The sequence below is a fragment of the Trachypithecus francoisi genome, unplaced genomic scaffold (genome assembly GCF_009764315.1).
Source record: "Trachypithecus francoisi isolate TF-2019V2 unplaced genomic scaffold, Tfra_2.0 Contig01585, whole genome shotgun sequence".
NCBI classification, from domain to species: Eukaryota; Metazoa; Chordata; class Mammalia; order Primates; family Cercopithecidae; genus Trachypithecus; species Trachypithecus francoisi.
The window spans coordinates 5,345,096-5,607,774 of record NW_022681444.1 but is presented as its reverse complement, the minus strand read 5'-3'; the positions used below and the strand labels follow the sequence as shown (position 1 = coordinate 5,607,774).

The 262,679-nt window shown below is 54.2% G+C and overlaps 13 protein-coding genes, 1 long non-coding RNA gene, 1 other non-coding gene and 1 pseudogene across 60 annotated transcripts; 11 read left to right on the top strand and 5 right to left on the bottom strand.

Moving 5' to 3' along the window:
* Nucleotides 1–1,218: 1,218 nt before the first annotated feature.
* On the top strand, nucleotides 1,219–5,314 carry DPM2 (dolichyl-phosphate mannosyltransferase subunit 2, regulatory). 3 transcript variants are annotated; one of them, XM_033192067.1, is made up of 4 exons: nucleotides 1,219–2,293; nucleotides 2,580–2,669; nucleotides 3,762–3,864; nucleotides 4,631–5,314. In XM_033192067.1, exons 1-4 carry the CDS (start codon nucleotides 2,291–2,293, stop codon nucleotides 4,687–4,689), a joined length of 255 nt encoding a protein of 84 aa, XP_033047958.1. In that variant the 5' UTR covers nucleotides 1,219–2,290; the 3' UTR covers nucleotides 4,690–5,314. The 3 variants fall into 3 exon arrangements, 2 of the variants coding, with proteins under 2 accessions (XP_033047958.1, XP_033047968.1); XR_004432716.1 differs by having other exon boundaries at nucleotides 2,243–2,293; nucleotides 2,444–2,669; XM_033192077.1 differs by lacking the exon at nucleotides 2,580–2,669 and having other exon boundaries at nucleotides 2,215–2,293.
* Nucleotides 5,315–9,307: 3,993 nt separating this feature from the next.
* Nucleotides 9,308–19,128, top strand: PIP5KL1 (phosphatidylinositol-4-phosphate 5-kinase like 1). Its single transcript, XM_033192052.1, has 10 exons — nucleotides 9,308–9,373; nucleotides 10,205–10,402; nucleotides 11,610–11,660; nucleotides 11,876–12,030; nucleotides 12,323–12,447; nucleotides 12,751–12,785; nucleotides 12,874–12,929; nucleotides 14,287–14,399; nucleotides 15,011–15,164; nucleotides 17,901–19,128. Exons 1-10 carry the CDS (start codon nucleotides 9,344–9,346, stop codon nucleotides 18,166–18,168), a joined length of 1,185 nt encoding a protein of 394 aa, XP_033047943.1. The 5' UTR covers nucleotides 9,308–9,343; the 3' UTR covers nucleotides 18,169–19,128.
* Nucleotides 19,129–22,872: 3,744 nt separating this feature from the next.
* ST6GALNAC4 (ST6 N-acetylgalactosaminide alpha-2,6-sialyltransferase 4) lies at nucleotides 22,873–32,650 on the top strand. 3 transcript variants are annotated; one of them, XM_033192020.1, is made up of 6 exons: nucleotides 22,876–23,114; nucleotides 23,421–23,507; nucleotides 25,266–25,547; nucleotides 27,503–27,915; nucleotides 30,433–30,540; nucleotides 31,969–32,650. In XM_033192020.1, the coding sequence occupies exons 2-6, from the start codon at nucleotides 23,496–23,498 to the stop codon at nucleotides 32,156–32,158; spliced, it is 1,005 nt and encodes a 334-aa protein (XP_033047911.1). In that variant the 5' UTR covers nucleotides 22,876–23,114; nucleotides 23,421–23,495; the 3' UTR covers nucleotides 32,159–32,650. The 3 variants fall into 3 exon arrangements, with proteins under 3 accessions (XP_033047930.1, XP_033047911.1, XP_033047920.1); XM_033192029.1 differs by having other exon boundaries at nucleotides 22,878–23,114; nucleotides 25,362–25,547; XM_033192039.1 differs by lacking the exon at nucleotides 30,433–30,540 and having other exon boundaries at nucleotides 22,873–23,114.
* Nucleotides 32,651–34,328: 1,678 nt separating this feature from the next.
* Nucleotides 34,329–57,465, top strand: ST6GALNAC6 (ST6 N-acetylgalactosaminide alpha-2,6-sialyltransferase 6). Of its 18 annotated transcripts, none has more exons than XM_033191865.1 (9): nucleotides 34,329–34,970; nucleotides 35,597–35,688; nucleotides 43,729–43,783; nucleotides 45,420–45,510; nucleotides 46,184–46,363; nucleotides 50,252–50,658; nucleotides 55,194–55,301; nucleotides 56,002–56,294; nucleotides 56,329–57,465. In XM_033191865.1, the coding sequence occupies exons 3-9, from the start codon at nucleotides 43,758–43,760 to the stop codon at nucleotides 56,442–56,444; spliced, it is 1,221 nt and encodes a 406-aa protein (XP_033047756.1). In that variant the 5' UTR covers nucleotides 34,329–34,970; nucleotides 35,597–35,688; nucleotides 43,729–43,757; the 3' UTR covers nucleotides 56,445–57,465. The 18 variants fall into 18 exon arrangements, 16 of the variants coding, with proteins under 16 accessions (XP_033047756.1, XP_033047773.1, XP_033047865.1 ...); XM_033191872.1 differs by lacking the exon at nucleotides 34,329–34,970 and adding an exon at nucleotides 35,800–35,848 and having other exon boundaries at nucleotides 35,365–35,688; XM_033191882.1 differs by lacking the exon at nucleotides 43,729–43,783.
* On the top strand, nucleotides 57,443–77,578 carry AK1 (adenylate kinase 1). Of its 3 annotated transcripts, none has more exons than XM_033192007.1 (7): nucleotides 57,443–57,599; nucleotides 69,181–69,219; nucleotides 70,766–70,801; nucleotides 70,983–71,146; nucleotides 71,882–71,998; nucleotides 75,572–75,763; nucleotides 76,008–77,575. In XM_033192007.1, the coding sequence occupies exons 2-7, from the start codon at nucleotides 69,213–69,215 to the stop codon at nucleotides 76,074–76,076; spliced, it is 585 nt and encodes a 194-aa protein (XP_033047898.1). In that variant the 5' UTR covers nucleotides 57,443–57,599; nucleotides 69,181–69,212; the 3' UTR covers nucleotides 76,077–77,575. The 3 variants fall into 3 exon arrangements, with proteins under 3 accessions (XP_033047898.1, XP_033047887.1, XP_033047877.1); XM_033191996.1 differs by lacking the exon at nucleotides 57,443–57,599 and adding an exon at nucleotides 66,108–66,228 and having other exon boundaries at nucleotides 76,008–77,578; XM_033191986.1 differs by lacking the exons at nucleotides 57,443–57,599; nucleotides 69,181–69,219 and adding an exon at nucleotides 70,293–70,448 and having other exon boundaries at nucleotides 76,008–77,578.
* Nucleotides 77,579–89,281: 11,703 nt separating this feature from the next.
* Nucleotides 89,282–132,710, top strand: ENG (endoglin). Its single transcript, XM_033191804.1, has 16 exons — nucleotides 89,282–89,757; nucleotides 101,697–101,848; nucleotides 117,616–117,756; nucleotides 121,046–121,208; nucleotides 121,674–121,715; nucleotides 121,877–122,042; nucleotides 122,342–122,468; nucleotides 122,725–122,899; nucleotides 123,243–123,385; nucleotides 127,899–128,036; nucleotides 128,274–128,312; nucleotides 128,811–128,927; nucleotides 129,265–129,522; nucleotides 130,524–130,578; nucleotides 131,678–131,788; nucleotides 131,913–132,710. Exons 1-16 carry the CDS (start codon nucleotides 89,691–89,693, stop codon nucleotides 132,035–132,037), a joined length of 2,019 nt encoding a protein of 672 aa, XP_033047695.1. The 5' UTR covers nucleotides 89,282–89,690; the 3' UTR covers nucleotides 132,038–132,710.
* On the bottom strand, nucleotides 128,032–131,683 carry LOC117072028 (annotated as a pseudogene). Its single transcript, XR_004432686.1, has 4 exons — nucleotides 130,503–131,683; nucleotides 129,836–130,394; nucleotides 128,932–129,042; nucleotides 128,032–128,662 (listed from the first exon to the last, which is right to left on the bottom strand). The product of XR_004432686.1 is annotated as an uncharacterized LOC117072028 (transcript).
* Nucleotides 132,711–133,785: 1,075 nt separating the features above from the next.
* Nucleotides 133,786–147,063, bottom strand: FPGS (folylpolyglutamate synthase). 8 transcript variants are annotated; one of them, XM_033191735.1, is made up of 15 exons: nucleotides 146,937–147,063; nucleotides 144,963–145,091; nucleotides 144,824–144,877; nucleotides 144,676–144,740; nucleotides 141,508–141,622; nucleotides 141,310–141,387; nucleotides 141,114–141,175; nucleotides 140,908–141,010; nucleotides 140,285–140,362; nucleotides 139,959–140,106; nucleotides 139,772–139,861; nucleotides 138,811–138,961; nucleotides 138,551–138,629; nucleotides 137,646–137,712; nucleotides 133,786–134,655 (listed from the first exon to the last, which is right to left on the bottom strand). In XM_033191735.1, the coding sequence occupies exons 2-15, from the start codon at nucleotides 145,077–145,079 to the stop codon at nucleotides 134,246–134,248; spliced, it is 1,617 nt and encodes a 538-aa protein (XP_033047626.1). In that variant the 5' UTR covers nucleotides 145,080–145,091; nucleotides 146,937–147,063; the 3' UTR covers nucleotides 133,786–134,245. The 8 variants fall into 8 exon arrangements, with proteins under 8 accessions (XP_033047626.1, XP_033047620.1, XP_033047621.1 ...); XM_033191729.1 differs by lacking the exon at nucleotides 146,937–147,063 and adding an exon at nucleotides 146,295–146,498; XM_033191730.1 differs by lacking the exon at nucleotides 146,937–147,063 and adding an exon at nucleotides 146,295–146,493 and having other exon boundaries at nucleotides 138,551–138,626.
* On the top strand, nucleotides 146,550–161,958 carry LOC117072019. Its single transcript, XR_004432684.1, has 3 exons — nucleotides 146,550–146,891; nucleotides 154,235–154,337; nucleotides 160,544–161,958. It is a non-coding gene; the product is annotated as an uncharacterized LOC117072019 (long non-coding RNA).
* On the bottom strand, nucleotides 161,863–166,229 carry CDK9 (cyclin dependent kinase 9). The gene is made up of 7 exons (XM_033191739.1): nucleotides 165,656–166,229; nucleotides 165,113–165,194; nucleotides 164,282–164,372; nucleotides 163,812–163,978; nucleotides 163,540–163,711; nucleotides 163,233–163,381; nucleotides 161,863–162,788 (listed from the first exon to the last, which is right to left on the bottom strand). The coding sequence occupies exons 1-7, from the start codon at nucleotides 166,096–166,098 to the stop codon at nucleotides 162,423–162,425; spliced, it is 1,470 nt and encodes a 489-aa protein (XP_033047630.1). The 5' UTR covers nucleotides 166,099–166,229; the 3' UTR covers nucleotides 161,863–162,422.
* A 624-nt stretch (nucleotides 166,230–166,853) lies between these two features.
* Nucleotides 166,854–214,951, top strand: SH2D3C (SH2 domain containing 3C). 6 transcript variants are annotated; one of them, XM_033191720.1, is made up of 13 exons: nucleotides 166,854–167,050; nucleotides 173,085–173,258; nucleotides 177,740–178,217; nucleotides 191,135–191,174; nucleotides 201,714–201,842; nucleotides 203,675–204,129; nucleotides 206,030–206,154; nucleotides 208,207–208,742; nucleotides 210,354–210,469; nucleotides 211,329–211,500; nucleotides 212,912–213,023; nucleotides 213,382–213,588; nucleotides 214,345–214,951. In XM_033191720.1, the coding sequence occupies exons 3-13, from the start codon at nucleotides 177,871–177,873 to the stop codon at nucleotides 214,518–214,520; spliced, it is 2,415 nt and encodes an 804-aa protein (XP_033047611.1). In that variant the 5' UTR covers nucleotides 166,854–167,050; nucleotides 173,085–173,258; nucleotides 177,740–177,870; the 3' UTR covers nucleotides 214,521–214,951. The 6 variants fall into 6 exon arrangements, with proteins under 6 accessions (XP_033047611.1, XP_033047614.1, XP_033047610.1 ...); XM_033191723.1 differs by lacking the exon at nucleotides 191,135–191,174; XM_033191719.1 differs by lacking the exons at nucleotides 166,854–167,050; nucleotides 173,085–173,258 and adding an exon at nucleotides 173,963–174,136.
* A 2,240-nt stretch (nucleotides 214,952–217,191) lies between these two features.
* TOR2A (torsin family 2 member A) lies at nucleotides 217,192–221,978 on the top strand. 5 transcript variants are annotated; one of them, XM_033191741.1, is made up of 6 exons: nucleotides 217,192–218,343; nucleotides 218,897–219,162; nucleotides 219,458–219,538; nucleotides 219,939–220,114; nucleotides 220,797–220,924; nucleotides 221,228–221,978. In XM_033191741.1, the coding sequence occupies exons 1-6, from the start codon at nucleotides 218,193–218,195 to the stop codon at nucleotides 221,452–221,454; spliced, it is 1,029 nt and encodes a 342-aa protein (XP_033047632.1). In that variant the 5' UTR covers nucleotides 217,192–218,192; the 3' UTR covers nucleotides 221,455–221,978. The 5 variants fall into 5 exon arrangements, with proteins under 5 accessions (XP_033047632.1, XP_033047631.1, XP_033047633.1 ...); XM_033191740.1 differs by having other exon boundaries at nucleotides 217,286–218,343; nucleotides 221,210–221,978; XM_033191742.1 differs by lacking the exon at nucleotides 219,458–219,538 and having other exon boundaries at nucleotides 217,292–218,343; nucleotides 221,210–221,978.
* Nucleotides 221,909–239,874, bottom strand: TTC16 (tetratricopeptide repeat domain 16). 3 transcript variants are annotated; one of them, XM_033191726.1, is made up of 14 exons: nucleotides 239,783–239,874; nucleotides 238,931–239,103; nucleotides 238,536–238,626; nucleotides 238,185–238,328; nucleotides 235,794–235,894; nucleotides 235,576–235,705; nucleotides 231,692–231,906; nucleotides 230,684–230,928; nucleotides 230,148–230,289; nucleotides 228,430–228,595; nucleotides 227,722–227,864; nucleotides 227,369–227,564; nucleotides 223,816–223,903; nucleotides 221,909–222,828 (listed from the first exon to the last, which is right to left on the bottom strand). In XM_033191726.1, exons 1-14 carry the CDS (start codon nucleotides 239,798–239,800, stop codon nucleotides 222,098–222,100), a joined length of 2,583 nt encoding a protein of 860 aa, XP_033047617.1. In that variant the 5' UTR covers nucleotides 239,801–239,874; the 3' UTR covers nucleotides 221,909–222,097. The 3 variants fall into 3 exon arrangements, with proteins under 3 accessions (XP_033047617.1, XP_033047618.1, XP_033047619.1); XM_033191727.1 differs by having other exon boundaries at nucleotides 235,576–235,681; XM_033191728.1 differs by having other exon boundaries at nucleotides 222,704–222,875.
* LOC117074048 lies at nucleotides 226,493–226,599 on the top strand. The gene has a single exon (XR_004433508.1). It is a non-coding gene; the product is annotated as a U6 spliceosomal RNA (small nuclear RNA).
* Nucleotides 238,988–242,033, top strand: PTRH1 (peptidyl-tRNA hydrolase 1 homolog). 4 transcript variants are annotated; one of them, XM_033191760.1, is made up of 5 exons: nucleotides 238,988–240,404; nucleotides 240,754–240,973; nucleotides 241,254–241,353; nucleotides 241,532–241,577; nucleotides 241,674–242,033. In XM_033191760.1, exons 1-5 carry the CDS (start codon nucleotides 240,267–240,269, stop codon nucleotides 241,854–241,856), a joined length of 687 nt encoding a protein of 228 aa, XP_033047651.1. In that variant the 5' UTR covers nucleotides 238,988–240,266; the 3' UTR covers nucleotides 241,857–242,033. The 4 variants fall into 4 exon arrangements, with proteins under 4 accessions (XP_033047651.1, XP_033047662.1, XP_033047675.1 ...); XM_033191771.1 differs by lacking the exon at nucleotides 241,254–241,353 and having other exon boundaries at nucleotides 240,234–240,404; XM_033191784.1 differs by lacking the exon at nucleotides 241,532–241,577 and having other exon boundaries at nucleotides 240,234–240,404; nucleotides 241,674–242,027.
* Nucleotides 239,944–249,493, bottom strand: CFAP157 (cilia and flagella associated protein 157). The gene is made up of 9 exons (XM_033191737.1): nucleotides 249,285–249,493; nucleotides 246,743–247,014; nucleotides 245,689–245,842; nucleotides 244,941–245,208; nucleotides 244,498–244,628; nucleotides 244,091–244,241; nucleotides 243,564–243,730; nucleotides 243,233–243,419; nucleotides 239,944–242,122 (listed from the first exon to the last, which is right to left on the bottom strand). Exons 1-9 carry the CDS (start codon nucleotides 249,449–249,451, stop codon nucleotides 242,051–242,053), a joined length of 1,569 nt encoding a protein of 522 aa, XP_033047628.1. The 5' UTR covers nucleotides 249,452–249,493; the 3' UTR covers nucleotides 239,944–242,050.
* Between the last annotated feature and the right edge of the window lie 13,186 nt (nucleotides 249,494–262,679).

Sequence of the window (262,679 nt, the reverse complement as noted above, 5' to 3'; positions counted from 1 at the left end):
GGCTGCCATCGTTTATAGGCCCAGGCTTGCCCTGGGCCCCTCACCCCTGTTTCTGACCCTCCCAAGTCGTTCTGGGACAGGCAGGTCGCTCTGGGACAGGCAAGTCACTCTGGGTCTTTAATGAGCTTGGAGGTGGCAGGAAGGTACAATGGTACTGGCCAGGCCAGGAGGAATCAGGCCACCAGGGCTCCATCTCTATCCCAGGATAGCATTCACCCCACTCCTCAGGGCTGACCCCCACTTACAGCCTCTTTAAACCCTGAAGGCGGATTCTGCCCCTTCCTCTGTTATATGCACACCCGGGGAGGGAGGTAAAAGTGGGCTCCTAGCTGAGCCCAAAGTCTCCTGAGAGATAAGGGAAAAGAATCGGATTGTAGGTTTAAAAATGTTGCTCTTGGCCAGGCGCAGTGGCTCACGCCTATAATCCCAGCACTTTGGGAGGCTGAGGCAGGAGGCAGATCACCTGAGGTCAGGAGTTTGAGACCAGCCTGACCAACATGGAGAAACCCCATCTCTACTAAAAATAGAAAAATTAGCTGGGCGTGGTGGTGGGTGCCTGTAATCCCAGCTACTCAGGAGGCTGAGGCAGGAGAATCACTTGAACCCAGGAGGCAGAGGTTGCAATGAGCCAAGATCGTGCCACTGCACTCCAGCCTGAGTGACAGGATGGGCTTCCAACAAACCAAGGAGATAAATGCCAGAGGGAGTGAACCATGCCAGGCTCAGAGCACATCTCTTCCCCAAACCCCCCAGGTGGGGACAGCAGGCCAAAGGCCTCCACATAACCCCTCAGGGAGGCCTGGAGTCCAGATGCTGTACTCCAGGATCTAAACAATCACTGAATTTTAAAGCTGGCTGGTTCAAACTCTTACTTTGGGCCAAGCGCAATGGCTCACACCTGTAACCCAAGCACTTTTGGAGGCTGAGGTGGGCAGATCACCTGAGGTCAAGAGTTTGATACCAACCTACCCAACACAGTGAAAACCCATCTCTACTAAAAAATACAAAAATTAGCTGGACGTGTTGGCACGCGCCTGTAGTCTCAGGTACTCGGGAGGCTGAGGCAGGAGAATCACTTGAACCCAGGAGGCGGAGGTTGCATGAGCTGAGAACATGCCACTGCACTGCAGCCTGGGCGACAGTGAGACTCCCATCTCTGGGAAAAAAAAAAAAAAAAAAAAAACAGCTCTTACTTTGGGCCAAGCCTCCACGGGGTGCCAGGGATACAGCAGGAACCTCAGATCCTACCCTCAGGGAGCTGACAGGGCCGGATCAACAAGTGTGTCAGTGAATTAAAAGGCACAAGAGGCTGGGCACGGTGGCTCAAGCCTGTAAACTTCTGGAGGCCGAGTTGGGACGATCGCTTGAGCCCAGGAGTTCGATACCAGCCTGGGTAACATAGAACTCCATCTCTAAGAAAGAAAAAAACCCTTCCCAGCTGGCTTCCCTGAGGAACGTGGTGTCCCAGTGAGACCGGATGGATGAGGAGCAGCCGGCCGGTGAGTGGTGGGGGACCGCGTTCCTATCTCGGAGCTGAAGAAGCGTGGAAGGTGATCTGGCCCAACATCCCTTTGTTCTCAGAGGAAGGACCCTCCAAGACCGGGGAGGGACCTGTGCGTGGGTTCCGGTCCGAAGCATGTCTGGGCTGCTGCGAGAGGCAGCCTGTGAAAGAAGGGAGGGGACATCCGGAGGGTGGCCCGGGAGGCCAGGCGATGGTGAGGAGGGCGCCTCCTCTCCACCAATCCAAATCCTCCCCATTCATGCGGGCTGGGGACAGACCCTCCCCCGCCCATCCTAGGCTGGAAAGTGAACATTCTCTGCGCCTCTCCCACCTACAGACTAGTTACGGCCCCCAGTTCCCGTGTCGGCTTCACCACTGACTCGGATTGGGATCTACCTTTCTCTGAGCCTCGGTTTTCCCATCTGAAAAATGGAACTTCCGATCCCGCACTCCCATCTCACTCTGACCCCAGGACTTTGGGATACTTAGAGATTGGCTTTTGGTGGGGCGGCGACAGGACTGTGGCCATGAAGGCCAGGGAGTCTGGGTCCCCAACTCGGTCCCATTCCCTAGGGAGATTCGGGCAGCAACTGGCCTCACAATGCTCTTGAGAACTACACTTGCCCGATATGCAAAGGAGAGGAGGCGGTTCCTGCTAGTCTCGGACGACGTGGGCCTGAGCCGGCCTGGGGACTACGACTCCCGGCGCGCTCCGCAGTCCAAAGGCGGAAAAGCGTGAATCCGGAACCGGATGTGGCTTGCGGCTCCGGTGACTGAACGCGCGGGGAAATGGTGAGATTGGGACAGAGTGCCGGAGATAGGGGCGTCTGGGAGTAGGGTCTCGGGTGCTCAGGAGCTGGGGCATGGGCACTGGAACGGGGATTGCTCTCCCGCCCCCCCATTGTACGGACGACAACGCGGAGGCCTGGCATTCTCTCCCAGCCTAGAAACTGATCCCTAGTCAGCCCTCTAGCATCTGTTGAATGGGAAGCTTAGACCGCGATCGGGCCGCGACGCCCCGCCTCCATCAGTGCGCCAAAATAGTCACTTCGTCAGCTGAGACCTCCCTTTTCTCCAGGCCACGGGGACAGACCAGGTGGTGGGACTCGGCCTCGTCGCCGTTAGCCTGATCATCTTCACCTACTACACCGCCTGGGTGATTCTCTTGGTATGTCATTCTCCCCGTCCGCTGCTCACCTTCCTGTAAACCTGGCACCGCCAAAGCAACTTCTATGTAGGTTCTAGGCACGGCGCTGGCTTCATTGCCTGCCTCGTCTCCAGAACAACTCTGTGAGGAAGATGCCAGTGGTGTGGCATTTTATAGATGAGATAGCTGAGACTCGGGAAGAAGGATCTGGCCCAAGATTGCATCCTTAGCTGCTACACTTAAAACTCTGTTTCCAGCTTGCTTTGACTTTTGGGGGAGTTATGTTCCTTCTGGGTTAGCCTGCTGACTCAGGCATGGCGAGCGCCAGTGATATCTGTGAAGGCCTTTAGGATACTTTTTTCTTGTGGGAAAACTTGTTGGTCATTGCTTAAGAAGTGCAGTGTGTTTGGAAGTGCAGAACTTGCTATCCTTTAGGGAAAAAATATTAGTGAAGAATCCTTGGAGGCCCAGGTTGGGAGTCAGTCGAGGATTCCTCATGTACTATTTGCTAGGCTGTGAGTGCCTTAGGGCAGGTCTCTTGTCCCCTGTTCTCTTGTCCCCACCACCAACATATGGCAGGCACCAAAGCAAGTGCCCGGTAAATACCAATAAGAAATTAAGGAAGGAGGCCGGGCGCCGTGGCTCAAGCCTGTAATCCTGGCACTTTGGGAGGCCGAGACGGGTGGATCACAAGGTCAGGAGATCGAGACCATCCTGGCTAACCCAGTGAAACCCCGTCTCTACTAAAAAATACAAAAAACTAGCCGGGCGAGGTGGCGCTTGTAGTCCCAGCTACTCGAGAGGCTGAGGCAGGAGAATGGCCTAAACCCGGGAGGCGGAGCTTGCAGTGAGCTGAGATCCGGCCACTGCACTCCAGCCTGGGCGACAGAGCGAGACTCCTTCTCAAAAAAAAAAGGAAAAAAAAAGAAAGAAAAAAAAGAAATTAAGGAAGGAAACAAACCACGACACCCAAATGCCATAATCTTAAAGAAAAGCAAATGCAGGCCCAGTGCTCTGAATGAGCCAACCCCTTAGATGGTGGAGGTGGTATGTTTGGGCTTGGGGGCTGGGCAAGGCGAGCAAGGCTCACCAGAGCTCTGCCCTCAATGCCAGCCATTCATCGACAGTCAGCATGTCATCCACAAGTATTTCCTGCCCCGAGCCTATGCTGTCGCCATCCCACTGGCTGCAGGCCTCCTGCTGCTCCTGTTTGTGGGTAAGTCATCACCTCCTCCCCTTGACCCCGGGCAGGGTTTCGGGAGGACCCCACCTCTGAACATGCTTCCACACTTTGGCACTGCTGGAAGCTCCTTGCCCCGACCTCACCCCTGGGGTTTTCCTGTTCATCCTTCGAGGTTGCCAGTCAGTAACCTCTGGGTTTCCTGGTGCCCCAGGCTTTTTGGACTCCAATGACCTGTCCCCCTCTTTCCTGCCCCCAACCCCATCATCACTCTACTCACACCTCAGTCACCCTCTTGTCACCCTGGCTTCTAATTCCTGCACCTCTCTCTCTCATAGCTTCCTAGGGGCGGGAACTGTGTCTCCATCATTACTGTGCATCTAGAATGGGCTATGGCACTGAGGTTGTGCTCAGAAAGTCATTTGGATGAGTCAGTCAATAGCTGGGTGCCTGGATGATGGGTGGATGGATGGGTGGGTGGGTGAGGTGTAGGAGGTGGGTAGGTATGTAGGTGGACAAGTGGTTGACTGGGTGATCTATAGATGGGTGGATCTTGTTCCCCTTGGAATCTGAAACACTAAACGCAGCATCTTGCCTGAGGCAGGCACTCAGTTGGTGTTTGTTGAATGAATGTGAGTGGACGTATGGCTTGACGAATGACTAGGGAGATGAGCAGGTTCCCTGGAGGGTGGTTGGGTAGGTTCACAGCCCTGCATGTGGGTGGCTCTGCTGTGTCGTGCCCTGGCCTCCCAGCAGCCCTGAGCTTAGATCTTACGTGGCCTTTCTGGTCTATGTATTCCAGGACTGTTCATCACCTACGTGATGCTGAAGAGCGAGAGGGCGACCAAGAAGGCTCAGTGAAGTTCCCGTGGGGATGAGACTGCCAGCCCCTTCTCTGCTTCCCCTCCAGCACAGGGACCAAGTAGGGGAGCCTGCAGAACCTGTCCAGGCACAGTGGCGCCTCAAGCCTGCCTGTCCTGCAGAGTCCCCATGACATGGAGCTTACCCCTGCCTGACTGGAGCCCCTCCCTGACTCCCACTTCCAGAAGCTAGGAGGGAGGAATACCTGGAAGACTCCAGTCACCCCCTTCTTGCTCAGGGCCTAAAAGATGCTGGTCTCCCAACCTCACTCTCAGACTCCCTGCCACCTTTTCCCCTGGGTTCTGCCATTTTGCCTCACTTCCCCTCCTGTCACATGCTGACATTGGACTTAGCAGGTTCTAAGTCCGCATGTGTGACCTCTCTGACCTCTCTCCACAAGTCCTGCTCCTCCAGCAAGGCAGCTTTCCTTAACCTGACTTAGCCCAAGACCCCACAAAGCCTTCTGGACCTGGAACGCCTGGGGAAGGACTGACAGACCCCAGGACCAGCCCTGGGGCTCAGGGCATATTAGCTGTTGACCGACCGCTCCTCATGGAGGCCCAGCCCCAAAGCCCCAGGGCTGGCCTGTTTGGGAGAGCTGACCAATAAACACTGATGATGTGTTTGTCTCTGTGCTGTGTTCACCCAGGGTCGGGGCTGGAGCGGGCTGGGAGTGGTCTTGGGTCAGGAGATCCTGTACAGTGGGGGTGACTCAGGGGCCTTCTGCCCTGACCCTGTGCACTGGGGATAAAGCAGGGACTGGGAGAGATGTGCGTCCTACCCAATGGAGCTCACAGCTGGGAGTCATTGAAGGCCGTGGCACCCCTGTGCCATGCCTCCTCTGTGCCAGCTTGGGCAGGTTGGATTTATTACTTTAGGGACCTTTGGGCCACTCCCCTAAAAGCCCCACAGCCCAACTTAACGTGGCCCTGAGCAGCGAAGGCTGCTGTGTGTTCAGGTTGGCTGGACTGGCCCAGCCCCCAGCCTTCCAGCAGTCCCACCGCGCCTGGGCAGCTGGCTCTCCTATTTGCCACCGCACCTAGTATAAACCCCCATTCCTCAAACCCGGGACCCTCACTCTTCTTCCAGTTGGCAGAGGTATCTTCCTCATCACAGAGAAAAAAGAAGCCAACTGCAAACACCCGCCTTGTCCCCACCTGCTCCATACTCTCCTCCAGTCCAGGCAGAGCTGCCTACTTGGGCTCTGGATCCTAATCCACCAACCCCCAACTACTATAGTGGGAGCCTGAGGTCACAGATGGCCCCCCTCATGTTGTGAGAAAAATCTCCACAGGATTCTCCCACTGTTTCCTAAGTGTGCTCTGGGGTCCCACTTACAGGCCCTCTGTCAACACAGTAGTTCCCACTAAGTGTCTCCCTCTGTCCATTTCACCACCAAGCTTCCCCAGAGGGGTCCACATCTGCCTCCTGCATTTCCTCACCTCCTGCCACACTCAGCATCTGTCCCCATCTCTCCAGGCAGGCTCCAGCCACTGAGGCCACCAGCAGTGTCCACTCTTTATTTTTTTTGTAATTATTTTTTTGTGACAAAGTTTCACTCTTGTTGCCTAGGCTGGAGTGCAGTGGCATGATCTTGGCTCACTGCAACCTCCACCTCCCGAATTCAAGTGATTATCCTGTCTCAGCCTCCCGAGTAGCTGGGATTACAGGCATGTGCCACCACACCTGGATAATTTTATATTTTTTGTAGAGACTGGGTTTCTCCATGTTGGTCAGGCTGGTCTTGAACTCTTGACCTCAGGCTATCCGCCTGCCTTGGCCCCCCAAAGTGCTGGGATTACAGGCATAAGCCACCATGCCCAGTCGATGTCCACTCTTTAAATCCAAAGGATGTCTGCTTGACTCTCAGCTGCATTTGGCCTGTGACATCCCCTGATCCGCTGTCAGCCACTTTCTTGATGTCTGTGATGACCATTCTTTTTGTTTGTTTGAGACAGAGTCTCTCTCTGCTGCCTAGGCTGGAGTGCAATGGTGAGATCTTGGCTCACTGCAACCTCTGCCTTCTGGGTTCAAGTGATCCTCCTGCCTCAGTCTCCCTAGTAGCTGGGATTACAGGTGCCCGCCACCACGCCCAGCAAATTTTTTTGTAGTTTTAGTAGAGATGGAGTTTTGCCTTATCGACCAGGCTGGTTTCAAACTCCTGACCTCAGGTGATCTGCCTGCCTCAGCCTCCCAAAGTGCTGGGATTACAGGCATGAGCCACCATGCCCGACTGTGACGACCATTCTGCTATTTGATGTCTCACTCATGCTATCTTCTGCCATGTGATGCTGGGCTCCTCAGGGATGTGTCACAAGCCTTCTCACTCTCGCCAGGCTCACCTCTGGCCCGATGCGCCGCACATGGCCCAGCTGCCCACCTGACATCCTCATCGGATGCCATGGTGGGAGCCTCAAATGCATTCTCTCATGAGCTGAATTCTCAGACTTCTCCCAAATCTGGCTCTCCTCCTCATGCCTTGCCCCCTCTAGTGACTGGTGTCCCATGTCCTTAACCTGGCTTTTTCCTGATCCCCCCATCCACAGGACCCCAAGCTTTATCAATCCTCCCCTTTTCTCCCGGCCTCTAGCCACCTTCGTGATGCAAAGCCACCATCCTCTGCCCTAAGTCCCAGATGGCTTCCTCACCACTTCTGCCCACTCTGGCCCCACCAGTCCAACTATGCATAACAACCAGTGCCCTTCAAAAATGTGCACCTTGGCCAGGCACGGTGGCTCACGCCTGTAATCCCAGCACTTTGGGAGGCCAAGGTGGGTGGATCACTTGAGGTCAGGAGTTTGAGACCATCCTGGCCAACATGGTGAAACCCCGTTTCTACTAAAAATACAAAAATGGCTGGGCGTGGTGTCTCACGCCTGTAATCCCAGCGCTTTGGGAGGCTGAGGTGGGTGGATCACAAGGTCAAGAGATCAATACCATCCTGGCCAACATGGTGAAACCCCGGTTCTACTAAAAATACAAAAATTAGCTGGACGTGGTGGTGCATGCCTGTAATCCTAGCTACTCGGGAGGCTGAGGCAGGAGAATTACTTGAACCGGGAAGTCAGAGGTTGAAGTGAGCCAGGATCGTGCCACTGCACTCCAGCCTTACAACAGAGAGAGACTCCGTCTAAAAAAAAAAAAAAAAAAAAAAAAAAATTTAGCCCAGCATGGTAGCACGTGGCTGTAGTCCCAGCTACTCGGGAGGCTGAGGCAGAAGAATCGCTTGAACCTGGGAGGCAGAGGTTGCAGTTAGCCAAGACCGTACCATTGCACTCCAGCCTGGGAGACAGGGCAAGATTGTCTCAGAAAAAAAGAAAAAAAAAATTAGCTGGGCATGGTGACGCGTGCCTGTAATCCCAGCTACTTGGGAGGCTGAGGCATGAGAATCGCTTGAACCCGGAGGCAGAGGTTGCAGTGAGCCAAGATCGTGCCATTGCACTCCAGCGTGGGCAACAGAGCGAGATTCTGTCTCAAAACAAACAAAACCCTCGCACCTTGGCGCCTCACACTCACACCCGTACCCACAATACCTCTCTGGGTCCCCACAAGGCCCTGCCTCCCAGCCTGCTCTCCCTTCTTCACTCCAGCCACTCTAGCCTTTCACTTCCTGGACTCGCCAAGGCCTTTGCACACCCTACTCACCTTGGTCCCATAGACACTCATCTAGCACAGGCTTGTGCCAGGCACTCAGGCAGGAAGCAGGAGTGACATGGCCCCGCTTTCATGGCATTCCCACTCCAGGGGGAGACGTGATAAACAATAAACAAGACAGTCTCTGACAGTGTTAGGGTGGTGAAGAAAATAAAGGTGATGTGATCAGGAGTGGGGGAAGGGAGCACTCTGCTGGAGTCTGGCAAGGTGACGAAAGAACAAGGCGAGTGGCAGTCTGGGGTCAAGAGTTTCAAGTAGAGGGAATAGAAAATGCAGAGGCCTTAATGGGAGAGTTTGGCGGGTAAGGAACAGGAGGGTCTGGGCGGCTGAGTGGTAAGTGTAGGGTGAGTGGTTTGAGATGGGCCTGGGGTCAGGGTGAGGCGTTTGGGTTTTGTTCCATTGCCATGGGAGCCACTGGAGGCTTTAAGCACGAGAGTGACATCATCTGAATTATGCTTTTAAAGATCCCTCAGGCAGCTGAGCCCCTCCCTCTCGCTCACCACTAAATCCCCAGGGCCTAGCACTGCTGGCCCACAGTGGGTGTTCAATATCTATGTGTTCAGTGAATGGATGTCCCGACTCTCCCGTGTGACCTAGAGGTAATGACTTCTTTCTCTAGATCACTCAGTTTTTTCACCCAAAAGACAGGCAAAGGGAATTTCACGCCAGAATGGGTGGGTGGCACAGGATTTAGGTTACTCGCCTCCCCAGGCGGCCCTAGCGACCCGAGTCCCCTAGCCCAGGGCGGAAAATGGGGGTGCTCCCTTCGCGGGACCCCAGCCAACGTCCGGCAGCCCCACCCCAGCCGGACCGAGGTCTGAAGGATGCTGCAGCCGCGGGGGCGGGACCCGCAGGCCATCGCCAGCGCCTCCCGTGCAGATTGGATGCAGCCGCGGTCGGCGTCACCCGATTGGTCGGCCGCGAGGCAGGGGCGGGGCCTGACTCCTGCAGCGGGGCGGCGGGGAACGCGGCCAAAGCCCGGGAAGCTGCTGCGGGGGCGATGGCTGCGCCGAGCCCCGGGCCCCGCGAGGTAGGTGCGGACCCGAGAGAGGACAGGAGAGGGAAGGGTTGGTGGGCAGGGGTCGGGCCTCCCCTCGGCGAGCGGCGCGGACACGCCCCCATCCAAGCCAGGGAGGGGCCCTGCAGCTGGCGAAGACCAGGACACGCCCCACACGGGGCACCAGGTATGCCGAGGGGCGGCCTGGCGGAGATCCCTCAGCACTTCCTCAGTTTCTTCATCGGGAAAATGGAGAGGATGCTAAAGCTCCTCCTTCAGGGGGCTATTAGGAGGTCAAGCTCTCATCCAGTGCGGGGCACACAGTGGATGCCCACTACTGGTGGGTCAGCGGCTATGACCAGCATCGTGCTGGCCCCTCCGTGCTGGCCTGGAGGCGCTCAGCATAGGCGAATGGAATAGTTGTGACTGAACCACCGGCATCACAGCTCCTGTTATCAAGGGCTCCCGTGCAAGGAGCTCAAACTCAACAGTAACAAGAGTTCATACCTGCCACAAACAAGCTGTTCTAGTTTTCACGTTGCAGATGAGAAAATGAGGCACAGAAAGGTTAGGCGATTTACCTACGGTCACAAGGTTGATGAGAGACGGTCCATCTCAGGCCAGGTTTGACTGCAGAGCTCATGCCCTATCTACTGATCATCATAACCATTGCTCTTTTTGGGTGCTGACTGCGTGCCAGGCACTGTGTGGCCCCTCTTGGGCACCAGCATCATCTATTTTACAGCTGAAGAAACTGAGGCAGAGAGAGATGAGGGGAAGTCTCACAAGTAGTGGAAGTGGGACTTGAACCCTGATCTTTTTCCTCTGTGACGCTGCCACAGGCTCTTTGTGTCCTCCCACCAGGTCCTGGCCCCCTCCCCTGAGGCTGGATGCAGAGCAGTCACCTCCAGCCGCCGGGGGCTTCTCTGGCGCCTCCGAGATAAGCAGTCTCGCCTGGGCCTGTTTGAGATCAGCCCGGGGCATGAACTGCATGGGATGACATGCATGATGCAGGCAGGGCTGTGGGCTGCCACCCAGGTCTCCATGGACCACCCACCCACGGTGAGTGGCCCATCTGTCCCATGAATGTCCACACCAGCAATAGCAAGACGTGGCTGATGCCCTGTCTGGCTAAAACTGCAGGTGTGGGGATCAGAGAGGGACATCAACGGGAGGAAGGCAGAGAGGGAGGAACATTGTGATGTGGGAGCTGGAACGTCTGGGGTGTGTTGGGCGTGTGAGGAACCCCCTGACTCAGGTGGTTGCTGTGTGACTCCAGGTGGGTCTCTGTCTCTCTCTGGGCCTCAGTGTCCCCATCTGTATAATAGGGGGAGATTATACTCCTTGGTTTCTGAGGCCCTCCCAGCCCTGCCAGGGTGTATGGTTGAAAAGGGACCCACCCCCACCCTACTGGCCTGGCCCATCCTCTCTGGAGCTCAGGCTGAGGCAGGGCTGGCTCAGCAGAAAGGTGGCCCAACTGCAAGCTCAGCAGCTGGGCGGGCCTGGGTGAGCATGTGTGTGGCATTCGTGTGTGTGCATGTGTGTGCAGTGGGACCACATTCCATAGGCCACATCCGGGCACAGGGACCTGGAGATCCAGGGAGAGTGCAGAGACACGAGGGAGTTCTCTAACTCGAAAACTGACCTCATCACCTGCTGAAAAGCTTCCATGGCTCCCCAGTACTCAGCATGACCTCCAGATCCAGCTGCATCCAGCCTTGTTCACACTCCATCCCTCCCTGACTGGCTTCAGCCACTTGGGCCCTCCTTCCCTTGCTGGCAGCCACCAGTGCTGTTTCTACTGCTGAGAGCACCCTGCTCCTTCTCTCCACTACCCTTTAGATTTCAGCTTAGAGGTCCCCACCCCCAGGAAGCCTTCTCTGATTTTTCCCCTCCCAGGTTGCATCAGGCAGGTCCCTTGGCTTCAGAGCCATCCCCTTGTACTGGACGGAATCTGGCTTCACTTGGCCAGCCTGTGAGTCTGGGAACGTGCCTGGCTTAAACTCATGGCCTGGTGCTGGGGACCCAGAATGGATGAAATACACTCAGGCCTTGCCGTGGGTCACTCTTGTCCCCCTGGCAGCCCTGGGAGGGTGAGCAACGCATCTGCCCAACTTAGGCACTCCCAGAAACAACTCCGGTCCCAGTTTGCTGAAGGAATCAAATTGGAGGAGATGGGGGGCGGGCCAGGTGCAGGACATCTGGAGATCCTGGGGCAGGCAGCAGGGGACTGAGGGGTTGCCCTGAGCTCCTCTACCTCTCCCTGCAGGGGCCACCCTCCCAGGACGATTTCTCGGAGGTCCTAACCCAGGTTCATGAGGTAGGAAGCCCCAGACTCCCATCTGGGGAGGGGCGTGTGCTGGTCCTGCTCTCTCCTCTGCAGTTTTCCCATCTGTGCAGTGGGACTGAAGGCTTGTCCCTGAGCCTTGGGCCTTGCAGAAAGGGTGTAGTCACCCTGACCCTCCTGTCCCAGGACCAACTGCACACACCCGGACCCACGCAGGCACTCCAGAGGAGGCTCTTCCTCCCCTGCAGGGCTTCGAGCTGGGCACGCTGGCCGGCCCCGCCTTTGCCTGGCTGCGCCGCTCCCTGGGCCTGGCGGAGGAGGACTATCAGGCTGCCCTGGGCCCCGGCGGCCCCTACTTGCAGTTCCTCAGCACCTCCAAGAGCAAGGCCAGCTTCTTCCTGTCGTGAGCTTGCGGCAGGGGTGGGGCAGGGGTGGGAGTGGTACCCCTGGCTGGGAGGGCAGAATTCCCAGTGGCGGGGAAGGCCGCCTGAAGAGAGAAACAGAGCGGCCCCGATCTGGGAGCATCAAGGCCGGACGGTGGACAAATGGGGGAGGAGAGGAGTGCGAGGGCCGAAGGCTAGAGGGGCGGTGCCGAGACCTGGTAGCGAGATCCACGTGCACAGGTCGGGGAAGGGGGCTGAGTGAGAGCCGCTCCAGTCAGGCCTGGGCAGTGACCTCTTTCTCTTGCCCCCCAGCCACGACCAGCGCTTCTTCCTGAAGACCCAGGGGCGCCGAGAGGTGCAGGCTCTGCTCGCCCACCTGCCCCGCTACGTGCAGCACCTGCAGCGGCACCCGCACTCGCTGCTGGCGCGGTTGCTGGGTACGCGGCTGGGGGCGGGGCTCGGTGGGGGCCGGTCCTAGGTGACAATATACCTGGGGAGGGCGGGGTATGTGGGCGGGGCCCAAATGGGCGGATATGGGGTTGGGGACATGCGTGGGGGCAGGGCACCACTGGGGTTGGGTTTAGGAGTGGGATTGGGTCGGGATCCGGACCCCAGACAAGGAAGGGTCCGGGTGCCGCGGATCTTGAGAAGGAGGCGTGGCCTGGCGCTGGGACTGGTGCCGGATGCACCCCGGGTCGTGGAGTTTGGGGATCCTCATTCGGCGCCCTCTCCCCTTCCAGGAGTGCACAGTCTGCGGGTGGACCGGGGAAAGAAGGTGGGTGAAGCCAAGGAGAGGTGGCTGGGCGGAGCGGGCGGCTGGAGGGCGACAGCCGGCCTCCCTCACTCCCTGTCCCGGCCCCCAGACGTACTTCATCGTCATGCAGAGCGTCTTCTACCCCGCCGGCCGCATCTCCGAGAGGTGAGTGGCCCAAGCAGGTTTGGTGCCCCACCCCAGCCGAAACTCACCGCCTGAAGCACCCACACTCACTAGCCAGAAGGTGAAACTGAGGCCCAGGAAGAAGGGGCAGTTCCCAAGATCTGGCGGGTCAGAGACAGTGACGCTCACGCCCAGCATATCTGGAGCACTCAGTGTGCGTTAGGCGCCGTGTTGGGCCCTTCTCATGCTTTTTAATTCCCAGAAAGACGCTGAGGGGCAGCTCTTATCCTCCTTCCTAGATGAGAAACCGAGGAAGGAGAAGGCCACACAGCTAACATGTGGGGAGCAGCGACTCAGACCCAGCCTCTGACTGCACGTAGCCCCCTGTGCCCTCCAGCGCTGGCTCTGCCCACAGGTTCCCTGCCCCCCACCTCCGCCCGGCCATTGGCTGCCCCCAGGCCCTCCTGGTGCCTCCGCCTGGGGTTGGATCCCTGTGTCTGGGACACCTTCAGGGGTAACAGGGTGTCCAGAGGCAGGCACAGGCAGGGCTCAAGCCTGGGCTGGGCCTCCAGTGACCTGAGTGTGAATGCCTGCTCTGCTCTTATCTTTAACTCAGAAACAATAATAGCCCGGGGTTCAGCTGTAGGGCCAGGTGTGGTGGGTCTCGCTTGTAATCACAGCGCCTTGGGAGGCCAAGGCAGGAGGATTACTTGAACCCGGGAGTTGTAGACCACCCTGGGCAATATAGTGAGACCCTGCCTCTACAAAAAGTGAAAAAATTAGCTGGGTGTGGTGGCATGTGCCTGTAGTCCCAGACACTTGGGAGGTTAAGGTGGGAGGATTGCTTGAGCCCAGGTGGTCCAGGCTTTAGTGAGCCGTGTTTGTTTCACTGCACTCCAGCCTGGGTGACAGAGTAAGACCTTCTCTAAAAAAAGAAAGCAGCAGGTGAGAGTCCATCTCAAAAAAAAAAAAAAAGGAAGGAAGGAAGGGAAAGAAGGGAAAGAAAGAAAAGAAAGAAAGAGAGAGAAAGAAAGAGAAAGAGAGAGAGAAGGAGAGAAAGAAAGAAAGAGAAAGAAGAAAGAAAGGAAGGAGAGAAAGAGAGAGAAAGAAAGAGAGAAAGAAAAGGAAGAAGAAGAAAGGAAGATAAAGAGGGGGAGAGAGAGAGAAAGAAAGGAGAAAGAAAGAAAAAAGAAAGGAAGGAAGAGAAAGAAAGGAAGGAAGGAAGGAAGCAAGGAAGGAAGGAAGGAAGAGAAAGAAAGAAAGGCTAGCTAGGGTTGTGCTGAGGATTGGGGATGATCTATGTAATAGTTCAATGCACATAAGTAGTCACTGGAAGCTCTTGTGAGATTCTCTCTGTGTCTCAAATCTATGTAAAGCTGAATTCCGTCGCCTCACTCAGGTATGACATCAAAGGCTGCGAGGTGAGCCGCTGGGTGGATCCCGCCCCTGAGGGCAGCCCCATTGTTCTGGTGCTGAAGGACCTCAACTTTCAGGGCAAGACCATCAACCTGGGTGAGTCACGGGGGTGGTCACTGCCTGCCCCTCCTTCATTCAGGGTGAAGTTGATAAGGGTGTCCCTGCTGCCCTCTGCCTGAGTCATTAAGAGCCCAGTTTCTGCTGGGCGCGGTGACTCATGCTTGTAATCCCAGCACTTTGGGAGGCCAAGGTAGGTGGATCACGAGGTCAGTAGTTCAAGACCAGCCTGGCCAAGATGCTGAAACCCCATCTCTACTAAAAACACAAAAATTAGCGGGGCGTGGTGGCACACGCCTGAAATCCCAGCTATTCAGGAGGCTGAGGCAGGAGAATCGCTTGAATCCAGGAGGCAGAGGTTGCAGTGAGCCGAGATGGCACCACTGCACTCCAGCCTGTGCAACAGAGCAAGACTCCGTCTCAAAAAATAAAATAAAAATAAAAGAGCCCAGATTCTGGAATCAGGCAGAGCAGCGTTCAAATTCAGGCTCCATGACTTCCTAGCTAGGTGACCAAGGCAAATTACAGATGAGTTTCTTTATTTGTGAGATGGGGAAAGTAATGCCACGTGCTGTCACGGGGCAGAGTGTGTGGAGCACCGTGGCTGGCACATGATGAGCGCTCAGGTTGGGGCACTGATGCTCCGGCAGGGCCCCAGCGGAACTGGTTCCTCCGCCAGATGGAACTGGACACCACCTTCCTCCGGGAGCTCAACGTGCTGGATTACAGCCTCCTGATGGCCTTCCAATGTCTCCACGAGGATGAGAGGGGCCTGGGCAGCAGCCTCATCTTCCGTACGGCCAGGTGAGCCCCCCACAGGGGCAACAGCGAGATTGAGGTGGTGAGAGTAAAGGAAAGACACACATGGGGCGTGGGAGTGCCTTCCCTCTGCCGGGAGCAGTGCAGCCAAATACACGAAGGCTGGAAAGTGCAGAGTTTGTGTGTGTGTGTATGTGCAAGTGTGTGTGCGTGCGTGTGTGCATATGTATGTGTGCGTGCATGTGCATGCATGCCTGGGTGTGTGTGCGTGTGTGCGTGCGTGCGTGTGTGTGTAGAGGGGAGGGCTGGAGAAGCCTAGCTGGTAGGGCCGGAGGGGCACAGGTGGACTGCAGCAGGGGACAGAACAGATGAAGTCCAGTTGGAGAAGAGCTTTGGTGATTATTTGAAGAATCTGCCCATTTTCCAATGGGGCTGTGGAACCATTGAAGGTTTCAGAGCAGAGAAAAAGACCTATTTTTCCCAGCACTTTGGGAGGCCAAGACGGGAGGATCACGAGGTCAGGAGATCGAGACCATCCTGGCTAACACAGTGAAACCCTGTTTCTACTAAAAAAATACAAAAAAACTAGCCAGGCGACGTGGTGGGCACCTGTAGTCCCAGCTACTCGGGAGGCTGAGGCAGGAGAATGGCGTAAACCCGGGAGGCGGAGCTTGCAGTGAGCTGAGATCCGGCCACTGCACTCCAGCCTGGGCGACAGAGCGAGACTCCGTCTCACCCCCCCCCCCCCAAAAAAGAAAAAGACCTATTTTTAAATTAAAAAAACTTTTTTTTAAAAGACCTATTTTTAATTTTTTTAATTTTTGCTTTTTTTTTTGAGACGGAGTTTCGATCTGTCACCCAGGCTGGAGTGCAGTGGTGCCCTCTTGGCTCACTGTAACCTCTGCCTCCTGGATTCAAGTGATTCTCCTGCCTCAGCCTCCTGAGTCTGGGATTACAGACACCTGCCACCATGCCTGGCTAATTTTTTTTTTTTTTTTTTTTTTTTGAGATGGAGTCTTACTCTGTTGCCCAGGCTGGAGTGCAGTGGTGCGATCTTGGCTCACTGCAACCTCTGCCTCCCGGGTTCAAGCAGTTCTCCCTCCCTCAGCCTCCTGAGTAGCTGGGATTACAGGCACACACCAGCATGCCTGGCTAATTTTTGTATTTTTATTAGAGATGTGGTTTCACCAAGTTGTCCATGCTGATCTTGAACTCCTGACCTCAGGTGATCCACCTGCCCCTGCCTCCCAGAGTGCTGGGATTACAGGTGTGAGCCACAGCACCTGGCCAATTTTTGTATTTTTAGTGGAGAAGGGGTTTTGCCATGTTGACCAGGCTGGTCTTGAACTCCTGAACTCAAGAGATTCATCTGTCTCAGCCTTCCAAAGTGTTGGGATGACAGGCATGAGCCACTGCGCCCAGCCTAATTTTTGCTTTAAAGGGTCTTTGCCCTTTAAGCTGGTCATTCTACTTCCAGGACCCTGAGGTCATCATCGTTGGCACCGTCTTCCCATCCTCATCTCAGTAGTGGTAACTGTCACTCCTTCACGCTGACCGGGAGCCTCACTGGGAGGGTAGACTCATCCCCATTTGAGAAATGTGAGAACTGAGGCTCGGGAAGGGGACATGAGGTTGCAGAATGACTTCTGAGGACTCATGTTAGTACTTGACCAGCTACTTCCATTTCTGTTCCCTCAGACCCACTCCTGAGGTCGACCAGAATTACACAGGGGCTAACACAGGCACTCCATTGATCCAGTGGGTGGACAAGGGGAGTGAAGGAGGAGGTCCGCTCATCCAGCCGCCACCCCTCTCATCCCCTGCCTTGTTCCTGCCCCTTGGAGGAAGAACTTGGGATGGGTGAGGCTTGGGTAGAATTTGGAGTCATGGCTCCTCAAGCAGTCTGTGGCTAGGCTGGACATGTCCTGACCGGATGGTGGCAAGCCTGCCACAGGGCACAGAGCCTCCCACATCTGCGCATCCAAGCGAGGTCAGCTTCTCCCTTGCCTTCTCCCCCTAGCTGGTCCTTAGGCCACCGCTGTCATTCAGTCAGTGATTCCTGGTTTTCATGGAATTGTTGTGACATTGAAATATTTTTATGTTGGCTGTCCCAGCCCCACCCCCACCCAGTTCCCAGCCCCTACTCAGAACTTCCCCATCCCGCATCTCCCCATCATCCAGGTAGCCCACAGGGTACCAGCATTCTGCTCAGACTCTCAGACCACTGAGTTCTGATTGGCCAGCGCCGGGCAGGGCTTTTTTCTCATTGGTATATTTACCCCCAGACCCAGACAGGACAGGATTAAAGCCCCTCAGCAATGCCTGAGGACAAAGTTAGGGAACTGAACCTACTTCTGCTGGGACTGGGCGCCCCGCCAAAGGTACCTTCTGGTATGGAATACATTTTGAGGCAAAATCATACACACACCTTCTGCAAACTGGGGTTGCTGGATTTTGTTCACAAAACTTCTGCTCCGCGACCCTGAGACTTCTAGGGTTGGATGACTCCAAACAGAAATTTAGGAAATAGACTTACTTGAAGTCATGTGGCACCACATTTCAAGGCTCAGTGGCCACCTGTGAACAATTTCTAAGTACTGAACAGTGCAGCTCTAGCCCAACACTTTGACTTTTCTCATCTACCTGATTTCACAAACCTCGGCACGCAGGAGGTGTGGGAATGAGCTGGTGGAGGGGTGGGCAGCCTGGCCAGGCTTGCAGAGCCAACTGGCTGGGGTTTCCTGGAGGAGGTGGCAGCTTCATCCTCCTGTCGGCCCCCAGGTCTGTGCAAGGGGCACAGAGCCCAGAAGAGTCGGGAGTCCAAAACCGCCGGCTGCTGCCCGACGCCCCCAACGCCCTACACATCCTGGACGGGCCCGAGCAGCGCTATTTCCTGGGCGTCGTGGATCTCGCCACGGTCTACGGGCTCCGCAAGCGGCTGGAGCACCTGTGGAAGACACTGCGCTACCCGGGCCGGACCTTCTCCACTGTCAGCCCGGCTCGCTACGCCCGTCGCCTCTGCCAGTGGGTGGAGGAGCACACAGAGTGACGGGCGCCCGGCCGCACTTTCCGGATCTGGATGATGGACTCACGCCAGGAACACCGGTTCCCTTGGGCCCGAGCATCTCGCCTGCGCTTCTTCCTGATGGTCGCCAGAGGGCAGCATCCCCTAATTCCGTAACCGCGCAGCCCCGTTTGACCGTGGTGCCGTGCCCAGCATCATGCCAAGGATTCCCCTACTTTAGCTCATTTAGTCCTTAAAAAAATGCTATTATTCTCTTTTTACAGACCATGAAATGGAGGCTCAGGGGGTGAAGGGACTGATCAAGATCATTCAGCAATAAATGCTGGAACCAGGACTCAACCATGACTTTTGGATTCCGGAGCCTGTATTCTTAACCACCAGCTCCTGCAGCTTAGTCCTCATGCTCTGGGCAAGGGGGGAGGCTGAAGGCTGCAGCCCTCTTGTCGTCCAGATGGGGAAACTGAGGCCCAGAGACTTTAAGGGGCTTATGCACTGGTAAGTGGCAAGATCGGCCCCGAGTACCCAGGCCTCCCGACCCCCTGCTCCTGGCCCGATACTCTAGGGATGCAGGTGGGGGAAGCTGGGGTCCTGGGGGGCTGCCTGGAGCTCTGGGAGGCATTCTGAACGGCGTCTACTATTGATCTGAAGTGAGCTCTGCCCTCCTCTGAAAGTCACTTTTCTCATCAGTGAAATGGGGGCAAGGGTCCATGGTCAGACCAAGGTCTTGGCTGCACAGACATCACCAGGAGCCTGCATGGCCCCTGATCACTCCTTCTCCTTCCTCCAGGAAACTCCAGCCTGGCCTCTGACCCCAGTTCAATCTGACCATGCCCAAGCCCAAGTGGGCCTTTCCTCCAGAGCTGCTCCAGGGCCTGGCTGTGTGACTGGGTCAAGGTGCTAAACCTCTCTGTGCTTCGCTGGTCTAATCTGTAAAATGAAAGAATGGAAACAGACCTCATTAACTCATTAAATATTTGCTGAGCACCTGCCATGTGACAGGCCCTCTGCTGGGTAATGGGGACCTGGGCACAGATTCTGCCTTCATGAAACTCGCGGAACTCAGTCTAGGGGAAGGGACCCCTACCCGATCATTTGATGGATAGTGTTGGGGGAAGGGCTTTAACTCCTCCACTGAGACCAGAGAATAGTCTGACAAGTCCCTAGGAGGGCCCCAAGCTAAGAGCACAGCAAAGGCCTGGGGTGAGAGAAGGAAAACATTTCCGAGTGGGAGGGGGCCACGTGGGCCAAGAGTGGACCCCCAGGATTGGACAGTGCAGGACCTCGGGGAAGCCATTCAGCTGCAATGCACACTGCCACTCCACTGACCCATCAGATCACACCAAAGAAAGATGGCTGAGGGGCGAGGCATGGTGGCTCATGCCTGTAATCCTAGCACTTTGGGAGGCCAAGGTGGGTGGATCACTTGAGGTCAGGAGTTTGAAACCAGCCTGGTCAACATGGTGAAACCTCGTCTCTACTAAAAATACAAACATTAGCCAGGTGTGGTGGCGGGCACCTGTAGTCCCAGCTTCTTCAGAGGCTGAGGCAGGAGAATTCCTTGAACCCAGGAGGCAGAGGTTGCGGTGAGCCGAGATGGCACCACTGCACTCCAGCCTGGGCAACACAGCAAGACTGTCTCAAACAAAACAACAACAAAAAAAGAAAGATGGCTGAGGGGGAAGGGGGAGGAAGAAGAGAGCTCTGGCTGCAGGGTTCCTGGAATATTTGGTTTTTGGGTTTTTTGGAGACAGGGTCTCCCTCTGTCACCTATGCTTGAGTGCAGTGGCATGGATTACAGCTCACTGCAGCCTCAACCTCCTGGGCTCAAGTGATCCTCCCACCTCAGCCTCCCAAGTAGCTGGGACTACAGGCATGTGCCATCACACCTGGTTACTTTTATTTTATTCTGCAGAGACAGGGTCTCGCCATATTGCCCAGGCTGATCTTGAACTCCTGGGCTCCAGCAATTCGCCCAATTTGATCCTCCCAAAGTGTTGGGCCCACAGGCATGAACCACTGCACTTCGCCAGAATATATGTACTTTAAATATTGATATCACTCCTAGTCGGCTGGGTGACCTTGCCTGATTTCTCAACCTCTCTGTGCTGGCATGAGCTGAGTGGAAATTTCTTGTTCTTGCTTTAGCAGGAAGTTGTGACATAGAGTGTGTCATGCCCATCACTCAGGAGGTGATGGGCCAGGGAAATTCAGAGGTGGCAGGGAATTGCAACAGGAACTAGAGTCTGACTCCACATTTCCACCCGTCTGGATCCCACAGGGCTGAGTCAGCGCCACAGAGTCCTGCTCTCACACATAAGGATGAATCAGCCCCTCTCCACCTTTGGGTCTCTGGCCATGAGCCTATCCGGGACCTCAGGCTGGAGAGGAAAGTGATTTGTTCAAGAACTCATGGGACCCAGGCTCTCCTAACTCATGCACTGATAGACGTGACCTAGCACCTAGTGTGTGCTGGGCACTGTGCAGGTGTGGAGGTGCCCTGAGCACATGGCTGGTCTGACTTTGCCCACATAGAGCTTAGAATCTGTGGGGCAGGTGGACCATAAATAAGGCAACCAGTTCATACACAGGGCAATTTCAGAGTGTGACAAATACTATGAAAAACTGATTTGGGGTGAGGCAAGACGGATGGGGGTGCAGTGTTGGCTGGGTGGCTGGCAAGGGCTTTTCAGAGGAGGTGATGCGCAGCTGAATGACAAGAGGAGCCACTATATGACTAGCGCCGTCCAGCAGAGGACATGGTGAGTGCAAAGGTCCTGCAGTAGGAATGGCTTCAGTATGATTGGCGGTCGGAGGGTGGCCAGGGTTGGTGGAGGGTGACTGAAGGAGTTCACCCCGTGTAGGATCATGTAGGTTGTGGTAAGCAGAGTAGGTTTTTGCCAAAAGCAAAGTGAAGATGTTTATCTGGGGCTGTAGGACTTCCCGGTCACTGTTCCACTGTAGTCTTATGATCCTCATCTCCCCTGGGAGCCCGGACCATTTGGGCATGCTGCTGTCTCCATATGGCCCTAGCAAGGGTGGAGTTGCCTCTCTGGGGAAGGAATCATCACCTCACCAGCCATTGTGGGCAGTGTATGAATCCATAGGGAAATTCTCACCATTGTGCCCTCAGGGTTGGGCCTATGAGCAAAGAAACTTGAAGAATGAGGACTGAGAAGGAAGGGCTCTGGCTTTGGGGACATACTGCCTTGTGTGAGTGAGGAGCCATGGTGACTGAGGGTGAACCACTACTCCCCACGTGTGTCCAGGCTGGAGTGGCAGAGACAGGAGAGTGTGTGCTCAAAGGAAGCCCCTGGGGGGCAGGGCCACTACAGCAGCCCTCCTCCCAGCCCCTGGACAGGCACTGAGAGTCCTACAGCACCAGGCCCAGGGGTGATTTGGCTTTGAACCTGGAGCAGGGTAGACTGGGAAGGTTGCTGAGCTGGGGACAGATACCGTGGCATCCAGCCCAGGCCTGAGCCTCTGAGAAAAAGGAAAAAGGAGTTTGAAATGGAGACCAGGGAAGGAGCCCAAGCTGGTTCCCAGGCCAGCACCCTGCAGAGGAGGTGGGTGTGGCAGGGATGGGGAGATGATCTTTCTGGCCAATGCAATATTTTGCAAAAAAAAATCATAAACAAGGGCCGGGCGTGGTGGCTTACGCCTGTAGTCCTAGCACTTTGAGAGGCCGAGGCAGGCAGGTCACTTGAGGTCAGGAGTTCGATACCAGCCTGGCCAACATGGTGAAACCCTGTCTACTAAAAATGCAAAAGTTAGCTGGAAATTGCTTGAACCCAGGAGGTGGAGGTTGCAATGAGCCAAGACGGTGCCACTGTACTCCAGCCTGGGCAACAGAGAGGCTGTCTCAAAAAAAAAAAAAAAAACTTAGACGGAGAGTGTGCCCTCTCACTTCCCCATAGGCCCACCCCTGCTACTGTCCCAGTGCTTTCTGCCACCAGCCTGGCGCCTGAAGGCAGTTGCCTCTGAGATCCCAAGGGACCCCAATAGGACACACTGCGGCATCTGCCCGGGGCCTGGGCTAACTTGACTTGGATTTGAGGACATTCCAGCGAGGGAGCCTTTGAGAGGTAAGAGTAGGTGGTCACAGCCCCGGGTCTGGAGTGAAACAGCGTGGGTTCGAATCTTGGCTGTGACAGGAGCTGCTTCTGCACGTGGGTCTCAGAGGAGAAAAACAGGCTCAGGTGAATGTCACACTGACATAATCATAATAAAATAATCATATTGAAAATAACTTATGTATTCTTTGTTTATCTGAATTTCCAGTGTCACTGGGCATTCTGTATCTTACTTGATAAGTCCAGCAACACTACCAGTTGAAACGTGGACTGCCTGACCCCAAGCCCCGCTTAATTTCCCTGCTTAACCACCATTTCAGAAATGGAGACATTCAAGTCCGGACATCCAGGCCGCCACTGCCCGGTGGCCCCCGACACACTCTAGGTCTCTTTCCCCTGCGGCCCGACAGCCTCGCCCAGGCAGGAGCCTGCTGGAAATGCCGAGGACAGAAAAGGGAGATGCTGATACTCAGACTCCGCCCCGGCCCTGAAGCCCCGCCCCCGGCCCTGAGGCCCCGCCCCTAGCTGGAGGCCTCGCCGCCAGCCATTCACGTCCCGCCCCGTCCCGGCCGCGCAGAGCCCTCCCCAGGTCGCGCAGGCTGCGCTCGTAGGATCCGCCTGCGGCGCGCAGGCCCCGCCCCAGGCGCGCGAGTCTCCGCCCGTCCTCGCCGGCCCCGGCCCCGCCCCCTGCCTCTGGCCGCTCGGATCAGCTTCCAGTCCGGTCGGCCCGGCCCGGGGGCCATGGAGCTCCGAGCAGCGGATCGCGAGCCTCCTGCGAACCCCAGCCTGCACGCCCGGTTAGCACCCGGCCGGGAGATGCGGCAGTGGAATCTGGAAGGGCGGTGAAAATCCCACGTCCTGCCCTCCCCCGGCCTCTCCATTCGTCCCCTGGGTAGAGAGGTAGGATAGATGGGGTGGAATTCCGGGCTTCTGGCTCTCTCTGCCCCAGACCCGATTGGTGACCTTGAGCTGGGGGTGCCCCCTCGCTGCCTCTTGGGTTGGCAGGAGGTCTCGCAAAGGTCGCTGAGTCCTGCTCCTTTAGGATGGGGACATTGCCTTCCGGTGTTTGGAGACGTCAAGGGGTTGGATTCCAGGGCGCCATGTGCTTTCACCCCGGCCTGTACCCTCCCCTGCCTCAGTTTTCCCGATAGCCTAGAACTTCATCTGCCTTACCCCTCCCGGCTCTGAGTTTCTGGGTCTTGGCAGGTGCCTGGCTCCCACCCCTTCCCAGCCCCAGCCCTGGAGACAGCAGCCCCTAGACTACCGAGGGACAGCGACAGCATGAAGGCTCCGGTAAGTGGTGGAAGAAGGAGGACTTCCAGGGAACGCAGAGACCCCGACCGGCGGAGCAGCTCAGCAGCCTCTCCACCCCAGGACCCACTGCCACTTCTGACCTCCCTGCTGCCAAGCAGAGAAGGGCAGAATGGCCTCAAAGTCCAGCCCTCTGTGTGGCCCCAGGCGGGTGGCATCTCTGTGGTATCAGTACCTTGCTATCCCTGTAAAACGGAGGTAACACTACGAGCTAACCAGGCAAGGCCTACCTGGGACTGGGGATGTGAAAGTTCAGTTCAGCCACTCTTGTCTTTACCGCAGAAGCCCCGGGTTGTGGGAGAGAGACAGCTGGATGTGGGGGGACAGTTCATCTCGACTGCCTGAGTCAAGGTCTCTGGTTCCTCATGGGCAGGGGAGCAGGTGTCAGGCAGAACTACCTCCCCTGCACAGCTGGCCACACAGAAAAGACTTATTTTTAGAAGCTGATGTAGCTTTACGGGCAGAAAATGGTGGGCCTCGGGCAGGATGTGCTGGGGTGGGTGGTGGTGATGGGGTGGGGGGTGGGGGCGACTTTCCCACTTCTGATTTTCGGAGAGCACCAGCCAACGGCTCGGTGGCTTCTGAAGGGTGGCCTAGGGACTTGTGCCTCGAGTCTAGAAAACTGGAGCCCAGGCCGGGTGCGATGGCTCAAGCCTGTAATCCCAGCACTTTGGGAGGCCGAGACGGGCGGATGACGAGGTCAGGAGATCGAGACCATCCTGGCTAACACGGTGAAACCCTGTCTCTACTAAAAAAATATAACAAACTAGCCGGGCGAGGTGGCGGGCGCCTGTAGTCCTAGCCACTCGGGAGGCTGAGGCAGGAGAATAGCGTAAACCTGGGAGGCGGAGCTTGCAGTGAGCTGAGATCTGGCTACTGTGCTCCAGCTTGGGCGACAGAGCGAGACTCTGTCTCAAAAAAAAAAAAAAAAAGAAAAAGAAAAGAAAACTGGAGCCCAGAGAGACACAGGTGGTGACCAGGGAGGACCACTGCCCAGTGACTAGCCTACAGTTCTGCTACCACCAAGCCCCTCCCCTCCTGGGAGGCTTGGTGGTGGTGGTGGAGGCATTCACTAAGTCTGCCAGGAGGGCCAGCCCCAGGCTGGGCCTAGCCTGGATGGCTAGAAGAGCTTCCTGGTTCCAACGGCCTTTGGCACATGGTTTCTGGAGGCAGGAGCCTCCAGGCACCAGCTTTTCAATTATTAAAGCCATTTCTTGAAGGACATTTGCTCCAATCTCCTTGTGCCACCTGGCCTGCTGATTATCAGACGGCCACTGAGTCAGCTGGGGGTGGGGCGGAGGCAGGGCCACACTAAGCAGCCCTGGTCCTAGGCTGAAGGAGCTGGTGGCCCTTCTGAGGCACCACTTTCCCATTGTCATGTGCACAGCACTTTACAGTATACGGAACACTTTCACTGCCCCTCCCGTAAGTTCACACGGTGGGCGTTATCAGTCCCCAGTTTGTAGAGGAGGAAACAGGCCCAGAGGGATGGAGAGCCACAGGTCACATAGTACACCCCAGCCTCCAGTTAGGAATATGGACTTTCCAGCCTGTATTTAAGGCCCCACTGTGGTGCTTATTTGCTGTATGGCCTCGTACTACTCACTTCACGCCGAATTGCTTTCCTTGTCTAGAAGGTGGGGATAATGACAGTGTTATCTCCAGGGCCTTATGTGCCCAGAGCTTGGCATCCCCAGGTAAGGCCCAATGGGTGGAGACTGGATTCTGCTGCTGTTCTAGGAGCTGCTCAAGACCCAGGAGGCCAGGTGCAGCCCTGAAGGGGCTTCTGGGAGCCCCTCCCCGCATACACCCGCCCGTGGCCACTGTCTCCCTCAGGGTCGGCTCGTGCTCATCATCCTGTGCTCTGTGGTCTTCTCTGCCGTCTACATCCTCCTGTGCTGCTGGGCCGGCCTGCCCCTCTGCCTGGCCACCTGCCTGGACCACCACTTCTCCACAGACTCCAGACCCACCGTGCCAGGCCCCTTGCACTTCAGTGGATATAGCAGTGTGCCAGATGGGAAGGTAAGTGGGCCAGGCAATGCATCTGGGGTGAGTAGTGACAGCTGGGCTTGTCCCAAGCTGGACCTTGAACTTGGCCCCTCTGCTCACCAGCCATGTGATCCTGGCCAATCATGTCACCTCTCTGAGCCCTAGGTTCTTTTTTTTTTTTTTTTTTGAGATGGAGTCTTGTTCTGTTGCCCAGGCTGGAGTGCAGTGGTGCGATCTCGGCTCTGAGCCCTAGGTTCTAAGAAGAAATTTTTTTTTTTTTGAGATAGAGTTGTGCTCTTGTTGCCCAGGCTGGAGTGCAATGGCGCGATCTCGGCTCACTGCAACCTCCGCCTCCTGGGTTCAAGTGATTTTCCTGCCTTAACCTCCTGAGTAGCTGGGATTACAGGCATGCGCCACCACACCTGGCTAATTTTGTATTTTTAGTAGAGACGGGGTTTCTCCATGTTGGTCAGGCTGGTCTCGAACTCCCAATCTCAGGTGATCTGCCTGCCTTGGCCTTTCAAAGTGCTGGGATTACAGGCGGGAGCCACCGTGCCCGGCCAAGAAATTGTTTTTTGTTTGTTTGTTTGTTTGAGAGAGAGAGACAGTCTCTGTCATCCAGGCTGGAGTGCAGTAATGCGATCTCAGCTCACTGCAACCTCCACCTCTTGGGTTCAAGTGATTCTCATGCTTCAGCCTCCCGCATAGCTCACCGGTTCTTGCTCATCTCGTCCTGGAAGATCTGGTCACAGTAGGCCTTCATGTGCTCAGTGAAGGTGTACACCTGCAAGCCGGGGTACATCCGGGTGAGCTGTAGCAGTGTGTGGTAGGTGCAGCCACCGAGCACCAGGTCCATGTGCCTGCCCTAGCCCTGCCCTGGGACTACAGGCATGCGCCACCACACCTGGCTAATTTTTAGAGATGGGGTTTCACCATGTTGGCTAGGCAGGTCTTGAACTCCTGATCTCAAGTGATCCACCCACCTCAGCCTCCCAGAGTGCTGGGATTACAGGTGTGAGCCACTGTGCCCGGCCAGATGTTGTTTTCTTTCTCTTTTGCATTTATATTTTTATTTGTTTATTTATTTTAGACAGGATCTCACTCTGTCAACAGGCTGGAGTGCAGTGGCACGATCTCGGCTCACTGCAACCTCCGCTTGCCAGATTCAAGGGATTCTCCTGCCTCAGCCTCCTGAGTAGCTGGGATTACAGGAGTATGCTACCACGCCCAGCTAATTTTTGTGTTTTTGGTAGAGATGGGGTTTCGCCATGTTGGCCAGGCTGGTCTCGCTCCTGACCTCAGGTGATTCACCCACCTCGGCCTTCCGAAGTGCTGGAATTACAGGTGTGAGCCACCACTCCCGGCCCAGATGTTTTCTTCCCCATTTTACAGATGAGAGACTTGAGGCTCACAGAGGCCAGTGACTTGGCCTCGGGCCACATAGCTAGGAGGGGGCAGAGCCAGGATTCAGGCTCAAGACCAAGGAGTCCCACAGCTGTCCTGGGCACTGATGACCCTGCTTTTACTTAGAAACTGGGCACAGTGTGGGTGAGGCATGCTCAGGGGAGGGGGTGGCCTAAGAATGATTCTGAAGAAGTGAGGTTCATGTTTGCTTAACAAATACTTATATGACCTCCAGTCTGTGCCCGCCACTGTTCTAAGTGTTTTGTAAATATTTGCTCAAGCAAACCTCATAAGAACTCATTATGTAGAGACAGTTAGGGCCTCAGAGGCAGCGACAGGAATGAGGACCACAAATACGGCTGATGAGGAAGTGGGGGGGCTGAGTGCAGAACCTTAGCTCTGACACTGGATATCACTGTGACCTGGGAAAGTCATCCCTGCTGCCCAGCCTGCAAAATGGGTTAATAACAGTCCTTCGAGCCGACACCTGATCAAGTAAGGTTGGTGGATATTCCTGGGGGAGGCGCAGGGGGTGTAAGCTGCATGCTCATGCCTCTCTCTCTTTCTCCCTGCCCGCCCTGCAGCCGCTGGTCCGCGAGCCCTGCCGCAGCTGTGCTGTGGTGTCCAGCTCCGGCCAGATGCTGGGCTCAGGCCTGGGTGCTGAGATCGACGGTGCCGAATGCGTGTTCCGCATGAACCAGGCGCCCACCATGGGCTTTGAGGCGGACGTGGGCCAGCGCAGTACCCTGCGTGTCATCTCACACACAAGCGTGCCGCTGCTGCTGCGCAACTACTCACACTACTTCCAGAAGGCCCGAGACACGCTCTATGTGGTGTGGGGCCAGGGCAGGCACATGGACCGGGTGCTCGGCGGCCGCACCTACCGCACGCTGCTGCAGCTCACCAGGATGTACCCCGGCCTGCAGGTATACACCTTCACTGAGCGCATGATGGCCTACTGCGACCAAATCTTCCAGGACGAGACGGGCAAGAACCGGTGAGCCTGGGGCCTGCCTGCTGGGGTCTCCCTGGCAGCTGGGGACCTTCATTCTCTGCGAGTCTCTTGTCCATCAGGGCTCTGCTCTGTCACGCCCGGGAGATCAGCACTCATGGAGGCAGACATGGTCCTGCCCTCTAATGGGGGGCAGGAGGCAGAGGGGATGTCACTCAGGAAACTGTCACACAGGTCTAGAATCCCAAATGGTGGTGAGGGCTATCAGGCCTTTTGAGCACCCGATGGGAAGCACTGGGCAGTGTGTGGAGGGGCAGGAGGGAGCGCTTCTCTCTGGAGGGAATGGTCTGTCTAACTTGGTCTCTGATATCCCTTCTGGATAATAAAAGTTAGAGGCCGGGTGCGGTGGCTTATGCCTGTAATCCCAGCATTTTGGGAGGCCAAGGCGGGAGGATCACTTGAGGTCAGGAGTTTGAGGCCGGCCTGGCCAACATGGTGAAACCCCATCTCTACTAAAAATACAAAAATTAGGGCCAGGCGCGGTGGCTCACGCCTGTAATCCCAGCACTTTGGGAGGCCCAGGTGGGAGGATCACGAAGTCAAGAGATCAAGACCATCCTGGCCAACATAGTGAAACCCCGTCTCTACTAAAAATATAAAAATTAGCCAGGTGCAGGCCGGGCGCGGTGGCTCAAGCCTGTAATCCCAGCACTTTGGGAGGCCGAGACGGGTGGATCACGAGGTCAGGAGATCGAGACCATCCTGGCTAACAGGGTGAAACCCCGTCTCTGCTAAAAAATACAAAAAAACTAGCTGGGCGAGGTGGCGGGCGCCTGTAGTCCCAGCTACTCGGGAGGCTGAGGCAGGAGAATGGCGTGAACCGGGAGGCGGAGCTTGCAGTGAGCTGAGATCCGGCCACTGCACTCCAGCCCGGGCGACAGAGCGAGACTCCACCTCAAAAAAAAAAAAAAAAATTAGCCAGGTGTGATGGCGCATGCCTGTAATTCTAGCTACTCAGGAGAGCAGCTGAGGCAGGAGAATTGTTTGAACCTGGAGGCAGAGGTTGCAGTGAGCCAAGATCACACCACTGCACTCCAGCCTGGGTGACAGAGTGAGACTCTGTCGCAAAAAGCAAAACAAAACAGAGCGATAACAGCCCTCTTTGCTCACCAGGCACTGGGTGAAGCACTCTGCATTCAAGGTTTCATTTTATGTCATACCCAAAAGCGCACTCATGACTCTTGCCGGTCCTTCCTCCACACGCCTGCTCCTGCACCGGCCTCTGTGCTCAGGAGACAGAACAGTCAGCCTCTGGTGTATTCACCAGAAAATTGGGCTATGCCTCTGACTCCCCTTGTACCATTATCTGCCACATACAATGGCCCATGGCTGCCACCTTGACCTAAGCTGCAGGCTTCCCACCCCTACCACTCCTGGCCTGCCTGCCCTGCGTGATCCTGCCCCTGCCTGCCTCTGTGACCTTGTGTCTCCTTCACTCTCCCTGTTCTACCAATACTGGCTGTCTGGGGCTCAAACATCCATGCCTATTTCTACCTGCAGTCATTTGCACCTGCCGTTCCCTCTCCCTGGAAATTCGTTCTCCCAGATCTTCCCATGACAGGCTCCTCTTGCTACTCAGGTCACCTCCTCAGGGAAGCCCGCCCTTACCACCCCATCTGAAGGAGTGCCTCCCACCCTGGCATTCTTTATCCATTCCTTTGTTTCCTTGTCTTGGCAGCAGGTGTCACCCTCTGCCATCATCTTACTTGTAGATTTGTCTCCTAGCTACTTGTTTATCTGTTTGTCTCCTTCCCTTGGGAATGTTAGCACCAGATGAGGCAGGTTCAGGGCCAGCACAGGGCCTGGGTGGGGCTCAGTTTGAACGAATGAACCAGTTCATACCTGCCCTGTAGAGGTCAAGGGCAGTGGTCCTTGGCTGGGAGGGTACCCAGGGCTGCTGCCTCCAGAGAGCTGAGGCTGGGGCCACCACCCAGCCCGTGACTCCAAGTGGAGCATGGGGGCATGGGGGCATGGGGGCAGGGCTGACAGTGTTCCCTCCCTATAACCCCTAGAATTGTCTCCACTTCACAGACCGGTCATGAGGCTCAGAGAGGTTCATGAGCAAATGTGATGCCCATAGCAGAACCAGGGTTCAAGTGGAAGATCCTTGGACTCTAGACAACCCCCCCCGACTTCAAACCTCGGTGCCCTGCTGCTTCCTGCTGTCTCCCCAGGCCTGGTCCCTTAGATGAGGAGAGGACATGGCCAGAGCCCCCACACCCATCATCCAGGCGTTTGCTCAAACCCTGCAAAGCGTAGCTGGGCCCAAGCCCCGCTGGGTGCTGAGGAGGTGATCAGGCCTGGGTTTGTGTGCCGCTCTGCCTGTCACCCACTGCTGGCCTCGGGCTGGCTCTGCCCCCTCCCCAGACTCCTCCAGGGTCCCCCACAAGAGGTTGAGGTGCGTAGCCCTGGACTGGGAAAATACCAAGTGCCACTGGGGCCTGGAGCCACCACGTGGCCCCATGTTGACAGCGTCCCCCCGTCCCCCCCACCCACCCCCAGGAGGCAGTCGGGCTCCTTCCTCAGCACTGGCTGGTTCACCATGATCCTCGCGCTGGAGCTGTGTGAGGAGATTGTGGTCTATGGGATGGTCAGCGACAGCTACTGCAGGTCAGACCGGCCGGGCCGGGCACGCGGGGACACGGGGAGAACTGTGAGCCCTCCCAGGCCTTAAGCCAGAGGATTAGGGAGCTGTGGGGGCACAGAGTATGTGGGTTTCATGGTGGGTGACCATAGCACAGATACCCCTTGGGCTCTGGGCCTTGGGAAAGAGCTCAGTGTCAAACAGGCTGCCTTACCAACAACTCCAGTGCTGCTGGTTGTGGCCACAGGCTGGTCACGGGCCAGTCATGCCACCCTGCAGACCCTCTGTTTCCTTATGTGGAAAATAGAGAAAAGAGTCACATCTTCCTTGGAAGGTTGTTGAAACATTTAGGGGAGGAATAATCCACAAAAGTGCTTACCACAGTCAGGGCCTATATATATAATAGGGCCTAAATAGATATACACACACACACACACATATATGTGATATATTTTATATGTTTTAATTTTTGATATTATATATGATTTTTGATATATATACTATTTGATATTATATACCAGCATGACATCAAGTTCAAATATGTTTATGGTATGATTTTGTACCATCACTATATTATTATATTTCTTTTCTTTCTTTCTTTTTTTTTTTTTTTTTTTGAGATGGAGTTTTGCTCTTGTTGCCCAGGCTGGAGCTGGAGTGCAGTGGCGCAATCTCGGCTCACTGCAACCTCTGCCTCCCGGGTTCAAGCAATTCTCCTGCCTCAGTCTCCCTAGTAGCTGGGATTACAGGCGCGTGCTACCATGCCCAGCTAATTTTTTTGTATTTTTTAGTAGAAACAGGTTCTACTAAACCTGTTGGCCAGGTTGATCTCATGTTGGCCAGGCTGATCTCGAACTCCTGACCTCAGGTGATCCACCCACCTTGGCCTCCCCAGGGATCAGGGATTACAGGTGTGAGCCACCGCACCTGGCCTATGTTATTGTATTTCAATATCCTGGAAACTAACCGGTTCAGAACAGGTCACCCAGGTGACAGGTGTCCCTGTGCCCCAGCCATGGCCCTGGCCACACGGCTGGCCCCTGTAATGCTGATGGGGAGGTGGGCGTGCAAGGTGGCTCTGTGACATGGGAATGAGGGGCTCCTCCCTCACCAGGAGCCCAACACCACTAGCAGGGTGCTTGCAGTCTCCATCTCTTGATCTACGCGCTTGTTCTAGAAGGTGGATGTGACCATCTGCATTTTACACATGGGATAGTGAGGCTCAAAGGGTCCATCTCTGGCCCAGAGTCATCCAGCTAGCAAGAGGCAGAGCCAGGACTCGAGCCCTGGCCTTTGGGACTTGCTACTCCCCTATGTGTCTTGGCCTTCCCAGGGATCAGGCATGGGTCTCCATGAGCCCATGGGCCTGGCGAGGGGTGGTCAAGGTAGGCAGCAGGGTGTGGCAGGAGGTGAGTGAGTTCTGTCCCACACCAGCCCTGTTCCCCACCCCACAGGGAGAAGAGCCACCCCTCAGTGCCTTACCACTACTTCGAGAAGGGCCGACTGGATGAATGTCAGATGTACCTGGCACACGAGCAGGCGCCCCGAAGTGCCCACCGCTTCATCACTGAGAAGGCAGTCTTCTCCCGCTGGGCCAAGAAGAGGCCCATCGTGTTCGCCCATCCGTCCTGGAGGACTGAGTAGCCTCCGTCGCCCTGCCAGCCGCCATGCTGTTGGGAGGCCTCTGGGATGTCCCATCCCAGGCCATCACACTCCACAAAAACATTTAATTTATGGATCCTGCCTTCTGCCACGTGCTGGGTGGGGTGCCCCACTCTGGCGACACTTGGAGCCATCTCAGGCCTCATGACTTGAAGGGGAGTGGAGCGAGGAGCAGTGTCTCCACCTCTAGTCCCTGAGTAATTCATGGCATTTGGGGGCTCACCCCACCTCCAGGTCTGTCAAGTGGCCTTTGTCCCTGGGGCTGATGGCCCGCTACTCACCAGCATCATGACCTTGTGCCAGTCCTGGTCCTTCCTCCCCAGCCACCCCTACTACCTTTTGGTGCCACACTTCTGAGGCCGGCCGCCCTGGTTGGGGCAGCCAAGAGCCTGGGGTTCGTTGGGTGAAGGGGCCTTGGAGTTGTGACTGCTGGGGCCGTATCAGGAACGTACGGGTAAAAGTGTGTTTTCTGGACACTGTCTCTAGCGTGGTCATGTGTCTAATGTGGAGACTAGAGCTTCTTTCCCTGTCACAATCTCAGAAGCTTTTCTTTTTTTGAGATGGAGTTTTGCTCTTGTTGCCCAGGCTGGAGTGCCGTGGCGCGATCTCGGCTCACTGCAACCTCCGCCTCCCGGGTTCAAGCAATTCTCCTGCCTCAGCTTCCCAAGTAGCTGGGATTACAGGCACGTGCCACCACGCCCAGCTCATTTTTTGTATTTTTTTTTTTTTTTTTTTTGAGACGGAGTCTCGCTCTGTAGCCCGGGCTGGAGTGCAGTGGCCAGATCTCAGCTCACTGCAAGCTCCGCCTCCCGGGTTTACGCCATTCTCCTGCCTCAGCCTCCCGAGTAGCTGGGACTACAAGCGCCCGCCACATCGCCCGGCTAGTGTTTTTGTATTTTTTTAGTAGAGACGGGGTTTCACCGTGTTAGCCAGGATGGTCTCGATCTCCTGACCTCGTGATCCACCCGTCTCGGCCTCCCAAAGTGCTGGGATTACAGGCTTGAGCCACCGCGCCCGGCCTATATTTTTATTAGAGATGGGGTTTCATCATGTTGGCCAGGCTGGTCTCAAACTCCTGACCTCAGGTGATCCATCCGCGTCGGCCTCCAAAGTGCTGGGATTACAGGCTTGAGCCACCGCGCCCGGCCTATATTTTTATTAGAGATGGGGTTTCATCATGTTGGCCAGGCTGGTCTCAAACTCCTGACCTCAGGTGATCCATCCGCGTCGGCCTCCCAAAGTGCTGGGATTGCAGCGGTCATCCACTGAGCCCAGCTGTCCCAGAAGCTGTTGACTGGAATCCCTGAGGCCCCTACCCAGGCCCACGTTGGCTGGGCTTCAGTTTCTTCCCCAGCAACCTCCCGCTGGTGGCCCCAGCCCAGCCCCTTCCCCAGTAGGTCAGGGCTGCTCCGGGGGGCTGGTTCCTTCACTGCTCTGGCCCAGGAAACTGACCCCAAGCCAGAGACTTCTTTGGGAACCCCGTTCTGTACCCAGTGAGAAGAGAGCCAGGGCCAGGAGGAAGGACTCTGAGTGGGAGGGAAATGCCTCCACCCATATTGCTTCCCTGGTTCTGGGTCAAATGGCAAGTTAAATTAGCTGATAAATCTGGGGTTGGGCCTGGCACAGTGAGGGCTAAGGCAGGAGTATTGCTTGAGAGCAGGAATTCGAGACCAGCCTGGGCAACATGACAAAACCAGTCTGTACCAAAAAAAAAAAAAGTGGGCCAGGCACAGTGGCTCACCCCTGTAATCCTAGCACTTTGGGAGGCCGAGGGGGGCAGATCACAGATCACTTGAGGTCACAAGTTTGACACTAGCGTGGCCAACATGGTGAAATCCTGTCTCTACTAAAAATATGAAAAATTAACAGGATGTGGTGGCGGGTGCCTGTAATCCCAGCTACTCAGGAGGCTGAGGCAGGAGAATCGCTTGAACCCAGGAGGCGAAGGTTGCTGTGAGCCACTGCACTCCAGCCTGGGCGACAGAGTGACTCCATCTCACCAAAAAAAGGAAAACAAAGAAAGAAAGTGGGTTTAGTCTCCCTGCAAAACAGGAAGGCAGAGGGCAGCCCTGGGTGGGTGTTGTGAGGGAGTCTAGCCTGGCTCAGGCCTTATTTTTCTCATCTATAAATTGAGGAGAAAAGACCCACCAGCTGGTGCCAGCCGGATTTACAGATGAGCTGAGGCCACTCAGCTGAAGCCGGACGACTGTGGAGCGGCTGGGCCAGGGTACAATACCAGGTCTAAGAGCTGAGCCCGAGGACCTCAGCCCTGCACCCCTGGACTGGAGAGAGCCCCCAAGCATCACCCCTCTCAGGCATCACTACTTCATCTGGGGACTGGAAGACTCAGAGGACTGGGCCAGGGCCTTGGGCTGTCAGCTGGGATGCAGCCCTGGGGTTCTAGCTGCCAGCTCCAGGGGTCAGGGCCCTATGCTAATGCTCTGCTGTTGCCAACTTGAAATTCTTAGGTTGTTTTTTTGTTTTTTGCAAGAGGACTTGCATTTTCATTTTGCACTGGATCCCAGAAATTATGTAGCCAGTAGTCCCGGGGGCTCTGGGTGACCCGGCATACTCTCCCTCCCATCCTTGGCTTTCACAGAGGGGCCTGAGACCTGGCGCTTGGTTCACAGCACTGCTTTTGTGCCCTGCCTCCCCCTGCCCAGTGCCAGATGGACTTAGAAGTTTCTGCAGGAATGGGAGGGGGGAGGAGAGCCCTGAGCCGGCGAAGCAGGGAGCAGGCTGGCAGCGGAGCCACAGCACAGAGCGAGGGACTCTGAACAGGTGTCAGGCAGAGGTAAGGGAGGGATGGAGCCTGGTAGGTGGAGGTGGAGGGGGTTTCCAGGCTCAGGGGGGGCCCCTGGAGTCAAGGCCTGACTTCTTTCTGGCCCCACTTTCTGCTGTTGGGGTCCTGGCAGATTAGTGCCCCTCTCTGGGCCTGTTTTGTCATCTGTAAAAGGTTAAAATAGTCCCCACCTCACAGATTCAGACAGTGGACTGTCCCTGTGGCTTATGACATGGCAGCACTTGACATGTGGAGCCAGCATTTTTCGTGGGGTTCGTCTACCTCGGCTAGCCCTGCCCTTCCTTCATGGTGACAGATGGCAGGAAGCCCCTGCCCCATAGGTTGTCTCCCTACTCCCTGCCTCTTCTTGGGTGTCCAAGGCCCAAGGTCTGCTGGCTCTGATGGGATTTAAATTCCACTTACTCCTGGGAGGCTGCCTTCTCTTCCTCCTCCATCCCCTGGGAAGAGGCTGACCAGCCCTTGGGCCCAGGACACAGGCTCCTCTAACCTGGCTCTGCCCTTGGGTGGGGTATTTGCTGCTGGGTTGGCCCAGATCCTGTGTCTTTCTAGGGGTGGTGACCTGGAAGGAGTGATCCGTCAGTCACTTCCTCCAGGCAGACGGAGATGATCCTTGACAGGTCTGGTGGCTGGCTCGGGGTCTGCTGAAAGCTGTCTTGACCAGGAAACCGAAGACTGCTTTTGCCACAGCGGTTCCTGCAGCTGCCTTGAGGTGAGCCCACGGCGGGAGCCTCCCCACAGCCCCCGGGATCACGTGGATCTGTAGCCACACTTTGGGCCTCTGTTGTCCTGTTCATACCCTGGTTCCTTCGCCCCTCTGCAGACTGGCTAGGGACCTACGCTACTTCCTCCAAACCCAGAGGGGAAGCCAGGTAAGCCTCACAGCCTGGAGGTGTCCTAAGGGGCCTTTTCCTTAGAAGGGCCATGGGGCCAGGCCCAGAGCTCAGCTCACATTTCACACACCTTCACCTTGTAAGGAAAAAAATGAAACAAAAATCCTCACACACTCAGGTGAGGACAGGAACATCTGGCTTTGGGGGACTGGTGGGCCCCAGCGTCTAGGCTCATCTAGGCCCGTCTGCCCTCTCCAGCCTCTGTGGGGGAAGAGGCAGTACTTCCTCGTTCCAGACCCTCTGGCTGGGAGCCCAGGTCCTAGGCTATGGAGCAGGCCCTGTGTGCAGGCCCCCACCTGCCTGCCACTCTCACAGCCCTCTCCTCTCCAGAAGCCCCTCCCCTAGGCAAAAGCCCAGAGGGAGGGAGGCCAGAGTTCCCAGGCCTGGCTCGTGGACTGGCTCTGCCCAGGACCCGCTGTGGAGTCTTGGGCAAGTTCTATTCTCTCTCTGGCCCTTGATCTTGGTTTCTTTGAATTGGGAGCTGGGGCAGGTGAGGGGGTCTCTTAGGGCTCTTTCCAGAATACCATGGAAGGGAAAAATCCTAACAGCTCAAAGAAGTTTGCTAAGGGTCAGGAAGCAGGGGGTACACGGGCCTCTCCTACCCCTGGGGCAGGAAGGGTCAGAGCAGAGGCCAGCTCTCCCAGACTGTGGGGGAATGGCTGCGGGGGAGGCCCACGAGGACTGGCCACAGCCACCATGCAGGAACGTCCTGGTGTGGCCTGGCCCGGCTCTCACAGGCCCAAGGCTTCCGTGTAGAACATGTCTGTGGTTATTAAACAGGCAGGCCTAGTGGAAACAACCCTGCCACGTGCGGGTTCTCTGAATCTCAGTTTCTTCCTCTGGAAAGTGGGTTAACCTCAATACCCAACTCATAGGCCACCTTAAGGATTCAATGAGGTGTGTTTGCAAAGTGTCTGGCACAGAGTAAGCCATTCTGTTTCTCATCCCTGTTATTACTATTATTGAGATGGTTACTGTCGTTCTTGAGGCTCAAGAAGGGAAGCCAGGCCTGAAGCAAATCCTGCTGGAGCGAGCCTGGGCCCAGAGACATGGCAGGTGGGACGGGCAGCTTCACATCTGGATGCCGTCCAGGAGCAGGGCCAAAGCACCCTCTCACTTCTGGGTGTTTGATTTGGGTCACTGGCCTGGGTTAGTGAGAAGGGCTGGGGACAGGATGTTTCCTTCCCTGGTTCAGCCCCCAACCCCCTGGGTGGCCTTGGGCTAGAGGTGTTCCTCTGAGTCCTCAGAAGTCGAGTTCATCAGGCCTCCTGCCTGACTGCCCTGCCCCCACTCTGTGGTTTTCCATCCTGTCGCTTGTAGGGCGGGGTCAGCGACTTAGGAGGGCCATGGGTAGGGCTTGGTTTGAGGCTCAGGAAGCGGATGGAGGTGGGCAGGAAGCCTCAAACCCACCCTTGCGGGCCACCCCCTCCCGGCCTGGTGGGCAGTGCCTTTACTGCCTAAAGGCTGTCCCCTGGAGGACTGTTGACTTTCGTTTTAACTGGAAACAAAGTGTTACTAAGGCTTCCCATATAAGTACAACACAAACAACCTACAAGTTTATAAAGGGAAAAGGGAAGGCAACTCCCAACCGTCCTGACCCGCCTTCACTTCAACAGGGAATCAACTGCAGGTGGAGTCCTAGTGGGCCCTTCCAGACACCTTCTGTGTGCATTTACAAATACTATGCATAGTTGTATAATTTTAAAAAGCAAGTAAAGGCCGGATGCAGTGGCTCACGCCTGTCATCCCAGCACTTTGGGAGGCCGAGGCAGGTGGATCACGAGGTCAGGAGATCGAGACCATCCTGGCTAACACGGTGAAACCCCGTCTCTACTAAAAATACAAAAAATTAGCCGGGCTTGGTAGTAGGCGGCTGTAGTCCCAGCTACTCGAGAGGCTGAGGCAGGAGAATGGCGGGAACCCGGGAGGCGGAGCTTACAGGAAGCCGAGATAGCGCCACTGCACTTCAGCCTGGGCGACAGAGCAAGACTGTCTCAAAAAAAAAAAAGCAAGCAAAAAAAACATGCTATATATTGCAGTTTGCTTTTAGAAATTAAATATATATATGTATTTTTTTTTTCTTTTTTTTTCTTTTTTTTTTTTTGAGAGGGAGTCTCGCTCTGTCGCCCAGGCTGGAGTGCAGTGGCCGGATCTCAGCTCACTGCAAGCTCCACGTCCTGGGTTTACGCCATTCTCCTGCCTCAGCCTCCTGAGTAGCTGGGCCTACAGGCGACCGCCACCTCGCCCGGCTAGTTTTTTGTATTTTTTAGTAGAGACGGGGTTTCACCGTGTTAGTCAGGATGGTCTCGATCTCCTGACCTCGTGATCTGCCCGTCTCAGCCTCCCAAAGTGCTGAGATTACAGGCTTGAGCCACCGCGCCCGCCCAAAAAACATACATTTTTAAAAATATAAAAATGTATTTTTAAAAATATAAAAATACATTTTTAAAAATATAAAAATATTGTGTGGACTGGGTGCGGTGGCTCATGCCTGTAATCCCAACATTTTGGGAGGCCAAGGCGGATGGATCATTTGAGGTCAGGAGTTTCAGACCAGCCTGACCAACATGGTGAAACCCCATCTCTATTAAAAATACAAAATTAGCCGGCCGTGGTGATCTCTACTAAAAATATAAAATTAGCCGACCGTGGTGGCACACACCTGTAGTCCCAGCTACTCAGAAGGCTGAAGCAGGAGAATCACTTGAACTGGGAGGCAGAGGTTTCAGTGAGCCGAGATCACACCATTATACTCCAGCTTGGGCAACAAGAGTGAAACTCCATCTCAAAATAATAATAATAATAATAATAATAATAATAATAATGTGACCATTATCTTAAAATTTTTGGAAAAATACAGTTAATCCAAAAGAAAAAAAAAAAGCAGCCCCAGATCCCATCATTCCAGAAATAACCACTATTAACCCTAATCACTGGCCAGGTGCGGTGGCTCACACCTGTAATCCCAGCACTTTGGAAGACTGAGACAGGCGGATCACCTGAGGTCGAGAGTTCGAGACCAGCTTGGCCAATGTGGCGAAACCCCATCTCTACTAAAAATACAAAAAAAATTAGCTGGGTGTGGTGGCCCGTCCCTGTAGTCCCAGCTACTCGGCAGGCTGAGGCAGGAGAATCGCTTGAACCCAGGAGGCGGAGATTGCAGTGAGCCGAGATTGAGCCATTGCACTCCAGCCAGGGTGACAGAGGGAGACTTCATCTCAATAAAAAACAAGCAAAAAGGCCGGGCGCGGTGGCTCAAGCCTGTAATCCCAGCACTTTGGGAGGCCGAGACGGGCAGATCACGAGGTCAGGAGTTCGAGACCATCCTGGCTAACACGGTGAAACCTCGTCTCTACTAAAAATACAAAAACTAGCCGGGCGACGTGGCGGGCGCCTGTAGTCCCAGTTACTCGGGAGGCTGAGGCAGGAGAATGGCCTAAATCCGGGAGGCAGAGCTTGCAGTGAGCTGAGATCCGGCCACTGCACTCCAGCCTGGGCGACAGAGCGAGACTCCGCCTCAAAAAAAAACAAAAAACAAAAAGCAAGCAAAAACCCCAAAACACTAATCACTGTGATAGGCAAAAAGCATTGCCTTATTTTTTTCATCTTTTAAAATATTGTGATATGGTGTCATATTTGAAAGTTATAAGGCATAAAAATATCATGAACCTCATGACCTCAGTCCCCACTTAAAGACCACTGTTTTAACTTGCATACCTCTTTGATTCCTCCCCCATTGTTCTTGACTTTGCTTTTATTTATTTATTTTTTTGAGATGGAATCTCGCTCTGTTGCCCAGGTTGGAGTGCAGTGGCGCAATCTTGGTCAATACAACCTCTGCCTCCCGCCTGCCAGGTTCAAGCGATTCTCCTGCCTCAGCCTTCCAAGTATCTGGGATTAAGTAGCATGTTCCAAGTAGGCATGTGCCACCACACCCGGCTAACTTATTTGTATTTTTAATAGAGACAGAGTTTCACCATGTTGGCCAGGCTGGTCTCGAACTCCTGACCTCAAGTGATCTGCCCGCCTGTGCCTCCCAAACTGCTGAGATTACAGGCATGAGCTACCGTGCCCAGCCTCTATTGTGTAGTTTTTACTCATCTTCCCAGACCTCTTTTTCACTCCTTGTGTCTCTAAGATTCATCCATGTAATTGTAGATCATTCATTTTACCCTGTTACGTATTATTCCACAGTGTGAACCTTCCATTGTGTAAAACAATTCCATTCTCTTGTTGATGGATATTTGGGGTTTTCCCCCGTATTATTTCAAGCGATGCTGCTATGAACCTCCTTGGGCACATCTGCAAGAATTTCTCCAGGGCATGTGTACTCAGCTATGGAATGCAAATGTTTCAAATGTTTAGGACTTTGTTTCCAAGACAGTTCTTTTTTCTTTTCTTTTCTTTTTTTTTTTTTTGAGAGGGAGTTTAGCTCTTGTTGCCCAGGCTGGAGGCTGGAGTGCGATGGCATGATCTGGGCTCACTGCAATCTCTGCCTCCCGGGTTCAAGCGATTCTCCTGCCTCAGCCTCCGGGGTAGCTGGGGTTACAAGGGCCCGCCACAACGCCTCGCTAATTTGTGTATTTTTAATAGAAACGGGAGGCGGGGGTGGCGGGGGAAGGGGGTGGTGGTGGTTGCATCATGTGGGCCAGGCTGGTCTCTAACTCGTGACCTCAGGTGATCCACCCGCCTCAGCCTCCCAAAGTGCTGGGATTATAACTTGCTTTCTTCGAGTAAATATCCTGTGAATATCCCGGCCATGCTTTCCTGCCAAGGCCTACTGACCTGCACCTTTCCTTTTGGTTTTGTTTGTTTGTTTTGTTTTTTTGTTTTGAGACAGAGTTTCGCTTTTGTTGCCCAGGCTGAAGTGCAATGGCGCGATCTCAGCTCACCGCAACCTCTGCCTTCCAGGTTCAAGCGATTCTCCTGCCTCAGCCTCCGGAGTAGGTGGGATTACAGGCGTGCTCCACTACACCAGGCTAATTTTGTATCTTTAGTAGAGACGGGGTTTCTCCTTGTTGGCCAGGCTGGTCTGAAACTCCTGACCTCAGGTGATGCACCTGCCTCGACCTCCCAAAGTGCTGAGATTACAGGCGTGAGCCACCGCTCCTGGCCCGCATCCTTCATTTTAACAGCCTCCTCGTGCACTTACTTTGGCAGGCTGTGCCTTAACTTAAGCAGTCCCAGGCCGGGCGCGGTGGCTCAAGCCTGTAATCCCAGCACTGGGAGGCCGAGACGGGCGGATCACGAGGTCAGGAGATCGAGATCCATCCTGGCTAACACGGTGAAACCCCGTCTCTACTAAAAAATACAAAAGCTAGCCGGGCGAGTGGCTGCGCCTGTAGTCCCAGCTACTCGGGAGGCTGAGGCAGGAGAATGGCGTAAACCCGGAGGCGGAGCTTGCAGTGAGCTGAGATCCGGCCACTGCACTCCAGCCGGGCGACAGAGCGAGACTCCGTCTCAAAAAAAAAAAAAAAAAAAAATACAAAACCTAGCTGGGCGAGGCGCCTGTATCCCAGTTACTCGGGAGGCTGAGGCAGGAGAATGACCTGAATCCAGGAGGCGGAGCTTGCAGTGAGCTGAGATCCAGCCACTGCACTCCAGCCTGGGCGACAGAGCGAGACTCTGTCTCAAAAATAAATAAATAAATAAAAAGCAGTCCCCTAGCAATAGCTACTTAAGTTATTTTTCCCTATCACGTAGAGTGATGTCATGGATATCCTGGTAATTACAAGAAGGAACATTTTAAGTTTTTCCAGCTGTGTGAAGTTGTCCTTCTCCCTATTTTCCAGAGGCAGGGAGAAGGAAAGTTATGCGCTAAGGCCGCGCAGCTGGCGAATGGCAGAACGGAACTTGAATCTGAGGGTGAACCCTGAGTTTGCCCAGGTGACTGCTTGCCCAGGGTGCAAGGCAGGGAGCTCGAGGCCCTTGGTGGGGAGCCCAGGGAGAAACTCCACTGAGTCCAAGCACAGCGTGCTCCGGAACTCAGTTTCCCCATCCGGGGTCATGGTGGCATTAAAGAGCTAGAAGTGGGCCTGATCCACACTACAGGGAGCCGAAAGGCTGTTGTATTTTGGTGGTCACCCCGGGTTGCCCAGTGGGATGACTGAGGCGCTCACGCGGCGGCGGCACCCGGGTTCGCCTCCCTTTTCCCTTCCCCGTCCGCGTCGCCCGTGGGCGGAGCCACCCGCGGCCCCGAGGCTCCGCCCACCTCACAGGCCCGAGCCGGGCCGTGACGGCGGCGCTAGGACCCGGCGGGCCGCGGGTGGGCGGGCCTGGGCGGCCTGAGGAGCGCGGACCCCGGCGCTCGGCTCCCGGCGCCATGTGAGGGGGTTCGGGGGCCGCGGGGGGCCGGGCGCTCCCCGCCGGAGGTGAGCAGGCGTCTAGAGGGAGCTGGTCGCGGGGGCGGGGGCGGGGGCTGGGGCGGAGGGCGCCGGGAGAGGAGATCGATAATCGCCGGGGATGGGGATGGATGCGGGGCCCCCGGCGGCACCCCTAGACCCCTTCCCCCTTGGTAGCCTCGCCCCGAAGTCCCGGTCCTCGCGCCCAGGGGCTGTCGCGGGGTCCGCTGGGCCTCTTGCCGCCGACTACCCCGTCAGCGGTCCTGCCTCTCTTTTCTTCCCAGCTGGGGTTAGGGCTCCGGACCCCCAGAGTGCAGGAGTTGGGGAGGTGGTTGGCGCGAGGGGTGCGCTGGGTGAGCCCCCCACAAGGTGGACCCACGGGTTCGGCGTCCCCCATCGTCTCGGAATTAGGAGCCACCCTCCCCCTTCTCCCTGGAGCCCTCCTCCCTCGCGGGTTCGTGGGGGCGTCCCGATCTGCGAGAGGACTCCCGGGGCTGGAAGAAGGAAAACCCCCAAACAGAGGGCAGGGTGCGGCCCCCACCCTCGGCTACTGCTCAGCTCGCCTGCACGTCCAGCCTTGGGCTGAGTGCATGCTCCTGGGCCAGCGATCGAGGCTGCCACCTCCCCAGCCTGAGCAAGCCGCTCCTCAACAGGCCCCCAGACCTCCGCCCCGGTGCCGGTGCCGAGCCACGTCCTGGGCACACACTCCATGGCCTCTGACCCGTTCCAGCCAAGGGGGGATCCTCCAGGGAGACGAAGTGAGGCTCAGCCCTGGGCTGCTCCCTGTGAACGAGCCTGTAAACAAGGCTCTCAAGCCGGCTCTGGGCGGCCCCGCAAGGCGCTTTGCCTCTCTGAACCTCAGTCTCCTTATCTGTGAAATGGACAAGGGCTCCTACCATGCATTGTCTTGATTCAGCGCGTGGGTGATGCTTACTTAGAACGTATTCCCACACATATTCCTTGATATTCCGGGAAAGTCGCCGCACTGGGGTCAGGGGAGGAGTGTTTCACTGACACACTGGAGAGGCGGGACTTGAACAGTGATTAACCGCAAGACTAACAGCTGTTGGCATCGTGGGGGCACTTTCTTTTCTTTCTTTCTTTTATTTTATTTTATTTGTTTTTGTTTTTGTTTTTGAGACAGAGTCTCGCTCTGTCGCCAGACTGGAGTGCAGTGGCACCATCTCAGTTCACTGCAACCTCCGCCTCCCGGGTTCAAGCGGTTCTCCTGCCTCAGCCTCCAGAGTAGCTGAGGCTACGGGCACCCGCCACCATGCCCAGCTCATTTTTGTATTTTTGGTAGAGACGGGGTTTCACCATGTTGGCCAGGATGGTCTCGATCTCTTCACCTGGTGATCTGCCCTCCTCGGCCTCCCAAAGTGCTGGGATTACAGGCGTGAGCCACCGTGCCCGGCCAACGTGGGAGCACTTTCAAGCCCCGCGTGTCCCTTGCCACATCTGTTTGAATCCTTCCAACAACTCCCTGAGTTACCGACTCTTATTGTTCCCATTTCACAGATGAGGAAACTGAGGCTCAGAGAGGTCACATGGCTTGCTCGAGGCCCCCCAGCCAGTAAGTGGTGAAACCGGAATTCGCACGGGCACCTGACATGCTGTACTGACCATGGCCTTCTCAGAGCAGGATTGTGACGGGGCGGACCAGGGGGACGCTGGTCCTGGCTGAGGGCACAGCTCGGGCAAAGGTGGGAAAGTGGGGGTCGGGCAGAGGGCATCCGCAGGAAAGGGTGGCCACGCGTAATAAGATAGAGGCGGCTGGACCCCTGGGCGCCTTGAATGCCGAGGTCTCAGGGCTGATGGGGCCACCCCAGGATTCTGGACTCCTGTCTTTTGCTCTAACGGTCTGTGAGGACAAGAACAAACCGCTCCTCGCTTCTGATGAGGCCCGGTTTTCTGCTGTGTACCGCGGGGTCTGGACTAGATGGGAGTCCGGGTCTCCCTGACTGGCTGTGAAGGGCCCGCGCTGGAGAAACCTGAAACTGAACTTGGGATGAGGGGGGCTCCCATGGGGAGGGGCGGGGTTGCGGAGGGGGCGGGGCCAGGATCTAACCATTCAGGAGGGAGGTGTGTGTGCCAAGCCGCCTCTGGCACGAGGTTCTCTGGCTCTTCCTCGTGGCCGTGTAGGAGTAAACAGCGGCTAGGTCAAAGGGCTCAGAGAGTGACAGGAACTGAGAGGCCCCTGGAGGAGGGGACGGAACTGAGGAGGGCCCCCTAAGCCCCAGTTTCCTCCCTCTGCACTCCTGCCTGCCCTGCCCCCTGGCCTGTCTGCTGGAGGTAGGCTGGACACAGTACATTTTCCCTTTCACAGGTGGGGAAGTGGAAGTCTGGAAAGGAGCTGAGTTTTGGGTGGTGGGAGAGGGAGCGATTGGGATGTGTGGAGCAGAACTGGGCCGTCCTCCTCACTGCCAGGTCTTCCAGAGGCCCCCCAGCCACCCCCTGAGATTGTGATTACAGCCATTTGACAGATGAGGAGTCAGCCCTGGCAGAGACTGCCGAACCTGGACTAGAACCGAGCCTCTCAGACTTGAGTCTGTGCTCTTAGCCCCCGAGAGATACTGCTTGTTAATGCATTAGTTCATTCAGTAGTATTCCTGCATATCCGTGGCTGTGGAGGCACTGGGGAAACTGAGTGAGGACCTGGGTGGGCTGTACCCCACAGGCAGCTCTTAGCCTGGGGGGACGGGAGGACCTAGGGGAGTTCCTGGTCCATGCCAGGCTTGGAGGATGAGTGGGAGTCAGAAGGCCGTAGGAGGGAGGGTGTTCCAGGCTAACCTGAGAGGCAGTCAGAGCAGAGGAGTTTGGGGGCCTACAAGAGGTATTGTTTTATTCTGACGCCACAGGGACCCAAGGCAGAATTTAGAGCAGGGTGTGAATGGGGATCCTGCTGCGTGGAGGTCAGGTCCTCCAGCAGGGGAGCCAGCTTTGGCCCTGCCAGCTGCCTTGGTGTGGGAAGGCCCCTGCTCAAGGAGGAGAATGGGCAGGGCTCTGCTGCCACCAGGCTGTATGACCTCAGGCAGATTCCTGGCCTTTCTGGCCCTCAGTGTCTCCATCTGCAAAATGGATACAGTCTTGAGCCTTAAAGTTCTAGGTGCATAGAAGAACTAGTGGGGGGCAGAGAAGGTGTAGCCTTTGGCTTGCTGGACCCAAAGGAGGACACTGAAGCCATAATAACCCTTTCTGGTGGCTTGCAGGTGTGAACCCACATCCCTGCCCCCAGGGCCACCTACAGGACGCCGACACCTACCCTTCAGCAGACGCCGGAGAGAAATGAGTAGCAACAAAGTAAGTCTCCCTTCATGTCTTAACCCGGTTGAGCCTCTCACTTCCCTCCGTGGAACGGGTTCCTTTGGACCTGTCCCAGACCCCAGCTACCGTGAGTCTCTTCTTCCCTTCAAGAAGCCACTCATGCCTGGGAGACCCAGGTTTAAGCCCTGCTTTGGCCACTGATCTTCTAAGTGGCTTAGGGCAAGCTTCTGCCTGTTCCTGGACCCAGGGTCAGTTTTGCCCTCCCAGGCCTGACAGTCTGTCTGTGATGGTCAGGACTAGCCGAGGTGACTGTGGAGTGCTGTGCAGGAAAGAGGGGTGGGCAGGTGGAGGTGAGCAGGAAATGGGGCGAGGGTGCACTGATCAAAGGTGATACAGCTGGAGCATGACCCTGAGAATGTCAGAACCTTCCATCTTCCAGGACCTGCCCTGGGATCTGGGATACAGTGGGGAGCAAGGCTGACCCAGTCCCAGAGCTCACAGTCTAATTGGAGGGATGGGAGTTTGAATGCAGTGTGATCAGTGTTGTGATGGGGGGCCTGAGGCGGCTGAAGGAGGCCTTCATGGAGAAAGTAGTGCCAGAACTGGTCTGCAACAAAAAGCAGGAGTTAACCAGGCACGGTAGGTGGCAAGGAGGTGGGCGCTGAGCCTGCTCGGCAGCTGGGCCCTCACTGGCCTCTCCTCTCTCCAGGAGCAGCGGTCAGCAGTGTTCGTGATCCTCTTTGCCCTCATCACCATCCTCATCCTCTACACCTCCAACAGTGCCAATGAGGTCTTCCATTATGGCTCCCTGCGGGGCCGTAGCCGCCGACCTGTCAACCTCAAGAAGTGGAGCATCACCGACGGCTATGTCCCCATTCTCGGCAACAAGGTAGTGCAGCTGCTTTGGGGAGCTCCCTGGGAGCTCCTTTCCACTGCCCAGCATCACCACTCCCTCCACCTCTTCTTTCCTAAATGGAAGGTGGACCCTGGGAATTAAGGCCCTCCCTCTGGTGATTTCAGCTCTCTGCTTGCTGTGTGATCTTGGATAAGGGCACTGCCCCTGTCTGGGCCTCAGTTCTCTCCAAGTCCCCACCCTTATTGCTAATATCCTACCATCTCCTGAATCAGAATCCTTTGGAAAATGTGTTTCTGTTTTCACTGCTCTCTGTCTCTGCTGGGGAGCCCACACAGGCTTGGGAGCAGAACACTGGGACATTTGACAACACAAAAGCATTAATAATACCAGCTGCCCTTTATCAAGTGCCTGTATGTGCCAGGCACTTTGATCACCAGTAATCCTCAGACAAACCCTGTGAGGGCAGCATTATTATCTCCCTTGGTGAGATGGAGTAGCCAAGGCTCAGAGAGGTGAAGTCATTTGTTTAAGGCTACAGAGTGAGGGAAGGAAGAAGATGGTATTTTCCTACCTCCTGCTAAGTTGCAGCTGCAGGGAGAGGCCAAAGTCATTCCTGGAGACTTCTGTTGGCCTTGGGTAGCAATGAAATTCAGGTTGTATTTCTGGGGTTCACCCTGTAGTACCTGTTTCTCCTTCCTCACTGACCTTCCTATATTTTCTTCAGGGCCTTTGCATGCAGAGTGTAGAGCCCAGGCTCTGGACACACCCTCACTAGGAAAGGGCACATTAGCTGGTGTTTGGAGACAGGTTAACACCTAAGTGAGTCTTTCTCTACCCTAAGAACCCTTGAAAGAGGAATAAAAATGGGACAGCTTGAGTGTGGGTGATGTGGAAAAGAGAGACAGAGCCTGGCTTGCAGTGCTTCCAGCATCACAGGGGAAGCCAAAAAAAACTAGCACTCAAAAAAGTGGAAACGCCAGTCGAGGTACGTGGGATGTGTTGCTGGATCTTGGAGTAAGGGCTCAGGGAAGGCTGCCTTGGGGGAGGTGGCATTTGAGCTTAGCCTTAAAGGGTGAATGGGAATTCCATGGGCAAAAAATAGGCCCCAGAAAGCCTGTGGTTCCAACCCATTCATTTCAGCCATGGAGAAACAGCCCCAGAGTGGCTTTCATACCTTCCTTAATAACAAGGTGGTTCTTGTTTCTGGGTGCGGTGGAAATGTCATGGGTGCTTTTTGGAAGATGTCCACTTTGGAGAGCTGGGGATCTGTGGTAACATAGACTTGGGTTCAAATCCTGGCACTGCACTTCTCCACTTTGTGACCTTCTGTTCTCCCACTTGTTGACTCTGACCCAATTGAATAGCCTTCTTTTGGTTTTCAGCGTACCACCTTTATTTCCACATAATAAAGGAGGAGCCTTTGTGCTGGCTGTTTCTCCTGCCTTGAATATGTTTCCCTAGGTGGTCCTTCTTCATTCTTCACATCTCAGCTCAGAGAGGCGTTTCTGTTACAGCTTGACAGATTCTTCTTGCCTGCTGCCCAGAAAAAACCAATACACTGAGACTGCAGGTGTTGCAGCAGAGAAAGAGTTTAACAATCGCAGGGCCAGCCAAGTGAGGAGACAAGGGATTATTTCTCAAATCTGCCTCCCCCAGAATTTGGAAGATAGGGTTTTTTTAAGGATAGTTTGGCAGGCAGGGGAACTAGAGAATGGTTGGGGATGAAATCATAGGGGTGTTGAAACTGTCTTCACCCACCGAGTCAGTTCCTGGGTGGGGGCCATGGGTCACTGGTCTGGTTGGCATCCATTGGTCTACCAGATTGAAAGGTCTGAAAAATATCTCAGGCCAGGCTCGGTGGCTCATGCCTGTAATCCCAGCACTTTGGGAGGCTGAGGCAGGCAGATCACCTGAGGTCAGGAGTTCGAGACCAGCCTGACCAACATGGAGAAACCCGTCTCTACTAAAAATACAACATTAGCCGGGTGTGGTGGTACATGCCTGTAATCCCAGCTACTCGGGAGGCTAAGACAGGAGAATTGCTTGAACTCAGGAGGCGGAGGTTGCAGTGGGCTGAGATTGTGCCATTGCACTCCAGCCTGGGCAACAAGAGTGAAACTCCGTCTCAAAAAAAAAAAAAAAAAAAAATCTCAAACACTCAGGTTTTACAATAACAATGTTATCTATGTTAAAAACAACAATGATGTTATCTGTATTTTAAAAAGCTAATTAAGAAACAATGACTGGTTATAATTCAACAATAGCTACATCTTAGCAGAAAAGCAAGCTAAGAAATAATACCTGGTTATAGTTTATGCCTACAGCTTGACAGAAAGATATGCGGGGGGTGAGATAATCAATTATTACTGACCACCTTCTATCGAACTGACTAGATACAGGCAATCATGCATATCGGACAAAGGAAAAGGAAAATAAGTAAAACAAATGATTTTTACTAAACCTGTATCCTAGCAGAGTCCAGGCCTCTATCTCAGTTGTTACCTTGTGGCCTTTTATTAACTTTACAAAGGCATTTTTAGTTCCCAAACACAGTGGAGTTCAGTTTTGAGAAGGGGCTTTATCATCTTTGCTTTAGAGTTAAACTATAAAATAAATTCCTCTCATAGTTAGTTTAGCCTATGGATAGGAATGAGCAAGGGTGGTTAGATTGTGAGGTCAGAAACAGGATGGAGTCAGTTATGTTAGATTCCTCTCCCAAATTAGATTCTTTTTTTTTTGAGACCGAATTTCACTCTTGTTGCCCAGGCTGGAGTGCAGTGGCGTGATCTTGACTCACCGCAACGTCTGCCTCCCAGGTTCAAGCGATTCTCCTGCCTCAGCCTCCCTAGTAGCTGGGATTACAGGCATGTGCCACCACGCCCTGCTAATTTTGTGTTTTTAGTAGAGATGAGGTTTCTCCATGTTGGTCAGGCTTGTCTTGAACTCCTGAGCTCAGGTGATCTGCCCGCCTCAGCCTCCCCAAGTGCTGGAATTACAGGCATGAGCCACCGCACCTGGCCTTCCAGGCCACCTTTCTAAAGTAGCCCTGGCTGCAGTCGCTCTTTGGTCACTTGCCCCTGTTTCCCCTCCCTTCCCCTCCCCTCCCTCTCGTTCTCCTCTCCTCTCCCCCTCCCCCTCCCCTTTCCTTCTCCCCCTCCCACTCCCCCATCCCTCCCCTCTCCACCTCTCCCCCATCCCTCCCCTCTCCACCTCTCCCCCTCCCCTTCTCCCTCTCCTCTCCTCTCCTTTCCTTTCCTTTTCCCCCCTTTCATTTCCTTTCTTCTTTTTTTCTTTCTTCTTTCCTTTCCTTGTTTCTTTTCTTTCTTCTTTCCTTTCTTTCTTTCAACAGAGTCTTGCTCTGTCACCCAGGCTTAAATGCAGTGGTACAATCTAGGCTCACTGCAACCTCTGCCTCCAGGTTCAAGCAATTCTGGTGCCTCAGCCTCCTGAGTAGCTGTGATTACAGGCACGCGCCACTACGCCCGGCTAATTTCTGTATTTTTTGGTAGAGATGAGGTTTCACCATATTGGCCATGCTTCAGGAGTCTCAAACTCCTGACCTCAAGTGATCTGCCTGCCTCGGCCTCCCAAAGTGCTGGGATTACAGGTGTGAGCCACCGTGCCTAGCCATTTGCCACTATTTTCTTTTTTTTTCCTGGCATGTATTATGTGCATTCTTATCTGTCTCTCCACCTGTTTCTTGAAGGCAGAAGCCTGATCTGTTTTGCTCCTTGCTCTGCCCCGGGACTTGGCCATTAACCAGCTTGCTATCAATGTGTGTTGAATGTTGAATGATTGGGCCTCAGTTTCCCTTTCTTTAAAATGGGCATAACAATTCCTGGGTCCTGGAGGCCTGGATGTATGCAGCACAGGGCCCAGCACAGAGTGGCCATGATAATGTTGACTTTCCTTGTCCCCCAGACGCTGCCCTCTCGGTGCCACCAGTGTGTGATTGTCAGCAGCTCCAGCCACTTGCTGGGCACCAAGCTGGGCCCTGAGATTGAGCGGGCTGAGTGTACAATCCGCATGAATGATGCGCCCACCACTGGCTACTCAGCTGATGTGGGCAACAAGACCACCTACCGCGTCGTGGCCCATTCCAGTGTGTTCCGCGTGCTGAGGAGGCCCCAGGAGTTTGTCAACCGGACCCCTGAAACCGTGTTCATCTTCTGGGGGCCCCCGAGCAAAATGCAGAAGCCCCAGGGCAGCCTCGTGCGTGTGATCCAGCGGGCAGGCCTGGCGTTCCCCAACATGGAAGCATATGCCGTCTCTCCCGGCCGCATGCAGCAATTTGACGACCTCTTCCGGGGTGAGACGGGCAAGGACAGGTACCAGCCTCTCGCCCGCCCCCTCTGTCCAGCCCTGTGCTCCTTCTCAGCATGCCCCATCCAGAGGGCCTATTGCTCCCAGCATGCACTGCTCTGAGGAGTAGTCAAGTCCTTCTGTCCTCTGGTTGGGCTTCTTAGGAGAGTTATCTTCATGTCCAGCTGTTCACATGGGTCCTTTCCAACATGCTCTGCATGGCCTGGTTTGTCCAAGAGGGCTTCCTCGTAGCATACCTTGCTCTGAGGGCACAAGGGCTCCCACCCAGCATGCTCTGCTCTGAGGTTGCAGTCACTCCTAGCATCTGTCTGAGAGAAGCTCCCCATAGTGTACCCAATGTAAAATCTTGACTGTTCCCGGCATGTCTTGCCTTAAGCACACAGTTGCTCCTGTCATGCTGTGTTCCAGGTATGTATCACTCCCAGCATGCCCTGCTGTGACTAACCTCCCTAGGAAAGCTAGGCCAGTGCTGCCCAATAGAAATCTATGTGAGTCACATATGTAATTTATTTTCATAGTAATCACAGTTAAAAATTAGTGAATAGCTGTGTACAGTGGCTTGTACCTGTAGTCCTAGCTAATCAGGAGGCTGAGGCAGGAGGATCACTTGAGCCCAGGAGGTCGAGGCTGCAGTGTGCCATGATGGTGCCACTGTACTCCAGCTTGGGTGACAAAATGAGACTACATCTTACATCTCTTTAAGAAAAAAAGTAGGCCGGGCGCGGTGGCTCAAGCCTGTAATCCCAGCACTTTGGGAGGCCGAGACGGGCGGATCACGAGGTCAGGAGATCGAGACCATCCTGGCTAACACGGTGAAACCCCGTCTCTACTAAAAAAATACAAAAATTAGCCGGGCGAGATGGCGGGCGCCTGTAGTCCCAGCTACTCGGGAGGCTGAGGCGAGAGAATGGCGTAAACCCAGGAGGCGGAGCTTGCAGTGAGCTGAGATCCGGCCACTGCACTCCAGCCTGGGCGACAGAGCGAGACTCCGTCTCAAAAAAAAAAAAAAAAAAAAAAGTAGTAAAAGCAACTTTAATGTTTTCTTTTAACCCAATATGTTCAACATATAGCTCCTGTACATATTTTGTTAGATGTATACCTAGATATTAAAACAATTTTGGAGCTATTATAAATGGTATTAATATCTTTTTGTTCCCAAATATTAATTGCTAATATATAGAAATGGCATACAGAAATTGATTTTTGTGCGGCCGGGCGCGGTGGCTCAGGCCTTGGCCACTACACCTGGCCAAGGGATGTATTTATATATATACAAAATATTAGCAAATCATATTTCAGCACTTTGGGAGGCCGAGGCGGGAGGATCACGAGGTCAGGAGATTGAGACCATCCTGGCTAACATGGTGAAACCCCGTCTCTACTAAAAATACAAAAAATCAGCTGGGCGTGGTGGTGGGTGCCTGTAGTCCCAGCTACTCAGGAGGCTGAGGCAGGAGAATGGCGGGAACCCAGGAGGCGGAGCTTGCAGTGAGCCGAGATCGTGCCACTGCACTCCAGCCTGGGCGACAGAGCGAGACTCTGTCTCAAAAAAAAAAAAAAGAAATTGATTTTTGTGGCTGGGGGTGGTGGTGCGTGCCTGTAATCCCAGCTACTTGGAAGGCTGAGGCAAGAGAATTGCTTGAATCCAGGAGTGGAGGTTTCAGTGAGCTGAGATCACGCCATTGCACTCCAGCCTGGGCAACAAGGCGAGACTCTGTCTCAAAAAAGAAAAAAAAAGAGAAATTGATTGGCTCACTGCACCTCTACCTCCTGAGTTCAAGCGATTCCGTAGGTTTTTTTGTAGCTACTTTTATCGGGGTAGCTGTAGGTTTTTTGTAGCTACCCTTTATCAGGCTGATGAAGTTCCCTTCTCTTACTAGTTTCCTGAGAATTTTTATTATTATAAGATATTGAATTTTATGAAATGTTTTTCTGTAGCAATTTATATGATCATGTGGTTTTTTTTTTTAAGACTATTAATATGGTGGATTATATTGACTGTTTTGTTTTTATTTTTGTTTTTGTTTTATTTGAGACAGCGTATCCCTCTGAGGCCCAGGCTGGAATGCAGTGGCATGATCATGGCTCACTGAAGCCTCCACCTACCAGGCTCAAGTGATCCTCCCACATCAGCCTCCCTAGTAGCTGGGAGTACAGGCGTGCAACATTATGCCTGGCTAATTTTTGTATTTTTAGTAGAGATGGAGTTTTGCTGTGTTGCTCAAGCTAAGATTTTTGAATATTGAATCGGCTCTGCACTTCTGGAATAAATATCACTTCTTTGGGATGTATGTATTTATTTTTTATTTTATTTATTTTTTGAGACGAAGTCTTATTCTGTGGCCCAGGCTGGAGTGCAGTGGCGTGATCTCAGCTCATTGTAACCTCCGCCTCCTGGGTTCAAGCGATTCTCCTGCCTCAGCCTCCCAAGTAGCTAGGACTGTAGGTACGCACCCACCACGCCTGGCTAATTTTTGTATTTTTTTAGTAGAGACGGGATTTCACTATGTTGACCAGGCTGGTCTCGAACTCCTGACCTCAGGTGATCTACCTGCCTCAGCTTCCCAAAGTGTTGGGATTACAGGCGTGAGCCACTACACCTAGCCAAGGGATGTATTTATATATATACAAAATATTAGCAAATCATATCCATCAGAGATTTTTGTGTTCGTGTTCATGAGAGGTATTGGTCTGTAGGTTTTTTTGGTGCTGTTTTTGCTTGATTTTGGTATCAGGGTCATGCTGGCCTCAGAAAATGAATTGGGAAATGTTCCTTCTTCTATTTTCTGGAAGAGACTGTGTAGAATTGTGCTTCTCTTTAAGTGTTTGGTAGAATTTGCCGGCAACAGTATCTCGGCCTGGAGAGTTCTTTTTCAGAAGATTTTAAACTGTGAATTCAATTTCTTTATTAGTTATAGGATATTCAGGTTATCTATTTCATCTTGAGTAAGTTATGGTCATTTATGGGTTTTAGGGAATTGGCTCATTCTAAGTTGTCAAATGTCTGTATGTGGTTGTAGAATTTTCTTATTATCCTTTTAATGTCTATAGGGTCTATGGTGGTAATTTTCTCTCTTTTATTCCTGATATTGGTGATTTATGCCCTCTCTCTTTTTCTTTGTCAGTTTTGCCAGAGGATTTTGTTTTTGTTTTTGAGATAAAGTCTCACTCTCTCACCCAGGCTGAAGTGCAGTGGTATGATCACAGATCTCTGCAGCCTCAACCTTCTAGGCTCAAAGAATCCTCCCACCTCAGCCTCCCAGGTAGCTGAGACCACAGGCATGTGCCACCACACCTGGCTAATTTTACATATATATAAATTTTTTTTTTGAGATGGAGTCTCACTCTGTCGCCCAGGCTGGAGTGCAATGGCACAATCTCAGTTCACTGCAACCTTTGCCTCCCAGGTTCAAGCAATTCTCCTGCCTCAGCCTCCTGTGTAGCTGGGATTACAGGCATGCGCCACCATGCCCTGCTAATTTTGTATTTTTGGTAGAGACAGGATTTCACTATGTTGGTCAGGCTGGTCTTGAACTCCTGACCTTGTGATCCACCCGCCTCAGCCTCCCAAAGTGCTGGGATTACAGACGTGAGCCACCGCACCCAGTCTATTTTTTTTTTTTTTTTTTTGAGATGGAGTCTCACTCTGTTGCCCAGGCCAGAGTGTAATGGTGCAGTCTCGGCTCACTGCAACCTCCACCTCCTGGATTCAAGCAGTTCTCCTGCCTCAGTCTCCCATGTAGCTGTGACTGCGAGCACATGCCACTATGCCTGGCTAATTTTTGTATTTTTAGTAGAGACAGGGTTTCGCCATGTTGGCCAGGCTGATCTCGAATTACTGAGCTCAGGTGATCCGCCCACCTCAGCCTCCCAAAGTGCTAGGAGTACAGGCATGAGCCACCGCGCCTGGCTGAGTTTTAATTTTCTGTAGAGATGAGGTCTCACTATGTTCCCCAGGCTGGTCTTGAAGCCCTGGGATCACAAGTATGAGCCACCACACCTGGCCTCCCTTCTTTTTTCCATACTACCTAAGAAATGCAGTGTGTATTTACACAGACAGCCCATCTTAATCACACATGGCTGGTGGCCACTGTAGTGTGAGCACAGCTCTTGGTTCTGGGCTACTCCTTCAGGCCCAGCTCTGAACTGCAGTCACTCCAGCATGAACGTATGTGGTTAGTCTCCCCTTAGGAGTCTGCTTCTAGCATGGGCACAGCTGTTTTTAGCATGCTCCATCATCATAGTCACTCAGCCTGCCCAACTGTGACCCGGCTCCCCAGGAGACAGTTCATTTTCAGCATGCCCTGTTCCTGTTCTTTCCCTCAAAGGAGCTCCCTCCACACCCCTCACCTCTGCCTGGACAGCCCTCTGCCACATGCCATGCTCCCACACGAGGCTGGACTTGGGGTAACCAAAGTGGGGGTGGGGCCCCAATGGGTGGATGGGAGGAGTTCCAGGGAACTCCACGTGGGTGACCCTGGATCACCTGCTCCCATCTCTGCCTACATGCACCCTCATCGTGACCCCTATTCATCCCCAGGGAGAAGTCTCATTCCTGGTTGAGCACAGGCTGGTTTACCATGGTGATTGCGGTGGAGTTGTGTGACCACGTGCACGTATATGGCATGGTCCCCCCGAACTACTGCAGGTGAGCCTTCCTTGCCAGCACCCTCCCAGGACAACACTCAGGCACTGGCCGGAGGATGGAGCTGGGAGGGCTGGAAACCTTGGCTGAAGGTGCCTTTGAGGGCCTCTGCTTCATTGTTTTCAAACTGTTCTGCAGGGATCTAGACTTCTTCTGCTTCCTCAGGGGCCTCCACTCCAAGTTCAGCCAGTTTATTTATTAATAATAACTATTAGTAGGAGCATTATATATGAAGAGCCCACTAGGGGACAGCTATACTTTACTGAGTACTGACCAGGTACCAAGCATGGCTACATGTAGTCTCTCACTTACTCCTCACAGCAACCTTATGGCATAAGAACTGTTAATCTTCCCATTTATTAAATGAGAAAAACTGAGGAGTATGTTTTATGAGTAGCCAGAGGTCCTCCAAACAGCAGGAAGAGGGACCAGGCCCCAGTGCCCACAGCCCTCACCACTGCTCTACACTGCCGCCCTCTTGGGGAAAGGAAAAAGTGCCACTGCATTAAAAAAAAAAAAAAAAGTTTGGTGGTTACAAACCTAGTCCACCCTGCACCCATTTTACGGATGGGGAAACCGAGGCCCCAGGAGGTGTGGGGATTTCTCTTACTGAGGTCCTATGGCAGGCGAGGGCCTGAAAGGGCAAGGACCCTGCCAGCACCCACCCTGCCCTGATGACTCCCGTCTGCTCTGTCCCAGCCAGCGGCCCCGCCTCCAGCGCATGCCCTACCACTACTATGAGCCCAAGGGGCCGGACGAATGTGTCACCTACATCCAGAATGAGCACAGCCGCAAGGGCAACCACCACCGCTTTATCACCGAGAAAAGGGTCTTCTCGTCGTGGGCCCAGCTGTATGACATCACCTTCTCCCACCCCTCGTGGACCTAAGCCACCCAGCCTGTGGGACCTCAGGAGGGTCAGAGGAGAAGCAGCCTCCGCCCAGCCGCTGGGCCAGGGACCACCTTCTGGTCAATCAAAGCTCGCCGGAGTGTCTCCCAGCTAATCAGGGCCTTGAGGAGGATTTATCCTCCAGCCAATCAGGGCTTGGGGAATCTGTTGGCCAATCAGGGATTTGGGAGTCTATGTGGTTAATCAGGGGTGTCTTTCTTGTGCAGTCAGGGTCTGCGCACAGTCAGTCAGGGTAGAGGGATATTTCTGAGTCAATCTGAGGCTAAGGACATGTCCTTTCCCATGAGACCTTGGTTCAGAGCCCCGGGAATGGACCCCCCAGTCACTCCCCACTCTACTGGGATAATGAGGTCCTGTCCCAAGGAGCTGGGAACTTGGTGGTGTCCCCTCAATTTCTAGCACCAGAAAGAGATATTGTGTGGGGGTAGAAGCTGCCTGGAGGCCTGGCCAGAGAATTTTTGGGGTTGTGGAGGTTGTGGGGGCGGTGGGGAGGTCCCAGAGGTGGGAGGCTGGCATCCAGGTCTTGGCTCTGCCGTGAGCGACCTTGGACAAACCCTTCCCCCTCTGCGGGCACCCTTCTGCCCACACCAGTTTCCAGTGCGGAGTCTGAGACCCTTTCCACCTCCCCTACAAGTGCCCTCGGGTCTGTCCTCCCCGTCTGGACCCTCTCAGCCACTATCCCTTGCTGGGAGGCTCAGCTCTTTGGGGGGTCTGGGGTGACCTCCCCACCTCCTGGAAAACTTTGGGGTATTTTTGCGCAAACTCCTCTAGGGTTAGGGGACTGTGAAGGGAGTGGGACAAATCTTAAGCTGTTTTCTTAGCCCCTCAGCCAGCTGCCATTAGCTTGGCTCTTTAATGCCAGGACTCCTCTTCTGCCCTCTAGCAGGGAGGTTTTCCAACTGTTGGAGGTGCCTTTGGGGCTGCTCCTTTGTCTGGAGCCACTGGGGGCTTCCGTGGGTCTCCCCCGACCCCCTGTCATCCTGGGATGACTGCCGGGAGCTGTGTCGCCTGGGTTCTGTCCCCTGGCTCTGTTATCAGGCACTTTATTAAAGCTGGGCCTCAGTGGGTTGTGTTTGTCTCTTGTTCTTCTGGAGCCTGGAAGGGGAGGGCTTCAGGAGGAGGCTGTGAGGCCGAGGGGACCAGATGGAGGAGGCCAGCAGCTAGCCATTGCACACTGGGGTGATGGGTGGGGGCGGCGACTGCCCCAGACTTGGTTTTGTAATGATTTGTACAGGAATAAACACACCTACGCTCCGGCTTCGTGTCCTTTGTCTCCTGCGTCGAGCACAGCCTTCTGGCCTAGCGCTGCATGAGGCCTCAGGACTGCGTCTTCCGGTTGGGGGATTCCAGTAAAGCGATCCTCAGCTTTTTCAGAGCCAGTGGCCAGTGAGGTGTGTATTTTGCATCTTGAGTGGAGGCCTGGGGACTCTGGGAATGGTGGGGGCGTGTGGAGCCAGACCCATCTGGCTTTTCCTGTCCCCACCTCACCCTGCCTGTGTGACCTTGGGCAAGTCATTTCGCCTCTGAGAGCCCCAATTCCTTCAAGGGCAAAAGGAGACCAGACACCGCCCTCAAGGAGCTCAGGTTCCAGGGAGGGAGGAGTCCCGTGGTGCACTAGGAAGAATTCGCACAGAAGCTGGGAGAAGAGTTTGAGCAGTGAGTGCAGAAGGGGTGGGGGAAAGACAGCCCAGGCCACAGAGCCAGAGATCTCTCAGCTCCTTAAGGGTCTGGGGACCTGATGACTGGGAGCTGCGATTTCCTGCCAAACCCAGCAGGAGGGAGCCTGGCGGGCTGTAATGCTGGCAGGGGTGTGGTGAGTGGTGGTCTCCGAGTTGCCACCAGCCTCTCTGCAAAAGGGCTGTGTACTCCAGGTTGGCAGGAGGCAGGGGTCTGTGACTCCAGAGATTACAAACTGTGTGGGCAGATAAGATGCCCTCGGGGGCGAGGCCTAACAAAGAGTGACTGTGTAAGACACGGGCAGGCAGCCTGCTGGGATCCCCCAGGGCCCCTGAGCTGCTGGGGACAGGAAAGAGAACCCTTCCGGGCACTGGGCCAGCCAGGATGGTGGTGATTGGGGCTGGGAGACATGAATGGCACCTTGTATCTGCCTCTCAATTCACGTAGCCAATAAGCAGCCGCATGCTGCGCACTGTATTAGGCACAGTTGATGAGGGCAGGAGTGTCTGATGGGAGGAGTGGCCCACAGAGAAGCCTCATGGTGGGATCCCCAGCTTCACCCAGTAGGCAGTGAGGCTACAGCAGGAGGGAGCAGTGAGAGATGAGACTGCCTGGGGCCAGATGGCATAAGGCAAGGCCATAAATGTCAGTCTGAGGGGGCCGAGAGCCTTAATCTTTCTTGTCTTGCTTAGAGAAGTCAAATGGGACCACAGCAGAATGGGCAGGAGGCTGACAGGTAGCATGGCCCAGGGCCCAGGGGCCGACCAGACACAGTAACAGTGGCAGTGGGGCCGGGGGTGCTAGAGAGACTGGGACTCCATGTAAAGTCTACATGGGGAACGGAAAGCCGTGCATGGGCATGGGAATATGGGAATATGGCACCCATCCAACCCCATGCAAAGGCTTCTGGGAACCTGGATCCAGGAAGAGGTTTTTTTTTTGTTTTTTTTATGAGACAAACTCACTCTGTCACCCAGGCTGCAGTGTAGTGGCGCAATCTAGGCTCACTGCAACCTCCGCCTCCCAGGTTCAAGCGGTTCTCCTGCCTCAGCCTCCTGAGTAGCTGGGATTACAGGCACATGCCACCACGTCCGGCTAATTTTTGTATTTTTAGTAGAGACAGGGTTTCACCATGTTGGTCAGGCTGGTCTCAAACTCCTGACCTCATGATGCACCCACCTCAGCCTCACAAAGTGCTGGGATTTCAGGTGTGAGCCACCACATCTGGCCTTCCTCTATTTTTTTTTTTTTTTTTGAGATGGAGTCTCACTCTGTCACCCAGGCTGAAGTGCAGTGGTGCAATCTCGGCTTGTTGCAACCCCTGCCTCCTGGGTTCAAGTGATTCTCGTGCCTCAGCCTCCCAAGTAGCTGGGACTACAGGCGCTTGCCACCATGCCTGGCTAATTTTTGTATTTTTAGTGGAGAGGGGTTTCAGCATGTTGCCCAGGTTGGTCTTGAACTCCTGGCCTCAAATGATCCGCCTGCCTCGGCCTCCCAAAGGCTGGAATTACAGGCGTGAGCCACCACACCCAGCCCTGGCAGAGGTTTCAAGGTAGAATTCCTCCCAGAATGCTGTGGCTCTTCTCTCTGTCCCTGGAGGAGGGAGAGGTCAGTAGGAGGGGTGTCAAGAGGGGGTCGGTTCCCCAGGGGGAAATTCAGTGGAGCATCAGGAGGTGGGACTCTGGTGGGCCTAGTCCCCAACTCCTCAATCTCTCACCCCCTCAGTGGGACCCAGTGGAGAGTGGCCCACTCATTGCTAAAGTGAGCTTCCTGAAGCCTCTCTCATCATAGCCCTCTTTGCCCTGAAACCTTCATGGCTCCCTGTTCACTGGCCAGCTCCAAACTTACAGCCTTGTCTGGCGTTTGAGGCCTTCCTGCACCTCCATCTGCACCTGCACCCCTCTCCTGGGTACCTCAGTGAGGCTAGTGCTTCCTCCCTCTGTGCAGAGGGCCCTACCCCCACCCCTCCTTGGGAGGGGGCGCCTCCCACCAGCTGCAAACCTATGAATGGCAGCCGCTCCTCTCTGGGCTTCCCGTCCAGCTTCCCGTCCAGCTGCTTTCTGCATCCATTTGTTTCCTGCGGATGCCCCACCAGCCAGGCCCCCTGGGGCAATCCCCAATCCCACTACGTGCTGACTGGTGGGTCCACATGTGAACTTCAGAGTGAGGAGGCCCGGGTACATCCCCTGCAACCCCTATGTCAGTTTGTTTTCAAGTCCTGGAATTTTTTTCCCTTCCCTTCCCTTCCTCCTTCCCTCCTTCCCTTCCTTCCTTCCCTTCCTCCCTTCCTCCCTTCCCTTCCCTTCCTTTCCCTCCCCTCCCCTCCCCTCCCCTCCCCTCCCCTCCCCTCCCCTCCCCTCCCCTCCCCTCCCCTCTCCTCCCCTCCCCTCCCTCCCTTCTCTTCTTCCCTTCCCCCTTCCTCCCTTCTTCCCTTCCCTCCCTTCTCCCTTCCTTCTTCCTTCCTCTTCTTCCCTTCCCTTCCCTTCTTCCCTTCCCTTCTTCCCTTCTCCCTTCTTCCCTTCCCTTCCCTTCTTCCCTTCCTTCCCTTCTCCCTTCCCTTCCCTTCTTCCTTCCCTTCTTCCCATCCCCTCTTCCCTTCCCCTCTTCCCTTCCCCTCTTCCCTTCTTCCCTTCCCCTCTTCCCTTCTTCCCTTCCCCCTTCCTTCCCTTCTTCCCTTCTTCCCTTTTTCCCTTCTTCCCTTCCTCCCTTTTTCCCTTCTTCCCTTCCCCTCTTCCCTTCCCTCTTCCCCTCCCCTCTTCCCTTCCTTTCTTCCTTTCTCTTCTTTCCTTTCTTTTTTTTTTTTGAGACGGAGTCTCGCTGTGTCCCCCAGGCTGGAGTGCAGTAGCGCGATCTCGGCTCACTGCAAGCTTCGCCTCCCGGGTTCACGCCATTCTCCTGCCTCAGCCTCCTGAGTAGCTGGAACTACAGGTGCCCACTACCGCGCCTGGCTAATTTTTTGTATTTTTAGTAGAGACGGGGTTTCACCGTGGTCTAGATCTCTTGACCTTGTGATCCGCCCGCCTCCGCCTCCCAAAGTGCTGGGATTACAGGCGTGAGCCACCGCGCCCGGCCTTTCCTTTCCTTTTTAGACGGAGTCTTGCTCTGTTGCCCAGACTGGAGTGCAGTGGCACGATCTCAGCTCACTGTAACCTCTGCCCCCCAGGTTCAAGCAACTAGGATTACAAGCGTGTACCACTACACCCAGCTAATTTTTATATTTTTAGTAGAGGTGGGGTTTCACTTTGATAGCCAGGGTGATCTCACACTCCTGGTCTCAAGTGATCTGCCCTCGGCCTCCGAAAGCGCTGGGATTACAAACATGAGCCACCGCGCCTAGCTAGAATTTTTTCTTTAACCAAAATATTTTCATTTTAATTTTGTTCCTAAATGTCACAAGCTACAAAATATTTTTTAAAAATTGGTTTCATTTTTATATGTTTCTGTTTTTAGATTTTTTGATCATAAAACAATACAAATGATAGAAGATAGAAAGGGAGGGTATTGCCGAGTCCTATTAGGGTATAATCTTCCAGATCTTTCCTCCATGCAATTTTTTCTTTTTCTGAGACAACATCCTGCTCTGTGTCTCAGGCTGGAGTACACTGGTGTGATCACGGTTTACTGTAGCCTTGACCTCCTGGACTTGAGCAATCCTCCCGCCTCAGCCTCCCGAGTAGCTGGGACTACAGGCAGGCACCATCACACTTGGATAATGAAAACTTTTTTTTTTTTTGTAGAGACAGGGTCTTGCTATGTTGCCCAGGCTGGTCTCAAACTCCTGGGCTCAAGCGATCCTCCTGCCTCAGTCTCCCAAAGTGCTGGGATTACAGATGTGAGCCACGGCACCCAGGCTCCAAGCAATTCTTTTTTCTTTCCCTCTTCCAGTCTTTCTGTCCCTCTCTTTTTTTCTTTTCTTAGGTTATACCTGGGAAATAAAATTCTGAAACGTTAATATTATAGAATTGGTAGAAAATCCATAGTTCACATGCAAATAAAATAAAATAGATACTTAAAATTGGTTTTTTAATTTTAAAAAATTACTTATTTTATTTTAAAACTTGTGGTAAAAAACATATAACGGCCGGGCGCGGTGGCTCAAGCCTCTAATCCCAGCACTTTGGGAGGCCGAGACGGGCGGATCACGAGGTCAGGAGATCGAGACCATCCTGGCTAACATGGTGAAACCCCGTCTCTACTAAAAAAATACAAAAAACTAGCCGGGCGAGGTGGCGGGCGCCTGTAGTCCCAGCTACTCGGGAGGCTGAGGCAGGAGAATGGTGTAAACCCAGGAGGTGGAGCTTGCAGTGAGCTGAGATCCGGCCACTGCACTCCAGCCTGCGAGACAGAGTGAGACTCCATCTCAACAACAACAACAACAAAACAAAAAACATATAACATAAAATTAATCATCTTAACAGTTTTCACACTGTTGGATAGCAGAGCTCCAAAACTTCGTCATTTTGCAGATCTGAGACTCTGTACCCATTAAAGAGCAATCCTCCCCTCCTCATCCTCCCCGGCTCCTGGCAACCACCATTCTACTTTTTTTCTATGAGTTTGACTCCTTTAGATACTTCAGTGTAAAATAATCATACAGTATTTGCCTTTTTGTGACGGGCTTATTTCACTTACATAATGTCCTCAAGATTTATCCATGTTAAAGTTGTTATATATATATATATATATATGCGCTCATTGTATGGAAAAACAAAAATGCTTGGGTGGCTGGGCACTGTGGCACACACCTGTAATCTCAGCACTTTGGGAGGCCAAGGCAGGAGGATTGCTGGAGCCCAGGAATTTGAGGCTGCAGTGAGCTATAATTTTGACATAGCACTGCAGCCTGGGCAACACAGTGAGACCCTGTCTCTTAAAAAAAAAAAAAAAAAGCCTGGGGGACTGGGCGCAGTGGCTCACGCTTGTAATCCCAGCACTTTGGGAGGCCGAGGCCAAGGCAGGTGGATCACTTGAGGTCAGGAGGTCGAGACCAATCTGGCAAATATGGTGAAACCCTGCCTCCACTAAAAATACAAAAATTAGCCAGGCGTGGTGGCACGTGCCTGTAGTCTCAGCTACTGGGGGACTTGAGGCAGGAGAATCTCTTGAACCCGGGAGGCAGAGGTCGCAGTGAGCCAAGATTATGCCACTGCACTCCAGCCTGGGCAACAGAGCGAGTCTCCGTCTCATAAATAAATAAATAAACAAACAAATAAATAAAATGCCAGCTGGGCGCGGTGGCTTACGCTGTAATCCCAGCTCTTTGGGAGGCCAAGGCAGGCAGATCATCTGAGGTCGGGAGTTCGAGACCAGCCTGACCAACATGGAGAAACCCCGTCTCTACTAAAAATAAAAATTAGCTGGGTGTGGTGGCGCATGCCTGTAATCCCAGCTGCTCAGGAAGGCTGAGGTAGGAGAATCGCTTGAACCCGGGAGGCAGAGGTTGCAGTGAATTGAGATCATGCCATTACACTCTAGCCTTGGCCACAAGAGCGAAACTCCGTCTCAAAAAAAAAAAAAAAAAAAAAAGCCTGGGGAAGCCTTTAAGTAGGAAGTGGAAGTGTCGCCTCTAGCCAGGCGGTCGCAGGCACACACCTGCCCTCTCTGTCCTGTTCATTTCACCCACTCTAAGATGTTTTCAATTTGATTGTAAGACAATGTAATTTTAACTTTGTAGAGTTAAGATGCAAAAAAAAAAGAGAAAAGTCTGAGAATAGATTTTACACACACACATACACACACACACACACACACACATACTTGCATGTTTGGAGTCTTTTTAAAATTTACTACTTTTAATAATAAAAAAAGAGAGGCTGGGCGTGGTGGCTCATGCTTGTAATCCCAGCGCTTTGGGAGGCTGACACGGTGGATCACAAGGTCAGGAGTTTGAGACCAGCCTGGCCAATATGGTGAAACTCCGTCTTTACTAAAGATACAAAAAGTTAGCCAGGTGTGGTGGCTCATGGCTGTAATCCTAGCTACTCGGGAGGCTGAGGCAGGAGAATCGCTTGAACCTGGGAGGCGGAGGTTGCAGTGACCCGAGATCACACCATTTCACTCTAGCCTGGGCGACAGGGTGAGACTCCATCTCAAAAAAAAAAAAAAAAGAAAGAAAAAAAGAAAAAGTAGAGACAGTGTCTCACTATGTTGCCCAGGCTGGTCTTGAACTCCTGGCCTCAAGTGATCCTCCTGTGTCGGCCTCCCAAAGTGCTGGGATTACAGGCGTGAGTCACTGCACATGACCTCAAGTCATTTTTATGCAGGTGGGATCAGAAGAGTGCAGTGGGGCTTTTTGCCTATTTCTTTCTTTCTTTTTTTTTTGAGACGGAGTTTCGCTCTTGTTGCCCTGTTGCCTAGTCTGGAAGTGCAATGGCGTGATCTTGGCTCACTGCAACCTCCGCCTCCTGGGTTCAAGCTATTCTCCTGCCTCAGCCTCCCTAGTAGCTGGGATTACAGGCCTGCGCCACCACGTCCGGTTAATTTTTGTATTTTTAGTAGAGATGGGGTTTCGCCATGTTGACCAGGCTGGTCTCAAACTCCTGACCTCAGGTGATCCACCCGCCTCAGGCTCCCAAAGTGCTGGGATTACAGGCATGAGCCACAGCGCCCGGCTTTTTTGCCTGTTTCTTACCAATGCTATGTGTGTCTGAAGCCTCTTGTCCCATTAACCACAAACAACTTGGGCTTCCTTTCTCACTCAGACCCTATGGGAAAGTTGCCAACTCCTCACCCACCCTGGCTGTGCCATCATCCCAGTGAGTCCCTGCTGGCACTTTAAAACCTTCCTATGCAAATTTGTGCCCACATGTTTCCTTGAAACAAATTTCTTAAAGTAGAAGGGTGCATTTGAAGTGTGTGTGTCTCTGTGTGTTATTTTTAGAGATGGGATCTCATTATGTTTCCCAGGCTGGTCTCAGAATTCCTGGCTTCAAGTGAGCTCAAGTGATCCTCCCACCTCGTCCTCCCAAAATGCTGGGGTTACAGGAGTGACCATCATGCCCAGTCCATTTGAAATTTTGATTTACTTTGTCAATTGCTTTCCCCAAAGGTGCCAATGCACACACCCTTGAGAGGGCCTTTCAAACAGCTTCTAATGCAGAACTCTGACCCCACTGCACCTGCCCCCCGACAGATGGGGAAACTAAGGTCCCAAGAAGTAAGGATTTATCTGACATCACAGGTAGCAGAGATGCTAGGCCTCCTGGTCTCCTGGCTGTTGTGGTTGCTAAGGCACCACCACTGAAGGTGTTCTCTATCTCCTGGTAGTCTCACTCTCTTGCTCAAATACTTTCTATGGCTCCCTAGGGCCTATAATACAAACTCCAAATTCAACCCACCTCACCATCTGGGGCTGCTGCCTGGGCTCCCATTCCTGCCCAGCTACATCACTGAGCACCTACTACTATGTGCCAGTCCCCCTGCAAAACGCTGGATAAACACGTGGCTTTCTACCAGGGAACCTTAGGCAAGGTATTTGACATGCTCGCCTCCCGTTCCTCTGCTGTGTCTAAGGATTCGCAGATGCGGCTGGAGTCTGCTGCTTAGCACAGGAGTGCTCATTACTGGGATCTATTCTTTTTATCAAGAGCGCAAATCCCTTCTCTGGCTATCCACAGCCTTCTGAATGTCCCACATCCTAGCGCTCACTCACTGGGATGAGTGAGCTGCCTGGCAGCTCCAGGGGAGCAGGGCTGGTTTTCTATCATCTTCTACCTTACTGGGTGGTTTTTGGGGTTCTGGGGGAGTTCCAGCCCCAGAGAAACTCCAAGGGTCCCTCCCAACAGGTGAGGAGTCCCAGGTGGGTCTCTGCCAGGGCCTCTGGGCAGGCTCTGAGGGCGGGCTTAGGAACTGTGGCCAGCAAAGCCCCTGAGTCCATGCCTCAGTCCCCTTGCTCCCTGGTCTGGCGTCTTTCTGCCACCATTGCGGATTTTGCGCAAAGAGCCACTACTCTCTGAGCCTCAGTTTCTCCAGCTATCATAGGGAAAGCCTGGCCTTGTACCCTGGAGTGTACCTTAGGCACAGTGGGGGTACCGCAATGAAAAACTCTCGGCAAACTGTAAAGTGTAGTTCGCGTGTGTGGGCACAGCCACCTGGGGGTGCACGATGCGGGGCACATGGTGCCGGGCGCGGTGTCGCCGCACACCCGGGCTCGGGTTCGGTACCGCCCCGCTTCCCGGTCCCTGGTCCGCTCTCCCTCCCTCCTTCCCGCCCTCCCTGCCTTCGGGAACGCCGGCTCCCGGCATGCCGCGCGCTGACAGCCTTATAAATAGTCGCCTTTGCCGGCGGCCGCGAGGACGGGTAGGGCACGCACTGGCCCCGGCGCCCACCCGCACCCCTCCCCAGGTCAGTGCGTGCCCGAGCGTGTCTGGGGGGCGCCTCCGCGGGGAGGGGCAGCGGCACCGGGGGAGGGCGGGGGCGTGCTGGTGTGGGGCTCTCTGGGGTCTGTGAGGCTGTGTATCCGTGGTTGTGATTCGTGTGTGTTTGCGTGGCTGTTCCCTGGACGCTGGGGATCTGTGCCTCGCTGCCTGTGCCTTTGTGGATCCGTGCGTGTGCGTGTGCGTGGTGTGTGTTGCAGCCCCTTCCAGCCTCCCAGATAGTCACCCCTTTGTTCTGGCTGGCACTCCTGGGGCTCCAGGTCACTGCCCTTGGTATGTCCCAGCTGGGGCCCAGAGAGGGGGAGCTGTGGCCTGGCTCCCTGCCCCAGAGGACCTGGACAGGGGCAGCCTCTGTGCTTGGTGGGGCTATACTGTCACACCACTTCTAGTGCTGGGTGCATCACCCCCTGGATGCTCAGAGCTTGCCCTAGCCTCCTGACCAGAGCCCCAGGGCCAGCGCTTGGGGCCTCCCGGCAGCACTGCTCAGTGGCCACCTGGTACTCCTCAACAGCAGCAGGACAGGCCCAGAGAGGGGCACCAGCTGCCCAAGGTCACACAGCTAAGTGATGGAGCTGGGATTCGAACCCTAGTCAGTTGCTACCCACTGGGAAACGACTAGGTTGGGTCAGAAGCTGGAAGACCTGGGCTTGCCTTGGCCTTGCCTTGTGATTGGGGTTAAGTCACCGTCCCTCTGGGCCTCGGCCCCACAGACCCCTTAGCAGACCATCCAGTCATATTAGGAGTCGCTGGGGCCTCAACCCAGGGGCCTTATAAGGCCTGGGTGCTTAGCCCGTAACCCAACTCCATCCTAGACCCCTGTCCTCTGTGAGGCCTCCTCACAACCCAAGTTATTTTAGATCAAGGAATTGGCAGGTGCCAGCAGGGCGGAGGGGCTTAGATTACCAGGAGGGGGCAGGGCAGGGCAGGGTCGAGGCCACTTCTCAGGGCTTCACTGTGGTTGTTCCTGGCCCAGGACACTCCCCCTCCCATGGGCAGCTGCTGAGGGGCACCTGGCAGCTCCTACCCCCGCTGAAGCACACTCAGCAGGAAAAGTGGCTGCCACTCCTGCCTGGGGCAGCAGGGACATCAGCAAAGCCACTTCAGCTCCTACTGGGTGCCAGGCCCAGAGTAGCAGAAACCCAGGGCCGAGATGGACCCTAGCCGGCCCTCGAACCAGCCTGTCCTCCTCCCCATGCCTCAGTTTCCTCCCAAGATGGCAGTGAGGATGGAACGAGGCTCCCCAGCCCTGTGCTCAGCCTGTGCCAGGCCCAGTCAGTGGGACCCCACGCCCACAGCACAGAAGAGGGGTCCAGTACAGCGTGGTTGTGCGGTGCAGGGCAGGTTTCCAGGAGGCACCTGCCAGTGTGGGAGTGGAGGGCAGAGTCCAGGAAGGCTTCCTGAAGGAGGTGTTTCCTGAACTGAGTCCCACACAATAGTGAGGTGGGGAAAGGCATCCAGGCATTGGGTACAACATCTGCCAGTGGCAACTGATAGGGTTGCAGAGGGAGCAGAGGTCAGCTCACCGGGACCTGTCCACTATGTCAAGGGGCCCAGGCTTTGTCTGGGAGCCGAGAGGGCAACACATGCAAAGTTGTAAGCGGGTGTGTGATGTGGTCTGATGCCTGCCAGAGAAAATCCTGCAAATGGCCTGGCAGGGTGTGGAGGCTTCGAGACCCACGTGGAGGCGGGGGCAGTGGCCCGGCCTCTTGCTTAGCACAGGACATAGTGGTGAGGAGACAGATGGAGAGAGCCTGGGGAGCGGAGGGTTGGGCAGTGGCTGTGCAGGGCTGTGGAGAGGAGGGGGGGCCTTCACACTGACTCGGCCTATGGCTTGGCCAAAGGGGCCTGGAACTGGGACTTGGGGAGGGCTGTTCAGAGCCTGGGAAGCCTGTGAGGCTCCTGGGGCCTGTCTGTGGGGCTTGGATGTCTGGGGCTGGGGAGAGAGGCCTGGGCTGCCTGCACAGGGATGGGAGTCCTTAGAGCCTGAAGCCAAGTAGAGAGGGTGCTGTGGGTGGCCTGGGGTGGAGGTCCCAGTGTGGGTGGGGTTGCTGGCTGGAGGTCAAGGCTGGAGGGGAGTGTGGCTGTAGTGGTCGTGAGTGGCCTTGGGGAGGGCTGGTGGGTGGGGGCGAAGAAGTGGGGGCCAAAGGTGTCCAGGGGCGATCCTGAGATGGGGGGTGAGGTGGGGGAGGTCCTGGGGTTGTGGCAGCACAGGGTGGGGTCGCAGATGTGATTGGGCTCATGGGCAGGCTGAGGCCAAGGTAGGGGCAGTAAAGCCTCAAAGGATGGGGGTGCAGGGGCCATGCGTGGGGCTGGGTGCTGGACCTGTAGAGGTGAAGGGCCTGGAACCACCTCATTTTGACAACTATAAAGGGCTGTGTTCATGCAAGTGGCTGCTGTAGATTCCTCCACCTCAGGCCTCTGTGTCCGTTAGAGGATCCCCATCCAAACCTCATCCCAGACACACATAGTTTCTGGCCACCTCCCGCCTCCTGGCAGCTTCCCTCCGGCCCTGGGGAGCCTCGTCAAGGCATCTGAGCAGACGCTGGCCTCGCGCCCTGTTTTCTGAGAGTTTAGAGGGGAGCAGCTCTGCAGTTGTGTGGTCGCTGTTTATGTCCCTCGGTGCCATCCTTACCGTCCCAGCCCCTCCAGTGGGAACCCAGGTAGATGGGAGACAGCTACTGCCCTTCTGTGACAGGTGAAGCCAGGGAGGCCAGAGAGGAAAGGTGATTTTTCCAAGGTCACTTTCCCAAGGTGACTTTCTCAGGGAAGGTCCTGGGCCTTCCCTGCCACCAGCAGCCCCCTCTGCCCTCAGACTGCGTGTCAGATCTGGCACACACCGGTTGCCTTGGGTGTGGCTTAGCAGAAGGTGAGTCAGGGTGAGGAGGAAAATCCCTCCCCAGCGTGTGCCCTTGTCTTGCAGAGCATTGACACGGCTCCCCGGACCTCGGCAGGATGGAAGGTATGAGCCTCCTCTTCTTTTGCCCATTGCCTGGGCCTCAGTGTGCCTGATTGTTAAGGGGGTGCACTCTCAGGGAGACATTCTGGGAGGGGTTGGAGAAGGTTCTGGGGCTGCCAGAGGGGGCCTGGCTGGGAGCCTCCAGTATCTTCCTCTGGCCTCTCACGGGATGTGCCAGCTCCAATATTAATTTTAGAAGTGATGAGGCCTCCCCAAGTCTCCTGAGGGCCCCAGCACACATCCTCTATGCTGGATTTATAGAGCTGAGACCCTGCCCCGTGGAGAGGCCACAGATACACAAAACAGCAGGTCTAATGAGGACAAGGCAAATCCCCATACCTCTCTGGGACTCAGTTTCCCTATCATCCAGTGAGGGTGGGCCTTGAGGAAGTCTTGGACTCTCCTGGCTCCCATGGGCTGGGACTTAGAGGGAGACACGGGCGGGCAGAGTCCAGAACAGGCCCGCCCTCAGCTGCTGGCAGCACCATCTGTCCAGTCCCTGGCACTGTGCCTTGGCCTGGGCAGCTCTTAAAGACATTCGGCGGGCCTGCTGCTGCTGCTGCCTGAGCTCCAAACATCAAGAGCCACAGGGCTGCGGCCTCCCCACCCCGGGACAGGAGCCCGCCTGAGGAGCCGTTCTTGACAGCTCCTATAGAGCTCCAGCCTCATGGCTGGGAGGGCCCCTGGGAGCCACCCAGCCCACCTCCTCCCTCCAGCCTCAAGGCCCACCCTCACTGGAAGGGGCAGAGAACCAGAGAGGGACAGGCCTTTCCTAAGTCACACAGCAAGGTGGGATACAGCCTGGTCCTCTATTTCCCTGGGAAGCAGGGAGCCTCAGAGCCCAGGGGAGGAGCCTGAGTTCCGGTTTGGGTTCTGGCATCCCTTGAGCAGGCCCTGCCTCTCTCGAGCTCGGATTTCCTCTGCCCAGTGGGGCTGTGGCCTTGCTGGGATCTAACAGCAGGGAGGATGAGACAGGTTGGAGCCAAACTCACCACCCTCTCTGGGCAAGAGTTCTACATGCCCACCACAGCCCTCCACCCCGGCAACCGTCTGCATGGCAACATATGTTGTGGTTGCTAAGCCCACATTGGCACTGCCAGGGGAGGCGGGTGATGGGCCAGCCCAGGGCCTGAGAGGGGAAGGGCAGGGGACACGGGAGACACGGCAGGACGGGACTATGGGCTGCTGCTCCTCGAGTGACCCCCGCAGAGAAGACGATCTGAGGGCCAGAGGTGACCAGCCCCTGGGGTCCAGCCACCCACAGGGAGGCGTCATGAGGGTTGGCGGCCCAGCCCACTGGCTGTGCGGAGAGTACTTAGCCTCTAGGCCTTTGCCTCCGCCCGTCTGGCTGCCTGGGGCGCCCTCCCTTCCCAGACGTCTCCCAGGCTCCCTGCTCACTCTGGGCTGTGACTTGTCTGCCTCCCTGACAGGAGCGCCAGCGGTGTCTGTCCCTCCGCCTGGGGCCCAGCACAGGCCTGGGACTCCAGAGGTGCCTCTGGCTGTGAGTCCAGCGAGTGACTGAGCCCTGCTCCCCTTTTCTCTCCCACAGAGAAGCTGAAGAAAACCAAGATCATCTTTGTGGTGGGTGAGTTGCGGGCAGGTGGGTGGTGCAGCAAGGGTCTTCTTGCTGGAGGGAGGCGCTGGAGGGAGCCTGGGCCTGGGGCTGCACCCTGGGCTCTGCTCCTCCCTCGCCGGGAGACCCTGGCAGCCCCTGTCCCTCCTCGGACCCTGTGTCTTGGGGTTTGTGAATGGGTGGGCGTTTGCAGGTGGGCCTGGCTCAGGGAAGGGCACCCAGTGTGAGAAGATCGTGCAGAAGTATGGCTACACCCACCTCTCCACCGGTGACCTCCTGCGGGCCGAGGTCAGCTCAGGCTCAGCCAGGGGCAAGAAGCTGTCGGAAATCATGGAGAAGGGACAGCTGGTTCCGCTGGTGAGTGGGCCCTGGTGGGGAGAGGGGCAGGGGATGACGGGAGCCCTGACTAGGTGTCCCACCAGCAGCACAGCCCACGACACACAGGCAAAGCTGATCGTAACCGCCCCCGGCTCCAAACCCTTCTGTAGTTCCCCATTGCCCTGGACAGAAAGTTCCTTCCAGAAGCTCCCAAGACCTTGCAGGACTTTGCCCTGCCCCCCACTCTCCCCCTGCCCTCCATCCTCCAGCCACCCTGGCCTCTGTCCCCTCAAACTAGCCATACTCCTTGCCTGGAATATTCTTCTTCAGCTTTCAGACTTCCCTAACTCCCCAGATTTGGCCTAAGACCCCCCCCCAATTTTCTACTCCAGAAGCCCCACTTCTCTTCCCATACAACCTGTGCCATGCTTGGAAATGGAGAAATCATCTGTGGAATGTGTCTGTCTCCTCACCAGTCCCTGAGCTTCCCAGGGCAGGGAAGGTCTGATTGTCCCATGGCCATGTCCTCGGGACCCAGGACAGCACCTGGCTGGAAGGAGGGGCTCAGTGAATACTATCAGTAGTGAATGCATCGCATCATTCATTCACTCCGTCCAGGTCTCCACAATTCCGCGGAGCCTTAGGGGGAGGCTTGTTTGGGACATTTGTGTCGGGGAGAGGGCATTTCAGGTGGCAGGACCAGCTGGAACAGAGACCGGGAGAAGGGATGGGGAGGAGAGGCTCATGGCCCCTTCCTCATTTGCTGTGCCCCAGGAAACAGTGTTGGACATGCTCCGGGATGCCATGGTGGCCAAAGTCGATACCTCCAAAGGCTTCCTGATCGATGGCTACCCGCGGGAGGTGCAGCAAGGAGAAGAGTTTGAGCGACGGGTAAGGCACTGACCCAAGTGGGGATCCTGGTGGGCTGGGGCAGGATAAGATTCCCATCCCCGGCCGGGCGCCGTGGCTCACGCCTGTAATCCCAGCACTTTGGGAGGCCGAGGCGGGCGGATCACAAGGTAGGAGATCAAGACCACGGTGAAACCCCGTCTCTACTAAAAATACAAAAAATTAGCTGGGCGCAGTGGCGGGCGCCTGTAGTCCCAGCTGCTCAGGAGGCTGAGGCAGGAGAATGGCGTGAACCCGGGAGGTGGAGATTGCAGTGAGCCGAGATCGCGCCACTGCACTCCAGCCTGGGCAACACAGTGAGACTCCGTCTCAAAAAAAAAAAAAAAAAAAGACTCCCATCCCCATGGGCGGGCCTGCGGGGGCTGCTATGCAGGTCAGAGTTCTGAGCAGGGGCTAATTCGTGGAGTGTGGGTGAGGAGGAAAACCAGGAAGACTTCCTGGAAGTGTAGAAGAAAACGTGTAGAAGGGGAAGCGCCAGGCAGGGGAGTTCCCAAACCTGGGCTCAGATTCCAGCTCAACGGCTTGAGATCTTGGGCCAGTCATTCTGCCTCCTGAACCTTAGTTTTCCCATCTGCAAAATGCAGGGAATGGGGGGACCAGGTCACAGCTGCCTTAAGGGGCAGTGTGGGGACTGGACAGGATGCACCCTTCAAGTGTGGGGCTTGGCTCCCCATAAACACACAGAAAGTCAGGGAACAGCATTGGCAGGGCTGGAAAGGTAAGGCCAGTGTGGGGAGAACAGAATATGTGGGCAGGGCGACAAGGGATGTTCCAGGCTGGCTGGAGGCTGCAAATGCCATGGAGGGACATCAGTCTGCTTCCAGGGGTCATGAGGAGCCTGGCTGGAAAGAGCAGGCCTGGAAAATGATAGCCCTGAGCTTCCTAGCACGGGCACCCTGCAGACACACCTTTCCCAGGGCGAGACACCTCACACACACACACACGTGGACACTTGCACACACACGTGCACAAAGCCCACAAGTTCATACACACAAGGAAGGCCGGGCATGTGCATGCACGTGTGCACACACACGGTAGTGGATACCGTACTCCTCTACATGCGTGACACAGATGCAGCACACATATGCAGGGATGCACACGTGCTCGCACACATGGCCCTGTGCACACACATACACCTTTACCTCGGTGTCACAAGACTGTATGGGAGAAACAGATGGGACTGCAAGGGCCTAGGAGGGAGAGGTCGGCAAGGGCTGCGGGGAGCCTAACCAGCATCCCAGTGGGCTAGGGCAGGATAAGACTCCCATCCCCATGTCTCATTCCCATGCCCCGTCTCCGTGGGGCCTTCTGGGCTTCCGTAGCTTCCAGCCTCATCTGGGGGTAGGAGGCCATATTTTCTGACCTCTGAATGGCTGCACGACCTCAGGAAAGTGTCTACCCCACTCTGCCCCTCACCTTCCCTATCTGAAATGGGGGTTAGCTGGATTCCTTCAGACTTCACCCCTGACGCTGTGTCAGGTGCCACAGTTCTGAAGAATGTCCCGGCCTGGCTCACACGTACCAGCTGTGTGGTATCACCTGTGACCCTCAGGGCCACGTTTAGAAAATAGAGTTAATGAAAGTCGCCGGGCTCGGTGGCTCACGCCTGAAATCCTAGCACTTTGGGAGGCCAAGGAGGGCGGATCACTTGAGGTCAGGAGTTCAACACCAGCCTGGCCAACATGGTGAAACCTCATGTACTAAAAATACACAAATTAGCTAGGTGTGGTGGCGGGTGCCTGTAATCCCAGCTACTCAGGAGGCTGAGAATCGCTTGAACCCGGCTGACGGAGGTTGCAGTGAGCCATAGCCACTGCACTCAAGCCTGAACGACTCCGTCTCAAAAAAAAAAAAAAGTCCTCACCCTCCCAGGGCTGTTGTAGGTGCCGCTGAGGGCGGCAGGCTCAGGCTCAGCCCTGGGCCCAGGCCTGCTGTGGCCTCCAGGGGTCCAGGCAGCTGGTCTTCTTGGCTCTGGACACCAGGGGGCGTCAGGGCTTCACCAAAGGAGGGAGAGTCAGCCTGGAAGTGTGGCCGGTTCACACCCAGAGCTTTTCTGGAGACTGGCAGTGCCCGGTGTGGGCTCCTCGGGCTAAATGCCCATTGTCCTGACTGGGAGATTGAGGCCCCACAGCCAGAATCTCAAGCCCAGAGGCTGAGCTGGCTCTCCCAGATTTACCACCTCTGCCGGGGGTGTATAAAGAGCCTACTGTGCTTGGTTCTGGAGACCCAGATGAACCAGAGACTGTGAGTCTGTGCCCTGGGGGAGCTCAGTAGCTGATGGATGATGATGAGGGGCAGGTAGCCTTGAAGTCAAGGTCAGAGTGCTGGGTCCAGGCCCGCCTTTGCCCCCATGGTAATCTGTAAGATAGAAGCAGCTGCTGGGTGGTGCGGGGTCACTGGACAGGAGGAGCTGTCCTCCCTGAAGGCAGCTGACGCTGTCACCCCGAATCCTTCACTACGCAGGGCTAGGGATGAGCATCAGGATGGGTACCACAGGCGAGGACAAAGGGCTTGTTCCAGGTCACACAGCTGGACGAAGGCAGGGGTGAGCGTGGGTCCAGGTCAGTCTGACGCCGGAGGTCAGGCTGCTTCTCACCTCTGTCCAGCTGTGTGGCCTTGGGCAAGCCTCTTGGTCACACAGCTGGAAAGAGGCATGAAACAGCCTGACCTGAGAGGCAGCGCCCCAAGGCCTTGACAGGGGCCCAGGGCCAAAGGTGCGCAGAAGGCCTTGAGGGCTGGCCCAGGCAGTTGGAAACAGGAGGCAGGGCTTGAAGGTCCCAATCCCATTCCTAAAGCTGTGGCAGTCACGGGTGGCTCTGCCCTCCCAGCCAGGCAGCTGTGGTGGTCGGATTGAGCGAGGCAGGGGCTGCAGAGCCTTATTCCTCTTGCCTTTCCAAGGCGTCCCATGGATGACATGGATGACATGATGTTCCAGTGACAGTCAGATTGCTCAGAGCCCCCCAGAACTCAGCAGCCGCTCACCCCTTCCCTCATCCCTTGTTCCTTTGTCAAAGGACCCCAAAATTGTGAGACAGGTGCCTCCCTGCCCTCAGGGGCCCTTGGGAGGCCTGCTTAAGGAAAGATAAAGGCACTGGAAGAGGCTGTTCCAGGAGGCTGGGAGTACTGGGGGGCAGGGGGTGGCATCAGAAAGACCGCCCTGAAGAAGTGAGCTTTGAGTTGAAACCTGGCGCTTGGTACTGAGGTGAAGGTGAGTTAGGCTCAGGCTTGGGGGAGAGGGCTCCCAGCTGAGGGACCAGCATGGGCACAGGTCTGGCATGGAAGGAGGTGGATGAGAGCCTAGAACAGAGAGAGTCAGGCTCTCTGAGTCTGGCAAGGAGTGTGGACTTTCTCCTGAGGGCTCTGGGGAGCCATGGTAGAGGTTTGAGCAGGGGAGTGGCAGGAAAGATTGGTTTTAGGAAGGTCTTTCAGGCTGCCTTGGGGAAGGGATTGAGGGTCTGAGGGGGTATCTGTTGGGGCCTCATAGATGGGAAGATGGGGAGGAGATGGCCCTAGGGGGCGGGAATGGGGTCCCTGTCACATGGTGCCCGCCTGCAGATCGGACAGCCCACACTGCTGCTGTATGTGGACGCAGGCCCCGAGACCATGACCCAGCGGCTCCTGAAACGTGGAGAGACCAGCGGGCGCGTGGATGACAATGAGGAGACCATCAAAAAGCGGCTGGAGACCTATTACAAGGCCACAGAACCCGTCATTGCCTTCTATGAGAAACGCGGCATTGTGCGCAAGGTGGGCCCCGCGGGCCCAGGGGGAGCTCCGGGAAAAACGGGTTCCTATGTGGTTCAGCCTCAGCTCGCCGTGTGGCCTTAGGCCAGCCCCTCTCTCCGAGCCTTGGTTTCCCCACTGGTTCAATGAGGGGCTGCTGTCAATTAGGCTGGGCTCGGGGAGGCAGGCCTGGCCTCTGGGACCTGCCATGGTGAGGCCCACCCGGCTCCACCTGGTGACTCAGCCCTTACGGCTTGTCTCCCTGCAGGTCAACGCTGAGGGCTCCGTAGACAGTGTCTTCTCCCAGGTCTGCACCCACCTGGACGCCCTGAAGTAGCAACACTGGAGCCGCTTCCCCAGCTCAGAGCCCCACCCCACCCCTGTCCTGATTCGAGGTCCTCCTGGCCTGAGCACAGCACCTCCACCCTGCCCGGCTGAGCACAGACGGAGGAAGCCGCTTATCCTGTTTTCATGGACAGCTGAGCACTAAAGGAATTTCTAAGGACATTTGGTTTTACTGCTTTTCTCTGCTTCCAGTCGGAGTTGATTCGTGTGCTTGTGCCCACCTGGCCAGGAGTCCCCAGCCCCTCACCCTCCGTTCCTCCTCAGCCTCCCTTTGCCAGCCACCCCTCCTCTAGCTCTGGTGGGAGGCCCAAGGCCCTTCCTCGCACAGGGCATTTCTGGCCTGAGGACCTGGTGCTGAGTGGCAGGGCCCCTGCTCTGAGGGGCTCATGTTCACGCACAGCCGGTCCCAGCCTGGGCTCCTCTGCATCTTGCTCTGTGGCCTTGGCCCTGACCCCCATCGCTCTGAGCATATGTTCCATGCCTGGCCCTTGCCGGGGCCTGGACTGCACAGGCAGCAAGGTCATGGGCTGAGTGGGGCTTCTTGGGCAGTGCGGGCAGCCCACGCCAGCCGGCCCAGTGGGCAGTGCCTTGGCTTCCTTGGTGCAAGAGGCTCTGAGGGTCTGAAAAGGGCATCTCGATGGCATGGGTGGGTGGGGAGTCATGTTACTGAAATTGAATGGGGGAGGCTGGACGAGGTGGCTCACGCCTGTAATCCCAGCACTTTGGGCAGCTGAGACAGGAGGATCACCTGAGGTCAGGAGGTCGAGAGCAGCCTGGCCAACATGGCGAAACCCCTTATCTACTAAAAATACAAAAATTAGCTGGGCATGGTGGCGCATGCCTGTAGTCCCAGCTACTCGTGAGGCTGAGGCAGGAGAATTGCTTGAACCCGAGAGGTGGAGGTTGCAGTGAGCCGAGATTGTACCACTGTACTCCAGCCTGGGTGACAGAGCGAGACTCCGTCTCAAAAAAAAAAAAAAAAAAAAAAAGAAATTGGGGGAATCATGGTCATGGGTGAGACCGAAGGACTTCCCCCTGTGTTGCCCTGGACACAGCTCACCCTCTCTGAGCCATTGCAATTCTAAAACGGACTCCATGTCCCCCTCACCTCCACCTCAAGGTCAAGATGAGAACACACTGAGTGAGGAGTGTATGCTGTCCATTGCCACGGCCATGGACCTACCAGAGCAGCCTGGCCCGAAGCATGCAGGGCCCCAGATGACTTGGGGACACCCCAGAATCCCCTGGGGAGAACCTTTCCTGCGCTCTTTCATTTTTTGACCTCATCACTGAGAAAGGCTCAGTTTGGTGCTCATGTGTCCTTAACACCTGATGTGGCCCAAGCTGGGCTCCCTTTAAAGCCAAGACAGCCTCTGTGGGCCACACCTGCCCGAATGAAATCCGAACAATTGGGGCTGGTCATAGCAAGTGGGGCTGGTTTTTCATTTCCATTGGTTATTTAAAGTTTCCCTTAAAATAAACGATTTTAAGTTATAAAAGGTGAATCTATTGAAAGAAGAACATGAAAGAAAGAAACAGGAGTTCAGCAGAGGTAGCAGAAGACAGGCATGTAGGGGGAGCCATCCTGTCCCAAGGGGGTTCTGGGTGGCAGGGGCTGTGCGGAGGCCTCTGCTGCTGGTCCTCAGTTTTCTGCATTGGCAGTGTGGGGCACACAGGGATGCAGCAGGTTCCAGGTCCTGGGTCCTGCATCTGTCAAACCGGAGTCACACACTCACACTCACATGCACACACACGCACTCACACATACACACTGACCCACACATTTGCACTCCCACTCACACACATGCACACATGCATGCACACTCACATTCACACACATTTACACGCATGTGCACGCAAACCACTCACACACATCCACACACATTTACACACTCATAGTCACCCACTCGCACTCACACACACTGACCCACACACTTGCACTCCCACTCCCACACACACACTGGCACGCACACACACATTCACACACATTTACATGCCCACATTCACACACGTGCACACACAAACCACTCACATTCACACACACGTTTGCACACTCACAGAGTCACGCAGTGCACACACCACACACACGTGCACACACAAACCACTCACATTCACTCTTACACGCACACACACTGTCTCAGACATCCATTCTGTCTCAGGATGAAGACAAAGTAATAAAGATAAGGAGGCGGTTTGGTGGGTGGGTCCTAGTTCTTTATGATCTACCTAATCTTTATTTTGATCACAGCTTCATTCATCTGGGTAAGTCCCAGTTTGTGAAACCTAAGCTGATTCAAATTGTCAAACAATTCACCACAGAATCACTTTATCCACGTAAGCAAAACCTACCTATCATCTCTCTCCCTCTCTCATCTGTCTGTCTAGATGCAGATGTCCTCTTTGCTGAAAACTTGGAAACACAAAAAGCTTTAAAGCCCTGGGAACCGCCACCCCGTCCTTGCCACCGTAAACCTTCCTTTGGGAATTTCCTTCATGCATGGTTGCTCATTCTGCAAATATTGCTGGAGCACCTGCCGTGCCAGCAAGACAGAGACTCGGAGGCCCCTGGCCTGCTGCGATATGGCTCCCAGCACAAGGAGAGGCCTCTGTTCGCAACATCCCATCAGACCCACTCAACCAAGACCAGTTCTGAGCAGCTGAGTGCACCAAGCTCAGAGGAGACCTAGTGGTGGGAGGTTCCTTGAGCCAGAGCTCTGGGGCAGGGCCCTGAAGACACCTGGGAGTTCACCACAAGACAGAGGGCAAGGAAGGGCAGAGGGAATAGCTCTGCAGAGCCACAGAGGTGGAAAGGACCTGTGGGTGTGGGGAGAGCTGAGACCGCAGAGGGGGGCTGTAACGCAGGCTAGTGGGGTCGCGGTAGCAAGAGACAAGGCTAGCAGTGTACGAACCAGACTCACGAGGTTTCGAATGCCGACACATACATCAGGCTTTTCTCACAAGGGCAATGAGAGGCTAAGAGGTGTTTTTTGGTTGGTTGGTTGTTTTTTTGCAACAGAGTCTTACTCTGTCACCCAGGCTGTAGTGCAGTGGTGCAATCTCGGCTCATTGCAACCTCTGCCTCCTGGGTTCGAACAATCCTCCCACCTCAGCCTCCTGAGTAGCTGGGATTATAAGTGTGAACTGCCATGCCCAGCTAAGCAGGGTTTCACCATGTTGGCCAGCCTGGTCTCAAACTCCTGACCTCAGGTGATCTCAGCTCACTGCAACCTCCGCCTCTCGGGCTCAATCGATCCTCCCACCTCAGCCTCCCAAGTAGCTGGGACCACAGGCACACACCACCATGTCCAGTCAATTGTTGTTGTTGTCTTTGTGGTGGAGACAGGGTTTCACCATGTTGGCCAGCCTGGTCTCAAACTCCTGACCTCAGGTGATCTCCCTGCCTCAGCCTCCCAAAGTGCTGGGATTACAGGTGTGAGCCACCCTGCCTGACCTTGCCAAAAATTTTTTTTTTTTTTTGAGACGGAGTCTCGCTCTGTCACCCAGGCTGGAGTGCAGTGGCCGGATCTCAGCTCACTGCAAACTCTGCCTCCCAGGTTCACGCCATTCTCCTGCCTCAGCATGCCAAGTAGCTGGGACTACAGGCGCCCGCCACCTCGCCCGGCTAGTTTTTTTGTATTTTTTAGTAGAGGCAGGGTTTCACCATGTTAGCCAGGATGGTCTCGATCTCCTGACCTCGTGATCCACCCGTCTCGGCCTCCCAAAGTGCTGGGATTACAGGCTTGAGCCACCGCGCCCAGCCACCAAAGTATTTTAAGTAAATTACAAATATGAGAAAAATTTACCCCTAAAGTATGACCAAAGGCCGGGCACTCCACTGCACCCCAGACTGGGCAACAGAGTGAGATGCTATCTCAAAAAATAAATACATAAAAATAAAATAAATAAAGTATGACCAAAAATAAGAACATTTTCCTAAATAACCACAACTCAGAGTTTCAATAACACTAAATTCACACTCCCGCCACTCTCACACACTGTCATAATAGCTAATATTCAGCCCATATGCAATTTTCCCCAGTGTCTCCAAAATGTGTCTTACAGCTGGTTTGTTGAAACTTGCATGCAATCCAGGACTGCACATCGCATTTGGTTGTGATGTTCATCAGATCTCATTTATTTATTTATTATTTATTTATTATTATTTTTTGTTGAGACAGTCTCGCTCTGTTGCCCAGGCTGGAGTGCAGTGGTGCAATTTTGGCTCACTGCAAGCTCCACCTACCAGGCTCGAGTGATTCTTGTGGCTCAGCATCCCAAGTAGCTGGGATTACAGACAGGTGCCACCATGCCTGACTAATTTTTGTATTTTTAGTAGAGATGGCGTTTCATCATGTTGTCCAGGCTGCTCTCAAACTCCTGGCCTCAGATGATCTGCCTGCCTCAGCTTCCCAAAGTGCTGGGATTACAGGCATGAGTCATTGAGCTCAGCCAAGATCTCTTTTAATCTACGACCACCCTCCCTGTCTTGCTGTGAAGGAACCAGTTGTTCTGCAGAGAATTCCTCCTTCTACATTCCCTGTCCTTCCTTATGGTGTTAACTTGCTCCTTTATCCTTCGACATTTCTGTAAACTGGAAGTTAATTGTAAAGTCTTCGTAGATTCAGGTTAAACCTTTGGGACAAAAATACCTAATAGGCGAGGCCCCTGAAGGGTTTTAAAACCAGACAGGAAGGTCAGATCTGCAGTGCTTCCAGCTCTGGTGCACGCATGAATATCCTGGGGTGGGGGTCTTGTGAAAAAGCTGATTCTGATTCAGCAGGTCCAGGTTGGGTGGTGACGCGCAGGCTGCTGGTCTACAGCCGACACCGTGAGCAGCTTCGGGAGATCCTGCTTGGTGGAGGCAGGGCCAGAAGGGGTCCTGTGGAGGCAGGAGCTCAGGGAGGAGTGTGGAGGAGGAGAGGACCCTGCAGGGTCAGTGAGTGCTCACCCCCACTGGTGGACTGAGAGTTGGGTGTGGTGTTGGGTTGGATAACGTCAATGCTGTCACACTCTTCTTATCTCTAGGGACACTCCAGGCAGTGGCTTGTCCCAAGGTGCTGGAACATTCTGACAGCCAGTGGGACTATAGCCTCTATAACCTGGATGCTCCTGGCTGGGACTCGCTGGGTAGTGGCCTCAGATGCCCCCCCATCGTCCCCACAAAGACTGAGCCCCCAGGTCTTGGCCTCGAGGGCCCTGAGGGCTTGGGCCGGAGGCGCTGAAGTGGGAGAGGAAGGAAGTGGGGAGCAGAGGAGGCCAAGGCTGTCGCCTCCCAGCCGCTCTAGGGGCCTCGAGTAAACAGGAAGGCCTGGCGACTCCGCGAGGGGGGGCTTTAGAGGAGTGGGGGCCAGGAGCCCTACTGGACACGTGCAGCCTGTGCGCACAGGGCTCCCTCACTAGGGAAGTGGGCCCAGAGAGGCTGTGTGGTTAGCCCCAGGTAGCACAGCAGCAGGGGCAGGGGTCGAGACCTTCTCCCTATGCCCAGGGGTTCTATTGTGTGGGCTCCTGCCTGGGTTGCCATGCGGGGAATATACACTGAAATAACAATAAGCCACGCCTGTAAACCCAACACTGGGAGTGCTGGGTGAGTCCCTTTCCCTCTTGGGCCTCAGTTTCTCTTTCTATGAGCTCAGAGCCCTTACAACTCAGAGGTTCTAGAATCCTGGCCCAGTGGAATCCTCTGTCTCCTAGGGGTTTTCATGGGTTCTTTAGCTCTGGGGGTGGGGGTGTGTCATCAGGAAGGCCAATGTCACCTAGGATTTGGAGGCTCCAGCTCCCAGGGCCCCTTCCCTGGGGAAAAAGAGGGTGACTTTAAGGGACTCTGCTCTTCTAGAACAGAGTAGGGTTTGGCGGGATGTGACCAGACCCTACTCTTGGGGAGTCATTCTTCCTCTTCAGAGACCCTGTCCCTGGGCTCAGAATGCCCCCAACACCCATACCCTGGGGACTCCAATCATTGCCCATGAGACCTTGAGCCGTGTAGTTCAGTGGCCCAACCCACTCATTGATTCACAAGCTGCTTCAGCACCTAGCAGGCCAGGCACTATTCCTAGTGATGGGGATTCAGCAGCAAACAAGGCAGAACCCCAGTCCTCATAGAACTTCTGTTCTGGAAAGGAAGACAAATCAATCAATAACATATAGTGTGTCAGCCGGGCGTGGTGGCTCACGCCTGTAATCCCAGCACTTTGGGAGGCCGAGGCTGGTGCATCACTTGAGCTCAAGAGTTCGAGACCAGCCTGGTCAACATGGTGAAACTCTGTCTCTATTAAAAATACAAAAATTAGCCAGGTGTGGTGGCGAGCACCTGTAATCCCAGCTACTCAGGAGGCTGAGGCACGAGAATCCGCTGGGAGGCAAAGGTTGCAGTAAGCCGAGATCATGCCACTGCACTCCAGCCTGGGCAAAAGAGCAAGACTCCGTCTCAAAACAAACAAACAAAAAAACAATATCTAGTGTCAGATGGTGCCACGTGGGCCCATTGCTAGTGGGAGGAGAGGGCTGTTTTAAATGCGCTACTCAGGGCAGACCTCACTGGCCGTGTGACATTTGATCAGGGATGAGGGAGCGAGCCCTGTGGTGACCTAGGGGAAGAGTATTTCAGGGAGCAGTAACAGCAGGTGCAAAGGCCCTGGGGTGGGCGTGTGCTTGGCACATTTGAGAAAGAGCAAGGAGCTGGAGTGGAGTGGGGTGGAGGTGAGCAGAAGGGGAGGCTGAAGAGGGGACAGGGAGAAGAACCTCATTGGCCTGAGGGGCTTTGACTTTGACTCTGAGGGAGATGATGGCCAATGGAAGGTGCTGAGCAGAGCCAGGATGGAATTGGACTCAAGCTCCCTTGATAGCGGAGAAAAGGCTGGGGGCAAGTTGGAAGCAAGGTGGGCTCAGTGCAGGTACTGGGGACGGTGACATTCCAAGAGGGAAGTGGCTGTGGGTGGTGAGAAGCAGCCATATTCCACAGTCCCTGGGAATCTGAGGGAGGGCCTGCCAGATTTGCCGTGACTTGGACGAGGGCATGAGAGAAAGAACCAAGGTCAACCCCAAAGCTTGTGCAGTGGGAGGAGGTCAAGGTCTGAGATGGAAAGACTGAGGCAGGAGCAGTTTGCAGAGAAAGAACAGAGCCCAGTTTTCAATGTGTGGAGTCTGAGATACGAGTTAGACATCCCAGGGCCCTGGAGCCAGGGGGAGTTCTGGCTGGAGACATACAGTCGGGAGCCCTTGATATCTAGATGGTATTTAAAGCTGTTGTCTGGACAAGGTTGCCTGGAACAGGCCTTCTCAAACATTGACGTGCACACAATTCCCATGGGGATCTTGTGAAAATGCAGGTTCGGATCCAGCAGGTCTGGGACAGGACCTAAGAGTTTGCATTTCTTTTTCTTTTTTTTTTTTGTTGAGATGGAGTTTTGCTCTGTTGCCCAGGCTGGAGTGCAGTGGCGTGATCTAGGCTCACTGAGATCAACCTCCGCCTCCTGGGTTCAAGCGATTCTCCTGCCTCAGCCTCATGAGTATCTGGGATTACAGGCGTGCACTGCCACACCTAATTTTTGTATTTTTAGGAGAGACAGAGTTTCACCATGTTGGCCATGCTGGTCTCGAACTCCTGACCTCAGGTGATCCACCTGCCTCGGCCTCCCAAAATGCTGGATTACAGGCGTGAGTCACTGTGCTCAATCCTTGCATTTCTTTTTATTAAAATTTTTTCATTTTTCATTTTTATTATTTATTTGAGACAGAGTCTCGCTCTGTTGTCCAGGTTGGAGTACAGTGGTGCAATATCAGTTCACTGCAACCTCCACCTCCTGGGTTCAAGAGATTCTCCTGTCTCAGCTTCCCAAGTAGATGGGATTACAGGTGCACACCACCATACCCGGCTAATTTTTGCATTTTTAGTTGAGACGGGGTTTTGCTATGTTGGCCAGTCTGGTCTCAAACTCCTGACCTCATGTGATCCACCCACCTCAGCTTCCCAAAGTGCTGGATTACAGACGTGAGCCACTGTGCCCAACCCTTGCATTTCTTTTTATTAATTTTTTTTATTTTGTATTTTTATTATTTATTTGAGACAGAGTCTTGCTCTGTCACCCAGGTTGGAGTACAGAGGTGCAATCTCAGTTCACTGCAACCTCCACCTCCTGGGTTCAAGAGATTCTCTTGTCTCAGCTTCCCAAGAAGCTGGGATTACAGGTGCCTACCACCACACCTGGCTAATTTTTGCATTTTTAGTTGAGACGGGGTTTCACCATGTTGGCCAGTCTGGTCTCAAACTCCTGACCTCATGTGATCCACCTACCTCGGCCTCCCAAAGTGCTGGGATTACAGGCGTGAGCCACCACACCCGGCCCTTCATTTTTTATTTTTTAGAGACAAGGTCTTGCTCTGTCACCCAGGCCGGAACACAGTGATCACAGCTCACCGCAGCCTTGAACTCCTGGGCTCAAGCAATCCTCCTGCCTCAGCCTCCTGAGTAGCTGGGACTGTAGGCTTGAGCCACTAAGCCTGGCTCAAATCTGCATTTATAAGAAGCTTCCAGAAGAAACTAAGACCACACTTTGAGTAGCAACAGTCTAGGGCATTATATTTTATGGCCAAGACTGAGCCATGGTCCGTGGTTAACGAAACCAACAGATAAGCTTGTGAGGAGTAGTGAAAGAAAATGCAACAGGCTGGGGGTTATGGGAGGGCATCACAGCCGCAAATCTATCTACAGGACCACAAAATGCTTGTTTCCATTATTTGAGTCTGAGTCCCAGGGTCTGTGCCGGGACGTGACGCCAGGGTCACAAAGGTTTGAGAAAACCTGGCTTGGGAGTGAGGGTAAACAGAGAAGGAAGGGGCTGGGGACCAACCCTGGGGGAACAAGGAGGAACCAGGGAGGAGACAGATAAGGTGACCAGGGACGTGGGAGGAAAGCCAGGACAGAATGTTCTGGAAGCCAAGGGAAAAAGGCCTGGATTTCAATTATCCTCTGCCTCTTCCCAGCCCTGTGGCCTTGCAAACCTGAGCCTCAGTTTCTTCCATTATAAAATTGCCAACATGACAGCCTCAGCCACTGAAGTGGCACTTGGCACAGGGCCAGGCAAGCTCGTGGATAGTAGCGCGATTCCAATTCTTGTCTTGCCCTTTGAACTCCTCCAGACCAGCAGACTGCCCTCCCCTTGTGCAGATGAAGAAACAGAGGCTCAGAAAGTGGAAAGATCTGGCCAGGTGCGGTGGCTCACGCCTGTAATCCCAGCACTTTGGGAGGGTAAGGCGGGTGGATCACTTGAGGTCAGGAGTTCAAGAGCAGCCTGGGCAACATGGTGAAATCCCATCTCTACTAAAAGTACAAAAATTAGCTGGGTGTGATGGTACATGTTCCCAGCTACTCGGGAGGCTGTGACAGGAAAATCACTTGAACCCAGGAAGCAGAGGTTGCAGTGAGCCAAGATCATGCCACTGTACTCCAGCCGGGGTGACAGAGCGAGACTCTGTCTCAAACAAACAAACAAAGATCTTGCCTGAGGTCACCTGGCCAGTGTGGGGCAGAGCCTGGGCACCCTGCTCCGCCCTGTGGGTCTGGCCCTGCTGTTATCAACAGCCCCTGGCTCCAGGCCGGTACTGGAGACGGTCAGCCGCCTGGTGGGTCCCTGGGGGCCGCCTGAAATTCCTTCAGTGGCCAGTGGCCAGGGTGGACGTGCTCCGTCCTTTCCTGTAGTCCTGGCCTTCCTGGCCAGCCAGGAGGAAGAAGGAGCAAAAAGTGTGCATCTGCCCTCTGTGGGGTCCAGACACAGGGACCTGGCCATCAGCCATGCCTCTCTCGGGCGTGTGGACAGACGGCACCTGAACACATCCGTATCAGTCAGAACCCCGGCAGGAAACAGATGGCACGTTCCAGTAGGATCATTAGAGGAGAGTTTGATGAAGGGTCTGTTTACACAGGTGTGGTTGGGGTGTAGGGAAGCCCCAAGGGACGGTGCAGAACCCCAGGTCTGGCAGCGGCGTGGGCTGTGACCATCCTCAGCCTGAAGAGGCCAGGGGAGTAGCTGAGTCCACAGCCGGACAGGACTGTGTGGAGGGGGTCTCCAACAGGACCGTGGCCTTCAGTGGAGGGAGGCCACCAGTATGCATTGGCCCTGCAGGGAAGGGGCTGGAAGATGGACCTTCCTCCTCCTGCCTCCTCTGATCTCTGCAGGGGTGGGGGGGTTGGGGAAGTGGATGTGTCCTACAGGAGGGAGAGTGCAGCTGGCGGACATGGAAGACAGCTACCCCAAGGCCTGTGCCCAGCTGTGAGGCCATGTGGCCATCGGGCTTCCTGGGGCAGAAGACCCAGTCCAGGACTGGCCTTTTCTCCTGGGAACCAATGACAAGGACCACCTCTCTGGGCCTCCATGACTCCCACCCTTGCCTTGTCTTCTAGGGTCCCTCATGCTTTCAGCAAATCTATTTCAAGAGCCAAAAGGCCCTGGGCTCTGTGCTGGGGGGGCACAGCAGTGCAAAGGATGTCAAAGTCTCTTTCCTCGTGGGGCTTCTAGTCGAGTAGAGAGACACATGCAAATGGCTGCACACAGGCTTGGGTGTGACGGGGAAGGTCAGGGTGCTGTGGGAGCCAGAGGTGATCTCCGCTTCACCCCCCACCCACGGTGGTCCCAATCTCTTCCTTCCTCCATGAGGTGTCTGCAATCGGGGCCCCAGTTCTTCCTGGAGTCCACTTGGAGTCTCTCCTGCTTTCTAGAGAATCCATTGGGTCTTGTTTACAATGTGGATGGGGATAGACTGTGCAGCGTGGAGGGAAGGGGAGGGAGGCAGGTTTGGGAAGAGCCTCCTGCGGGGTCCCTGTCACTGCCCCAGATGCCCCCAACACCCTGAGATACCCACAGCCCCTGCCACATCTGCCCCTCACTCCAAACTCAGCTCAAGGGGTGGTGGCAGGCAAGGAGGTGAGCTTGGAGCCAGGCAGCCCTGGGGTCACCACCCTCCAGCTGGGGTTCCTCCTCTGTAAAGTGGGGGTATAACCGTACCCACCTCCCGGGGTGGCTGTGGGGGTTCAGAGCTGATAAGGTGAACGCCTAGGGCGGGCCCTGGTGCAGAGAGAGTGCTCAGCCCCTAGGACTGGATTAACTGTCCCTGGGGCACAGATGTTGGTCTGGGGCCTGGGGAAACCTCAGAGCTACCCCTGAACCCCCACCGAGCCACCCTTTGCCTCGCGGTGCCCATGGCCTCGTCTCCAGAGTTACAGGAAAAAGCAGAGGAGATGCCCCTCTCAGGGTGGCCCCTGGGAGAGGATGCTCTCCCTTGACCTCACAGCCATGCTTGGCTGCAAACTGGCCAGGCAGCCACAAGGCTGGGTGAGCAAAACTATCCCTAATCCCCACCCAAAGAGCCACACCAACCCTCCCAGCCCCTGTGACAGCTCCTGCAGAGACATACGCACGGCCTACTCTTGTCACCGGGGCTGGCCAATAAGCACAGAGAGGCCAGGCCTCAGACCCCGGACTGACATCCTCCCTCCAGAGGCACCCAGGGCTCCAGCCTTCTCCTCCCTCCCTGGGCCTCAATTTCTCCACCTGTGACCCAGGGCAGGTAGATCCAGGGAGAAGAACCTTCCGGCTCCATCTCACCGTGGGTCCTGCCAGCACACACAAAGATTTGCTCTCTCAAAGCCCAGCTCTGCCAGCGTCCTTCTGCTCAAGAACTCTCCATGACTCCCAGTGGCCCTAAGGACAAAGTCGTGGCATTCCAGGTCCTCCCAATGCAGGACCAGACTCTGCCTCTCCAGCTTCCTGTCCCCACCACACCCCTGCTGGTCCCACAGTGGTCCGACTGCTTCCTGCTTCCGTGCCTTTGTCTAGTCTGGCACCCCTGCCTGGCATGCCCTCCTCACCCCTTCTTCTCCCCACCCCCAACTCACCCTGTCTTTCAAACGGCCGGCCTAAATGCCAGCCCCTCCAGGTGGCCCAGGCTTCCTTCTCTGAGCTTCCATGGGCCTGGCCCTGGGTGCTAGCTCTGAGTAGCACCATGGTGGGCACATAGTAGGTGCGCTTACTGTTTGCAGAATGAACATGGGACAGTTTGGGGACTGTCACCCAGCTTAGGGAGCACTGATGGGGAAGCATCTCCTGTATGTCCCAGGGCTCAGTGCTGTAATGTCCTGACCCTCAGAAATCTCATAATGACTTAGCCAGGAAGGCATCGTGCCCCACTTTGCAAGCAGGGGGCGCTGAGAATTGAGGGGCCTTGTCCAAGGTCTCATGGCTCGAGCAAGCAGAGTAGGATTTGAACCCAGGGCCATGTGACTTCAGAAGTGCCATTAAAGTCCCCATCATTTGGAGTGTCTTTTCTTTTCTTTTCTTTTTTTGAGACCAAGTCTCACTCCATCATCCAGGCAGGACTGCAGTGGCCTGATCTCGGCTCACTGCAACCTCTGCCTCCTAGGTTCAAGTGATTCTCTAGCTTCAGCCTCCCAAGTAGCTGGGACTACAGGCGCATGTCACCATGCCCGGCTAATTTTTGTATTTTTAGTAGAGACAGGTTTTCACCATGTTGGTCAGGCTGGTTTTGAACTCCTGACCTCAAGTGATCCACCTGCCTTGGCCTCTCAAAGTGCTGGGATTATAGGCTTGAGCCATTGCACCCGGCCTGGAGCTATGTTTTGTCCCTGAAGGATTTTCCACCCATGAAGGGGTCAGACATGACGTGTGTGGCCCTGGGCAGCTACTCTGAGCCCAGAGACCCCAGCCGTAGCCACCTTGCTGTGCCACAGTTTTCCCACCTGCTAGGCAGCCCCATGTCAATTGCACTTAGTAGGCCGGGTTTGGTGCCTGACAAGACACCAGGTGGTGGAGGTGGGCAGGATCCCAGCACTACCCTCTTCTTGAACCAGTGATCTCAACACATTGGATCTCTGTTTCCTCATCTGCAAAATGGGATCAGTGAGCTCAGGGGGTCACAAATTCCACAGGAACCACTTTAGCCAAGCCCAGCCCCCTGAAAGGCCCCCTCGGTGGGCTGTTAGAGTGATTGTTTTCATCTGTGGGGCTGCCTGATGCGTCCCCACCCGCCTGCCTTGGAGAGGGTGGGATGGAGGGTGGGGTGCTTGGGGAGACATGCCTAGAGCCTGGGCCCTCCCACCCCACTGCCTCCCCCCCCCACTGCCTCCCCCCCCCACTGCCTCCCCCCATCCCAGGGCCCCCCACCCAGTGACAAAGCCCGTGGCACTTCCTCTACCCGGTTGGCAGGCGGCCTGGCCCAGCCCCTTCTCTAAGGAAGCGCATTTCCTGCCTCCCTGGGCCGGGCTGGATGAGCCCGGAGCTCCCTGCTGCCGGTCAGACCACAGCCTTCATCTGCGCCCTGGGGCCAGGACTGCTGCCGTCACTGCCATCCACTGGAGCCCAGCACCCCCTCCCCGCCCATCCTTCGGACAGCAACCCCAGCCCAGCCCCACGTCCCTGTGTCCACTTCTCCTGACCCCTCGGCCGCCACCCCAGAAGGCTGGAGCAGGGACGCCGTCGCTCCGGCCGCCTGCTCCCCTCGGGTCCCCGCGCAAGCCCACGCCGGCCCCGGCTCCCACCCGCAGCCCTGCCCCTGGACACCGGATAAGGCCCAGCGCACAGGCTCCCGCGTGGACGGCATGGACCGCGGCGCGCTCCCTCTGGCTGTTGCCCTGCTGCTGGCCGGCTGCAGCCTCAGCCCCACAAGTAGGTGTCCAGGAATCCGGGGTGGGGAGACTCGGCCCCCGGTGCACAGACCAGGCCCCAAGTATTCCCAGCCTCCTTCCTGTATCCTGAGCTCACGCCCAGCAGAGCCATCCATGGGGCTTTGGAGGGTCACCGACCCTCCCAGTTTGCTGGAACTAAACGGTTATATAGGACTTTCAGTGTTGGAAAGCCTCGGGCAAACTGGGCTGACTTTCACTTTAACCCTGGTCTCTGGGTCTGCTCACCCAGCTGTGTTCCATTACTCCCCCGGGAAGCCTAGGTCCTGGAATGCTGTGCAGCCACCGGAGAGTTTCCTGCCCTCTCTGAGCCTTGAGTTTCCCCATGAGGAATGGATGGGAAGGAGGGCCCACAGCCTGGGCTCTGAGCACTGGCTCTGGGTTCAAATGTCACATAGGCACTTCCTTGCGGTGTGAATCTTGGGGGACTGCCTTCGGGCCTCTGAGCAAAGTGGGAATGAGAACAGACTTCTCTCTCAGCTGCTGAGAAAGTTGGTGGTGAGGGATCATTGCAGAGAGGGCTCTGACAGACTGGCCACTTCTGTGTTGTTTTATTTTTAGCTTTAAGTTCCTCTAGCTCACCTTCCCCAGGGCCTTTGAGCAGCTCCTAAAACCGAACAGGCCAAGGCTGCAGGGCCCTGCTCTGCCTCGCTCCCACCTCCCTGATCTCCAGGAAGGGGACAGGAGTGGGTGCTGGCCAGGTTAGGGATTCTGTGGGGCTCCTTGGCCTGGGGGCTCTTCCAAGGGGTCATAGCCTCTGCTGCTTTCTGAAACTGACCAGAGGAGGGGCCATGAGGAGCCAGGGACCCCCAGCCCCACGTCCCACTCCCTATCCCTCGGCCACCTCAAGCCACTGGCCGGTCCTGTGGATAATCCTTTGACCCACCTGCGCATCCAGGGGCTTTCTGATGGATCTGGGGGAAGAGGGGCAGAAGCGAGCTGAGAGTGTGGGGAAGAAGGGGAAGGAAAACAGCGGTGGGGCAGCCACCGTCTCCCCACCTCCCCACCTGACGGCATTTTAGAGTCCCTGATTCTGAGTCTCTAAAGCTCTGCCCACCACCTGACTGACAGGAAACTGAGTCTCAGACTTATTAAGTGACTTAGCAGGGATTTGAATCCTGGCCTGAGGCTCCCTAAATGCTTGCTCCTGGCAAGGTGTGATAGGGCGAACCTTCTTAATGCGGCTCACAACGACCCTGCAAGATGGCTGCCGTCATCGTCCCCATTTTACAGAAGAGAAAATGGAGGCTCGAGCCGGCCAAGTTCACACGGCTAAGACGAAGCCCCTACCTAAGCTCCAAGATCTCCGTCCCACGCATTGCTCGCTGCAGTAACACTCTCTTCCTCTTGGTCATTAGAGAAAGGTGCATGCAGACATTTAGGGCCTGGTTTTTAAGGATCAAAGGCAGTGGTGTGCTGGTAATAATTAACAATGGTGTGGGGGGCTCGGTCTGTAGCGTTTGTGGATTTCCACAGCGTAAGTACTCCCACCTGGCTGACTTCAAGCCACCAACTCACTAAGCTTGGAGCTGGGAATCAGTGCCCAGTGCACCTGGCAGTTGGTTCGCCAGAGTCTCTGCAGGCGCAGATCACATCGAGAGCAGAGATGACAGTCAGGGGTGTAAAACGATTAGGAAGAAATGCGTTTGGATATTCATGATCTTTTAAAAATATAGTAATAGCTGTGTAACAGCCAGTTGGAAAAACTCCTGGAAATGTATCAGTCTGCTTCTGTGAACAGGTAGGAGCTGGTCCCAGGGCACCAGGGGTCACAGGCTCAAAGGTACAACAGACCATCAACCCAAATCATTTATGGTCTGGGAAGCTGAGGCCCATGGAAGGCAGAGGGGAGCCTGGGGCTAGGGCCTGGAACCCAGATCTCCATGCCGGGGCTGGGGGTAGGAGTGACCCTGACATCCTAGAAATGGGTCTAGAATGTGGGGCCACCACTTGGAAGAATCTCCTAAAACGGTACCTTGCATGTAACTTGTTACCCTCACAAATCAACCTTCAGAAGTCAGCCTTCTAGAGTTACTCGTCCAACTCTGTAAAGATGCGTGGTCCATGGGTACCTGCAACAAAAATCCAGTAACTGGAAATGATCTAAATGTCCATGAGCAAAGACTCTTTTTTTTTTTTTTTTTTTTTTTTTTTGAGACGGAGTCTCGCTCTGTCGCCCAGGCTGGAGTGCAGTGGCCGGATCTCAGCTCACTGCAAGCTCCGCCTCCCGGGTTCACGCCATTCTCCTGCCTCAGCCTCCCACGTAGCTGGGACTACAGGCACCCGCCACCTCGCCCGGCTAGTTTTTTTGTATTTTTAGTAGAGACGGGGTTTCACCGTGTTAGCCAGGATGGTCTCGATCTCCTGACCTCGTGATCCACCCGTCTCGGCCTCCCAAAGTGCTGGGATTACAGGCTTGAGCCACTGCGCCCGGCCTTGAGCAAAGACTCTTAATAAATGACCATGCGATGGAGTATCATGCAGCAGGCACCAAGAAGACAGAGCTATATGAACACTGCCATGGACGGATGTCAGGGACACACTGTTAGGTGCCCAAACAACAATAATTCCATTTTGGCAACAATAAAATAGTAATATGCAATAGAGAAAATTCTGGAATAGAATTTTCTGTTTAACCCACTATTACTGTTCTGTGGCCTGGGGTTTTCTCTATGGGACTTTCACTTTCTTTTTAAAATTTTTTTGAGATGGAGTCTTGCTCTTGTCATCCAGGCTGCAGTGCATTGGCACAATCTAGGCTCACTACAACCTCCGCCTCCCGGGTTCAAGCGATTCTCCTGCCTCATCCTCCTGAGTAACTGGGATTACAAGTACCGGCCACCACACCCAACTAATTTTTGTATTTTTAGTAGACACGGGGTTTTGCCATGTTGGCCAGGCTGGTCTCGAACTCCTGACCTCGTGATCCACCCACCTTAGCCTCCCAAAGTGCTAGGATTACAGGTGTGAGCCACCATGTCTGGCTGGGAGTTTGACTTTCTAAGACACACTTTCCTGTCATGTTGGGGTTTTTTTGTTTTCTTTTGTTTTGTTTTAAGAACAAGCAGGCCAGGTGCAGTAGCTCACGCCTGTAACCCCAGCACTTTGGGAGGCTGAGGAGGGTGGATCACCTGAGGTCAGGAGTTCAAGACCAGCCTGACCAACATGGCAAAACCCTGTCTCTACTTAAAATACAAAAATTAACCAGGTGTGATGGTGGGTGCCTGTAATCCCAGCCAGATGGAGGCTGAGGCAGGAGAATCGCTTAACCCTGGGAGGTGGAGGTTGCAGTGAGCTAAGATCAAGCCACTGCACTCCAGCCTGGATGATAGAGTGAGACTTTGTATCATAAAAAAAAAAAAGAAAAGAAAAGAACAAGCATGTAGAGATTTTTTTAAAGTAATTAAAATTAACCATATAGCTGCCTCAGCCTGCCCCTAAAAAAAAGAATAGAGAAAAGGGAAAAAATTACCTCGGGACTCCTTTATTGATACAGGTACTGTTAGTATGGTGGTAGATGGCTTACTAGTTTTTTTTGTGTGTGTGACTTTTTAAGCTACTTTTAATCCAGGGGTTCCACATTTTGGGAGTCTTTGGTCTACTTCTTTCGAACCAGGTCCCCATGTTGTCCTGTGAACTCCATGACCATCCTCTTGCAGTTCTGGAATATTCTGTCCCATCAACCTGTCACTGTTTGCTTAGCAGATCCCTGATTGTTAAATATTTAGGTGGTTTCCCCTTTGTTCTAGTTATAAATACCACCACCATGCACGGTTTTGGTACGTGAGCCTTTTCCTGTATTTTGGATTATTTCATGTGGATTGCGTCCCGGCAGCGGGGTTGCAGGGGCTCGTGGCCCGTGCTGGGCGACTGGGATTGAAGAGTGTTCCTGGGTGTGGAGGATCCTTTGCTGGAGGACTTGAAGTCCCCATGCTGCTGGCTGTCTGTGTCGGGATCTGGGACTCGCTGGACAAGGATCAGTGGTGCAAGGCTGAGACCGCAAACGCCCGTCTCTTAGAGGCTGCGTTCCCATTTGCTGGGAGGAAAAGGAGGCTGGAGCAGGAGCCATGTGAACCAGGAGAGGGTGGGCTCCCCAAGACATGGGGAGCGTGACCATTAGGATTCTCCCTCACCTCAGACAGACAGATGTGACCCAGAGGAACAGAGGGACTTGCTTGTGGTCACAGACGGGTTGGTGCTGGGCCCTCTGGTGACAGAGCCATTCATTTGCCCCAGGGCTGGAGGTGGATCTCGGCAAGAGTGAGGCAGCCACCTCCCCTCTGTCCCCAGCGTGTCAGGCAGAGGGCCAGCTCCTCCTGGCCTGTATCCCCAGTTTACAGATGAGAAAATTGAGGCTTGGGACAAATGACAGGTCCAAATTTCAACTCCAGGCTGTCTGCTTCCAAATTCAACTTCTTTTCCCCACAACTTTTGTGGCCTGGATGCTGGAGACCTGGAGAACTGTTTACCCTGGCTCTGGGACCCCGCTTCCTAGTTCCAGCCCAGGCTTTGGGGCACCAGCCTTGGAGGCTGAAGGGGACCCTCATCTAGGGTTCAGCTGGCTTCAACCCCTGTGGCAGGGGTGGAGATAGGGTAAAGAGATGGTATAACAACTGACATTTATTCAGCACTTACAGTATGCTAGACACTGCTCTAAGTGTGGTATGTGTACTGTCAGACTTAACGCTTGCAAAAGCCCTACAAAAGAGACACTCTTTCTGCCCCCATTTGACAGATGGGGAGACTGAGGCACTCGTATAACTCAGTCAGGTGACAGAATTTACCCAAGTAACACTGCCCTGAAATGAGCCGCTGGGGCTTGAGCCCTGGGCCTAATCACTGCAGTGTGCTGCCGCAGTGGAGAAGATGAGGATCTTCCTGTTGTCTGATCTTCTCCCCGCAGGCACTCAGCCTTCTCCCTGGTCCCCATAACGGCCCTCCCATCCGGGGCACAACCCCTAGAATTCTGCTTTTATCTTCAGCAGCCCCATCTATGCCCTGCCCTCTCTTCCTGCCTTCATCGTTAGGTGAAACCTCAGACTGTCAGACCCCCAGTAGAACTTAGAATATGTCCTATCCACCCCTCCCTCTTCCCCACCCACTAGCCAGGGGGAAGCAGAGTCCCAGAATGGTGGGGGGACTTGATGTGGGTCACCCAGCAGGTCAGAGGCAGCCCTGACCAGCCAGTTCCACAAATGGATGTTTGTGGTGTTAGAAACAAAATGCTTGTTCCTCAGTGCCGCAAAGAAATAGCACTCAAACATAAATTTAATTTTTCAGCAAGGCAATTTTTACTTCTATAGAAGGGTGCGACTCAAGAATGGAGTGAAGGCGAGAGCACACCTGAACAAGAGAGGGAAAGGGGTTCTTATTCCTGACGCAGGTAGCCCCTACTGCTGCGTCATTCCCCTATTGGCTAAGGTTGGACCTCACAGTCTAAGCTAATTCCAATTGGCTATTTTAGAGAGAACAAGGGTATAAGCCAGAGTGGCGGGGTGAGTAGTTTGGCAGGAAGGATGGTTTGGAACAGGTAACTAAAGGTGACTTAGGTCAAAGCAGATGACCAGGATGAGTCAGGACGGAGCAGGTGACCAGGGGAACAGATGTGAACTACTGATTAAAACTGGTGGAAAAGGTTGTTTACTGAAACTACAAGGAAGTTAAACTTTAAAATGGGGGACAAAGAACTGAACATACTGACATACTGATTCTTTGAAGGGAAACCTAGAACTCACTGTATCCAACAGTGGAAATGGATATTTGCTCTGAGCCCTGGACTAAGTGATTGGGACATGGAATGGTGTGGACTCTCCTTGTCCTGGAAAAACTCACTGTCTGCTGGGAGTGCACACACACTGGCAAATCAAAACAGCACACCTGGGCATGTATGGGTCTCCAAGGACATCCAAGGACAGATGCACCTAAGAAAGGAGGGACTAGCTTCAATGAGATTTTCAGGACAGGGTTTTTTTTTTTTTTTTTTTTTTTTGAGACGGAGTCTCGCTCTGTCGCCCGGGCTGGAGCGCAGTGGCCGGATCTCAGCTCACTGCAAGCTCCGCCTCCCGGGTTTTATGCCATTCTTCTGCCTCAGCCTCCGGAGTAGCTGGGACTACAGGCGCCCACCACCTCGCCCGGCTAGTTTTTTGTATTTTTTAGTAGAGACGGGGTTTCACCGTGTTAGCCAGGATGGTCTCGATCTCCTGACCTCGTGATCCGCCCGTCTCGGCCTCCCAAAGTGCTGGGGTTACAGGCTTGAGCCACCGCGCCCGGCCTCAGGACAGGGTTTTAAAGGATGAATAGAAGTTGGCTAGGGGCTGGGTACGGTGTTTTCCCAATGTTTTGGGAGGCTAAGTGGGAGGATCACTTGAAGCCAGGCGTTCAAGACCAGCCTGGGCAACATAGTGAGACTCTTTCTCCACAAACATTTTTAAAACTGAGTCGGGCATAATGACGCATACCGATAGCTGCTCGGGAGGCTGAGGCAGAGGATTGCTTGAGGCCAAGAGGTGGAGGCTACAGTGAGCTATGATTGCACCACTGCACTCCAGCCTGGGCAACAGAACAAGACCCCGACTCTCCAAAAAAAAAAAAAAAAAAAAAAAGCCAGATGGTCAAACAAAGGATGAGCGTTGATCTGGGAAAGGGCATGGCAGGGGCAGGAAGCGAGGTGTGTTTTGGGGAAGAGCCCACATCTCCCCTGACTGGGCATAAATAATTGTGACGGTTGTCACCAGTTCCTAAGCAACCCCCACTTCTCAGGAGCTGGCCTAGTGCTGTGCAGGGGTAATTTACTGGCCTGCTTGCCGACTCCATAGGAAGCTGTTATGATGACCTTTATCCCCATGTTACAGATGAGAACACTGAGGATGGAAAGGCAGCGGGCAGGTGGAAGAATCAGGACCTGAACCTTTGGCATCTGTCAAATCGCTGTGCTTTTCATCTCTACTGTAGGCTGCAGTGCAGGAACTTGATCCTGCAGGCATGGTGGAACCATGGGGGAGTCCGGGGCCAAGGCGTGCTGAGACCTCCTGGTGGCTGGGGGCAGTGGCTGGGCTGGATGCTGGGAAACCTGGGAGGCTGTAATTGGACCTAAAAAGGGTAAAGAGTGGCCAGGAGGTACTGAACAAGACGGGGCAGGCCTTGCAGCAAAAAAGACCCTTGTTGAAAAGTATCTTCTTTGGGAGGCCGAGACGGGCGGATCGCTTGAGCCCAGGAGTTTGAGACCAGCCTGGGCAATATGGCGAAACCCTTCTCTACAAAAAATATAAAAATTAGCTGAGTGTGGTGGTCCACCTGCAGTTACTCAGGAGGCTGAGGCATGAGAATTGCTTGAACCTGGGACGGAGAGGTTATAGTGAGACGAAATCGAGATACTGTACTCTGGCCTGGCTGACTCTATCTCAGAAAAAAAAAAAAAAGCGGAGGCGGTGGCGGGGCAGAGGGGAAGAAAAGTATCTGTCCTGGTGTGATGAAATAATATTGACAGCTTCTGTGTCTGGGGCACCTACTCAGTACCAGGCACTTAGCCTGCGAATGCCTGCTGCTTGCTGGAGGTAGACTGTCTGGGTTTAAATCCAGGCCCTGACACCTAGTAGCCGGGTCACCTCGGGCACATTCTTTAACCGCCCTGGTCTTCAGTTTCCTCGAGTGTGCATGGGTGTAATAATAGCAGTTGCCCACCTCATAAGGCTGCTGTGAGGATCAAATGAGTTCACTCGTGTAAAGCCTTGAAATGCTACCTAGGCTCCCAGTAAGCATGATGGGAGCATATACAGCGATTATTGGTGGCCTGCAAATGGGGAAACTGAGGCTCAGAGAGGTTAGGCTTCTGCTCAAGGTGACCAGCATTTTAAGAGGCAGAGCTGGGATTTGACCCGGGCCATCTGGCTCCAGAGCTGTTTTTCTTGATCATCCTCCAAGGTGCTGGAGGTAGCCGTTTGGAAAGTCTGGGAGGTGCTGTGTGCACGTGGGTGGCGAGGGTGGAGAGGGGACAGTGGTGGGAGGTGGCTCCTGGGTTTCTCACTTGGGGCTCCAGTCACCCAGGCCCCCAGCGGCTCCTCCTCTGACCCAGTCCCGGGAGGCCCTGGCGTTTCCCTTGGTGCCAGGGGATTGTTTTCAACTTGGTCTGGGCCCGCCTCAGGCTCCGGGAGACAGGCCCAGGCGTCACACTCCCTCCTGTCTCCCCATTCTCGTCTGCGGGGTGGGGGCGGCCAGGATTCGAAAAGGCCCCAAAATAAATGGACCTCTTATCTGATCTCCCCGCCAGGCCTGTTATCTGATCATTACATAATGGCCAGGCCTGTGGCCTCTCCCGCTGGCTGACGGCATGGAGGAGGCGGCCCCAGGCGGCCCCAGCAATCCGGGAGGAACTGGGGTTCCTGGAAGTCTGGGGAGGGGGCAGGGAAAGTCCCAAAGGGAAGGAGGGAGTCGCTGCGATAATCTGCAGGCCAGACACGGTCATGTCGGGAGACGTGGGTCCCAGGCCTGGTCAGCCATATCCTGTGAGACTCTGACCTGTCCCGCCCCCTCCAGGCCTCAGTCTCCCCATCTCAGTAGAAGGGGCTTAAACTAGGTAAGAGCCAAGGAACCTGTGCTCACTGATGACAAAAGGAGAGGGTGGGGAGAACATGAGGGCTGGTGGGTCAGAGGGGCTGGAGACAGGAGATGGTACTGGCCCTTGATTTTGTTGGGGTTAGAGAGACCCCAGTGACCTCTCCATCCAGAAGGACCATCACCTGGAGGCCACCCCATCCTGCCACTTCACCCCACCCCTTAGACCAGTCAATTCTATAGTGACTGAAGTCAGTAAAATAATTGTAATTAAGAGAACTGCCGGCCAGGCATGCTGGCTCACACGTGGTGGCTCAGGCCTATAATCCTAGCACTTTGGGAGGCTAAGGTGAGAGGATTGCTTGAGCTCAGGAGTTTGACACCAGCCTGAGCAACATAGCAAGACCCAGTATCTACTAAAAATTTAAAAAATTAGGCGTGGTGGCGCACAACTGTAGTCCCAACGACTAGGGAGGCTGAGGCAGGAGGATTGCTTGAACCCAGGAGCTCAAGGCTGTAGTGAGCTGTGATCACACCACTGCACTCTAGCCTAGGAGACAGAGTGCAACCTTGTCTGAAAAATAAATAAATAGAAATTTCAGAAAGAATTGCCATGTACCCAGTCTCAGGGAGTCCTCCCAACCTCCTCTGTGAATCATGTAGGCTCTATTTGTTGTCATTTTACAGACCAGGAATTGAAGCCCCATGGGCTAGAATCACCCACCAAGGCCACATAGCTGGTAAGCACTGGGCCTGAGAGGCAGACCAGGTCAGCCTGGCTCCAGGGAGCTTGTTTTAAACCAAAATGTCACTATGTCCAGGCACTCCAGAGTCCCTGGGACATGTAGGATAGGGCCAGAGAGAGGACATATAAGGCCTGGGGCCCGTGGCAGTCAGAGGTCCTCATCCAGATCTTCTCCTTCCCAAGACAGAGCTGGGAATGGCGTTGCCATGGCAAGGGGCAGCTATCTCACGTCCTTTGCTGACTTCTGGGGCCCAGAGCCCAGCATGCTGTGGGAAGGTGAGGAAGGAGGCTGGTGAGGCTCCAGACAGCCCAGGATTCAGAAGAAGCCTCCCTGCCCCCTCCTCCGAGCCGGCCTTGGCTGGACATGAGGCCAGTCTCTCCATGCCCATCTTTGATCTCCAAGAAAACAGGAAGTGAGCGCGACAAGATGGAGACACAAACTTCCAAACAGTCTCCCCTTCTGTCCTCCTTCCCTCCTCCGGAGCCCCCTTCCCCCGGCACATTCCTCAGGACGAGGTGTAGGAACCTCATTTCCTTTTCCGACCCTGCTGGGTCCGGGTGAAATTCCATTCCTTTCCCTCAGGACCTGTGTTTCCGGGCTCTGCGGCCTGCTCCGGCAGCCTCCCTCCAAACCTGGGCTGCCTTCTCGGCTCGCCCTGTCCCTTGGGGCTAGGGAACTCTCAACCCCTTCAGACCATTCCTCCCACCACCTTGAGGCACAAGAGAGGAAGCTTTGTCTTCTGATATCAGCTCCTGTCTTCCCATAGGGTTGCCAGATACATCAAATAAAAATAAGCCGTGTGTGGTGGCTCATGCCTGTAATCCCAACACTTTGGGAGGTCAAGGTGGGAGGATCCCTTGAGTCCAGGAGTTCAATACAGCCTGAGCAACATGGTGAAACCTAATCTCTACAAAAATGAAAAAATTAGCTGGGTGTGGTGGTGCATGCCTGTAGTTCCAGCTACTCAGGAGGCTGAGGTGGGAGAATCACTTGAACCTGGGAGGTCGAGGCTGCAGTGAGCTATGATTTCGCCACTGCACTCCAGCCTGAGCAACAAAGCAGAGTCTGTCAAAAAAATAAAAAATAGGCCGGGCGCAGTGGCTCATGCCTGTAATCCCAGCAATTTAGGAGGCCAAGACAGGCGGATCACCTGAGGTTGGGAGTTCAAGATGAGCCTGACCAACATGGAGAAGTCCTATCCCTACTAAAAATACAAAAAATTAGCCGGGCGTGGTGGCGCACGCCTGTAATCCCAGCTACTCAGAAGGCCGAGGCTGGAGAATCACTTGAACCCGGGAGGCAGAGGTTGCAGTGAGCTGAGACCATGCCATTGCACTCTAGCCTGGGCAACAAGAGCAAAACTCCATCTCAAAAAAATATAAATAAAAAATGAAAAATAATTTTAAAAAATAAATAATAAAAATATAGGAGACTGGCCGGGCGTGGTGGCTCACGCCTGTAATCCCAGCACTTTGGGAGGCCAAAGCGGGCAGATCACCTGAGGTCGGGAGTTCGAGACCAGCCTGACCAACATGGAGAAACCCTGTCTCTACTAAAAATACAAAATTAGCCTGGTGTGGTGGTGCATGCCTGTAATCCTAGCTACTTGGGAGGCTGAGGCAGGAGAATCGTTTGAACCCAGGAGGCGGAGGCTGCGGTGAGCTGAGATCGCGCCATTGCACTCCAGCCTGGGCAACGAGAGCAAAACTCCATCTCAAAAAATATATATATATATGTATTTATATGTGTATATCTATATATGTATATATGTATATCTGTGTATGTGTATATATATCTGTATATGTATATCTATATATGTGTATATATGTGTATATGTATATATATCTATATGTGTATATATCTGTATATGTATATATGTATATCTATATATGTATATATCTATATATGTATATATGTGTGTATATATACACATGTATATGAGGCCCAGTGAAATCTGAATTTCAGATAAACAATGAAAATTAAGTATAAGTATGTTCTGTGCAATATTTGCAATATACTAATACTTCAAAAACTTTACTCATTGTGCCGGGCGCGGTGGCTCAAGCCTGTAATCCCAGCACTTTGGGAGGCCGAGACGGGCGGATCACGAGGTCAGGAGATCGAGACCATCCTGGCTAACACGGTGAAACCCCGTCTCTACTAAAAAATACAAAAAAACTAGCTGGGCGAGGTGGCGGGCGCCTGTAGTCCCAGCTACTCGGGAGGTTGAGACAGGAGAATGGCGTGAACCCGGGAGGCGGAGCTTGCAGTGAGCTGAGATGCGGCCACTGCACTCCAGCCTGGGCGACAGAACGAGACTCCGTCTCAAAAAAAAAAAAAAAAAAAAATTTACTCATTGTTTATCTGAAATTTGAATTTAGCTGGGTGTCCTTTTATTCATCAATCCTTTACGTAGTAACACTGTGACCTTGGGCAGGAGATGTTTCCTCTCCAAGCCTTGGTTTTTCAATCCATGGAACAAATATAATGATATCTACCTTGTAAGGTGGCTGTGATGGTGCAGGAAAGCCCTTAGCTCATGTCAAGTCCCTAGGAGAAGTTGGAAAGTAGGAGTCATTGTCATCACCTTTTTCTCACCTAGCCTCTTTCCGGATTTCTCCAACAGGTCTTGCAGAAACAGTCCATTGTGACCTTCAGCCTGTGGACCCCGAGAGGGGCAAGGTGACATATACCACTAGCCAGGTCTCGAAGGGCTGCGTGGCTCAGGCCCCCAATGCCATCCTTGAAGTCCATGTCCTCTTCCTGGAGTTCCCAAGGGTGAGTGTCCCATGGCAGGATCGGGTGCGGGCTCAGAGGAAGCTCCAAGCAGAAGGGGTGAGGGGTGCCTTCCTTGTGGCGTCTCCTGGGGCGGTGGCTGAGTCCTCATTAGGCCCCCTGCCAAAAGAGTGATGTGGGCATCTCAAAGGGCCCATAAGAGGTGCCATTTCTAGGGGCAGGGTCTGGATCAGGGCAATCTTGTGGGTGCCACCACAAGACTCAGGTGGGAAGAGCTGAGTAGAGAAGAGCCAGATGGGTGGGGGGACCAGGTGAGTCTTGTTTATGCACCTCCGATGGTGGAGACCTCACGGAATCTCAGAGGACGCATGCAGCTTCTCTCTAGGGAGCTCGGACTTTGAAAAGTGCTTCTTGAGCCAGCCGTGGTGGCTCACACCTGTAATCCCAGCACTTTGGGAGGCCAAGGCAGGTGGATCACGATGTCAGGAGATCGAGACCATCCTAGCCAACATGGTGAAACCCCGTCTCTACTAAAAGTACAAAAATTAGCTGGGCGTGGTGTTGGTATGCCTGCAATCCCAGCTACTTGGGAGGCTGAGGCAGGAGAATTGCTTGAACCAGGAAGTTAGAGGTTGCAGTGAGCTGAGATTGTGCCGCTGCACTCCAGCCTGGTGGCAGAGTGAGACTCCGTCTCAAAAAATAAATTAAATAAATAAATAAATAAATAAACAAAAATACAAAAATTAGCTAGGCATGGTGGCATGTACCTGTAATCCCAGCTCTACTTGGGAGGCTGAGGCAGGAGAATCACTTGAACCCGGGAGGCGGAGGTTGCGGTGAGCTGACATTGCACCACTGCACTCAAGCCTGGGCGACAGAGTGAGACCTTGTCTCAAAAAAAAAAAAAAAAAGAAAGAAAGAAAGAAAGAAAAAGAAAAGTGCTTCTCAGTTGAGACCAGATCTTTCTCCCTGGAATGTCCCCTATTGAACATCTGTGACCCTCAGAGATCCAAAGGCTGCTGCGGCCTGGAGATGATTCTCCCCAGGAGACCCCCCTCCCAGCCCCTCCCAGCCCACCATCAGTTTGTCTGATATGTTTGTCCTTAGTAATAATAACGTCTTTGTTAAGCGTTATGTGCTAGAGACGGTGCTAGGGCCAACTCTACGCCAGGAATTAAGCATCTCACATGTATTAAGCCTCCGGAGGCTCATCTGCCAGGGTCTGTTATTATCCCCACTTCTTGGAGAAGGAAACCGAGGCTGGCTGAGAGCAGTGGAGTGACATGCCCAGGACCAGAGTTCACACCAGATCCCTGGGGATGCCAGAGCCAGCCTGCCACTTGGTTCCCCAGGTGGATCTCAGTATTCACGTGGCTTCTGGCCTGGCTGGACTGGAGGTTACACCTGGTTGATGTGGCCTTAGCTCCTGATAACTTCACCATGTCAGCTCCGGGCAAACTTATGGCCAATCTGCCCCCAGAACTGTTAAGTTGCCCTGCATTTGTGCAGTGATAAGAAAGTGCTCAGACCACCAATATCAGGGGACCCTGCTCCCCACCGCCCTGCCCTCCACGAGGACTGTGGGCTTTGATAATTTCCAAATCATAGATAGTGCCAAACACACTTTGTGTGGTTTTCATAGGCATTGTCATTTTTTTTTCAAATTTGGTAATGATATTCAAAATAGGACTGCCTCTGTTAGTTCACGTTGTTTGTTTTTATGTTCAAGTCCCTGTGCCTCCTCTGGGTGACTGGGATCCCCCAACCGTAATTGCTCAATACTGGGCCAGGGTGAGGGGAGGGCCCCTAGGCAGGTGTCCAGGTCTATGGGAGACAGGCGTGTAGACAGGTGGGTAGATAACCAGCCAGGATCCAGGGGACTGGTGCATTCTCAGGAGGCACAGGGCCAGGTCACCCCAGCTGCTACAGGATTAGGCAGGGCTTGTTACGGCCACACCATCCCGAACACACCCGATCTCATCTGATCTTGGAAGCTGAGGAGACTTGGGCCTGGAGGAAGCAGCATCATGGATGTCCAGGAGCTCACCAAGGAAGGAGGTGGTGCGGAAGAGCACAGAATAGAGTGAATGCGGAGGCAGAGGGAGCAGGCTCTGTCTGGGGTCGTCAGGTGGCAGGAGCTAGAGGTTTCCCAGCAGGAGAGGGGAGATGGCAAAGGCGTGTCGCCATATTAAGAAGTTTATCTTTATCCTGTGAGCAATGACAGTTCTTGGAGGGATTTTAGGGGCACGGCAGGAGGCCACTGTAACTCATGCCATATTCCAAGAATTCCTCAGTTCATGATAACAAAATCTTCCCGTCAGCCTCTGCGTCTTCTAGGGAACTCGCTCCAGTGAGCTTCCACCTTTTAATTCAAGGAGCCAGGCTCCAGGCTCCAGGGCTTTGAGGGATGTTCATCTGAGGAAGTGGTAGAGACATCTGGGGTCCAGGAAACCCAGGGTTTAGTCCTGGATCTGTCCCTGGCCAGCACCTCGCATAGCATATGGTGTGCAGAGGGTGGTCCTTCTCCCTACTCGCTGGTAGATACATCTTTCTTTTTTTTTTTTTTTTTTTTTTGAGATGGAGTCTTGCTCTGTCACCCAGGCTGGAGTGTAGTGGCCGGATCTCGGCTCACTGCAAGCTCCTCCTCCCAGGTTTACGCCATTCTCCAGCCTCCCGAGTAGCTGGGACTATAGGTGCCTGCCACCTCGCCTGGCTAGTTTTTTTTTTTTTGTATTTTTTAGTAGAGACGGGGTTTCACCGTGTTAGCCAGGATGGTCTCGATCTCCTGACCTTGTGATCCGCCCGTCTCGGCCTCCCTAAGTGCTGGGATTACAGACTTGAGCCACCGCGCCCGGGCTTTTTTTTTTTTTTTTTAAGACGGAGTCTCGCTCTGTCGCCCAGGCTGGAGTGCAGTGGCCGGATCCCAGCTCACTTCAAGCTCTGCCTCCCGGGTTTATGCCATTCTCCTGCTTCTGCCTCCCAAGTAGCTGGGACTACAGGCGCCCGCCACCTCACCCGACTAGTTTTTTATATGTTTTTTAGTAGAGACGGGGTTTCACTGTGTTAGCCAGGATGGTCTCGATCTTCTAACCTTGTGATCCGCCTGTCTCAGCCTCCCAAAGTGCTGGGATTACAGACTTGAGCCACTGCACCCGGCCAAGATACATCTTTCTTGGACTCAGGAGCTTGCCTGAGAACATAGAGTAGCAGAATCTGGTCTAGGGACCTGGCTTACACCAAGTCACTCTTTTTGTTTGTTTGTTTTTTGTTGTTTTTGTTTGTTTGTTTTTTTGCCTCAGACTCCCAAGTAGCTAGGATTGCAGGCGTCTGCCACCACACCCAGCTAATTTTTGTATTTTTAGTAGAGACGGGGTTTCGCCATGTTGGAGAGGCTAGTTTTGAACTCCTGACCTCAAATGATCCGCCTGCCTCGGCCTCCCAGAGTGCAGGGATTACAGGCATGAGCCACTGCATCTGGCCCCAAATAATGTGTGACTGAATGCACACATGCGTGCACAAATGTGTGCACTGCTGTGTGATGTTGATGCAGGGATTGAGAACACAGGTTCTGGAGCCAGACAGCCTCCAATTGAACTGTGACTCCACCTCTGAGAGCCACATTACCTTGGGCCACCTCTAAGCTTTGATTTTCCCATGGGAAACCTGGAACCATTCATCAACAGCACCTACCTCCCAGGGGTGTTGTAAGAATCCACTGGGATGGTGCAAGCAAAACAAGCGCAGGACCTGTCCGGAGCGACTGCTCAACGTATGGTGGCTACGGTTATTGTTATTGTTATTATTATTTCTCTCTGGGCTCCATTTCTCACCTGCAAACATCCTCATTTTGCCAGGGCTGTTACCGTTTACAGAACGTCTTTGCATCAGTTGAATAATTTGAACCTCAACGGTTATTGCTACAAGATCAATGGGGTAGGCCAGGCATGGTGGCTCATGCCTGTAATCCCAGCACTTTGGGAGGCTGAAGCAGGCAGATCACTTGAGGTTAGGAGTCTGAGACTAGCCTGGCCAACATGGTGAAACCCCATCTCTACCAAAAATACAAAAATTAGCCAGGCTTGGTGGCAGGTGCCTTTAATCCCAGCTACTAGGGAGGCTGAGGCAAGAGAATCACTTGAACCCGGGAGGCGGAGGTTGCAGTGAGCCGAGTTTGCGCCACTGCACTCCAGCCTGAGCGACAGAGTGAGACCCTGTCTCAAAAAAAAAAAAAAAAAAAAAAAAAAAGATCAGTGGGGCAGGGCTGTGAATTCATTTTCAGAAGGGCAAGCTGAGGTCCAGTCTCACGGAGCTGGGCCTTCCTCCTCCTGGTACTTCTTGTCTCCCTGCCCTGTGGGTTGAGCCCATGATCCCGCCAGCCCCTACTGCTGTGACCACTGAGGAACCTGTGGTTTCCCTGGGAGGCACCTTCCTCCCCAGGCATCCCCTAAGAGTGGGGTCTAGAGCTCACAGTCCCCTTTGCACAGCCCTCTCCAGGTGCCCACTCTGTGCCCAGCCTATGTGGATGATGCAGAGAGAAGGTAGAGCCAGGGAGGCAGAGGTGGCATCAGCAGCTCTGGTACTGAGTGGTGGGATCAGCAAGTGGAGCTTCAGGGGGCCGCGGATGATGGGGCGATGAGCACTGAAGGTGGAGGAGGGAGGGGCATTAGGGAAAAGGCCACTGGTGTCTAGCCTGATAGCAGGGTAGAGGGCATTCCAGGCAGAAGCCAGTGCATAGCAAAGGCCTAGAGGCATGGGCCTGGCCGTGGTAGTGGGGGTGGTGGCTCTTAGCAGCCAGCCCGATCCCTCCTGACCTATGGCCGGCTTCTTCGATCCCTGGCACAGAGAAGTGGCTTTCCTGTCCATCCCTCAGAATCCTCAGATTTCCTGTGGGTGGGTGGTAGATGGGCGGTGGCAGCCGAGAGCCTTGGGGAAGTGCCGCTCAGTGCGTGTGCCGGTCAGGTCTGCAGACAGCCCCGCTGGGCAGGGGCTGGATCTCGCTGGGTCCCTGAAGGGCAGGCCGGAGCCTGGATTCCGGGAGGGGGCCCAGGGTCACATCCTGACCCTCGGAGACAGGAAACCAGCCTGGTGTCTCAGCAATTCCCGTCAGGCTGTCTGGGCCGATCTGCTATCCTCCTAACAAACGCACAGGCAGCCAGGCCAGGGCAGAGCTGGGTCAGCACTGATTCACCGGCTCCTGGGCAAACTTGGGGCAGCTGAGACCCCACCCACCCCTGAACAGACAGAGCCCGCAGGCCCCAGCACTGACTCACTGTTGACCAGAGGGGCAGGCAAGGCCACTCAGGCAGGCAGAGAGAGAGCCGAGAGGGACCTTAACTCCCCCAGACTGTCCTGGGAGGCTGTGGGAGGCCATGGAAGGTAGTACAGCCCTCAGACTTGGGCAAAGGGGACCCCTGCCTGGGCTTGGGGGAAGCAGCCTCCCTCTGGCCGTCTGCCAATGGCAGCCCTCTCCCAGGGTGGGGAATCTGTGGGGCCAAAGGGATGTACCCCCCTGAAACCTGTACCCCTCCCTTCTAGACGATGCTTTGGGTACCCAGGACCCCAGAATCCCCAATGGCTTTGAGCCTCCTCTCAGGGCTGCAGAGATCTTTCCTGTTCCATCCTCCGGGGGAGCACTGCATGGCTATGTGAGCTCCCCCAGACCTGAAGGATGGTTGAGTTGGCTACTTGGGGAGGCAGGCATGGTGGACTTTGGGTATCTGGGCTGAGATGTCCACACGTGGACACGTGAACACCCTTGCTGGGCTGTCAGAACCACAGTGATGAGAAGGAGAAAGGACTGGGACCAGAGGCTGCCATTTGTATTCTTGTCTCAGGCCTTGCAAATATTAGAGGCAGGCTTGCTGAAGGGGCAGGATTGGGGGTTGAGGAGATCAGATGGGCTGAGCAGGGATTGTGCCTGCCCTCTTACTGCTGCATCCTTGGTGTGAAGCTCGTAGTCAGCCCAAGAATCAATATCTGTTGGATGGATGGATGGATGGATGGATGGATGGATGGATGGATGGATAAGAGGATGGATGGATGAATGGATGGATGGATGAATGGATGGATGGATGGATGGATGGATGGATGGATGGATGGATGGATGGATGGATGGATGGATGGATGGATGGATGGATGGATAAGAGGATGGATGGATGGATGGATGGATGGATGGGTGGATGGGTGGATGGGTGGATGGATGGGAGGATGGATGAATGGATGGATGGGTGGATGGATAAGAGGATGGATGGATGGATGGATGGATGGATGGATGGGTGGATGGGTGGATGGGTGGATGGATGGGAGGATGGATGAATGGATGGATGGGTGGATGGATAAGAGGATGGATGGATGGATGGATGGATGGATGGATGAATGGATGGATGGATGGATGGATGGATGGATGGATGGATGGGTGGATGGGTGGATGGGTGGATGGATGGGAGGATGGATGAATGGATGGATGGGTGGATGGATAAGAGGATGGATGGATGGATGGATGGATGGATGGATGAATGGATGGATGGATGGATAGGATGGATGGATGAATGGATGGATGGATGGATGGATAAGAGGATGGATGGATGGATGGGTGGATGGGTGGATGGATGGGAGGATGGATGAATGGATGGATGGATGGATGAATGGATGGATAGGATGGATGGATGAATGGATGGATGGATGGATGGATAAGAGGATGGATGGATGGATGGATGGATGGATGGATGGATGGATAAGACGATGGATGGATGGATGGATGGATGGATAAGAGGATGGATGGATGGATGGATGGATGGATGGATGAATGGATGGATGGATGGATGAATGGATGGATGGATAGGATGGATGGATGAATGGATGGATGGATGGATAAGAGGATGATGGATGGATGGGTGGATGGGTGGATGGATAGGATGGATGGATGAATGGTGGATGGATGGATGGATGGATAAGAGGATGGATAGATGGATGGATGGATGGATGGATAAGAGGATGGATGGATGGATGGATAGATGGATGAGAGGATGGATGGATGGATGGATGGATGAGAGGATGGATGGATGGATGGATGGATGAGAGGATGGATGGATGAGTGACAGGATGGATGGATGGATGGATGAGAGGATGGATGGATGAGTGACAGGATGGATGGATGGATAAGAGGATGGATGGATGGATGGATGGATGAATGGATGGATGAGTGGATGGATGAGAAGATGGATGGATAAGAGAAGGGAAGGAGGAAGGGAGAGAGGATGAAAGAAAGGAAGGAAAACTGTATATTCTTATAAACATTTGGTGATTAGCTATTCCCAAGGGGGCTGATGGTGTCCCTTGCTGTTTATGTCTGGTGGTTTGGAGGTGTTGGTTTGTTCTCTGCCAAGCTCCTGAGGACAGAGTTATGCTTTTTCTGTCCTGCTTTGAGAACACAGAAGCCCCAGGCTGGGCCCAGTGCCGGCCTCTCAGACAGGCAAATGAGTTGGAGTGGTGAGGACAGGTGGGCTGACCACCAGAAGGGCTGGGGGTACCAGGGGCCCCCTCAGCTGAGAAAGAAGCATATCTCTCCAGGAGATTCTGGAAACCCATTCTGTGGCCGTCTGGCTGGAGACCAGGACTCCTTGATGTAAAATGCTGGGACCCCCAGGAGGCAGCCTGGGATCTAGGGGCCACACAATTCTAGAACATCACTGAGCTCAACTCCTCCCTGCACAGATGGGGAGGCTGAGGCTCAGAGATGGGATGCCACAGCGAGGCATGGCTGAGAGGTTTGTAGTTCTCACTAGCTGCAGCCCACCTCCAACTGGACCCATGCTTCCCAGCCCCTAAACCATGGATGACTGTGCAAGGGGAGAATCAGTGGGATTAAAAAGCCAACGGGCCAGGCATGGTGACGCACGCCTGTAATCTCAGCACTTTGGGAGGCCGAGATGGGTGGATCATTTGAGGTCGGGAGTTCGAGACCAGCCTGGCCATCTCTACTAAAAATACAAAAATTAGCCGGGCGTGGTGACGGGTGCCTGTAGTCCCAGCTACTCAGGAGGCTGAACCAGGAGAATTATTTGAACCCAGGAGGCGGAGGTTGCAGTGAGCCAAGATCGTGCCACTGCATTCCAGCTTGGCTGACAGAGCAAGACTCTGTCTCAAAAAAAAAAAAAAAAGCCAAACTACTCCCACATGATTAGCTGGGTACTGGACAACCTACTTTGCAGGCAGAATTGCACTGAAACCTCCTAAGTCTATGAAGCGGGAATACCATTTTCCAAATCAGGAAACTGAGGCCTAGAGAGGCATAGTGACTGTCCAAGGTCATAGGCTAATGACTGAGCTCCCATCTGAATTCAGGTCTGTCTGGCTTTGATCACTTCCCCTGCCACCCTGCCTGTAGGATCATCTGAGTTTTCTGGGGTGGACAGAGGGATGGCTGGCTCCAATCTGACCGCCTCCGGTCAGGCCCTGGGAGGGTGGGGGCTGCAGGCAGCCCTGAGGCTCCACTCCTAGAAGAATTGCTGGAAGCGACTTTCTATAAGTGGCTACTAGCGCTCAGGGCCTCCTCACCGAAATCCCCCCTTCCCGCCACCAACTGCTGGGCAACAATGGCATCTGTGGGACATTGGCACAAAAATAGAAACAAGGTCTCCCGCCCACCCGCTCAGGGAGGGGGCCGGGTAGGTGCAGACTGGCTGGGCTGGGGTCAGGGGCTGGCCAGACTGCGGAATTCCCAGGGTCCCATGAGGAAGGCTAGGAGCTTGGGGTTGGGGGCAAGGCTGGCGCCATCGTTCTTTGCCTCTGGGGCCCCCGGCCGGGAGAGAAGGGGGAAGTTGGTGTGCGTGTGAGTGGCCATGGCAGTGAGTCAGGGCCGTGAGGAGGGACATGTTTGCCGTAGAAACCCTGACTGGGTTTTTCTGGTAACCAGCTGGCTTTCAGCTTGGCCCTGCAGCTCAGAGAACCTGAGTACCCAGCTTTCCAGCCCCCTGAGTTTCCCCACTACTCACTTGCCATGTGACTCAAGGTCCCCACCTCCTACCTGCCCTCAAGCCTGCAGGGAAGGACTTAGTGACAACTGAGTGGTAGCTTTGGTTCATGAGCTCTGGGACGAGAGCTGAGTGTCCCGACAAACATCCCAAAGTTTCGGCCTCCCCGTCACCCTCACACCCAGCATGACCAGGCTGTGACCTGCACTTCTCTTTTTTTCATTTCCTTTATCTATAGCCCCACCTGGTATTGGTTCCTAACCCTGTCCTACCCCCATTTCACAGATGAGGAAACTGAGGCATAGAGGAACAGGGACAGTGGCGGAGCAGCAGCAGGACTGGATGGCCACGGGGCTCCTTCCTCCCCACTCAGGGCTTGGCCATCAGACTGCACTCTGGCTCCTGCAGCACGCTTGGCCTGTGGGTGTCACCATGGGATGGCAGATGGATGTCCTCATCCACCACAGGCTGTGCTGTCTCCTGGCCATCATCTGCCTATACAGGGGGCCCATCTCTTCACCGTGTGAGCATTGCAGTTCTTTCCTCCAGGTGGGGACAAGCAGGTGGGGCCGCACAGCAATGGACCATAGGGCAATCTGGAAGAGAGGTGCAGTGGAGAGAGAGGACATGGTCCAGGGAATGCAGGCCCCACTCTGGCACCAGGATGACGTGCGCTGGGCTCCTGACTCAGCCACTCCCCAGCAGCTTCTTCTTCTTTTGTTTTTCTGGGGGTGGGGGGAGGTGGAACAGAGTCTTGCTCTTTCACCCAGGCTGGAGTGCAGTGGCACAATCTTGGTTCACAACAACCTCCGCCTCCTGGGTTCAAGTGATTCTCCTGCCTCAGCCTCCCAAATAGCTGGGACTGCAGGTGCCTGTCACCACACCCGGCTAATTTTTGTATTTTTAGCACAGACTGGATTTCACCATGTTGGCCAGGCTGGTCTCGAACTCCTGACCTCAAGTGATCCACCTGCCTCAGCCTCCCAAAGTGCTGGGATTACAGGTGTGAGACACCATGCCCAGCCCCCAGCAGCTTCTATGCTATATCTGCAAAATGGGAGAATTTTTTTTTTTTTTTTTTTGAGACGGAGTCTCGCTCTGTCGCCCAGGCTGGAGTGCAGTGGCCGGATCTCAGCTCACTGCAAGCTCCGCCTCCTGGGTTTTACGCCATTCTCCTGCCTCAGCCTCCCGAGTAGCTGGGACTATAGGCGCCCGCCACCTCGCCCGGCTAGTTTTTTTTATATTTTTAGTAGAGACGGGGTTTCACCGTGTTAGCCAGGATGGTCTCAATCTCCTGACCTCGTGATCCGCCCGTCTCGGCCTCCCAAAGTGCTGGGATTACAGGCTTGAGCCACTGTGCCCGGCCCAAAATGGGAGAATATTGGTGCCTGCTTCCCTCATAGCACACGCCCATCCACAGCACAGGCTGGGTACCTATGAGAAATTATTTTGCAGGAATTCAGTATCAGCAATTCAAGATATTCTGCTGTTTTAAAAATAGCTTTATTAAGATAAAATTCACCCATGTAAAGTGTACAGTTGAGCGGTTTTGGTATACACACAGAGGTGTGCAAACCATATTCGATTGTTCAAGTATGCATCCCATCAGGGTAAAGAGGCTGGGCGGGTTCATTCTCAGCAATGCTGGCAGCTCAGTTGTGCCAGTGCCTTTCCCAACACCACACAGATGGGTATCACATTGCTCCCATGAATTTCCAGGAATGATCACAATCCTGCTTCTTTATTTTTATCTTTCCTTTTTTTTTTTTTTTTTTTTTTTGAGACGGAGTCTCGCTCTGTCGCCCGGGCTGGAGTGCAGTGGCCAGATCTCAGCTCACTGCAAGCTCCGCCTCCCGGGTTTACGCCATTCTCCTGCCTCAGCCTCCGAGTAGCTGGGACTACAGGCGCCCGCCACGTCGCCCGGCTAGTTTTTTGTATTTTTTAGTAGAGACGGGGTTTCACAGTGTTAGCCAGGATGGTATTTTTATTTTTTCTGAAGACAAGGTGTCACTATGTGGCCCAGGCTAGTCTCACACTCATGGCATCAAGCGATCCTCCTGCCTCCCAAAATACTGGGATTACTTGCATGAGCCACCAAGCCCAGCTTTGCTTCTTTTTTCTTTTCTTTTCTGTCTTTTGTGTGTGTGTGTGTATGTGTATCTGTGTGTGTGATCACAATCCTGGAACAAAATGTCATTTCGGATATGTAGATCTGTATTTCATATTTTATTAAAATACAGTATTAAATCCAGTATTCAATTTTTAAGTCTTTAGAAAGCATAATTTTTTGCTTTTTTTTTTTTTTTTTTGAGATGGAGTCTCACTGTGTTGCCCAGGCTGGAGTGCAGTGGCACCATCTTGGCTCACTGCAAGCTCTGCCTCCCTGGTTCACACCATTCTCCTGCCTCAGCCTTCTGAGTAGCTGGGACTACAGGCACCCATTACCACACCTGGCTAATTTTTTTTGTATTTTTTTAGTAGAGACAGGGTTTCACTGTGTTAGCCAGGATGGTCTCCATCTCCTGACCTCGTGATCTACCCGCCTCGGCCTCCCACAGTGCTGGGATTACAGGCATGAGCCACTGTGCCCGGCCAAGAAAGCATAATATTTTTAAAAACTGTCAGGCATGGGGGCTCACACCTGTAATCCCAGCACTTTGGGAGGCCAAGGTGGGTGGATCGTTTGAGTCCAGGAATTCAACACCAGCCTGGGCAACATAGTGAAACCCCATCTCTACAAAAAATACAAAAATTAGCCAGGCGTACTGGTGTATGCCTGTAGTCCCAGCTACTTAGGAGGCTAAGGCAGGAGGATCACTTGATCCTGAGAGGCAGAAGTTGCAGTGAGCATCATGCCAATGCACTCCACCCTGGGCAACGGAGGGAGACCCTGTCTTAAAAGAAAAGAAAAATAATTATATATATAATATATAATATATATATATATATATTCAAAGCTGATGAAACAATATATTTGGAAAACCAAAAGTTATAAACCCACTAGAAAACATTAATCAAAACATGAACTTATACAAACATAAATTTGAAACATATCTTATTCCATAAATTAGCATAAAATAATTATTTAAAAATAACGAACCTAAGTGGTCGCAGTGGCTCATGCCTATAATCCCAGCACTTTGGGAGGCTGAGGCAGGCAGATCACAGATCAAGAGATGAAGACTATCCTGGCCAAAATGGTGAAACCCCTTCTCCATTAAAAATACAAAAATTAGGCTGGGCACGGTGGCACATGCCTGTAATCCCAGCACTTTGGGATGCCGAGGCACATGGATCATGAGGTCAGGAGTTTGAGACCAGCCTGGCCAAGATGAAGAAACCCCGTCTCTACTAAAAATACAAAAACTAGCAGGGTGCAGTGGTGAGTGCCTGTAATCCCAGTTACTCAGGAGTCTGAGGCAGGAGAATCACTTGAACCCAGGAGGTGGAGGTTGCGGTAAGCAGAGATCGCTGCACTTTAGCCTGGGCGGCAGAGCAAGATTCCATCTCAAAAAAAAAAAAACACAAAAATTAGCTGGGCATGGTGGTGCACGCCTGTAGTCCCAGCTACTCAGGTGGCTGAGGCAGGAGAATCCCTGAACCCCAGGAGGTGGAGGGTGCAGTGAGCCGAGATTGTGCCATTGCACTCCAGCATGGCAACAGAGCAAGACTCCATCTCAAAAAATAATAATAAATAAAAAAACCTAAATGGCACACTAAAATGAAAAAAATAATTTTGAGTGTTTACAAGTAATTGATCACAACCAATTACAAATTGCTTTGTTCCTTCTCCACTCTCACTGCTTCACTTGAGGAGCCTTAAAAAAAGAAAGAAACAAAATATTTGTGACACATTGAAAATGAAATGCTATTATTTATTCTTTTTGTGTTTTAAAGAGGAAACTTAAAAGCTAAGAGTAATGATGATATCATTATTGAGTAACAGAAATATTTCTGGGCAAATTTTTCCAGTGGCTGAAACACTGTCTCTGGCTTTGTGACGTCCGGTAGGGAAATGACAAGATGATTAGAAGTTAAATCTCAAAACTTTCCACTGGTGTCTTCATCTTGAAATATCCTTCTCCTTTTTCATAACTCTGAAGAGAGCCTTTGAATCATCTTTTAGACTGGCAGCTTTTGTATGAGAGCACTGGGAGTCTGTGTTTCAGCAAACTACATTTGTCTTTGTCCTTGTGAGTTGGTGGCAGGGCTTCTGAGTCTTACTTGTCTTTTTTTTTTTTTTTCTTAGGTGGAGTTTCACTCTTGTTGCCCAGGCTGGAGTTCAATGGCGGAATCTTGTCTCACTGCAACCTGCACCTCCTGGGGTTCAAGCGATTCTCCTGCCTCAGCCTCCCGAGTAGCTGGGATTACAGGCATGTGCCACCACACCCGGCTAATTTAGTATTTTTAGTAGAGATGGGGTTTCTCCATGTTGGTCAGATTGGTCTTGAACTCCCAAACTCAGGTGACCCGCCCACCTCAGCCTCCCAAAGTGCTGGGATTACAGGCGTGAGCCACCGCTCCCGGCCTACCTGTCTTAGTCTCAGCACTCACCTGTTCACATGCCACTAGTTCAGAAAGCCTTTGAGGTCATTCTTTCAATAGACACTGCCCTGTGGATCGCTGTGTTCTTTTTCTTCTTGGAAATAAGGTGTAGAAAAATGTGCTAGGGAAGGATGTGCTACACAAAAATGTGTAGAAAAATGTGAGAGTGGCTGGGTGCGGTGGCTCATGCCTATAATCCTAGCACTTTGGGAGGCCAAGGCGGGCGGATCACCTGAGGTCAGGAGTTTGAGCCCATCCTGGCCAACATGACGAAACCCCATCTTTACTAAAAATACAAAAATTAGCTGGGCGTGGTGGCATGCACCTGTAGTCCCAAGTTGGGACTGGGGAGGCTGAGGCAGGAGAATCACTTGAACCCGGGAGGTGGAGGTTACAGTGAGCCGAGACGGCACCACTGAACTCCAGCCTGGGCAGGAAGAGTGAAACTCCATCTCAAAAAAAAAAAGAAAAGAAAAGAAAAACGTGAGAGCACAGGCCTGTCTCTGCACGAATCCCAGCCCCTGGCTGACTTCGTGTGTCATCAAAGGCAAATGACTTCACCTCTCAGGGCCTTGGTTCCCTCATCTGTAAGTAAAAATTAGAATGGTGGTCGGGCGCAGTGGCTTATGCCTGTAATTCCAGCACTTTGGGAGGCCGAGGTGGGCAGATCATTTGAGGTCAAGAGTTTAAGACCAGTCTGGCGAACATGCTGAAACCCCGTCTCTACTAAAAATACAAAAATTAGCCAGGCATGGTGGCACTTGCCTGTAATCCCAGCTACTCAGGACACTGACGCAGGAGAATTGCTTGACCCAGGAGGCAGAGGTTGCAGTCAGCCAAAGCTGTGCCACTGCACTCCAGCCTGGGCAACAGAGCGAGACTCCATCTCAAAAAAACAAACAAACAAACAAAAAAGACGATATTTACCTCTTAAGGTTGTTGCCAGGATTAAATGAGTTAATGTGTAAAGCACTTAGAACAGTCCTGGGATTTAATAGGCCCTATTTACATGGTAGGTAGGTGTTGTTGTTGTTGTTGCTGTTGTTGTTATAAAAACATTCTAAATGTATACACCATTGAACAATTAAAAATTGTAATGCAGTGGGTACGTCTCAAGACATAAATGATTTCAACTTCACATTCTTATATCAAAATAATGGCATTATACCAAAAACAACGCCCCAGGATTTTAGTACTTTAAAGTGGTAAGAAGCAGGAATACTGCAAACTGGGAGAGCAATTGTGACTGTCTTATGTGGGCTGGAAGCAGAGCTGTCACTCAGGGACAGCAGGAGAGTTGGTGGGGATGACAGCGGGGGGGATCGCTGCCTCCACACACAGGACACTCCCTAAGGCCCAGTACACAACAGGTGCTCAGTAGAAATAATAAACCTTACCAGGCATGGTGGCTCATGCCTATAATCCCAGCACTTTGGGAGGCTGAGGCAGGCGAATCACGAGGTCAAGAGATCGAGACCATCCTGGCCAAAATGCTGAAACCCCATCTCTACTAAAACTACCAAAATTATCTGGGTGTGTTGGCACACACCTGTAGTCCTAGCTACTTGGGAAGCTGAGGCAGGAGGATCACTTGAACTCGGGAGGCAGAGGTTGCAGTGAGCCAAGATTCTGTCACTGCACTCCAGCCTGGTGACAGTGAGACTCCGTCTCAAAAAAAAAAAAAGAAAGAAAAGAAATAGTAAACCTTGATCCTTGATGGATGAAGTTCAGGCTCATCTTTTTTTTTTTTTTTTTTTTTTTTTTTTTTTTTTTTTGAGACAGAGCTTTATTCTTGTTGCCCAGGCTGGAGTGTAATGTGCACATTCTTGGCTCACTGCAACCTCCACCTCCTGGGTTCAAGAGATTCTCCTGCCTCAGCCTCCCAAGTAGCTGGAATTACAGGCGTCCACCACCACACCTGGCTAATTTTTTTGCATTTTTAGTAAAACGGGGTTTCACCATGTTAGACAGGCTGGTCTCAAATTCCTGACCTCAGGTGATCCACCCGCCTCAGCCTCCCAGAGTGCTGGGATTGCAGGCGTGAGCCACTGTGCCCAGCCTAATTTTTTTCCTCTCTTCAGATTTGCTGAGCTTACCTCCTTCATTTGGTTAGCGTGAATTCCCTGAGGATGGCCAGAGGGCCAGGCACTACCCCGAGCACTGCGAGGTGAGGGTGGACAGAGCAGGCAGGGAGAGTGGAGTGGAAGCACCCAAGTCATCACTGCCTATCTGGGTGGCACAACCTATGCAAATCTGACTGGTCTGTGTGTGTCTCCCCTCTGTGTCCCCCAGGACCTGTCACAGCTGGAGCTGACTCTCCAGGCATCCAAGCAAAATGGCACCCAGCCCCGAGAGGTGCTTCTGGTCCTCAGTGTAAACAGCAATGTCTTCCTGCAGCTCCAGGCCCTGGGAATCCCACTGCACTTGGCCTACGTGAGTGTGTTCCCTCCAACCCCAGGCTAAGGCTCTGGCCATGGAAGGTCCCTGCTGTCTATCTCTGTGGGCCAGGGTCTCCCACCCCAGCGGCCCGGCCCTGCTTCTCCCTTTCATACTGACATTGTTCACCAGGGTCCTGCCTGGTGAATCCAATGATCTTTACCAGAGAGAACCCAGAGGGCAGCAGGACTACAGTAAAGAGTCTAGACCAAGAGGTGGGAGTCAGGTTGATGTGCAGCCCTGACCAACTCTGATCCTCTGCATAGCCTCAGTTTGCCTCTCTGTCCAGTGGGACAACTGAACTCAGTATTTTATAAGATAATCTTTTCATTGTCTTTGAAAAAGTTACGTGACATATATTTGAAAATATTTAAAGACAGAGGAAAAGAGCCAGGAGAAAACCTAACAATGTGTTAACAGTGGTTATGGCTGGGAAGTGGGATTAGGAGAAACATTTATTTGGTTCTTTACACTTTGTTGAGTATTCAAGAGTTGCTCTAAATGGATTTGGCCTATTTTGGAGGAAAAAAAATATTTTTTTAAAAACTCAAGTTTTCGGGTCAGCTGTGGATTTGGGAAAAAAGTTAAAAACAAACAACCAAAAGCCTCATGGTTTAAGTGTTAGATACATCCATCAGAGAGAGGAGGCCAGGGAGCTGGGACCACTGCCAGGGGTCAGGGCTGGAGGAGGGGGGGTGGCTTGCCAGCACTGCCTCCTCCACGTGGAATGGCTGGGAGGTGGCCCCCAGATGTGAGCAGCTGTTGTTTACAACAGAGAAAGCAGAGGGCAGGAAGGGGAGAGCCCGGGGGAGAGCCAAGATAGCAAAGGGGAGAGAGGCATAAAAAGAAACATACCCACTGGGGGAAGGAGGCAGGCTTGAGCAAAGTTGGGCGTGGGGGACAGGGGAGAAGCTTCTAGACTGGTGACAGGGACAGCACAGAGACAGTCAGACACGACCAAGCCAGCATGTGAAAGTCCTAGGAGGGAGGGGGCCAAATCCAACCACCAGGGCCAAGAGGATTTGACTCCTTGCAGCCCATCCCTGGGCACCCAGAAGAGGAATCGAGGTCCCAGAGGGGGCGTGGCCTTTGTCATGGATCCTCCCCATTCCCGATCTGAGTCCGTGCCGCCCAGGGTGACGCAGGAACATGAAACGCGCCCGTCAGCCGGAAGGTCGCAGCAGCCACTGGCTCTGGCCTCGGCCACACCGCCTTCCTCCTGGGGCCGTGCAGCTTCCCGAGCGGGCTCCCTGGGGCCCGTGGCCAAAGGGGACAAAGAGGCCAAGGCGCGGCCTTGGTGCCAGACCCAGTGCCAGATGACCAACAGACGTCGAGCCCTGCTGTATCCCCATTTTACAGAGGATGACTCAAGGATCAGATCCCGTTCCCAACCCGGCTGTGTAAAGCCAGTGCCCCAGCCCTTTCCCATTCCGCGGGCTGGGTTCTGCACCCAAGGTGCCCATCACTTTGCCCCCTTGTTGAATTCCTGCAGAGAAGGTATCTGCTTCCTTCTAGATGGGCCATTCTAGGGTGTCTTCTCTACTGTTGCCATCTGGCAGTCCTCAATATCTAGCTTGGGCCAAGCGACCTGGCTCATGTCTGTAATCCCAACACTTTGGGAAGCTGAGGCCAGAGGGTCTCCTTTTTTTTTTTTTTTTTGAGATGGAGTTTCACTCTTGTTGCCCAGGCTGGAGTGCAATGGCCCGATCTCGCCTCACTGCAACCTTCGCCTCCTGGGTTCAAGCAATTCTCCTGCCTCAGCCTCCCGAATAGCTGGGATTACAGGCACCTGCCACCACGCCTGCCTAATTTTTTATATTTTTAGTAGAGACAGGGTTTCATACTATGTTGGCTAGGCTGGTCTCGAACTCCTGACCTCAGGGGATCCACCTGCCTCGGCCTCTCAAAGTGCTGGGATTATAGGCATGAGCCACCGTGCCTGGCCAGGAGGGTCTCTTGAGGCCAGAAGTTAGAGACCAACCTGGGAAACACAGTGAGACCCTCGTTTCTTAAAAAAATAACAATTAAAAATATTTTTAAATCCAACCTGAAGTCCTTTTGCCCTTCTGCTGCTGCTGCTTCATTCAGCTCAATGGCCCTGGCTCTGGAGACTGTACACGAAGGAGCTCAGTCAGTGGTCCCAACAGCTTCCTCTGAATCCTTCAGCTTTCCAGAGTCACTCCTCCAGGAAGTCTTCCCTGTCTGCTTTCCTCCTCACCCCAGCCCCCATCTCTTCCGGGGCACTGGCAGGATAGGCAGTGAGATGCTGGAGCCACCCAGATTCCCCATCCCTGTCCAATCAGGAGATCTGTCTGGCTCCTTTGTTTCTTATTAAATAAAATTCTGTCTTCTATTGCTTCAAATGACTTGATGCGGGGCCGGGCGCGGTGGCTCAAGCCTGTAATCCCAGCACTTTGGGAGGCCGAGACGGGCAGATCGCGAGGTCAGGAGATCGAGACCATCCTGGCTAACACGGTGAAACCCTGTCTCTACTAAAAACTACAAAAAACTAGCCGGGCAAGGTGGCGGCGCCTGTAGTCCCAGCTACCTGGGAGGCTGAGGCAGGAGAATGGCCTGAACCCGGGAGGCGGAGCTTGCAGTGAGCTGAGAGACGGCCACAGCACTCCAGCCTGGGTGACAGAGCGAGACTCCGTCTCAAAAAAAAAAAAAAAACAAAAAAAAACAAATGACTTGATGCATGTGTAGTTTCTGAATGGTAATATCCCCTAGGGCAGGGACCACTGATATCTGTCTTTAATTCATCTATTCATTCATCTATCCCTTTCTTCTTTCCTCCCTTTCTCCCTTTCTTCCCATAAGCAGGAAGCACTCACCAGCCCAGGACCCAGCACAGAGTCAAACAAATATTTCTCAGTGCCTATTATGTGTCAAGCACTGTGCAGTGATGGGCAAGGTAGACGTTGTCCCCTGTGGACCCTCAAAGTGTAGGGAGATCCAGAGCCTCAGGGTGTAGGGAGAGACAGCTGCATGATGGTGTAGATGTGAGTTGAATGAGAACAGCTCTGGAGGGGTGGGTGATGTTTAGACAGGTGGATGAAGAAGGTGGTGTGTTCATCCGGCCCCCCAGGTATGGAAGGGAGAAGGGGCTGATCTGACTGCTAGGGGGTTCTGGGCTGACTGCAGATCCACTAGACAGCATTCTCAGCTCTGGCGTCTTTCTTTCAGCCAATGGGCTGACTCCACAAATTACTTCCTGACCTCCTACGTGGGGTAGAGGGGACACAGGGCCAGGAACAGCATTCTGAGCCTCCACATGCCTCCCCAGAATCCCAACCTGGTCACCTTCCAAGAGCCCCCAGGAGTCAACACCACAGAGCTGCCATCCTTCCCCAAGACCCAGATCCTTGAGTGGGCAGCTGAGAGGGGCCCCATCGCCTCTGCTGCCGAGCTGGATGACCCCCAGAGCGTCCTCCTCCGACTGGGCCAAGGTCAGTTTCCCCAGCAACCTCTCTGGGCTCATGACACTGCTTAGGAGGAATCTGAGCTCCTCTGGCTCACACCTCAGACTTGGACACCAAGATGCAAGAAGGGACACAAAGTGCCACAGGTCACATGCCGCAAACCAGTGCTGCGTTGACAGTGATGGCTCCTCCACCAAATATCAGATCGAAACACGTGAAATGCCAGTTTTTGACCTAAAAAACCCCGGCATTTTCATGATTTACTGTGCATCTACTATGTGCCAAAGCCCTATTATGCTAGGCACTTGGGGACACTGTGGGGACACACTCAGGCCCTGCCCTCCTAGAACTGATACTGTGATGAGGGAGGTGACAATAAACACGTACATGTACACAGATAAATCTATCATTTCAGGTCTTGCTGGGTGGTTTCGGGGCTGCACCCTAACATGTGTCATGGGCTCATCCCTTATGTTAACCCTGTGTTGACAGATGAAACGGAGGCCCGGGGACTTGCACAGGGTCACTTGGCAGGTAAGTGGTGGAAAGGATGTTCCAACCTGGGATTGCCTCTCCACCTCTGCAGCACCGTCCTGCCTGCCCCACCACCACTACCTTTGACTGTGGGTGAGGATGAGGCTCTGTTAGGTGCAGGGCTGCTGGGGGAAGGCACTGAGGTGCGCGTGTCTCCGCAGCCCAGGGGTCACTGTCCTTCTGCATGCTGGAAGCCAGCCAGGACATGGGCCGCACGCTCGAGTGGCGGCCGCGTACCCCAGCCTTGGTCCGGGGCTGCCGCTTGGAAGGTGTGGCCGGCCACAAGGAGGCGCACATCCTGAGGGTCCTGCCGGGGCACTCGGCCGGGTAAGGGCCTCACCCCACCCCTGACACTAGGCCCCACCCCCGAGAGACGACTACCCCCCTCCCCACGCCCCCTACCCCCTCCCGCCGTCCCTTATGAAGCCCCTCCCAGGTCCCAGCCCCAGCCCCGCCGCAGCCCGGTGAGAGCACAGCCGTTCTCCTACTCTAGGCCCCGCCCCCTATGAGCCCCTCCCCTTTAGGCACAAGCCTGGCCCCAGTCCTATCCCTATCCCATATCCCATAGACACCTGGCCAGGTGGCCTGTCCGCTTCAGCGTTCCATCCGCATCTGTCTCCCCGCAGGCCCCGGACGGTGACGGTGAAGGTGGAACTGAGCTGCGCGTCTGGGGATCCCGATGCCGTCCTCATCCTGCAGGGTCCCCCCTACGTGTCCTGGCTCATCGACGCCAACCACAACATGCAGATCTGGGTGAGTTTTGCGCAGCTCCTGGGACACAAAACCCAAACTCCCAACCTCTGGATCAGGGACGTTTCCTGGAGAGGTGAACCCCTGAGCTGAGTTGAAGGACGAATCACCTATGCCCATAGGTGAGGCAAGGGGTCAGGCAGAGGACACAGCAGGAGTGGGGACACAGCAGGATCGAGGCCTGGCATAACCCTGGCTAGCCTGCTGTAGCGCAGACTGTGTCCATGGTCCCCTGCTCTGCCTCTCTCCCCACCATTAGACCACCGGAGAATACTCCTTCAAGATCTTTCCAGAGAAGAACATTCGTGGCTTCAAGCTCCCAGACACACCCCAAGGCCTGCTGGGGGAGGCCCGGATGCTCAATGCCAGCGTTGTGGCATCCTTCGTGGAGCTACCGCTGGCCAGCGTTGTCTCACTTCATGCCCCTAGCTGCGGTGAGCACCCTCCCCCTGCCCCTCCCTTCCCTTCCCCTCCCTTGGATCAGTGGCCACACTGTTGGTGAAGCCCCTCTGTGTGAGCTTGGGCAAGGTACATCAGCCTCTCTCAGCCTCATTTTTCTCATGTGCATGGGGGAACAATGGGAGTAGCTAATCAGAGCAGCCTAAGAGTCACTTGAAACCAGGAGGCGGAGGTTGCAGTGAGCTGAGATCGAGATCGTGCCACTGTACTCCAGCCTAGGTAACAGAGCAAAACTCTGTCTCAAAAAAAAAAAAAAACAAAGAGCCTGGTGCAGGCACACAGTGACCAACCACCTGGCCTGCCTCTGCTTCCCCACAGGTGGTAGGCTGCAGACCTCACCCGCACCGATCCAGACCACTCCTCCCAAGGACACTTGCAGCCCAGAGCTGCTCATGTCCCTGATCCAGACAAAGTGTGCCAATGACGCCATGACCCTGGTACTAAAGAAAGAGCTTGTTGCGGTAAGGGAACTCCTGCCCCTCTGGCTCAGGATGACATGGACATCTGGTTCCTCCCCTAGCCCAAGACTCTTGGGGTCCTAGCCCAGGCAGGGGGGCAAGTAACCTCCCTCTGCAAGCCTTAGTTTTCCCACTTGTATAATGGGATTGACAATGGTACCTACCACATGGTGGAATTAAAGGAGGTCTGACAGGCCGATCACGTGGCACAGTCAGATGGGGTACATAGTAAGTGCTTAGTAAATAATGCCAGCACTAGGTAGTTGTCATTATTAATCCTAAATGCTCCCTGAGCTGGGTGGTCACTTAGCAGAATGCCTACACAGGCCGGGCAGGGTGGTTCACGCCTGTAATCTCAGCACTTTGGGAGGCCAAGTTGGGCGGATCACTTGAGGTCAGGTGTTCAAGACCAGCCTGGCCAACATGGTGATACCCTGTCTTTACTAAAATACAAAAATTAGCCAGAGGTGATGGAACACACCTGTAGTCCCAGCTACTCGGGAGGCTGAGGCACAAGAACCGCTTGAACCCAGGAGATAGAGGCTGTAGTGAGCCAAGATCACACCACTACACTCCAGCCTGAGCAACAGAATGAGACTCTGTCTTGGAAAAAAAAAAAAAAAAGGCCTACACAATGTTATCACTGCCTGGTTGACAAACAAATATATTTGTTATAAAAATAACACATGGTGAATACAAAAAATTAGCCAGGCATGGTGGCAGATCCCTGTAGTCCCAGCTACTCGGGAGGCTGAGGCAGGAGAATGGCCTGAACTCGGGAGGCAGAGCTTGCAGTGAGCCAAGATAGTGCCACTGCACTCCAACCTGGATGACAGAGTGAGACTCCATCTCAAAATAAAATAAAATAAAATAACACATGCTGGCCAGGCACCGTGGCTTACGCCTGCAACGCTAGCACTCTGGGAGGCTGAGGCAGGCAGATTACCGGAGTTCAGGAGTTCGAGACCAGGCTGGGTAACACGGTGAAACCCCGTCTCTACTAAAATAGAAAAAATTAGCTGGGCATGGTGGTGCATGCCTGTAGTCCCAGCTACGTGGGAGGCTGAGGCAGGAGAATCGCTTGAACCCAGAAGAGGGAAATTGCAGCGAGCTGAGATTGCGCCACTGCACTCCACCCTGGGCGACAGAGTGAGACTCCATTTCAAACAAATAAACAAACAAACAAAAAACATGCTTTAAAAAATATGTGAAAAGTAGAAAATCTTAACCTTCTGACCCAACGACAATGGCTGCCAACATTTTGGTGTGCTTCTTTCTGGAGTGTTTTCTCTGTGTATTTCTTATATTGATGTAATCATAAGTGATGTGTTCATTTGTCTTTTGCTGTTTCACTTAATGTATTTTTAGAGCTTTGACACCTGTACCTAATATCATGTTTAATAAGTACATATTATTCCATCATATTGACATGCTATTATTAACTCCTCTTCCCTTGTTACACATTTAGGTTGTTTCCAATTCTGCAGTATTATAAATATGCAAAAAATGTCATTGTACATGAAACATTTCTTTATATAGGATTATTTTCTTAGGATAGATTTCCACATTAGTGGAATTACTGGGTCAAAAGGAATGAAGTTTCAGTACATGTTGCCAACCCACTTTCCCAAAGATGATTTGAATTTTCACTGCTGATTTACGAGAGCACCTCAACCTCTTCGCTCTCTCCAGACAATAATTCAAAAAAAAAAAAAAGAAAAACCTTTGTCAGTGTGGGAAGTGGCACATGGCATTCCATTCTTGTTTAGTTATAATTCTCTGGTTAGTAGTGAGTGTGGGCATGGCTCCATGTGAGTGATGAGGACCTCAGTCTCTTTATCGCTGAGGCTTTGGTATTTTTCTTGATGATTTTTATAAGTTTTAAAGAAAAAAAAAAGGGGGCCGGGCGCGGTGGCTCACACCTGTAATCCCAGCACTTTGGGAGGCCGAGGTGGGCGGATCATGAGGTCAGGAGATCAAGACCATCTTGGCTAACACGGTGAAACCCCATCTCTATTAAAAAATACAAAAAATTAGCCGGGCGTGGTGGCGGGCGCCTGTAGTCCCAGCTACTCGGGAAGCTAAGGCAGGAGAATGGCGTGAACCTGGGAGGCAGAGCTTGCAGTGAGCTGAGATCACACCACTGCACTCCAGCCTGGGCGGCAGAGCGAGATTTGGTCTCAAAAAAAAAAAAAAGAAAAAACAGTTGCCCCTTTGGCCACCACTTCCCTTGATTTGCTGTTGTTCTTTCAATTTTGGCTACAGTGGTTTTTCTTTTCTTTCTCTCCTTTTTTTTTTTTTTAAGTTGGAGACTTGCTTTGTCGCCCAGGCTGGAGTGCAATGGCGCAATCTCGGCTCACTGCAACCTCCACCTCCTGGGTTCAAGTGATTCTTCTGCCTCAGCCTCCCGAGTAGTTGGGAATACTACCACGCCTGGCTACTTTTTTTTTTTTTTTTAAGACAGTCTCACACTATTGCCCGGGCTGGAGTGCAGTGGCACAATCTTGGCTCACTGCAACCTCCGCCTCCCGGGTTCAAGCGATTCTCCTGCCTCAGCCTCCCGAGTAGCTAGCTGGGATTACAGGCACCCACCACCACACTTGGCTTATTTTTTGTATTTTTTAGCAGAGACAGGGTTTCACTATGTTGGCCAGGCTGGTCTCGAACTCCTGACCTTGTGATCTGCCCACCTCGGCCTCCCAAAGTGCTGGGCTTACTGGTGTGAGTCACGCGCCTGGCCACTTTTTTGTATTTTTAGTAGAAACAGGGTTTCACCATAATGGCCAGGCTGGTCTCAAACTTCTGACCTCAGGTGATCTGCCTACCTCAGCCTCCCAAAGTGCTGGGATTACAAGCGTGAGCCACTGCACCCGGCCTTCTTTTTCTTGTTTTAGAGACGAGGTCTTGCTGCATCACCCAGGCTGGAGTGCAGTGATGCGATCTTGGCTTCCTGCAGCCTCCTCCTCCTTGGTTCAAGCAATTCTTGTGCCTCAGCCTCCCCAGTAGCTAGGACTATGGGCGTGTGCCACCACACTCGGCTAATTTTTATAATTTTAGTAGAGTCAGGTTTCACTGTGTTGGCCAGGCAGATCTCGAACTTCTGGCCTCACGTGATCTGCCCGCCTCCGCCTCCCAAAGTGCTGGGATTACGGCCTGGAGACTAAAAGTCTCCAGGCCCGGCCTGTGCTAGACTTTTATATGACTGGCAGTGCAATAAGTTTGCTTACATCAGCATCACCACAAACACTAGGCAATAGAAATTTTTCAGCTTCGTTATTATTTTGTGGAATTAGGGACCACCATCATATACACAGTCCATCGCCGACCAAAACATTGTCCTGCGCTGCATGACAGTATTTACTATCCGGCTCTTTACAGGAACACTTTGCACACCCCAGGCCTGAGACTGGACTATGCTTGTAGGGTCTGTATGCCCTTGGGGCTGTGAGTGATAATTATATGTGAAACTTGAAGGAATATTTTTTAATTTTAATAGTTCTGTATTTATTTTGATAGATACAAGAAAATTTGGCCGGGTGTGGTGGCTCACGCCTGTAATCCCAGCACTTTCGGAGGCCGAGGCGGGTGGATCATGAGGTCAGGAGATCGAGACCATCCTGGCTAACACGGTGAAACCCCGTCTCTACTAAAAATGCAAAAAATTAGCCGGGCATGGTGGCACGCGCCCGTAGTCCCAGCTACTCGGGAGGCAGAGACAGGAGAATGGCGTGACCCCGGGAGGCAGAGCTTGCAGTGAGCCGAGATAGCGCCACTGCACTCCAGCCTGGGCGACAGAGCAAGACTCTGTCTCAAAAAAAAAGAAGAAGAAGAAAATTTATGATCCCACAGCTATTATTGCTTAGGACAAGGCTTAGTGCAAAAGTGCACAAGTTCAAGAAGTCTGAAGTGGGCCAGGCATGGTGGCTCACGCCTGTAATCCCAGCACTTTGGGAGGCCAAGGTGGGTGGATTGCCTGAGATCAGGAGTTCAAGACCAGCCTGGCCAGCATGGTGAAACCCCGTCTCTACTAAAAATACAAAAAATGGCCGAGTACGGTGGCTCACGCCTGTAATCCCTGCACTGGGAGGTTGAGGCAGGTGGATCACCTGAGGTCAGGAGTTCGAGACCAGCCTGGCCAACATGGTGAAATCCTATCTACTAAAAATACAAAAAATTAGCTGGGCATGGTGGCACACACCTGTAATCCCAGCAACTCAGGAGGCCAAGGCAAGAGAATCGCTTGAACCCAGGAGGTGGAGGTTGCAGTGAGCCAAGATTGAGCCACTGCACTCCAGCCTGGGCAACAAGAGTGAGACTCCGTCTCAAAAAAAAAAAGAAAAGAAAAAAAATTTTAAGTGGTGTAGGATGATGACATCTAACAAAAATGAAGAGGGAGCAGGGCAGGGGAATGGCTGTGACTTGGGAGCCCTGGGTTGTGGTCAGTCCTTGGTGCTGGGGTGTGGCAGGCCACAGAGACCCCAGTGCCTCCTGATGGTGCCCCTCTCTCCCGACCCAGCATTTGAAGTGCACCATCATGGGCCTGACCCTCTGGGACCCCAGCTGTGAGGCCGAGGACAGGGGTGACCAGTTTGTCCTGCACAGCGCTTACTCCAGCTGTGGCATGGAAGTGACGGCGAATATGATCAGCAATGAGGTAAGAGCTGGGGCCAGAAAGGTATCAGGACCAGCCTGGTTGGTGCCCCCTCAAGTGCCTCCCTGATCCCCCAGGGTGGAGGTGTGTTTGGGAGAGCAGGGTGCAGGGGCTCAGAACACAAGACAAGCTTGGCCACTGGTTGGCTCAGTCTCCCCATCTGCAAAATGGGTGTATTGGGTGGGATACCCTCTGGGGTCCGTTCTGGCTCTGACCAGCTCCCTGGCTTTGTCCTCGCAGGTGGTGGTCAATATCCTGTCGAGCTCATCACCACAGCGGGTAAGATGGACAGTCACGTGCTAACCCACCTGGCCCAGGGGCTGCTGCTGGGCCGGGGCCTCTTCCTGGTTTGGGAGGGAGCAGGCTTCAGGAAACTCCTGGCAAGCCATGTGTCCGGCATGCCTCGGTCTCCCATTCTGTATGAGCAGAGCAGTACTGCTGAGGGTGACGCTCTCAGTCTCTCAAGTCAGAGGTCTTAGCACATACTGGCTGTGTGGCCTTGAGCAAGTTACTTTAGATTTCTGGGCCCAAAGGTGACCTAAGAAAGGACTGTGCGCCACAGGGTGCTTCTGGGCAGCCAGTGAGGTGCTGTGTGGAAGCTCTTCACACAGCCTGGCACCTCGTGCTTCCTTGATAAATATTAGTTAAAAAAAAAAAAAAAAAGAATGAGAGTGTCAGGCAACTCCATAGGACCATGACGTCTGTTCCTCCCCACACCCCTCGCCCTCCTGGCTGGTGCCGCCAGACTGACCAAGTCTCCCTCCCGTCCTCCCCCAGAAAAAGGTGCACTGCCTCAACATGGACAGCCTCTCTTTCCAGCTGGGCCTCTACCTCAGCCCACACTTCCTCCAGACCTCCAACACCATCGAGCCGGGGCAGCAGAGCTTTGTGCAGGTACCTGGCATGCCTGTCACCCCTCGGGCCTCCCAGCTCCTGCAACTTCCCTCCGCCTTTCTTCCCACCATGACTCCAGAGGAGATGAGAATCCCAGAGTCAGGAGGGAGACAGCCTGGGTGCGTGGGAGAGGGAGAGACAGAGAAGGCATTGCTCGGGGATGCTGACAAGGATGTGGCCCTGTCCTCCTCCTCTGACCCAGACAGGTCCATGCCTTTCCTTCCACCGTGAGGACTCAGGGGTGGGAACTCTTCATTCTAGCCGATATTTCAAGGCAGCAGGTGGGGTGGGGTGAAGAGCAGCTGCCCATGCCGCGTGGCCCTACCTACCCATGCAGGTCAGAGTGTCCCCATCCATCCCCGAGTTCCTGCTCCAGCTAGACAGCTGCCACCTGGACTTGGGGCCTGAGGGAGGCACCATGGAACTCATCCAGGGCCGGGCGGCCAAGGGCAACTGTGTGAGCCTGCTGTCCCCAAGCCCCGAGGGTAACCCGCGCTTCAGCTTCCTCCTCCACTTCTACACAGTACCCATACCCAAAACCGGCACGCTCAGCTGCACTATAGCCCTGCGTCCCAAGACCGGGTCCCAAGACCAGGTGAGTGGAGCCTGGGCCAGCCCCAGCTTCAAGTGGGAGCTTCCACGTCTGTGGTTTGCAGGAAAGGACATGGCAGCCCACAGGGATATGGGGCCAGCTGGTGAGGGCAGAGCCTTAAGTCGGGCATGTGGCCTGGCAGTCTGGCTGCCAGCAGCACTTTCTGCCACCCGAGAGTTTTCTGGTGGGGTTGTCGTGTCTTGGGCACTGGCAGACTATGCAGCTGCCAGACTATGCAGCTGCAACTGTCCATCTATCCATCATCTATCCTTCCACTTATTCACCCATCTCTCCATCCATCCAACCTCCCACCCACCTGCCATCCCAGCCAGGCATCCACTATCTTCCCACCATCCCACCCAGGAATCTAGCCACCCACACATCCGTGTAGTATGGTCACCAGTGTAATCTCAAAGAACAGGAGACCTGAGGGAAGACAGGCAAATGACACACACTCCTGGCTTTCTGTATTGGCCAGTCACAACACTTCACCATCTGGTGACCCCCACTCTCAGGCAATCTGTCCTGGATGCCCCCAGAGTCACCCCCAGGCCCTTACACAGACAGGCCTCCAGGATTACAAACTTCTCTGGTCATATGAAGCTAGGGAAGCCTTCGAGGCTCACCTAAGTGGGCCTCTCCCTCCAGCCACAGTGAGCCTGGGGCTCTGGGCTGACCTGGCTCATAGCTCCAAAGTGATCACGAGGGTGAGGGATGCATAGTGCTCCTGCAGTGCTCCCACAGTGTTCCTGCAGTGCTCCCAGGCATCAAGGCCTCCAGGAACTCACAGGAAACATGTCAGCAGCAGCCAGGGATTGTCCACTAGGCACCCTCCCACAGCACAGATCTTCCAGGACTCACCCAGAGGCATCCAGCTACGAAGTGGTGGAGATAGGATTCTAAGCCAAGGCTCTAGAGTGGGCTGGGGTCACAGAGCCAGGGAGTAAACCTGGAAGCCGCCTCCCAAAGGCTGTGCCACATACTGCTCTCTCTTCCTCCTCCAGGAAGTCCATAGGACTGTCTTCACGCGCTTGAATGTCATCAGCCCTGACCTGTCTGGTGAGCTTCCTCCAGGTCTCTCGGGTTTGTTCTAGTGGCTGAGGTCACGGTAGGGCACAGCGGGCAGCCCTGAGAAACGGCCTGGGCACATAGCACATAGCACATAGCACATAGCACATGGCAAGGGGGATCCCAGAGAAAGCGGCCCAGAAGGGGCAGGAGGAGGACTTCCCAGAGTCATAGCAGCCTAGAACAGGGGCCAGAGCCTGCACTTTGCAGATGGAGAGCCCTTGCCCGGGACCATCCTGTGGTGTGGGAGTCTAGGCCTCTGCCCCTACTCACAGCTCCACTCCATCCCCACGGTCACTGGTTGACCTTGCTGGGAGGATGGAGCCTCCTGGGTAGGACAGAGGCCCTTTGGGTGGGGGTGCTGGCCTTGCCTTCCTTGAGGCCTCTCCCTGCAGGATGCTCCCTCTAGCCTCTCCATTAGTTCCCCCCAGGCCCAGGCCCAGGCCCACACCAGGCAGAAGAGTCCCGACACTGGCGGCAGAGGCAGGGGTGAGGGATGGGGGCACCCACCTCTTTGCCACTCATCCAGGTCAGGATGGAGCCTCCACTCCCAGCCCAGGACCAGGAAGGCAGGGCTGATAACCCCATGACACAGAATTGGACATCAGAGGCTCAAGGGAAGACTGCCTGGCCTGCAGTCACACAGGAGCCAGGAATATGGAGGGAATGAGGCTTGCAGCAATCAAAGAGCAGAGCTGCAGGGTGCTTGGAGCTGCTCTGACCCGTTGTCTACCTGCTAAAGGCCTCAGAGAGGGGCAGGGCTGACCTAAGGTCACGCAGCAGGTGGGGCAGGCTCTGCACTCCTGAGCCTCAGTTTCCTCATATTACCCCATCCATCCTCCCTGAAAACACATCTCCATCAGCCTTGAGGGGCAGAGGCATGACCCAAAAGGCCTGGCTGGCTCTCTAGGTGGGTAATTCTAGCAACCATGGCTCAATGCCAGGCCCGGCTGTGATGAGCCCGTTTGCTACAATAGGAGACTGAGGTTCAGAGAAGTCAAGGGTCCAAGGGTGAACAGGGCTGGCACAACAGGGTAGGGGATGGGGCAGGGGCAGAGGCGGCAGTGCTGATGGTGCCGGCTCTCTCTAGGTTGCACAAGCAAAGGCCTCGTCCTGCCCGCCGTGCTGGGCATCACCTTTGGTGCCTTCCTCATCGGGGCCCTGCTCACCGCCGCACTCTGGTACATCTACTCGCACACGCGTGAGTACCCCAGGCCCCCACAGTGAGCATGCCGGGCCCCTCCACCCACCCGGGGGAGCCCAGTGAAGCCTCTGAGGGATTAAGGAGCCCTGGCCGGGAGCCTGACCTCCGCCCCTGCTCCCAGGTTCCCCCGGCAAGCGGGAGCCCGTGGTGGCGGTGGCTGCCCCGGCCTCCTCAGAGAGCAGCAGCACCAACCACAGCATCGGGAGCACCCAGAGCACCCCCTGCTCCACCAGCAGCATGGCGTAGCCCCGGCCCCCCGCACTTGCCCAGCAGGAGAGACTGAGCAGCTGCCAGCCGGGAGCACCGGTGTGAATTCACCCTGGGAGCCAGTCCTCCACTCGACCCAGGATGGAGCCTGCTCTCCGTGCCCGCCCTTCCCACCTCCCTCTCAGAGGCCTGCTGCCAGTGGGGCCAATGCCTTGGAACACCTTGGGGTCCCTCCACCCCACCCCACAGAACCTTCAACTCAGTGGGTCTGGGATACGGCTGCCCAGGGCCATGGAGAGAGACCATTTGCCACACTTGTGAAAACCCAAGTCCCTGTCATTTGAACCTGGATCCAGCACTGGTGAACTGAGCTGGGCAGGAGGGGAGAACTTGAAAGAGATCCAGGCCAGCCCAGCCAGGCTGACAGCACCTCCCCACCAAGGAACAGAAGAGGGCCCAGCCCAGAGCCACCTGGATCTATCCCTTCGGCCTCCACACCTGGACTTGCCTAACTGGCGGGGAAGACAGGAGCCTAGCGGAGTCCAGCCTGGGAGCCCAGAGGGTGGCAAGAACAGTGGGCGTTGGGAGCCTAGCTCCTGCCACATGGAGCCCCCTCTGCCGGTCGGGCAGCCAGCAGAGGGGGAGTAGCCAAGCTGCTTGTCCTGGGCCTGCCCCTGTGTATTCACCACCAATAAATCAGACCATGAAACCAGTGATGGGCTGGGCTGGGAGAAGGGCAGTGACATTCAAAGCCAGGGTGGGGTGAGGGCACAGGACAGGGCTGCTCTTGTCCTTGGCCCCACTGGGCTGGCCTGGTGGCAGGGGCAGCATCCTGAACAGTAGCAGGAGCCAGGGCACAGGTTTTAATTCAGCCAGTTCCCCTCTGCCACTCACCCCCTCGGCAGCACACCCCAGGGTCTAGGCTGCAAGAAAGCAAACACCAGGAGGCCCCATCCACTCGCTCACTCTGGGGTTCTGAACACAGGCCCGTGACTGCTCTGAGTTCAAATCCTGGACCTGCCACTTGTTGGCTTGTGACTGTAGGCAGGTCCCATGGCCTTTTTTTTTTTTTTTTGAGATGGAGTCTCACTCTGTTGCCCAGGCAGGAGTGCAGCGGCCGGATCTCAGCTCACTGCAAGCTCCGCCTCCCGGGTTCACGCCATTCTCCTGCCTCAGCCTCCCGAGTAGCTGGGCAGGAGCCCGCCACCTCGCCCGGCTAGTTTTTTGTATTTTTTAGTAGAGACGGGGGTTTCACCGTGTTAGCCAGGATGGTCTCGATCTCCTGACCTCGTGATCTGCCCGCCTCGGCCTCCCAAAATGCTGGGATTACAGGCGTGAGCCACCACGCCTGGCCCAATTTTTGTATTTTTAGTAGACAGGGTTTCACCATGTTGGCCAGGATGGTCTCCATCTCTTGACCTCGTGATCCACCTGCCTCAGCCTCCCAAAGTGCTGGGATTACAGGCGTGAGCCACTGTATCTGGCCCCCATGGCTTCTTGAAGCCAGCCACAGTTCCCTCGTCTGTCAAATGGGTATAATTCTCCATCACCAGGTCTCTGCAAGGGGGTCTGCAGAAAGCACTGCCTGGCATATGGTCAACAGGCGTCAGTCCGGTCTTCTCATCTCACAGTCAGGCCACCTGAGGTGCACAGGGAGGGAGGGACTTGGCCCAGACCACACGGCCAGGCTTCCTCTACACCGCGCAGGTCCCTGACCACCAGCAGCCCCTCTCTCCCTGTCTCTGCTGAGGGAGCAGGGGGTCAAGGGTCAGTCGAAGGTTTTGCCATTTCTTTAAAAAACAAAGGCTTTAATTCACTCCAGCCACCCACTGTCCTAGGGTGTCTCAGGCAGAGGCCCTCTCCCTTCCCAGAAGGCACTGGGAGGAGGAAATCTACCACCCAGCACATGGCAGGACCCAGGGCCTGGCCAGGCACTGCACACAATAAGCTGGGCCTGAGCCAGGAGGCAGGCAGGGTATGGGGGGAGACAGGGTGAACGGCCAGGCCACTGCAACAGTGAGAGACCCGGGGAGCCCCTCGCTATCTTGGCCAGGAGGAAGGAGAGACCAAGGCACAGAGCCTTAAAAAAGAGGACATCCTCTCCTGGCCTCCCCTCCCAGAGCCCTGCTCCCTAGGCCAGTCTAGACAGAACCAGGAAAGCAGAAAACAAAAGGCACCTAATATGTAAGTTCATGGGGAGAATGCAGGCAGGTGTGGGAGGCTCCCACCTCCAACCCCGGGCCTCAGCTACTGGGACAGTGCAGGCTCCAGCAGCTTCAGGACACCACCCACCAAGTGCAGGCTGCCAGTGACCAGCACATGGATGGCAGCAGCCTCATGGAGTACGCTGGCCCCACTGTGAGCCACAGGGTGGGTGAGGAGGCCCTTTGGGGGAGTGGGTGGCTGGAAGACAGGGTCTCGGCCTTGGCTGATCCATTGCAAGGCATGTGAAATGCAGCTGAAGACGAGGGAGCTGGCGCTGCAGGTGTGGGGTGGGTGGGGCGCCAGCAGCAGGGATGTGGGCCCACCAGGCTCTGGACTGGGGGCGCTCCAGAGGTCCGGGCTGGCCTGCTCTTTGTCCAGGTGGTTCCAGTGCTGCTGGTGTTCCAGGCAGCGCAGCAGAACCTGGTCCAGTGTCACCGTGAAGTTCTGTTGGTCTGTGGGGCACAGAGACAGGCATGTCAGCGAAGGGGAGAGGGAGTAAGGGACAGGGGTGGAGAAAGGGGCTGGTGCACCATGAGCACCTGTTTAGCACCAAGCCCTTTACATCATCAGGCCAGCAGCGTCGGCTCGTGGTCTTCTCCATGGACACAATGAAGAAACTGCAGCTCAGACAGGTTCAGTGACTTGCCTAAGGTCACGAGAGGCAGAGCCGGACACTCTGGCTACAATGCTTTTGCTCACTAGGCACCATTTCCCCACCTTGGCCTCATTGTCTCCATCTATAAAATGGAAATCCAGCTGGGGACCATCACCAAGTGGGCATTTCTGAGGCTGCTGGTTAAAAATGCAGATTCCAGGCCAGGCGCAGTGGCTCACGCCTGTAATCCCAGCACTTTGGGAGGCCGAGACGGGCGGATCATGAGGTCAGGAGATCAAGACCATCCTGGCTAACATGGTAAAACCCCGTGTCTACTAAAAAATACAAAAAACTAGCCGGGCAAGGTGGTGGGCGCCTGTAGTCCCAGCTACTTGGGAGGCTGAGGCAGGAGAATGGCGTGAACCCAGAAGGCGGAGCTTGCAGTGAGCTGAGATCCGGCCACTGCACTCCAGCCTAGGCGACAGAGCGAGACTCCGTCTCCAGAAAAAAATAAATAAAGAGTTCAAGATCAGCCTGGCCAACACGGTGAAACCCCATTTCTAAAAAAAAAAAACAAAAATTAGCCAGGCGTGGTGGCACGCGCCTGTAATCGCAAGAGTATTGCTTGAACCCGGGAGGGGGAGATTGCAGTGAGCTGAGATCATGCCATTGCACTCCAGCCTGGGCGACAGAGTAAGACTCTATCTTTTTTTTTTCTTTTGAAAGAGGCGGAGTCTTGCTCTGTCACCCAGGCTGGAGTGCAGTGGCCGGATCTCAGCTCACTGCAAGCTCTGCCTCCCGGGTTTACGCCATTCTCCTGCCTCAGCCTCCCGAGTAGCTGGGACTACAGGCGCCCGCCACCTCGCCCGGCTAGTTTTTTGTATTTTTTAGTAGAGACGGGGTTTCACCATGTTAGCCAGGATGGTCTCGATCTCCTGATCTCGTGATCCGCCCGTCTCGGCCTCCCAAAGTGCTGGGATTACAGGCTTGAGCCACCGCGCCCAGCCGAGACTCCATCTTAAAAATAAACAAAAAACAAAAATTAGCCGGGTATAGTGGCGGGTGCCTGTAGTCCCGGCTACTCGCGAGGCTGAGGTGGGAGAATCATTTGAACCTGGGAGGCAGAAGTTGCAGTGAGCCAAGATGGCACCACTGCACTCCAGCCTGGGCAACAGAGCAAGACTGTTTCAAGAAAAAACAAAATGCAGATTTCAGAACTCTCCCCAGCCAGACTGATGTGGGGACTGGAGAATTTTTTTTTTTTTTTTTTTTTTTTAAAGACAGGGTCCAGGGTCTTGCTCTGTCACCCAGACTGGAGGGTAGTGATGCAATCATGACTTCATGACTCACTGCAGCCTCCACCGTCCAGGCTCAAGCGATCCTTCCACTTCAGCCTCCTGAGTAGCTAGGACTGCAGGTGTACACAACCACACCTGGCTAATTCTTCTTCTTTTTTTTTTTTTTATAGAGATGAGGTCTGGCTTTTAACTCCTGGGTTCAAACAATCCTCCTGCCAAAATGCTGGGGTTACAGGTATGAGCCACCAAGTCTAGCCTGGGACCTGTATTTTTTACACTATTTCAAAAATTTTTAACACAACACATAGTAAAAAACACATTTTACATTGCAACCCAGTACTCACATACTTATATGTATGCCTGGAACAGAATGACCTTCGCCAAACAGGCCCTACCCTTACTTTGTGCAATGCATACTGGTATTTTCTATTCTATTCTATTTCGTATAAAATTAAAAATGCTCGCCGGGTGCGGTGGCTCACGCCTGTAATCTCAGCACTTTGGGAGACTGAGGTGGGCGGATCATCTGAGGCCAGGAGTTTGACACCAGCCTGGCCAACATGGCAAAACCCTGTCTCTACTAAAAATACAAAAATTAGCTGGGCATGTTGGCACATGCCTGTAATCCCAGCTATTCCAGAGGCTGAGACATGAGAATCATTTGAACCCAGGAGGCAGAGGTTGCAGTGAGCTGAGATTGTGCCACTATACTCCAGCCTGGGTGGCAGAGTGAGACTCCGTCTCAAAAATTAAATTAAAAAAAAAATTTTTTTTTTGAGACGGAGTCTCGCTCTGTTGCCCAGGCTAGAGTGCAGTGGTGTGATCTTGGTTCACTGCCAGCTCCGCCTCTTGGGTTCACACCATTCTCCTGCCTCAGCCTCCCAAGTGGCTGGGACTACAGGCACCCGCCACCACGCCTGGCTAATTTTTTGTATTTTTTAGTAGAGACAAGGTTTCACTGTATTAGCCAGGATGGTCTCGATCTCCTGACCTCATGATCCACCTGCCTCCGCCTCCCAAAGTGCTGGGATTACAGGCATGAGCCACTGCGCCTGGGCAAAAATTTTTTTTTTTTTTTTTTTTTTTGAGGCGGAGTCTCGCTCTGTCGCCCGGACTGGAGTGCAGTGGCCAGATCTCAGCTCACTGCAAGCTCCGCCTCCCGGGTTTACGCCATTCTCCTGCCTCAGCCTCCCGAGTAGCTGGGACTACAGGCGCCCGCTACCTCGCCCGGCTAGTTTTTTTGTATTTTTAGTAGAGACGGGGTTTCACCGTGTTAGCCAAGATGGTCTCGATCTCCTGACCTCGTGATCCGCCCGTCTCGGCCTCTCAAAGTGCTGGGATTACAGGCTTGAGCCACCGCGCCCGGCCAAAAATTTTTAAAAATAAAATTAAAGTATACTTTGGTGTATAAAAGAGTATAAGTATACTAAAGTGTGCTTACACAGTAAAACAAATTTATTTTCTACCCCAAACCTCCAGTCTGGAAGCCCCCACTGTCTACCTCAGGGACCCCTGCCCATCCCCAGGGGCCATGCCTGTCACATCTCACCTGCATTGCCTGTGGATGACACCTCTGTCAGGTTGGGGCAGAAGACGGCATAGTCAAACTGGCACGGCTAGAAGGCCAAGGGAAAGACCTGGTGTCAGACCCCTGAAAGGATGTCGGCCGACTTCCACATGACCCCGAGCCCACATCTGGAGATGCAGCCTCCCTGACAACTAGAATGACGCTGTATAAACCCAGCCAAGGTACTTCAGCACCCTGCCCCCATCTGCCTCAGTATACCTTGCCTGGCCTGTGGCCTGAGCAGTGAAGCCCCAGCCTACTGTACAGATGGGGGAACAGAGGCCACAGGTCAAGGGGACTTGCTGAAGGTCACTCAGATAGTGAGGAGACCCCTAATCCAGGCTGGAAAAAGGCTGTGGGTAAATGGGAGAGGTTCTGGATACAGCGTTAGCCTCCTGGTCTGTGAAATGGCAGATGATACCTAGGGGCCACTTCAGCCCTGACAGCTTGGGCAGCCTCAGTCTCCCCAAGCAGAGAAAGGCCCAGTGACTCTTTCAACCAAACTCGAGAAGCAGGTACCCTTAGCAGCAACCCAGTTTTATGGAGATGCAAAGTGAGGCTCAGGGAAATGCCACCTCTCGCCCGGTCCAGGGTGATATGCTAGTGCCAAAGGGGCATGACAAGTGAGTCCAGAGTCTACACCTTTAGCCACGACATGGCCCTCCTCTTAAGCCTGGACTTCAGTCAAGACACGCGGGGAAATGAGTAATGACCTATGACTGGACTCCCCGCGGCCCTGCAGCACCTGGCGGAACCAGTACATGCACCTCGTCACATCTAATCCTCAATACAACTCAAGAGAGTGGGGATTAGCACCCCCGAGGGTCACACCGTCAGATCCAGGGTTTCAGGACTGCCTGCCGCCCACCCGCAAGTCGACCCCTCACCTGCAACAGTTTCAGCAAGGCCGCCGGGTCCCGGTCCCCGGTAGCATTGAAGAGCAAGACTCGAACCTCGGGCCCACTGCTACAGGAGAGAGGAGCTGGGTCAGATGGCGCCGCCCATTCTCCCAATCCCCGCCCTTCCCCCAAGATGCCGCCCTTCCCCCACGACCTCGCTCCTCCCCGTGGGCCCGCCCGCCCTTCCCCCAAGATGCCGCGACTTCCCGTGAGCCCGCCCAGGCCCCACCCCCATCCCCGCCCCTCACCCGCTCGGCCTCTCTCGGCCCTGCAGCGCCTGGCGGAACCAGCGCACGCAGGCCTGCACGCTGCTGGGGGTGTGCGCGCCGTCCAGGTACCAGGTAAGGGGCCCGCGCCGCAGCACCTGTGTCCGGCCCAGCCACTCCGTGTTCCGAAGCCCTGGAGGAGGGCAGCAAGGCAGTCCTCCAGGTCCTCTCCCACCCCCATCCTCAACTCGGCACACACACTCCCAAGGCCGGTCTCCCCTGCGGGCTGCGCCCGCCCTCAACACTCTGAGGACCCCAGCAACCCAGGAACTTCTTACTAGCACCAGTCAATGGCTTGGCCTTTTCGGCTGCCTCATCTGGTGGAATGTTTCAGGCAACTCTGAAAGGGTCTGCTATCATGTATGATTCCCGTTTGACAGCCCTAGAACCCTTAGCTGGGGCCGGGATATGATGCGAGGTCGGCCTGTCTCCAGGACCTTGTCACTTGCCCCTGACAACAGGCGTGGCACACAGTGGGCCCACCATTTGCTGCAGGGGCTTAACAGCATGAGCATCCGCTGGGTGCTGAAAGCTTTGGGGGAGGCAAGAAGCAGATGACTGGATCACCGTCCTCCAGAACCTCAGGGTCTGATAACAATGATAGTGACAGTGACAGCAGCTTCCACTGGCTGGCACTTTATCCCACTTTGGCCAGGCCCTACACTCAGCACCTTAGTGACGTCACCTCAGCGAATCCCCACCACAGCCCTTGGCAGTGGCTCCTATCATCATCCAGTTTGGCAGATAAGAAGACAGGCTCAGGAAGAGTTCATGAGCTCAAGGTCAGGGAGGTTTGCTGACATCAGAATCCTTTCTCTTAAGCACCACTTCAAATTGTCTCTATCTCCCAAACAGAAAACCAAAAAAAAAAAGAAAAGAAAAAAAATCTGAAGGGGCACAGACACACGCAGTGGTCCCAGCTGCGCAGGAAGGTCCAACTCACCGAGCCGCATGTGGGATGTGGGCTGGAACACGGGTGCCAGGGGCAGCTGCCACAGGATCCCCGGCCTGGATGCCTTCAGCTCCCCGGCACCTGCGGGGTGTGTGAAACCAAGTGTGCCCAGGACCCTCCTAGGCAGGCTCCACAAGTGCCACCCACCTGCCTGCCCACTCAGCTGCCCGCCGCTCACCATGGTGGTCCTGCCGCTGCAGCCAGCAGTGGGCCAGCTGCAAGGCCAAGGCAGCGTTGGACCGCTGGTGCTCCCCCTCCAGGCCCAGGGCCAGCGGCGGCCCCCCTTCCTCCAGGGCCTCCAGCGTCGGACACAGGTAGAGAGGACACTGGGGGAGACAGGCAGGAGTGTGTCAGCAGAGGCCCTCCCTGACCACATCAGCCCTCCCATCTCTCCCCTCCCCCAGCCACCAAGCGCTGCTCCCAGAACTGAGATATGTTCCAGCTGGCCTGGCAGCTTCCTCACTGCACAGATGAGCAGAGGGACACACGCCCACCCAGACTTACTGAGATCTCCTGGGCTCGGTCCCTCAGCACTGCCAGGGGACCTTCAGGTTGGAGCACAGTGAAGGCAGGGACACCTCGCTGTGGAGGGAACAAGGAGAGAGAGAGGGCTACCTAGCGTCCTCCACACTGCTATCTCTGGCCCCCACATCCCTGGGTCTGGGCTACCACTGTCTCTCATCCCTCATGTTTCTTCTTTATTTTTGTTTTTTGAGAGGAAGTCTCACTCTGTCACCTAGGCTGAAGTGCAATGGCACAATCTCGGCTCACTACGTCTGCCTCCCGGGTTCCAGCGATTATCCTGCCTCAGTCTCCCCAGTAGCTGGAACTACAGGCGTACACCACCACATCTGGCTAATTTTTGTATTTTTAATAGAGACGGAGTTTCACCATATTGGTCAAGCTGGTCTCAAACTCCTGACCTCAGGTGATCCTCCTGCCTCGACCTCCCAAAGTGCTGGGATTGCAAGCATATAAGCCACCATGCCCAGCCATCCCTCATGTTTCAATGGGGAAACAGTCTGGAGAGGAGACTCAACTTGTTCCAGTCACACAGTGAAGCCAGGATGAGAATGCAGACGCCCAGGCCTTCCATGTCTCTCCCGTCCCCCAATCTGCCTGGTCACCTTAAAGATGCCCCCTTTCTGCCATGCGATCTTCTCCACCGTGTCCCCCAGGAGGCTGGTGTGGTCAATGCCAAGAGAAGAGACTCCGCACACCACAGGCTTCCTGCAGAGGAGGAAAAGGCCATGAGGCCCTGCCCTGAGCCACCAGGCAGCAGGTGAGGCTGTGCTCCTGGCTGCCACTCCTCGCCCCAAGCAACTGGGCTCACCTGATGATGTTGGTGCAGTCATAAGCCCCGCCAATGCCCACCTCCACCACTGCCAGGTCCACCTGCCAAAGACCAGAGGGCATGGCAGGGGGTATGAGGGTGCCCAGAGGCCACATGGAAGCAGGGAGCCCCCAGGCCTGCTGAGGTTCCTGTTCCCAAGGCCTCAGATGCAGGGCTCTAGGGAGAGAGCACACACCTTCTCTTGGAGGAAGACGTGGAAGGCCATGAGTGTCAGGAAGCGGAAGTAGGGGGGCATGGAGACACAGCTGCCATCCTGTGGCACAGGGACATGTCAGGGCCCAGAATCCCTGCAGCCCCTCCTCTGGGGACATGGGGTGCTGGAACATGTAGCACCCCCAACCCCACCCACCCGCCACCCTCTTGCGTGGGGCACCTTGGTCTCCTCCAGCCGGTGGTAGAGGCGCCAGAAGTACTTGGTGAAGAGCTCAGGACTGATGGGCTGCCCATTGATGCGGATCCGCTCCCGAACCTGCACCAGGTGGGGAGAGCTGCCGGGACAGCTGGGGTCGTCAGGACTCCCTTCCCGAGCATCCTGGCCTTCCCCCACCCTGCAGGGGCTGATGGCACTGGCCTCGGTGCCTCGCCTCTCCTGTATCCCTCGGTTTGTTCCTGGTGCCCCATCCCCCCGGACTATCTGTAGCCCCCCAGTCCTCCCCCTCTTGTATCTCCAGGTCTCTGCACCTGGCTCACCCTATTAACCACACTGGTCTCAACTAAGACAGCTCCTCCTCCTTTGGACCCTCACCCAGGCCGGTCTCGCACATCCAATGGTCCCATACCAGTCACTCACTCTGCTGACATCTGTCCCACAATGCCATCTGTCTCACAGCTCTCAGAGACAAAGCCCACGATCAACGTTCAAGCTGCAGCCCTCGGCTGGCCCTCAAGGCCACATGGGCCCAAGTTGAAGGCTAGGGTTTTTATCCCCAAAATGACTGTAGTTTTTGTTTTTACTTATTTATTTATTTTTGAGACAGGGTCTCGCTCTGTCACCCAGGCTGGAGTGCAGTGGCACAATATTGGCTCACTGAAACCTCCACCTCCCGGGTCCAAGTGATTCTCATGCCTCGGCCTCCCAAGTAGCTGGGATTACAGGTGCATACCACCACGCCTTGCTGATTTTTGTATTTTTAGTAGAGACAGGGTTACACCATGTTAGCCAGGCTGGTCTTGAACTCCTGGCCTCAAGTGATTTGCCCGCCTTGGCCTCCCAAAGTGCTGGGATTACAGGCATGAGCCACTGCGCCTGGCCCAAAAAATTATTTTAGAAGACAGGTTGGTGCCTTATGTTTCAATCCTCAAAGACACTCAGGTAGTAAGTCCTCTTCTCCATCTGTTTATTTGAACAAGAACTGTTTAGGGAGAACATATTGGCTTGAAATGACCTTAGGCAGCTGATTTCAGAAGTTCCTGGTGATGGGCTTAGGAGACATGCGTGACACAGGAAGAGTGATCCTGGTTCTACCTGTCCATCCTCTTGTGTTAAGTCTAGACAAGTGAGACCAAGAGGGGGCGCTGTCTCCTGGGGAAAGCCACTGCAGAGACTGGCTGAGCAGAAGGGCTCCTATCTGCAGCCTGCCTGGGAGACCTTAACATGGATGGTACAAGCCACCCTCATCATTTAAGCCCTTGCAAGGCAATTTTCTCCTTACTCTAAGAGTACTAATTGATAAATATCTCTATGTGATTTTAAAGTTATATAGGACTTTAAATTTTTTTTTTTTTTTTTTTTTTTGAGACGGAGTTTCACTCTTGTTGCCCAGGCTGGAGTGCAATGCGACGATCTCAGCTCACCGCAACCTCTGCCTCCCAGGTTCAAGCAATTCTTCTGCCTCAGCCTCCATAGTAGCTGGGATTACAGGCATGTGCCACCACGCCCGGCTAATTTTGTATTTTTAGTAGAGATGGGGTTTCTCCATGTTGGTCAGGCTGGTCTCGAACTCCCGACCTCAGGTGATCCACCCACCTTGGCCTCCCAAAGTGCTGGGATTACAGCGTGAGCCACTGCACCGCATTTTTTTGTTTTTGTTTTTGTTTTTGTTTTTTGAGACGGAGTCTTGCTCTGTCACCCAGCTGAGTGCAGTGGCCAGATCTAGCTCACTGCACTCGCCTCCCGGGTTCACGCCATTCTCCTGCCTCAGCCTCCCGCTGGGACTACAGGCGTCCGCCACCTCGCCCTAGTTTTTTGTATTTTTTAGTAGAGACGGGTTTCACCGTGTTAGCCAGGATGGTCTCGATCTCCTGACCTTGTGATCCGCCCGCCTCGGCCTCCCAAGTGCTGGGATTACAGGCTTGAGCCACCGCGCCTGGCCTGTTTTTTTTTTTTTTTTTTTTTTTGAGTGGAGTCTCGCTCTGTCGCCCGGGCTGGAGTGCAGTGGCAGATCTCAGCTCACTGCAAGCTCCGCCTCCCGGATTTACGCCATTCTCCTGCCTCAGCTCCCGAGTAGCTGGGACTACAGGCGCCCGCCACCTCGCCCGGCTAGTTTTTGTATTTTTTTAGTAGAGACGAGGTTTCACCGTGTCAGCCAGGATGGTCTCGATCTCCTGACCTCGTGATCCGCCCGTCTCGGCCTCCCAAAGTGCTGGGATTACAGGCTTGAGCCACCGCGCCCGGCCTGTTTTTGTTTTTAATAGAGATGAAGTCTCACTATGTTGCCCAGGCTGGTCTCAAACTCCTGAGCTCCAGTGATCCTCCCACCTTGGCCTCCCAAAGTGCTAGGATTACCGTTGTGAGCCAACACACCCAACTTGGACTTTAAGTTATTAAAGAGACATCTGAGCATCTGACTATTCCAGTCATGTAATTTTTTTTTTTTAAGACAGTGTCTTGCTCTGTTGCCCAGGCTGAAGTGCAATGACGTGATCACCGCTAACTGCAGCCTTGACCTCCCCGGGCTTAGGTGATCCTCCACGTCAGCCGCCCAGAGTGCTGGGATTAGAGGTGTGAGCCACCACACCCGGCCTCCTGCTACATATTTAGTTTATACATTAAAGTTGCCCCTTCTCCAATTTTTTTTTTTGTTATGAAAATTAAGGCCAGGCACAGTGGCTCACACCTGTAATCCCAGCACTTTAGGAGGCCGAGGTGGGTGGATCACTTGAGGTCAGGAGTTCAAGAACAGCCTGGCCAACATGGTGAAACCCCATCTCTGCTAAAAATACAAAAATTAGCCTGGTGTGGTGGTGGGCGCCTGTAATCCAAGCTACTCAAGTGACCGAAGCAGGAGAATTGCTTGAACCCAGCAGGTGGGGGTTGCAGTGAGCCAAGATCGTGCCATTGTACTCCAGTCTGGGCGATAGAGTGAGACTCAGTCTAAAAAAAAAAAAAAAAAAAAAAAAAAAAAAAAAAAAAATTAAAGGTTGCCATGAACATGGGCCAATATGGTAAGTGCACTGTATATTTATTGAATGAATAAACATTGGGCAGAGAGACATGTAGCTGACCTCCTGGGGGTGACCCTGGTCCTGAAGCACTGGCTGGTTCCATAGCCCCCCAGGGTCCATTGGGACAGACACACCACATCCCTCCACAACCCAGTACCTAAAGAATCCCGTCTTCAGGCCATAGCTTCGGAGGATACATTCCGTGAAGGCACAAGTGGAGCCCTTGAAAGAAAAGGGATTGTCTGGACAGGCTCTACCCCACCAGCCACTTAATAGACCCCCTACCCCTGGGTCCTGCCCCTCACCTTCCCCTTCGTCCCAGTGACGTGGATGATGTTCAGCCGGTCCAAGTCCTCCACCTGGGACAGACAGACAAGGTCCCCACCTCAGCTACGGGAATCACTAATGGGGGAGGGAGGTGGTCACTGGCTCTCTCTACCTTACCTGCAGCCCACTCCGTGCCAGGTACAGTTCCATGGCTTCCAGCTGTGTCTGGGGGTCACCTCGCTGGCGCTTCACCTGCTCCAGGTAGCCGGCATTGGTCTGCAGGGTGTTAAGCATGCGCACGGCATCCTGGCAACCACAGTGCCCAGGTAGCAGGTTAAGGCTCACTCAGGGTCCACAGGCACAGAGACACCCAGCAGACCAGTGGCCAAGCCAGGGCAACAAGGCCAGTACCAGGCCTGCCTGCCGTGCTAGCCCCGTTACTTAGCCTGTAGGTTAAGTATCAGAGAGTATGGCATCTTTCCAGCTCTGGCAAATAGGGGAGCCTAGGGCAATTCAGCCCCACCCAGGGAGTGCCACACAAAGAAGGTGGCATGACTAACGGGCTAGCCTTCCTTCCTGCCCAGGCTCCCCCGACTTCACTCCTGGGCCTTTGCCCTCATTCTCTCCAATGGGGTCCATTGCTATATTGCTCCCTGCCAGGGCGGGGCCAGAACTACAGAAGATTGGGGTATTCGAATTCTGGAGTTCCCCGAAGCTCCATCCCAACCTTCATGACTCTGGGGTTCCACATTCCAACCCACAGAAGAGCAACTCAGAGGGAGGAGGGGTGTGCCAGGGGACACTCAGCCAGGAAGGCAGGTAGGTACTGCTTCAGGAGGGTTCACAATGGAAGTGGGAGTGGGGGTGCTATTTCCTTCCCCTTAGGCCTCATATTCCGTGCCTCCCACCCTCAGGACCTCAAGGCTGGTTGAAGGCCCCACCTTCATCAAACCAGTGCCACCCGCTTGACTGGCATCAGGTTCTGGTCTAGGGCAACTGGCTCTTGGCACAGCGCCCGCGGACGTTTTCTCTTTTCCAGGTTCTGCGGCCCTCCACTACCCTTGATTCCTGCCTGTCCCCCAATTCCAGGCACTTGGATCCCCAATCTCCTGAATCCTGGACACCCCACCCCCAGATCAATACTCCTGGATCTTTCAAGCCTGAATTCCTGAGTCTCTTCCCTCCCCTTTCCCCACTCCCACTGCCGGTTCAGACTCCGGGATCACTGGAACTCCAGAACCACCGCTGAGCCTCTGGGCTTCTGGATCCTAGCTCCAGCGACCCTTCCCACTCTCCAGCCCGGGGCGGGGTCGCTATAGTCTCCGAATTCCCAGACCCGCGCCCAACTTCCTGGTCTCTGTCCCCACCCCCAGACTCCAGGATGTTCCGCCTCCGGAGTCCCCCAGTCCAGGGCTCCCTGTACCCTCTCGGCTAGCGGAGCCCGGATGTTCTGTGGCTCAGCGCAGGCCCACGTGTCGTCGCGCCCCGGCCCGCAGGCTCGCCTGATACCTGGTACTCCATGCTGGGCTCCTGCGGCACCGGCCACGCGCTCAAGCCCCGCTGCGCCGCGACCTGGGTCGTTACGCCGCGCGCAGACGCCGCTGCCAGGGATAGAGCGGCGCGCAGGTGGTTCCGCGCCGGCGACATAGCCCCGGCGACCTCGGCAGCGCACTAGGCCCGGGCGGGAGACGCCCCGCCCCGCCCCCGCCAATCAGCGCAGCGCCGCCTCACCCCGCCCCCCGCCAATCAGCGCGGCCCCGCCCCGCCCGCCATCTATCAGTACCGCCCTAAACTCTCGCGACCAGCCCCCTTGCGCCATTAAAATGCCGCACCTCTCGAGTGCATCATCCTGGTGAGGGGCAGGCCTCGGGACCATGTTTATGAGTGGCACGCTCCGGGGCGTCCCCTCCCTTAGCGGGCACGTACTCCTTTTGTCACCATCCTCCCAAGGCCCCTCGCAGCACGTCCCAAAATAGCCAGTCCCGGTCAGCAGCCCTCAGTCTTTGCTCCGAACAGGGATAGGATGACAGAGCTGCGGACACCTGGGAGACACCTCTAAACAGCTGCTGCTGTTTAGAGAATGGATTTGAGGGCCACCAGGGGATGGTAAGGCAGTAATCCTTCTTTTCTGTGAATGAGTGAGGAGGATACCTATTTGTCGTCCGGAAGTTTTCAGAGCTTTCTCCCATCTATTAGCTTCTTGGCCCCACCTGCTAGCATGAAAAAGTTGCATGGTGAAATCCTTTTGACAGCTGAGACCCAGAACCCGGGAGGAGGAAGCTGCAAACAACCCACTACGGAAAATCAGTCTGATAAAAGGCAGTCCTTCAAATGACTGATGGAGTTTCCGTACCTCCTTCCCCTCTCCCTCTTCCCAGCATTGGGAGAAAATATTTATGAGAAATTGTTTGATTTCGAAATAAGCAAGTGATGTTTTGGGAAGAGTCTGTCATTGGCTGGACTTCTGCTCTTCACACACTGCTGGAGTGTCCCGACCCTGGTCCCGTGGGAGACAGAGAAGTTCCTTCCTCTCTTGGTTTCCTTATTTTTAGTCGTTGAAACTTTCTCTATACATATGCATGCATGTAGTTTAATGACTGCATAAAAATAATCAAGAGACTGGACGCAGTGGCTCACATCTGTAATCCCAGCACTTTGGGAGTCCACAGTGGGCAGATCATGAGGTGAGGAGTTCGAGACCAGCCTGGCCAAGATGGTGAAACTCCATCTCGACTAAAAATACAAAAATTAGCCGGGTGTAGTAGCAGGTGCCTGTAATCCCAGCTACTCGGGAGGTTGAGGCAGGAGAATTGCTTGAACCCGGGAAGCGGAGGTTGCAGTGAGCTGAGTCACACCACTGCACTCCAGCCTGGGTGACAGAGCAAGACTTTGTCTCGGAAAAAAATAAATCATGAGGCTTTAAATATTTTTATTTTGCTTACTCCCTCCCCCCTCCCCCCATACACACACAAACAGTTCCTCCTCTGGCAATCCTATTGACACGAAGCATATGTCCCACAGTTTTCTATGCTCATGAAACCAGACACACCTACACATCTATAGGGTCTTGCCAATGCAGGTGACAATGTTTTTTGCATCTTAGCTTTTCAAAAATTTTTATTTTTAGAGACAGGGTCCCAATCTATAACTCAAGCTGGAGTGCAGTGGTACAAGCATAGCTCACTGCAGCCTTAAACTCCTGCCCTCAAGCAGTCCTCTCACCTGGGCCTACCAAAGTGCTGGGATCACGGGCATGAGTCACCATGCCTGGCTGCAACTTAACTTTCTTACTCAATGACAAGCTTATTATTTTCTAAGACATTTACTTAGCTCTTTTTTTTTTTAGATGGAGACAACACTTACTATTTTTTTTTTTTTTTAGATGGAGTCTTGCTCTGTCACCCAGGTTGGAGTGCAGTGGCGCCATCTTGGCTCACTGCAACCTCTGCCTCCCAGGTTCAAGCAATTCTCCTCCCTCAACCTCCCAAGTAGCTGGGACTACAGGTGCATGCCATCACACCCCACTAATTTTTGTATTTTTAGTAGAGATGGAATTTCGCCATGTTGGCCCAGCTGGTCTTGAACTCCTGACCTCAGGTGATCCACCTGCCTCGGCCTCCCAAAGTGCTGGGATTACAGGCTTGAGCCACCATACCCAGCCCTTCGCAAACACTTTTAGTACGTCTCTAGATTCAGACACTGCTGTAAACACTTCTGACACAGTTGCTCATTTAATCTTCATCACAAACCCATGAAATAGGTACTAATATTATCATATAGACCCAAAGGAGTAAAAGCATATGCTCAAGTCACAAAACCAAGATTTGACGTCTGGCCCCAGAGTCCTTATTCTTAGCCTCTGCACCTCCTTCCCTGTCTCCCCAGGGACACTGCTAATTCAGTGTCTTTAATGGCCGTGTGGCCTTCCCGGGAACATCCTGGATTCGCCTATGGAAAGGCATTCATTCTGCCTTCAGTGTTTTGCTGCTATGGATATGCGTTTACATCGAAGGGCTTAATTTCTGTGAGTTGGATTGCATGGAGGGGTCGGGTTGGCTCCAGGTATGTTTGCAATCCTTTTCCCCAATGCTGCTGTAGTCTTGGCATCCCAGCAGCTGTGTGTGAAGGAGGCACGCCTCTCCCAGGATGTCCCCAGACCACAGGGTGCAGAGAACCATCTCAGCGTTTCTCATTCCCCTGCTGCAGTGAACTCGAGCATCTTCCCCTGCATTTATTTCAGTGAACTGCCTAACCCATCCTTGGCCCATTTTTCTAATGTCTGATGAGCTTCTTCATGTCAGTTATAATAGCCTTTTGTGGGCTGGACGCAGTGGCTCCCACCTGTAATCCTAGCACTTTGGGAGACTGAGGCAGGAAGACTGCTTGAAGCCCAGAGTTCAAGACCAGCCTAGGCAACATGGTGAAACCCCCTTCTCTACAAAAAGCAAAAATTGCTGGGCATGCTGGTGCACATCTCTAGTCCCAGTTATTTGGAGGCTGAGGCAGGAGTTTTTTGTTTTTTTTGTTTTTTTTTTTTGAGACAGAGTCTCATTCTGTTGCCCAGGGTGGAGTGCAGTGGTGCAATCTCGGCTCACCACAACATCTGCCTCCTGGGTTCAAGCAATTCTCCTGCCTCAGCTTCCCGAGTAGCTGGGAATACAGGCGCCTGCCACCACCCCCAGCTAATTTTTGTATTTTTAGTAGAGATGGAATTTCGCCATGTTGGCCCAGCTGGTCTTGAACTCCTGACCTCAGGTGATCCACCTGCCTCGGCCTCCCAAAGTGCTGGGATTACAGGCTTGAGCCACCATACCCAGCCCTTCGCAAACACTTTTAGTACGTCTCTAGATTCAGACACTGCTGTAAACACTTCTGACACAGTTGCTCATTTAATCTTCATCACAAACCCATGAAATAGGTACTAATATTATCATATAGACCCAAAGGAGTAAAAGCATATGCTCAAGTCACAAAACCAAGATTTGACGTCTGGCCCCAGAGTCCTTATTCTTAGCCTCTGCACCTCCTTCCCTGTCTCCCCAGGGACACTGCTAATTCAGTGTCTTTAATGGCCGTGTGGCCTTCCCGGGAACATCCTGGATTCGCCTATGGAAAGGCATTCATTCTGCCTTCAGTGTTTTGCTGCTATGGATATGCGTTTACATCGAAGGGCTTAATTTCTGTGAGTTGGATTGCATGGAGGGGTCGGGTTGGCTCCAGGTATGTTTGCAATCCTTTTCCCCAATGCTGCTGTAGTCTTGGCATCCCAGCAGCTGTGTGTGAAGGAGGCACGCCTCTCCCAGGATGTCCCCAGACCACAGGGTGCAGAGAACCATCTCAGCGTTTCTCATTCCCCTGCTGCAGTGAACTCGAGCATCTTCCCCTGCATTTATTTCAGTGAACTGCCTAACCCATCCTTGGCCCATTTTTCTAATGTCTGATGAGCTTCTTCATGTCAGTTATAATAGCCTTTTGTGGGCTGGACGCAGTGGCTCCCACCTGTAATCCTAGCACTTTGGGAGACTGAGGCAGGAAGACTGCTTGAAGCCCAGAGTTCAAGACCAGCCTAGGCAACATGGTGAAACCCCCTTCTCTACAAAAAGCAAAAATTGCTGGGCATGCTGGTGCACATCTCTAGTCCCAGTTATTTGGAGGCTGAGGCAGGAGTTTTTTGTTTTTTTTGTTTTTTTTTTTTTGAGACAGAGTCTCATTCTGTTGCCCAGGGTGGAGTGCAGTGGTGCAATCTCGGCTCACCACAACATCTGCCTCCTGGGTTCAAGCAATTCTCCTGCCTCAGCTTCCCGAGTAGCTGGGAATACAGGCGCCTGCCACCACCCCCAGCTAATTTTTGTATTTTTTTTTTTTTTTTTTTTTTGAGACGGAGTCTGGCTCTGTCTCCCAGGCTGGAGTGCAGTGGCCGGATCTCAGCTCACTGCAAGCTCCGCCTCCCGGGTTTACGCCATTCTCCTGCCTCAGCCTCCGGAGTAGCTGGGACTACAGGCACCCGTCACCTCGCCCGGCTAGCTTTTTGTATTTTTAGTAGAGACGGGGTTTCACCGTGTTAGCCAGGATGGTCTCGATCTCCTGACCTCGTGATCCGCCCGCCTCGGCCTCCCAAAGTGCTGGGATTACAGGCTTGAGCCACCGCGCCCGGCCTAATTTTTGTATTTTTAGTAGAGATGGGGTTTCACCATGTTGGGCAGACTGGTCTGAAACTCCTGACCTCAGGTGATCCACCCATCTCGCCTTCCCTAAGTGCTGGGATTACAGGCGTGAGCTACCGCGCCCAGTCAAGATGGATAATTTGAGCCCAGGAGTTCGAGGCTGCAGTGAGCTATGATACCACCACTGTACTCCAGCCTGGGTGACATAGTGAGACCCCCATCTTTTTAAATAAATAAATCAAATGCTTAAAACGTTTTTTTAAAAAAAGGCACTTTGTGTAGAACTGATGTTATCCCTCAGTTTCTGTCCTCTGTAGGGCAAGTATTTTTTCCAGATCTACTATTGGTGGCCTCAGTGGACTCATCTGTAAGAGGTGGCATAGGTGCTCTAAGCCATTCCTCCAAGAATGAGATCCCAGAGCCGGACTCCCTCCTCCGGTGTAAAGTGGAAAGCTTGTCCACAATGCTGAAAAAAAAACACTTTTTCTTATGTTTTCTTTTTAAATTCTAATTATTTTTTGGATAATATATCATTCAAATAGTTCAAAGATTGGCTGGGCGCGGCCAATCCCGGCACTTCGGGAGGCCAAGGTGGGTGGATCACTTGAGGTCAGGAGTTCAAGATCAACCTGGGCAACATGACGAAACGCCGTCTTTACTAAAAATACACAAATTAGCCAAGCTTGGTGATGCACGCCTATAATCCCAGCTACTTGGGAGGCTGAGGCACAAAAATCACTTGAACCTGGGAGGCAGAGATTGCAGTGAGCCGAGACTGCACCACTGCACTCCAGCCTGGGTGAAAGAGCAAGACTCTGTCTCAAAACAAACAAAAAACAACAAACAGCTAAAGGGTCAAAACGGTGTACAGTAAAAAGCCTCCCTCTCTGGGAGCCCAGATTCCAGCACCCTAATCTTTCCTCCTCAAAGCAGTCAATGTTACCAGTTTCTTGTCACCTTTCCAGAGATAGGTATTTACTAGCAAATACATATATTGATTTCCCTTTTATACTCACAGATAGCAGCAGACTGCAAGGCAAGCCTGCCTTGTACTTTCGCCATGTCCTTTTTAAACCAGGGCCCTATTCTGGGCTGTGTCAGTACATAAGGGCCATTCCGTTGGCGAATTTGTTTTGAAGCTGTGTGTAGTACTCCATGGTGTGGAAGTACTACTGTGTACTCAGCCTGTTGCCTACTGATGGACATTTGGGTTGTTTCCAATATTGTGCTATCACAAGTAATAGATAACAGTTTACCCAAGCTACAGTGGGTAACATTTTACCTTCATCATTTCTTCCTTGTGTGGCATATCTCATGGAAACATTCCAAGAAGTGCAATTGCTGAGTCAAAGGTGACCTGCACTTGACTTTTTTTTTTTTTTTTTTTTTTGAGGCGGAGTCTTGCTCTGTCGCCCCGGCTGGAGTGCAGTGGCCGGATCTCAGCTCACTGCAAGCTCCGCCTCCCGGGTTTACGCCATTCTCCTGCCTCAGCCTCCCAAGTAGCTGGGACTACAAGCGCCCGCCACCTCGCCCGGCTAGTTTTTTGTATTTTTAGTAGAGACGGGGTTTCACGGTGTTAGCCAGGATGGTCTCGATCTCCTGACCTCGTGATCCGCCCGTCTCAGCCTCCCAAAGTGCTGGGATTACAGGCTTGAGCCACCGCGCCCGGCCATGACTTTTTTTTTTTTGTGAGATGGAGTCTCACTCTGTCGCCCAGGCCAAAGTGCAGTGGTACCATCTCGGCTCACTGCAACCTCTGCCTCCCAGGTTCAAGCAATTCTCCTGCCTCAGCCTCTCGAGTAGTTGGTATTACAGGTGTGCGTCAGCACGCCCGGCTAATTTTTGTATTTTTAGTAGAGACAGGGTTTCACCCTGTTGGGCAGGCTGATCTTGAACTCCTGACCTGGTGATTCACCCACCTTGGCCTCCCAAAGTGCTGGGATTACACGCATGAGCCACTGCGCCCAGCCGACATTTTTTTTTCCTTTTTTTTTTTTTTTTTGAGATGGAGTCTCACCCTGTCGCGCAGACTGGAGTGCAGTGGTGCGAACTCCACTCACTGCAAGCTCCGCCTCCCGGGTTCCCCATTCTCCTGCCTCAGCCTCCCGAGTAGCTGGGACTACAGGTGCCCGCCACCTCGCCCAGCTAGTTTTTGTATTTTTAGTAGAGACGGGGTTTCACCGTGTTAGCCCGGATGGTCTCGATTTCCTGACCTGGTGATCTGCCCGCCTCGGCCTCCCAAAGTGCTGGGATTACAGGCGTGAGCCACCGCGCCCGGCCCAGCCGACATTTTTATACACATGGCCACGCTGTCCCCCAGAGGGGTACAAGTTTTCCCCACTTCAGCAGTGCATGAGCCAGGATTTCCTCACATCTTCAGCAACGCAGCCAGCTTTGATCCTTGCCAGATGGAAGGTGGAAAAATGGATTCTCTGAGTAGTTATTATTTACCTTTATTTTATTGTGAAGGAGGCTGAGCACTTTTTTGTGTTTTAACAGCCGTCTGTGGCCGGGCATGGTGGCTCATGCCTGTAAGTAATCACAGCACTTTGGGAGGCTGAGGCGGTGGATCACCTCACGTTCAACATCAGTCAACATGGTGAAACCCTGTCTCTACTAAAAATACAATAGCTAGGTGTGGTAGCACCTACCTGCAATCCCAGTTACTTGGGAGGCTGAGGCAGAAGAATCGTTTGAACCTGGGAGGTGGAGGCTACAGTGAGCCAAGATCGCGCCACTGCACTCCAATGTGCGGGACAGCAAGACTCCATCTCAAAAAAAAAAAAAAAAAAAGCTGGCCCGGCGCGGTGACTCACACCTGCAATCCCAGCTCTTTGGGAAGCCGAAGCGGGTGGACCATGAGTTGAGGAGTTCAAGACCAGCCTGACCTACATGGTGAAACCCCATCTTTACTAAAAATACAAAAATTAATCAGGCGTGGTGGTGTGTGCCTGTAATCCTAGCTACTAGGGAGGCTGAGGCAGGAGAATCGCTTAAACCCAGGAGGCAGAGGTTGCAATGAGTCCAGATCACACCACTGTACTTCAGCCTAGGCAACAGAGTGAGACTCTGTCTCAGAAAAAAAAAAAAAAAAAGCTGTTTTGTTTCTTTTATACCCCACTCACCTCCTTTGTGGCTTTTTATTTGAAAAGCCACAGATATTTATAGAAGGAACTAGAAGAAAGTGTAAAGGGAAAAATCAAAGGGATCTTCATCATGCAGCTGGAGAGGGAACTGCCGTTGGTCTTTTGGTGCCCACGAAGGCACTGTGTTCCCTCTTTCCAGGAACAACAACAGAAACACAGCCATTGTTAGAGAGAAGAGAAAACAAAGCGGGCAGAGGAACCAGTAAGTGGGCTGGCGCACACTCATGTGGGCAGATCTGCAGGTGCGTGTGGAGGGAAGGAGGGGTCGGGGTAGGAGCAGACTGAGGAACTCTGCCTTAAGCCCCACCTTCCCACAGGGAAACGATGTCATTCATTCACTTATTCATTGGGAAGAAATTATCTCTGCCAGACCCTGGGCTAGATGCTGGGGTCACTGTGGAGAACAGAAGACAAGGTACTGTTCACAGAGCATCCAGACCCGGGGGTGAGAGGGCAGCAAAGAAATTCACAAAGGAATATACAGATTTACAAACCCCGACCAGGTCAGAGGGTAACCATTGCAGAGTGGCAGGCTGAGGCTGAGAGAGAGAGCTGGGGCCTCAGATCTGCCTGGGATACTACACTCTCTCCTGCCCCGTCACACACTCAGGATTAATAAAACCCACAAGTTCACTGTCTCCTGGTCCCTACCTGCCTCTGGACTCATCCCCCACTTAACAGGGCAGTGTCCCTGCCAGCTGGCAAGGACTTCAGCAATTGGCCTTGGCCTCTCCCACCTGCAAGCTTTTGCTTGCGATGTTTGCCTCTGCTGAAACACCCTTGCCTTGTTTTTGTCCTCTTTCCCTTTTTGGGGTGGGTTGTTTTTTGTTAACATTTATTAAGTAAGCACTAGGCTGGGAGCAGTGGCTCACGCCTATAATCCCAGCACTTTGGGAAGCCACGGTGGTTCAGTCGCTTGAGGTCAGGAGTTTCAGACCAGCCTGGCCACAACGCTGAAACCCCATCTCTACTAAAATTACAAAAATTAGCTGGGTGTGGTGACAGCTCCAGGAGCCCCACTACTTGGGAGGCTGAGGCAGGAGAATCCCTTGAAACAGGGAGGTGGAGGCTGCAGTGAGCCGAGATGGCGACACTGCACTACAGCCTGGGTGACAGAGAGACAGAGTAAGACACTGCCTCAAAACAAACATTTATTAAGCACTTATCCCTGTGTTTGGCACCTGAAATCTCATGAAAATTGTGTGAATTACAGATGATCCCTATTTTACAGGTGGAAAAATGAAAGCTCAGAGATGTTAATCAACTCACCTAGGGTGATACAGCAGGCACATGGACATGCCAGGGCCCACTCAAACCCAGATTACTGACCTTAATGTTGGTCCTTGCACCTCACCACCACCTGTCTGGTCACCCCGGCCCTCTCTGCTGTCCAACTGCTGTGTGACCATGGGCAAGACACTTCCCTCTCTGATCCTGTCTGACCCTCAGTCTCCTCTTTAGGACAGTGAGGATTTCTTTTTTTTTTTTTTGAGACAGTCTCACTCGGTTGCCCAGGCTGGAGTGCAGAGACCCGATCTCGGCTCACTGCAACCTCCACATCCCAGGTTCAAGAGATTCTCCTGCCTCAGCCTCCAGAGTAGTTGGGATTACAGACATGCGCCATCATGCCCGGCTTTTTTTTCAGAGACGGAGTCTTGCTCTGTCACCCAGGCTGGAGTGCAGTGGCGTGATCTCGGCTCACCGCAACCTCTGCCTCCCAGGTTCAAGTGATTCTCCTGCCTCAGCCTCCCAAGTAACTGGGACTACAGGTGCCCACCATTGCGCCTGGCTAATTTTTGTATTTTTAGTGGCGGCAGGGCTTCGTCATCTTAGCCAGGCTGGTCTCGAACTCCTGATTTCATGACCCACCCGCCTCGGCCTCCCCAAGTGCTGGGATTACAGGCATGAGCCACCGCCCCCGGCCGTCTTACCAATTTTCAGAGGGAAAAAATGTAGAATTTTTTTTCAATTTGTTCTCACTCTCTAAGCATGCTGAGTGCTAAGGTGAGCCCTGTGAGGGGCTGGCAGCATCACCCCCAAGAAACTGAGGCTTAGAGAAGAAAGACCACCTTCCTGGTCACCGGGTTCTCCTACCTGGAAGGAGGCAGTTTTAGCTGAGGAAGGTTGTCTGGATGGGCCCTCCATGGTTCCTTCCCACCAGAACTTGTCAGCCACTGGCAAGGAGGCAGCCAGGGACTTGGTACCTCTCATCCCTTGGTCTCCTGCTCCCCTTCTGGGTAGGGCACGAAGTGACACACACGTGTGGGCACCTCTGCCAAGCCACCTCTACCCAGGATTTAGCTGGAGTTGTGAGGCTCGTTGACCCAGAGAACGTGATTTGGGGAGATGCCAAGGCCTCCCCTCCCCTCCCCTGACGGGACTGGGGGCAGTTCTGGCCTCTCCAGTGTGCAGGGGAAAAGGTTTTACCTCATAGGTTCCTGCCCTCATCCTAGGATCAGCCCAGGGACTTAGCTTCCCTAGCGGGCTTCTGGAGTGGAGCATGGGACGGGTCAGAACCTCACCGCGAGTTAAATAACAACCGGGTAGAGGTTAAAGGTAAGCAGGCAGGCAGGCAGGCAGGCAGGCGGGTGGGAGGGGAGGGGAGGGGCTATGCTTGGGTGGGCTTCCAGACTTTGGGGCTGGCTTTAGCTGGCCTCTTCCAGGCCACCTTATCCCAGCCCACCCACCTTACACTTAGGGCCCGTTTTGCCCTTGCCCTGCCAGGGTGAGATCCTGGCCAGGGAGAGGAGTACACAAAGGACAGGGTGGACACGGGACACCCTTAAGAGTCCAAGTCTGCTGGAGTAAGAGGCTCTGTTTCACCAAATCACTTGGGCAAAAAGAAGCCAGGTAGCCGGCAGTGGTGGCAGGCATCCTTAATCCCAGCTATTCGGGAGGCTGAGGCAGGAAAATCGCTTGACCCTAGGAGGAGGAGGTTGTAGTGAGCTGAGATCGAGCCACTGTGATCCAGCCTGGGCAACAGAGCCAAAGTCTGTCTGAAAAAAATAAGCCAAACGCGGTAGCTCACGCCTATAATCCCAGCACTTCGGGAGGCTGAGGTGGGCAGATCACGAGGTCAGGAAATCGAGACCATCCTGGCTAACATGGTGAAACCCTGTCTCCATTAAAAATACAAAATAGGCCGGGTGCGGTGGCTCAAGCCTGTAATCCCAGCACTTTCGGAGGCCGAGATGGGCGGATCATGAGGTCAGGAGATCGAGACCATCCTGGCTAATACGGTGAAACCCCGTCTCTACTAAAAAAATACAAAAAACTAGCCGGGCGAGGTGGCGGGTGCCTGTAGTCCCAGCTACTCAGGAGGCTGAGGCAGGAGAATGGCGTGAACCCGGGAGGCGGAGCTTGCAGTGAACTGAGATGGCGCCACTGCACTCCAGCCTGGGTGACACAGCGAGACTCCGTCTCAAAAAAAAAAAAAAAAAAAAAAAAAGCCTGGCATGGTGGCAGGCGCCTGTAGTCCCAGCTACTTGGGAGGCTGAGGCAGAATGGTGTGAACCCGGGAGGCAGAGCTTACAGAGTTAAGATTGCCTCACTGCACTCCAGTCTGGGAGACAGAGTGAGACTCCATCTCAAAAATAATAGGCCGGGCGCGGTGGCTCACGCCTGTAATCCCAACACTTTGGGAGGCCGAGGCGGGTAGATGATCTGAGGTCCAAAGTTCGAGACCAGACTGACCAACATGGAGAAACCCCGTCTCTACTAAAAATACAAAATTAGCCAGGCATGGTGTACACCTGTAATCCCAGCTACTCAGGAAGGCTGAGGCAGAATAGCCTGAATTCCGGGAGGCGGAGGTTGCAGTGAGCTGAGATGGCTCCATTGCACTCCAGCCTGGGCGACAAAAGTGAAACTCCATCTCAAAATAACAATAATAATAATAAAATAAAAATTCTATTGAGGTGAAGGATTAAGTTGTAACATACTTGATTCCCTCAGCCCTTTTTGGCTGTTTTCCTATAGTCCCTATTTTGATGGTTATGCTAATATTTGTGGAGAGAGGTCTTGTATTTGCTGCATTATAATGACATCAGTACTTCTTTAGCTGGTTTAAGTACAAATGAATACAACCATTTTTCCTTTAAAAAAAAAAAAAAACCCAGGACATGACTCCAGGCTCTTAAACAAAAGGCCAGGACACAGAATTCAGTTCCCCTGCAGGGTGACATCCTGAGTTCATCCCCATGAGCTGGTGAAGGCCTTTCCCATCTGCACAGCCTCCTTGGCCATGTGTTCACTGCACTCACTCCACTGTATCCCAGAGACTCACACGTGCCAGGTGCTATCTAGGTGCCAGAAACATGGTAAAAGCCCCACAAGGCCCTGCCCTCTGGGAGCCTTTATTCCAGTCCACATACTTCCCTCCACAGGTGGAAACAGCACCCATGTCACATCAGAGCTTGAGGCCAAAGCTAGAGAAGCCTCACCTGACTGGCCAGTCCCTGTTCCTCCCTGGGGTAGACTGGGGAAGAGGGGTGAGGATGAGCTTGGGTCAGCAGCTCCAGGGTTTAGCGCCTGTCTTGTTTGTTTTAAAATGTAGCTTAATTGGCTGGGCATGGTGGCTCACACCAGTAATCGCAGCACTTTGGGAGGCCAAGGTGGGAGGATCCCTTGAGCTGAGGACCTGGAGACCAGCCTAAGCAACAAATCAAGACCCCATCTCTAAAAATATGTTTTTCAAAATGTTTAAAAATGAAAAGATGGCTTAATTGCAAAACAAATATATTAGTTAACCAACTATGAGGAAACACTGAAACATAAAGAACCACACACTCTGTACAAAGCTCCCCAAAGGCTTCCCAGCCCTTGGCACTTGTACCCACACCCCCTCCCCAAAAAGCCTTGATTTCTGCTTCCATGTCACGCTGACCCTCAGCTCCCCCCGACTTTTCCCCTTACCCCACTTTGTTTTCCACGGAACTCAATCAAACCAGTCTAGACCTACTGGAAGGTGAGCTCCACTGGGGTGGGGGTGGGCCACCAGTTTCCAGCTGTATTAAGTCCCGAACAGGACGGCCCTTGGAAGACGCACCTAATAAGTATGCTCAATGAATGAATGAGACCATCAAAATTGCAGTGAGGGTTCAATGACATAAAGACTATCGTTGTGTAATTGCTCTTAAAAAATTCCTGTCAGTGGAATTGCTGAGTCAAAGAATATGAACCTTTTAGAGAAGCTTCTTATCCTTCAAAGAAAATACAATTAGGCCAGCCCTGTGAGTTTTCCCACTCAATTCCTACTGACTGCTGTCAGGACACCTCACAATAGCTTTAATTTGGATTTTTCTTTTTTTTGATAAGTCTCGCTCTGTCACCCAGGCTGTCAAGCAGTGGTGCCATCTCAGCTCACTGCAACCTGTCTCCTGGGTTCAAGGGATTCTCCCACCTCTGCCTCCCAAGTAGCTGGGATTACAGGCATGCGCCACCAGACCTGGCTCATTTTTTAATTTTTAGTAGAGATGAGGTTTTGCCATATTGGCCAGGCTGGTCTCAAACTCCTGTCCTCAGGTATCCACCTCAGCCTCCCAATGTTGGGGTTTACAGGCCTGAGTCACTGCACCCAGCCCTGATTTGGATTTTTTTTTTTTTTTTGAGATGGAATCTCGCTCTGTCACCAGGCTGGAGTGCAGTGGCACAATCGCAGCTCACTGTAACCTCCGCCTCCCTAGTTCAAGTGATTCTCCTGCCTCAGCCTCCCAAGTAGCTGGGATTACAGGGATGCACCATCATGCCCAGCTAATTTTTTTTTTTTTTGGAGACAGAGTCTCGCTGTTACCCAGGCTGGAGTACAGTGGTTCGATCTTGGCTCACTGCAACCTGTGCCTCCCGGCCTGGGTTCCAGCAATTCTCCTGCCTCAGCCTCCCACATAGCTGGGACTATAGGCGCCCGCCACCACGCCCAGCTAATGTTTGTATTTTTAGTAGAGATGGGGTTTCACAATTTTGGTCAGGCTGGTCTTGAACTCATGACCTCGTGACCCGCCCGCTTCGGCCTCCCAAAGTGCTGGGATTATAGGCGTGAGCCACTGCGCCCGGCCGATTTGGATTTGACTACTAGTTATACTGGGCTGAAGTGTGCCCCTGAATTCATGTCCTCTCCAAACCTCAGAATATGACCTTATTTGGAAAGAGGGTCTTTGCAGATGTAATCGGTTAAGATGAGGTCACACTGGGTCAAGGTGGCCCCTAAATCCAGACTGGTGTCCACATATGACAGACACATAGTCCGGGCGTGGTGGCTCATGCCTGTAATCCCAGCACTTGGGGAGGCTGAGGCGGGTGGATCACCTGAGGTCAGGAGTTCGAGACCAGCCTGGCCAACATGGTGAAAGCCTGTCTCTACTAAAAATACAAAAATTAGCTAGGAGTGGTGGCAGGCGCCTGTAATCTCACCTACTAGGGAGACTGAGGCAGGTGAATCGCTTGAACCTAGGAGGCGGAGGTTGCAGTGAGCCAAGATCATGCCATTGCACTCCAGCCTGGGCAACAAGACGGAAATTCCACCTCAAAAAAAAAAAGACACAGAGGGAAGAATGCCATGTGAACACAGGCAGAGACCAGAGTGACACATCTACAAGCCTAAGGGATGCAAGGACTGCCAGCAGTCACCAGGAGTCTCAGGAAGGATTCTCTCTCCCTCAGATCCTCCAGAAGGAGCCGACCCTGCTACCAGTAACTTTGGAACAGAATAAATGTGTTACTTTAAGCTAGCATGCTTGTAGCAATTAGTTATAGCAGTCTCAGGAAAACAAATACACCAATCATGAATTTTTTCCTTGGCTGGATGTGGTGACTCACACCTGTAATCCCAGCACTTTGGGAGGCTGAGGTGGGCGGATCACTTGAGGTCAGGAGTTCAAGACCAGCCTGCCCAAGATGGGAAAACCCCATCTCTACTAAAAATACAAAAATTAACTGGGCGTGGTGGTGGGCGCCTGTAGTCCCAGCTACTCAGGAGGCTGAGGCAGGAGAATCGCTTGAACCCGGGAGGCAGAAGTTGCAGTGAGCCGAGATCACGCCACTGCACTTCAGCCTGGGCAACTGAATGAGACCCTGTCTCAAAAAAAAAAAAAAAAAATTTTTTTTTCTTTCACTGGACTTTTGTGTTGTGGTCTGGGTCAATTTCTGTAAATGGACAGTTCTGGTCAAAGGTTTTGCCAACCTTCCTTCCCGGCCCCACTTCAAGGTCTCTGCCCGTAAGAGGATGTAGGAAATTGACCTCCAGAATCTCTTCCCAGCCTCAGGCTCACACAAAAGTGCCCGCCAGAATGTTCCGCTCCTCAAAGGGTCCCAGGTATTCTACCTTCAGCCTGTATTTTTCTCCCACACACTCCCCACCCTGTTCAAACTATTGCCACCTTCCAAGACCCCTGGGATCCCTTCACCCTCTGTACACTTTCTCTCTCCGGCCTGCCCCAGGCCCTCTACCCAGCAGCCTGAGGGATCATCCTTCTCAGATGACAAGTCAAATTGTCACTCCAGTGATTTGCCCAGCTGGGTCACCACTGCAGCCACAGCAGCTCGCAGCAGGTCCTCGCCAATTCCCTCACCAGGGACATGAGATGCGTTCTGGAAGGCACCCAAGAGGAAAAACAGACAAAAGTCCTTTACAATTATGGGAGAGAACAGGAACTGAGATAAAAGAGTCAAGACCTCCAGTGACTTCACAATCAAGTCCCAGTGGTCAGGCCCAACCTGCTGACTGTAGGGGAAGAGTTGGTGGCATGTGCGCAGAACAAAACACACATCAACTCCTGGAGGGAAAAAAAAAAAAAAAGAAAAAAAAAAACTTTTAATTCTAACGGATCAAACTGTGCCCAGGAATGTCTCCAAACAATGGAACCAAAAGAAACACGATAATTCTCCTGTTGAAGAAACCAAGAGTTTGTGCCAGCCCCAGTGCTTCTGAGGGTTAGGCCAAAAACAACCCATTCCTGAGGCCAGACCTGTCCCCACGCAGGGTTCTCAGCCTGAGAATAGGATTGTGGGTGGGTGAGGGACCTGTCCCCTCTTCCACCATGCTGGGAGCTCTTAGAAAAAGTCACTGGTGGCAGATCCCCTCCTCCTACCCCATGGAAACCCTCTGGGCACCATCCAGAAAGCCAGCGAGAACAGGACAGCCCCGATACCCTCCTGGCCTCTCAGCAAATGCTCCACTCCAGTCCACTCCGTGGGCTGCTCCCAGAGCCCAGGGTGGGGATTAAATAAAATATGCATGAGAGATATAAACTCAAATGCCCCACCGTGTCCACGATGCAAGTCACATAGCAGAAGAAAAAAAATATAACAGCCCTAGTGGCAAGCGCCGGCCCTCAGAAGACACGCTCAAACTCCGTCTGGTTGGTGGTGGCCGGATTGCGACTCTGGTTGGTGGACTGCTGGGTGATCTGGCTGCCCTTCCGGCGCGGTGGTGCCAGGTACTCGAACATGGACGTCAGGTGGGTGGAGAGCATGCCCTTGAGGTCAGAGGGCATGGGGTCGGACCAGAAGAAGTCATGGTTGAGGGCGTCATCACTGTCGATGCGCTGGGCAGGGTCCAGCACCAGCAGCTTGTCGATGAGGTCCAGTGCGTATGGGTCACGCACATAGGCCTTCAGCCTGTCCTTCACCTTCCGCTTCTGGCCCTTGACCAGCTCCAGCTTTTCATACAGCTCATAGTTGTCCACATTTGGCCACACCTGGGAGGGAGGGGGCGTTGAGAGAGGATGAAGTCTGGCCAGGAGGTACGTGGCTTATCCCTTTGTCAAGGCCTTAAAGGACTAAAATATCTGCTCCACTTCGAGGCTCCCAGACTACTACTGGAGAGAGAACTCGACCCCTCCCAAGAGAAGCAGTGCCCGCCACAAATTGGCACATACCACGTGCCAGGCCCTTCTACCCACATCACCTGGAATATAGGCTCCAACCCTGATATACGTCACATTTCTGCTTCACAGAAGAGAACCCCAGTGCTGACTCAGTTGTTCTGCCCAAGGCCACAGAATGACTGATGGAACTGAGACTGGCGCATAGCCTGTGTGGCTCCTGGGCAGGCCCTGTCACCAAACTAGCCTCCCTTCCAGAGAGGAGCACTCCTTCCATTCCACTCCCCACTCCTCTGCCGGGGGACCGGGACCCCGTACCTCAGGGGTGATGGAGCCACAGAGCTGACTGATGAGGGCGAGTTGGTGCTGCTCCGTGTTGCCCTGCATGATGGGGCTGCGGGTCCACATCTCTGCCATGATGCACCCAGCACCCCACAGGTCAATGGGGGGGCCGTAGTCCCGCTCCCCTGGGAAGAAGAGCGCACCAGGAGGGCCCCTTGAGCCCGAAGGCCTCCTGAGACTCAATGCCCCAGGGCCGGCAGCTCAAGAAGCCCTGGCAGTGGGGGGGCAGGGGCCAGGTAGATGCCTGGCCCTCACCCCCCTCGGCCCGCTCGGGAGTCCTCACCGAGCAACAGCTCCGGGGGCCGGTACCAGAGTGTCACCACACGGTTGGTGTAGCGGTTGGGCTGGCTGTTCTTAGCCAGGCTGAAGGCCCGGGCCAGCCCAAAGTCTGCCAGCTTCAGGACCCCATCACGAGTGATAAGCACGTTAGCAGCCTTCATGTCCCTATGCAGGATCTGCAAGAAGGGCAAGAGTGGCTCCTTCAGTGATATCCACCTGGGAGTGGGAGCCAAGGCCAGCCCAAGCCTGAGTCCTTCTCCCAGCTCTTGCCCCCACCTTGTTCCTGTGGATGTAGTAGAGGCCGTTAAGCAGCATCTGCATCACCCTCTTGATCTCAGACAGCGTGAACTTTACCAAAACATTGCTCAACAGCCCAGCAAGGTCATGCTCGCAGAAGTCGAACACCAGGTATATACTGCCCTTGCAGCGGTTATAGGGTGAAGCTGAGGCAGGAATACAAGGAAGAAAAAGTCAAGAAAACCACACCCAACACACTTTCCCACAACCAGTTTCTTTCTTCCTGCTCCAACCCATGGGCACCCATGCCCTCCAGAGCATCTGTCTGTTCCTTCCTTCACTGGTCAAATATTTTCTGAGTGCCTCTTCTGGGCCAGGGCAGGCCCCGAGGAAGCACCAGCTACGATGAAAGAGGACCAGAGAAAGCAGTCACCATGGGTCCATCTGAGTTAAGAGGAGGCAGTTTTAGGCTACAAGTGTCATCTTCTCGTAAGATCCAAATAACTTACCTTTGGTTCGACAAATCTCAATCAAGTTGACCACATTCTCATGTTTTAGAAGTTGAAGGATCTTGATCTCCCGCAAGGCGGTAATGGGGAACTGGGTGGGAGAGAGGAGAAAGTGGTCAAGAGTGAGCGTAGTACAGAGCCCAGCCCTGGGGTCTATATTGAGAGGCAAGTTGGGAGACAGAGCAAGATCATGGGCTCTGAAACCAGCTGTCTCAGAAGCTTTGCCTGTAAAATGGATATAGTAGGAGCGTGCACACTTCAAGGAGATGATTTGAGACAACAAACTGAAACAGCAATACTTTGCTATTAGCCACTAAACGCTCAGCGGTTTCAGCCTTCAAACTTCAGCTCTATGGCTGTTTCGTTGGCAACAAACATGATCATGATTTAAAAATGTCCTCGCTAAAGCGCATTAGGAAAAGGAAGGTTTATGGGAAGTTGTACTAGAGCTAAGATGGGGTGGAGGTACTGCTCCTTTTAAATACATTAAATAACTGACTATTAGTCACTTTTCAAAAATTTGCATGCATATGTATCTTTCTTTAACATTAAGCAAAATTTAACACTAAAAAAAGGTGTTTAAAAGCTTCCTAACTTCGTGAACTAAAGTACACACGATGCATGCATCAACTCCCCCTCCTGGGCTCACCCATAACTGCCTAAGAATGAAGCATTTAGTTTTAGGGTGGAGACCAAATTCCCTGGAAATTTCTGAACTACTACCAAAAAAATGAAATCTCAACCTGAGACTCCTACAACCAGCAGGGTGGAAAACCGACCCGGGGTCCTGGGTAGTTCGACGGCTGGCCCGCACGCCCGATCCGTACTCACCCCCTCCTTCTCGTTTTCCATCAACACCTTCTTCAGAGCCACCTTCTGGCCGGTCTTGCGGTGCCTGGCCTTAAACACCTCCCTGCAGGCGGAAAGGGAGACCAGAGAGCTCATCAGGCGATTTCCGCAGGGCCCGCCCCTCCCCCACTACAGGAGGAGGGGCAGCAGCAAAAAGATTCCCGGGCGGGGCTGGGGTAAGTACCCAGGGCACGCGGCTACCCCACCACCCGGCACCCGGTCTCGTTCGGAGCCTCTGCTTCCTTCCCTCAGTCCCTTCTCCTCACTTGGGTGTCTCTTGGAGAGATCCCGCTCCCTTCACGGGCGCCTCTCTGCAGCCCCTCCCCGCCCCCACCACGGGCCTCAGGCTCCTCCCCACCAGCCGGCTCCTTCAGGCCGGGGCGGGGTGCGGCGCGGCCTAAAGACCAGTGGGCAAGCCCGGGGACAGACGCTTTCTCTACCAACTGGGGCAGGGCCCGGGGCATCCCGACGTCGGCCCTAGGGGTGCAGGCCCAGGGCTCCCGGCCCCGAGGGGCCCAGCCTTACCCGAAGGTGCCTTGGCCGATCTTGGCGAGCTTCTCGTATTTGGAAACTTCATCACAAAAGGGGCACTCCACCGAGTCGTACTGCTTTGCCATGGCCGCCTCCAACGCGCCGCCGCCGCCCCCAGCCGCTGCTGCTGCCGCTCCCGCTCCGGGTCCCGCCGCCGCCGCGCTCCAGGCCCCTCCGCGGCCGCGCCACTTCCGCCTCCACGGCCACTTCCGTCCTCGCGGCGCCGACCCCGCCTCTTCCGCCCGCCGCCCGCCGCCAGGCCCCCTGGGACTTGTAGTTCCCGAGAGGCCAGGGGGAGCCGGAGCTGCAGAGGCGCCTCCGCCGCCGCCGCCGCTGCCCCCGCCTCCGCCGCCGCCACTACTGGCGGCGGCCCCGATCGGGGGCGCGGGGAGCCGGGGCGCCGGAGCTGGGGCTCGGGGTGGCGCGTCCCGCTGCATGGGCCCGGGCCGCCGCTGCTGCCGAAGCTGCTGCCGCTCTGGCGCCCGATCCGGGGCCAGCCGCAGTGCCCTGCTCCTCCTCCTCCGACGGCGCCGCCTCCGCCGGGCTGCGCGGGGTGGCGGGCGGGGGGGCAGCCCCCGAGCCGCGGCCTGGGGGCTCCCTGGCCGGGCCCGGGCCCGGGGCGGCCGGGCGAGGGGGTGAGACGGGAAGAGCCGACTAGGAGACGGCCCGAGAGCCCGGGAGGGGGCGCGTTATAAAGGGGGAGGTGCCCGGCCTCGCCCTCCCCTCCTCCTCCGCCCGCCCCCGCCCTCCTCCCTCCCACCCTCCGCGGCCGCACCTGCCGCCGCCGCCACCGCCCGCCCGCCCGCTCGCTGTCCGCCGGCCGCCCTCGGCGCGTCACCGCCCGCAGCCCCTCCTCCGCCTTCGGAGGTGGGGCCCCGCGCTCGGCACCTGGCTGCGGGCGCCCAGCCGCGTGCCTCAGTTTACCCCCACATGCCGGCTGCCGTGGAGAGCCCCTTCCTCCCCGGCTCGGTGTGCCCCCCCAAGAGGCGAAGGCGGGAGGCGCGGAGGGAGCGTCCTCCGGCCCTGGGAGGAGAGAACGGCCCCCGCCTCCGCCTCCCCCGGTCCCCGCCACCCTCCGTTGACATGGCAACCGACGGCCGCCAGGGGGCGCGGCGGCACCGGAGGCGACGAGCAAGCAACGCCCGGGCCTTCTATCGCTGGAGCCTGGCTCTCCAGGAGGCAGGGATGGGACCTGCAGGACTCGCGCCTTCGCCGAGTCGCGCCAGAGCTGGTCGGGCCCCGAGTCAATAATCGCAAAAAACAGCTACCATTTTCTCAGCACTCTTGTGTGCTCAGGAAGTGCTGGGCGTTCCCGCCGAATCCTGAATCAACAGCCCCATAGTCAGGATCACTAACCCATTTTGCAGAAGAGGACACTGAGGCTCAGAGGTGAGGTCATTTGCCCAAGGTCACACGGCGACAAAGCTGGGACCTGAAGCTGGGTGTCTGACTGTGAAGGGGATTCTCTTGACACGCTATTCGCGGTTGGGCCAGGAGGAGAGCAGTGGGGAGGCCTGCTGTCCTTATGCAGGCGGGAGCTCACCACTCACCCCCCCATCTCCCTCCCCCATGGCGCCTTTCCCTTCGCCTGCATCTTCCTGGCTCCAGCGGCCCCCAGATTCCCCCTCCAGCTCTGCCCAAGGACAGCCTCCAGCAAAGCCGTCATTTCTGCCTCCTCTGCCCCGCTTCAATCTGCCCCCTCCTCTCCAGCCCTCTGCGGGTGGATCCTGAGACCTGGCCCCCCAGTCTGGCCTCTCTGTCCCCGAAGAACCTGAATATGACATTGGAAGCTCTTTCCAGTTCACACCCCACCCCCCAGGCTGTGGCCATGCAAATCTCTCTACTGTCTCCCTAAGCCTTCCTGCGTTCAGGGCTATTCTCCCCTGAGTCCACACTCCCCTAGACTCTGGGTACCCTCTCTTCCTGCAAGAAGCACCCTCTCTTCCTGCAAGAAGCCCTTGGGGTGGGCGTGGTGGCTCACGCCTGTAATCCCAGCACTTTGGAAGGCCGAGGCAGGCAGATTACAAGGTCAGGAGTTTGAGACCAGCCTGGCCAATATGTTGAAACCCCATCTCTACTAAAAATACAAAACTTAGCCGGGCATGGTGTTGGGTGCCTGTAGTCCCAGCTACTCAGGAGGCTGAAGCAGGAGAATCGCCTGAACCCAGGAGGTGGAGGTTGCAGTGAGCCAAGGTCTTGCCACTGCACTCCAGCCTGGTGACAGAGTGAGACTCCGTCTCAAAAAAAACCCTCGGGGTGGCTCCCAGCTCTCACCCCACACTGCTTAGCCTCAAAGCCTCCTAGGAGGAGGCTGGAGTGGCTTTGATGACCTTGATGTCACAAGAGGTCCTGTTCTGGGGAAGGGCATTACCAGGGAGGGGCTGGAAAGTCAGGCTGAGGAGGAAGGAGCCTCTCCTCCCGAGAGTAGTGTAGAACCAGAGATGGTTTAGGCAGGGAGGAGACGTAGGGTCAGGTTCATGGGTACACTATTAGAAGCAGGAGGCTGTTAGCTAAATTGGAGGTGGAGAGGATAAGGAGGGAGATCATAAAAATTTTAGTAATGACAATTTATTGATGGAAAATAAATGGTCCCAGCCCTGCTTAGCACTTTATGGGAATTATCTCGGTTGCCACTCAACCATATGGGTACTGTTGTCACCCCCATTGTACACATCAGGATCCTGAGACTCATAGGTGACATCACTTGGCCTGGGTCAAACAGCTGGTATTTGAACCAGGTCAGTCTGGCACAGACCCCAGCACTTCCCCATCTCAGGGCCCTACCCATCTGGCCTAGGGGTGGAGCCACGGCATTGCTGGGGCACGGCACCACTGGTCTGAGCAGTAGCGCGGTGGGTGGGGATCTGTGGTGGGCTTATGTGGCCTCCACTATCCGACTACAGCTCAGGCCAGGGCCTGCTGTTTCCCATGAGCCCTCCCTAAGTCACATCCTGTGGGCAGAGGCCCTAGCAGAAGTTCCGGTGGAGTTGTCACCTATACCCCACCATCCCTGGTCTGAACCCCAACATCCGCCCGTCACTTCCCCTTGGGGCCTCAGGGCCTCAGTCCCCACTGTAGGATGCAGGCAGGCAAGAGAGGCAGGAAAGACCAGAAGCCTGTCACAAGGCTACCCAGGTTGCCCAGGTCCGGGGCCCCAGATCACCAAGCTGGCAAAACCCAGGTACAAGTAAGAAGAAACGAGTGATTTCTCACTGGAAACTTTTCCTGCTTCCCAGGGATCGGCTAAACTGGCAAGGCTGGGCTGGGCATGTGGCCAGTCCTTGGTAGATGTCTGCCCCAAGAGAGCTGCTGGTCCTGCTGCCATTTAACAGAGAAGGTGAGGGCAGCGCAGTAAAGGGAGGCGCTGAACAGCTGTCTGCCCCCAGCCTGAACCCCCGTTTTCCTCTGAGCAGAGACAGACGGGAAGCATGGGAGGGAAGGAGAAGATGGAGTCATGGAATGGGCTGCTCTTGGCTGCTGGTGCATCTGAAGAGACAGTGGGTCAACTGCATAGCAGGGGTACAGGACAGAGAACAGCCATGTGATACCCACAGCCCTCTAAAATCACAGAAGTTGCCTCTTCCTCCAAAAGGCTCACACCTGTAATCCCACCACTTTTGGAGGAGGAGGCAGGTGAATCACCTGCGGTCAGGAGTTTGAGACCAGCCTGGCCAACATGGTAAAACCTTGTCTCCACTAAAAATAGGAAAATTAGCTGGGCGTGGTGGTGCATGCCTGTAATCCCAGCTAGTCAGGAGGCTGAGGCAGGAGAATCACTCGAACCTGGGATGTGGGGGTTGCAGTGAGCCAGGATTGTACCACTGCACTCCAGTCTGGGCATCAGAATGAGACTCCATCTCAAAAAAATTAAAAAAAAAAAAAATCGGCTAGGCGATAGGTGGTAGCTCACGCCTGTAATCCCTACACTTTGGGAGGCCGAGGCAGGTGGATCACCTGAGGTTAGGAGTTCAAGACCATCCTGGCCAACATGATGAAACCCTGTCTCTAATAAAAATACAGAAAATTAACCGGGCATGGTGGCGTCTGTGATCCCAGGTACCCAGGAGGCCAGAGGCAAGAGAATCACTCGAGCCCAGGACAGGGAAGTTGCAGTGAGCTGAGATTGGGCAACTGCACTCCAGCCAGGGCAACAAGAGCGAAACTCCGTTTCCAATCAATCAGTCAATCACAGAAGTTCTGCCTACACTAGCCAGGAACTGACTCAGTGCCTGGCCTGGGGCTGACTTGCGTTGTCTCCCTGAAACTCTCCAGCACCCCTATTAGGAGGTTGCTATTACTAGACCCAAGTTACAAAAGGGGAAATTGAGGCCCAGATTAGTGTGGCCTGCCCCAGGCTCCACAGCCAGGAAGCTATGAAGCTGGGATTCAAAGCCAGGTCTCTTTACTGTTAAAGCCCAGGGTCATTTGCCATCAGCCCACACTGTCCCCAGTGTCAGATCAGCTGAGGGGGAAGCGTGATCCAGTCCTCATATGGAAGGGGCCCTGGCCTCTCTCAGAAGGCTTGAGGTCTGTTTGGAATATGCAAATAAGGATACAAGGAAATTAAATCAAAAGTATACCCTTGGTATAAATATTTTATTTCACTGCCATGAGATCATGTAAGGGATGTTATATTCTGTTTTACTGATGGGGAAAAAAAGAGAGGCTCAGAGAGGTGACATGACTTGTCCAAGGTCATGGAGGTGGGGATTGAACCCAGAATTGCATGGGTCTGATGCCTTTGATGATGAAGTTTAAGGTCTCCATCTCTTCATGGTACCTGCCCTGTCCGTGAGCCTGTCTTCTCCGTCCTCTCCATAGGCCCCCACCACACTGTCCCTGCTTGAGTCACAGACTGAGGAAGAGGGGCAAGGATAGGGGACAGAAGTGAGAGCAGGGGGCTGGGTGCCGCAGCTCACGCCTGTAATCCCAACACTTTGGGAGGCCGAGGCTGGAGGATCACCTGAGGTCAGGAGTTCGAGACCAGCCTGACCAACATAGTGAAACCTCGCCTCTACTAAAAAATAAATAAATAAATAAATAAATAATAAATAAATAGCTGGGCGTGGTGGGGCGCACCTGTAATCTCAGCTACTAGAGAGGTTGAGGCAGGAGAATTCCTTAAACCCAGAAGGCAGAGGTTGCCGTGCTAAGATGGCGCCACTGAACTCTAGCCTGGAGCTTCTTTTTTTTTTAACTGAGAGGGAGTGTCGCTCTGTTCCTTAGGCTGGAATGCAGTGGCGCGATCTCGGTTCACGGCCAGCTCCGCCTCCCAGGTTCACGCCATTCTCCTGCCTCAGCCTTCCCAATAGCTGGGACTACAGGTGCCCGCCACCACGTCCCCCTAATTTTTTTGTATTTTTAGTAGAGATGGGGTTTCACTGTGTTAGCCAGGATGATCTCAATCTCCTGACCTCGTGATCCGCCTGCCTCGGCCTCCCAAAGTGCTGGGATTACAGGCGTGAGCCACCATGCCCGGCCAGAGCTTGTGTTTTTTTAAGTTTCTGTCTGCAGTTTTTTTAAGACTCTGTCAAAAAAAAAAAAGAAAAAAATGAATTCAGGGATCCTAGGGCCCTATAGCCTCAAGCCAACCTGGAGGGATCCCAAGGAGGTAAAAGCCTGAGGCGGGTGGGGCCAGCCTGAGCAAAAGGCCTGGAGGTCGGAAAGCACTCAGGGATGTTCAGGGCAGGGGAACTTGGGCCGACTGGCCTGCCCTCCAGTGCAAGCTGAAGAGCTCACTCAGGACAGCCACCCGCCGGCAGGTCCTCGGCTGCACTCCTAACGGCCACTCCAGGCAGCACAAAGGGGGCTCTGAGCTCAGCGGAGCCACCACACTGAGCCCTATTCATTCTCCTAGGGGTGCCAGAAACTGCCCTGGCGCCCGGGCCAAGAGCAGACGGGCCCCAGCACTGACGAGGTGCCTCTGCCGCAGCAACACAGCATCTCTGTGGTTGGGATTCCCAGGTCTTATGCCTTGTGCGTGCCTGTCAGGATTCCCTGTCCTGTACCAATCTGCCCCTTTTCTGTGCCTATCTCTCAGCAGCCACAGCCAGGGCTCGCGGAGGCTGGACCTGCGTTTGCCTCTCTTGCCCTCCCAACAACCCAAGGAAGTGGGGGCTGCGGTGGGTACATTTCACAGATGAGGAAACGGTGGCCCAGAGAGGCAAAGTGTCGTGTGTGGGATCACATAGCAAGTCGGGAGCAGGCCTGGCCAGGAAGCAGCATAGCCTTGGCAGCTAACCCAAGTCACACTGCAACCCCCTCCCAGGAGAGAAGCCGGGGACTTACCTTCTATCTTCTCCTAGGGGATACCAGCCGGGGAGTTAGGACACTTGGTTGTCGGTCTGTCCATTGTCTGCCTCTGCTTTTTTTTTTGTTTTGGGATGGAGTCTTGCTCTGTCGCCCAGGCTGGAGTGCAGTGGCACAATCTCGGCTCACTGCAACCTTCACCTCCCTGGTTCAAGCAGTTCTCCCGCCTCAGCCTCCCGAGTAGCTGGGATTACAGGCGCCCGCCACCACGCCCAGCTAATTTTTGTATTTTTAGGAGAGACAGGGTTTCACCATGTTGGTCAGGCTGGTCTCGAACTCCTGACCTCGTGATCCACCCACCTCGGCCTCCCAAAGTGCTGGGATTACAGGCGTGAGCCACTGTGCCCAGCCTTTTTTTTTTTTTTTTTTGAGATAGGGTCTCCCTCTGTCGCCAGGCTGGAGTGCAGTGGTGTGATCTTGGCTCACTGCAACTTTTGCCTCCCTGGTTCAAGCAATTCTCCTGCCTCAGCCTCCCGAGTAGCTGGGAATACAGGTGCACACCACCACACCTGGCTAATTTTTTTTTTTTTTTTTTCTGAGACGGAGTCTTGCTCTGTCACCCAGGCTGGAGTGCAGTGGCCGGATCTCAGCTCACTGCAAGCTCCGCCTCCCAGGTTCGCGCCGTTCTCCTGCCTCAGCCTCCAGAGTAGCTGGGACTACAGGCGCCTGCCACCTCGCCCGGCTAATTTTTTGTATTTTTAGTAGAGACGGGGTTTCCCTGTGTTAGCCAGGATGGTCTTGATCTCCTGACCTCGTGATCCGCCCATCTCGGCCTCCCAAAGTGCTGGGATTACAGGCTTGAGCCACCGCGCCCGGCCGGCTAATTTTTTAAAATGTATTTTTAGTAGAGACGAGGTTTCACTATGTTGGCCAGGCTGTGCTCAAACCCCTGACCTCAGGTGATCCACCTGCCTCGGCCTCCCAAGATGCTGGGATTGCAGGTGTGAGCCACCATGCCCACCCTGGGGCTGTTACTGTTAATGGAGGATGCAGGAAGTGCCCTATCAGATGGCAGTGGACTCCTCTCACAGCCCAGGTTGCCATCCTGGGGTCCAAGATAAAATGCCGAACCCCTGCAGGTTGGCTGCATACCTCCCACTTCTCCCCATTCTAGAAATCAGGTGACTGAAGCTTCGGAGGTGGAAGTAGTTGGGATTGGAAGTCCTGGGTCTTGGGCCCCGCCCCAAGCCCCAGCAGCTGCTGACACCCTTTGCAGATGTTCAGGATGACTGTGGAGGGGAGGTTGCATTTCCTCATCTTGGTCTGCCCACCTGAACCTGCACACACGGTAAGTTTGTAATGTGGAAAGGCACCAGCCCATGGGTTAAGGGGCCTAGAAGGGAGAGTTGTGACCCAGTCTGGGCCAGCAACCAGCTGTGTTACCTGGGGGAATCCCTCTGCCTCTCTGTGCCTCGGTTTCACCATCTCTGTCCAGTGGGTACAGTGGACACATGATGACATCTCCCTGATAGCTTGGAAAGCGGTGACTGCTTTGGTAGGCACCGATTCTGTGCCAGGCCCTACACCAACGGCTGAAGCTGGTGAAGTGAGTACTGCAAGTACCCCCGGTTCACAGGGAGGACATCACACCATGGCAAAATGGCCAGCCAAGAGTGGAACTTGGGTCTGGGTGGCCCAGAGTCCACAGGCCTGATCACAGCTCTCTCCAATCTGCGGCTGCCACTCCCTCTCCTGGGTACAGAGGCTGAGAAGCAACTGCCCTTCACACAGGCCTGACTCCCCTCACCTTCCCAGCCCAACGGCCAGGCCCCCTGACAGCTGTTGGCAGGTCCCCAGCGGCCCCCAGCCCACTGGGCTCTGTTCCCAGAGCCTGCGGCCTGTTCCTTAGACCTTCCAGGTCCCATGGGCTTGCGGTCTGCCCCCTGCCCCTGCTGCTGAGGCCAAGGAGGCGGCCCACAGGGGCTGGGGCTAGGAGAGGCCCCAGCCCCCGCCCCCTGCGGAGAGGGTGGGGAGGGTGGAGCTGTGGGAGTTTCACTGGTTTAAAAATACACAGAGGAAGCGAGTGAGAGAAAGGGGAAGGGGAGGTGGGAGAGGCACCTCAACTTTGATGTCCAGAGCCTTGAGCGGCCACTCGCAAGCTGGCCAAGGGCTTCACACAACTTGCCAAGATGACAGAGGGGACCAAGAAGACCAGCAAAAAGTTCAGTGAGTGCGGGGTGCTGTCTTTACTGTCCTCCATCCCTGGCTGTCCTCTGGGCCTCTCTCTGTATCTGTTTCTTCATCACTGTCTTCATTTCCGTTTCTCTCTCTCTCACTGTTTTTCTTTTTTTGTTTTTTACCTTTGGACGCCAGTGTCTCTGTCACCCAGGCTGGGGTGCAGTGGCACAAATCTCGGCTCACTGCAGTATTGACCTCCCAGGCTCAAGTGATCCTCCCACCTCAGCCTCTTAAGTAGCTGGCAAGTAGTTAGGACTCCAGGCACAATTTAACTTTTTTTTTTTGACTGGGTGCGGTGGTGGCTCACGCCTGTAATCCCAGCACTTTGGGAGGCCGAGGCCGGGGGATCACCTGAGGTCAGGAGTTCGACACCGGCCTGGCCAATGTGGTGAAACCCATCTCTACTAAAAATACAAAAAATTAGCCAGGTGTGGTGGCAAGCACCTGTAATCCCAGCTACTCAAGAGGTTGAGGCAGAAGAAACGCTTGAACCCGGGAGGTGGAGATTGCAGTGAGATTGCACCACTGCACTCCAACCTGGACAACACAGCAAGACTGCATCTCAAAAAATAAGTAAATATAAAAAAATAAGTAAGCAATAAAATTGATTTTTTTGTTTTCTTTGTAGAGTCCGGGGTGGGGTCTCACTTTGTTGCCCAGGCTGGTCTCGAGCTCCTGGGCTCAAGCCATCCTCCTGTTTCCAGCCTTGTTTCTCTTTCTCTTTGTCCATCACTGTCTCTCTGCAGACGTCTCTGCTTCTGGGCATCCCTGTGGCTTTCTGGCTGTCATTCTGGCCCCGCATCTCTCTCTCTCTCTCTCTCTGACTCATTGACTTCGTTCTCCATCTCTGTGCTTCTCTTGTCTCTGTCTCTTTGTCTCCCCACCGTGTCTCTTGATCTCTGCAGTCCACTGTGTCTCTGGCTGTCTCTGACCTCGCAGCTGGGCAGGGGAGGCCTTCGCACACTCCATCCCCCACCCACAGGCCTGGGCTCACATGGGATCCCAGGTGGGGAGTTATTGGGGCACAGGGGGATGGGGGTGTCATGGAATCCGAGGTGGGGAGTTACTGGGGTGGCAGGGGGATGGGGGTGTCCTGGGACGCTGTCCCACATTCCCAACAGCAGTGAGGCTGGGAGCTGACATTTGGGTAGGGAAAGAGCCCAGAGCTACTAGAACCAGGCTCCAGGGTGAGGGGCCACACTGGCCCACTGCTCTGTTTTCCTGTGTCTGTCCTTCCCAGTCCCAGCAAACTTTTTCTGTCTCCTGATTCCTTTGATCTGACCCCACCACGGTGGGGGACAGGTGGTGTAAAGGGCAGCGATTATGACTGCATTTCCCAGATGGCAATGCTGAGGCCCGGAGACTTGCCTGAGGTCACACTGGCTATTGAGCAGGGCCCAATCCCAGACCCTGGACTCTGGCCTCAGTTTCCCTCCTGGCCCCCACTATCTCCTCCAAACACCTGGTGCCCAGGAGGCAAAACCAGTGATGCTGAGAAAGAAGGTGGTTGGGGGTCCTCCCTCTGGCCACTGATGCAATTTCCACCCCCACTGCATGCAGCGGAAGGGCAGAGCGGCCACATTTGCGACCACGTTTCTCAGGAGACCAAGGCAATAACCAAATGGGGCCAGCAGGGCTGGGAAGCAAACCCCTGAACACTGACCCAGCTGTGCCGAGCCCTTGGCCTGTGTCCAGGCTCAGCCGTGGCCTTGCTGTGTGACCCTGGGGGAGTCCCTCCCCATCCCTGGACCTCAGTTTCCTCTTTTGTCAACTGGGGGCATCCTACCTGCATCCCAGCGCGGGTGCGAGCAGCTGAGGAGGTGGAGGATGCTGAGGACGTGGAAAATGCCAGAGTTTTTCCTTTTTGCTCATCTGGGGGCTATGGGGGAAGTCAGTTGGTGGTGGCTGTGAGAAGCGACAGTCCCACAGCTGAGGGCAGGGGTAGGGAACTCACATGTACCCCTGTGGAAACCAGGAGATGGTATCACCCCAGCTGTTCCTCTTGAGTCTGGAGTTGGGCTCAGCTGACAGGAAGGTGAGAACCACAGACAGTGCGACCTTCAGGCTCACAACAACCCCCTCCTCATTCCACCCCCACCCCAGGTGCACAGAGGCTGGCTGGAACACCCCCTGACCCCCTACATGAACACAAAACACGCATACCTGCTCCACCTACCAGCAGCATGACCTTAGTTCATTACACTGCTCTGAATCTCAATTTTCACATCTGGAAAATGGGAATTAAACTGTGTCACCGAGTTATGCTGAGAATTCATGCAGCACATGTTTGGAAGATGCAGAATCATTTTCAGAAATTTTAAAATTATTATTATCAGTGGCTGGGCGTGGTGGCTCACCCCTGTAATCCCAACACTTTGGGAGGCTGAGGTGGGTGGATCCCTTGAGGTCAGGAGTTTGAGACCAGCCTGGCCAACATGGTGAAACCCTGTCTCTACTAAAAGTACAAAAGTCAGCCAGGCGTGGTGGCATGTGCCTGTAATCCCAGCTACTCGGGAGGCTGAGGCAGGAGAATCGCTTTAACCCAGGAAGCGGAGGTTGCAGTGAGCCAAGATCGCACCACTGCACTCCAGCCTGGCTGACAGAGCGAGACCCTGTCTCAAAAGAAAAAATAATAAATAAATAAATAATTATTACTATTAGAGACAGGTTCTTGCTCTGTTGCCCAGACTGGAGTGCAGTGGTGCCATTATAGTGCAAGGCAACCTTGAACTCCTGGGCTCAAGCCATCCTCCTGCCTCAGCCTCCCAACTAGCTGGGATTACAGACACACATCAGCACATCCAGCTAACTTTATTTATTTGTTTATTTATTTATTTAGAGATGGAGTCTCACTCTTGTCGCCCAGGCTGGAGTGCAATGGTGCAATCTCGGCTCACTGCAACCTCCACCTCCAGGGTTCAGGCAATTATCCTGCCTCAGCCTCCCAGGTAGCTGGGATTACAGACATGTACCACCATGCCTGGCTAACTTTTGTATTTTTAGTACAGACAGGTTTTTACCATGCTGACTGGGCTGGTCTCAAACTCCTGACCTCAGGTGATCCACCCGCCTCAGCCTCCCAAAGTGCTGAGATCACAGGTGTGAACCACGGCACCCAGCCTTTTTTATTTTTTGTAGAGACAGGGTCTTGCTATGTTGTCCAGGCTAGTCTCGAACTCCTGACCTCAGGTGATCCACCCGCATCAGCCTCCCAAAGTGCTGGGATTACAGGCGTGAGCCACCATGCCTGGCCTAAGCTTTTCTTTAATTCTCACATTGCCCTAGGAGGTAGGTGTTGGAATCTCTATTTTACTGATGTGGAGAATGAGGCTCAGCTTAGAGAGGTTAAGTAACTTGCCTAAGGTCACACAGCTAGGATGTGAAAGAGCAGGAATTCAAGTCCAGGACTATGTGATCCCAAAGCTCCCGTCTTATACCACTTCCAGGGGTGTGTTAACAATTAGAAGGGGTGTCCAGGAAGCCCCCAGCCCTCTTTAGCCCCTCACCAAGTGAAACTGTAGGAATTGTTCATTATTATTACTGATGTTGACATTGTCATTACCTTCTTTTCCTTCCCTTCCCCTCTGCTAGAGTTCTTCAAGTTCAAGGGTTTTGGGAGTCTCTCCAACCTCCCTCGGTCCTTCACTCTGAGACGATCCTTAGCTCCCATCAGTAGGCAGTCCCATTTGGAGCCTGACACCTTTGAAGCCACGCAGGATGACATGGTGACAGTGCCCAAGAGTCCTCCAGCCTATGCCCGCTCCAGTGACATGTACAGCCACATGGGCACCATGCCTCGCCCCAGCATCAAGAAAGCACAGAACTCACAGGCTGTCCAGCAGGCCCAGGAAGTGGGTCCCAAGCCCAACGTCGTACCCCGAGGTGTACCCGATCCCCCAAGCTTGGAGGCAGCCAAGGAGGTGATGGTGAAGGCCAATGGCCCTCTAGAGGACATCCCAGCAATGGAACCCAACCGTTCAGCAGTGGAGGTAGATCCCATCAGAAAGCCTGAGGTCCCCACAGGAGACACAGAAGAGGAGAGACCTCCCAGGGACGTGCACTCAGAAAGGTAGGTGCCCAGGGACTTGTTGGGACCTACAGGGATGGCTTCTGTTTTTTTTTCTTTTCTTTTCTTTTCTTTTGTTTGACACAGAGTGTTGCTCTGTCTCTCCGGCTGGAGTGCAGTGGTATGATCTTGGCTCACTGCAACCTCTGCCTCCCGGGTTCAAACGATTCTCCAGCCTCAGCCCCCTGAGTAGCTGGGACTACAGGCGCCTGCCACCACGCCTGGCTAATTTTTGTATTTTTAGTAGAGACAAGGTTTCACCATGTTGGCCAGGCTGGCCTCGAACTCCTGACCTCAGGTGATCTGCCTGTCTTGGCCTCCCAACGTGCTGGGATTACAGGCATAAGCCACCACGCCTGGGCTTCTTTTAAACCCAGTACACATCTGGGTTAAAAAGAAAAAAACCTACACATTGACCAGGTGCTTACTGTAGACCAGGCACTGTGATAAACCCTTTACTAGTAATTAGCAAAATAAAACTGGCAAGGTGAGACTGTTACTGTTTCCATAGGACAGATGAGGAAGCTGAGATTCACATAGTGATGTCATCTGCCTCAGTCAGGGTGCACATTTGCTAATGACAAAGCCAGCATGTGAACCGAGACTCCCCTGCCTCCAAAGCCCCAGTCAGCCTCTAGCATGGGCCCTCAGCTGCTGGATGGATCCTAAACCCAGTCACTAGACCCCTGCCCTGAACCCCCTCACCCAAATCATCGTCATTAGTTCCGCTGGACAATACCTCCACCTAGTCTAGAAAACCATTTGTTAGTTTGGTTATAGGGTGAGTTGAGTTCATGCAAAAATACAAATTGTGGTAATAGGACAATAGCTCCCATTTAGTAAGCATTTTTATTGGGTATCAGAACAAATATCTCCCTGAAAACTCAGTAGAAGATTCAGTCATTAAGTCTGGGTGCGGTGGCTCATGCCTGTAATCCCAGTCTTTTGAGAGGCTAGGAGTTTGAGACCAGCCTGGCCAACATGGTGAAACCCCATCTCTACTAAAAATACAAAAACTAGCAGGGCGTGGTGGCATGTGCCTGTAATCCCAGTTACTAGGGAGGTGGAGGCATGAGAATTGATTGAACTCGGGAGGTGGAGGTTGCAGTGAGCTGAGATCATGCCGCTGTGCTCCAGACTGGGTGACAGAGCAAGAGTCACTCTCGGAAAAAAAAAAAAAAAAAAAGATTCAATTATTAGCCCCATTTACAGATTGGGAAACTGAGACTCAACCAAGGTTACACAGAGCTGGGATTTGAACAGAATCTGCTTGCCTCCAGAGGCTGCACACTTATGTACCACATTGGACTCACCACCTTCTCAACCCTAGGGCCATGTCTTTCACATCCCGGGAGACCCCTCAATCCCAGCCAAAGGCGTCCCCAACTTTTCAATCCTTAGAACCTTTGTATCAACCATAACAGTCACATGTACCTGTCGAAATGAAGAAAAAAGTCAGCTGGCCAGGCGCAGTGGCTCACGCCTGTAATCCCAACACTTTGGGTGGCCGAGGTAGGCGGATCACAAGGTCAGGAGTTTGAGACCAGCCTGGCCAAACAGACCAGCCCAACCAACATGGTGTAACCCTATCTCTACTAAAAATACAAAAATTAGCCAGGCGTGGTGGTGTGCACCTGTAATCCCAGCTACTCGGGAAGCTGAGGCAGGATAATTGCTTGAACCTGGGAGGCAGAGGTTGCAGTGAGCCAAGATCGCGCCATTGCACTCCAGCCTGGGTGATAGAGCGAGACTCCAACTCAAAAAAAGAAAAAATCAAAAGCCAGCTGAGCAAAAGTAATTGTAGGGCCAGTTGTGGGACCTTTCTTTCTTTCTTTTTCTGGTAACTGTCTTGAGCAGCTTTTTCCTGAGACACCAAGCACAGCCTCTGTCTCTGAGCTGTAATTGCCTAGACCCCTGATCAGCGAAGAGGACCATGTAAAGGGGTAGAGTGAATCCAGTCCAGATTCTGCCTCTTACTGGCTGCATGAGTGGACAAATCTGCTCTTCTCTTGGAGCCTCAGTTTCTCATCTGATAAATGGACATAACAATAGCACCTACCTGGTTGGGTTGTGGTGAGGATTCAAGAATAACATACCTGTAAAATTTCAACACAGTGGCTGGCATGCTGCACTCAGTAAATGGGAACGCTATATTTACGATTAATAGAACTCATGTTTTTCCACCATCCCTGGCTGCCTTCTGCCATCCCCTCCTACATTTGCCCTCATTCGGGAGTAGAAGACCAAGGATTGTATGTAGGGGAGAGGGCTTGATGATGGGTCCTGGGGCGTTCTTTTTTTTTTTTTTTTTTTTTTTTTTGAGACGGAGTCTTGCTCTGCCACCCAGGCTGGAGTGCAGTGGCCGGATCTCAGCTCACTGCAAGCTCCGCCTCCCGGTTTACGCCATTCTCCTGCCTCAGCCTCCCGAGTAGCTGGGACTACAGGCGCCCGCCTCGTCGCCGGCTAGTTTTTTGTATTTTTAAGTAGAGACAGGGTTTCACCGTATTAGCCAGGATGGTCTCGATCTCCTGACCTCGTGATCCGCCCGTCTCGGCCTCCCAAAGTGCTGGGATTACAGGCTTGAGCCACCGCGCCCGGCCGGGTCCTGGGGCGTTCTAAGGCACCCCAAGGTGTGAGACTGCACCAGGAGCCTGGCCCCTCCCACTCAGGGAAGCCGAGTTTCGCGGGAGCGGGGCGGGGCGGGGTGGGGCGAGGTGAGGCGGAGTTGAGGGCGTGTATAGGGGCGTGGCCTAACCCAGGCTGCGCGGAGAGCTGTTGGGGAAGCGAGCTTCCGAGCCTGGCGGGCGAGGCGGAGGGTTGTGCTAGGGGGCGCGGCCTTCCCAACACAGACTGATGGGGAGGGGGCGGAGCGAGACCGGAGGCGGAGCGAGACCGGAGGCGGAGAGCGGTGTCCGAGGCGGGGAGCGTCCTTCTCTGCCTGTGAAGTAGGCGGTGGAGCGGGACCAGGCAAGGAGAGCAAGGGCGTGTCTGGGGGCGTGGTCTACAGGTCAGTCTCCGCCCCCGGAATCAGGCACTGAACTCCGCAGCCCCCTGGCCTGAGAAAGGCGGGAGCCGCTGGGCTTAGGAGGTCCCCGTGCTGCAGGCGGCGACAGCGGGGGAAGCATGACTGCTGTGGGCCGAAGGTGCCCCTCGCTGGGGTCACGAGGGTGAGTGACCGAGCTGGGCCTGAGGAGGGCCAGCGGGGAGCAGGAGAGGTCGAAGGAGGAAATCTGCACCCCTGGGGCAACTGACAAATTTGGGGGTGGGGTTAGCATCAGGGACTTTTCTAAGCCAGCTTTCTTTGGGTGTAATTTTATCACCGTAGGTCAGGCATCTACTTATCTACTCTACACAACAGCTCCAGGAGAGAAGTACTATTATCACCCCCATTTTATAGATGAGGAAAGACAGACTTGCCTGCCGAGTTTGACACAGCCGGTGAGCGTCAGAATCAGGGTTTAATCCCAGCTTCCTGGCCCATGCTTAACACCTGGGCAACACATCCCTCTCCAGCAGGGCTAGGGCCGCTGAGAATGGTGGTCGTGAGAAACCTTGAGAATGGCAAGTCCAGGACCCAGCCCAAGCCTTCTTGCTCTGTGGACAGAGCTCTGGTGGGCCTAGCAGTGCTTCTGGCATCATGCTTAGCCAGGAGCTGACCAAGGAAATGGAGAGACCCTTCCCCTCCAGCATCTGGAGTGTCTCGAGGAGGATGGGGTTAGCGGACCAGATTGAGCCCCCTTCTGGTGCCCCGGAACCCAGTGCTCCATCTGCACTGGTGGCTCACGGTTGAACATTCCTTCCAGAAGTCCCTGAACCTCAGCCCTGTGCCCTGGAGGTGGGGGAGCAGCCTGGTCCATGAGATCTCAGACTAGCCCTGCCCCACTCTGGTCCTCAGTCTCCCCAGCAGTTCAGATGGGCCTGAGATGGTCTTTGAGGATCCATCCAGTTTGGGGAGGAGGACATTAGGGAATTGCCAGTGAGCAAGTTCGGGGGCCCTGTTCCTGAGTGTCTAGAGGAGGCCGTCCCAGGCCTAAGCTGGGGAGACAGTGTCCCTCCCCCACCCCTGGGGAGGCAGGGTGCACCTGGAGCAGGAGGAAGGAAGGGGAAAAGGTGAGGCTGCAGGGGTTTCCTGGTGTCCTGTTCCCTGCTGAGATCATGGGGATGAAGAGGAAGGAGGGAGGAGGGACCTTTAGCTCCCCCCTCAAAAAAAAGGAAAGCACCAGCCTAGCCTGCCTCCTACCTCCCAAGGACCCTCAGTCTTCTGCAGGTCCCAGAGAGGCACCCTCGCTCCTCAATCCATCTTACAGAGGAGGAAGCAGAAGCCTGGAGAGGGACAAGAAGCCCCAGCACTCCCTACCCCATGCCCACTCACACTGGAATTGTCAGGCGAGGGTCCTACCAGGCGTGATCACCAGCTGACAACAAGCGAGCACCTGACAGGTGTTGTCTAGCTCATGGGGCCTGTGAGGTGGGACCCTCTACTTGCTCCATTTTGCCAGTGAGGAGACTGAGGCTCAGAGAGGGGAAGGGACTCTCCTGGGGTCACAGAGAAATTGGGTGTCAGGCCTGACTGTTTGATCCCAGGCCTGACTGGCTCCTAAGCCCAAGCTCTTAACCACTAGGTCACATTTCCCCTCCTGCAAGTAAAAATCTCAAAGCTTTTTCTTTTCTTTTCTTTATTTATTTATTATTATTTTTTTTTGAGATGGAGTTTCACTCTTGTTGTCCAGGCTGGAGTGCAATGGCGTGATCTCAGCTCTCTGCAACCTCCACCTCCTGGGTTCAAGCATTTCTCCTGCCTCAGCCTCCCGAGTAGCTGGGATTACAGGCATGTGCCAGCATGCCTGGCTAATTTTTTTTTTTTTTGTATTTTTAGTAGAGACGGAGTTTCTCCATGTTGGTCAGGCTGATCTCGAATTCCTGACCTCAGGTGATCCGCCCGCCTCGGCCTCCCAAAATGTTAGGATTACAGGCGTGAGCCACCGTGCCCAGCCAGCTTTTTCTACCATTATTTCAAATGACTTTCCATGACCCCCTGGAAAGGAACCTATTTTGCAGATGAAGACATTGAGATTTTTGTGAGGCTAATAACTTGCTTGAGGTGATGCAGTTAGTTGAATTGGAATGATACTCATTTTCATATTGACTGAGGTACAGCTATGCCTCAGACACTGTTCTAGGTTCTGGAAGATAGCGGTGAGCATGGCAGACAAAACCCTGCCCTCATGGAGTCCCCATTCCAGGGCAGGGGAGACAGATGATAGACAAGATAAATGAGTTCTGTGGTCAACTAGAAGAGAAAGGACTTACCGAGAAAATTTAAAACCAGATCTAGAATTGGTTGGCGAAAGCAGGGAGTGGCTGGCGGTGCCAATTTAAGAAGGTTAGCCGGAAAGAAAGGTTCAGTGAGGAAGTGATGTCTGAACAAAGGAGACAAAGGACAGACCCTCTTGGTGTCTGGGAAGGGGCACGCCAGGCCGAGGGAACAGCAGGTATAAAGGCCCTGAGGTGGCATGTTTGGAGAACAACAGAGACCAGTGTGGCTGGGGCAGAGCAAGGTGGGGAAGACAGGGAGGGGTGGTCTGGGAGGCTGGGATGGAAATGGGCACAGATAACATAGGGCCTGGAAGGGCCCAGCGAGGACCTGGCTTTGGCTCTGAGCAAAACGGGAGCCATTGCTGGCCTTGAACAGCGACAGGCCCTGCTGTGACTTATGTTTTTAAAAGACCTCTTTTTAGGAGGATCTTTTCTATGTTTGATATTTTTTTGAGACAGGGTCTCATTCTGTTGCCTAGGCTGGAGTGCAGTGGCTCAATCATAGCTTGTGGCAGCCTTGAACTTTTAGGATAATCTGATTGCTGTTCTGTATCGCTTTTTAGTGCCTCATCTGAGTGTCCTTTGCCTCCCACCCAGAGATCCAAGCTCCGACCCTCACTCCCAAGGGGCTGTTTGGAAGGAAACGGAGACTTGAGAACCAGGGGTACCCTGTGTTGCCCCTGCCACAGACCTGGTGCCAGGCACTGAAAACAGGCCAGGATACTCCCCCACCCCCCACCCCATTTCCTTTTGGAATGTTGATTCTGGTCCAAGAATTCCCAACTCTCCCCAGAGTCCCACGACCCTCTCGGCCCTGCAGGGTGACGTCAGCTGCCGGGCATCTGGTAGCGATTACCCACCAGGGGAGGGGGTCGTGGTGGGCCCCGTCTGTGCAGCCTCTTCAGGCTCTGGGAGGCTGGTCCTTGTCTTCCGAAGGGGCCCAGCTGCTCCTGGCTCTCATTTCCTGTGGAGACTTTCTCACAGTCCTTGAGACCCCCGGACGCCTTGGGCTGTGGGAACTGGGCTGGTTTGGGAAGGATGGGCTGTTCCCCCGACCCCTAGCTGGATCCACATCCCCCAAACCCTCAGGGGACCCTGTTGCAGGCTGCTGGACCTGTGTGGGGTGAGGGCTGGGGAGGATAGGGGTCAGGTACAGCAGTAGCTCAGAGGCCCACTGACTGTGTGACCTTGAGCAAGTCCCTTTTCCTCTCTGAGCCTTAGTTTCCCCATCAGTAAATTGGGGACAATGACAGCAGCTGCTTCATAGAGTCACTGTGAGGATGGGATATATCAGGTAAAGCATTTATTCTGGGCTTGGCCCAAGTAAGTACCAGTAAACAGGAGTTACTCATGCTGTGGAAGGGGAAACTGAGGCCCGATGAGAGGGACTTGCCCAGAGCCACGCCACTTCCTACCTCCCAGCTGAGGGCCCGCTCAGGCTCCACCCCATTTCCTCTTCCTGACATTGGTTCTGGGCTCTGGTTGAAATGTTGTTTTTTTGTTTGTCTGTTTCTTTGCCTTCCCTGTCTAGCTTCTCCTCCTCTCCACCCAGAAGTAGCTCCCAATATCTGGGTGGGGGGGGGGTCCACCCATTGTAAGGAACAGAGCAGAGAATTAGACATCAGGCCAACTGGTTCTAGTCTGAGCAGCCGCGTGCCCTGGGTCAAGTTACAAGCTTCAGTTTTCTCCGCTATAAAATGGGGCTTCGAGATCACAGGCATTCCGTCAGCCGCTAGCGCTCAGTAGATGCCTTTTGTTTTCTCTCTCTTCTTTGGCAGGTTTTGAGACTCGGGTGGCAGCTCTCAGGGCCCAGCATCCTCAGCTCCGCCCTGGGAAGAATGGCCTTCTCCTCACAGGGCTGTCGCCCGTCCTGAGCTCCCGCTGGACACCCCAGCCCTCTCAGGAAGACTGAGGGCTCTAGACGTGGAGAGGGAGTAGGATGTGCTGGACACAATAGTGGCCCATCTTGGGGAGTAGGGCAGGGCTAAAGCCAAGAATCGTCCTGGCAGGGAATCCCACAGGCCCCATGGCTGGTATCCTGGGCGAGATGGGGCTTTCCACCCAGCTCTCTTCGCCCAGGGTCTTTAAGGACTGAGAAGCTCAGAGCAGGCAGGTGCCTGTTGCTTCTCTGCAGTGGGTGAGTGAAGATGGGCATGAAGGAAGGAAAGAGGCCGGGCACAGTGGCTCACGCCTGTAAGCTCAGCACTTTGGGAGGCCAAGGCAGGTGGATCACCTGAGGCCAGGAGTTCAAGACGAGCCTGGCCAACGTGGTGAAACCCCATCTCTACTAAAAATACAAAAACTGGCCGGGCATGGTGGCACGCACCTGTAGTCCCAGCTACTTAGGAGGCTGAGGCAAGAGAATCACTTGAACCCGGGAGGCGGAAGTTGCAGTGAGCCGAGATCATGACACTGCACTCGTGGGCAACAGAGCAAGACTCCATCTCAAAAAAAAAAAAAAAAAAGGGAGGAAAGCAACTTCAGCCCCCCCAGGAGGGGCAGGGTGGGAGGATGGCCGATCTTCGTGGGTAGAGGCTAGGGCAGCAAGAGGAGCCCCACATGGGCCAGGGAACTTGCACCCCTCCTTCTCATGCCCTTCTGGGGAGATAGTTATACTGTGCCCACTTTACAGATGAGGAAGCTGAGCTTCAGAGAGGGAAGGCAGGGAGCCAGGGATTGGGGGCAAGGGAAAAGCTGAGAGGCAGGTGGCAGAGCTTGGGGAGGTCTCCACTTGAGGACTTATGTCCAGGCCTCAAGGCCCAAGGAAACAGACAGGGACAGACAGCACACAGGCCTCTGCAGAGGACCAGGCCACCATCATGAAAGAGGGCCAGGGTGGGGCAGGACAGCAGCCTCTCCCCACCCCTTCTCCTACAGGGCCTCTGGGGGAACGTCACCCTTCCTTCTGGCCCAGGATGAAGGCCCTGAAGGTAAAGCTTAGATTTAAACATGCATTGGGGGAAAAGAAGGATAATGGGCTTTAATTACTGCTCATTAATCCAATTAATTAAGCTAATGTATGCAGTAAGTGGTATCAGTTATCAGAACAAATCAGTTAATACAGGCAGTGAAAGGGGTTGGTTATTTAAATAATTAATGCTGATGATTAATGGCACTGATTTAGCTCAATTGTCACTATTATTTATTAATTGATTTCACCACTAATACGGCAGGAGAAGTCTCTTTTAGGTTTGTAAAATGAGGAATAAATAAATTAATTAGTGGAGCTGAGTTTTAAAAATGGATGCTTTGATTCCTGGATTTGATCATTACAATGGGAGGGAGAGTTTTCTAGAAATCCCCAAGCAAACTGAACTCTGAAGGCTGCGTAGGAGTGACCAACCCTAGCCAAAAGGGAGAGAGGACATTCCAGGCAGAGGGAACAGCACGTACAAAGGCCCTGAGGCTGCAGGGGGTGGAGCTCTTTGGAGTCACAGATGGCCCAGCCAGGAGGACTAGACTTTGTCCTCAGGGCTGCAGGGGGCTGCTGTGACACTCATTCACTCATTCATTCATTCATTCAAAAAAATATATTTACTAAGTTCCTGATGGTTCCTGACATTGTCTAGACAGAAACATAAACCATTGTCCTTGTGGGGCTGGCATTCTAGTGAGAGGAGCTAGTCCCTACATGAGAGGAAATGCGTGCTAAGTCAGATGAGGGGTCAGGGCAAAATTAAGCAGGGAAGGGAATGTAGGAGTTGGGGAAGATCACACTTTCAGAAAGGGTGGCCAGGCCTTGCTGAGAAGGGGACATTTTAGTGAAGAACTGAAGGAGGGGCTGGGTGTGGTCGCTCACACCTGTAATCCCAGCCCTATGGGAGGCTGAGATGGGAGGATCACTCCAGCCAGGAGGTTGAGGCTATGGTGGCCATGATCTCACCACTGCATCCCAGCCCAAACGATAGAGCGAGACTCTGTCTCAAAAAAAAAAAAAAAGAACTGAAGGGCCAGGCACGGTGGCTCATGCCTGTAATCCCAGCACTTTTGGGGAGGCTGAGGCAGGCAGATCACCTGAGATCAGGAGTTCAAGACCAACCTGGCCAATGTGGCGAAACCCTGTCTCTGCTAAAAATACAAAAAATTAGCCCGGCGTGGTGGTGGTCACCTGTAATCCTACCTACTTGGGAGGCTGAGGCAGGAGAATTGCTTGGACACGGGAGGTGGAGGTTGCAGTCAGCCAAGATCGCGCCACTGCACTCCAGCCTGGGTGATGGAGTGAGACTCCATCTCAACAACAACAACAACAACAACCAAGAGCAGGAGGGAGGGAACCCAGGGAATGTCTGGAGGAAAATATTCCAGGCAGCGGGAATACGAAGGGCAAAGACCCTGAGGTGGGGTGGGGGAGATAGAGCAGCGCAGGTGAGGAGGAATGTCGTGGGCCATGAGGTCAGTGTGCAAGGCTGTTTGCAAGACCTTGGCTCTTACTGTAAGTGAAGCTGGGGGCCATGCAAGTGGGTTGGAGCAGAGGAAAGCTGTGATCTGACTTGCATTTGAACAGGACTGCTGTGGCTGCTGTGCGGGGAGAATAGGTTGCAGGGACACAGATGGAGGCAAGGAGGCCAGGGGGAGGTGGTGGTGGTAGTCCAGGCAAGTGATGGTAGCGGATTGTAACTGGGCATGGTCATTGTGTCTTGGACATGTCAGAGTGTTGTAGCGCCACCCTATGGTGAGGCCATGGGGTGGAAGAGTGGCCCCAGAGCCTCAGCTTCCCTGACCTGGGCCTCTGCCCTGAGCACCCCTATAGGCTCTGGCCACCCTAGTCAGGCCTGATCTCTTGTGCAGGCACCCTGTCTCCAAGGCTCTACCCCTGTTCCAGAGCCCGAGGGGAAGTACAGGAAGCAGGAGGAAGCTCTGGGTTGATCCAGTGTCCTGACTAATCTGTTCCCAGCAGTGGGAGGATTTCCGGGCCTGAATAGCAGGAAATGTTGGGATGGGATGCCTCACCCGGGAAGAGTGGGTGGAGGTGAATGGGGGAGGGGTCCCTACTCTGCCTCACTCCACTGCTGCGGGACAGAGAGAGCCCAAAAGCCTACTGTTGCTGGGCTGTAGCTTGAAGGACTGTGGTTAGATACTAGCTAGGGCTTTCTAGGAGAGAAGATTAGCGATGAAGAACCCTAGAATGTTAAATAGGGAGGGCTATCAGATAGCGTCTCAAGGAGGAGGAGCTTTTGGCCTTAGGATTGGGGGAACCCACAATTTTATTTTTTATCTCGGCTTCCTTTTTTTTTTTTTTTTTTTTTTTGAGACGGAGTCTCGCTCTGCCGCCCAGGCTGGAGTGCAGTGGCCGGGTCTCAGCTCACTGCAAGCTCCGCCTCCTGGGTTTACGCCATTCTCCTGCCTCAGCCTCCCAAGCAGCTGGGACTACAGGCGCCCGCCATGTCGCCCGGCTAGTTTTTTGTATTTTTTAGTAGAGACGGGGTTTCACCATGTTAGCCAGGATGGTCTCGATCTCCTGACCTCGTGATCCGCCCGTCTCGGCCTCCCAAAGTGCTGGGATTACAGGCTTGAGCCACCGCGCCCGGCCGGCTTCCTTTTTTTTTAAAAAAAATGAAGCTTCTGTATTTGAGGAGGAGGTCCAATAGTCGACCTCCCCTCCCCATTTTGCAGATGGGAAGGCTGAGGCCTTTCTTAGCCAGAGAACCTGGGCCCAGCCTAACAAAATTAATGATGACAGCGATTAACAATTAACATTGTTTACTATTCATGCATCCCTTTAAGCAATATTGCTTTTTTTCAACCTCTTCTTCTTGGGTTCAAGTGATTCTTCTGCCTCAGCATCCCAAGTAACCGGGATTACAGGCGTTCGCTGCCACGTCTGGCTAATTTTGCTTTAAGCAATATTTCTTGAGCTCCTGCAGGCACTATGTTGGGGACTGGGTCTCAATGGTGAATTAGACAAAGTCAACACTTTCATAAGGGCATCAGATAAGTCAGCAATTAAATATAAAGTGGCCATTTCAGGCAGAAATTACAAAAATTGAAAATAAAGTAGGATTGGGAACACAGAGTGAAGCAATGAGGGACTATTCGAGGTGGGGAGGTCAGGGAAGGCTTCTCCAAAGAGGTGACATTAAGCAAAGCCCTGAATAAAGAGGGAGGAGGGACAAGCTTCATGAAGCCCTTGGGGAAGAGCATTCCTGGCAGAGGGAACAGCAAGAGCGAAGGCCCTGTGGCCGGAACAAGTTGCCAAGGAGGGTGGGGCAGAGGCAGAATAAGGGACAGGAGGTGCAAGGGAGACAGGCTGGAGGGTTGGCGGGGTGGCTATCGGGTACCAGCAGGCCACACACGGCCTTGTGGGTTAGGGAACAGATGAGCCAGTTTTTGCCTGTTTTTCTGGCATAATCATGGTACCCTCTTACTTTTGCAAAGGAAGAAAAGTTCTGGTTTGGATGATAAATTGCACGGCCACAGAGAGGAGTTTAGATTTTGTTCTTCTAGAAATGGGAGCCGCTGAAAGGTTGAGGATGGTGTGTGTACCATGATCTGCTTAGGTTGTAAGCTTGGGCGCCTTCTGGTCTTGGGGCAGAAGCTGACTGTGGGTGAGAGTGGACAGGGAGCCTGAGGGAAGGCTCCTCTGCTCCACCGGAGACACGAGGGTGGCCCCACTGTGGGGACGGGGTGGACATGCGGAGAAGATTCTGACGGTGGAGCGGCAGGATTTCCTGGTGGACTGGGTGTGGAGCTGAATGGAAGAGAAGGAGCACAAAGGACCACATGGTTTTTGGCCAAAGTGGCAGGAAAGAGGAAACTGACATCAGCTGAGCCGGGGAAGATGGGGAGGGGGTGGGGAGGAGCCACAGTTCTGCTTTGGATACAACAAGTTGGAGATAGCCTTCAGATATCCAGGGGGAGGCGTCCTGGAGGTAGTTGGATTTCCAAGTCTGGGGATGGAGGGGCAGGTCCAGGCTGCCTGAGGGTAGGAGTAGCATTTAAGGCAGTGCAGTGGAGGGAGTGGTTCACGGTGGCCCTCAGGAGGAAGGAAGGAAAAATAGCCACCTCTGGCCTCTGGCCTCTCCAGGCTCTCCACCCTGGGGGCGGAATCAATTCCGTAGCCCTCTAGCACCGGCAGTGGCTCCGCAGTGTGCTTGGCAGTGGCCATGACTAGGTCACTCTACCCTAGGAAGTGAGCGCAGGGGCTGATCCCCAGCCTGGGGCCCTCCAGGGTTTAGAGTCAGGGATGATGGGGGTGGGGTGGGAGGAGGGGGTGGGGAAGGCAGAGAAAAGAAGAAAACCAGGGAAGCATAGTGTCCGTAGTCCAGTGAAGACAGTGGTTCGGGAAGCAGGCTCCATAATAAGCAGGTAACGTTCATTAAACCCTGAGTCCTCCAGTCAAAATCATTAGGCAGAGACTGTCATTATTCCCGATTTACAGATATGAAATGCAGGCTCAGAGAGGTGAAGGGACTTGCCTAGGGGTGCACAGCTGGAAAGTGGAGGAGCCAGGCCAGCTGATAAGTGCCCCCTCCTGCCTTCAGGGTGAGACTGCTGGGGTCCCAAGGGCCAGGTGCTGGCCCCAGGCAGGCAGGCAAGAGACTGGCAGCTGGGGAGCCACTTGCCTGGCTGGGCTGGGGATGCTCACTTGTCTTCTCTCCTTCCAGGGCTGCTGGAGAGCCGGAGGCTGGCGGCGACTATGTGAAGGTAGGAGGGGCTCGGCCAGGAGTTGGTCAGAGGACACGGAAGGTCTCAGAGCGTGTTCCATTATGGGTGGGCAGAGCCCTTCCTCAAGCCTTGTTAGGAGCCAGACCTCACTGTGTATTCCCAGGAGGGGAGGTTCTCAGAGTCAAGGCAGCATTTGGATCCAGTTTCATTCTCAGCACCTTCTTCCTACACCAGCCATTATTCTCTCCTGGCCCCAAATTCAGGGCATCCCAATATTTGATATCATCTGACCCCACCCACTTGCCAGCTGGACGGGTCCCCAACAGTGTCTCTGTGTAAAGGTTGCAGCCTTCCAATCCCACCCAATCTTTGTGCACCTACTGTGTGCTGGCTCTGGGAGCAGGGAGCAGGAGAGGATGACTCAGTTCTTTATCACAGATAATGGGCACAGCTCAGATTTATCCAAAGCTTAATTTATCCTGGGCACTGGGAACACTGAAATGCAGTTTTGGCAGAGCACGGTGGCTCATGCTTGTAATCCTAGCACTTTGGGAGGCCAAGGCGGGTGGATCACCTGAGGTCAGAAGCTCAGAACCAGTCTGGCCAACATGGTGAAACCCCTTCTCTACTAAAAATACAAAAAATTAGCCAAATATGGTGGTGCGTGCCTGTAATCCCAGCTACTCAGGAAACTGAGGCAGGAGAATTGCTTGAACCCAGGAGGCAGAGGTTGTAGTAAGCTGACTACTGCACTCCAGCCTGGGGAAAAAAAAAAAAAAGAAAATGCAGTTTTGAAATAACAATGATAGGCCAGGCGCGGTGACTCAAGCCTGTAATCCCAGCACTTTGGGAGGCCGAGACGGGCGGATCACGAGGTCAGGAGATCGAGACCATCCTGGCTAACACGGTGAAACCCCGTCTCTACTAAAAAATTACAAAAAACTAGCCAGGCGAGGTGGCGGGCGCCTGTAGTCCCAGCTACTCTGGAGGCTGAGGCAGGAGAATGGCATGAACCCGGGAGGCGGAGCTTGCAGTGAGCTGAGATCCAGCCACTGCGCTCCAGCCTGGGCGACAAAGCGAGACTCCGTCTCAAAAAAAAAAAAAAAAAAAAAAAAAAGAAATAACAATGATAGTAATAATCATAAACATAAATGACATATTGAGTGCCTATTGTGTGCAGACCCTGTGCTGGCTGCTAGACACTGGAGGAGAGGCGTTCTTTACATGAGAGATCTTTGATTTTCTCCCTCATCGCTGGGTAGGGAGAGCCTTCTTGTGCCCATTTACGAATGGGAAACTTGAGGTCCAGAGAAGTGCAGTGACTTGCCCTGGGTCACATTACTTTTTTTTTCATTTTTTTTATACTGTAAGTTCTGGGGTAACATGTTCATGTGCAGAACATGCAGGTTTGTTACATAGGTATGCACGTGCCATGGTGGTTGGCTGCACCCATCAACCCATGATCTACATTAGGTATTTTTCCTAATGCTCTCCCTCCCCTAGCCCCCTACCCCACATAACTTTTAATGGTGAAAACCACAATTACTTCTGCACCAAGCTGATATTATGAGGAAGAACTGGGATTACACCCCAAGTTTGATGCCAGGACTATAGCCAAAGCCCTTGGCCTTCTGCCCCCAGGAGCCCCCACCCTGAGCAAGGCCCTGTGCTGAGTACTGAGAATAGGCAGAGGGCAAGGAGCACCAGGCCCTGAATTCAAACGGCTCCTGGTCCAGGTGGGACCCACGGAAGAATCATACAGTGCTTTGCGCTTGTTTTTTGCAATCCGTCAGATCCAACTTTTATTTTTATTATTATTTTTTAAGAGATGGGATCTCTCTCTGTCTCTCACTGCAGCCTATGCTCCTGGGCTCAAGCAGTCCTCCCACCTTAGCCTTCTAAGTCCCTGGGATTACATGTGTGTGCCACTGCTAATTTAAAGAGATGGAGTCTCACTCTGTCACCCAGGCTGGAGCACAGTGGCGTGATCTCAGCTCACTGCAAGCTCTACCTCCCAGGTTCACACCATTCTCCTGCCTCAGCCTCCTGAGTAGCTGGGACTACAGGCGCCTGCCACCACACCCAGGTAATTTTTTGTATTTTTAGTAGAGACGGAGTTTCACCATGTTAGCCAGGATGGTCTCAATCTCCTGACCTCATGATCTGCCTGCCTTGGCCTCCCAAAGTGCTGGCCTCCCAAAGTGCTGGGACAGGTGTGAGCCAGCGCGCCCAGCCAAAAAAATAAAATTTTTTTTTAAAGATGAGGTCTCACTATGTTGTCCAGGCTGGTCTCAAATGCCTGGCCTCAAATGATCCTCCTGCCTGGGTCTCCCAAAGTGCTGGGAATACAAGCATGAGTGACCACGCCTAGCAGATCCAAATTTTAGTCCCGTTAAAGCATGATGGGCCAGGTGCAGTGGCTCAGGCTAGGCACAGTGGCTCATGCCTGTAATCCCAGCACTTTGGGAGGCCGAGGCGGGCAGATCACCTGAGGTCAGCAGTTTGAGACCAGGCTGGCCAACATGGCGAAATCCCATCGCTACTAGAAATACAAAAATTAGCCAGACGTGGTGGCACATGCCTGTAATCCCAGCTACCGGGGAGGCTGAGGCAGGAGACTTCCTTGAACCCAGGAGGCAGAGGTTGCAGTGAGTCGAGATAGCACCACTGTACTCTAGCCTGGGCGACCGAGCAAGACTCAATCTCAAAAAAAAAAAAAAAAAAAAAGCATGACGTAGGCTGACATAAAAAACCCCACAAAACTAAAAAACAAATTTCAGTCTGGGATCTGCCACTTACTTGCCACTGGCTTTGAGTGTGGCATCGCCTCCCTGAGCCTGTGTTTGACTATGTGAAATGGTAACAAGGGTGCCTCCAACCCAGGGTTGCTATGGCTTCAGTGAGCCCATGGCCATGAGTGGGGGACCTGGGCCTGGAACAGTGTGGGCTGGCCTAGCTCCTCACCACAGGGACATTTCATCACCCTGAGATGCTACCTGCATAACTCTATGTAAATGACTAGTAATGGAGCAGCGTGGGAAGTCCTCAGATTGCTGCCCCCTCACCATCACCAGAAGCTGTGGGAGCTCCAGAGGTGGGGGATGACTTTCAGATGGGGAGCTGGGGAGCTGGAGATCAAGGAAAGCTTTCTGGAGGAGGAGGCATTGGAGCCAGGCCATTGCGGTTGACTGGGAACATTCACTGAGATCTCTCCATGAGTGAAATGCTAGAAAGGAGACAAAGTGAGGGGTAGGAGAGTTGTCCTGGCAGAGGCAGGAGTGTGGACAAAGTCAGAAAGTAAACTGCATGAGCCCAGAAACAGAGTCTAGGGTAGAAACAAGTCAAGCAGAAGTTCCAGAACCCTTATGCCACTGTGGGAGGGAGGACCTGGGGAAAACTAACCCCAAAGGCAATGGGTGGAATGCAGGGGCCATATTTCAGCATCCTGCAGACCCCAGCTGCCTGGTAAGGTGGTGAGATCCCTGTGAAGAATGTTAGCTTTATGTTTTTTCCTATAGTTTATTTTTAGGGGTTAAAAATGTAGGGTTTTTTTTTTGTTTGTTTTGTTTTAAACATTGTAAAGTAAGTAATATCTGCTCAGTAGAAATGATTAAACAGTCTCCCAAAGGACAAAGTCAAAGGAATGTTAATTTTAGTTTCAAGACTCAGATGAGGTTCTGGGCGCAGTGGCTCATGCCTGTAATCCCAGCAATTGGGAGGCCAAGGTGGGAGCATCATTTAAGGCCAGGAGTTCGAGACTAGCCTGGGCAACATAGCAAGATCCTGTCTCTACAAAAAATATATAAAAATTAGCTGGGAAGGCCAGGTGCGGTGGCTCACACCTGTAATCCCAGCACTTTGGGGGACTTGGGCATTGGAATTGGGAGGCCAAGGCCGGTGAATCACTTGAGGCCACGAGTTTGAGACCAGCTTGGCCAAGATAGTGAAACCCCACTACTAAAAATACAAAAAATTAAACGGGCGCGGTGGCTCACACCTGTAATCGCAGCACGTTAGGAGGCCAAGGTGGGCAGATCATGAGGTCAGGAGATCGAGACCATCCTGGCTAACATGGTAAAACCCCATCTCTACTTAAAAAAGATATAAAAAAGTTATCCAGGCATGGTGGTGCACTACTGTAATCCCAGCTACTCAGGAGAATGAGGCAGGAGAATTGCTTGAATCTGGGAATTGGAGGTTGCAGTGAGCTGAGATCTTGCCACTGCACTCCAGTCTGGGCAATGGAGTGAGACTCCATCTCAAAATAATAATAATAATCGTGGCCGGGCGTGGTGGCTCACGCCTGTAATCCCAGCACTTTGGGAGGCCAAGGCGGGCAGATCACAAGGTGAGGAGATCGAGACCATCCTGGTGAACACGGTGAAACCCCATCTCTACTAAAAATACAAAAAAATTAGCCCAGTGTGGTGGCTGGCACCTGTAGTCCCAGCTTCTCAGGAGGCTGAGGCAGGAGAATGGCATGAACCCGGGAGGCGACAGAGCTTGCAGTGAGCGGAGATCGTGCCACTGCACTCCAGCCTGAGAGACAGAGCGAGACTCTGTCTCAAAAAAAAAAAAAAAAAATAATAATAATAATAATAGTAATCTGGGTATGGTGGTGCATGCCTATAATCCCAGCTACTAGAAACTACTTGGGTGGCTGAGGCATGAGAATCACTTGAACCCAGGAGGCAGAGGCTGCAGTGAGCAGAGATTGAGCCACTGCACTCCAATCTGGGTGACAGAGTGAGACTGTGTCTTGAAAAAAAAGAAAATTAGCTGAGTGTGGTGGTGCGTGCCTGTAGTCCCAGCTACTTGGGAGGCTGAGGCAAGAGAATTACTTGAGCCCAGGAGGTCAATACTGTGATTACGCCACTGTGCTCCAGCCTGGCCTATAGAGGGATACTCTTAAAAAAAAAAAAAAAAGTCAAATGAGGGTTAAAAGGAATCAATAGTTGGGTTCCAAAAGCCCCCTCTTAGGCTGGGCGTGGTGGTTCATGCCTGTAATACCAGCACTTTGGGAGGCCGAGGCGGGCGGATCACTTGAGGTCAAGAGTTCAAGACCAGCCTGGCCAACATGGTGAAACCCCATCTCTACAAAAAAAAAAAAAAAAGTTAGCCAAGCATGGTGGCACACACCTGTAATCCCAGCTACTCGGGAAGCTGAGGCAGGATAATTGCTTGAGCCTGGGCAGCCGAAATTGCAGTGAGCCGAGATCACTCCATTTCACTCCAGCCTGGGCAACAAGAACAAAACTCTGTCTCAAAAAATCAAAACCAAAAGCCCCCTCCTACCTTGAGATACTCATTTTTGAGGAGTCAGCTTCCAGAACTTCAGAGTTCTCAAACTGTTTTGTGTATCCTTTCATTCTAAGGAAAGGATTCTTAATTCCAAGACCATAAAACTCCAGGCTGCTTGCCCAAAGCTTCAGATGTATTTACAGAAAACAAACAAACAACTGAGGCTCAGAGAGGTGGACTCACCCACCTGCAGTCACACAGTCTATCAGAAGGATTTAGACCTGAAGCCTGACTGATGGGGAATCAGCAATGGCTCCCTTTGCATTGAAGAGTGTGTGGTTCTGGGACAAAAAGTCCAGTTTCTTTTTCTTTTTGAGACAGAGTCTTGCTCCATCACCTGGGCTGGAGTGCTGTGGTACAATCTCATCTCACTGCAATGTCTACCTCCTGGGTTCAAGCGATTCTCATGCCTCAGCCTCCTGAGTAGCTGGGATTACAGGCATGTGCCACCACACCCGGCTAATTTTTTTGTGTTTTTAGTAGAAGATTTCACCATGCTGGCCAGACTGGTCTCGAACTCCTGGCCTCAAGTGATCCACTTGCCCTAGCCTCCCAGGGTGCTGGGATTACAGGCGTGAGCTACCATGCTAGGCCAAAAAGTCCAGTTTCTAAGACAGGAAGCTTGAAAATAATAGCGTGCAGGCAACTTACATGCACCAGCTCAGCAAAGCTCACAAGAGTTCTGTGAGGTCAGGGCAGGCTTTAGCTGCGTTTGACAGGTGCATTTTCCACAAGTAAGTCGGAGATCCCAGGGAAGGGGCTGGTGGGAGTGGGCGCACCAGTAGTTAGGGGACAGTTGAACCCAGGCTGCCCCTCTAACCACTGGGCTTTACTGGCTTTCTGCACCCCCAGAGTCTTATCAGTGAACATCCGCGATTCCCAGCAGAGTCTCTGATTCCAAACCAGGGGTGAGAAATCCTGGACTCTGGGAGATTTCCTGAGGCCACAAAGAATTTGGTCGAGCACATACAGGGATTTTTCCAGTTTTAGATATGATTTAATTCAAAGTCTCTGCCCGCTCCCGGTCTGTTAGAGGTGCGGCGAGTGGGGGAGGCAGGAACCTCCCTTCGCTGGTCCATGGGTCCCCACCCGATCCCGCTGCCCCGGGTAATACCCTCCTTGGCAGGTCCTCCGCTCCGCGCCCGCAGCTCCAGGCAGCTCGAGCGCGCGGGACTGGAGGGCGGGGGGCGAGGGGCTGGGAGCGGGGGGCGGGCAGAGGGAGGAACAATGGCCCCCTCCCCTCCCCTGACCGGCTGGAGGGTGGGGTCTCCCCGCCCCGCCTCCCCGCTCCTCCCCCGACAAGGCGATGAGGTAATCGCGCCGCTGAGAGGCACGCGCAGCCGGTGCCCAGCCGGTTGGTCCCTGCGCCCCTGCCCCGCCGGCCACCGCCCCCCCACACCGTCCCGGCCTCGGCAGCCCGGCCCCACCATGACCGAGCGGTGCAGCCTGTGGAGCGCCCTGTCGGCAGCCGCCTGCTGCTTCTACCGCGGCTCCTTCGTGCAGGTGCAGGTGAGGGGGCGGCTCGGCCCCCGCCATGCGCGCCGGGTTGGGACCCCGGCCGCTCCGCCCGGAGCCCTAGAGCCAGCCCGGGAGCTGCAGTCCCGCGGCGCCCGCCCGACAGGGTCGGGCCGGCCGGGCCGGTCAGGGGAGGGGGCGGGGTCGCCCCAGCCTCACCTCTGGGCGCCCAGGCGCTCCGCAGGGTGAGGGTTCGGCGGCCACTCCTGGGACTCCGGGCTACGGTGGATGCCGGTCCGTTTCTGCCTTCTCCGCAGGAGGGAGAGAGCTGGGGCAGGGGGGACCGAGAGTTGGGGTCCCCGGCATCCTGCCGGTCCTCCGCCTAGCACGCTGGCCCTTGCGGCTGACCTGGGCACCCTGGCACCCCATTGTACCGGGGGCGCTGGGCTGGGATCTGAAGGCTGAGTGAGGAGCAGGAAATGCGGGGGATGCTTCGGGTGCCAGGGTTGGGGCCAGAGCGCCCGCCGCCCTCCCGCCCTCTAGGTGTGCTTGGACATGCCTGGGGCGCAGGTCTCTCCCAGCCCAGCTGGCCGGGCAGTGCAGGACGGCGCCGCGGCGGTGAGAGGGTTAAACGGAAGGGGGTGGAGGGGAGGACCCGGACCCCGCCTCTCTGCAGAGCATCCTTTGGGGATGGCTTTGCTTGGGGTTGAGACGCCGAGGTGAGCTGGAGGGGATGCTGGGCTCGGCTGGCGGGAAGGGATTAAGACCCTGTCCGGGGGTCTCCGCGCTCCTGCTCCCTGAGCCCCCTGGGAGATGCCAGGCGCGTCGGCTCTTCCCTCCCCCAGGCTCACACGCTCGCGGAGCCCGCCTGAAGGACGGCCCCGCCGGCTGCGGAGCGGAGCATCCCCGCACCGGCCAATCAGGCGCCTGCAGGCCAGGAGGCGGTGAGATCATCTCTGGCCAATAGCAGAGCGCCGAGCGCAGGGATGCTGCATTCGCACTCCAGCACCCCCAACTCTAGGGAGCTGGGGGCCCCCAGGTCGATGTGAGATCAAGGCACAGGGACCCTAGGATTCCTCACCCTCAGGTGTGTGGGAGGACCAAGTTGGTCCCCCCAAACTCTCCATGACCAGTGATTAAGCTGGAAAAGGGGAGCCCAGTCTCCCAGCCCCCTTTAACGGATGAGTCTTCTCAGGCCCAGAGAGGGGAAGTGACTGGCTCAAGGTCACACAGTGGCAGCCTTGGGGCGGGTTCTTCAACATCCAGCCTCCTCCCTCCTTTGCCCGCGTCCCTCGGGCTCCCGCTGAAACTGGGGGAAGGTCTCAATTGCATGCCCTTTGTCAAGGAGGACGCCAGAAGGCGGAGGTCTTGGGTCCCTTTTTCCCTGTGATGCCCACTCTTCCCTTCCCAGGGTTTGGTGTGATATGAGGAAAGAGGACTAGGCTGGTGTGAGCACCGCAGAGTGAGAGGGGGAGAGAACAGGGACCCCCAGAAGTAGGGGACCCCTTGGAGAAGTGTAGGTGTCTGAGAAGGCCCGGATCCTAGCTCAGCCCTGGGCCTCTCTGCCCTTCGGGAGTGTCGGTTTCTACCACGGCTGGAGGATGTGCAGAATTCCCACCCCCAGGCCTTTCTCCTGAGCACCTGTGCAAACCACCCACTCCCACCATCTGTCCCCAGAGTCCTGCAGGTTCCTCAAGGTCCAAATTTTCATGGGCCCACCACCAAGCTACTTCTGCCCCAGCCTTGCCCACTCAGCGTGTCCCATCATCCTTCTAGGATCTGGGCCAGGAGTCCTTTCTGACCCCTCCGCCCTGCTCCCCTGCATGAATCAATGGCCATCTAAACTCCCCTTCCCCCACTCCTCCCCACACCTTATCTGCCCTGCCACTGCCTAGAAAACCCTAGGCTGCTCTCCCCAAGTGGTCTAAACCTGCCCCAACACTTCCAAACCCTTCCATGGCTGTGCTGTGGCCTCCGGGTAATCCCCAGCTCACTAAGACACCTGCCACACCTGCCCCTGCCCCCACAGCCCCTTGGAAGCTTCTCATTCATCTCCCCTTCCTCCCCTTGGCTCTGCCCCTAGGGCCCTGAATTTGCTGCTCTCTGTCCAGAAGCTCTTCCCTGCCCACCTGTCCACCTGCCCTCTCCACCCTGGTGCTTTTGCTTGGCTCACCCAGTCCTTCTTCAGACCTCAGCAGAAATGTCACCTTTTCTGGGAAGTGATCCCTGACTCTGCCCCCTGACTAGTTTGGTGGTGCACCATCTCTATCTGTGCATCTCAGGACATTTGGGAAACCTGAAATTGATTGTCAGTGTTTGCAAGGCCTCCCCCAGGGCAGGGGCAACCTTGGATCCTCACCCCTGGGACAGGACCAGGATAAGGACTTAGTCAATGTTGAATGGAGTCAGAGATTCTAGATATCTCTGACACTGGGAATCATGGTGTCTTGGGAGCAATGCAGATTGGGGTAAACCCAGGCAGTATGGGAGCAGAGGGGTAAGGGATGTAGTCATAGAATTAGGAGGCAAAATCTGTGGATGGTCTGAGGAGGTAGGGAGCGAACCAGAGGACTCTTGGACTCTGGGGAGCGAGGGACCCCAGGGAGAGACTCACCTGGGATGAAGGCCCTTTACTGCCCTCCCTCATCAACCTTGCCTTCTGGCCAGTGCTGGGGTCTGTCTGTCTTGGAGTAGCCATCTTTGGGGCCTGGAGTTGGGGGAAGGAGAGGAAAAACCGTCCCATGTCCTTTCAGTGATGAAGATGTCTGTGTGCTAGTAGTACTCTGGAGTGCTATCTCTTTTCATCCTCACAGTGAGGTGAGGCAGGTTCTGTCACTGTACCCATTTTAATGAGGAAGAAATTGAGCCCAGAGAGCTCACATGGCACAGCCAGGATTGGACTGGGCTCTGGTGGGCGTACACGTGGCATTAGGGGCTTCCCTTCCTCTGCCCTTAGGGCCCCTGAGATCCATCAGCCTCCAACTTCAAGCCACAGTGATCAAGAAACCAGGAGTTTCTGGGCCAGGTGGGAGGGTAGAGTACTGGGCATTATCTCCTTCGGTGGCCTTGGGCTTCCCTGCTGGGCCATGGCCTCCTCATCTGGTGAGGATTGCTGGGGATTTCAAGGGAGAAATGGCTTTGGAAATTGTAAGGGGCAATGCAGATGTCTGTGTGGGGTCCCCGTGTCCCTGTTTATGGTCTTTTCCCCACCCTTGCATTGTAGAATACGCCATCCCAGAATGTATCCTTGTCCAACCAGCTCTGTGGTTTTGCTCATAGCTTTTCCTGCAGTTACCTGCTGCCTTACCTCCAAGATTCACCTGTAGAAATCCCCCTCCAACACTTCAAGATCAGTTTGGTGCCGTTGGTGCATAATGAGTGTTTTCTTACTGCCGTCTCCTCCAGGAAGGCTTCCCAGACCCCTCTGCCTTGCCCAGGCTTAATCCTGCTTGTAGAAGCCACCTGGCTCTTTGCCGCTGTCCAGCGCTGTGGTGCTGACCGCCCTCTACTCAGAGGCTCCCATTGCTTTTGCCTCTCCTCAGCCTAGGCACTGCCTTGAGGGCCGGGCTTGGTTTATGTGTCACCGCATAAACCCCTGGCATATAGCACAGGGCCTGGAATGCAGTTGGCATTGTTTGGTTGAAGGAATTGAGATTTCTTTACTCTTTCTGGGACCCAAGATAAAGGACCTTTCTGGCACCTGTGCCTTAGTGTTCCCAGAGTCCCAGGATAGGAGGAGTTCATCCATGGTAGAATGAAGCTGGGAGGGAAGGAAGAAGGGGGCTTTAAGTTGGATGCCAACTCTTGCTGTCTCCTACCCAGTTCTCCAAGGAGAAGTACATCCTGGACTCATCGCCAGAGAAACTCCACAAGGAATTGGAGGAGGAGCTCAAACTCAGTAGCACGGATCTCCGCAGCCATGCCTGGTACCATGGCCGCATCCCCCGAGAGGTGAGCAGGCCCCTAGCTGGGACTTCAACCCGGGACCCTCCCATCCACTGCCTTGGGCAGCCCCAGCCCTGGTTGCAGCCACCTGGGAGGCTCTGTCCTGTTGCTTGGTGGGTTCAATCAGAATGGACTGGGATGAGGTCTAGCTCTGCCCTTTACTGACTGTGACCTTGAAGAAGTTGCTTCAGCTCCCCGAGCCTCAGTATCTACTGCAAAGGGTTCTTGTGAAAATTAAATGAAATAATGCAGGTAAAATGTTTAACATGATGCTTGACACCATGAATGTTGGCCTTTGTTCTTATTATTGTTACTGTTATTGTCTGGTCTATATATCTGCCTTTTGTATAGTGAGTACCAATCTATATATCTGCCTTTTGCTTAGTGAGTACCAATCTTTGGGCTACTTAGTTTTGGCAAAGTTGAGTTTCTTGGCTGAGGTGACTTTATAAGCCACAGACTTAAGTTTATAGATCACTTGTTCCTTCTTTCATTCATGCTATAATCTTTGTCAAACACCAACTTTGCCAGAACCTGTGCTAAGCACCAAGGCGCAGAGATAGAAGAGGTGGTGGCTTCTTTTGATGGCTAATGGCCCAGGGTGGGGGGCTGATAGTCAGAGCCTAGTAGAAGAAGCGCAAGAATAGAGTGCCTAGTATGAATATGGGCAAGTCCTGAGGAGGGGACACTGAGGATGGAGGCCTTTGTGAGATAGTTAGGAGTTCATCAGGTGGGGCCAGGTGTGATGGCTCACGCCTGTAATCTCAGCACTTTAGGAGGCTGAGGCGGGCAGATCACCTGAGGTCAGGAGTTTGAGACCAGCCTGGCCCACATGGTGAAACCTTGTCTCTACTAAAAATATGAAAATTAGCCAGGTGTGGTGGCACGCACCTGTAAGCCAGCTACTCAGGAGGCTGAGGCAGGAGAATCACTTGAACCTGGGAGGCGGAGGTTGCAGTGAGTGGAGATTGTGCTACCACACTCCAGCTTGGGTGACAGAGTGAGACTCCATCTCAATAACAATAATAAGGCCGAGCATGGTGGCTCACACCTGTAATCCCAGCACTTTGGGAGGCTGAGGCGGGCGGATCACAAGGTCAGGAGATCGAGACCATCCTGGCTAACACAGTGAAACCCCGTCTCTACTAAAAATACAAAAAATTAGCTGGGCGTGGTGGTGGACACCTGTAGTCCCAGCTACTCAGGAGGCTGAGGCAGGAGAATAGCATGAACCTGGGAGGCGGAGCTTGCAGTGAGCTGAGATCGCGCCGCTGCACTCCAGCCTGGGCAACACAGCGAGACTCCATCTCAAAAAATAATAATAATAAATATAAATAAATAATAAATAAACATCTGAAGTTCATCAGATGGACAAGGCAGGAACGGTGTTCCAGGACAAAAAAGCAGCTTGAGGGTGCAAGGGCCAGAGGCATGCCAGAGCACTGGGTGGTTGGAAGAATGAGGATTAGGAATTCACTCTGCCTAACCGGAACCCTGAGAAGGGATGGGTCTGAGACCTGGGTCTCAGATCAGCCATTCTCACTCCTCCAGACCCTGGGCCTCTGTGCCTTCCATTCCAAGGTGTTAGGTTCTCCCATTCCTGAGCCTCTGTGCTGTAGATCCAGGGCAGACCCACGGCCTCTGCCTGAGGTGCCCCCTCTGAACCTGGGTCATTGCATCCCCGCTCTCAGATGTCAGATGTCTCTGTTCACTGGGTCCTCTATACCCTGGATCTGGGCTTGCTGTCCCCCCTAATCCTGAGTTGCTCTGTCCCCCAGATCCTGGGTCTGACCCTCTTCTGGCCCTGTCCTACTCCAGCCTAACCATGCCTTCTGCAGGTCTCGGAGACCTTGGTACAACGCAATGGTGACTTCCTCATCCGGGACTCGCTCACCAGCCTGGGCGACTATGTGCTCACGTGCCGCTGGCGCAACCAGGCCTTGCACTTCAAGATCAACAAGGTGGTGGTGAAGGCAGGCGAGAGCTACACACACATCCAGTACCTGTTTGAGCAGGAGAGCTTCGACCATGTGCCCGCCCTTGTGCGCTATCATGTGGGCAGCCGCAAGGCTGTGTCGGAGCAGAGTGGTGCCATCATCTACTGCCCGGTGAACCGCACCTTCCCACTGCGCTACCTCGAGGCCAGCTATGGCCTGGGACAGGGGAGTAGCAAGCCCGCCAGCCCTGTCAGCCCCTCAGGCCCCAAGGGCAGCCACATGAAACGGCGCAGCGTCACCATGACCGACGGGCTCACTGCCGACAAGGTCACCCGCAGCGAAGGCTGCCCCACCAGGTCAGCCAGGGCCCCATTTGTCAAATGGGGATGTGGGTAATGAGAGGGCTAGTGAGAAAGGGAAGGTCCATGCACACTGAAATGGGATGAAATTACCCTCCTGGAGCCTCTGTGTACAGCGAGGAATGGGAGGAAGGTTGGGCCATACTGTGTGGATGTACAGAATGAAGGACTTGCAGGGAGTCAGACCCAAGTGGCAGTCCCAGCTCTGCCACTTGCTGGCCATATGCCCTTGACCCTGTCACCTCTCCTTTATTATCTCCATGTTCCTACCTATAAAGGCTTTCATTCAAGCAGCCCTCCCTATGCCAGGGGAGCCCTGAGTCCTGAACCAGAGAGGGGCCTGGTCCCTGCCACCTGATGCCACCCCTCCATCCTACACAGCTAGGCCAAGGTGGGCATCCGAGCAGAGGGCTTTACAGCATGGAAATCACTGCACAGGGAATGGGATGTTCTCAGCAAATTTTAATTACACCTGGTTGTCTCTGGGGCTAAAACCACGCCCTGGATGCCAGGAAAAGCCACAGCAGCTGCTGGTTCCTGAGATCCTACTAAGTGTTAAGTGCTGTACGTGGCCAATCTCATCAACACCCACTTCCTCCTGGGAGGTGGGTCCTGCCCATACACCCAATTTGTAGATGAGGACATAGGCTTTAAGGGGGGAAGCTGCTTGCTAGAGAGTGGTAGGATCAAGACTCGAACCCAGGTCTATAGAATCTGAAGTCTGTGCCCCAGGTTTCTGTGGCTTCCCTGGCTATTTGCAGAGATCCGCTGTCCTGTGCCACCTGCACTTGGATAGGCCCTTGAGGCCCTATCTCCCTGGGGCTGGGTTGGGTGCTCCCAGTCAAGGAATTGATGAATGGATGCCCTGTGGGCAGCAGCCACTTGGCCTGTGGTTTGGAGCCAGTAAACATAATGGTGCCAGGATCCACAGACCATGTGTGCCTGAGGCATCCTGAGCATAGTTGGGAGCAGTGAGGAGAGGTCAGGATGGTGGGCCTACTTCCTAAGGCTCCCCACTCTTCCTGCTAGCCCCTCTCCCCAGACCGTTCTCCAGGTCGGAGGAAAGATTCTGCTTATCAAGCTAAGGGCACTAGTGAGGAGCCGTGTCTGCCCAGAGAATGGTTGTAGTCGACTAATTTGCACAAAGGCACCTTGTGGGGTGTTGAATTCTGGCCTGTACCCCCTTTCCCATCCCCTCCTCCTCAGGAAAGGAGAGGAACAGAGGAGCGTGAGAAGTGTTGGCTCAACTGGGTGTCCCCAAGCCTCATCCTCAGGCTGTTCTAAGCTTCGTGGGAGGGGAAGCTGGGTAGGAGTGGAGGAGAGCAGGGTCATGTGGAGGATACCGACTAGGAACTGGGCTGATGGCCAAGCACGGTGGCTCGTGCCTGTAATCCCAGCACTTTGGGAGGATGAGGTGGGCGGATCACCTGAGATCAGAAGTTCAAGACAAGCCCGTCCAACATGGTGAAACCCCATCTCTACTAAAAATACAAAAAATTAGCCAGGCTTGGTGGCGGGCACCTGTAATCCCAGCTACTTGGAGGCTAAAGCAGGAGAATGTTTTGAATCCGGGAGGTGGGTTCAGCAGTTGCAGTGAGCTGAAATCACGCCATGGCACTCCAGCCTGGGCGACAGAGTGAGACTCCATCTCCAAAAAAAAAAGGAAGAAACCAGGCGTGCTCGCCACCAGGGTTCCTAGCTCTGCTCCTGACTCCCTATGTCCCCTCCCTCCTCTGGGCTTCAGGTTTTTTTGTACCTGTCAGTCGGGAGGTTGGATTTGATAATCTCCAAGCCTTCTCTGCCTCTGAAGTTCAAGGTGAAGAGGTGGGGGGTCCCAGAGGCAGGCTGAGGCCCCTGACCTCTGGGCTCCCTGCCCATGATGGTGTCTGCTCCACAGCACGTCGCTGCCCCGCCCTCGGGACTCCATCCGCAGCTGTGCCCTCAGCATGGACCAGATCCCGGACCTGCACTCACCTATGTCGTCCATCTCCGAGAGCCCTAGCTCCCCTGCCTACAGCACTGGTATGGCCAGCAGAGGGGGTGGAGCAGGTGGAGGGAATCTGTTGTTGAAGACTTCTGTAACCTATGTGTGGTTATGTGTGTTTTCGCCTCTTTTCTGAGGCGAGACCTTTACTAAGAGCAGTAATTGACACTGGAAACCTGCTAGAACTGTTGATATCAACATATAAGATGTACCCATGGATTGTTTATTTAGCAACTATTTATTTATTTATTTATTTATTTTCGAGGCAGTTTTGCTCCTGTTGCCCAGGCTGGAGTGCAGTGGTGGGATCTTGGCTTACTGCAACCTCCGTCTCCTGGGTTTAAGTGATTCTCCTGCCTCAGTCTCCCAAGTAGCTGGGATTACAGGTGTCCACCACCACGCCTGGCTAATTTTTGTATTTTTAGTAGAGACGGTGTTTTGCCATGTTGGCCAGAGTGGTCTCGAACTCCTGACCTCAGGTGATCCATCTGCCTCGGCTTCCCACAGTGCTGGGATTACAGGCGTGTGCCACCATGCCCGGCTAATTTTGTGTTTTTAGTAGAGACAGGGTTTCACCATGTTGGCCAGGCTGGTCTCGAGCTCCTGACCTCAGGTGATCCGCCCACCTCGGCCTCCCAAAATGCTGGGATTACAGTCATGAGCCACTATGCCCGGCCTCTATTTTTCTTAATAGACTTTATTTTTTAGAGCAGTTTTAGGTTCACAGCAAAATTAAGTGGAAAGTACAGAACACTGTGCTTTCTTATAAATACGAAGAAAGTTTCTATGTTAGAAACATTCCAATAGGTCATTTCTGGAAAAAAATGAAAAGAATGTTTTCAACAGGCCATATTGTCCACGTGGCAGGCCAAGTGTCAAGAGAGGGGGCTGTCTCAGGAGGAACTTTTGCCTAGGGTGGCATTCCATTGAAGTCTTGCTGTCTTTATCAGTTGTCACAAATCCTTCCCTAACTACAGAGCCACCAACTTTGTCATAACTGCAAACTTGATTTCAAAGCAATACTCCTGAATATAAAACCTAAAATTCCTTGCCAGAATGACTTATTGGACAATTTCTAAGCAATCTGGTATAGTAAAGCAGCCCAGATGTCAAGACTTAAATCCCGGCTGTACTGCTTGCTGGCTTGGTGACCTTGGGCAGGTCAGTGCACCTCTCTGAGCTTCACTTTTCTCATCTGTAGAATAAGGATTATAAAAGTACTTACTTCATAGGACATTGAAAGGGTTAAATAGACTGAGGTACAAAGAAGGGTCTTGCAGGCACTAAGAGCTCAGTAAATATCGTCTTTGAGGTTTGATGATGGTGTTACCGTGGTTATGTCTCCAGCATGTCGCCAGCTCCTGGGCACACAATGTGTAGCAACAAATCATTATTGCTAATTCAGGCCGGGCGCGGTGGCACACATCTGTAATCCCAGCTACTCTGGAGGCTGAGGCACAAGAATTGCTTGAACCTGGGAGGCGGGGGTTGCAATGAGCTGAGATTGTGCCATTGCACTCCAGCCTAGGCAACAGAGTGAGACTGACTCAAAAAAAAAAAAAAAAAAATTAGCTGAGCGTTGTGGCACATGACTGTAATCCCAGTTATTCGGGAGGCTGAGGGTCAAGAATTGAAGAATTGCTTAAACCCAGGAGGTGGAGGTTGCAGTGAGCCTAGATGGCGCCACTGCACTTCAGCCTGGGCAACAGAACGAGACACTGACTCAAAAAAAAAAAAAGGAAATAATTATTGCTAATTTGTTGAGAAACAATCGCATGTGGCACCAGAAACTCCAGCAGGTACTCAGCTTCCCTGGATCACTGAAGCTCCTCCAAGCAGTGGGTCCCCAAGGCTGCAGCAGCCTCAGGGTGGGGCCATGCAAACTCCTGGGTCCTGGTGATTTCAGAGCATCACCTGGGCTGGTCCGCTTGCCAGAGTCAGCTGGCCCTGGTCTCTGGTGATGCAGGGAGGTGGGGGCATCACCTCTGTACTCCCTACAAGGAGTGAGGGAGCCTGCTCTTTGGGAAGGGGTGTGGGAATCTCACTTGGGTGGGGAGCTGCTATAACGGGGCCTCTCTCTCTTTCTGCAGTAACCCGTGTCCATGCCGCCCCTGCAGCCCCTTCTACCACAGCACTGCCTGCCTCCCCTGTCACCCGCCGTTCCAGTGAGCCCCAGCTGTGTCCCGGAACTGCCCCAAAGACCCATGGGGAGTCAGACAAGGGCCCCCACACCAACCCCTCCCATACCCTCTGCAAGACCTCCCCGTCACCATCACTCAGCAGCTACAGTGACCCGGACTCTGGCCACTACTGCCAGCTCCAGCCTCCCGTGCGTGGCAGCCGAGAGTGGGCAGCAGTTGAGGCCTCCAGCCGGCAGGCCGGGAGCTATGGGGAGAGGCTAAAGGAACTGTCAGAAAATGGGGCCCCCGAGGAGGACTGGGGCAAGACCTTCACAGTCCCTATCGTGGAAGTCACTTCTTCCTTCAACCCGGCCACCTTCCAGTCACTACTGATCCCCAGGGATAACCGACCGCTGGAGGTGGGCCTTCTGCACAAGGTCAAGGAGCTGCTAGCAGAGGTGGATGCCCGGACGCTGGCCCGGCATGTCACCAAGGTGGACTGCCTGGTAGGTGTTGGCTGTGCACTGGGGTGGAGGGAGCATCTCTGTTCTATGGGGCAGGGCAGTGAGAAACTGGCTTCCAGATTCCCCAAGTACAACAGGTGGGCCTGGATTCTAGCTCCATGGCTGTCGTTTGCCTGCTCTGTGACTCTGGGCTGGTCATTTAGCCTCACTGGGCCTCCAGTTTCTCCTTTTAAAAAGCACATAAGGCTGGGGGTGGTTGCTCATGCCTGAATCCCAGCACTTCAGGAGGCCGAGGCGGGCGGATCACCTGAGGTGAGGAGTTCAAGACCAGCCCGGCCAACATAGGAAACCCCATCTCTACTAAAAATACAAAAATTAGCTAGATGTCGTCGTGGGCACCTGTAATCCCAGCTACTTGGAAGGCTGAGGCAGGAGAATCACTTGAACCTGGGAGGTGGAGGTTGCAGTGAGCCGAGATCGCACCAGTGCACTCCAGCCTGGGCAACAGAACGACACTATTCAAACACACACACACACACACACACACACACACACACACACACACACACACAAGATATCCTTGCTTCCTCCAGATGTCAGTTTGGCTACAACTGGGCAGACCTGAAACCCAGTGGTCTCTGGCTCCCTGAGGCACTTGGGGACACTTCTGTAGTGTGCCATAGAGCCTCTTGAGGGTTAGCCAGCTTGTCCTGGGACTAGAAAAGGCCCGACTCTCCGCCCCCACCCCCCCTAGTGGACAAATAAGCAGAAATCATTACCTCCTCGGCCCGTAAGTTGTCAATGCCCGGGCCTTAGCTGTGTTGAATCATTGAACATCTGAAGACCCCAGTTCTCTCTGTGCCTCAGTTTCTCCTTTCTTGGGAGAAACGGATCATCGGGTTATACTGGTCTCAGAGCGCGGGAAGCAAGAAAAGAGTCAAGGCAGAGATGCTGCTCCATGAAGAGTCCAGGGTGGCAGGGAGGACCCAGGTTCTAGGCCCAGTGTGTGACCTTGGGCAAGCCCATTCCCTGCCCGGGCTTCAGGGTTTCCCTCTGCAATAGACAAGTATCCGGCTCTTAACCTTAACTGAATACTTATTTATTTATTTTATTTTTATTTTTTGAGATGGAGTCTCATTCTGTCACCCAGGCTGGAGTGCAGTGGCGTGATCTCGGCTCACTGCAACCTCTGCCTCCTGGGTTCAAGCGATTCTCCTGCCCCAGCCTCCCGAGTAGCTGGACTACAGGTACACGCCACTGTACCCGGCTAATTTTTGAATTTTTGGTAGAGATGGGGTTTCGCCATGTTGGCCAGGCTGGTCACGAACTCCTGATCTCAGGCGATCTGCCCACATCGGCCTCCCAAAGTGCTGGCATTACAGGCATGAGCCACCCCGCCCGGCCGACCTTAACTGAATATTTAATATGCCAGGCACCTCTGGGCATTTTCCTATTCTCACTTCACAGATGGGGAAACTGAGGCTCGTTGAGAAAGGCAGAGTCACTTGCTCCATATCAGAGGGTTAGTGGTGGAACTGGAATTCAAACTCCGCCTTCCAACCAGGCTACCCACTTAGATAAAGCTCTCTGACTCCCAGATGGCTGGGGCCAGCCCTGACAGGATATTAATCAGCCCTCTGGGCGTCTTTGCAGGTTGCTAGGATACTGGGCGTTACCAAGGAGATGCAGACCCTAATGGGAGTCCGCTGGGGCATGGAACTGCTCACCCTCCCCCATGGCCGGCAACTACGCCTAGACCTGCTGGAAAGGTGAGACAGCGCCGGCACCCGGGGACTCTCGGGGAACCCCCGGCTACCGCACTCTCCGCTGGACAGGGCGGGTTGGCAATCACAGCCTCAGCTCGGCTCCTAGGGCTCTGGCCACGCCTCCCATCCCATTGACCAATCGCAACCCCTGATAACCCGCTCTAAGCAAGCTGATTTCCCAAAGACTGAATCCTGTATCCCCGCATTCGCCTTCCTTTCGCATCCCCTTGACCAATCATCCCCTTGACCATCAGCCTGGCCTCGCCTATCAGCTCGGGGTCCTCCTTGTTCATTCTTAAAACTGCTCTGCGTGGCCGGGCGCGGTGGCTCAAGCCTGTAATCCCAGCATTTTGGGAGGCTAAGGCGGGCAGATCACCTGAGGTCAGGAGTTCGAGACCAGCCTGGCCAACATGGCGAAACCCCATCTCTACTAAAAATTAGCGGGGCGTGGTGGTGCGCGTCTGTAATCCCAGCTACTCTTGAGGCTGAGGCAGGAGAATCGCTTAAGCCCAGGAAGCGGAGGTTGCAGTTAGCCGGGATCGAGCCATTGCACTCCATACTGGGCGACGAGCGAGACTCTGTCTCAAAAAACAAACAAAAACAAAAAACAAACTGCTCTGCATGACGCATTTCCCTGTTCACCCACAGCTCTGGCCCCGCCCCTGATTTATGCTGACCAGTCAGAAGCCTGGGGCCTTGTTTTCCACGCTCCGGCCCCACCCCCTTATCCCATTGACCCTTACAATCTCTCACGTTGGCTCCGCCCTCCGCCCCTCCTGGCCCAACCACAGGCAGTGCCCCAGGCCTGCACCCCTCACCCCTGTCCCTGAGTCCGCCGCCTCTTACCCCGCCGCTCTGACAGGTTCCACACCATGTCCATCATGCTGGCCGTGGACATCCTGGGCTGCACTGGCTCTGCGGAGGAGCGGGCAGCACTGCTGCACAAGACCATTCAGCTGGCGGCAGAGCTGCGGGGGACTATGGGCAACATGTTCAGCTTCGCGGCGGTCATGGGTGCCCTGGACATGGCCCAGGTACTGAGAGCCGCGCAGAGCCGGCATCCGGTAGACTGCCTGGAAGAGTCCTGGGGTGCCTTTGGGATGACTGTGTATGGAATCAGGAGGAGCTTTGGAGTTTCTAGGCACCATTAGTGAGAGTACCCGGGAGAACTGAGTTCTGCAAGTGCCGACCCACAGCAAGTTCTTCCCCTTCTCTGGGCCTCAGTTTCCTCGCTTGTAAAATAAAACGAATGAGGAGCATTATATGAGTTTAAAGAATAAGAATAGGCCGGGCGCCGTGGCTCATACCTATAATCCCAGCACTTTGGGAGGCTGAGGCGGGCGGATCACGAGGTCAGGAGTTCAAGACCAGCCTGGCCAATATGGTGAAACCCCGTTTCTACTAAAAAGTACAAAAAATTAGCCGGGCATGGTGGTGCGCGCCTGTAATCCCAGCTGCTCAGGAGGCTAAGGCAGGGGAATCGCTTGAACCAGGGAGGCGGAGGTTTCAGTGAGCCGAGATCACGCTTCTGCACTCCACCCTGGGCAACAGAGTGAGACTCTGTCTCAAAAAAAAAAAAAAAAAAGAATAAAGTGGTAACCATTTAGTGAGTATTTCCTATAGGCTAGGTGGTATACTAAGTACTTAACCAGCACTGATTCCTCAGAACCATCTCATGAAGTAGGTGCCTTCAGCGTCCACATTTTACAAATGGAGTGTTTGAGACAGCATAGTCCTTGCCTAAGGTCACACGGTCAGAGGCTGAAAGAATTAGGACTTGAACCAGGTCTGGCTGACTTCAGAGCTGAGCCTGCCTCTCCTATGCCTAATAAATAAGAACAACGGCCAGGCGCGGTGGCTTATGCCTGTAATTCCAGCACTTTGGGAGGCTGAGGAGGGAGGGCAGATCACCTGAGGTCAGGAGTTGGAGACTAGTCTGAGCAACATGGTGACACCCGTCTCTACTAAAAATACAGAAAAATTAGCCGGATGTGGTGGTGCATGTCTGTAGTCTTAGCTACTCAGGAGGCTGAGGCAGGAGAATCGCGTGAACCCAGGAGGTGGAGGTTGCAGTGAGCCGAGATTGCGCCACTGCACTCCAGCCTGGGCGACAGAACGAGACTCCATCTCAATAAATAAATAAATAAGAACAACAAGGTCCCAGAGGCAGTGTCCTGGATTCAACTCCCAGTTCTGCCACTTTTTTTAAGAATAACCTTGGGCAAGTCATTCCCCTCTCTTGAGTCTTAGTTCCCTAATCTGTAAAATGGGTTTTTGTGAGAGCTTCATGGTAGACATGAAAAGCAGTCATCACTGTCCCTAGTACACGAAGGATGGCCATAATAATAATAATGATCCCACATCTGGGTGTCCACTCAGCAGGGCAGCAGGGTGGCCCCTGCAGGCCCTCTGCCTGGCTGGTCTCTCACAGTTTGGCCTCCCCAGATTTCTCGACTGGAGCAGACATGGGTGACCCTGCGGCAGCGACACACGGAGGGTGCCATCCTGTACGAGAAGAAGCTCAAGCCTTTTCTCAAGAGCCTCAACGAGGGCAAAGGTACTTTCTTGTTGTGTGACCTTGGACAGGTTGCAGCCCTCCCTGGGGTCCCAGCATGGACAGTGATGAGAGCCTGGCTGAGCTCTGTGCAAGCTAGTTTCCCTGAGCTCACTGTCCCTGCTGGCGGCTGTGTCAGCCTTGTTCACATCCAGGCTCAGCCCTTGGGGCTGGGCCAGGGCTGCAGTGGGTTCAGTTGGGGGAATCCGAAAGGAAGGGTTTGTCCCAGGAGTCAGAAGCCCTTGGGGCTCTCTCCGGGACCTCAGCCAGGCCAGTTCCCTCCTGCACCTCGGCTTCCAGGACTGCAGTGGATGGTGGGCACTACAGGATCTCTAAGCGCCTGCTGCCTTTCTCCCTGCAGAAGGCCCACCGCTGAGCAACACCACGTTTCCTCATGTGCTGCCCCTCATCACCCTGCTGGAGTGTGACTCGGCCCCACCCGAGGGCCCTGAGCCCTGGGGCAGCACGGAGCATGGCGTGGAGGTGGTGCTGGCCCACCTGGAGGCTGCCCGGACAGTGGCACACCACGGAGGCCTGTACCATACCAATGCTGAGGTCAAGCTGCAGGGTGAGTGGCGGGTGGCATCTTCGGGTGCTTGCAGGCCTGGGCCTCCCTCCACCTGCCTCACTGTTTCCCTTTCCTCCAAGGCATCCATTCACATTTCTGCACTCCTCTGTCCTGCCCTATCTCCCTGACCCCTTCCTCTCATGTCTTTTCTTTTCTTTTCTTTTCTTTTTGAGATGGAGTCTTACACTGTCACCCATGCTGGAGTGCAGTGGCACAATCTCAGCTCACTGCAACCTCCACCTTCTAGGTTCAAGGGAATCTCCTGCCTCAGCCTCTCAAGTAACTGCAATTGCAGGCGTGGGCCACCATACCTGGCTAATTTTTTGTACTTTTAGTAGAGGCGGGGTTCCACCGTGTTGGGCAGGCTGGTCTTGAACTCCCGACCTCAGGTGATCCGCCTGCCTCAGCCTCCCAAAGTGCTGGGATTACAGGTGTGAGCCACCGCGCCTGGCCTAAAATTTATGTATGTTTCTTAGGAAATAATTTGGAACTTAACAGAAAAATATGAAAAAAGAAAAAAATCACCAAAAATCTGCAAACATATTTAACGTTAGTATTTTATGGTCTAGTCATTTTTAAAGTATACGCTGCAAATAACAGGACAAAGATGCTAAACTACAGGGTCATGTTGATTCACAAACCTTGTTGGATCCCTGGCGGAGTTGAGGGGAGGTCCCTAACGGGGTCCCTGAAGAATGCTAGGGCTCTGGACAGGAACCCCAGCCTCTGGCCTGACTCTATGCCTCAACACTGCAGGGTTCCAGGCCCGGCCGGAGCTCCTGGAGGTGTTCAGCACGGAGTTCCAGATGCGCCTCCTCTGGGGCAGTCAGGGTGCCAGCAGCAGTCAGGCCCGGCGCTATGAGAAGTTCGACAAGGTCCTCACTGCCCTGTCCCACAAGCTGGAGCCTGCCGTCCGCTCCAGCGAGCTGTGATCCCAGGGACGTTTCCCCTCTGCAGCTGCAGACAGCGTCAGGGGCAGAGGGGCACAGACCTTTCCCCAGAGCACCCCAAGGACACTGTGATCAACCCGAGAATGTTCTGGGTTCAACTCAAGCATCTCCCTTGCACCTCCAGGGTCCTGTGTGGACCCTGGGTTCCATCCCACCTGCTACACGCTCACCAGGTCTCCGTTGAGGAAGAACAGGAACGCCGGTTCCCCTACCAGCTTTTGCTGCTCCCCTTCCTGCTGGGGTTCCCTGTTTTCGAGCCATGGGAGGCAGGCTGCTCACACCTTCTCACTCTCCGTCTGTCCCTCACCCACACCAAGGCCTCCATCTCACTGTATATAAGTCTCTGTGTTCTGTAAATAGATGTACAGAAGCCATGTTATTTCTTTCATATAATAAACTTTTATGACTCTTTATTCTATCTCTTGGGCTCCTGGGGTAGAAGGAAGCGCCTTTTCTCAGGTAAAAGGTAGAAAACTTCATTCAACAAATGTTGTGAGTGAGTGGCCAGTATCTGGGGCCAGTGGCATGGGATTAAGAAGAATTTACCAAGACAGTTGTAGGTAAAGAAAGGCAAATTTATTAGAGAAAGCATGAAAATGCATTGCAAGGTAGCGATGGGCAGATCAGAAGAAGAGGAGCTGACTGCAAAGAGACAAAGCCTTGCTGTGAGTTTTTATGGGATGGCATTTCTGCTGTGTGCTCAACAGGGCTTTCTGCAGTACTGATAACACCAAGGTTGCAGTGGGCTAACCTACAGGTATCTGGTGAGAAGTTGGGCACAGGAGGGCTGTGTGACCTGAACTATCAAGAAGGCAGACATCTGGCTGGGCGTAGTGGCTCACACCTGTAATCCCAGCACTTTGGGAGGCCGAGGTGGGTGGATCACGAGGTCAGGATATCGAGACCATCCTGGCTAACATGGTGAAACCTCGTCTCTACTAAAAATACAAAAAATTAGCTGGGCGTGGTGGTGGACACGTGTAGTCCCAGCTACTTGGGAGGCTGAGGCAGGAGAATGGCATGAACCCGGGAGGTGCAGCTTACAGTGAGTCAAGATCGCATCACTGCACTCCAGCCCGGGTGACAGAGCAAGACTCTGTCTCAAAAAAAAAAAAAAAAAAGGCCGACTTTGAGCTTATCTGCTTTCTCTTTTTGCTTTCCCCTGGTCCCATCAGCATGACTCATTTTCCCTAATTAGGACTTCACAACAAATACTTCTTCAGCACCTGCAACAGTCCAGATTGTGCCAGGAGCCAGGGTTACAGCAAGTATGAAAACCCAGTCCTTGCTCTCTGGGACCTCACAGACCAGTGGGAGAGAGAAACAGCTAAGTCCAACCCAGTGCTCCTACCCCCTGCCCTGCCCCGGGATGCCATGGCAACAGTTCCCACAAATGCACAACCAAAAATCCAAGGATTTGGGGTGGAAGGGCTTTTTGAAATCTATGATCCCGGCCGGGCGCGGTGGCTCAAGCCTGTAATCCCAGCACTTTGGGAGGCCGAGACGGGCGGATCACGAGGTCAGGAGATCGAGACCATCCTGGCTAATACGGTGAAACCCTGTCTCTACTTAAAAATACAAAAAAAAAAAAAACTAGCCGGGCGACGAGGCGGGCGCCTGTAGTCCCAGCTCCTCGGGAGGCTGAGGCAGGAGAATGGCGTAAACCCGGGAGGCGGAGCTTGCAGTGAGCTGAGATCCGGCCACTGCACTCCAGCCTGGGTGGCAGAGCAAGACTCCGTCTCAAAAAAAAAAAAAAAAAGAAAGAAATCTATGATCCCAACTCCCCTCTGGAAAACTTGATACCTGAAAGGAGAAGGGACTTTTCCCGGGTCACAGCAGCAGAGTGGGAAAGACTCCACCTGGCTTCCCTGACCCAGACTTCTCTCCTTTTTTCTCCTTGATAGTGGAAAGTACTCATTTTCTTTTTCTTTCTTTTTTTTTTTTTTTTGAGACGGAGTCTCGCTCTGTGGCCCAGGCTGGAGTGCAGTGGCGGGACCTCAGCTCACTGCAAGCTCCGCCTCCCGGGTTCACGCCGTTCTCCTGCCTCAGCCTCCCGAGTAGCTGGGACTACAGGGGCCCGCCACCTCGCCCGGCTAATTTTTTTGGTATTATTAGTGGAGATGGGGTTTCACCGTGTTAGCCAGGATGGTCTCGATCTCCTGACCTTGTGATCCGCCCGCCTCGGCCTCCCAAAGTGCTGGGATTACAGGCGTGAGCCACCACGCCCGGCTCATTTTCTTTTTCTTTTCTTTTTTCTTTCTTTCTCTCTTTCTTTTCTCTCTCCTTCCTCCCTCCCTCCCTCCCTTCCTTCCTTCCTTTCTTCCTTCCTTCCTTCCTTCTTCCTTTCCTTTCCTTCCCTTTTTGTTTTTTTCTTTTTCTTTTTGAGACGGACTTCACTTATGTCACTGCAACCTCCGCCTCCCGGGTTAAAGTGATTCTCCCGCCTCAGCCTCCAGAGTAGCCAGGATTACAGGCACCTGCTACCACGCCCGGCTAATTTTTGTATTTTTAGTAGAGACGAGGTTTCGCCATGTTGATTCGTCCACCTCGGCCTCCCAAAGTGCTGGGATTATAGGCATGAGCCACCGCACCCAGCCGCAACTACTTCTTTCTTTTCAGGCTTTGATATTTGTCCCCCTAAGCCTTGGGGGGTGTGTGTGTGTGTGACTATGTGTTGAGGTTGGTAGGGACAGGGTCTTTGAGGTGGGCCATGAAGGCTGTTGTCTTGGTTCCCTTACTCCAGTGGGTGGGGGAGGTGGGCAACATGGATCAAAACGAATCCAGGCCAAGCTGGAGGCCTGGGAAGCCTGTGCGCTGAACCTCAAACGTCTGGAGTCCTTTGCCTTCTGAATCTTTTGACCAAGAGAGGCTGATAACATGCAACCGCGCACTAGGGCTCTGGCAGCAGCCAGACTTGGGTTTAGTTCTATTGTTTACCAGCTGCGTGACATTGAGTAAAAGGCTTAACCTCTTCGGTCCCAAATGCCTCCTTATTAACATGGGGACGACAACAGAACCCATCTCCCAGAACTGATGCCAAGCATTTGGCCACAGTTGCTGCTAGGTGAGGGACAGTCCTGTTTCATACACAACAGAATGTTGATAATCATTTATTGATCACTTTCAGAGCCAAACAGTTTGTGTGCCTGTATCTCATTGAAACACTACCATTTCTCTGGATAGCAGATACTATTACCATATTATAAGTTATATAGACATTTAGCACTAATGGCACAGAGTAGGTGCTCACCAAAAACTGTTAGCGAGGGCACTTTTGTCACATAAAACAAAAAAGGAGCATGGGAAAGGCGCTTTGCAAGGTGTAAGGTTCCGCACAAGTTTTTGCAGTAATCGTTACGTCGCCCTTTGTGGTCATAATCCTTTATTTATTCTTTCTGAGTTACTACGATGGTACCCTAGTTACCGTGGCCATGGAAACGCGGCCCGCCGTCCCGGATTGGACGGTTCGCGGGTTCCCCCTGGAGGCCACCTTCTGGTCCTGCTGCGGAAAGACGGGCCTGCCTTGGAGACTGGGAGAGGGGTGTCGGGAGTTGTAGGCGATGGGCGTGGCTGCTGCGGAGCGGTGCACTCCGGGAGTTGCAGTTCCCGGGCGAGGCAGTTGGCTGCTCCACACCTAGCTCGGGCCTCACCCGGATGGCGGCTGTGACGCGCAGCTGCCGGCCCTGGGGCTCGCTCCTCGGGCTGCTCGGGCTGGTCTCCGCCGCGGCCGCTGCCTGGGACCTGGCTTCCCTGCGCTGCAACTTGGGCGCCTTTTGCGAATGCGACTTCCGGCCCGACTTGCCGGGTGAGGCGCCAGGGAGCCCGGAGCGAGGGGCGGGCGGACGCGGGCGGACGCGGGCGTGCTGGGAGCCCGGCTGGCCCCGGCCAGAGCAGCTGAGGACTCAAAGGGTGGGACCGGGGGGCGGGGCCGACAGACTTGCGAGGGTGGAGGGTACTCGTTGAGGTCCAGGAGGCCCTGCCAACCTGGAGAGAGACCTCAGCCAGCAGAGCCCTTTGGGGGAGATCTTGGACCTCCCCGGAATGGCCTGGCCGTCAAGGGAAAAGAGCGCCTTGGGGATGGCCGGGGCTGGGGCTGACCTCGTTGACAGCTGGCGTTTAGGGCTGAGTGCAATCTTGATGACCGCCTGGTGGGGGCGCTGCCGAGCTGAATCAGGCCCGAAGGTGGCTCTTTTCCGCCACAGACCCCAAGGTCCCCGTGTCATGTGCATAGACAGCTTGGACAAACGTAAGGACACAGGAGTCCAGACATGACGTTCCAGACCAGGTTCCAGACATGACGTTCCCCTTGAACCTCTGCCTTGGTGGGATGTGTCCTCACCATCCTCCTGTGGCCCTAGGTCTGGAGTGTGACCTGGCTCAGCACCTGGCCGGCCAGCATCTGGCCAAGGCGCTGGTGGTGAAGGCGCTGAAGTCCTTTGTGCGCGACCCTGCCCCCACCAAGCCGCTGGTCCTCTCCCTGCACGGCTGGACCGGCACCGGCAAATCCTATGTCAGCTCCCTGCTGGCGCACTACCTCTTCCAGGGCGGCCTCCGCAGCCCCCGCGTGCACCACTTTTCTCCCGTCATCCACTTCCCCCACCCCAGCCACATCGAGCGCTACAAGGTAGGCTGGATGCGTCCTTGACCACTGTTCTCCTCACCATGGGGTGCCACCCTAGGGTTCTCCTCACCATGGGGTGCCACCCTAGGGAGTAAGTCCTGAGCCCAGACAGGGGAGTCACCTGCTCCAGGCCACACAGCTGGCTGCAGCCTCAGCCCTCAGGACCCATCCTGCACAGAACTTGGGAAGGTGCCATTCTACCTGGCAGGGAGTACTTTGATTCCTTGGGACAGTAAGGAACCTGGTAGTACCTACCTGCCAGGGTTGTTGTGAGGGACATGAGATTATATCATTGCACATATTATTTATGAAGCACCTATGTTTATCAGATAATCTGCACTGTTGTCTTGCTGGAAATCCCCCCAATTTGTGGCTCAGAGTAAGCATCGGGAAATACTGGCTCTTACTACTACTGTTGTTGATTGCAAGGTACCCTCCAGGCTGATCAGTTTCAGCTGTCAACACTGCTGTGTAGTTTCAGGGAGCAGGAAGGAGCCTTCCTCTTTTATAGAAAGCAGCAGGTGTCGTGCAAGGAGCCCTGAACAGGGAAGTGGGAGGCTTGGGTTTGAGTCCCTGTTCTGCTGCTGACCGGCTGTGTGACTTTGGGCGAGTCTCTGCCCCTCTCTGGGATACAGTTTCACCATCAGTCTCACTAAGAGGTTGGTGCTCTCTGGGAGACCACATCTCTCTAGAAAGGAGATTAGTTTTTGGTTTGGGAAGAGGTCTGGGGTTGGGGGAGTTTCTCCAGCCCCCCCGGAACTCCTGTCTCTCCCCTACAGAAGGATCTTAAGAGCTGGGTCCAAGGGAACCTCACTGCCTGCGGCCGCTCCCTCTTCCTCTTCGATGAGATGGACAAGATGCCCCCAGGCCTGATGGAAGTCCTGCGGCCTTTCCTGGGCTCCTCCTGGGTTGTATACGGGACCAACTATCGCAAAGCCATCTTCATCTTCATCAGGTGGGGCCTGGCTTTGCAGGGGGCACAGTGGGGGGCCACTTCACAGAGGTTCAGCTCTGCAGCCTTGGCCTGTGCTCCCAGCAGAATCCAATTCCCCGTGGGCTTAGCTGGGCTTCCCCAGTGCCCCCCACCCTCTCAGAGATGACACTGTCATTCTGCCTGGTTGATTCCCTTTGGACACTCTCAGCCCAGTCTGGGCTCAGTCTTTTTGATCACCACTTCCTTGTGGAAGCCCTGCCAGGTCGAGAAGTTTTTTTGTGGTGAGGAGGACACAGGCCTGGGGAAAACAGGAACAGAGTTCTTGTCCTTTAGTCCCAGCTCTCAGAATCCTTGCTGTGTTTGCTCAGGCAGCATGGCTCCGCCTCTCTGAGCCTCTGTCTCTGCTTCTGAACAGCGGTGCCAATAATGATGCCCCGATATCTTCCTGGAAGTTTAGTGAGGGAAAGTCAGTTGAGGGACACAAAAGCGTTTTGTAAACTGTAAAGTATATGGCATGTGTAGGTGAATTGCAGGGGCCATAGATATGGACACCATGGAGGGGGAAGTGGAGCGTTTTCAGTGGGGTTGGCTCCTCCCTGCACTGGGCTGTGCTCCTGTCAGGTGGCAGCGGGGAAGCGAGGGTCCAATCCTGCCCTGCGCTAGTCCTCATCTGAGTCTCAGCCTGGGTCCCCCATGGTTTTAGCAACACGGGTGGCGAGCAGATCAACCAGGTGGCACTGGAGGCGTGGCGCAGCCGCCGGGACCGCGAGGAGATCCTCCTGCAGGAGCTGGAGCCAGTCATCTCCCGCGCAGTGCTGGATAACCCACACCGTGAGTCTGGCTCAGCAGCCCCCTCCCGGGCGGCTTCACCCCACACCCAGGGGCCAGGCTTTCCCGGGGTCTCATGCTTTGCCCACTGACCTGCTAGTTCTGAGCCCGGCTTTGGCACTCCCAGCTCTGTGACCTTGGGTCAGCCTTACAGGCCCTGAGTCCTACACCCAGAAGGCAGCTGAGGGGACTGAGGCCAGCATCTTTCCTCCTGCCCCTGGGGGATGGGGGCTGGCTTCTCCCTTCTTGTGAAGCACAAGGCCCCCTCCCCACCTGCCCTTCCTGCAGATGGCTTCTCACACTCAGGCATCATGGAAGAGCGCCTCCTAGATGCAGTGGTGCCCTTCCTCCCACTGCAGCGGCACCATGTCCGGCACTGCGTGCTCAATGAGCTGGCCCAGCTGGGCCTGGAGCCGAGGGATGAGGTTGTCCAGGCTGTGCTGGACAGCACCCCCTTCTTCCCTGAGGACGAGCAGCTCTTCTCCTCCAATGGCTGCAAGACCGTGGCCTCCCGAATCTCCTTCTTTCTCTGACTCCCCGGGTGGTATCCTTGGCCCCTCTAATGGCCAGGCCATGCAGGAAAGGCCTGGGGCCTCTGTCACAGGAACCCAGCACACCAAGTGAGATGAAGGGAGTGGTGGCTGGGCCACGGGACAGATGGCTGGGAAAGGGCCCTGGCCTCTAATCTGGCTCAAGAGCATCTTGGCCCTGGCCACCTTCCCCAGGGAAACCCCTGGTCACCCCAGAAGCTCACTGAGCCTTGACCTCCCCCTGCAGCCTGAGCCTTCTTACTGTGAATTATAACTCAGGGACTGTGGCTCGTGGCGGCGCTCCCTCCTCAGTCTGCCACCCTTGCCCCTTGCCCCTTGCCTCCTTCGTCGGGCACCACGCCCCTTCCCCTCCACCCTACACCCTGTGTCCATTTCATCAAGCCAGGTGGAGCCTTCTCAGTTTCCATAAATGGAGGGACTCAAGCTGCCACTTGGGCCTGGTTTTAGAAGTTTTTAATTTTGTAAAAGAAGAGAACAAGTATAATAAACTCAGCTATGGGACCAGAGGACTGTTTGCTAAGACTTTTAATTGCTCTGGAAGGAGGCAGCTGGCTCAGTGCCAGTGTTGGGGGGTGAGTAGAACTGCTCCCCTCCCCAGCAAGAAGTGAGGGGCTAGATGGTCCCTTCAGAGAGCTTCATAGTAGGTGAGGTCCTGACCAACCTCAGTTTTGCTGAGACTCGGGCTGGGTCCCCAGGTGGACTCAGCCTTGCTGGAAGTTGAGCTCATGCCCCGGCTCTTGCCCTGGGCAGCCTCAGCCTTGCTGGTTCTCTGGCCCTGGCCTTGAACATCCTCAGTCTTGCTGAGGCTCCAGTTTGAGTCATAGAAAGCCTCAGTCTTGGTGGAACTTCGGAGCAGTCCCCTGCTTCGGCCCTGGGTGGCATCAACCTTGCTGGGTCTCCAGCTCCGGCCACGAGCAGCCTTGACCTTTCTGGGCCTCTGCCTTGGACTCCGGGTGGTCTTGGTCTTGCTGGCCTCCTGCCTTGGGCCCTGGGTGGTCTTGATCTCGCTGGAGCTCTGCCTCTTGTCCTGAGTGGCCTCGGTCTTGCTGGAGCACCGCCCTTGGCCCTGGGTGGCCTTGGTCTTGCTGGAGTTCCTCCTGTGTACGGTGGCCGTGGTCTTGCTGAAGGTCTGCCTCTGGCTCTGGGTGGCCTGGGTCTTGCTAAGGCTCTGCCTCTGGCCCTGGATGTCCTTGATTTTTCTGGAACCATGGCTCAATGCCTCCCTGTTGTTCCCAGAGCCTGAGGATTGCGTCTTCAGCAGTGACGAGTCAGAGAATGTCATGGCGGTGGCTGAGGTGCTCCTGTATTCCTGGCAGATAGCCGACGTCTCAGTCTCTGAGGTGCATGTGGTCCTGACTGGGAAGGGTGTGCCAAGAGCACCCATCAGGCCTGCCGCACCTGCCCTGGACAGCTCCGGGAAAAGGGGCTTCCCAATTTCACACTGGCCTGTGGCCCTGAGGCTTCACATTACCTGCAAATCACCCCCGCCCAGCCCCCCAGCGCCCCAGACCCCGAGGGGTGGGGCTGTGACATGGGGGGAGATGCCTAAGAGCCCCCTTCTCCCAGTCCCAGGCCTCTGCTCTGTGGCTGCCCCTGCCCTCTGCTCCTGTTGCAGCAGACAGCCCCAGCAGGGCCCCTGCATCCCTCTGCCTGGCACCCTCCTGCCCTTCCATCCTTGTCCCCACTAAAAGGCGCTAAATGCACCCACAGCCGCAGCTTCCCCTGCACTCTGTCTGCCCTATCTCCTGGCTGTCGGGTCACCTGGGAGCCTTCTTCCTGTTGGGGCTTAGAGCTCATGTCCCAGGGCAAGGACTATGCCAGTCATCCCTGTGCCCAGTGTTGAGCACAGGCCTGGCCCAGGGCACTCGGTGGGTTTGCTAGATGCACGAAATGAAGAAGGGGCCTGGGCCCTGCCACTCCCCTCCCCACAGAGGACTGCGCACACCCACCCTGGGGCCTCTGAGGAGCAGCCTCCCCGTTCTTCACTTCTGTCTCCTCCAGGCTGGGGCCCCACGGAACTGGGGCTAAAAGTCCCCTGGCCATGCACAAGGTTTGTGGGCTTTTTTCTGGGACAGGGCTGGGAGGGGATGAGAGCAGAGTAGCAGCTACCATGAAGTGCCTGGAGCAAGCCTCCGCCTCTCTGCCCATGTTGGGCACTGCCCGCTGAGTCCTCGGCAGGCCCAGCAAGAGTGTTACTCCCGCTCTAGAGCCACTCGCCCCAGGCCACCCAGCTGTCAGCAGCAGAGCTAAACTCACACCTAGGCCAGCGATCTTCGACTCCTGACCTTTGACCACCCTGCTGCCTTAGTTTCCTGAGGCCTGGCGGGAGCCCCAGGGACTTACAGCTCATGCTGGAAGCTAAGGAGGTCTGGTCGAGGTAGCTGTCAGACAGGGACGCCACCTTGCTAGGTGTGAGCTTTGGTGTCTTCTCCTATGGCAAGAAACAGGCTTTGCAGTTCAGATGGTAGGAGGCCCACGCAGCTGCGCCTCTAGAAGGCCAGCAGCCCTGGGCCGCTCGGTGGTCATTGTCCTGAGCTCAGAGGTCCTTGAAGGTGCCAGGTTAAGGTGGGGTGGGGAGACACAGAGGCTAAGCCTGGCAGGAACGGGGCGGCCAGGCTGGATAGCATATGGTGCCATGAGGACAGCTGTGTTGAAGGGGCTGCCTAGCACCTTGGCTTTTTTTTTTTTTTTTTTTTTTTTTTTTGAGACGGAGTCTCGCTCTAGCCCGGGCTGGAGTGCAGTGGCCCGATCTCAGCTCACTGCAAGCTCCGCCTCCCGGGTTCACGCCATTCTCCTGCCTCAGCCTCTGGAGTAGCTGGGACTACAGGCGCCCGCCACCTCGCCCGGCTATTTTTTGTATTTTTAGTAGAGACGGGGTTTCACCGTGTTAGCCAGGATGGTCTCGATCTCCTGACCTTGTGATCCGCCCGTCTCGGCCTCCCAAAGTGCTGGGATTACAGGCTTGAGCCACCGCGCCCGGCCCACCTTGGCTTTTTCAACTGCAAAATGAAAATGAGTTCAGGCGTGGGACAGGCTTCTGTAAATTACAAAGGGCTGTGCCCTGGGGAATGCTTATGGAGGACTTGAAGAGCTTCTCTAGGCTTTACCCCCTTCCATTCTCCCAATACAAGTGGGGACGGAGGGATGGGGAGAGCTGCTAATGACCATTTCACCGACCAGGAAACTAAGGCTCAGAGCCCATAAGCAACCTGCCCAGGGCCACTCAGCCAAGAAGCAGAGAGGCCGAGTTTGAATCCAGGTCTGCTGGCCACCACAGCCAGACCCTACCTAGGCTGCAGGTCTCTGCCCACGTTCACAACTGCAGACAGCGAGGTGCACCACAGTGCTCCAGGCGCCAGCTGGGAGATGTGCTCTGGGCTCCATCCACTTCAGCCCAACATCTCCCTGGGGGAGGGAGCCTCTGACTTCGGGGGCACACAGAGGGAAGGTGTGTACTCTAATATTCATTCTAACATGAGCTAGAAAACTGAAGAGCTGCTGGGCGTGGTGGCTCACGCCTGTAATCCCAGCACTTTGGGAGGCCGAGGCGGGTGGATCATGAGGTCAGGAGATCAAGACCATCTGGCTAATGCTGTGCAACCCTGTCTCTACTAAAAATACAAAAAATTAGCTGGGTGTGGTGGCGGGCGCCTGTAGTCCCAGCTACTTGGGAGGCCTGGGCAGGAGAATGGTGTGAACCTGGGAGGTGGAGCTTGCAGTGAGCCAAGATCGCGCCACTGCACTCCAGCCTGGGTGACAGAGTGAGACTCCGTCTCCAAAAAAAAAAAAAGAGAAAACTGAAGAGCTAGCATTTTTTTTCCTCTTTTCTTTTTCTTTTTTTTTTTTTTGAGACGGAGTCTCGCTCTGTCACCCTAGCTGGAGTGCACTGCCAGATCTCAGCTCACTGCAAGCTCCGCCTCCCGGGTTCACGCCATTCTCCTACCTCAGCCTCCCGAGTAGCTGGGACTACAGGCGCCCGCCACCTCGCCGGCTAGTTTTTTTTTTTGTATTTTTTAGTAGAGATGGGGTTTCACCGTGTTAGCCAGGATGGTCTCGATCCCCTGACCTGTGATCCGCCCGCCTCGGCCTCCCAAAGTGCTGGGATTACAGGCTTGAGCTACCGCGCCTGGCCACTTTCCTCTTTTCTTTTCTTCTTTAGACAGGGTCTTGCTCTCTCACCTAGGCTGGAATGCAGTACTATGATTACGGCTCACCGCAGCCTCAAGTGACTCTGGGGTTCAAGAGATCCTCTTGCCTCAGCCTTCCAAGTAGCTGGGACTATAGGCACACATCACCATGCCTGGCTAATTTTTGTATTTTTTTGTAGAGACAGGGTTTTGCCATGTTGCCCAGGCTAGTCTTGAACTCCTGGGCTCAAGCGATCTGCTCATCTTGGCCGCCCAAAGTGCTGGGATTACAGGCATGAGCCACCGCGCCCGGCCACATTTTCTATTGATGGCAAGGGATGCTGGTATTCCTATACTTCAATTGTGTAAAGTTTCCTTTGAACATTAGTGTACTTGATGTCTACCAGCAGTAGAACAGAGAAACACAGGACAGAATATTCTGCAGCACCAGTGACAGGGAGTAGGCTGCTGCTACCTGCTGCAGCGTGAGTGACGCTCATCATGCTGTCCAATTAATTATGTGAAGAAAAGACAAAAACTCACGTTTGGCGTTAGGAATCAGGACAGCCTTGTAGGTAGGGTGGGCTATGGGAGGGGCCTCGAAGGGGGCCCCAGTGGGCTTCTGGGAGCTGGGAAAGTGTTCTTTCTCGATCTGGATAATAATATCATGGGTGTCATGCAGTTGTGAAAATTCATCAAACTGGCACTTATGATTTGTGCACTTTCCTATATTTATGTTACATTCAATAAGAGGTTTTCAGAAACAAATTTAAGAATTAAGAAAATTCTGGGGGCCGGGCGCAGTGGCTCATGCCTGTAATCCCAGCACTTTGGAAGGCCCAGGCGTGCAGATCGCTTAAGTCCGATAAAAATACTAAAAATACAAAAAACTAGTGCTCGCTTCGGCAGCACATATACTAAAATTGGAACGATACAGAGAAGATTAGCATGGCCCCTGCGCAAGGATGACACGCAAATTCGTGAAGTGTTCCATATTTTTTTTGGCCGGGCGCGGTGGCTCAAGCCTGTAATCCCAGCACTTTGGGAGGCCGAGACGGGCGGATCACGAGGTCAGGAGATCGAGACCATCCTGGCTAACACGGTGAAACCCCGTCTCTACTAAAAAAATACAAAAAACTAGCCGGGCGAGGTGGCGGGTGCCTGTAGTCCCAGCTACTCGGGAGGCTGAGGCAGGAGAATGGCGTAAACCCGGGAGGCGGAGCTTGCAGTGAGCTGAGATCCGGCCACTGCACTCCAGCCGGAGCGACAGAGCGAGACTCCGTCTCAAAAAAAAAAAAAAAAAAAAAAACTAGCCAGGTGTGGTGGCACGCACCTGTAATCCCAGCTACCTGGGAGGCTAAGGCATGAGAATTGCTTGAACCCAGGAGGCGGAGGTTGCAGTGAGCCAAGATCATGCCACTCTACTCCAGCCTGGGTGACACAGCAAGACTCCGTCTCAAAAACAAAAAATTCTGGCACAAGTGGCAAGTGGCTAGTGCATACAGTAGAATTCATGACAGTGACCATGAGCAGGGGTGTGACTCCTCTCTGTGAGGGCCCACATCCCCACACACCCTCCCTCAGGAGCACCCCTTGCTTGTACCATCCCCATCTCATAGCAAGATGTCCCCAGCCCATCACACAACCGAGGGAGTGCAGCGCCAGGCCTGGAAGCCAGACTCCACTGGCCTGCATCCTTCAGCCCTGGACTGGGGTACGCTCTGCCCCAGACCCCAAGGGCTTCGGGCCCTGGCGTGTGCTCCACTTACCTCTTTTTTTTCCTTCTCCTTCTCTTCCTCCTCCTTGGGGGCCTCAGCCTCTCCCTCTGAGCTTCCCGGTTCTACCTGCGGAATCTCAGGGGTGGCCTGCAGCTTCTCGGAGGTCTCAATCAAAGGCTCCCCCTGCTTCCATGAGCGCTGCAGGGCCAAGGCCTTCTGGCGCTCCAACTCCCACTGCTTAAGCATCCTGCCAAACAATGCCCCCCGGGCACTGTCAGTCTCCCTGGCCCATGCTGATCTCTCCAAGGACTAGACAATGGCCCTGGCATGCAGCTGGAGCCAGAGGAGCCTAGAGCCGCAGCCATTCCCCAGCCCTGGCCTGTGCCCCCTGCTCCAGGGCTTACCCCACAATGCCTTGTGGGCCGCCGGCCTGCAGGCTGCTCTCCACCATCCGTTCCAGCTGCAGCCTGGCCAGGTGGGCTATCTGGGTGCTAAGCACCTCCTCCACAGACATGCCCGGGAAGAGGTTGGTCATCAGCAGGGACAGCTGCCATGAAAGGGGGTGACCAGAGCCAGGTGAGGGGCCAGAGCAGCGGGCACACAGCATGATGCTGCCCTGATCCCACACAGCCAGATTTGGCCCTTCCCAAGACTGAAGAAGGAAGAGTTTTGCAATGTTTTTTGTTTGCTTGTTTGTTTTGTTTTGTTTGTTGAGACAGAGTCTCACTCTATCACCCAGGCTGAAGTGCTGTGGCACAATCTTGGCTCACTGCTACCTCTGCCTCCCTGCAACTTCTGCCTCCCGGGTTGAAGCGATTCTCATGACTCAGCCTCCTGAGTAGCTGTAATTACAACTGTGCACCACCACGCCTGGCTAATTTTTGTATTTTTGGTAGAGATGGGGTTTCACCATGGTGGCTGGGTGGGTCTCAAACTCCTGACCTCAGGTGATCCACCTGCCTTAGGCTCCCAAAGTGCTGGGATTACAGGCGTGAGCCACCGCGCCTGGCCTTATGATTGTTATCAAACCAGATTTCTTTAGGGGCCGAGGAGTATCTTTATGCACCAGGCATGACTCCGGAGCCTACACTCCTGACGTGGCAGGAGCCTACCTTTGGTTGCTTGGGGTTGAGGAGCAGGACAGTGGCCACATCCTGGCGTGCCCCAAAAATGTTCTGCAGCAGCTGCCGGCTCTTGGCCCGGTACAGGTAGTACTGGGCCTTCTGGGGGTTATGCCGGATGGCCGTGGAGAAGTGGTCCTCTGCCTTCTGGAACTGCCTGCAGGACACAGTGGATTCCAAGCTGCCATGAGCTCAGCCATCTGTGGGGAAAAGGGTGGCTTCTGGGCCCCACTGAGGAGTTAGACGGAAACCAGGCTGGGTCTGCTCCCCCTACCATGTCCCTCTCCTCTCTCTCCACCAGTGACGTCCCTGATGAAGCCAACACTTAGATGCCAGTGTGAAACTCCACCATCAACGAATATTTTTATGATCTTGGGGTAGGGAAGGCCTTTCTGAGAATGGCATAAACCCATCAGCTAAAATGAAAATATTAATTTGCCCAGGATTAAGTTCCAAGTTATTGAGTAGTAAAAATATCACAAAGAAAACCAGCATAGGGAGGGCGTGGTGGCTCACGTCTGTAATCCCAGCACTTTGGGAGGCAGATCGCCCAAGGTGGGGAGTTTGAGACCATCCTGGCCAGTATGGTGAAACCCCATCTCTACTAAAAATACAAAAATTAGCTGGGTGTGGTGGCAGGCGTCTGTAATCCCAGCTACTTGGGAAGCTGAGGCAGGAGAATTGCTTGAACCCAGGAGGTGGAGGTTGCAGTGAGCTGAGATTGTGCAATTGCACTCCAGCCTCGGCGACAGAGCGAGACTCTGTTTAAAAAAAAAAAAAGGAAGCAGGCCGGGCGCGGTGGCTCAAGCCTGTAATCCCAGCACTTTGGGAGGCCGAGACGGGCGGATCACGAGGTCAGGAGATCAAGACCATCCTGGCTAACACGGTGAAACCCCGTCTCTACTAAAAATACAAAAAACTAGCCGGGCGAGGTGGCGGGCGCCTGTAATCCCAGCTACTCCGGAGGCTGAGGCAGGAGGATGGCATAAACCGGGGAGACGGAGCTTGCAGTGAGCTGAGATCCGGCCACTGCACTCCAGCTCGGGCGACAGAGCAAGACTCTGTCTCAAAAAAAAAAAAAAAAAAGGGAAGCATAACTGGGAGAGGAGTTTTTTGGCGGGGGGGGGCGGGGGGGGGACACCCAGCTAATTTTTTGTTTTTTGTTTTTTTTTTTTTTTTGAGACGGAGTCTCCCTCTGTCGCCCAGGCTGGAGTGCAGTGGCCGAATCTCAGCTCACTGCAAGCTCCGCCTCCCGGGTTTACGCCATTCTCCTGCCTCAGCCTCCTGAGTAGCTGGGACTACAGGCGCCCGCCATCTCGCCCGGCTAGTTTTTTGTATTTTTTAGTAGAGACGGGGTTTCACCGTGTTAGCCAGGATGGTCTCGATCTTCTGACCTCGTGATCCACCCGTCTCGGCCTCCCAAAGTGCTGGGATAACAGGCTTGAGCCACCACGCCCGGCCATTTTTTTGTATTTTTAATAGAGATGGGGTTTCATCATATTGGCCAGATTGGTCTCAAACTCCCGACCTCGGGCAATCCACCTGCCTCGGCCTCGGCCTCACAAAGTGTGGGGATTACAGGGGAGAACGACTGCGCCCATGCCCGGGGGAGAGAAGCAACTTGATTGACCCAGGGATCCCAGCAGTTGGCTTGCCCGCCCCGCCCTCGGGGCCTGCCCCGCCCACCATGGGGGCTGGAGCCCACGCACCTGCGCTTCCGCTCGCAGAAGCCCATCTTCTCCTGCAGCAGGCCCATGCGCGTGTTGGCGCCCTCGTCCTGCGGGCTCAGCGCCAGCGCCTGCTGGTAGTCCGCCTCGGCAAAGGCCAGGTTGCCCAGCTGGAAGAAGCAATCTAGGGTCCGGAGGCGGGGGTGAGTGGACCCCCAACTCCCAGTGCCTGGGAGCCGCAGCCCAGTCGGCTCCAGCCCCGGGGCCAGGGCCTGAAACTGGTGGCTGATAACCCCCATAGGCGGTCACGGTCCCCGTCCCCTCTAGTTTTCTGGGCGTCTGGGCACTGTTCCCCAGCTGCCTGTTTGAGCATTTTAAGGAGTCTGGAACCAGTTTGTCTAAGGTAACATTTCCCAGAGTGTGTTCCTGGGATACTGAGACTATTACATTTCCTCTTCCCTCGCTTCCTTCCTCTCTCCCTTCCTCCTTCCCTCACAGGGGCCTCAAGTGCCCAGTGGGGGCCTTAAAGATGGCGAGGCTCCCCACATCCCCTCCCCAACGCCCCGGTCGCTGCGCACCGCCTCGGTTGATGTAGAGCCCTTTCTCCTGCTGCTCATCCCGGAGGGCCTTGTTCAGCAGCAGCACGCCCTCCTGGTAGGCGCCCTGCCTGTAGCAGTGCACGGCAAAGTCGTTGTAGGTAAGCAACAGCTGGCGCTGCGCCTGCCGCACCATGTCCTCCTGGTCCTCGGTCACCATGTCCAGCACCTTCAGGAAGTCCTCCACTGCCCCATCAAACTCCTGGAGCCGTCTGTACATGGTGCCCCTGTGGGGGACGGCGTGGCAGACGGCAGGAGGGACATGAGGGCCAGTGCACCCCCACCAACTGGTGAGTGGCCAGACCTCCTGACCCATGGAGGCAGTGGCGATCCCCACCTCATTTGTCCCGTGGGGCCAGCTCTGGACTGCTACTCAGATAACCCACTAGGCACTGATCATTTTATTTTTTGCAAAAATACCCTCCCTCTTTCGTTTTGGGAGCCAGGTGTATGCCAGTCTCTACATTAAAACATTTTGTACAAGAAACAGGTGTTTTACCACCACTGTTTGGATAGGTTAATTGGCCCGAAATCATAGTGGCCTCTCATGTCACTGAATCACTTGTGGGATACTGAGCCCAGCCCTTTGGTATAGCAAGAGGTTGACTGGGTGGACAACCCCCCGGAGTCACTCCTGCCAGGGCAGTGGTGCTCCCTCCTGAAATGCAGCGAGATGTGGTAAGTTCCTGGGGACCAGACTCAAGCCTAATTCTCATCCACTGAGCTGGGCTCGGCGCCCAATGTGAACTGCTTAGCAGGCTGGGGCTCTAGGATTCCTGGGGTAACTGGGACATTTGTTGCCATCCCTCTTCCAGCTGTAAGAGACCACCTCTGTAATGCCTTAACCCAGTAGGAAGTAGGGTAAGACTGTTAGAGGCTAGCTGGGGAAACTGAGGCCTAGAGAGGGTCAGGGACTCTCCTTAAACCACACAGAAAGTCTGTGGCTGGGCAGGGCCTGGGACCCAAGGCCAGCACCTTCCCATGCAGTACCGGAAGAGGAAGAGACTGGGGTCCAGAGGGTTGTTCTCGATGGCACAGTTGATGCGCTGCAGTGCGTGCTGCAGCCTGCCCTGCACGGCCAGGATCGCTGCGTCTTGGCGCGCCTGCTGGGCCTGGGCCACCATCTTCTGGAGCAGCATCCTGGCCTGCGGATGCTTGGGATTCAACAGCAAGGCACCGTGCAGATCCCGGTAGCAGAGGTGGGGCTGCAGGAGGCCAGGGGTGGTATCAGGGGCACAGGTCAACTGAGCCATGGGACCTGGAGGCCTTTCTTTAGCAGGGTGGCATCACACCATGCCTCCTCCATGCCCCCCACATCCCTCCATGTTCCACCCTTTCTGCTTTTTTTTTTTTTTTTTGAGACGGAGTCTCGCTCTGTCGCCCAGGCTGGAGTGCAGTGGCCGGATCTCAGCTCACTGCAAGCTCCGCCTCCCGGGTTTACGCCATTCTCCCGCCTCAGCCTCCCGAGTAGCTGGGACTACAGGCGCCCACCACCTCGCCGGCTAGTTTTTTGTAATTTTTAGTAGAGACGGGGTTTCACCGTGTTAGCCAGGATGGTCTCGATCTCCTGACCTCGTGATCCGCCCGTCTCGGCCTCCCAAAGTGCTGGGATTACAGGCTTGAGCCACCGCGCCCGGCCTCTTTTTTTTTTTTTTGAGATGGAGTCTCACTCTGTCACCCAGGCTGGAGTGCAATTGGCGTGGTCTTGGCTCACTGCAACCTCTGCCTCCCAGGTTCAACAGATTCTCCCGCCTCAGCCTCCCGAGTAGCTGGGACTACAGGTGCGTGCCACTACACCTGGCTAATTTTTTTTTTTTTTTTCAGTAGAGATGGGGTTTCACTACATTGGCCAGGCTGGTCTCGAACTCCTGACCTTAGGTGATCCGCCCACCTTGGCCTCCCAAAGTGCCGGGATTACAGGGTTGAGCCACCATGCCCAGCCCCTTTCTGCCTCTTGAAGGACACAAGGAGCATCGTGGGGAAATGCCATCCCAGGCCCATGCCAGCTGGCCCTTTCCAGGTGTGACCTCAGGGGAGCCAGGTCCACCCCAGTGGTTTCTGCAGATGCTGCCTCCTTGTCAGGCCTCTGTGAAGCCCAGTCAAGGTGCGGGGAGCATGTGACCTCCTGACTGTGACAGTTGTGTCCTCCCTCCCCTCCCCTGCACTCCCTCTTCCCCTCCCTGACCTTTGAGCCCAAGACCACTCTGCCCAAGCCCAGATTCTGGTCTGGGTACAGCGGAAACCTCCCCCAGCAAGTCCCTTCCACTGGGAGGAGGGGTGGGCGAGGAAGGCGCAGCTCAGCCCAGCAACAGACAGTTCAACAATACCCTGTTCCCTGCGGGGTGACTGGCTGGCGGGCGAACGGGGTGTAGTGGACAGCAGGCATGGGTGGATGCAGGCAGGGAAATGGCAGGAGCTGGGGCAGGGCTTTGGAGCAGGCAGCCTTGGGCTCCAGGCTGTGCCACTGGGAATAGGCTGTGTGACCTTGGGCAAGTCACCTGGGGGTGGCTCTTCCTCTGTGAAAAGAGGACAGTGTGTCTCTCTATCCCAAAGGGTTGCTGCGAGCCTCGCAGTTAAACAGGGGCAAAGTGCTGAGAACAAGCCTACACATGGGAGGGGCTCAAATTGCAAGAGTCACCAATAATTATCAATTACTAGTTCTCAGCTAGGTGCAGTGGCTCACACCTATAATCCCAGCACTTGGGGAGGCTGAGGCAGGGGGGGATCACCTGGCGAAACCCTGTCTTTCCTAAAAATGCAGAAATTAGCTGGGCAGGCACCTGTAATTCCAGTTACTCAGGAGGCTGAGGCATGAGAATCGCTTGAACCTCCCGGCAGAGGTTGTGGTGAGCTGAGATCTCATCACTGCACTCCAGCCTGGGTGACAGAGTGAGACTGTCTCAAAAAAACAAAACAAAAACAAAACAAATTACTAGTCTCATGCCACTGAATCACTTGTGGGATGCTGCAGCCCAGCCCCAAGGCACAGGGAGGAGTTGCCAGGGTGGACTGTGCTCCCTGGAGTCGCTCCTGCCAGGGCGGTGGCGCTCCCTCCTACAATACAGGCTGGCATTTCAGCCGCCCCCAGGATGTCCCCACCTGGAGAATGAGATGAACCTACCCCACCCCGCCCACCTGCTCCTCCCCATCCTAGTTTCCCATCTCCCCATCCACCCAGGCCAAGGATCCTTCTGGATCCTTCCGTTTCCTTCAAGCCCACCCCCAAGCCAGACTCCAGCCCTGCCTTCTTTTTTTTTTTTTTTTTTTTTGAGACAGAGTCTCGCTGTGTCGCCCAGGCTGGAGTGCAGTGGCCGGATCTCAGCTCACTGCAAGCTCCGCCTCCCGGGTTTGCGCCATTCTCCTGCCTCAGCCTCCCGAGTAGCTGGGACTACAGGTGCCCGCCACCTCGCCCAGCTAGTTTTTTGCATTTTTTAGTAGAGACAGGGTTTCACTGTGTTAGCCAGGATGGTCTTGATCTCCTGACCTCGTGATCCGCCCGTCTCGGCCTCCCAAAGTGCTGGGATCACATGCTTGAGCCACCGCGCCCGGCCTTTTTTTTTTTTTTTTTTTTTTTTTTTTTTTGAGACGGAGTCTCACTCTGTCGCCCAGGCTGGAGTGCGGTGGCCCGCTCACTGCAAGCTCCGCCTCCCGGGTTCACGCCATTCTCCTGCCTCAGTCTCCCGAGTAGCTGGGACTACAGGCGCCCGCCACCTCGCCCGGCTAGTTTTTTTTTTTTTGTATTTTTTAGTTTCACCGTGTTAGCCAGGATGGTCTCGATCTCCTGACCTCGTGATCCACCCGTCTCGTCCTCCCAAAGTGCTGGGATTACAGGCTAAAGCCACCGCGCCCGGCCCAGCCCTGCCTTCTGAAGGACTGCGGGACTTGCCCCTCCTTGCTGCCCTCATGACCACCTTTCCCTCAACCTCACCCCACTCTGCAGTGGTGCCCAGCCTCCTTTTCAGGCTCCTGCCTCCAGGCCTTCCCTCCGACCCACACTCCTTGTGGATACCGGAATGATCTTCCTAAAGCTCCCTGCCCTGGGGACACCTGATGGAGGTTCCCACTGCCTCCGGGGAGATTTCTCATCCCTGCCCTCTTCTCCTTGGTGCCCAGCACCCCCTCCACCTCCTCCCTTGGGAGCAAGTTTCTCTTGCTCCCAAGTTGTTCCTTGTCCTGTCTGTCCCTGTGCCCAGCCCAGGTTGTGCAGGTGGTCAGGGGTAGGGGTGATTCATTGAGGCAAACAGGAAAAAAGAAAGGAAGTGGGAGGAAGAGAAGAAGGAAGGAGAGGAGAAAAGGAAGAAGGGGGAAGGAAGGAAGGGGGAAGGGAGGAAGGGAGGAGGGGGAAGGGAGGAAGGCAGAAGGGAGGAAGGAGGAAGGAAGGGAGGAGGGAGAAAGGGAGGAGGGAGGAATGGAGGAGGGAGAAAGGGAGGAAGGGGGAAGGGAGGAGGGCGAAAGGGAGGAGGGAGGAAGGGAGAAGGGCTAACTCATGTTAGGTGCCCTGGGTGCCCCCGTGTGTGGCTTCACAGGATTGTGGCTAAATCCTTCGCAGTGTACTCATCTGCCCAGGGATACCTCCCCCAGGCTGTGAGCTCCCTCCGGACAGGGATGACATGAGTCTCTCATCTTTTGCATCCCTTGGGGTGCAGCACAGGCCTGGCACAGAGCCAGGGCTGAGCAACAATGGAACAAGGACCTGAACTGGTAGATGAGTGGTCCAGGCCAGTGTGGGCCTCTTCCCAGGGAGGACAGTGACCACTGCACTGTGGGATGGGGCTTCTGGGCTAGCTGACAGCCTTGCCTCCTCCTGTACTCTTGGGGCACACTGATGACCCCCAGGTTGGGAGGCACGCCCCTGCCCGCCTCCTCCACTGTACCTTCTGGAGAAAGTTGTAGAGTCTGGCCCGGAGGATGTAGACGTCGGCATTGGTGGTGTCCTGCTTCAGCTCCTCGGTGACGAGTGAGAGGCAGGCCGGATGCCGCCTGAGGGCCAGGAGACAGGCCATGCTGAGGGCAGAGGGAACAGAGTGCTCTGTTTCCTGGGTGGGGCGTCAGGAAGCCACTGCTGGGAGAAGGGTCCAGCAAGGGCACTCACCATCGGTAACGGAAGCATGCTTTCTCAGGCTGGAGCTCAGCAGCATGTGAGAAGACATTCAGGGCATCCAGGAAGGCACACTGCTCAAAAAGGCATTGCCCCTGGGGACACAAGGGACAGTCAATTCTGCTTGCCACCCCAGCCCTGCTGCACCCCCTGGTTGTCAGCCGAAAGCCCTGAGGCAGGAGGGAGAGATACAAGAGACAAGGATAGAGCCTTTTAGATCTGGAAGAGACTTGAAGAGGCAGAGACACAGAGACAGAGATGGAGAGAGATACAGATCTGGGGAAAGACAGCAAGAGTCAGTGAGAGATACACACTTGGCAAGAGACAGGAATACAGAGATTCAGGAACAAAGAGAAATGGAGAAAACTCAGATGGCTGGGCCAGACACGGTGGTTCACGCCTGTTATCCCATCCCAGCCCTCTGGGAGGCTGAGGCAGGTGGATCACTTGAGGCCAGGAGTTTGAGGCCAGCCTGGCCAACATGGTGAAACCCTGTCTCTACTAAAAATACAAAAATCAGCTAGGCATGTTAGTGCATGCCTGTAATCCCAGCTACTCAGGAGGCTGAGGCATGAGAATCGCTTGGACCCGGGAAGCAGAGGTTACAGTGAGCCGAGATCATGCCACAGCCCTCCAGCCTGGGCGACTCAAAACAAACAAATAAACAAACAGACAAAAAACAGAATCTCAGATGGCAGAAGAGACCAACAGAACTAACATGAACATGCTGTAGCCTGGACCTGGGCCCTGGGTGCTGAGCCCTGTGCTAAGAACTTGAACTGGTTTTCTCACTGGCACTAGCATGCTTCTCTTATAGATAAAGGAACTGAGGAGGCTCAGAGAGGTGGAGTGACTTGCACAAGGGCACACAGGAAGTGGCCATGCAGGACATGGGCCCGCAACAGACAGATTCAGCACGTGGTCTGAGGGCCCCAAATGTTTCGTTTCAAGAACAGATTTTTTTTTTTTTTTTTTTTTTTGAGACAGTGTCCTGTTCTGTCACCCAGGCTGGAGTACAGTGGTATGATCTCGGCTCACCCCAACCTCTGCCTTCTGGTTTCAAGAGATTCTCCTGCCTCAGCCTCCCAAGTAGCTGGGATTACAGGCGTATGCTATGCCTAGCTAATTTTTGTATTTTTAGTAGAGACGGGGTTTCACCATGTTGGCCAGGCTAGTCTCAAACTCTTGATCTCATGATCCGCCCTACTCGGCCTCCCAAACCGGCCAAGAACTGAATATATTTTGACATAAACAAATGACATCAAGCCCAGGCGCACTGGCTCACACCTGTAATCCCAGCACTTTGGGAAGCCGAGGTGGGCAGATCTCTTGAGGTCAGGAGTTGGAGACCAGCCTGGCCAACATGGTGAAAACCCATCTCTATTAAAAGTACAAAAATTAGCCAGGTGTGGTGATGCACATCTGTAATCCTAGCTACTCAGGAGGCTGAGGCACGAGAATCATTTGAACAAGGGAGGTGGAGGTTGTGAGCTGAGATCGCACCACTGCGCTCTAGCCTCAGAAACAGAGCAAGATTCCGTCTCAAAAAAAAAAAAAAAAAAGGACAACAAGGTTATCAAAATGGAAAAAAGCAAGACTTTGTTGGTGTTTTATAGTTTAATATTGTTTTTCCTTTGAAATACACTTGGGGGTCACTGTGAGCTTTTTAGTGCTTAGAGCCTCTGGACTCTAGATCTGTGCCATCCCATCCAAGACAATAGCCACTGCTTTGTGTGGCTATACACATTTAAATTAATTAAAATAAAAATAAGAGGCCGGGCATAGTGGCTCACTTTTGTAATCCTAGCACTTTAGGAGGCCGAGGCGGGCAGATTGCCTGAGCCCAGGAGTTCGAGACCAGCCTGGGCAACAAAGTGAAACCCCGTCTCTACTAAAATACAAAAAATTAGACAGGCATGGTGGCATGTGCCTGTAGTCCCAGCTACTCAGGAGGATGAGGCAGGAGAATTGCTTGAACCCGGGAGGCAGAGGTTGCAGTGAACCGAGATCATGCCACTGTACTCCAGCCTGGGCGACAGAGCAAGACTACGTCTCAAAAACAATAATAAAATATAAATAAGATATAAAATTCAGTTCTTTAGTCACACTTGCCACATGTCAAGGGCTCAACAGTTCCACGTGGCTGGGGGGTAGCATATTGGACACTGTCATTATGGCAGAAAGCCCAAATGGACAGTGCTGCCAAACTTGACTCAACCCTGGCAGTAAACCAGCCTTGAAGGTGAGAGGGGCAGCAGGTGGGGACCCAGACACAGGGACAAGGAGGAATCCACGGAGACGGGCCCAGGAGCCAGGAGAGCCCCTGGAGGGAAAGCCAGTGGTGTGAGGTGCGTGCCCTGCATGGGCCCGGGCAGCCCCAGGCACCTGTAGGTACAGCACAAAGGTGAGGCGCTCCAGGTGCTTGCAGTTGTCCTGCTGTAAGGAGTAGGCCCTTCGCAGGTTCTGGGCAGCCGAGGAGAAGTCACAGAGCTGGAGGTAGGCCTCAGCCCGCAAGGCATAGACGTCCACCTAAGGATGAGGGGACCCAGGCTGCTGGATCCTCCCCACCATCTGTCCCTGGAGGGTAGGGGAAAGTCTCCGCCCCCCCCCCGAGGGTTGACACCCAATTCCCATCAGGGACTTGGTGGCCGTGAGAGGAGGGATCTGGCAGGTGCAACAGGGAGGGAGGAAGCATGTTCCAGCAACTGCCTGTGCCCACCCAGGTCTGCCTCTCACCAGCTGTGGGGCCAGGTGGAGCGCGCGGGAGAAGAACAGCACAGCTGTCTCCCAGTCTGCCTGCTCCAAGCACTGCTGGCCTCTGGAGTAGCTGTGGAGAAAGTGGGGACAGGCAGAGGGGTGGCCCTGACTGTGGACCAGCCCAGGGCATACGGCTGGGGCGGGGTTGTGGGAGGCAAGGGAGCTGGGTGGAGAGGCAGGAGTAGACAGAAGCCCAGGGAGAGCAGGCTGGAGTCCAGCCAGGCCATCAGCCTCGTTTCCACTGAGGTGGAAGAGCCCCATTAGACAGTTGAGTTCACTGAGGCCTGAAGAGAGTAAGTGGCTCAAAGCTGCATGGTATGTGAATGGCTGTGTCGGGCAGGAATCTGGGAACCCAAAGCAAGGTAGTCACTCACTACTCCCTGACTTTGAGGGGCACTGTTAACCCCGTGACCTTTGGCTTTACATCACAGATGCTTTGGAACACCTGGCTGGTTCCAAAGATGTGCTGCAGGATCCCTTTGGGGGCTGGAATCACCCATGGCTTTGGGATGTCCTGTGAGGGGCCCTGGTCAACCTTCAGGGCATCCTAGAACCGAAGGACAGCAAGCTGCGGCAGGCCCCCGAGATGACCCCCACCCACTGACACACTCGCCAGCATTCTGCAGGGAGGGAGGAGAGGCAGAAATGAGGCCTGAAGGAGGCACTCCCACTCGGGGGTCCGGTGGCGCTCCCAGTCCCATTCCCCTTAGGGCCGCGCCAACCTGTCCCTCTCCAGTCCTACCCTTCTCACTCTCCTATGGTCAAGGTCAGGGATCAGGGTCCTCATGCTTACAACACCATCTGCTCTCCCCCCGGGCCTTCCCAGCTCCCACTTCCGGCTACTGACACCCCAAGCTCTGATGTCTCCAGCTCAGGCCCGGTCCCAAGTCTCAGGCTTTGGGGGTCCTACAGCCCCTTGGGTACCCTTCAGGACCCTCACTCCAGCAGGCCACACTGAGCACCTCACCTGACTTCTGCCCCAGGCTCTCCCATCTTGGTGAGGTCACCTTCCCCACCATCTACCCAAGCCAGAAACCTCTGTCCGAGCAGCCGCCGAGCCTTACAATGATCTCTCACATCCCTGGTTCTTGGCATGGTGGCCAGGGCCTTCCCTGAGTCGGAGTGCTGCCCCTGCCCCTCCCGGCCTTCACCCTTTCCTGTGAACCCAGCCTCGGTCTCTCTGCCTGGCCCTCTGCCTTTGCGTTAGTCTTCTCCCCAGTCCGCACCTCGTCCGAATCTGTCATGAGGCCCCTTCCAAGAGGACCCCGAAGCCTCTGCCAACTACCTCGCGGCCCGGGCCCTGACGTTGCTAGGCACCATCACCAGGACGCCCACAGGCCCCGCCCCTCTGGCCACGCCCCCGGGAACCAAGCTTTTTGAGCCGGAGGGAGGTAGAAAACTTTTATTAGCTGGGGAGGTTGATGTCGACATCGGGGAAAGGACTTGCCAGATTTTCGCCGCGAGGCAGGGCCATAGCCGGGAGCATAACAAGGCTTCCGTCTCCCAACCGAAGGTCAAACAAGAACTCCAAGCGTCCCACACACACCCCGCAGGGACACTGTGACGCCGCGCCACTGAAGGCGCCTGGGCTCCCGGACTCGGCCACCGCCTCGCCGCTTCCGCCTCTCAGAAGCATGGCGGCCATGGAGCCCGGCTCGGATTGGACGTTGGCGCCAAACAAATGGCAACGCAATTGGCTGCTGCGGGGTGATGACGTCAGGGGGCGGTGTCCGGGCCGGGAATGGGGGCAGCATGAGGCCGCGCGGCTTTTTGGGCGCCCGACAGTGGCTGAGTCGAGCCATGAGCCGATGCGTTTTGGAGCCTCGGCCCCCGGGGAAGCGGTGGATGGTGAGTGGCGTGGGGCGGCGACGTAGGGGCTCCCGGTCCCTAGCTTCAGTTCGGCCATTATGTCCCGGGAGCCGAGTGCCCCCAAATTGCTGCTCTGTTTTCTTAACTGGTGGGTCCAATGCTCGACGGGCTCCAAACTTCCAGAAGCTCCGTTCCTGCACTAGGGCGCCCTGCCTGCCCAGCCTTCTGGAGTTCTCGGGGGTCAGGTTTCTGGGCCCTTTCTTCGCGCCCCTTCCCCACTGCAGCGTTGCTCTGCGTTTCCGCTCGTCTGCTTTGGAGCCCACGGGACGCTGTGAGATCGGGGGTGGTGAGACTTGTTGGGCCTCAGTTTCCCTGGTTCTGCCCGCAGGTGGCTGGCCTGGGGAATCCCGGACTGCCCGGCACACGACACAGCGTAGGCATGGCGGTGCTGGGGCAGCTGGCGCGGCGGCTGGGTGTGGCGGAGAGTTGGACGCGCGACCGGCACTGTGCCGCCGACCTCGCCCTGGCCCCGCTGGGGGATGCCCAACTGGTCCTGCTCCGGCCACGGCGGCTTATGAACGCCAACGGGCGCAGCGTGGCCCGGGCTGGTGAGTTGAGAGCGCCAGGGACGGGCGGGCCGGCCGAGGGGGTGCGGGTGAGGGTGGGGGTGCAGGGGCCAGAGCGGGACTGGCTGTGACAGATCCGCGGGTTCACCTCCAAGTACCTGTTGAGCTCCAGTTGCTGCATGGCCTTGGGTACTTGTGGGGGCCTCTGTTTCTTTATATGTGAAGTGGGATTGATTAGTTGTGGCCCCTCATCATGGGAGTCTGGACAGTGCCCCTCTGGGCAGATGGGCAGTAACCAGGGCTGCCGTTTCCCTGTGCTAAGCGGAGCTGTTTGGGCTGACTGCCGAGGAAGTCTACCTGGTGCATGATGAGCTGGACAAGCCCCTGGGGAGACTGGCTCTGAAGCTGGGGGGCAGTGCCAGGTGAGGTCCTGAGATGGTCAGGGTTGGGATAGGGCTTCAGACCTCCCAGTTGGGGTGGAGTAGGGCTGCTGACCCAGTCTCCACAGGAAATGGGCTGCTCTGACCCAGCCGGGGCAGGGAGGGGTGGAAGGACACTGCCCCAGGGAGGCACTAACTGCCCCTCCCATATCCCTTGAAGGGGCCACAATGGAGTCCGTTCCTGCATTAGCTGCCTCAACTCCAATGTGAGTCTACCCTTTTGTTGTGCAACTGGGTCGGGTGGGCCAGGGGTCCCCCAGCACCTCGCCAAAGCTTCCTGGGCCTCTCTGGCTCTCCCACAGGCAATGCCAAGGCTGCGGGTGGGCATTGGGCGCCCAACACACCCTGAGGCGGTACAGGCCCATGTGCTGGGCTGCTTCTCCCCTGCTGAGCAGGAGCTGCTGCCTCTGTTGCTGGATCAAGCCACCGACCTGATCTTGGACCACATTCGTGAGCGAAGCCAGGGGCCCTCATTGGGGCCGTGACACCAGTGGCCATGGCTGCCCGCCTGACTGTAGTACCCACCAACCCAGCCAGGGCCACAGAGCTGCCATGCCAGCCTTGGTATCTACTTTTTATACAACTGTCCTCTAGACTGTTCCAGGCTGCCTGCGGATTAAAGTGGGGGTGACTGTGACTGGACCAGTCCATTTCTGAAGTAGGTTCTTCTCTCTGTGTCCTATTTGGAACGTAGGAGAACTTCAGGAAGACTAAACGTTTTGAGCCTTTTTAGAGAATCAGGGGCACGCCTCTGTAAGATTAAAGATGCTGGCTTGGAGGCCTGGCGCAGTGGCTCATGCCTGTAATCCCAGCACTTTGGGAGGCCAAAGCTGGGGGATTGCTTGACTTCAGGAGTTTGAGACCAGCCTGGCCAACATGGTGAAACCCCATCTCTACTAAAAATACAAAAATTAGCCGGGCGTGGTGGCGCACGCCTGTAATCCCAGCACTTTGGGAGGCCGAGGCGGGCGGATTACGAGGTCAGGAGATCGAGACCATCCTGGCTAACACGGTGAAACCCCGTCTCTATTTAAAAATACAAAAAAAAACTAGCCGGGCGAGGTGGCGGGCGCCTGTAGTCCCAGCTACTCGGGAGGCTGAGGCAGGAGAATGGCGTAAACCCGGGAGGCGGAGCTTGCAGTGAGCTGAGATCCGGCCACTGGACTCCAGCCTGGGCGACAGAGCGAGACTCCGTCTCAAAAAAAAAAAAAAAAAAAAGAGAATCAGGGGCACGCATCTGTAAGATTAAAGATGCTGGCTTGGAGGCCTGGCGCAGTGGCTCACGCCTGTAATCCCAGCACTTTGGGAGGCCAAAGCTGGGGGATTGCTTGACTTCAGGAGTTGAGACCAGCCTGGCCAACATGGTGAAACCCCATCTCTACTAAAAATACAAAAATTAGCCGGGCGTGGTGGCGCACGCCTGTAATCCCAGCTACTCGCGAGGCTGAGGCAGGAGAATCACTTGAACCCGGTTGGCGGAGGTTGCCGTGAGCTGAGACTGCCATGAGCTGAGATCCGGCCACTGCACTCCAGCCTGGGTGACAGAGTGAGACTCCGTCTCAAAAAAAAAAAAGAAAAAAAGATGCTGGCTTGGAAGCTGAGGCCTCTTCAGGGGGATCCCACTCTGCTGGTGGGGGAGGGAACAGCAGGGTCCAGCCAACCCCCCTCCCAGGGCATGTGCGGGCATGCCTTGGCCCACTAAGGCTGGGCCACCCCTTTCTTCAGCCCATTTTACAGATGGGAAGGCTCAGAGAGGTCTGGCTACATCCGCAGGACCACACAGCTGTGGCCTGGCAGAGCCTCAGTTTACTCCCAGGACTGGCTGCCACCTTGCTTTCCCTGGGGCCCCGAGCACCCTCACCTCAGGGCTGCTATGTGCCCGGAAGGTCCCCACACGGGTGATAGATGACAGCAGCCTGAGGTCCTGGGGGTTGGGTGGGATGTGGGCCTGGCGAGGTACCAGGCCTAGATCCCCCGGCTGGTAGTGGGTGATGTCAGAGAGCTGCGGCAGCAGAGACCCAGTCCTGGGCAGCTGGATGCTGGGCCGGCTGTGGGGAGGGGACCGAGGGTCACAGAGCCTTCCATGAGCCAGGTTTCTGGCCCAGGGTGAGTCGAGCACTGTCCCCATGGCTGCATGCCTTTCCCCCGCTCTCTATGACCACCTCTGAGGCCACACAGGGCCACTTGTTCACCTCTCCTTGGGTGGGCTATGGGACTGTGACTCCGGGTGGGGACAGACAGCCTTCTGGGGTCTTGGGACCACAGTGGAGCTGAGCATGACCAGCAGTTGCTGCAGCATCTCCTTGTGCCATGGCTGGAATGTCACGTCGAAGTCGCTGTCCTCTTCATTGGGGTGCATCTGTTGGTGAGGGTGGGGTGGCAGCAGGCCCACAGTGGCCCCAGTATCCACCCTCCTCCAGGAACCTCCAACCTCATTGCCCGTTTCCACAAAGTTTTCCCTGTCTCTGGTGGGATACCCATTCTCCAGTCGGGAAGACTGAGGCCTGAGACCTTTCAGAGCCTCAGAGAAGGAATCCAGCTCCTTTAAGACCTTGGAGGGATCTTTGAAGGCCAGAATCAGCGAAGGACAGACTTTCCAGGAGGCTCTCAGGGAAAAGAGGGGCCTCTGATCCTGAGGCAGCCTCTTCTCTGCTAGCAGCTTACATCTTGGGCTCACTCCCCCGCCCCCTTGCACCCTCCCTCCCTCCCTTCTGCTCACCTGCAGAATGTTCTGGAGGAAGGAGGTGGCCTGGACCAGGGCCGCCTCCAGGCTGGCCCGAATCTTCTGCTCATTAGCCAGTTCCTGCTGTAGCCGCTGCAGATCCCCCTGCTGCTGCCCCAGCTTCAAGCTCAGCTGGTCTCTCTGGCTCCTGGACCCCAACTGGGATGAGTCAACAGCCTTCCCCCTTCCCCAGGACTGGCGCCACTTGGGGCCAGGGGCCCTGCCATTTCTCTCCAAGCCCAGAGGGGCCCCCATCCAGCCCCAAGTCCTCAGCCTGTCTGGCAGGCTCCTCTAGAGAGGGGAAGTCACTGGCCTGGGTCGTGAGATCAGAAAGAGCTGGGCCGGAGCTTGGCCCCAGCCTGCACCTGCCACCTGCCGCCCGCCCCACCGTGGGCCATACGCACTTCAGTGCCTGGTTGTCCACCTGCAGCTGCAGGGATCTCTGCTCCAACTGGCTCAGCAGGAGGCGCAGCTCCTTGGCCTCCTTGATGTCCTGCTGCTGCTCCTGGCATTTCTTGGCCAGCATGAGGATAATCTGCGGGTGTTGGACAGGTGGCCATGCCCTCAGCCAGCCCTGTCCCCCAGTTGCGGACACAGCCAGGCCTCCCCTGCTCCCCCGTGCAGAGCGACCAGTGAGCTCTCCAGGACTGGGCTCTGCTTCCATAAGTTATGGGGGTTTTAAGTAAATACAATCCAGAGCTAGGCCCAGCGCCCTGCAGCCCCCGCACGAGGCCCAGTCCTCTCTCTGCTGCCTCTCTCCCTCCTGACTTGACTGTCCCTGCAGGGCCCCCAGGGCGGCCTCCTGCCTTGTATGCCAAACGCCCTGTACTGAGGCCTGCAGTCTCACCTTCTGGTGGCCTCTTTTGTGCCTGGCCATGACCTTCTGGGTGTTCTCCAGCAGCTCCAGCTGTTTGCACAGATTGCCCTGGCTTCCCTTGAGCTGCTCATTCTCCTGCAGCAGCTTCATGCCTTGCTGGGAGACCTTGGCCATCTGCAGGGTAATGCCGTTGTTCTCTTTGATGGCCCACTTCGTTGTCTCCCACATCCGGTTCGTGGTCACCTTGTGGAACTCACTGGCCACGAGGTTCACGCGTTGGATGATCTCTTTCCTCAGTCTGGCCAGAAAGGTGGGAGGGGAAGGGGTCAGACAGAGCAGGCACAAGCCCTGGGCACGCCCCTTTCCTCGTGAGGTTCCCAGAGCACCTAGGGCTGTTAAACACCAGCATACTCTCTCCCAGGGAGGGTTGGGGCTATAGGCAGGAGGCTTTCCCTGTAGATCCTCTGGACCTTTGTAATTGGTACCATTTCAATGTACTCTCACCTATTAAGTAAACATGATTTAATCCCAGTACGTGGCAAAAGGAAATCCTGGGAGTCTCCAATGCCAGCGTGAGGACTGCAGCTGGGAGCTTATTCCCTTTCTCCCACCTCTCCATAATCACCAGCTGGGATTCCAAGGAGTAGCAGGTTGTGGGGGCAGGGGTCAGTTACCCCATCTAACCCCCCCAGTTAGAAGCTGGGGCCTGAAGACTAGGATGTTCGTGGTCCCAGGGATGAAGGCTCCAAAGGCCCCAGAGGGTGCCCCGCTTGCCCACCTGTCCTTGTCCAGCACCGACTTCTTCTCCAGGTTGTACGCATAGTCCCTGAACTCATTCTCCTGCTTCCGCACCTGCTCCTCCAGCAACGTAAACTTCTCCGTGACCTCCTCTTTCTGCAGCCGGAACTCCTCCAGGGCTGCCAGCTTCCCCCCTGGCCATCACAGGGCACAAGGCCCAATAAGGGGCTGCCTCAGAGGACAGGGCCTGGTGAGGACCTTAAAGATGCCCCTTAGGTCCCTGTCCCTTCCTGTGTGCCCTTTGTGGTCTCGGTTGGGCAGGTCTACCATCCCCCACCTACACTGCCTGGCCCTGTCACCTTTACTGCCTTCATCTGGGTTGCCCTCCCTCCACCTCTCCATGAATCTTATGAAGCTTTGTTCAGGTTCCACCTCCTTCAGGAAGCCTTCCTTGATACTCTCATGAAAGTGACTGACAACAACAGCTATATATATATATATTTTTTTTTTGAGACAGAATCTTACTCTGGCACTCAGGCTAGAGTGCAGTGGCACAATCACAGCTCACTGCAGCCTCAACCTCCCAGGCTCAAGAGATCCTTCCACCTCAGCCTCCCAAGTAGCTGGGACTACATATGTGCACCACCACACCTGGCTAATTTTTGTATTTTTTTTTTTTGGTAGAGATGGAGTCTCGCTATGTTGCCTAGGCTTGTCTCCAGCTCCTGCGCTCAAGCAGTCCTCCCGCCTTGGCCTCCTAAAGCACAGGGTTTACAGGCGTAGGCCACCATGCCCAACCGGCAGCTGGACTGTATATATTCTCTGGGCTAGGTTGTAATGCCTTCTGACATTTGAGCCTCACAGCCCTTGCCAACTGGGGGACCTTGGTCACGACACTTCACCTTTTGAGGTGCTTCCTTGTCTACAAACTGGTTGGGAGATGTTTCCAGCTTCGCAGGATTGCTGGGACAATTAAGGAAGACAGTGCGTGCCAAGCAGCACGTGGCTATTATCCCTGTTTCCCAGGTGAGAAACAGGGTCAGTGATAGAGCTGGGATGTGTGCTGCAGGCTTGCCAGCCAGTCCCCTCCTCACCAAGGATGATGTTCTCTGTGGTGAGCTGGTCCTTGGTCTCCTGGAACTCGTGGCGCACCTGGGCTAGCTGCGCCTCGAAGGCATCCTTCTCCATCTCCTTGGCTAGCTGCAAGTTCTGGAGCTGCTCGTTGAGGTCTGTGATTTCATCCACCTGCTGGTTGAGCGTGCGCTTGAGGAAGGCCACAATCTCCTTCTTGTTATTGGCCAGCTGCTCGAACTCCTGGCGGAACAGCTTCTCCTGCACAGCCAGCTCATCCCACTTCCGCTGGTACCTGGGGCGGGGGCGGGGGTGGGGCCGTGGTCCAGGGGTCAGGCTGGGCAAGCCAGGCCTCCGGTGCAGCTGGGCCCACTCTCCTGGACCCCCTGTCCTGCAAAGGGACTTTTGAGATTCCTTGTGATCAGAATCCAGCCTCATCTCCCACTATGCCCCAGATCCGACAGTCATGACTGCAGCCAATGCCTGTGCTTAGCATGTTATTTTCATTACATCACTAGAGTGCAAACTCCATGAGGGCAGAGCCTTGTTATGTTCACAAGTATGTCCCCAACACCTGTGCCTGGCACATAGCAGGCGTGCAGTGTGTTTGTTAAATCGTTACAACAACCTATAAGAATGTAGATACTATGATGATTTTATACCTATTTGACAGATGAGGAAACTGAGGCTCAGAAGGATAAAGGAACTCTGAATTTGTAAGTGGCAAAGCCAGGACTTGAACCTGAGTCAGTCTGACCCCCAGAATCAAGGCTCTTAGCCACAATGCCTTCTGCAGTCAGCCAGCTCTGCATCCCTCCATAACTCTTCCACACTTTCCAATCCCAAGTCTTTGTACCTGGCATCTCCCTTACCTCTTTCCATGCAGTAACCCTGGTGTTTTCTTCTCAGTGGACCTTTCTTGGCCCTGAGCCATATCTGTGGCCCTCTCTTTGGTGCTCTCCTGTAAGTTGGCCCTTGTCCCACTGGGTGGTCAAAACCTAAGAACATGTCCCTCTCCTCCACCTCTGTATTCTCAGGGCCTGGCAGACAGCTTGGCAAATAGTAAGCACCCAATAACTCTGTTAAATACATTTGCCTTGAATACATTCTACCTGATGTCTCAGCTCAAGGGAAGTTTGTGAATTTCAAGGGAAGTGTGTTAATTTTAATCAGTATCACATAACCAGTTTACTGGTTTTCAATAGAATAACCAAAGTTACTTGGAAAGTTTTTTTTTTTTTTAACATTTTATTTATTTATTTATCTATTTATTTATTTATTTATTTTTTGAGACGGAGTCTTGATCTGTCACCCAAGTTGGAGTGCAGTGGCGCAATCTTGGCTTACTGCAACCTCCGCCTCCCGGGTTCAAGTGATTCTCCTGCCTCGGCCTCCTGGGTAGCTGGTATTACAGGCGCCTGCCACTACGCCTGGCTAATTTTTGTATTTTTAGTAGAGATGGGGCTTCACCATGTCGGTCAGGTTGGTCTCAAACTCCTGACCTCGTGATCTGCCCACCTTGGCCTCCCAAAGTAGTGGGATTACAGGAGTGAGCCACCGCGCCTGGCCTGGAAAGTTGTTTTGCATCACAATTTAGTTGACCAACATCTTTCAAATAGTGACTGCACGCAGAACATTTCAGGGGTGTGGGCTGAGGAAGAAGTCTTGCATAGAGGAGTCAGGAGGCCAGGGCTCCCATCCTGGTCCCTCCTCTTCCTGGGGGTGACTTCCCTTCTCTGAGCCTCAGTCTTCCTCATCTGTGCAATGGGGATGACATCAGACCTCTCTAGTAAGACTGCTGTGAGGACTCGGTGAGCACCAGCATGTGGCCTGCCTGGCACCACGAGGGACTCAGCATTAGCTGTGGTTACCCACAGCATCAGTCACCTAGGGAAGAGCTGCCGCCTACTGGTTTGTCTTTTAAGGTCACCCTGAGACTGGGGCTGGTGCCTCACAATTGGGAGGAAACTGGTTGTAACATAAGAAAATGATGGGCAGGTGAACATGGCTCTGAATGAAGAGTTAGAGGATCTCCCCCCACCACCATGTCACACACAAAACTGGCTCTAGAATAGAATGTCACATCCATGGAGGGGGAATCAACCTTCCCCACTTACATTTGGGGAAACTGAGGCCCAGCATGGAGAAACAACTGGGCTCATGTGCTGGGTGAGTCAGTGGGGCACAGGTGCCACTGCCAGGAAGCGGAAGTGGGACCGGGGGTCCACCCGCCTGCCAGAGGGCTCTTTCCACCCTTTCATAAAGCCTGTGATCCCACGGGGCAGGAGTGAGGCAAGGGGAAGTGGGGATTGCCTGGGGTGGGGCCACGAGTTAGCATCATGGGCCCAGGGTTCTAGGAGCTGGGAAGGTGAGGAAATCCATTTACCCTTAAAATCTTGAAACCTCCCAAAGGTATGTATGAGGAAATGAAACGGGATGGGGTCTGGACATCCCAGGGAAGGTCAGAACACAGGCCTAGGGCCCCTTGGCCAAACCCACACGGGGGCCACCTGGGCATGGGCTTCTGACCCAGGGCACCAGACTCCTGCCTGTCATCCCACGTACCGGGCCAGCCGGTCCTCCAGGTCTCGGATCTGGATGTGGTAGAACTCCTTCGTCTCCTTGTCCAGAGGCGGCTCCACGGCCACCACTGGCTCCTTCTTGCTGCCTTTCTTCTTCTTCTTGACTTCAAGCTCCTTGCCTGCCTTGCTCACACTCTTTTTGGGAGCCATGGCTGATGGCAACCAGGGCTCCAGGCCCCAGGAAGAGGCCAGGTGGTTGCTAAGGAAGCTGGTCCCGTACATAGCAACAGGCCGAGGGAGTGAGGCTGGGCTTAAAGGGACCCTGCCCTGTTCCTGCTGGGTGCCAGTACCAGGTCCCACTCCAAGGCAGATGACATCACTGAGGGCCCAGGGGTCCCAGGCCACGGGAGGCAGGATGCCTGGCTCCCAGGGCAACTTTTTGGGCTTCTGGGGACACCCTCTTTCCCCCATGTGGAAATAAGCGCCATGGGGAATGTTCATGTGCGTCAGGGCCCTGGAAATCGCCATCCTGTCCTTTGTGCTGATCAGACACTAACCCCAGGCACACGAAGCCTGTTCTGCAGCTTTGGCCTGGGGTGACAGTGTCCTGGTGTGGGTGCAGTAGGGGGTCCAGCTGATGGGGCCCTTGTGGGGAAAAGAGAGGTCAGCTTGTTACTGTGTTTATACAGAAAGAAGTAAATCTAAGAGACTCCATTTGCCTCTGTATTTGAGATGCTGTTAATCTGTGACTCTACCCCCAATCTTGTCCTTGCTGGAGACATCGCTGTGCTAATTAAAGTTGAAAAGATTTTGGGCTGTAAGAAATGTGCTTTGTTAGGCAAATGCTTAAAGCCTGCTTGTGGTTGAAGGTCGGTACCATTCTCTTAAATCTCAGTAAAAGAAAAACATCTGTCTCCTGCCCGTCCCTGGTAAATGGAACATCTCCGTGTATCTGTATGTCTTACTGCTGATTTACTCCCTTATCTTTTGGCAATAAATACTGAGGGAACTCAGAGACCGGTGCCGGTGTGGGTCCTCTGTAAGCACAGCACCGGTCCCCTGGGCCCCGCTTTTCTTTCTCTATACTTTGTCTCTGTGTATTATTTCTTTTCTCAAGTCTCTCGTTCCACCTAACGAGAAGCACCCACAGGTGTGGAGGGGCAGGCCACCCCTTCAGGCCCTGGCCGGCAGCTGGGTGCTTCTATGAGCTCCATCTCCAGGCCCGATCTCAGCCAGCCATGCCTGTGTGCCTGCCTGTGTTCCTCACCAGCCCAGGCACTCACCCCTGGGACAGTGGGCAGGTCCTTTCCATCCCTGTCGTCCCAGGGCTTGGCACTTAGCAAGAGATGGCTATAGCACCACCCTGAAAAACTCTGACAGTAGCCCAGGGGAATGGCAGTGGCACTTCAGCAAATGTGGTTTCTTGGAGCGACTAGGACCCTTGGGGCGGGGCGGGGGGATGAGGAGAACTTGGGGGCACGGTGAGGGGTCAGAAGCACAGGGAGGTGGGGGCGTTTTTACTGTTGGTGATGAGAAAGGTCAGAGAAGTGATTGGTTGGTCAAAACTGGGCTCACATTTGGGCTCTATCTGACCTCCAGTGGGTCCTTGGGCCAATGGCCTGAACCTTGCTCTGTGAAAGAGTTCGCAAGACCTCATCTGTAAAGTTGTAACAGTTCCCTGCGCAGGGATATGGTCCAGGGATGCTGGGGCCACTTAGTGAGTGCTGACCCATGAAGCTCCCGCCCACTTTGTGTGATAGGCAGGCAGCTCCTGGAATTTCCAACAGTCCTGGACCCCACCTGTGGTGGTCTGCCCTTCCCAGGGTGCCTGTTCCCTGCAGGCAGGGCAGCCCTGGGAGGGTAAAAATGTGACTGGCAGAGGGAAGAGACCCCCGTGCTTCTGCACAGGCCTCAGCCTGAGTGCACTCACCACAGTGAGGGAGCTCTGGCTGCCCAGGCCTTGGGGGGAGAGGAGGGGAGGCCTGGCCCAGTGCCCTTCCAGCCCAACGCGATGCCCCTGCTCCTGCTGGACATTGCCCCCGCCCCCACCTGAACAGCTGCTCCTGCAGAACCTAGGTGGGCAAAAATTCCCACGGTGCTCCCAGCTGACTGGGGGCCTCCCTGTGCCTCCCCCATTTCTATTCTCTTTTCCCCAGGCCCATCGCAGGGGGTAGCTCTGAATTCCCAGCCTGATGGGGACCCACGGCCCCTCGGGCAGCCTGGAACCCACAGAGGGTGCCAGCTTGGACACCTGCCCTCCTCGCCTTCGTCAGCACCACGTGGCAAGAGGGATGAGCTGAACTTCTCGGCCAGACTTCCAGGTGGAGGCAGGGAGGGGTACTGCAGGTTGGAGGGAGAGCACTTCCTGGGGCTTGCTTGGAGACTCTCCCCAAAGCTCCCTACTTTGGACCCTAGGCCGCTACTTGCCACAGGGGCACTGTCTCATTATCATTTGTGCAGCTGCCTTCCGTAGTCTCCTGGGGACTGACACTGATGGGCCCAGAGCTGCGGGAGCTGTGAGACACAAAGTCAGCAGCCCCGCAGGAGCTGGGTCTTCTGAGGGGAGGCAGGCAGTGCACAAAGCCATGCAGACTGCAGCACCGGCCAAGGACAGTGGACAGTGACCTGGGGCACTGTCACCTCTGGGAGGCTTTGGAGGGAAGAAACCTAGGCCCCAGGGAGGCAGGGAGGCCAGGCATCATTAAACATGCCCCTGGCCAGGTGCACTGGTTCATGCCTATAATCCCAGCACTTTCAGATGCCAAGGTGGGAGGATCACTTAAGGCCAGGAGTTCAAGACCAGCCTGGGCAATATAGCAAGACGCCCATCTCTAGAAAAAAAAACAGGCATAGTGGCATACGCCTGTAGTCCCAGTTACTCAGGAGACTGAGGTGGGAGGATTGCTTGAGCCCAGGAGTTCGAGGCTGCAGTGAGTTACGATCGTGCCACAGGGTCTCTGTTCACACCACCATCTGGTCTGAGTTAGGTACAGTCCAATAAAGGAGGTAGTTAATTTACAACAAGGTCAGTGATGGGGAGGGGAGTTCCGGTTTCTGGTCTTTCCTCGTCGTTTACAGAACGGGAGCAATGGGGAAGAGGGTTAAGCTCCAGTCTAAGAGGCAGATCTGTAGAACAGGCTCTGTGACCCACATCACAGTCACATCTCTCTCAAGGCTTAAAGCGGTTTTGGGGTTCCCACAGCTTTTACATTTTTTTCTTTTTTTTTTGAGACAGAGTCTCGTCTGTTGCCCAAACTGGAGTGCAGTGGTGCGATCTCGGCTCGCAACCTCTGTCTCCTGGGTTCAAGCAATTCTCCTGCCTCAGCCTCCCAAGTAGCTGGGGACTACAGGCATGCGCCACCATACCTGGCTAATTTTTTTAATTTTTTTGGTGGAGATGGAGTTTCATCATGTTGCCCAGGGTGGTCTCAAACGCGTGACCTCAAGTGATCTGCCCGCCTTGGCCTCCCAGAGTGCTGGGATTACAGGCATGATCCACTGCACCCGGCCAGCTTTTAAATTTTACTTACTCACACATGTTGGACACCTAGCTGGTATCAGATCATTGGTGTGAAAGTAACAAATACTTGATGTTAGAAAAACACAATTTCTCCCCCTAACCCCCCAGCTCTGTGTCGTGGAAGTTTTACCTGGGGTGTTATACTCTAGGCAGGTGTGGTCAAAAAGACAGAGGCTCTTCTCCCAGCTCCTAGTCTGGCTCTTCATTTCGCTGTGGGAGGGGAAGGCTGCTGGCCTTTCTTTACACAGCACCCACCCCTCCCTGCCTATCCCTGTGTTGCAGAATCTCTATTGCAAGCAGGTACAGCAGACAGGACTTTCCCACAAGGCCCACCTGGAGCGTGGACGCTGTTCTCCAGGTGCCGCAGGTTGAGAGTGCTTGGGCCCTGCTGGCCCAACTCCAGCTAGCTCATAGGATGGAGGCTTTTTCACACTAGGCGGGGCAAGACCAGCTGAGAATATCAGTGGCTGCCACCCCCTGGTACCCACTTATAGAGCAGGGTGTGACTTAGGAAAAGTAGGTCCCTCCCCCAGTTTGGTGCCATTGCGCGTGGATTTTTGCTCTGGGGGAAGAGGCAGGGGAAGAGAACAAAGAGCTCTGTCACTCTGCCGAGGGGACTTTGCTTCCGGTCACAGCTTTAAAAAATCCATGTCTAAAGGCTGACAAAATTACAATCGATCAGTTTAAATATCGTAATTGACACTTTCTTTCTTTCCCTCTCTTTCTCTCTTTCCCTTTCTTTCTCTCTCTCTCTCCTCTCTCTCTCTTCTCTCTCTCTCCCTCCCTCCCTTCTTTCTTTCTTTCTCTTTCCTCCCCTCCCCTCCCCTTCCCCCTCCCCCTCCCCTCCCCCTCCCCTTCCCCTCCCCTCCCCTTCCCCTTCCCCCTCCCCTCCCCTCCCCTCCCCTCCCCTCCCCCCCCTCCCCTCCCCTCCCCTCCCCTCCTCTCCCCTCCTCTCCTCTCCTCTCTTCTCCTTCCTCTTCTCTTCTTCTTTCTCTTCTCTTTTCTTCTTCTCTGAGTCTTGCTCTGTCGCCCAGGCTGGAGTGCAGTGGCATGATCTCAGCCACAGCACCTACGCTGAATGAGCTTTTATTTGTTATTCTAGAATTGGGCAATAGAATGAGTGTCCCGATGAGCTGAACAGAGGAGGTTGGTGTGATGGATAGCGGAGGCTGACAAAAGCAGAAACAGAACAAAAAGTGGATGGGTTGTTTTAAAGTGGCTTTCAGCTGGACGCAGCAGCTCACGCCTGTCATCCTAGCACTTTGGGAGACCGAGGCGGGTGGATCACCTGAGGTCAGGAGTTCGAGACCAGTCTGGCCGACATGCCAAAACCCTGTCTCTACTAAAAATACAAAAAAAATTAGCCAGGTGTGGTGGCACATGCCTGTAGTCCCAGCTACTTGGGAGGCTGAGGCAGCTGAGATCGTGCCATTGCACTCCAGCCTGGGTAACAGAGCAAGATACTGTCTCAAGAAAAAAAAAAAAAAAAAAAGACAAATAATGACAAATGTTGGCAAAGCATGTCACAATGTCACAGGCTCATGTCAAAAGCCCAGCACCTGGCACCTGATGAGTTCACAACAAATGGTTGTGGTGACAATAATCATGATGATGATTTGTCAATTTAGATGACACAAACACGCCAGGTTTTATTGTTTCTTTGTTTTTTGAGACAGGGTCTCACTCTGTCTCCCAGGATGGAGTGCAGTGGCACAACCACGGTTCACTGCAGCCTTGATCTCCTGGGCTCAAGTGATTCCCCACTCCCACCTCCATCCCCGGTAGCTGGGATTACAGGTGCATGCGCCACCTCTGGCTTTTTTTTTTTTTTTTGAGACAGAATCTCACTCTGTTGCCCAGCCTGGAGTGCAGTGGTGCAATCTTGGCTCACTGCAAGCTGCACCTCCTGGGTTCACGCCATTCTCCTGCCTCAGCCTCCCGAGTAGCTGGGACTACAGGCGCCCACCACTACGCACGGCTAATTTTTGTATTTTTAGTAGAGACAGGGTTTCACCGTGTTAGCCAGGATGGTCTTAATCTCCTGACCTCATGATCCTCTGCCTCGGCCTCCCAAAGTGCTGGGATTACAGGCATGAGCCACCGCGCCCGGCCTACACCTGGCTATTTTTTAAATAATTTTTTTTTTTTTAGAGATGGGGGTCTCCTTGTGTTGCCCTGTCTGGTCTCCAACTCCTGGGCTCCAGTGATCCTCCTGCCTCGGCCTCTCAAAGTGTCATGAGATTATAGGCATGAGCCACCATGCCCAGCCAAACATGCCAAATTTTTTTTTTTTTTTGAGACGGAGTTTCACTCTTGTTGCCCAGGCTGGAGTGCAATGGTGCGATCTTGGCTCACTGCAACCTCTGCCTACCAGGTTCAAGCAGTTCTCCTGCCTCAGCCTCCTGAGTAGCTGGGATTATAGGCATATGCCACCACGCCTGGCAAATTTTGTATTTTTAGTAGAGACGGTATTTCTCCATGTTGGTCAGGCTGGTCTTGAACTCCTGGCCTCAGGTGATCTGACCACCTCGGCCTCCCAAAGTGCTGGGATTACAGGCGTGAGCCACCGCACCCGGCCCAAATACACCAATTTTTAAAGATTTCAAGTAGACTGGGCACTTTAGCAGGAAAATGACTGAAATGTTCAGGTTCATCAGCTCTGAGATGAAGAGCACTTTCTTTAGCAGGTCAAGTACTCCTGATCCTTGGACTGGAGCCTGTCTGGCAAACAGCTGAGTCTTGATTAAGTGCCTTCATTCATTGATTCATTCATTGATTCATTCATTGATTCATTCATTCATTCCCTTTCTTTATTCAATGAATAGATCCCTGCTCCTATGCCCTTATTAAAGTGAGTGGCCCTGTGTGTGTTGGGGAAGATGTCAATCAGATGTGAACACAAGTAGCAGAATGACACCTGTGATTTGGTACTGTGATACGTTAACTTAAAAAAAATCACATGAGGCCGGGCGCGGTGGCTCAAGCCTGTAATCCCAGCACTTTGGGAGGCCGAGGCGGGCGGATCACGAGGTCAGGAGATCGAGACCATCCTGGCTAACATGGTGAAACCCCATCTCTACTAAAAATACAAAAAACTAGCCGGGCGACATGGCGGGCGCCTGTAGTCCCAGCTACTCGGGAGGCTGAGGCAGGAGAATGGCGTGAACCCGGGAGGCGGAGCTTGCAGTGAGCTGAGATCCGGCCACTGCACTCCAGCCTGGGCGGCAGAGCGAGACTCTGTCTCAAAAAAAAAAAAAAAAAAAAAAAAAAAAAAATCACATGATTTATAAATTTGGGAAAGGAGAGGAGGAGACTCCTTTAGAGGAGGTTACAGCCTGCAAGGTGGTCATCCTACAGGCTAGGAAGCGTGCCTCCAGCCAAGACCACAGACAGATAGGAGGAGGGGTTGGGGTAGGAGCTTTATGCTGAATGGGTTCGCTAAACATACATATTCAACAGATTGCAGGAGGGGCTATGAATATTCATGAAGGTAGTTCGACACAAGCATATTGAACAAACATGCATGTACCATTCGACCCATGTTTACTTTGGGGTGGAGACTTGACATTTAAATATATTACAATTAGGCCCTATTCGTCAAAAGGACTTTTCAGAAAATGAGGGCAGGCAAGTGCACAATCTCTGTAAACTGACCAGAGCCAGTCCATGGTCTTATCTGGAGAAAGTTGCTGAAATCAGCCTCTTGTCCAGTGAAAGCTGTAGTTATGGCTGGTGGAACTGGTGGTCAGTCCCTCAGCCTCTGGGAGCTGGGCGAATTGTAATTGTTTTAATATTGCTTATCTCCAGGCCATCTAGAGCTTGTTTAGCTGCTAGAGAAAAAGAAAAGCTTGTGGCAAGTGTGGAGTGTGTGACTTAACCCTCACCTGCCATGGCCCGAGGTCCTGTTTATAATTTGACACTGTATTGCCATAAAGAGTCTGTTCGGCCAGTCTCATGATCTGTTTTAATGTGAATGCTGGTCAGTTGTTGTTTCTAAACTGTAAGACAGAGGGGCTTCATGAAGCGTGTCTGACCCCCCATCTCATCATGGCTGGGAACTGTTTTTAAGGTTTTTATTGGGTTCCTTAGCCAAGAGGGGCTCTGTTCAGTCGGTGAAGGGCTGATTTCATTTTTAGTCGACAGAGGAAAGGTACAGAGAGCTCCGAAAGCACGAGGAGGAGCCAGGAAGAGCCCCCATCATGGAGGCGCTAGGCTTGGAGGAGAAGGAGATGCTGCCCATAAGGGGTGTGTGTGGGAGGTGGAAAGACAGCCCAGGGCCTAAGGCAAGAAAAACAACTCAAGTTTGATGAAGGCCAGAAAGCTGCAGCTGAGAGAAGGAGGGAGCAGGCAAGGGGGGGGGGGGCAGAGAGACAGCCTAACACATAAGCTTCCTAGACCGGAGAAGGAGCAGAGCATTATCTGATCAGCAGAAGTGCAGGTTCCAAGTTGCTTTATTTTTATTTGACTTTATTATTTTTTTGAGACAGTCTTGCTCTGCTGCCCAGGCTGGAGTGCACCACAACCGGCTAGTGTTTGTATTTTTAGTAGAGACGAGGTTTCACCGTGTTGGCAAGGCCGGCCTCGAACTCCTGGCCTCAAGTGAGACCACCCGCCTCGGTCTCTGGAGGCACTTATATTATTCCCATTATGTTGATGTGAAAATTGAGGTTAAGTAACTTCTGCAGGTCACACAGGGAAGTCAGGAGTCAAATCCCAGGCTCAACTCCGTAGCCCGTCTGGTAACAATTATGCAATAAACACTGAGAATTAACAGTGCCTGTTCTCCTAGGAAGAGACTTTTCTGGTAACAGCTAACTCCCAGAACCAGTTCTTTTTTTTTCCCCTGATAGCCCACTTTATTTTGCTCAGCACAGTCTTTCATCCTACTTTAAGGTATCACATGGACAAAATATGGAAGGCTTCACCAATCTGCGTGTCATTGGTTCCAATTTTAGTATTCCTACTGCCTAACCCGGCACCCAGACAGAATGACCAACACTTCACAACCCCGCCTGGGAAAGCCAGCCAATCAGCAACCGTCTTACTCCAGGAATCCCCGCCTCCAGGGCCAGAGATGACCAATCCGTAAACATCCCGGCTAGTAGACGCTTACTAGCCCCGGAAGCCCGGCCTCCCCAAGCTCAGTCCGGAGGCCGCTCTGACCCGCCGCGTGACCGGTGTCGGGTGGCGGCCTTTTCCTTGCTCACAGTGTCTCGGCCTAGAGTGTCGTTTCCGCGTTGGTTGAGGGGCGCGCGGGCGGCGGGGCAGAAGGCGCCGTGGCGGCAGCTCCGGTTACCTTGCCGCAGCGCCGGTTCCCCAGGCATTTTGGCTTCTGTGGTGTCCGGAGCTGTGAGGTTTGGAAATTGCTGCAGCCTCTGTTGCTTAAACTCCACATTGTAAGACAAGATGGCGCACTTCCTGGTTCTTCATCATCAACCCTTCCCGCACCCGCGAACTTTTCCCGCCGGCCGGTAGATTACCTCCCGCCTCTGGATCTGACTAAGTCTACCGAGCATGCGTCCGGTGACGTCTCTCATTATTCCCCTCCCCTCCTGCTCTGAGCCCTTCCTCTTACCTGGCAGCATATATAAGGCATTACACCGCCACCGTTAAATGAGACTTGATCAGAATACTGTCTTGTCTCCATTTCTTGTGTCTCTTGTCTCTCATAATTCCCACCCCCTCCTTCAAGGTCTGTGTTAATGATCCCGCTGGTCGGGACATGTGGCGCCCAAACGCGGGGCTTGGATACGAGGGAACTGCGTGAGGAAGAGGGCGCATAGAAAGGCCGGCGACTAAAGTGAAAGAAAAGTTCCTCTGACCGTCGTGGGAGCCTGCTGCGTCGGGATAGAGGGTAAGTTACGCGCCCGAAATGGGACAAGAATTAAGCCAACATCAAATCTACGTAGGACAATTAAAAGAGGCTTTAAAGACACGGGGAGTAAAGGTTAAAAGTGGTGACTTATTTAGATTTTTTGATTTCGTGAAAGATACCTGCCCTTGGTTCCCACAGGAAGGAACCATTGATATAAAAAGATGGCGGAGGGTGGGAGACACCTTTCAAGATTATTATAATACCTTTGGTCCGGAAAAAGTTCCTGTAACCGCCTTTTCTTATTGGAATTTAATCAAAGATCTTATAGACATAAAGGGGGCCGATCCACAAGTAATGGCTGCAGTCGCCCAGACTGAGGAGATTTTAAAGGTCAGCGCTCAGACTGACCTTGGGAGCTCCCCACCAGACAAAGAAGTAGATCTTATTTCCCTTGAAAGTGATGACGAGGGGGCCAAGGCTCCTTCTGTAAAAGACAAAGTGATGCTAGGCGAGACAAGGCCCAAAAAATACCCAATTTTGCAAACCGCTCAAAAAGACAAAAGTAACGACAATCCTGACATTTCAGATGTAAATTGGGACGAATTAGAGGAAGAGGCCGCTAAATATCATAATCCTAACTGGCCTCCCGTTTTCTCGCGTCCGCCTCCCTATAATGGGACACGTGCGCTTCTGCGCCCAACGTAATGGCAGTAGTTAATCCAAAAGAGGAACTCAAAGAAAAAATCGCTCAGCTAGAAGAACAAATTAAGCTAGAAGAGTTACATCAGTCATTAATTACTAGGCTACAAAAATTAAAAACAGGAAATGAGAGCGTAACCAATACAGAGAATATGGGAGGTTTCCCTCGCCCACTTCAGCGGCCCGGACAACATGTCCCAAAAGGAAGATCTTCTACTACCCGAGATAGAGAAGAATCCTCCCCTAAAGATATCTTCCCGGTAACTGAAACAATAGATGGACAGGGCCAGGCCTGTAGACATCGTAATGGATTTGATTTCACTGTCATAAAAGAATTAAAAACTGCTGTTTCTCAATATGGGGCTACTGCTCCATATACTCTTGCTATAGTAGAATGTGTGGCCGATAATTGGCTCACTCCAACAGATTGGAACACACTAGTCAGAGCCGTCCTCTCAGGAGGAGATCACTTGATATGGAAATCGGAGTTTTTTGAAAATTGCAGAGATACAGCCAAAAGAAATCAACAAGCAGGGAATGGTTGGGACTTTGATATGTTAACTGGCTCGGGTAATTATGCCGACACTGACGCTCAGATGCAATACGACCCCGGATTATTTTCACAAATCCAGGCGGCCGCTACAAAACCTGGAGGAAACTCCCTGTTAAGGGAGACCCAGGAGCTTCGCTCACTGGAGTCAAGCAGGGACCTGATGAGCCGTTTGCAGATTTTGTACACAGACTCATAACACAGCAGGAAGGATTTTTGGTAATGCCGAGGCGGGTGTAGATTATGTTAAACAATTAGCTTATGAAAATGCCAATCCAGCCTGTCAAGCGGCAATTCGACCTTAACTGGATATATCCGTCTATGCTCAGACATTGGGCCCTCTTATCAACAGGGTTTAGCATAGCCGCAGCTTTCAGTGGACAAACTGTAAAAGACTTCCTTAACAACAAGAACAAAGAAAAAGGGGGGTTTTTAAGTGTGGCAGAAGGGGACATTTCGCAAAAGATTGCCGGAGATTCAAATAAATACCCCGAAGTAAAGGTCCCAGGCCTTGCCCAAGGTGCAAAAGAGGAAAACATTGGGCTAATGAGTACAAATCTAAAACTGACAATCAGGGAACCTTTAACACCCCAACAGGGAAACGGAATGAGGGGCCAGCCCCAGGCCCCGAAACAAGCTTATGGGGTGGTCAGTTTTGTTCCGGCCAGCAGCAACAATCCATTTCAAAACTTAGTAGAGCAACCCCAGGAAGTGCGGGACTGGACCTCTGTTCCACCTCCCACACAGTATTAACGCCTGAGATGGGGGCACAAACTTTAAGCACTGGGATATATGGGCCTTTGCCTCCTGATACCTTTGGATTAATATTGGAAAGGAGTAGTGTCACTATGAAGGGTCTACAAGTTTTTCCAGGGATAATCGATAACGACTATACTGGAGAAATTAAAATAATGGCCAGGGCTGTTGATAATATTATTACTGTCCCTCAAGGGGATAGAATAGCTCAGTTGGTCCTACTACCTCTAATTAAAACAACTAATAAAGTCCAGCATTTTAACAGAGGAAAGGGAGGTTTTGGATCTTCGAACATATATTGGGTACAGCCAATCACCAATCAAAAGCCCTCCCTGACCTTGTGGCTAGCTGGTAAGCCGTTTACAGGTTTAATATATATGGGGGCTGATGGAACCATCATCACACAAGAAGACTGGCCCTCTCGCTGGCCTACCACAGAGACTTTAACTAACTTAAGAGGAATTGGACAAAGCAATAATCCCAGACAAAGCTCCAAGTACCTTACTTGGAAAGACAAAGAAAATAATTCAGGCCTCATTAAACCGTTTGTTATCCCCAAATTACCTGTTAATCTTTGGGGCCGAGACCTACTCTCCCAGATGAAAATCATAATGTGCAGCCCTAACGATATAGTTACTGCACAGATGCTAGCCCAAGGGTATAGCCCCGGAAAAGGGCTAGGGAAAAGAGAAAATGGTATTCTACAGCCTATTCCAACTCTAAGACAATCTGACACAAAGGGGTTTGGAAATTTTTAGCGTTGGCCACTGACATGCCTGCACCCCAAAGGTGCGCTGACCCCATAACATGGAAGTCAGATGAGCCCATTTGGGTTGATCAGTGGCCATTAACCCATGAGAAGCTTGCTGCCGCCCAGCAGTTAGTGCAGGAACAATTAGAGGCAGGGCACATTACAGAAAGTAACTCTCCCTGGAACACACCCATATTTGTCATAAAAAGAAGTCCGGAAAATGGAGACTCTTACAAGATTTAAGAGCAATAAATGCTACTGTGGTCCTTATGGGAGCTTTACAGCCCGGACTACCCTCCCCGGTAGCAATCCCTCAAGGATATTTTAAAATTATCATAGATCTTAAAGATTGCTTTTTTACAATTCCCCTTCATCCTGCCGACCAAAAACGATTTGCCTTTAGCTTGCCATCTATAAATTTTAAAGAATCAGTGAAGCGATATCAACGGAAGGTGTTACCTCAAGGCATGGCCAACAGTCCCACCTTGTGCCAAAAATATGTAGCTACAGCCCTACACTTAGAAAGACATGGAAACAAATATATTTATACATTATATGGATGACATCCTCATAGCAGAAAGATAGGAGAGCAAGTATTACAGCGTTTTGCTCAACTTAAACAAGAACTAAATACGGCAGGGTTACAAATAGCTCCAGAAAAGGTACAACTACAAGACCCCTATACATATTTGGGTTTCCAAATGTACGGGCCAAGAATTAATAATAAAAGACAGTTATCCGTAAAGATAAATTACAAACCCTAATGATTTTCTTTTTTTTTTTTTTTTTTTTGAGGCGGAGTCTTGCTCTGTCGCCCGGACTGGAGTGCAGTGGCCGGATCTCAGCTCACTGCAAGCTCCGCCTCCTGGGTTTACGCCATTCTCCTGCCTCAGCCTCCCCAGTAGCTGGGACTACAGGCGCCCGCCGCCTCGCCCGGCTAGTTTTTGTATTTTTAGTAGAGATGGGGTTTCACCGTGTTCGCCAGGATGGTCTCGACCTCCTGACCTCGTGATCCGCCCGTCTCAGCCTCCCAAAGTGCTGGGATTACAGGCTTGAGCCACCGCGCCCGGCTCCTTAATGATTTTCAAAAACTCCTCGGGGACATAAATTGGCTAAGACCATACTTAAAACTCACCACGGGAGACTTAAAACCTTTATTTGACACCCTAAGGGGAGACCCAAACCCTAATTCTCTTAGGTTTTTATCAAAAGAAGCTCTTTTATCACTTAATAAGGTAGAGACAGCCATTGCAGAACAATTTGTTACTTGCATAGACTATTCACAGCCATTAACCTTTTTAATATTTACACAACACTGACACCTACTGGTTTGTTTTGGCAAAATGA

Bases quoted from the DNA above. Each gene is read 5' to 3' on its own strand.
- PTRH1 (XM_033191760.1), top strand. From the start codon at position 240,267: ATGACGTCAGGGGGCGGTGTCCGGGCCGGGAATGGGGGCAGCATGAGG. The intron at 240,405-240,753 runs GTGAGTGGCGTG...TTCTGCCCGCAG, and splicing joins CCCCGGGGAAGCGGTGGATG to GTGGCTGGCCTGGGGAATCC. The intron at 241,578-241,673 runs GTGAGTCTACCC...GCTCTCCCACAG, and splicing joins TTAGCTGCCTCAACTCCAAT to GCAATGCCAAGGCTGCGGGT.
- FPGS (XM_033191729.1), bottom strand. From the start codon at position 146,432: ATGTCGCCGGCGCGGAACCACCTGCGCGCCGCTCTATCCCTGGCAGCG. The intron at 141,623-144,675 runs GTACTGGGTTGT...CTGTCCCGGCAG, and splicing joins CTGAAGACGGGATTCTTTAG to CTCTCCCCACCTGGTGCAGG. The intron at 141,176-141,309 runs GTGTGTGCTCTC...GGTCTTTGGCAG, and splicing joins ACGTCTTCCTCCAAGAGAAG to GTGGACCTGGCAGTGGTGGA.
- ENG (XM_033191804.1), top strand. From the start codon at position 89,691: ATGGACCGCGGCGCGCTCCCTCTGGCTGTTGCCCTGCTGCTGGCCGGC. The intron at 89,758-101,696 runs GTAGGTGTCCAG...TTTCTCCAACAG, and splicing joins CTGCAGCCTCAGCCCCACAA to GTCTTGCAGAAACAGTCCAT. The intron at 121,209-121,673 runs GTCAGTTTCCCC...CTGTGTTGACAG, and splicing joins CCTCCTCCGACTGGGCCAAG to ATGAAACGGAGGCCCGGGGA.
- TOR2A (XM_033191740.1), top strand. From the start codon at position 218,193: ATGGCGGCTGTGACGCGCAGCTGCCGGCCCTGGGGCTCGCTCCTCGGG. The intron at 218,344-218,896 runs GTGAGGCGCCAG...CTGTGGCCCTAG, and splicing joins CTTCCGGCCCGACTTGCCGG to GTCTGGAGTGTGACCTGGCT. The intron at 220,925-221,209 runs GTGAGTCTGGCT...CCCTTCCTGCAG, and splicing joins AGTGCTGGATAACCCACACC to ATGGCTTCTCACACTCAGGC.
- CDK9 (XM_033191739.1), bottom strand. From the start codon at position 166,098: ATGCAGCGGGACGCGCCACCCCGAGCCCCAGCTCCGGCGCCCCGGCTC. The intron at 165,195-165,655 runs GTAAGGCTGGGC...TTCCGCCTGCAG, and splicing joins ATCGGCCAAGGCACCTTCGG to GGAGGTGTTTAAGGCCAGGC. The intron at 164,373-165,112 runs GTGAGTACGGAT...TCTCCCACCCAG, and splicing joins TGGAAAACGAGAAGGAGGGG to TTCCCCATTACCGCCTTGCG.
- AK1 (XM_033191986.1), top strand. From the start codon at position 70,394: ATGGGCTGCTGCTCCTCGAGTGACCCCCGCAGAGAAGACGATCTGAGG. The intron at 70,802-70,982 runs GTGAGTTGCGGG...GGGCGTTTGCAG, and splicing joins CAAGATCATCTTTGTGGTGG to GTGGGCCTGGCTCAGGGAAG. The intron at 71,999-75,571 runs GTAAGGCACTGA...GCCCGCCTGCAG, and splicing joins GAGAAGAGTTTGAGCGACGG to ATCGGACAGCCCACACTGCT.
- SH2D3C (XM_033191719.1), top strand. From the start codon at position 174,100: ATGACAGAGGGGACCAAGAAGACCAGCAAAAAGTTCA. The intron at 204,130-206,029 runs GTCAGCCAGGGC...TCTGCTCCACAG, and splicing joins AGCGAAGGCTGCCCCACCAG to CACGTCGCTGCCCCGCCCTC. The intron at 210,470-211,328 runs GTGAGACAGCGC...CCGCTCTGACAG, and splicing joins CGCCTAGACCTGCTGGAAAG to GTTCCACACCATGTCCATCA.
- CFAP157 (XM_033191737.1), bottom strand. From the start codon at position 249,451: ATGGCTCCCAAAAAGAGTGTGAGCAAGGCAGGCAAGGAGCTTGAAGTC. The intron at 245,843-246,742 runs GTGAGGAGGGGA...TGTGATGGCCAG, and splicing joins CACAGAGAACATCATCCTTG to GGGGGAAGCTGGCAGCCCTG. The intron at 244,242-244,497 runs GTGCGTATGGCC...GTTGGGGTCCAG, and splicing joins GTGGACAACCAGGCACTGAA to GAGCCAGAGAGACCAGCTGA.
- TTC16 (XM_033191726.1), bottom strand. The intron at 238,329-238,535 runs GTGAGAGGCAGA...CCTCATCCTTAG, and splicing joins TCCACCTGGCCCCACAGCTG to GTGGACGTCTATGCCTTGCG. The intron at 230,290-230,683 runs GTGCGCAGCGAC...TCCGGACCCTAG, and splicing joins GCTCTACATCAACCGAGGCG to ATTGCTTCTTCCAGCTGGGC.
- PIP5KL1 (XM_033192052.1), top strand. From the start codon at position 9,344: ATGGCTGCGCCGAGCCCCGGGCCCCGCGAG. The intron at 12,786-12,873 runs GTGGGTGAAGCC...CCCGGCCCCCAG, and splicing joins GGGTGGACCGGGGAAAGAAG to ACGTACTTCATCGTCATGCA. The intron at 15,165-17,900 runs GTGAGCCCCCCA...GTCGGCCCCCAG, and splicing joins CTCATCTTCCGTACGGCCAG to GTCTGTGCAAGGGGCACAGA.
- DPM2 (XM_033192067.1), top strand. The intron at 2,670-3,761 runs GTATGTCATTCT...CCTCAATGCCAG, and splicing joins CCGCCTGGGTGATTCTCTTG to CCATTCATCGACAGTCAGCA. The intron at 3,865-4,630 runs GTAAGTCATCAC...TATGTATTCCAG, and splicing joins CCTGCTGCTCCTGTTTGTGG to GACTGTTCATCACCTACGTG.
- ST6GALNAC4 (XM_033192020.1), top strand. The intron at 25,548-27,502 runs GTAAGTGGGCCA...CCCGCCCTGCAG, and splicing joins GCAGTGTGCCAGATGGGAAG to CCGCTGGTCCGCGAGCCCTG. The intron at 27,916-30,432 runs GTGAGCCTGGGG...ACCCACCCCCAG, and splicing joins GACGAGACGGGCAAGAACCG to GAGGCAGTCGGGCTCCTTCC.
- ST6GALNAC6 (XM_033191834.1), top strand. From the start codon at position 35,265: ATGGTGACAGATGGCAGGAAGCCCCTGCCCCATAGGTTGTCTCCCTAC. The intron at 35,346-35,596 runs GTCTGCTGGCTC...GATCCTTGACAG, and splicing joins TTGGGTGTCCAAGGCCCAAG to GTCTGGTGGCTGGCTCGGGG. The intron at 35,689-45,419 runs GTGAGCCCACGG...GGTGGCTTGCAG, and splicing joins GTTCCTGCAGCTGCCTTGAG to GTGTGAACCCACATCCCTGC.